General features: G+C 46.6%; 4 protein-coding genes and 2 long non-coding RNA genes across 7 annotated transcripts; 2 read left to right on the top strand and 4 right to left on the bottom strand.

The window, feature by feature from the left end:
- The first annotated feature begins 635 nt into the window (after positions 1-635).
- Positions 636-10,130, top strand: LOC119388839 (uncharacterized). Its single transcript, XM_037656226.2, has 6 exons — positions 636-793; positions 2,045-2,151; positions 3,068-3,130; positions 5,212-5,271; positions 7,121-7,177; positions 9,918-10,130. Exons 1-6 carry the CDS (start codon positions 706-708, stop codon positions 10,014-10,016), a joined length of 474 nt encoding a protein of 157 aa, XP_037512154.1. The 5' UTR covers positions 636-705; the 3' UTR covers positions 10,017-10,130.
- A 70,134-nt stretch (positions 10,131-80,264) lies between these two features.
- Positions 80,265-111,514, bottom strand: LOC119391361 (A disintegrin and metalloproteinase with thrombospondin motifs 7). Its single transcript, XM_037659045.2, has 11 exons — positions 111,412-111,514; positions 107,423-107,461; positions 107,217-107,341; positions 100,156-100,224; positions 99,966-100,096; positions 98,305-98,354; positions 91,203-91,311; positions 89,011-89,154; positions 87,544-87,700; positions 86,759-86,887; positions 80,265-80,401 (listed from the first exon to the last, which is right to left on the bottom strand). The coding sequence occupies exons 3-11, from the start codon at positions 107,232-107,234 to the stop codon at positions 80,369-80,371; spliced, it is 840 nt and encodes a 279-aa protein (XP_037514973.2). The 5' UTR covers positions 107,235-107,341; positions 107,423-107,461; positions 111,412-111,514; the 3' UTR covers positions 80,265-80,368.
- A 1,881-nt stretch (positions 111,515-113,395) lies between these two features.
- Positions 113,396-123,941, bottom strand: LOC125758073 (uncharacterized). The gene is made up of 3 exons (XR_007415811.1): positions 123,923-123,941; positions 115,704-115,840; positions 113,396-113,476 (listed from the first exon to the last, which is right to left on the bottom strand). It is a non-coding gene; the product is annotated as an uncharacterized LOC125758073 (long non-coding RNA).
- A 10,975-nt stretch (positions 123,942-134,916) lies between these two features.
- Positions 134,917-239,593, bottom strand: LOC119391360 (venom metalloproteinase antarease-like TtrivMP_A). Of its 2 annotated transcripts, XM_049414754.1 has the most exons (11): positions 239,558-239,593; positions 228,514-228,646; positions 227,026-227,150; positions 154,404-154,472; positions 154,214-154,344; positions 151,246-151,295; positions 150,090-150,198; positions 143,292-143,435; positions 141,250-141,406; positions 138,769-138,897; positions 134,917-135,043 (listed from the first exon to the last, which is right to left on the bottom strand). In XM_049414754.1, the coding sequence occupies exons 2-11, from the start codon at positions 228,638-228,640 to the stop codon at positions 135,008-135,010; spliced, it is 1,077 nt and encodes a 358-aa protein (XP_049270711.1). In that variant the 5' UTR covers positions 228,641-228,646; positions 239,558-239,593; the 3' UTR covers positions 134,917-135,007. The 2 variants fall into 2 exon arrangements, with proteins under 2 accessions (XP_049270711.1, XP_049270712.1); XM_049414755.1 differs by lacking the exons at positions 227,026-227,150; positions 228,514-228,646; positions 239,558-239,593 and adding an exon at positions 156,183-156,280.
- Positions 204,292-214,019, bottom strand: LOC119390359 (uncharacterized). Its single transcript, XR_005183290.2, has 4 exons — positions 213,892-214,019; positions 212,697-212,853; positions 208,966-209,094; positions 204,292-204,402 (listed from the first exon to the last, which is right to left on the bottom strand). It is a non-coding gene; the product is annotated as an uncharacterized LOC119390359 (long non-coding RNA).
- Positions 239,594-253,235: 13,642 nt separating the features above from the next.
- On the top strand, positions 253,236-260,148 carry LOC119391359 (solute carrier family 22 member 7). Its single transcript, XM_037659042.2, has 3 exons — positions 253,236-253,535; positions 258,700-259,304; positions 259,476-260,148. The coding sequence occupies exons 1-3, from the start codon at positions 253,272-253,274 to the stop codon at positions 260,146-260,148; spliced, it is 1,542 nt and encodes a 513-aa protein (XP_037514970.1). The 5' UTR covers positions 253,236-253,271.
- The last annotated feature ends 28,210 nt before the right edge of the window (positions 260,149-288,358 follow it).

Genomic DNA, 288,358 nt, shown 5'->3' with positions numbered 1-288,358 from the left:
CAGAGCCGCAGCGCGGCTGGCGCGGCGCTGTCGTCGCGCCGCAAACTTGAGCTTGGGTTCCCTATAGGCGGTCATCTCTGCATCTCTCGTCAACAGATATACCACAACTTCGGCCAGAGTCTTAACTAATTATTACTACTAGGTCGACAATCAGCGCAACGGCATTGCTAGCTATAGTCACCTCGCCGGTAATACAGCGCCACAATTATGGTTTCTAATGCACGCCTTTTTAAAACAATGATATCTGGGGTTTTACGTGCCCAGACCACGACATGGTTATGAGGCACGCAACAGTGGAGGGGCTCCGGGAATGTTGACCATCTGGTGTTCTTCAACGTGCAACCGACATCGCGCATGCACGGGCCTCTTCCATTCCCCTTTATAAAATAAGGATGCTCTATTTGGCACAGTGCTGAAGAGGAAGCTGGAGGACTGGCTGTTGACACGCTACCAGCTGTAGAATATTGTACTGGCAAGCTGGAAAATGGTGAATAAAGAAACTATCGCGATGACCAAAGTGTGCAGGGAGCTTCGCGCGCATTTTTCATCGCTACGCGAACTCGATGACAAGGTGTTGCTCGGTCTTTCTCCTACGCGTCTGCAGTTGGGTAAACAGCCGCGCCAGTCGGTGATTGATTGCGCTGATGCGCTCGCGGAGGAGCTTACCGGCAACAGCTTTTAACGAGTTTATTAGGAGCCGCTACCATGATGTTCGTGCTGTGCCTGCTCGCAGTCCTCGAGTCGTCTGCCCTTACCCCTGCGTCTGCACATAACGTGTGCGACAAGCCACCAGGTATTATTTACTGATCACACGACGGCGGCATTGGCGTTCGCGGTCACTGTATCAATTTCGCAATTGAATGTTAATCGATTAGTCGATTGAAGATTATGGGTTCCTCTAATAATAAAGAGCAGGAAGAAACTGAGGTCATCACTAGTCTCCCTCAGGTCCCTGCCTCTTACGAAGAATTTCGCGTGGGTTCAATTCCAAATAGAATGTGATAAGACCTACGTGACCGAAGAAAGGTATTACCTTGATGAAATCATATTACACTGTAAGAGAGGGAGAGCGAGTTTTTAGAACGCTCAGCACAACGTGGTATTCCCTAATACCGTATTTACTCGAATGTAACGCGGTGCAGATTTCTGCTGCCTAAAGTCGACCATCGCGTGGCAATCGAATACCGAAATTCTATTTTCCTTTCCTGGATGCAATGAAAAGCCACCCCTCGTGTTACAGTCGTGATCGAGTTACAATGGAGTAAATATGGTATATTGTTTGCCTAACGTTGGCGAGCACTAATAGCATATTTTTATTCACAACCGTATAATAGCGAGGGTTTTGAATCTGGCTGATTTGATGGCTGTAGGAGTGGTTACGAGGGCTTATTTGTTAGCTGTCGGCACCTCAATTTTACGTTATACATAACGCCATCCGGCAAAATGACGTTCCACGCAGGTAGCCACTGCCACGAGGTGCGCTGGCTAAGACTTCCAGTGTTAAATCTTGCATAAATGCATAAATACAGAAGAGAGCGGACGGAGAGCAGCCCGCGTGTGTTGTAGTAAACCAGGCTGTACGACGCACTCGGAGGTTGCGGGTCTGGTTACCTTGGGCGACGATGTCAGTTAATGCATTGTGATTGGTTCCCTCACTGGCTGTGACGAAGATAATTGGGACGCTCGTTTGGCTGCTCATACATACATACATACATACATACATACATACATACATACATACATACATACATACATACATACATACACACATACATACATACATACATATGTATGTATGTATGTATGTACCTACCTACATACATACATACATACATACATACATACATACATACATACATACATACATACATACATACATACATACATACATACATACATCTACAACTTGCGACTGCCTCATCATATGAAAGTGCAAAATCTTTATTCTGCATTTCAATGCACATTGTGACAGGTGGTTCCACCGAGGTCTCACCGGCCCGGTATACGTAATGTGCTAGCGTTGCGTGATATTTTTCTCACGCAGATCCGTCGTTAATGAAGAAAGTGCTGAGGCCGACGGCCAAGGTTTTGCTGGATTGCGTGGCTGATGTGCTCATATTGCACAAGGTCAACACCAGCTTCCTCAACAAGGTGAATCACCGCCTGATGGCGGCTCTACTTAAAGGTTACGCCAAGCTCTGCAACTACCAAGTGGTCGTTTTTCTACGGATGGATATTTATAAGGGGTGTACAAGAAGGAATAATAAGCGCGATTGAGCAAGTGTCTTGTCTCACTTATTGCAAGACCAGTTTGCCAAGAATAACTTCTTTGCATTCCACACAACCTCTTCCAGCTCTCCTGTTGTATTATTCCCAGACGCCACTAGGTGGCGTGACAACGCACCTAATATACACAGACTAATGCGCCTGGAAGTGCACGTTGTTGCCTGTACACAAAAATGAATTCTCGTAGTTGTAGTAGTGCACATTCAATTTGAACACGTATTTGGCTACGTGTTAACGTCGTATTTAGCCTCATTGGTAAATGGTAGATAGGCACTTTTAGGACATAATTTCTAGAAACCACCAAAGATTGTTGTGCCGCATTTATAAAAACAACAACTATTTCCTACCCGCTGCAGTAGCCTAGTGGTTCTGCTGCTTGACTGTTGACCCGAAGGTGGTGGGATTGAATCTCGGCCGCGGCGGCCGCATTTCGATGGAGGCGAAATGCTAGAGGCCCATGTGCGTAACGTTAGGCCCACGTTAAAGAACCCCAGGTGGTCAAAATTTTCGAAGCCCTCCACTACGGAGGGCTCCGAAACGGTATATTAATACTGTGGTTTCCCGGCGTAAGAACCCCAGAAATGTTATTATTAGGAAATATTTCCTGTGGGTACTGAGCCAATGGGAATCGTCGACGCAGGTATTGCAATTCTCTTGCATTTTTCTTTCATTGACTTGAGTAAGCATGACCTGAAAGAGCATGCGGTTCTCGAAGTGTTCATTTTACTCTCTCTCCCCCGATATAGCCATATATACGCTATTTTTCTTCAATCTGCACTAGGTGGTGATTGTTGTTTGTGAATATCATGTCGAGTGCTACCAGGGACTGCGCGACATAAAGGATGTGAGTGTTCACGTTTTTTATTAACACCTATCGGCTTTGCAGCATTAAACAATGTGTATTGGAGGCAAAATATAACCTTCTTCACCAGAGCTAAAACTCGATAAGGTGTTATCAGTTCATTATGTCGATTGTTCACAAAGCACAGGTAAAAGACAGAAGACCCGAGTTCAATACATTTTATCTTAATATGTTTGTCACTACTCAACAGCAACGCCATCGGACTAGAGAGCGAAAGAGAGAGAGATAAAAATCAGGGGTATGCAGGAAAGTCAACTGTCAACTCCTAGCGTAGGGTAGCAAACATTCTGTTTGCTACCCTACGCTAGGAGGAGGGGGAAGGAAAAGAATAGGAGGAAAGGGCAGCCGCACAAACAAACAAACAAACAAACAAACAAACAAACAAACAAACAAAGGATTGAATGTGAGGAGCATGGGTAAAATAGCTTGTCCATAGAACTAAGTACCACCAAATCCAGGGGTACCGGTTTACTTCTGATACTTCGGGATTGCAGAGCTATATATACAATTTCTGTGGCAGAGAAGTATAGGACTTTCAATTTAACAGGGGCAGATTATAGTGCCAGTAATTAAACAAAAGGCGTGTATGCTAGAGTTCAGTACGAAATAAAGCTCTGGAAAATTTATATCAAAGTTCTATAGACATGAAAAAGAGTGGGAAAAGAAACTATCGATGAGGAGCTACATCCAGAAAATAAAAAGAGACAAGCAATATCATTACTCAGCGAAGTTACATTGAAGCTCTGTCACACAAAAGAAAATTAGTAAACACTGTACAAAACACGCTTCTTTTGATACCTTGAGTACGCTTCAGTGTAAGAATAGTCTGTAAAAAAAGTTCATGATCTCCTTAATACAGCTCCATTTAGGAACTGAATTGGTGTACATTGCAGAGAAGAAACCTAAATACTTTTCGTATGACTGCCCAATATGCAAAAGATCAGATAGCTACTCATCTAACCTCTGCACTAAAATGAGATTACAGTTTTGCTTTCAAAAAGAGAACGACGAGCTTAGGCACCACTGCCCTATGGCATAGTACATCAGCCATGGACAAATTCACGAACATTGTGTGAAAACGTTTAGTACAAACCTGCATAAACATTTTTAAAAGTACCGTTCCACTTACTTTCTGTCTTCTTTCCCCCTTCCGAGTGTAGAACAAACAGGAATCAACTTTTTTGACCGCCTTGTTTTCCCAACTTATCCCTTCGCTTTTCTATCCAGGCGATCTTATCTTGCTTCACTCTTATATGGCCAGAAAATGATTGCTTTCTATATTGCACTGAGTAATAAGTTTGCTGATAGTCACACAGTGAGTAGCTTACGGAACAATACAAAATTCTTTGACATGCTGAATTAGCTTTGCCATTTGATACTCAAGATGCGCAGCCTTGCACCTTTTTCTTCTCTGCCTTCTTTTGCGTTCGACAAATTTCAACCGAGAAGCGACGCAGTAGAGATCACGCGCATAAGAATATATTAATTTAGTTTTTATGCAGGGGAACGACGGCGTGACGAAACACACGTAATAACAGCCACTCGTAAAATCGATAAGTCGATTGTTACATATAAAATTGGTAGAGATTCGCATTACTAAACACCGCTTGACTAAAAATCTAAATAACAATATACAACGGAGTAAACATCTGATACATGAGAACAAAGCCACCTTAAGTGATACATTCAATGACACATAAAAATGATGAAAGCTTCTCATTACAAAATACAATAGCAGTTATAGCTACTCAGAGTTACATACAAAGGAACAACCAGGAAATCCCATCTCTGATATCACAATAATTTATATTCAGCAGCGTGACGTATCACGCATTACTTTAGTACGCCGTTGAGAGCAATACAGCCGACACAATGTTCAGCAATATATTCCCTGCGTCACTAAATTTCTTGACCGAGAGTGAAAATGTAGTCATTTTCATAGCATTTCGCTCGCCTGAAACGAAGGCGCTTTTTCAAATGCGTAAACATCAACACAGAGGGGTTTTCATTGCGTAATTCTGGCTCAACATATTAAAGTAATCATTCTTTGCGCTATGCTGCAGATGCTCGAAAGAAGGCGCATTGCTGGAGAATGCATGCTCAAGAACTTCTTCAAACGTTATGTAAGTTCGGCAATATCTACCCACTCGAATAATATACTTTCGTTCGGGCGCTTTTCACTAGTTCAGCTGGATAGATTTATATTGCTCACCATATCTCTCTTCGTAATATAATAAAGTAGTAGAAAAAGAATTGCCAGGGTTGAACGTAGCAAGGAAGTTTGTGGAGTGATAGCTCGGTTTTGCTTGCTTCAGGAAAGGTTGAGAGCATTGGTTTGCGGAGCTTTAACTTTACTGCACGTCTCGATTTAGGCAAGGGCTACGAGAAATCGCCACGCTTAGACTACAAGCCGCGACAAGTGAGCCAAAGTGTTTCACAGCGAGAAAACACGCAGACTCTGCTCGGCGCTGTCAGCGCTCATTCAGGCCTGAACGCGACGTGAACTTGGATGCAGCGAGCGCCTCTGGCGGTGGCGGCACGAAACGCCCTAGAACCGCTGTTCGTTTTCGCCAGCGCGCCGGCCTAGTGTTTCTATGAAGCTCTTTCGCGGGCGTTGATATTGCCTGAGCTTGAAAGTCAGATTCATTTTGAGATTGTATTGGGAGGAGCAGAGCTATCGCTCAAAAACGCGAGCTGCGGTAATCAGCACTTTCGCGAAAGTCCTGATTTGATATCTCTCTAAAGTCTAGCGTTTCACTCTGCTCTGGATGTTCTTTCGCGAAGGTAGAACTACAAGTTTTAACAGTGGTAGAATAATTCAGTGACCGCGGAAAGTTGGTAGCTTGATACGAACACATTGTATGCAAGCCTGAGTTCGGTGGCTGATAGCTCTTGAGTTTCAGTTACGATGTTTAATAGCCAATAGGTAGTACGTACTCGTGTGTCTGTTCCACTCCGTGTATTTCAAAAATTTTCCTGAAAGCCACGTGCAACCCTTGAAGCATGTTAATTACTTCATAAATATTTTGACTAACATTGTGGGGCCTATGGCTGGTACATTTAAGTATTGTTCTTCTTCAAATACATTTTCAAGTATTGTTTCGTAGTAACATCCTTATTGTAGTCTTCACCATTTTCAATCATTGTTAGCCATTTCGAGCAGCTGCATTTTATTGTTCTGTTAGTTATAGAATACAAATTACGTTAAATGTAAAGATATTTTTGATTGATAATAATGCTTACTGTATTGCTAGGTGCAGTGTTACTGTTAGGAGAGTGCACGAGTGTAGAGCGCGCATGATTTGTTTAAAAAATTTAAATGGTGAGCTCTTTAGCAGTTAACTTGTGATTGTATCAACTGCTAATTTCGGCACCTTCACGCATCATCAGCCAGCAAATGTAGCTGTATTACCAACATATCGATAGCCCCACAATAACGCGTTCCATTAAAAAGGGAATTTGTGCATATACTATACGGCCATAATCTACGCTGGGCACATTTCAACCAGCACTGGGCGTACAATAAGTTCGTTGTCCAGAAACAAAATATATGATCAGCATTTTGTGGATCGATGATCGAGTGCTTCCCCTTATTGTGATCCAGCCGGAAGACAAATGATGTGTTGCATTGCATTAAACGCCTATCTCTGCTCTCCGTGGTGCTGCTCCAAAGAGTATAGCAAATCTGTTAAACTTGAAAAGGTCGAACAAAAATAAAATAATACTTTCACGAAGTTCTGGATGAACTAGGCCGCACTGAAGAAGTCTTTCAGTCACTTTTATAGTATCTTCCCAGCCAAGTCAGGACTCGTGGACAGTAATACGATGCCCGAGAAGCACTATAAGTGTTGATACAATTTCTGTCACTATCATTTGATATGCGCGAACGCTGTGAAGACTAGTGTCTGCTGTCAGCAGATGGAATCGTCGCGATGTCGGGAACTGAGTTCCGATTACATTCTCTATTTGCAGCCTACTTTCGAATCAACAAATGGCGCTGAAGGAATGGACGTGATCAAAAAATTGATGGTAAGTTATTAACTTCGCACAGACCTCAATATTCCTAGCGCCCAAACTGAATAAGAGCTCTCGTTCGCCTATATACGTTATGTATAATCACTCTCTCACTTCTAGCGTTTTGGTGACGAGACGTCAAATAACCTGATCGCACCGTTGATCTCAAGCAGATATGACAACATGTTCCTGGCCATAAACCCGCTGCAGTGGTATACTTCCTGGGCCGTGCTACAAATGAGATTGAGTATTTTTCGTCAAACGCGCGCCATAGTAATGCTGACGGCATATAGAAACGCTTTAATAGCACCCATTGAGTGAACGATGAAAATGCCTCATGGTCCAATTTTTCTAGTGTAATTCAGTCCGACATCTCTCAGAACGTCTTATGCAGCTTCGAAATATTCAAGCGAAGCTTCTATTGACTGACGCTTGAAGCTTGTGATGGCGTTCGAAAAAACCCACCGCCACGGAAACAAACACGTGACGCGCTTGCCCAGAAAGCTTCCTCGCCAACAGATAGTGCACACCAAAGAAATAAGTAAAATTAACAAATTTTCTTTCTGCATCAGGGGTTTGAATTCGGGTCCTCCCCGTCCGAAAGGGGGTGTCTTGAGGCCACACGCCCGTGCTTGTAAAATGTGAGCTGAATTGAAGCATATGAATGCGGTCTACAGTGGATGCAAAAAACAATTGGCATGAGCGCTTCATTGAAATATTTCGTGTGGGCGGAATAAAAGCGATCTGCCGGGAAATGCCTAAGTTCGATATCAGGAATTGCACATTTCAGGAAAATTCCGACTCGGAGAAGGTTGAATACCCAACCAGAGTTTCTGTGATCGCGTGATGGTCCTTTCGTGTGGCCGTTCTAGTATTTCTCTATGGTTCTAGGGGCTGACGAACGCTGGAAAGAACACGAAACGCGCCATGCCGATTCATCCCGAAAACAGTGATCCGGGGACCAGTAGCGTAGCGAGAAATTTTTTTCGACGAGTGGACGGGGGGGGGGGGGGGGTCCACCAAACAATATGTATGTTGGTGCGCTCGTTTGCATGTGTGCGTGTATATATACCAACGCAAAACTGAAAATTTTCGTGGAGGAAAAGGGGAGAGGGGTTTGAACGCCCCAACCATTCCACACACCCCCGCCCCCTATGACTAGGCCAGTGCCGGGGACAACCTCTACCTAAACAAAAATGAACGCGTACGTTACGAGATAGCATTGCGCAATGCGAAGCGAAAAAAGGAAGGAATGAAATAAAGAAAAAAAGGAAGAAGGAAAGAGAGAAAGAGAAAAGAAGGCGCTTGCCCCATTTTTTCGGTATGGGAAGGGCTCCTGAATTAAAATTTTGTGTTCAATTATGCTTAATTCAATTTAGTCAACATCTCGACTTTATTACAGTGACTACATTAGTGAGCATGCGAGCATTGGAGGCTGGCATATCATGCGTTTCGGCAGTTACTCCATGACGTCTCTACAGCGCGTTCTTTATATGCAGACAGACAGACAGACAGACAGACAGACAGACAGACAGACAGACAGACAGACAGACAGACAGACAGACAGACAGACAGACAGACAGACAGACAGACAGACAGACAGACAGACAGACAGACGTTTTCAGATAAGGTGTCAGTGAAATGTATTGAAGCCGTGGATATCGATATCTCTGAGTCGGTTCAAGACCCACAATCTAAGAGTACAGGATGCGGGAAAGGTGTTTTTCGCTACAGGTTCGGCATGCATTTATTTACCTGTGTAAGTTGCTTATGCACCATAAAAACCAACCAAACCTAACCAAACCAACCTGTGTATTTATTAGAAATAAGTACGTCTCCCACTTCACTCCTCTCATTCGCTGACATCATCGTTTTCTTGAAGTATTACAAAAACAACTAAATAATGGGAACACACAGCTCAGAAAGGAAAGAATAGAATAACCTTGGTTGCATGCAGTTAAATCAAGTTTGTAGAGTGATAACTCGTCATCGCTTGCTTTGGGAAAAGACATGACCATTGGGTTGTAGATATTTAACCCTATTGCAAGTCTCGGTTTAGGCACGAACGACGAGAAGTCTATACTCTTCGACTACAAGCCGCGACAAGGAAGCCAACGCGTTACTCCACAACACAACACACAGACGCTTCTCGGCGCCGTCGGCGTTCTAGGCGCGTAAGCGCAGTGGAGTTGGGTGCAGCCAGCGTCCCTGGCGGTGGTGGAACGAAAGACTCACCAAGAGCCTCTCTTCCTTTTTGGGAACGCGTCGCACTGCAATTCGCTGAAGCTCTTTTGCCGGCGTTGACCTCGGCTTATACTGAAGGTGATATTCACTCAACGAAGCTGTTTCAACAAGGCGTATAGATAATACTACAGAATATGAAAGAACAAATACGAACAACTTCTCACACAATATAAGAAAATATCCCACACAATAATAGCAGCACGAGGTAAGAAATCGCAAACTATAATTTGTACGCACAGCTCATAGACATGCGTAAAAAAAGAAGTTTACGCAAGATAGCCTGGCATATCATCCCAGGAGCATCATCATCATCATCATATATGTGGAAATAAACAAAAATCTCCTTGCGCGTTTATGGACGAACGTGAAAACGTTTGAAAGATAGTTTCGGAAATACGGAAGCATGCGCTGCCTCTAATCAGGCGCCAAGGTTCTTAGGAATGCAGTTCCTTCTATGCCGATTCATTTCGTACAATGTGTAGAGCTGGAGCGAATTCACTTATGTTTGCAGGTATGCCTTCACAGCAGCGATGAGTTGCTTTTCGAAGAAGATGATGTTACCAGTGCCGTCATGCACTGGGTATTTGGCCTCCTGAAGACGGGCTCTTGAACAATGACTAATACTCGAAGCAGCAACGAGTATGAAAGACGCGAATATGTGTGTGTGCCGGCCGTATGTAGAGAACGAATTGAAATGTGAAGCTACAAATAAAGAAATACTGCTTAGTGAAAGAGATAGACTCTTTATTAGAAGAACGGAGATTTTTGCCGGCGTCTATATACCGCTGGCTTGCTATTCTGTATAGCAACGTTCGACTGCTGCTGCTGTCCTCTTCTTGTGGTGAAGCCACTTGCGGGAATTTTCTTTGGTCTTGATACCGGCGGTTACTGTTCTTCTTATCTGTTTAATTTCCAGTATAATTTGATAACGCTTTTAAGTGTGATTTCTTTCCTTTTTTGATGTCTGTCTCATCTCCGGGCCAGAGGGCTTCCCTCTGGTCTGCTTCAATCCCCTCTCAGGATGTACCATTGGACCTCTTCTTGCGTGGAGGCATCAGTGCCGTTCCTGTTGCTTTGGTTCCTACGAATGGTGGAGTGATTCGCATGAAGAACCCCAAAGCCATCCAGTCTGAGCTTCACAAGGTGACCCCACATTATCTGCAGATAACTGAGGTCCGACAGTTCGGACGTGGCGGCATTCTCTGCTGCTCCCCTGACCAGGCCTGCCTTCAGGACCTTCTAAAGTGCTCGTCTTTTGCTTCACAACCGGTGAGCTGTTTCATTCCACCCCACCTTGCTTGCTGCAAAGGCCTAATCCGTGGAGTCGACGCCAGCCTTAGCCCGGCGGAAATCTTGGATGTTTTTTCAGAGGCAGGTGCAGTTTCCGTTTATCGGTGTAACAGACAAGTGAACAATGTTAGGATTCCAACCGAGTCAGTTATCGCCACATTTGCAGGGACATCGCGTCCATCAGAAATCAAAGCATGGCCATTAATCTACAGAGTTGAACCCCTTGCTCCTCGACCTCTCCAATGTGGTAAATGCTGGCGCTATGGTCATAGTGCGAACGGTTGTCGATCAAATGTACGATGTCGTAAATGTGGGGCTGAACACAGTGCTGATGATTGTACCTCAACTAATGAATCCTGCTGCTTATGCCAAGCCACTCGCACAGCTGATCACTCCGATTGTCCTGCGAAGGCTAAAGAAATGCAGGTCCTTGACATCATTGAGAGAAGGCGATGCTCGCGCCGAGAAGCTCTTGCTGAGGTTCAGAGTAGAACACAAGGATATGCAGGCGTTACAGCCCGTCAGTCTTTCACTATGGATGCATCACTTACTCAGTCAATTTCTTCTATTGTAGTGAAAGTAGTGGAAAAGTCCCTAGAAAAACTTCTGCTGAACATAACAGAGACATTGGCTCAAGTGATTTCGGCGCAGTTATCTGGCATTTCGGAGCAGTTATCCAAGAGCGTTCAGAATTCTTTGGTACTAAATAAGTCTTCACTTGGGTCTCTATCAGGTACTTCTAGTATTAATGTCAAGCAAGCTTCTAACTCACGAATGTCTGATCAAGAATGTCTGTCCGATTCCGGCTCTCAGAGTATTCAGGATGTAGACATGGATGCCCGAATGCTGAAACGCACCATATCTCCAACTCACAAGAAGCACAGTTCTTCTCCTAAATCCAAGAAAAGTGTGAAGGAGTCTTTGTCCAGAAATGATTTTTTAAAAGATAGTATTTTGGATCAAGCAGTTGCGGCTGCTTGTCTGTCATCACAATAGGGTGTCTTCGAGTCCTTCAGTGGAATTGCCGTTCTATACTTTCTGCTGTCACCGATTTATTATACCTTATTTCTCAGAATTCTCCGGACGTTATTTTATTACAAGAAACTTGGTTGTCTTCAGGTCAAACGTTTCATCTACCAAATTATAAATGTTTTCGGCTAGACAGGAATTCACGAGGTGGAGGAATAGCGTTTTTCATCGCATCAAAATTTTGTCATAGAGCGAAAGTTGTTTTCCAGACAATGTCAAGTGATCACGAGGTTTTAGTATTAGAAATTGAAACTCCAGGATCGGGTCCAATCACTCTTGTGAACAGCTACTTTCCGATTGGCGTAAAAGATGAACGTATTCTTGACTCCGCTCAGAGTATCTGTAGACCGAATACGTTATTAGCGGGCGACTTTAATTCGCACCACGTATCTTGGGGGTATCGCACAGACGCATCAGGAAAAATTTTGTGGAACTGGATCTGTAAAAACAACTATACATGTCTCAATTCCAAAGCTCCTACTTTTGTAAGAGGTACTTCAAGATCTGTTTTAGACTTATCATTTGCTAGCTCAACCCTTCTTATCAGTTCTTGGTCTGTAGCGAATTCTGCAACTAATAGTGATCACTGCCCAGTAGTGATTGATATTAATTACTCCTTGGTCCCATTGGATATTCCAACTCACAGTTTTGTTAACTATTCCAAATTTAAAACTTGCTTACAGTCAGCTTTGTCCTCTCTGACTAATTCCGATAGTGCTATTAAAGCTATGAGTCTGTGTTCGGTTTTAAAATGCTCTATGAAGAAATCGCAGTTTACGGTAACCTCAGCAAAAGAAAAACCTGTAAGTGGTTGGTGGGATTCAGAGTGTGAACGAGAGTACAGGCGTAGAAAGGCCGCATGGAAAAAACTTCTCCACAACCAGTGCCCTACTAATTGGAGTAACTATAAATTCGCCAAAGCGATGTTTAAGAGAACTGTTTCCATGGTGAAAGCTAAGTATGATGAAAACCGTTATGCTTTTCTCTCAAGGAGTAGGAACAAGAAAGCTCTTTTTCGATTTCTTAGGTCGCGCAAAATTATCCCTTCGCCCATAAACATTGAATCCGTTGTTCTCTCTCCATCAGAATTGGCTGACTTATTAGATGGCATCGCACTAGGCTTACAAAAGCGCTTCACCTCTCAACTGCAAGCCGTTTTCCCCAAACCTTCTTGTGTGAATGATTTCGAGCGAGTAACTATAGAAGAACTTGCAAGTGTTGTTCACACTCTTCCCAATTCAGCTCCAGGGCTAGATGGCATTTCAACAGGTATGTTAAAATTGCTATTTGAGGTGTCTTCTCAGGACCTTCTCAATCTTGTCAATTACTCACTCGAGAATGGCTGGGTTCCTCCAGATTGGAGAACTGCAAAAATAATTCCACTGCTCAAAAAACAAGGAGGAGGTGTACATATTGATAATATAAGACCTATCGCACTAACTTCGCATGTTATTAAATTAATTGAAAGAGTATTGTACAATAGGATAAACAAATTATAGCAGCTAACTCAATTCTGAGCCCATGTCAGATAGGCTTTAGACCAGGATATTCTATATGGTTTGCACATGTAGATTTAGAGGGACGGATTAAGCTTGCTCGGCACAGGCGGCAATATTCAGCATTGGTAACATTAGATTTGGCTAAGGCATACGACAGTGTAGAGCATGCTACCTTGCTCAACTGTCTAAAAACTTGAACTTCCCGCAATATATTATTAATTGGCTGTATGAGTTTTTAAAGGATAGAAAATTTTACTGTTCCCAGCGTGGCTTATCTTCCCCAAAATATAGCCAGTCCAGAGGAGTCCCTCAAGGTTCCGTTCTTTCTCCTGTTTTATTTAATGTACTATTAAGTTCAGTTCCTATGAAGACTAACGTTCATCTGTATGTATATGCAGATGACATCGCGTTTTTCTCTTCTGCGTGTGATATTCAGTCATTGCATGCTACACTACAATCATATTTAGGAACTTTAGAGTTATGGTTTGATCAGATACGAATGACACTAAACGTCAGTAAATGTTCTGTTATTGTTTTTCCTTTGAATGCTCCAATTAGCATTTCACTACAGTACCGTCAAGAAATAATTCCCCAAAAAGACTGCGTTAAGTATTTGGGGTGTTTTATGACGAAAACTAACTTGGCTACATCACATTGAGCATATTAAATCGAAGGCAGCTCGCAATATGGAATGCTTCGTAAACTTGGTCGTCACCCCACTGGGTTACGCAGGGACAATCTCCTTATGATTTACCGCATGTATGGTCGCCCGATTCTAGAATTTGGTTGCCGTGTTATTCTCTGGGGGCCAGCATACAAAATTAATCCCCTGGTTCTTTTAGAGCGCGAGGCTCTTCGTAGTTGTCTAGGGGTTCCGAAATTTACAGCGAACGGTGTTCTATATCAAGAAGCCGAGTACCTACTCTGACTTGCAGATTCCGCATTCTTACAGTCCAAACGTATTTAAAAATTTACGCATCTTCTCTAAGACGTTTTACAGTTTGTATTCATTTCTGAATCGAGATCATTTTTTAATGAGCCATGGTCTCGGATACATAAGCCGCAAGTTTTGTTTGTGCAGGAGCAGCTAGATCTTTAAAGGTGAATATACGCAACATTGTTTCAAATGATTTCTCATTGGCTAAGACAAAAATTGAATTCGATGATATATTCCCATCCAATTCTAAATTTCTTCCCTCTAGATATCTGAGAGGCTTGCTAGAAGACCATTTAGGCCAGTTGGGAATTTTTAACGTAATTGCTACTGATGCTCCATGCGTGAAGAGAAAGCGGGAGTAGGTATTTTCTCAGAGGCTTATCTTGGTCATTCTCACTGCGACTGCCGGATTATACTCCAATATTTGAAGCAGAGCTCTTAGCAATTCTTTTAGCCCTTCGCAAGATTTCAGCAAATGAGTCGTCAGCTGTAATAGTCACTGATTCGAAATCTGTATGTAGTGCTCTCACTTCAGCTTCTCCTTCCGAGTCCTCCTCCTTAAATTTATTCATATCATTAATTCCTAAAAACTTAAGCACAGTTCGGTTGGTATGGGTGCCAGGTCACCGTGGCATATTTTTAAACGAGATGGCGGATGTTCTCGCGCGGTGGTCCCTAGATGGTCCTGCACTGTACATTGTACCAGATACAGACTTTATTACGGCATCTAGATTCCGAAAATACGCATTACATCAGGATTCCATGAAAGCAAGATTACCAGAGCAAGAATATGGTCACCTTTCTTTTCCTTGGAACAATAAATGGTGTCCCTCTCGTAAATTGGAGGTGGCCCTTACTAAACTTCGATGCCGTATTCCTCCTCTAAATTTTTATTTACACAGGGCTGGTCTGGTTCCGTCCCCTCTTTGCTTTTTATGTCAAGAGCCTGAAAACATTGATCACTTTTTAATACATTGCCGTCGTTTCTCCAGTCACAGGAAAAAACATTTCGAATATTTATTGAGAAATTTGAACATTCCTCTAGATTCTGCAAATATTCTTTCCCTTGGGGCGTCCTCTCTGGGCCACAGCAACAGGAACGTTTGCATAGCTGTCTGCGAATTTCTTCGAGACACAAGAAGAGTTCCTTATTAAGTTATTTCCTATTGCTATTTGGTATTTTATAATTCTTTTCTCTAATTGATTATTTTCGATATTAAGGTTCTTTTCTCATTCTATTGGCACATAACCCAAAGATTCTTATTTTATTTTCAATACTCGCTTGTAGTCCGATTAATTCAATTACTTTTGTCTAAATTCTAAATTTCCATGTAATGTTTACCGCCGGTTTCATGGCCAATCCCCCTTTGTGGGTAAGAGCCAGCAGTGGAGGATCAAGCAAGCAAGCAAGCAATCATGCCGAGTGGGCGAAGCTCCGGGTATCGTATGGGTAAGTAACCGTAGGTTATCCGAGCGTTGTCCCATATAATGTAAATTGAGTATCAAATTTTTTTTTAGATTTTTCGAAGGCTTTTGACAAGATTAATCATCACCTACTACTCTACAAGCTTAGGACCCTTAATATTGATGGCGGCATTCTTACATGGATCGAGTTTTTTTCGAACTAATCGTTCGCAGTACGTTATTGCCAATAATTACAGCTCCCCCTCTTCTCCGGTTACTTCTGGTGTGCCCCAGGGCTCTGTGTTGGGCCCTTTACTTTTTTTCTTATTTATATTAACGATTTAACCGATGTTGTAACCTCTTCGATTCACCATTTTGCAGACGACTGCGTTGTATACCGTGAAATTTCAAATAACTTCGACACTAGTTCTTTGCAAACTGACATTGCTAATATTGCTAGCTGGTGCACAACTTGGCACATGGACCTCAACACTAACAAATGTAAAGTTATACGCATTTGACGTGCAACCAAACTTCCTGCTAACTACACCTTAAATAACACTACTCTAGATACTGTTACTTCGTATAAATACTTGGCAATTCACATATCGTCTGACTTGAGCTGGAAACATCACATTAACTACGTTATTAACAATAGCAACCGTACGCTAGGATACCTACGACGCAACTTTAGTCGCGCCCCTCTAGTCGTGAAACTAACAATGTATAAAACATTAGTTCCTCCAAAACTCGAATATGCGTGCTCCATCTGGGACCCTTTTCAACTGAACTTGACTCACTCGCTTGAAATGGTACAGAATAACGCAGCACGCTTCATATTATCTAACTACCATCGCACTAGCAGTGTCACATCAATGAAACGCACTCTTTCCTTGCAGTTACTTGAATCACATGGCAAAGCATCTCATCTCTTACTTTTTCACAAGATTTTAAATCAATCACTTTTGAAACCTCAGTTCGTTGCTACCCCATCTTATCGCTCAGATCGCTTAGATCATCACCATAAGGTACACGTCATTAGCTGCCGCACTAACACCTATCATTCCTTTGTCCCACGCACGTCCAGCGACTGGAACCACCTTCCCTCCGACATCGTTTCCATTTCAAATCATGACTTGTTTTCTTCCACCGTACACAACTACTTACTTTATGACGCGTGAAGTTCGTATTGTATATGTTTTTTCCTACTTTATTTGTTCTGTATTTCTTATTGTACCTACATATGCATTGTGTTAGCCTAACATCGTACCTTCATATGTATTGTAATTGTTATTATTTTGATGTTACTTAGTTTGATTTGTTTATAATTTGTTATTTCATGTAACCCACTCCCCTCCGTAAAGCTTTGGCGATTGAGGGTTGTGGGGATCGAGAGCGTCCTCCTACCTGGCGCCTCGTTCCCCAGCTGCCGCGCGCGTGCCGGCCGCGTAGCCCGGGCGCACATAGGCGCCGGCAATCGCCAAGATGGCGGCCAGGGCGCCTCCTTGTCTGGGCGAGCCAAGCGTCGGCTCCGTCCCGCGCTGGCATGTCCGGGCACGCTACGCTGGCGAGCTGCGCGGGCCTACGTCACAACGCAGCGCCATTCCCCATTGGGCCGCTGGTGACATCCTCCTCTCCTACGAGCTAAGATGCGCCCGACGATTCGCTCGTGGCGGGAGATGCTCTCAGGCTAGCACGAGAGGTTGACGCGCTGCTCTAGCAGGCGGCTTCTCGTTCGTGTGCTCGACCGCTGCCCCAGGCCCCGGAAAGTCTCAAGTTCCAGCGATCGCCGCAGAGGGCGAAAAAATCGACCGCGGCGAGTTCCAGCTTCAAACACCGGGAGTGGATCTACTAACCTCTGCGTTAGGATAACATGGCGACGTTGTGGTGGCCGCCATTCGCGCTATTTGACTTTTTATGTAGGGGCGCCCTCGTCGGGCCCAAACTTCAAATTAAAATATTCTTGAAATAAGGAAGTTTAGTTGTTTGCTTACTGTTACACTTCAATAATCAAATTGCTGTTTATACGAAGTGGACTTGCCTTGCCAGGTACCACGTCATCAATCTTTTGTAATAGTTTTTGCTCCAACAAACTCGTAGTTGTCAGCAGCCTATCGGCATCATTATCTTCATTTCAAAATATACCGCGGCGCAACGACAGGTAACGGTTCGCGGTGCATTGGCATGGGTCTCGCGCTGTTTCGTTTCGCTGTAAATGTTTCGAGCCACTGCCGGCCGACACACTCGCTTTTGTTCTGTTCGTTTTGACTCGTTAAAATCCCTTCGCGAAGTGCATTCAGCTGACTTCAGGGGAACGAAGGAACCGTTGAAGCTTTCACCGGATGACACTCGTTTCAAGCCCGAGAATACACGGACCGGTGAGTAAAAACCCATTGCTTCAGTTTTTTTTAACCAATGGCTTTGTGTGGGTGTCACACGGAGGCGACGCACTGCAATATTAAATTTTTCAACGTCATACTCTGTCGTTGAGAAAACGTGCGTTCCTTGCGGCGTGGCTTCACGAGGGAGCGGGTTGCTGAGTTTTATCGTTCGGTTAACATTAACCAGGCCACTGCAATAAATAAAGGGAGGCAATTGCATCACCAACGCCTCGCATGTATCTTCGTAACTAGCCCGTATATCAGTGCAAAAAACATATGAGTTATAGTTTGCCGGATCGCATTTGAGAAGCCAGGTTTAGAGGTCGCATTTCTCCTGCTGTTAGTTTAGGTTACCTTTACTACACATTTAGTGTAACAAAAGCTTCACATAATTATGAGTGTACTTTCACTTTAGTGTGATAAAAAACCGTCACTATAATCAGAAATATTCTTTTTTCTGCTGTAGCCTCCTGGCCTGACAAGGAAACAGCTGTGTGCAATGAGCAAGGCACCTGTTACATGACACGCCTTGTAAAGAAGCTAGCCCGAGTGATACAACATGCATTATGAGGTACGTTTACATATATGTATAACAATCCGCTGTTTTTGTTCACTATGTTCATATGTTTACTTTTGCAAAATTTAATAATTCATTGATTATGCTTATCAATATCTGGTGATGTCATTACTTGTTTTTCCAGAATTGCCAGGCAACGACAGGGTGACTACCCCCGAATGTCCACTCTGCAAGTGCGGCGAAACATGTGAACGTCTGCTGCTACAACAGGTCATCTTGAACCTCACGCTTGCAATGCTGTATTTGTGAATGGTTTACCAGGCATCTCATGGAGCTGTGCCTACAATCGTCTACAAGTATTAGCTGTCTACTGTGTCATGCAATCTACACCGCAATAGCGTTGAAATTGAGCACTAGCTCCGTGCATTAGTTACGTTACCTGGCACTGCTGAGCTCAACGACGCAGGTTTTATACCCAGCCACGGTGGTCACGTTTCATTGGGGGCGAAATGCAAAGACACTCGTGTGCTTAGGTCTGCGTCTGAAGTTCAGGGAAAGACAGAAGCTTGAAGAGACGAAAAATTTGTGAACAAGAGGTGTCGCTGGAGCAAATGTTTCGACAAGCAGTCTTGTCTTCTTCAAGGCTACAACTGCGTTTGTTAAACTCCAGTCAGTTAGAATCAATCTAGAGTTGCCCACTACTGTATGACTCATAATCATATCATGGTTTGCATGTGAATCATCAGAAATTATACATTTAAGGGTAAATATATAGAAGTCTGTCTGGCTGGGCAAGATGATAAGAATAGAAAGACTCTCCAGCCACATTTAATCATTAGTCTTCTTAATTTTAAAAAAAACTAAGAGACCAAACGAGTCTCGAAACGTAGGGTCAGTTTTTTTTTAAATTATAAATCACATTACAAAACGAACATCATGGCAGTGAGGGGAATTAACAGTCTTTCCAACATCTAATAATATCTGGGGTTTAACATCCCAAAACGACGATATGATTATGAGGGATGCCGTAGTGGAGGGCTCAGGAAATTTCGACCACCTCGGATCTAAGTAACGGGCCTCAAACATTTTCGCCTCCATCGAAAATGCAGCCACCGCGCAACATAAATGGAACATTTAGTTGTGCATTATGAGACAGTTTACAAACTATGCTCAAAACTGTTTTGCCTTAATTAACTGTGTTTAGATCATAGAAGTTTACAAAAAGATACGACAAAGCTTTACAAGGCTGTGCTCAATTACATTAGCCTTTGCACATATGTTCAATGGGCTCCTTCAAATTATTTACAGCTAATAAACAAATTATAAGTGTGACGAGCACTTCTTCCAGCACAGCTTCACCAAGCACGTTTACGTTGTCGTGATGAGTGAGATTGTGTTCAGTGAGTATGGTAGTGTTTTCTTTTTTACATAGCAGAGAAACGTCCCAAATTTGTTTCAACACATCTACTTCTGCTGTTTGATTAAATTGACATGTCACAGTTGCAGCACCTTCCACTATGAAGTGAAAGTCTGTGAACTACTGTCACGAAAAAAAACCTAGGAAATCGAAGAGGTAATTTAAAACACACATGAATTTGGACTTATCCACAGCCACACTACAAGATTTTACGTATTGTCACGGGGTCGTGACGTCGACGAAAGCAGCAGTCGGTGTGTCCAAGATGAAACTTTTTTATTCGGCAAACTTGTGGCCGGGAAACGAAAGTCAACTACAGCAATACACACTGCACACTGATAGCGGCGAACAGGCGTCGGCCGTCGATAAACTGATCTGTGGCAAGGCGCGTCGGCATTAGTACCTGCGGCATCGAACATTCGAGCATTATCACTGGTGGCTGCGTTAGTTCGACAATAAACTGAGCTGTTTGCAGTTGCACGCTCCAGCCTAACAGAAGATCCTAAAATAATCTGGAATGTTCCCAGACATTCTGGCACGGTTTGCGCAAGCAGTAACTACACGTGCAATTGGCCAATAACATAAAACATAGAAAGAAAGGTGCGCATGTGGCAGTATTTCAAGCCGGAGCTTCTAAAAGTAGCAGGGAGAATACATACTTGAGCTCTCAAGCCCAAATATATTGAAAAAGTAAATAACACAATAACAAGTATGCAATATATGACCTTTATTTATCCAGCATTGGCACAGGTTCACATCATGCCCCACAGCTTGATTTCGTGAGTCTGCTTGCAATAGAGTGCTCAAGTTCTATCGACATGTCTATGTGATACAGAGATTGTGCTTACGGCTGAGCAGTTGTTTAGTGTTCTGTGCGAACACCAACAAAGATGTACAGTGCATGCCTAAAGCTTATTTTCTTAGAATTGTGCTTCTAGAATCTGTAAGCACTCGCGTTATATCTCTGTTTCTTTATCATTCATCTATGCTGCATACTCAGCAGTCCGATTACTACTAGCGCCAAGAAATTCTAGCTGTAGAAACTGTGTAACTGAACTATATCGAGGAACAAAACGAGCCTGAAATATTTTCTTCACCTATTACCTGAATACGTTAATACCTATGGTATGGCTTCACGGCCGAGAATTTAGCCGAGGAAATTCGTGCCTGCCCTGTAGACACAACGCGATATTCTTTATTTGTAACGCATTCAAGGTGACATCGCAGAGCGAGAAGGATGCAGAACTGTACGCATCCGCGATTGTTTACGTAAAAGATTAATCAAAACTACATTGCTCTCACTGCGCCAACTATCTGTCGGCGTAGCGCACGTTTCGTTTCCGACTCCACACCATGCACTCAAAGATCAACACAACCTGGCAAGCGCCGCATAACTAACGGAAGGATACGACCCTTGTCCTAAATCTATGCTGTTCAAACTCGGACGCTGCTACACAACGAGAGCAACGTTCTTTCAGCGATCTCGGTGTTCAGTTATATGCACATATTTGTCAGCTTTCAGACTGATTACACACGTACGGGTTGAAAGCTTTCTACGTGTATGAGTGACTTGTTTTGCTTGGACCTGACTGTATACATTGCTTGTACCAGCTTGGGCACTCACAATAAACGATGCAAACCTTACTTGATTGACGTTGTTTTTGCCAGTCGAGGCCAGTTTGGTCACCTGGCGATAAATATACACACGCGAGCAGCGATTTAGCAACGACAAAGAACAAAATACCACAGGGTAACAAAAAGCCAGTAGCGCGACCAGGGCGAACCAACCGTAAAAACGCGTTTTTCTAATGATGATGATAGTACTTGCAGCGCCATCTCGCCTCGCTCTATTGCAGTTCAGTACGCCGCCGCTACCCTTATTTCCGTACTACAGTCAAAGGTACAGTTTCCGTTCTCTAAAGTGGTAGATATTCTCTGGCTGCCCTTTGTGTGGTAGTCTTAGCGCCGCTGGCAAGCGTACTTGCTCGGTCTTGCGGAGTTCCCTATACGGCCTGCAAGCCCGTGAGTGCCGTACTGTGCTGCATCTTGGGTTAATAAACCCGCGTTGTTGTTGTTACCCTGCCTCGTGCGTGGTTTCTGCGCCGTGTCGGAGAAAACGACGAACCCGGCCGCAGCGTCGTCGCACGCAGCGGCAGTGGAGAACGTCGCGTCCCTACACGGTCGCGCTCGTAGGTAAGCCTAGTGCAAACCTATCTCCACATAACTGGCGCCCAACGTGGGGCCTCCTTTGGTGATAACCGCTCGAATGTGGACTACAGTCCTAGCCTCGCCAGTTTCGGGTTTTCTCAGCTGCTCGAGACACACGCGGAGTACGTGCTTTCGGGCCCCTCCAATGCGTCGTCTCCGCTCGCTGGCCTTTGTTTGTTAGCAGCACAGCCGAGTGATTAACCCGCCGCACCATAGCGTCCCTACCTAGGACACATGGTGCTGGCATTCACACGCTCGCTGGCCCATCGTTGTCACGAACGTTGACCATGTCGTCCGCGAGCCAGCTCGCATAGGCGGCACCGTCGCCGCGTTTTCCGACGATCATTTTCCTCATGCGCGCCTTGGCGACGCTTTCGGCAAACGTGAGCCACCGTGCTCCGTTGTCAATTCGTTTGCCCGTCGCATGAGGCATTATGCATCCGTCGGTTGCACCGGTGCGGAAACCCTACTCTTCTCCGTGCCGTTTATTGGCCCCTTTGGGTCTGGCGTGCATGGCGGAGAACAGGCGCGCGACCCTCCAACGGCGGCGCCTGCCTCGGAGCCGCTGCACACAACTGCAGCGCGGCTCCGGGTAAAACATTGCCTTCCATCTCGCGAGGAGCACCGTTGTTTCGTGCGGTGCTTCGCGGTTGGTTGTGCGGTGGGAGAATCGCGCGCGCCGACAGCGCTTTGTGCATCTCCCTGGTCTTTCGCTGCCCGTGATTCTCGGTCGCGTCTTTCTCGCGCGCACGGGTATCGTGAATGACTTCCCAAGCGGTGGTTACAGGGTCGTCCCTTTCGGCGCCCTACTACCATTTGCAACCCTCGTAGTGGCTACCGCTGCCTTTTAAGTTCGGGACGCCACTCGAGATTTCGCTCGCCGGTAGCTTCACTGCTATGTCAACATAGTGCCATTGGTGGAGGAAACGAACCCCATGGCGCTAGTCTGGCTTAAGCGCTTGCGCGAGCTCTCGGGCCGCCTCGCGCGCTGGGCGTTGACTTTGCAGCGGTACAACTTCGTTGTGCGCTACCGGAAAGGGAGTTCAAACGTCGTGGCTCGCGCCTTGTCGCGTGCCCCCGTTTGTGCGTGTGACACTTGTGTCCGCCTCTCCCGAGAGCAATCGCACCGAGTAGATTCCGGGGCCTCTGGCTCCAATGGGTCGAAAGGAGCGAACCCCGACGGCGAATTGACTTTTCGAGTCGATCGCCTCGGGTGAGCACGTCACTTCAGCCGGTATTCTGTTAAGCAGAGAAGAGACACCAAAGGCACAGCAGTGCGATCCGTTTTGGGCTCCAAGAGCCGTGCTCCCAAGGAGCGGGCGCGTATTGACAGTCTGGTATTGCTGTCGGCGCCGTGTGCCGTTTACGCAGTCTGGTATTGCTGCGGGCACGTTGGATTCGCATCTGTTTGTCGCCGGCGGAGTTCTCCTGCGCTCCACATCCCACCAGAGGAAGCTCCCAAGGAGTCTTTTAAGGTGGGGGTACCCCGCAGTCTAAGGAAAGCCACCCTCGGCTATTTCCACGACTCGCGGTTGGCCGGACATGCGAGGGGCCGTAAGACTTTCTAAAAGTTGTGCCGCTCTGCTACCCGGCCAGGCATTAAACGTGACGCTCTTCACTCCCCGTGTGGCAAGGCATGAAGTCTCGTGCGGGCAAGTCCCCCGGGCTCATGCAGCCGCCCCCAAACCCTTTCGCTGCCCGCAGCAGCGATTTGGGAGAGGGGGAAGCGGTCACCGAACCGCAGGAAAACCGTGAGAAGGCTGGCTCCAAGCCACGCCATTGGTACAATCTGCGGAAACGCACTTAAGCAACCTTTCTCCCACTGACAGGTAGCTGGACTTTATTCCATACCATGACAGTGAATGGAGAATAAGCGCTAAGGTGCGGTGGCACACGTCTGGAAGTGGTAGAAGGCCCTCTTGGCCGAAAATACCCTCAGACGTGTTGTCCAAGCCACAACCTGGCAAGCGCCCCTTTGTTGGGCAGCACTGTCAGGCAGGCACCCCTTTTTTGGCAACCCGGCTATGCCGGGGACATTTCTGTCCACTCCTGCGTCGCCCTGTCGTCTCCCTGCGCCTGGCTCTACTGGACCGCCCAGCCTGTCGCTGAGCCTGTGGCCTGCTGTTCCCTGGTCGTCCCAGCTGTGGCCTGCTGCCTGCCTTCTGCCCTGCAGTCACCTCCACCCTGCCTTACACACCTGGCAGCTTCGGTAGCCACCCTCGGCGGCTATTCCGCCCACTCAAGCTTTGGCCCAGGCCCGAGCGTGGTCGCTCCGGCCTCCGTTCCTGGCTGCCTGCTGTTCCGGCCTGCTGTTCCTGTGTGGCCCCTGTCCCAGCGACTTCCGGCAGTGGGCTGCCGCACGCAACTGGCAGCCACGCCTCGTACGTTCCCGGCTGCCAACCTCTCCAGTCCGGCGAACTTCAAGCGGGCTGGCTGCCCGCCCTTGTGCAGTCTTGCCCCCGTTCCTCCTGGGCTGTGGACCTTCTTCCCGGCGGTGGGCTCTCCCCTTGTGGTGGAACTTTTGGTGGAACTTTTGTGTGGCCATGGCCGACTTTTGGACTTGTACCTTCAGGAAGACGACACCCCCCTGTTGGATTTTGCCCCGTTGGCCAGCCCCCTTGCGGCTGAGCTGACCTTGCCACTTGGCCTCGGACAGCCTCTGTCACAGGCTGGCCTCGGTCTTTAGGAGGGGGGGAATGTGGGGATCGAGAGCGTCCTCCTACCTGGCGCCTCGTTCCCCAGCTGCCGCGCGCGTGCCGGCCGCGTAGCCCGGGCGCACATAGGCGCCGGCAATCGCCAAGATGGCGGCCAGGGCGCCTCCTTGTCTGGGCGAGCCAAGCGTCGGCTCCGTCCCGCGCTGGCATGTCCGGGCACGCTGCGCTGGCGAGCTGCGCGGGCCTACGTCACAACGCAGCGCCATTCCCCATTGGGCCGCTGGTGACATCCTCCTCTCCTACGAGCTAAGATGCGCCCGACGATTCGCTCGTGGCGGGAGATGCTCTCAGGCTAGCACGAGAGGTTGACGCGCTGCTCTAGCAGGCGGCTTCTCGTTCGTGTGTTCGACCGCTGCCCTTTGTGTGGTAGTCTTAGCGCCGCTGGCAAGCGTACTTGCTCGGTCTTGCGGAGTTCCCTATACGGCCTGCAAGCCCGTGAGTGCCGTACTGTGCTGCATCTTGGGTTAATAAACCCGCGTTGTTGTTGTTACCCTGCCTCGTGCGTGGTTTCTGCGCCGTGTCGGAGAAAACGACGAACCCGGCCGCAGCGTCGTCGCACGCAGCGGCAGTGGAGAACGTCGCGTCCCTACACGGTCGCGCTCGTAGGTAAGCCTAGTGCAAACCTATCTCCACAGGGTAAAATAAATGAAATGAAATGAAATGAAATGGAAGTGACATCAAGAGTGGACGATAAAGTTAGGTCCTAAGGTCCATAATGTCTACGTTGAAGTCGCCGACTAGTATAAAGGGTTTGTACTTCTGGTGTTTTATATTGTTCCGTCACAATTATTACTGAAGTTCGTCTATTGTAAACCTCTTTTTTATTCCCATACACACACATATGTTTCGACTACAGCAAAGGTTTTCTATATGCCGTGACAACGGACAGTGAGAGTCAACAACAAAGCTAGGTCCTAAAGTCCATAATGTGTACGTTAAGTCGCCGACTAGTATAAAGGGTTTGTGCTTGTAGGTGTTTTATATTGCTCTGTCACAATTATGATTGATATTAGCCCATTGTTAAACCTGATGTTTCCATTTTACACGGTGCTTTACACGGTGCTGTGCCGTGAGCACGGACGCCAAACGGACGGACAAGCCTCGGCCTTAAGGTGCTTCGCCCCCTAAAAGAAAGAATATCAACAAATATGAAATGCGCCAGTGAACCGGATAGAAATATTTACAACTAGGGTGTCAGGTAAGTTAAGGCTCTTCTATGTGAAATAGTCAATCATTAAAGCTTTCCGACTAGGCGAGTTTTTGACAAGTAATTAAACAGGATAGTATGTACTGAGAGAGAATCTGCCGCGCTGCAAGTTTACCCAAATGTGTGGTAGAGATGCCCCCTACCCCCCTACCCCCCTCCCTGCAACATGTGAGGTATACTATGTTATACGCATTCTATCGATATAGTAATTATATGGACACTCCAGAAGCATTTTGGCTGCCGCCGTCATATTCCGTATAAAGTACAAATCGATAAAATCGCCCCACGCGTTGTATTAGCGATTGAAAGTTTCCGGTGGCTATAGGCTCCCCAAGCATCGCTTAGTGGCGCTGCTGCTCTTGAGAGGCAGCGCCATCTCTGGCATAAAAATACAAAATGGGTGCAAGCAACGCGCGTTTTCCCTTCTCTCCACCGCGTTGCTGCTCGCTTCTGTGCACGTGCAGAGCTCTCGCGGTGCACTTGCGGCGGTTCACAATGTACCGCTTGCAGTGCGGCTTCAAAAGGATCCTCAAGCTTGACTGGCACTTCCGAAAAGCGAACTTGATAAAAGGAGACACGCTCGTCAATCACATTTACAGTGAAGAGCAGACGATCGACGACAACGACACCCGACTCAAAGCGAAATGCATTTCCCAAGTCGCGATTACACCGTGCAGGACGTATAACTCGAGCTACGTCTCATTCTGTCATGTTAAAGATGCGTAATGGTCCACATGCACTTCGAAATGAAGCCGTGCACGCTGTCGATGTTCTGCGGTGTGGACTACGAATCATATGGATGTTGTTTTGATATGGCATGCTTGCAGTAGCAAGCGTGTACTTTCGTGAACAAATGTTTGCGGCGTGCGAAAAAAAAAAAGAAATTCTACGGCCATGGCACTGCTTGATGAGAAGGTTAGAGTCAAGTCCTCCGTGCCGCTGGAGGACCACCCGCCGATTAAGACGCGAGGCAGCTAGCTGAGCTTTAACCAATGTGAATCAAGATGAGCAGCTCGCCTCGTTTTATCGGCTCTCACGACATGCTTGCACTCTCTTTTTATGAGGATATCGACTTGACAGGCGTATAAAACCTGCTGCGCGAACGCGGCTAGAAAATCGCACAAAGTCGGAAGGTGGTTATTTCAACGTTGCAATTGCAAATGATATATGAAGTGCCAGCTATTTTTAGCGGCTTAAATATCACCCTAATGAAGTGACAAAAACAAAGCAAACCTGCAGAACGATATCAAAGCTTGATGAAAATGCACAGACGTCCGTTCTGGCGTGATATAACAGCCTTCCCGACGAGTGAATTGCAGGCTCCGAACTTATGACAATGTGACGAGTTCAGTTGAATTCAACCAACTGCGCAATGCTAACGGTATAACGCGAGTGTGAACGTTCAACAACGAGGGATAGATCTCACGAACACGGGGAATCAAAACACAACGTTGTTTCACCTACTTCTGTAACTGGACTTTCACAATGCCAGAAGACAGCAAGTAATCATTACTGTAGTCGCTGCGTGCATGCGCCGAGTTACGTACTGATTCATGTAGTCGAAACAAACGAGAGCGATGAACTCAGTCAGGCGAAATAGAAGGCGAGACAGCGCTGTCAGTTATCCACGCTTGCCGCCTTTATTTCTTGTGCGATATGCCCGAGAACCGATACAGTTTCACACGTAAATCGCGTGCCTTGGTGTTGTATGCATTGTTGTGGCAGGCCACAACACAACAATACTTCGGACCTCGCTTGAGCTTCCGCGGGGTCGCTTCTGCCAACGTGGAAATGCAGCTTCGCACAGCAAGCCTCTCGGGTCAGCGTACCAAGCTGTCGGCACGGCGCCCCAGTTCACCGCACCGACTGAGAAATGCGTGCGCGCGCGTGTTCCCTCTGCCGACAAACAGGCTGAGTCGGCTGCGCTTGCCCCCAGTTGCGCTAGAGCAGCAGCGCGGCGCTCTCGTCGCGCCGTAAACTTGAGCTTGGGTTCCCTATTGGCCGCGAGATCGAGCAGAGCCGCCGCCTGGCGGCTACTGGCTGAAGAGCGCCTAGTGTGGATTGCTCCCTGCGTCGTCTGCTAGCCACGTCGTGTTTGCATGTGCGCGTACGTCATGCACGTTCTCAAATGGCGGTTTGTTCTGTTATGTTAGCGCGAGTTTAACTGCTCATACGTATACCTAACATGGTGTACAGAAGCAAATGGGCTAGCTCGGCTGCATGCGCATTGTAATAAGATCAGTGAGTGCGACTTTCGAGAGGGCTGTGTATTCTTGTCGTACCCTTCGTTCGCCAGAATCATTTCAGTGTTGGTGCCGCTTTCTGGTTCAAGCACGTCGTAAAGTACGCTTGGCATAGTCCCAAACATAAGGAGAATTAAATAGTGTGTGAATGCCGCGTTTTAGCGACTCGGTGGTAAACAAAAGCGAGGCTCATGCACTTTCAACGTTGTATTTAGGTGTATAACTGCGGCACTGTAGTTCACAATGAGCTTTAGTTGTGCTTAAGATGTCCTTTTATTGTACGGTCGTGGTCCCACTACAGCGAAATATTTCTATCAAGTGAAGTCTGACACTTCGGTACTCAAACTGTCCCCTAAAAAAAAACAATGGAATGACACGGCAGTGATAAAGCGGAGTTCCCACGCGCAATTTTAACTTTTGGCGAAATTTATGCAGAAACACCCGTGTGTTTAGATTTAGGTACGCTTTGAAGAACCCAGATGTTTAAAATTAATCCCGACGGCGTGCCTTACATTTTTGTCGTATAATGTCACGCAAAACCTCATCCTTTTTTACGTTATCTTGAGCGTTTGTGTGGAGTTATAAATTGATGGAAGGCAGCGGCATGATTAGTTCGAGAAGAAAAACCCTCATTCCATCAAATAACCGGACCTTTGTTGCATCACTAACTTGCACGTAATCAATCGACGAAAACTCTGTGCTAAACACTCTTACATGCGTATGTGTATTCGCGCGAACAGTGCTATTGAAGTCATTGCACAGGAATATGGGCTGGTATACAAATGAAGAAGAAGTAAACACTTAAGTAGCTCATGCGTGCTACAGCAGTGCGTAGTACACAGAGCACAAGGTAAACACGTACAGAGAAAGCAACAAAAAACGTCGTATAGTGCGTAAGCGCAGACTGTCACCCATGGCGAGCTGACCTTTCATCGGCAGATTACGCTTCTCTCACTAGTAATAGTAACGTTGGATGATCTTCGTGCATCGATTCAACAATGAAGAGCGTATATATTACCAGTAAGCTGCAACATCGCCTCCTACATTAAAGATGCCTGCCGCATCACCAAAAAACCAGCTGCCAAATCCTCTCCTTTTCCTCCTTTCCACTAGTGTCGGTCGCTAGCGCCACATGTGGCGGCCGCTCCCGTAGTTTTGACATTTGGCATAGCCTCCGAAACGACCGTGCAAAGTTGCCGATCTCGAAGATGATGGTGATGATAGGTGGCTGTTCTCTTTGAAGCCGGGCAAAAAAAAAAAACAAGAAAGGAAGAGAAAAAAAGAAAAAAAAAACAAGAAGGATGGATAACGAAGCACACACACTAAGCCCGCCGCCGTGATGATAGTGTCGGTCGCGAGCGCCACCGCTCGGCGCTTGTCCAAAACTGAAGGCAGGCCGGCTCCGCTGGGAGCTCGAGCCATTCCTCAGGCATCTTTAATATAGGAGGCGATGGCTGCAATCAACGCATTTTATTCGCCGATAATTGGCTCAAACAGCTCACAACGAAGCACCGCTGTGTGCATTTGTATACGCGCCGCCGACCGCCTCTCCACACTAACGCGGCGACGGTGCTGCCTCCTATAGGTCGATCTCGCGGCGAATAGACATTTTCTTCGTGGGCGCCGCCTAGCGGGCGGCGCCGTCTCTGGTCTGGCAACCCATTGGCATGTGCGAAGCTCCACGTTTGTATGGAAGGTATGCGTGCGGCTGTAGTTGCAGTCGGTTTTTTTCGTCTGGCGGGCTGAATTTCGTATCAAAAGATGCGGTCTACGTAGGAAATGAGTCTGTGAGACGTCCTGAAAAGGTTTGATCAGTTGAGGGTCAATGATGTTAATATACGGCGGCGCGAACGTGTCACAAGTGGTCGATGTCATATATCTTCGGCACTATCTGTTGGAAAACCACGCAAATATTTCGACTCGTTCTAGCAGGGCATACAATATACAGGGTATACACTTATTCTCTCTCTCTCTCTCTCTCTCTAGCAGGGTATACAATGAATTTTTCTTGGACTGTAATCTTTTAGCTTTTTTTTATTACTCACGGTATGTTTGTGCTGTCGCACCGACTACCGCTCGTACATTCGATCTTTTTCTTTTTTCTTTTAAGAGTAGTGATATTTGCATATTGCTTTTTTAGCGCAAAAAACGACACCACAAGAAAGAAGACGGAACACAGTGCTGAAGTAGTAGTGCCGTATTGCCATAAAGTGGCTCACAATCTTAAGAATGTGGCCACTAGGTACCAAATCCCGGTTGTATTTTCTGCCCCCCCGAAACTGTCTATACTGTGCAGGCGCGTTTGTAAAGAAAACAAAAAGCCGCAATGTGAAAAGAGACACCAGAAGTTTGTTGAGTGCAGCGTAGGGGTGGTCTACAAGATTCCACTCTCTTGTGGCAAAGTGTATGTAGGTCAGTCAGGCCGCTATGTGAATGAGCGCCTTAAAGTAGATGAGCGATCCCTGCCGACTGGTACAGGCTCACATTTAGCTCAACACTGCAAAGAATGCAATTGTCAAGCCTTGTTTAGACTAACCACTATCTTAAAGAAGAGTCGTGACACGACCACCCGAGAACTATCAGAAGCTTTTTTTCATTCAATCATTGGGGTCGCAGTGCATTAGTGTGCCTTCCATTACCTTGTTTTCCTCTGAATTTAGTTTTTTGGATTCACTTTCATGATTGCGCTCAGGTATCCAAGGTGTGGGGGTTGTGCGCATAGGGTGCACGGCGCATGCCCTACCGGTATCTGGTTGCTATAAAGAGTGGAGTGACGCAATAAACCATGTCAGTTGAGAGTAGCGCCGTGTTCCGTCTTCTTTCTTGTGGTGTCGTTTTTTGAGCTAAAAAAGCAATATGGATTCTGACCAACTAGCCCGCCAACGCATTCTGTAGTGATATTTGATTGAATTTAGGCGGCGATAAGATGAAGATGGTTAGAGAGTTTCTTCTGCGGCACGAAGCGCGCCCGGGCTGTAGCCTTTGATCGGCATCGCAGGTTATTCGCGTTTTTTTTTATAACTTGGTATACCAGATGTAATGTTCTGGCGAAATTCTTGCTGTCGTTCACAAAGCTCAGCAGCAGAATTGGCAGTTCAAGAAACACTTGAAAGCGTAACAACGTAGTTTTTGTATCACGCTTAGAAGAGCATAAGCTATGTCGTATATGATTGCGCGACTTGTCCGACATAGTTCTTGACCACGTAAAAATTTGTGTTCCTGAGGTAGTTATCTACACACGGAGCGACAGAGTCCTGTTTTGTTTGTTTTTTAGATGCGAAGTATCTTAAGGTCGAGCTCAATCCGGCGGTGGTGGTGGTGGTGGTGTGCGGCGTGACCACCCTTACTGCGCATGCGCATACCCTCCCCCCTTTCCCTCGCCCATTCCCCTCTCCACTTTCCCTCTCCCCTACCACTCTCCACTTTCCCTCTCTAATTTCCCTCTCCACTTTCCCTTTCCACTTTTCCTCTCCCCTCCCCCTCTCCCCTCCCCCTTTCCACTCTTCCTCTGAAACGCGGGCTAGACATGCCGAAATTCTCTCCTGCGCAACGCCGCGATGAGCTCGAGCACATGCGCGTCCCCTCCCCTTCTCTCTCCTCTCCTACGCTGCCCCCCTCTCGCCCGCCTGTCGACCGCGTTCCCCGCTCGCCCTGTGAGAATTAACGGCCAGGCTAGATGGAAGATACGACGCGCGTAGCGTCCCTCTTCGCGTTCCACGACGCGAGGTCGGTAGCATGCCCAGCGAACGCCAAAGGAACGCGATCGTGCAAGTGCTCCGGCTTCGCATCGCCTCATGGTCCCCTTTATGGTGCATCCAGACGACGGGCCAAACTGCCGCCCGCCGCGGGCGGCTGAGTCACGTGACGCCGGGGCCGCGAGGGGCCCGGCCGCTTGCGCCGTACACACGCGAGGACCAAAACTAGAGGGAGATGCGTGGGCCAGGCTAGTTCAAGCCTCTCGCCGCAGCTTGGTGGGCGACGCTGCGACAGTGACTTTCACACGCGGTGCGCGTGCCTCTCACACGCCTCAAGACCCCAGGCTCCGCTCAGCCGTCTGTCTATTCGCGCAGTACACACAGAGCTGGCAGAAACAGAAAGCCTATTTTGCAAAAGAAGCAAACAAATAAAGCCAGCAGTGATGGTACAAAAAAAAATTGTCAAACTAAGGAAACGAACAACATCAACAAACGCGTGTAAAAGCGGGCAGAGCACGGTGTGTGGCTTCCCAAGAGGTTGGTGGCGTCAGTCAAAGGGTTGGCGTGTGGTTAGTCGCTGACAGAGGTCAAAATAGGGGGAGGGGAGAGCAGCGAAGGCTACGGAGCTAGACAAAAGAGGATAGCAAGCGCCGGAAAATTGGAAAAGGCACTGCCCACAGGCGAAAGTCGGGAGCGCTTCGCATGCGAACAAGAAAAAAATGCCGTGACGGAAAGAAATGCACTGAGAAGAACCGCGCGAGACGCGCGAAAGACCTAATTGATACCAGGTGACAACACGAAAGCTAAGAGGAAAGAACGTACCGCTACGGAAGTTCTCAGTTTGAACATGGAGGTTGCGCGAAAGAAATCCCTGGCGGCTATGGCTCTCGCGCTATCGGTTCTGCAGATATATTCGTTCAAAATTGTCGGGAACTGCTCCACCAATGGGAGAAAGTATAACGTAGCATCGTCGCTCCACGTAGCCATCTTTACACAAGCACGGTAGAACGAGTACTGGGCCGCAAAAACGACGCGAATGATCCCGCGTGCTTGTTTCCAAACAGAAACACGTGTCCGAATAGTCGCCGGCGTGCCCAGCTGCCAAAAAAAGATGATAAAAACCCGGTTTTGTTGACACACCACCCCCGCGAGCGCGCGGGCCGCCGTCGAGGGCCGGTACGGGCGGCCCGTGAAAATGTTTTCGGGATTTCTCGCGCCCTCCCTCCCCGGGCCGCCCGCGGCCTCTCCCAACGGGAAGCGGAGGGTCACGTGACGGCGAGGCCGCGGGCGAAAAGAGCGGTTTGGCCCGTCGTCTGGATGCACCATTAGGGAGATGGTGTAATTTTTTTTGTTTTTTTACTGTTCGGCTTTCATATCACTCATAGTATGCGATACACCCCACTGTCCTACGGAAGTTGCAACCTCACGACAAATATCTCGCCACGTCCTTTTGACGTAGTGTTCATTGAATGTTCGGGTTTTAGAAGGCTGATACGGAGCAATAATTGAATGTATGATGCCTGTTACACCGCTGCGAAGTGAGGTATTTCTCGTGCGTGCTAATACCGGTATACATCAACTGCAGCGATCACCGTGTTGAGCCGAGCTACGAAGCTAATTGTTAGACCAAACACACCATATTAAAATATAATACTAAAACGAAGCGAAAACAACTCAGGTGGCTGCTCGAGTGGTACTTAAATGTTTTGCGCTTAACCGGACAGGGCCGTACTTGATCGCTTATATTTGTTCGCAATTCTGGTCATACCCGATTGACATTTGACTGCGTGGAACACTGGGAATTCCGGATATATTGCGGCACTTGCCGATTTAGAACCTGTAACGTAACACAAACGATGTACCTTGAAGTGTGCGCACAACCGCAAACGCTCCGCGTTTGGTGATGTACGTCCCATACTTATTCTGACAGCAGTTACCTTTTTATAGTAGTTAGAACGACCAAAAGCTGCACAGTGGTTTCCCGTTAACCTTTCGCTGGCTGACATCGCAATAAAAGAGAACAAAATCCGCAGGTCGACTTAAAACACGCAAAAATTGTTCGAAAACGCCACTCATCCAAGCACCAGCCCGCACACTCCGCGCCGTCGCGCACGAGCCAGAAAGGAGGAATGCGCTGGTTGCCAGTCCGTTCCTCCTCGCCCGATGCAACGTTCTATAGATGGACGCGGCTCAAACAGAAATGAAACGCGCCAGCCGGCTCCGTAGTAACGACGAAGGGGCTGCGTCGATAGCTGGAGTCACCCGCGTGAGTCTCGGTGACGTCACACGGGTGTTGAGACTGGCCTGCTGCAATAGCCGACCAGCGGGCAGCGATGAGCTGAGCAGACAAGTCGAGCCGCAGGCCATGGACTTCAGGAGCAGACAGCCGAGGCAGAGTGAGACCGGTGATGAGGAAACTTGGCAGAAGTTTATATACATCTTGTACGACGACAAAATTGTATGGCGACAGAATCGTGTAACGAGAGAATCGAACCGAGCGGGATATCGCCGGCTCGTTATACACTAGTTAATATCCCTAGTTGGAGAAATGCCTCAATTAGAAAGGTACAATCTCTGCACGAGCGTCCATTTGGTGAGGTTGTCCCTTTAACGTCCACGGTCACCGCCCACAAGAGGTCATCTACTTCACCCTCTCTACATATCCGCCACGAGTGAAAGGGGGTTGCCCCTTCTTAAAGCTGTCGGCCTTTGACGAACAACTGGATTAATGCACACCTGTGAACCGCACTATGCAAACACAGGTCCCACGAAAGAGGTGCCGTCAGAAGCACTCAATTGATGATCATCATTTCACGCAAAACGGACGCTGACACACACACTTGAAAAAAGACGAAGGGTCATGTGGCGTCGTCACTGCGACGCGGCCGCACCTGCAGGTAGGAGCGCCAGCTTCAGAACAGGATGGCAGGTGTGGGTGACAATAACGTTCTCCGCAGTTAAGTGGAGGGTGTTCCTCCAGGGTTCGAGAAGCCTGAAAGACTCTTCTGCGGACAGTTTGCACAAAGCCGTGCAATGGCTTTGCTATACGGGCAAAACCATGCATAGCATAGCGATATATAGTACAACGCAATGCGTTGGCGGGCTAGTTGGTGTGATTCCATAGTGTTTTTTAACGCGAAACGACACCACAAGAAAGAAGACAAGACAAATCGCTTGGTCCTGTCTTCTTTTTTGTGATGTCGTTTCGCGCTAAAAAAGACACTGTGGATTCCATATATAGTATAACACAGCAAGTGGGCGGGAAAAGGAAGTGAGAGTGAGGAGGAGGAAAAGGAGGAGGAGATAGGGTAAAGCATAGCCATGTGTAGTATAATATAGCAAGGGCTGGGAAATGGAAGTCAGGGGGAGGAGGAAGGAAAGGAGAGGGGAGCGTATAGCATAGTATATAGCAGTATATGGCGTAGTATAGAAATGGGGTGGGAAGGAAAGTGAGGGTGACGATGACGGAAAGGAAGAGGAGAGAGGAAAAAGCCTGCCATAGCCATGTATAGTACCGTATAGCACGGGGGTGGGAAAGGGAAGGCAGATTGAGGAGGGAAAGGAGGAGGGGAGAAGGTAGGGCATAGCATAGCCGTGTATATTGTAGTACAGCAGAGGGGTGGGAAAGGGAAGTGTGTGTGACGAGATTTGTGAGGGTGAAGATGAGGGAAATGGGGAGGGTGATGGTAAAGCATACCATAGTCTATATAGTACAGCATAACAAGGTGGTGGTAAAGACAAGTGGGCGTGAGGAGAAGTGATGTGACGGTGAGTATGAGAGGGAAAAGGAGGGGAGACTGCGCTACTGCATCATAAATGAAGGTTTCCTTTGCTGCCATGCACACAGAGCAGGCTGCACGTGTGGAACTACAGTAGGCGCTTGCCCGTGAAAGCCAGCGTCGCCGTATGGCAGTCGATTCACCGTTCTGCACATTCCAGCAGATTTTACGTTGAGTGGAACTACGTTTACGTTTGCTTCATATGAAGCTCGCGTTGGGTGCGTAGTATTACTCAAGTGGTCCCAGCAGCGACGTATGCTCGCGGAAATGTAAGTGCAACATGTGCAGTCAATGAGACATCGAAGCGGTCAGTCAGAAGGTCCACGTTTACTTCGGCCTCTTACCTTAATCATTATTGAGAGCACAGTCTATCAATAAAGGTTTAGGTCTGACACAACACTGGATTTTTATTTCACTGCAATCGTTAAGCTTCGCAATCGCAGGTTCGTGCAGCTTAAAAATATTGCAGTCTGTCTGAACTTCAATTTTGCCTGCAGCTTTGCGTGACTGCTCGATATTCCTCGACTCCGTACCGCTTCTACTTCGTTTCTCGCTCGCACGTTGTTTACGAAAATCGCGAAGTTGCCCTATCTCAGATTGAAATGTAAGCACAAACTACTTATAAATAATTTCGCAGCGAAATATACTTTGAGTTTGGACTCTTTGTTGTTACTAGTTCCGCAATAAGCCGATATTTTTCGGCATGCACCTTCTCCACTTGTCTGCTATGTACGAAGCCGCAAACCACAATTCTCACCTCCAGACTGAAAGTTTCTTCCTTCAACACGTTATTGCGCGGAACGAAAGTGGTTTTCCTATAAAGACGGGTAGTGACCCGTTAAGAGAGTAATCGGCGATGGTTGGCAGTGATCGCTGTGTGAAGCGTGCTCGTAGAGGTCAGCACACTCTTATAGAACGTCGGAGCGTTGCGCACGGGGCTGCAACGGCGACATGCGCAAATAACGCGTAGTTTGAGATTGGCCACATCTGAGCATGAGCTGCGTCCAATTACGCGCCTACCTTGTATTTTCTCTCCTTGTTTATCCCCGCCGCTACAACTGTTTTGAAGGTCAGAAGTCTAGTCGGTAGTGTAGCGCCACAGAAAAAAAAAAAGATACAACGAAAGAAAGAAAAACGAAAGGAATCGCCCGGCTCGGCGCCCGACGAAAGCTATGCTGCAAGATTATCGGATCATCCTCGGTTAGCGGTGTCATTATTGCAGCGCGCCATCGCACATATATATCGCATTTTTTTTTTCTTCGGCGCTACACATCGACAGCGCTTTTGATTGCCAAGACACTTGCTGTGGCCGTGGCCATAAACAGGGAGAGAAAATGCAAGGCTATATCCACGCATGCTAAGATTTGACCAATCTCAAACCATGAACGAGAGAATGGGAATTTAATGGACCCTTATACCACTCCCAGTTCAAAGACGAGAGAGTTGTTTCTTCCTCGCCTTCACAACCCATCCTACAGGCGAAATCTCCTTCTCGCCACTTATTTCTTCATAAAACACGTGTACAATGTCAGTACTAAGCGTTGAGCTTATCATGTTTACGCGCGTGTGGGCTGCACGCTGTTTTCTCCGCTTGCGCAGTCTGAAACGCACAAAACGAAGTGAAATCAATTGATCGCGTACGATAGTCATGCGAATAATAGTAATATTATCTGAGGTTTAACGTCCCAAAACCACGATGTCATTATAAGTCATGCCATAGTGGAGAGCTCTGGAAATTTAGACAATCTGGTGTTCTGTAACGTGCACTGACATCGCACAGTGGATGGGCCTCTAGCACTTCCCCGCTATCGAAATGCGACCGCCGCGCACGGGATCGAAACCACGACCTCCAGGTCGGCAGCCGAGCGCCGTAACTGCTACACCACCCCGGCGGACTATAGTCATGCTAGGCGTGAATGAACAGGGGTGGGGGGGGGGGGGGGCGACTGCAAGGCAAAGCAGGGTAGTAGACACTTCATAATCGATATTTCTCGTTTATGGACCACTCGAAAGTATATACCATAATGACGTCGCGTGTATCACCCTTCTCGCGTCCCGAAGTGCGCCAAAAAGACGAGAAATGCCAGGTGAGAATAACGCGCTCGTTTTTTGTACTGCCAGAGGCTGTTAAGGGGCCCGATAAGGGCTCATTTTCTTTGTTAGACCCATTAAAGGAGCACTGACATGAAATTTCGAAGGCAAAAAATTGGCCGCGTATCTGCGTCCTTCGCTGCAAATGTCGTCTAAAGACGATAGCAGAGGCGCTGCGTGAAGTATGGACGCCATCTGGCAATACGTCGGGACACATGAGTGCTGTGTTGCGGGCTGGTAGTCCCGGCGCAGCAGCAGGCGAAGACCGGCGGTGACCAACACGACCGGCGGGGACGCCAGCCAGCCCGAACACTCGGATCACACACTCTTTTATTTACACGTCGCCTGGGTAAAACAGGAATGCCAGAGCGGCGCCCCGTGGCATTCGCACAATGCAATACAGAACCGAAACCGAAACACAACAATGAGCTCGTGCAGAGGGCACGGAGGAAGGCAAGTTTCAGCGCAGTCGCATTTTCAGCGCAGCTTAAGAAACTAGGGTCTTTAGAATTATGTATGTATGCATTTTCTATTAAAGGAACGCACCACCTCATAATTACCTAGTGACGTTGCGCCTCAGATATGCGTAATGTTTGCTTTTTGATCGACAATGTACACAAGTATGAACCTAGTCAGCCGTTCAAGATGGCTGGCCCTTGGGCAAGTGGTTCAACTTTAGCCGAGTGGCTGAATCGAGTGACGTGCCGACAAGCAGAAAGACAGACCAAAATTTCTCCGTTTAAGTATCCCAAGAAAGACTATCGTCTTTAAAAACTTGTGGGATAGATTTGTGTGGACACATACGCATCATCTACGAACTATCAACGGATAATATAGCGCAGAACATATTTAAAACCATTTTTAAAGTGCCTGTCCCGCCACTGCACGCGCAACGTGCCTTTGGTTTTCGTGCAAACAACCAATCGGCGTCACGGCCGCCTGCGTCACGAGTTTGTGTTGGTTGCCACTATCCTTGCGGGCGCTCTCTCCTTGCCGACCTTTTCAACGGAAAGAGGGGGCAGACTTGCACGAGAGTACAAAGGCTGACGTCCTTGCCTCGGCAGAGCATTTATTGGGGGCCACGCGTACTTACAACGCCTCAGAGGGGATCCCAGGGAGCCTTCGTTGAAAAGAGTTGGCAACGCGGTGCTCATGTGCACGCGGTTTTGTGTGCTCACCTAGCCAGCTATGTTTACACGAAAACCACTCTGGGTCCCGCCTCACCCAGCGCTCTCGGAAACCGAAACTGCGACTGGGCGCTATAAAACCGTCTCAAAATAATTAACCGTCGTGCGCTGGAGCAAACGAGCTTCCCAGTCGTAATAAGTGGGTCGTTAGCTACTTATTGCAACAGGAAAAACAAGACGCAAAAATATTTGTGTCAGTGCTCCTTTAATGACTACCGACAGGCCAGGCCCGTAGCCAGGAATCTTTTTCGGGGGGGGGGGGGGGGGGCACTTGCTGAAAACCTTGACTTTTTGAGAAAAACACCTATTTTTAATATTTATTTTTGGTAAAAACACATACTTCACCAAAATTTGGGGGGGGGGGGGCTAGGGCCCCCCTCCCTGGCTACGGGCCTGCAACAGGCAATCGAGCAAAGGAACGTATCGGGGACATTATATTTATGGTATAAATGGGAAGATGTTAAAGTGGACGAGTGGCTTATTCTGGCAGTCTTGATGCCTTCGGGTAGTACGCGAGGAATTATTGGAAGCTGCCAGCTGGTAAAATCACATGCTACGTGACACCATCAGGCAAAAGAAGAGTGTTCCACTCTCGCCGTCATGTCTACGAGCGGCGCTGATTAACATTCCCAACATTCCCAGGTTTAACTGCACAGATATACCCGATAAAGTGCACGGGAAGACGACCGCCGCCGCAGCTCAAGGGGTAGAGTATCGGAGCGTTATTCGAAGGCTGCTGACACGGTGCGTGCCGGCGGCAAGTTGTCCTGTCATCCACTTTAATTTGTTCACAATGCTATCATAGTTACCACAAAAAGCGCCCCCTATGCTTTCCTTGGCTTGATTGTCTCTTGGTTGTCATTAATGTTGTATCCATATCAAACCATGTGTTTGCTGTAGATGTCTCCCTGGCAGCCCCGTGTGCGACGCTCCGACGTTCTAGGAAAGCGTGTTGACCTCTGTGCATAGCTGCCGGATAAAACCGCGTCCTTATAGTATATTATATTGGGCGGCAGTACAGACAAGTATACGCACACGGCTTTTCTCTACATGTCCACGTTGTCAAGGGCTGAGCTTGCACGCCGTCGAAACTGCCAGTCAGCCACGGCAAGTTGGAGGAAACTGGCCAAACATAGTTGCTGGAGCAAACCTGCAATCCACTGTAAATCGCTTCAGCTCCACAAGCTCGACCCGAATAAGGCAATAACCACTTTTCTACGCTTCTAGGCTCCCGTCGACCGGTAAGATCAGAAAAACATGCGAGTGAAACCGATTCTATTTCTGTCTAAACAAAGGAAAGTGCTGAATTGCACAGTTCAGAAAACGTTGCGAGTTGCCACCTACGTTTTCGCCCGCGGTTAAGTTCGAAGTTAGGAGAGTCAGATGAAATGGCAGCGGAATATATTCTGAAACAATCGTATATGTTTCCAACTATGGCACCAGTTCAATCTAGTCTTGGAATATTACGACTTCACATTGATATTCAATGGCACTACAGGCGCTTTTCAACGCCAACCAAAGAAACTTACGTAACTCAAAATAGGCTAGCTAGATTGATTCAAACGACGGACACTAGTAACAACTGCTCGGAATTCAGTTTAATTGAGCTTCCTCCTACACATTTTTGGCATAATCTCTTTTATTCGTAAGGAAGACGCTGTGCATCATTTTGGGAGTACCTCAACCGCTGTAATATTCAGCCTACTTTATTATAAAAAATGTTTTGCGGTTGTGCGGCCTACTTGCGCTTTTAATCAAATGTGCTAAACATATGTTTCGGTTCGTGCTCAGTAAGAAGCAGCGGTAAGCGCGCTTGTTAATTCGGCTCCTTGTAAAGGTACTCCTGTATACGGAGGTGTCTATCGAGGAGTATACGCCGAAGCCCATCTCAGTCAGGTGCTCATCCGAGCACCCTTTGACGAGTTCTCGATGACCTTCTGGCGCCAAAATAGGAGCAGCAGGAGCAGCACTGTCAGGTTGAGCAGCGTGATGAGCAGCAATATCGGCGAGTGCCGCGAGAGGGAGCAGATTCGCGGGCTTCTCCCGCGCTGATCTCGAGGAGGGCTCACTGGAGACGCTCGATCACCTGCGCACGTTATAGAGTGAGTGAAGCGGAGTACTTCGAGAAGACGAGACCGAAATAACTCACACGATCCCTTATGCATTCACCTAAGACGACTCGAATGGGCAAGCGATCTTCTTTTTCTGTTTCAATTTCCTCCCAGTTATATCTATTAACACCCCCCCCCCCTAATGCTTTCAGCACCTCCCATGGTTTAGCACTGCCTCTATGATCACCCGCCTTTGACCAAGCGATATGTAGTTTTATGACGTCATGGTGACGCCATGTTATGACGGCATGATGGCGTCATTGATCACGTCACCTTACAATGAAGTCATGAGAATTTTGGCACGCCGTCGGCCTACATGTATGCACTTGCGTATCACGAGAGTTCTGACCGACTTTTATTACTGAGTTTTTTTTTATTTTGGACATCATTTGTACTAACGCCACCGTGTCGCGATGTCTCGCCCATTCTCGAAATTTCTTGACGCGATGAGAGATATATTAGGCTTTCGACTTAACCATCGCTACGGTGGCGCCCTGCGTTCTAACTGCAGGGCCGGTTATACGTTCAGTATCATTACTTTTATTCATTCATTAGCTTCAATACACTTTAAAAGCGGCCTGTTAAAGGAAAGTGCATACGTGTAGATGTACCATATTCAAGTAACGTAAAGAAAGCAATAAAGAACAAAAAAGGCCATCATAGTCCAAATACACATAAAACATTTAAGAAAACCATTTTGCAAGGTTTAACAGATAAGGAGCACGTGCTAAAGTCATTAAAATCTGCGCCTTCAGGCAGTTTTGTCCTGCGCAGGCTCAAGAAAAAGAAATTGTCATATGGCTGTATTAACCGTGATAGCCTGATATTGTTTCGCATCGTGAAAAAGCCAGAACTTGCTCATCTTTATTTCCGCAGATGGAAAGTACATTTTGGCGAAAAGGATTAAGTGTAGCATTTTCGGTATAGCCTAGCTGTTAGTCTAATTGCTGTTTCGAGCAAGTGATGTGCTGTACTGTCGTTATAAAGCATAGTTCAACGAACAGAGGCACAGACAAAATTTCACCAGCAATTGCTGTCATTTGAGCTTTCAGGTGCAGAAAACCACGATATTTATAAGGAATACATTCGTAAAGCATACCGGAGAAATGGTAACACAGATCCCGTAACGATGACATCACCGGGTAAAGTGCGGCATAGCTATATGTGTTTATGCACCAGGGCATTAACGATGCACACAAGTGATAATCTAAGCAAATAGTACCGCCTATGAGCTGTACAGCGCTATGAAATGCTCTTTCGGCCTATATATTGGAGACATCATATTGATGGATCGCCAAGTGTCAGAGTATTTCCCATATTCGTAAGCTTTGTACACGCGCACTCCTCATGGACAACGCGAAGGACATTCGAGATTGTAACCTTGCGAGTGACGGCGATGAAAAGCGATGGAAATCGAGGTGTGACGTCATACGTGGTATATTTTTTTTTAATGTGCGAGTTGGTGTTTCGAGACATATAAAAGAGAAAGAAAAGCAATTAAAAAAGTACATATGTGCCCAAGGAGTCATTGCGATGAACGTGTTGCGTCGGCTTATAAATATGCCTGCTTAAAGTGATGACTATAATGATGTTGACTATGATGACTTACATTCTTAGTTATCCATGAACTAACATAATTATGTAAGTTAACCCTTGGTTTATGCAAGAAGTCTTGGAACGTATACTCGTCTAGCCTGGTCCACAAGTAAGCTTTGGCATACAAGTATTGAAAGTGGTCGACGATTTTCTTGCGGCCATAAGCAACGCTGAACCCAAATGAACGAAACAAGAGGAATGGATCCAGGGCTCTTTTCGTCTAACAGACACAACCTGATGAAACCAGCAGACAATGAGGCCAAGGAAGGTATAGTGGACATTATGTGTAGCCTTTTAACTGCAGTGCCGGTATTATGATATAAATTCAATGAAATTAAAGTGTACGAAAAGGCAACTTGCTGGTGGTAAATACCGAACCTATATACATTCTTCTAATAAGCTTCGATAACGTTATTTTCAGTTTCAAGCGAACTTTATTAAGCTAAATTTGTTGTAATAATAATATCTGGGGTTTAACGTCCCAAAACCACTATATGATTATGAGAGACGCCGTAGTGGAAGGCTCCGGAAATTTCGACCACCTGGGGTTCTTTAACGTGCACCTAAATCTAAGTACACGGGCCTCAGACATTTTCGCCTCCATCGAAAATGCAGCCGCCGCGGCCGGGATTCGATCCCGCGACCTTCGGGTCAGAAGTCGAGAGCCATAACCACTAGACCACCGTGGCGGGCTAAATGTGTTGTATTACGGGTCGTGCCTAGGGGTGTGCGAATAGTAAATTTCGGAAACGAATCGAACACGAATCGAATAGTGATGACGCCGAATCGAATACGAATACTAATCGAATACTCTTCGTACAGTTTTCGAATAGTAAGACAACCATACTCAAAACAGTCCTAGAAATTCACAACATTTTATTGGAAACAAATATTCACAGACTTTCTCCAGAGAACATTAAGGTTACTTTTAACCGTCTCAAAATACCACAACTGTGAAAACTATGAAACTCTCAATACAACAGCGACCAGAACCTTCGAAATATTTTGTAACTGCAGGTTGAAATACAGCATCGACCAATGTAGGTGATACTTTGTCTCCTGCTTTTAAACAAAAATTGAAACAGAAAAACTAAAAAAATTTTGAACCGAACACCACAAATAAAGCTAAAGATCTAATGAAACAGATAAACCTGTCATCCCAACGTGGGCCTCGGCACCGAAGGCTTGTAAACATCAGTGTTAAAAGCTGTATATGCAAGAGTAAATTACGGAAACACAACACTTGCGTCTGTTGTTATTCGTGAAGCCCACTGCAGTCGCAGTCCCCATCGTCAGTTATTGCGAGATGAAGACAGCAACTGATTAATGCGATACAGCTTCAGCAGAGTAAAAACAGAATAAGAGTGTAGTTTTCCGAAAAAACAAGTTGTAATGCCACGCGAAGAACGGCAAGCAGCTCGAAACTTCCAACGCGTTGCTCAAGCAGAAAGGACGCACGGAACGAGCATACACAGGATGAGCGCGAACTAACAACTGTCACAGCTCGACAGTTAAAGCGCGCTGGTCAAATACGAAGGAGGACGCACGAAACAAACGCACAAGTATACACAGGATGAGCGCGAACTGTCACAGTTGTAAGTTATTTGTTTGTGAGCAGCGCGCTCCTTTCGCAAAAGCGGCCGCTGCAATGAGCGAAATGACCTTTGTGCTCTCTGTAACTTGAACACAAACTTGCGGTGAGGGCGCAAGACGTACAAGATAAGCGCGCGCGCAGGAGCGGCCACGCCCTGTAGAGGCTCACGCTCATCTGAACGCGGGGAGCGACGACATTTAAAGCGCGCTCTTCGAGCCCTTCGCGCCATCTCGCTAGTGATAACGAAAACACGCTGATGTACCCTGATCTCTGAGTATACCGCCACTGGCAAATGGTGTACATAAATAGCACGCCGTTAGTAAAACTAAGAACGTCCCGTTTGTGGCGGAGTCGTTTCGCGCTGCGCGCTAGAGATCGAGAGGTCGTAAGTTCGATTCCAGATGACGGAACTTTTTCTTCTAGTTTTTTCTTTGCAATATGTTAGTCTTTATATTTTACAACGTCATATCCGTGACGGAAATGCGTCAGTGGAGCCGTGGTGGACCCCGGCATAAAACAGAAAAACGCCTTCTTCTGGTAATCAATATAACGTGGGCAGTCTCATAAAATCTTGGGCTACATGCGCATTTGTAATATATCGATTAAAAGAAGAAAGATGATCTTTAGCTCTTCCAAAGTTTTGTTCTTTTCGGGTGCTCCCGTCAGTGCTGGTTATTCGAAAAGCTATTCGAAAAATATTCTGTATTTCGAATATGTACTATTCGATTCGAGTACTAAATCGAATAGAATGTTATTCGATTCGTTATTCGAAATTTTCGAGTATTCGCACACCCCTAGTCGTGCCATTCGGCTTACCGGTTCAAGGGAGCGTGATTTAGTAATTCTAAGAAAACTGAAAGCCAGTGGAAAATTGGCTCGACAGCGTGTGGAAGTCCGTGCTGAGGAAAGCCCTTGTGCTACAAATGTTCGTGAGAGAAAACTTCAGTCGCATTGGGACGCTCAACCCTATAAACCAACCAACCAACCAACCAACCAACCGACCGACCGACCGACCGACCGACCGACCAGAAAATTGCAGCCAGCCCTGTCACTGCACATGTAATTAATGAAGGCATGGAGCCAATGAACGCCAAAATGTGCTTATGAACGAAAAATTCACACTTGCACTGCAAGGGTGAAGCAATGACTGCGATATCAACAAATTGTGATGTTATACGAAGTAAGGCTAGCCGCTAACTCTTTAGGATTTCATCTCGAAGTAACTCAACAAAACGCTTGTTTAGGGGAATACGGCCGCTCCAGCGACCGAAGTGGTTTTTGCGCTGTCAGTTCTCTAGAAGCGAAGTAAGCGCTGAGAGCACAGCAAGTTTACGAGCTATCTGCTCATGTCTGTCGAGATAACGCTCGCGAACGCGCCCTTATGAGCAAAGTTCGCAGTTGCTGCTGCAAAGGTCTACGTTGCAACTGCAAAGTTCCCACCCCCTCCCCCTCCGCCTTCCCACTGACGCTCATTCGCCCGACGAAAGACGACCTGGGTGTTTCCTTTCTGCTTGAGGAGCCGTCGACTGCAGGCCTAGCGCGCGGAACGACGTTATCGCATGCACTCTTTGTGCGACGGAGATGGCCGGCTCGTTTCATCTCTGCTATAGCCGCGCTCGTCGCCATGTGCTTGCGTGATTTCACTCGCACCTAGAACATACGATGCGCGGGCGATGTTATTGATTTGGATTTTATGCCGAACATGATGGCGGGACGCTGAAGGTGACGGCAAAAGCTCGCCGAGAGTGTCCATATAATTGCTATCGCAATAAAACATTGTCAACTCAGCTCGGCATTATTGTACTGTATTCCTCCGGACGTACGAAAACGTATCGGTGGGCTTAAATAACATGACTTCAGCGATGCTGATATACTTCTTGCGTCACCAGGAGTCTAGTATGACTTGGAACTTAGCAATAGCAACCGCGGAGATCATAGAATTCGCACTCGACACAAGCTTGTAAAATAACAATCATTAGGCCACTACACATTTTGCGCTACTTCTGAGTGCACATAACGTGCCCGTCCGAAATGATAGCATAAATGGCTTTATCGGCTCACCCGCTGCTTCCATGAGGTTAGCCACAGAATGAGATGAGGGGCTCAGCGCGTCCAGAAAAACGTAGTCTGAGTTGCTGCTTCCAGCGCCTGGACTGTAGCGCGGGCACCCGGAATCAGCCACGCCACGTGCGACTTGGGCGCCATCAGCACCGGCGCTTCCACCGGACACCGAGGCCGCCTCTGGTGAAGAGGGCACGGACGCCCGTCGGACCTCAGCGTCAGTGCCGTCGCCGTCACATGGCTCAGCTTCACACAGGAGTGGGGCGCGGTCCGTGTGCATCGCCTCGAGTTTTTGGTTATGTGCCCGGCCTAGTTTGACAATGTCTTGTAAAAACTGTATTCGGCTCGACTAATGCAAGAGGCTTCAACACCGAGCAGTTCACTGACCGCTTGCGACGTTTAAGATCGGTTACTTGCGTAGTTCACCTTGCTTTCTTGCTTCTTAATACTGGCTCCTACCCACTTATGGGGGATTGCCCAAGAAGCCTGCGGTTAATGCAAATGAAAGCGTGAAGATAAAAAGGCGGGGCAGGGGACAAATTGACATTTTTAGAATTACAGTAAAGTAAATTTAGTCGTGTGGTAAAAGTAAATTAATTAATTTTATCAGTAACTAAGTTTACCTCTATGGGGCATACCCACGTGTGCGACTATCTTCTCTTTCTTCCCTATCTTCACACGCATGAAAAATGTCGACTGAAGGAGAATCGTGACCGATATAAACATGTATATCATTTTTGAATTATTCTTCTTGGTGAAATTTCTTGAACGTGCAAGTTCCTGCAGTAAAACGAAATCAAAAACAGCTCGTTAATTGGTTATCTTCTTCTACCTTAACTCAAATATAGCGAGAACCAACAGCAAACGAGCCTTTAAATTCTCCAAGTTTTGTTCGTTCACTAAAATTGGGACATATAAGCTGCATAAGAGAAGCGTAACGTCTCTGTAATGTGGACGGCAGTTATTTGTTTGCAGAAGCACGCGTTGCCGGTGCCGGAAAATGTTTGTCCTTTGGTTCAACAATCGGTGTCCAAGCTGTCTGGGCAAGTAGCCCGGCTCGGTACACAAACAATAATTGCGCATGCACGTTGCCGTCTGAGAGAAGCGCTACCCACAATGGCACAACGGATGGATGAATAAACTTTATTCGTTTAAAGAGAACAATCATGATATTGTTTTCCTGTTCGCATATCACATTGGCCTACGTCACTGCGGAATCGCTAAAAACGTTTGGCGTTGGGCAAACTAAAAACGAGATATACAGTGAAAATTAAGCAGAAAATCTTTCTGTGGTCTCTAAACGTACAATCGCAGAACCGAGTGCTGTGCTGAACAACAGAAATGCATTAGACACAGTTGGCGTTGGTGAATACTTTGCGCCAAATTGGCTACTATACAACCCCGCCTGGCGACGAAAGCTTGGTCTACGGCTTCAAGGAATATCTTCTTTAACGTTTAATGTTCGCACTAGCTGGTTGGTTGGAATGTTCCGAAATACTTAGTATCTGGCAAGTAGTCTAGCTATTCTACATAAAAGAAATGCAGGTACAGTGGCCTTATTATAATTTATTTAGTTATTTCCAACGTACCTTTAACTTGAAGACCAAGAAAGAAGACAAAAAAATTGTGCTCTTATTTCTATGTTTTCTTATTCAGAGATATTATTTATTGTCGATTAATAATACATCTAGTCATGAAGCAGCTTCTGTCCTATTTGGCTGCATATTTGGCAATAAAGTGAGATGACATGGCTACTTTCGTTAGGTTAGCTTGAGTTGTGGCTCCTTTTCAAATCCGCCCATCGGCAACCCTGCATCCATAGTAGTACGACAGAAGCTAGTTTCCGTATTTGTGCCATAAGCAAGCATAAGTCAATTCACAAAACTAAGTGTACCTTACACGAATCGACGAAACAAGAACACTTTTAGGTGGAGCGAGCCTATTGATAACATAATAGCGCCGGCTTACGATGTTTCATCTCAGTGAGTTAAGACCGTTTTCTATGTGAGGGTTCCGTCGTGCCGCACAACGGCTAGTGGGGCGGGATACGACGTACACATACCCCGGTACACACATATGTTACGCAAACTGTATCAGGAGGGCCAAACATTTTACCCTTTTGGTGTTTAATGTCTATCCTTCAGGATGCTTCACAGAGGTCAGCTGCAGCCGTTGAGATTCATATAGCCTTTCCTTAGCTATTTCCCAGCCACCTGAATAAAAAAAATCGACCGGCGGGTTGAACCACGAGTATTCAGGCCGGGCCCGCTGTGAAATCCTACACTGGCACCGTGACTGCATGAAGTTCAGAGGAGAGAAACAGTACACAAGCAATGAAAAAGTTCATTTGTTAGATGATGTATCCATGTATATTGCAATCAACAGCGGCAGCAATAAAACGGTTGAAAAGAAATCAGTTTTATGGCAGAACACGTGTACAGCAAACCTGAAGAATGCGAGATGAGAACTGTGAAAAATAATCATGAAAAGGCTGAGAGAAGCAATGGCTGGGATAGCATAATGTACACGCGGTGGATCGAATCAACGGCACCTGACACTTTTTTATAATGGCTTTAAAATTGAGAAATACAGTCGCGCTCAATATCACCTGCAACACGGGAGCACGTGGACTCACGAGTTCAGAAATGGCGCTTGGCTATAACTTGCCTGAATTTCCACAACTAAATTATATTTTCTTATTTGGGATTACTCCCACGTTAAATGAAGAGTGAAGAGCGTTTACTTGTGGAAATAGGGAATAGTGGAAGCCATGAGTGATATTAAAGCTTGTCAGGCCACGCGCTTCCATGTTGCAAGTCATATTGAGCGTGGCTGTCCATCCCCTGAGGTATCCTATATGTAGCCGTCTCTTTTATCTTTAAAATAACAGGTGTATTGTCGAAGCAGCTTCTAAGAAATTGTAGAAGCAGGGCAACGGACGCAGGTAGAGATTGAGATATCCACGTGGGTAACGAAGACAGGAAATCACCAACCTCTCAAACCCAGTCTCGCATGTCGAGATGCAGCTTCATGGATGCAGCGTAAGGGTGATGTGTCGAAGCAATTCCAAGCAGTTGAAATGAAACAATCAATGCAAATTAATTTTGACTGGGGCAGTGCCCAGCCTACCTCTATCCTCTCTTTCAGACTCTTGATATTCGCTTTGAGAAAGAAGAAGAAGAAGAAGAAGAAGAAGAAGAAGAAGACCGTGCACCGTACAGCTTGCTGGAGATCAAGCCGTCTAAAAATGTCCATTTTCCCGAGGTTTTGCTTTTAAGCACCGCTGTTTTCAGGTGAGTAGCATACTAGTGTGACATCCAAGCGAGATCCTCATATCAAGGCGAGTGCTAAGATATAATTACGGCTGAAACGCGTTCATCTTCTTGCCGCTCTACCAGCAACTGCATAAATGAAATTTGGCCTCTACTGCAGCGTAAGATCACGTGGGTTTCAGCACATCAATGCGCTTTAAATGCTAGCTCATGCGATCAAAGCGTTTGCGTCAGTTATTTGCCAGCTACTTTACGTGCGGACATGAAAACTGTCCAGAAGGTTCCTGGAGAACGGCTGCTTCACTAGAAGATTTTCTACAACCCACGTTTCCTTCTTGTAAAGGGACAGATCACTAATAACGTACACGTCAATACGTCACCCGTGTTGACGACGTGCCTGCTTTTCGTGTGTGTGCTTGCAGCTACACGTTCTTTGAAGCATCGCTACTGAGCTACTTTATTCGTGTTTAATAATAACCTCTAAAATTCAATGGCGTTCAACGCCCGGCACGAGGCTGCAGGATTCGTGCCTGCAGCATTGGGCGCGTTTCGGTCGCAGCAAGAGGCATAGATTTGTGTGCTTGCAATTTAACACACGGAAGAGAACCCCAGTGGTTCATATTCATCAGGATTCGCCCTTTGGGCTCGCCTCATAATCATCTCCTCGTCTTGTTCCTTGAAAACCACCTTTTTTTTATTTTCGTTTGTTAAACTTCACATGGCAAACAGAGTCGTATGTAACAGGATTCACCTTGTGCTTCTCATCATGGAATGGGTACGAAAGTAAGCCAGCTAATTCAGGTTGTCACAGGTTAGGTTACTAAATCACTGTTGATGTGTAAGTAGGTAAGTACCGGTAAGATGCAGCTGTTATATACCTTCCCCTTGAGAGATAGTGGTAGACTACCATTCATGATTTGATAATGCTTGCCGAATGAGCCCCATCCCATCCTTGTTCAGCAGAAACCTGGAGACTTACAAAGAGGGTTCAACTTAAATTGAAGACGACGCAGCCAGCGATGGAAAGGAAAATGATAGGTGTAACCTTAAGAGACAGGAAGAGAGTAGACTGGGTCAGGGAACAAACGGGGGTTAAGGATATCATAGATGAAATCAAGAAGAAGAAATGGATATGGGCCGGGCACGTAGCACGTCCTTAGGATAACCGGTGGTCATTAAGGGTAACTGACTGGATTCCAAGAGATGGCAAACGCGTGAGGGGGAGACAGAAAATTAGGTGGGTAGATGAGATTAAGAAGTTTGTAGGTATAACGTGGCAGCAGAAAGCACAGGACCGGGTTGATTGGCGGAACATGGGAGAGGCCTTTGCCCTGCAGTGGGCGTAGACAGGCTGCTGCTGCTGATGATGATGTGTAAGTACAGAAAGGGCTGTTTGCTGTATTGATCAACTGTTTCTCTATTTCCCACTATCAAGCCAACATGCCCGCATCGTTTTAATGCCAGTCAAATGGGTCTACAGGAGTAGTGTACGCGGCGCTTCCTTCGCAGTGCGCGCAGCGTTGCCGGGCCACCATCATGGCTGGCAAAGTCAAAAGCTTGATCGGAGTGGCTGCTCCCCTCTACCTGGCACCGCTGCTATTATTCAGCAGCACGGTGAGCACCGCAACATTCCTGTTTCAATTGAGGAAACATTGGCCAAAGCAGCATTATCAACAGTAATATGATGTCAAGTCACGTGGCTCGTCTACACGAAGGGGAGCTATGAACAAAGTACAAATAACGCTGTGAAGTAGCAGTACTCTCCGCTGCATCAGGAGCCGGCTTTCACACAGAATGTCTTTAATTTCGAAAGTAGATAATAGCGCACTAGAATATTAGAAGCCCAAGCTTCTCAACGACACTAATCAATCGATAGCAAATGAAACTATGCAAGCACTTGTACCGTATATGAAACGGCGGGTCTTCCCGCGAGAAAAATTCCGAGACGACGGAGTAACCGTCGTAAGCGATTTATTTAGGACCATCTGATTTTTAATAGTGATATTGCACTCTTTGGAAATCAACGAAAGCCACTTGAGGAGGAAGGAGTTTCACAAGCGTCTCCTTATTTATTACAGAAAGCACATTGAAGCTTCATTTGAGCCCATCACATTGCGCCGTACCCATGCCTCCTGTCCACATCAGAGCATCATAAAACAGATTCATGCGGAGGCTAATCTTGGAAATGGTGTGGAAGGGTTTTTATTGCGATATCGATTGCATGGACGCTCCAGGCGCATTCTTGCCGTCACCGGCATGTTCCGTATCAAGTTCAAGTTGATAACATCGCGTCTCGCGCTATATATTCTATGTGCGAATGAAAGCGTGCGAGGGTTGCCGAGGGTCGCAGCTCAAACAGAAATGAAACATGCCGGCCGTCTCCATCATGCGAATGGCGCATGGAGGGTCGCCTGAAGGGGTTGGCATGGCTCCGGCTTGAAAATGCAAATTTTAACCATCCCGGCCATGATCACCTGCGGTAGCGCACGCTGCACCAGGAGCCGGCTCATACCTTCGTACGTGTTGTGCTCTCATTGCAAAGTTTGCGTTGAAGCCATAAAGAGCACGAATGTGGCTTCATCGCTGCGGTGACCGCGGTTCCCACGCCACCATTTTGTTAAGTTGCGCCAGGTGGCATGCTAATGGAGTGACCACGTCTGCTTTACTTCGTATAACGTTCCTATTTGTTAGTATCGCGTTCATTGCACCGGCCTTGTGACGAAACTAGCTTCTTTCGCGTAAGACGAAGCACACCCTTCTCCTCCTGGTTGTTCCGCAGAAGCTGCTCTACGGCGTGCTCCTTGTGGTGGTGTTCACGGTCCTCGAAACTCTCCCACTGACCGTGGTGTCACTGTGTCCTTGGGTGTGGGCCGCTCTCAGCGCTGCTCCTGGGCCAGGCTATGAAGGTCTCATATATGACGCTTCTAGAGTGAGTGGCCAGAACGTTTTGCACTTAAGCAAGGACCAGCCAATAGCACTAAAGCGAAGGCGCTCCTAGGTCCCAACTCTCTCTCTTTCTTTGTCTCTCTCTCTCTCTCTCTATATATATATATATATATATATATATATATATATATATATATATATATATATATATATATATATATTCTAATTCAAGTTCTCTGCTATCCTAGCGATAGTGAATTTAAATTGGCAGGCAGACATGTGGACCAGAGGCCTTCGCATTGCAGTGGGAATACATGAAATCCGCTGATTGCGTAAATAAGAGTCGTGACCGTGACAGTGGCAGATCAGCAACAATCTATCCTTTCATATGCTTCATGTTCCTCTTAGTTTTCTTTGGTAAACTAACGCCGTCGCCGAGTGCAGGAGCTGGCATCCCTCGCAAGCTTTCTCGCCGTGTACGTTGCGGTCGACTTGACTGGACTGTGGAAACGGCTGTCCCTGTTCCTGCTGCGATGGCAGGACGCACGCATCAAGACGCTGTTTGCGTCTATCATGCTGCTCGCCTTCCTGGCGTCGCTAGTGCTACCGGCAGGTTTCGTCACCTGGCTTCTGTTGGCGTGCATTTCCCCGCTCGTCGACCACCTTGAGGTACGTGGTAACGCCGAAGGAACTTATTGGATAGTGCGGTGCTGCTGAGTTCTAGGGTGCGTGTATAATTCCGGACCTCGGTGGCCGCATTGAACGAACCAGAATACAAGCTCGCCTTTGTACTCAGATTAGGTTGGACGTTAAAAAAAATCCAAATGGTCAAAGTTAGTCCGAAGTCCACCACTATTGAGTGTCTGACAGTTATATCACATATTTAGGTTTATTAATGAGAACTAACAGACAATAACGCCTAGGAAAGTATAGGGGGTGTTATCTGTAGTATTTTAGAATATAAATGTGAAGAAAGTAAAGTGGACGAAAAGATAACTTGCCGCCGGCAGGGACCGAACCTGCGACCTTCGAATAACGCGTCCGATGCTCTACCACTGAGCTACGGCGGCGGTCATCCTCCCGTCCACTTTATGGGGTATATATGTGCATTTAAACCTTGGAGTGTTAGTCAGCGCCATTCGCAGCCATGGCGGCGAGTGTGGAACACTCTTTTTCTGCAGAAAAAGAGTGTTCCACACTCGCCGCCATGGCTGCGAATGGCGCTGACTAACACTCCAAGGTTTAAATGCACATATATACCCCATAAAGTGGACGGGAGGATGACCGCCGCCGTAGCTCAGTGGTAGAGCATCGGACGCGTTATTCGAAGGTCGCAGGTTCGGTCCCTGCCGGCGGCAAGTTATCTTTTCGTCCACTTTACTTTCTTCACATTTATATTCTAAAATACTACAGATAACACCCCCTATACTTTCCTAGGCGTTATTGTCTGTTAGTTCTCATTAATATTGTATCTAACAAAGAAAACGAGCCCTTAAGAGTCATCTTCTTTACTACATATTTAGGTTTGGTAGGCATGTGTATACCACTCAGTATTCAGGCGAACCGCAGAGCATCAGTGAAGTTTGGTGCTGCGCTCTATATTCCGTGCTTCATTCCCATTCCTGGCTGCCAACTGCGGATGACGGATTCCGATAGAACACTGAGATAAAAATTGATACAGAATACGGTTACTGGATACGCAGATCACCAATAGTGCATGCGGCAATGTGAGCTGCGCTTAAAATCCAGCACATCAATGCAGGGGCATCAGTAATGAGCTTGCTGTCAACAACTAGGCTAATGTTCTTTCATTTGCGTGGCCTCCATAATCCAGAGAACCAGTGCTCCAAAGATCACTCAGTAGGATCTACCACTGCTTCGGTTGAATGATGGTTCCTCTGTACTCGTAGGGTCCTCGGGCCGCGTATGCCCCCTAAGAGGATAATACGTGAGCATTTTGCTTTTGTGCCCGTCCTGTGCCACCGTTCAGAATTATTTATTTAGGTAATTATTTATTACAAAAACTTGCGGCATCATACATGTATCCAAATAATGGTACTCATCACACCTACACTAGAATAATGGCTACAGTAATAGATAGAGATAAGAATTACACTAAAGAAAAAGAGGACCGTGTGGTTTTGCCTCCAAGAATATTGCGCAATGTTTTGATACTACTGGGAGAATGCGTATGAGAATTCAAACACTAACAAGCAAACTCAAAATCAACATAACAAAAAGCCGTCGAGAGCAACATTTACATATCCTGCGCATTCCCTAACAAATATATGAATCATCTTCAAAGGTGCGCTTAGTGAACACGAACGACACAAACGAAAAAGTACAGGACATAAGGCAACGAGCGCAATGTCCTGTACTTTTTCGTTTGTGTCGTTTGTGTTCACTAAGCGCACCTTTGAAGATGAATCAACACCAACTAGACCACCTTATAGCTCTTCTCAAATATATGAAGCTTGCTTGGCTAACATATCTTGAAATTTTCCAGTGGTATGACACTCCGTAGCAGCTTGGTGCAACTTAAAATTCCTCATTCTAGTTGCGCGAGGAGACAATGAAACCCTTGCACATATTTGGTGCCACTGAAGGGCTCACGAGCCTCCATAGCGCGACCTCGACGAACAGACAAGGAATCGACAACTAACCAGACTCTCTGTGTTTACTTTTTCATTTCATTTCATTTATTATAGCCGTTAGGGCCAGAGGTATTACCTAAGTGTAGTGGTAAATTACGAAAAAAGAAAAACAGACTTTTTCTCCTCGCAGGACGACATCATAGCGCTAGTTCAGCATCGATTGAAGCTACGAGCAGACCACGCGTCCAGGAAGCCGACGAAAGCGTGGCAAATGCGCATCGCTCGCGCCATGGATTCTCCTCGGCGGTCGTCACCAGTGTCAATGACCAGTTCCAATGGTTCTGGCGCTTCTAGCCCGGAAGATCTTCGAACACCTGCTAGAGTACCAAGGCCGCTCTCTAAGATGGACGATCTCACCCGCCAGCTGACGGCCGCGTACCGTTCGGCGTGCATGGACGATCCCAAGCTGCGCCTACTGCGTGCTTCCAACCGGTCGCTGGCAGCCTCCTCTACTGGCACGCTGAACTCGGCCTACTCCAGCCTGTTTCGCACGTCAGCTGAGACTAGGAGTCGCGAGGCAAGTGTAAGCTTCTTAGCATATATAGATGCCACACGTTGACCTATGGCTCTCTCTTGTGTCTTTCATTATCACCATTGAGATGCGATTATGCCATGTGGCACCAAGTGGCACCACATTAGCCTGTGAAATGGCTAATCTGGTGCTACTCGCTGCTTCGCGTTGGTGGACGCTTCTATTAGTCTACGTTTCCTAAATCAAGCAACAAACATTTGCTGCTGGTTTTCTTCTTTCTACAAAATTGACATTGCAGGGCTCGAACTTTTCGCACTCATCATCAATTCGCCAGTTGCCGTGCGCTCGAACAACGAAGCTCGGAGAAAGGCGGTGTTTTCCCCAGCCTGTGTCACCGGTATCGCTCCGTGGCGCGCGTCTAAAGAGCGAAGACACGATGGCACCGTGGCGGTTTGCTCGTTCTCCCCCGGTGAATCACTCACCACCCGGCCCAAGATCACCGGTGGGCACGTCCACGCCGCAGGGCAGTCAGCGCAGCATCGGAGAGACGCCAGAGAGGTCGACCTCTCTCTTGCCCTCAGTGACATCGCCTGCGTTATTGTCACCCGAATGTCCAACAACGCCATTGCGTTCAGGTGCGAAGTTTCCATCGCCACGGCCTGCCAGCTACTCCTCCAAGTAAAGACTTCTACTGCGGCGTTGGAGAGACGGGGGAGTGGGGAGATGTCACTCGCCGTTCGCGGCTATTAGGTTCTATCCAATCATTGCGCGCTGATAAGGAGAGTTTCCTTGGTAGAAATTACAGAAACGTCCCGGATTTTGTCTGTCACTTGAACGAGCAGATTAAGTCCCAAGGATCATTAGACAGAGTTTAGCGGGGTTAGCGGAATAGCGGGAACGAAATGTGCATGCGCAGCACGCTAAACGACCCGTAGCGTTTACCGTACGCACGCTATTTTTCAGATTTAGCGTTACCGTGTTTGCGTGGTTAACGTAGTGTACGTAAAACATGGCGGCGGTTTTGGACGCCCGCTTCGAAATGAATTTAGCGCTGATGTGGACGGACCCACTTTCGTAGCAAACAACTGTGTAAAATGACTTCGCTTGCCTTCAGGTAGCTTCGACGACACACTATTACGGATAACTTAGCGTAGTTTTTGAGATCGCTTCCCATTTCGAATGTTCCTATGCTTAACTAGAAGATCGGTGTCAACAAATATGCTACATAAAAATTTTCGCCCTTGGTGCATGATTCATATTTATTTACGTTTACTGTTACTAAAAAAGTAGTAATATTGCGGCGTGCGGGGATACAGGCGACAATTCTCGGTTTTATTTCTTTTGACTTTTTTTATGCGTTTACCCTCCACTAGCTGACGCCACCGCCACAGCTTGGGCACGTAAACGCTATCCCGCTAAACTAAACCGCGCTGTCCGCAACAAACGTTACCGGCACGGTAGCGCTAATCCGTTAACTTCCGCTATCACGCTATTGTTAAACTATAACTGTCTATTAGCAGATCACTTTGAGCTCTCTGCGTAAACTGTGTAGCTTGAATCCATGAATCGCAAATGTGGCTGTGCAAGAGAACCGGCGAGCGGAGTCGCTTCAGCGCATCAGTGCAGTAAGCGCCGCGCTCTCGCTAAGCGATCAACGCCAGGATCTACGGGTGTTAGTGACTTCCCTCCCGAAAGTCACTAACACAGTGCCCGTATTCACGTTTCTCGGTGATCGTTCTCAGATAATTTTAGTTTGCCCGCATACTAAGCGCCTGCCGGCGTAAAATAAATGGGAGCCCCCAGTATTGTTGCGTCACCCGATGTCGAGTTCAACCATGCGCTGGTGGGTCTGACCTCTTCTATTAGCTCCGGGAGCGCGACGGTGCGCAGCCGGAGCTCACGGCGAATGACTTATAGAGGGAAGCGCACCTCAACCCGTCGATTGCGCGGCCATCTCCAATGAAAGCCTCGCGTTCGACGAGTTCTGGAGGAAAAGCGATGCTCAGAACGAAGGCAGCGTATAATTGACCGTAGCTGCGTCAATACAGGGTGCGTCGCTTAATTTACGGTGCGAAACATTTTATAATGATGTAGCCTAAACTCGGAACATTTTGCAAAACCATTTGATGGACCCTTTCAGCCAGTCAATCTTAGGTTGCGGTTTCCGCTGCGCTTGCTTAATATAGCACATCCACACACCGACAAAGGCGTGTCCCGAAACGTATTAACGCAGGCCCACAACTATGGAAGCTGAGCGAGAGTTCTAATGAGGGTAATTTTCAAGAGACTGCGCTTAAATTGTCAAGTCTACAGCAGCCAAGCAATGTTACCTTTATTTTCCCTTAACACAGGCTACATGAAATGCAGACCACATGGAGAAATTCATGACACAATTTTGTCCACTTCTCACAAAATCGCTATCGTGATGATGGCGGCAAACATTAGCCATTCACATGCCTATTACAGCAATTCTGCTTGTCACGTGTATACATAATGATATTTCCTGGTCTTTATGTGCCACAGAAGGAAAACGTCGTTCACTACTTCAACACAATGGAGGCATACGTGGGCGTGCGCACAGGGGGGAAGGGGGTGCGCCCCATGCCTCAATCATGTAAGGGTAGGCCCATGTCTGCCCCATATCTCTACTGAGTAGGACCTGACCCGTCATTATTCAAAGTGCAGGGTTCTGGCGATGCAGGTTTTTGACGATATGAGCGGCCGACGACACCTGCTGTTATATTCGAAGAACTGTTTACTTCCCACCCTGTGCCCCCGGAAATCCGGGTACCAAATTGAGGCCGTTGTCAATAGCACGTCCTCGCATCATTTTGAGTTTTGCATCCATTGCGAACCTTGTTATTTTTTTCGGATTCGACCAATACGAGGGGGGGGGGGGGCGTGGCGTTGAGACGTGCCCCCCCCCCCCCCCCCGCGACCCCATCGAAAACCCTGCGCACACTTATAATTTCTTGTTCTGCAGGCCGGATTCTAGCGAAAGGGAACAGGCGAGTCGTGGGTCGTCGCCGTCGAAGTTCTCACCTTCGCCCACTCCACCGGAAGTCGTCTCAACTGTCCCCGAAGGGACAGTTTTCGCTAGCCTCAGCGCTAGGTCGACGATGATGGCAAAGCAAGGTGAGGAACTTAGCTCGTCATCACATTCTGTGCGCTGTTCAGTTAATTCTTAACACTTTTTTCTTCGTTGCTACCCCTACTTCACCTCCGAATGATGCTTCTCGTATTTACAGCTAACAAAAGACAATGAAATTTCTCGGCGCCAAACCAAATGCCATTACGGTCGTATCACTAGAATTATCGACAGACTTCCATAGAAGTTATGCATGTGTTCATCGAAGCACCCGGTAATAACGTCGTCATTGGCGCTGACATTGGTATGTTTAAATTATGTGTTATTTAAGTGCAGGCAATGGTGTATTCACGTTCATTATTATTGAGATTGTTTTTCTTACGTTACGTTATTTCTTTTTCGATTGGATATATTCCTTAATTTTTATTCATTTCTGCTGTTTTCGTCTGCACTTACCATCACCTTCAGTGAGGTGGTTTGCCTCATGGCAAAGAGGTGCGATTAGATGCTGCAAGAGGAACAGAAATGAGAATCATATAGCGACTGTTACGTTAAATAACTTCGAAATCAGACTATAAGCACTGAGTTCTTCTGATTGATCCATGTCAGATAGTCTTTTGGTGCAATCGACGGCTTTCGGCAGGAAAGCACTTCCCAAATGGCGATCTTAATCTGACCTTGTGTCGTCGGCTTGTCCGTGTTCTTTCTTCATTTTCGCAGACACTGTTGCCAGTCAGAAGATGACTGAACCTGGCGAATCGTAAGCATATGGACGTAGAAGTTCACTATAATTCCAAACAATACAGCTTCGAGTCTACAATCTGGCATCGCGAAATTATGAATACTTCGACGGTTAGAGCAGTTAACTAGTGTCTCTGCACAGTGGAAAAATATAAAGAAAGTATCTTCACTAATGAAGTGTTTTCCAAACATTAACTTGAGTCTGTTGTCAAGTGCCGACTTAGAGTCAATCCGCAACCGAAGTATCGATACGTAAACAATTTCTTTTTAATGGCGCAAGCCCGGAGTGGCATGCTTGTTTCTCTTGCAAGCACTTCCGCTAGAGCGCTAATGTCCTGTTATCCTAATATTCAGAAGGTGTCTTGTAAAAAATAAAACTGGCATGAAATCACTGGTAATGGTTCAATTTAGCAGTTTAACAGCTAACAATTTACCAATTTCATTGGACACATATGACATCATAGCATAACTTGACTTAACATAAGCGCCAATTAACTGTAAGGATAATTATTGAAATTTATTTGATTTAGTTCATTGAACAAGTGTGAGCAGCGGGGGATTGTTGCGGCATCTGGTGGAGCATATCTCAACCAGGCGCTTCTTTTTGCGTGGCCTCTGAGATCCGCTCCGGCAGTGCCTCGAAACAACCCGAGGAATACACCAGAACACACAAACAGCGAGGTGCGAGCGCCATTACCCGACATCCAATTAAAGTATGAGGGTCCCCTCCAACTTTCGTCGTGGTATTTTATTCGTACCCTTATTCTTAACAATGAAGCCTGAACCTTCAGTGACATATCCGACGTGTTTTTTTTTTCCTTCAAAGCAATAATAATAATAATTGGGGTTTAACATCTCAAAACCACCGTATGATGATGAGAGACGCCGTAGTGGAGGGCTCCGGAAATTTCGACCACCTGGTGTTCTTTAATGCGCACCTAAATCTAAGTACACGGCCTCAAACATTTTCGCCTCCATCGAAAATGCAGCCACCGCGGCCGGGATTCCATCCTGAGACCTTCGGGTCAGCAGTCGAGCGCCATGACCACTAGACCACCGTGGCGGGTCCCTTTTCCTGCAGAGGTTATACGCGAATAAACTAATTTTCTTTATCACCACGCTGAATCAGCAACTGTTCTCGAATGTCCTTTCTGCGACCATTCTCTGATTTTTCGGGCAGGGCTAACTTTTCTTTCCAAGTTTCAACTATACGCGAAGGTGACAGCCTTTAGTTCTCGTGGTCACCTATTCAATATCTCGGATATTTTATACGCTCAAGACCTAAAGAAACTTGACCGTAAATTTTCACGATTCTATAGAGAAAATATTCTGTGTGTAACTTGATTGCACTCGTGGTCGCTTTGATGCGCAGCTCTTACAAGTCAATGAAAAAGCTGTTCATGGTCGGTGTGGCTTACACCACCATCGTAGCCGGCGAGTGTGGTCTGAAGAGTCGAGCCAAGGTCATCATCGACGCCTATTATGCCATGTAGGTGAAGGATTTCATTCTGGAAATCTTACAAATCGTTCTACTTAAGATGCTTACAAGCTGCATCAAGCTGACAAGGTGATTAGGAAAAGCGAGCGCAAAGAACACGGGACAGAGAAAGTGACTACACTATGTGGTACTTCATTTAGTGAGACAAACACCGAGCTTATATGGACCAGACTCGCGTGTGCACCGGGAAACAAAAAAAAACGATAAAGGCAAAGCAGCCTTCAACAAAGCTAAGATACAAATGCTAAGATAAACGGCTGGCGACAATCGAGGCACCGAGCACGTAAGAATCACGCGGAAAGGAACAGAAGTACAGGCGCGGCCACTGTTAAGGCCCGAGCACACGTACGCGTTGCAGCGCATCAACGCGTGACTATTTGACGCGGCGCCGCACCCTCTCCCTATGGAGAGGGAGGGCGCGCAAAGTCGCGCGTTGACGCGCTGCAACGCGTACGTGTGTTCGGGCCTTTAGAGAAAACACGGCGCGCATGGCCGCGCTCCTCAGACCACCAAGCGGGCGCCGCGCGAAGTACTGCGGCGCAAGCGCAGTGATCGCCAGAGGCAGAGTTAGCTGCGCGTCGTCTGCTACGGTTCGCACGTGCTCTGGTAGAGCACTGGCGCAATCCAGGGCTCGCCACTCGAGGCGAAGTGGGAGGAACCGTAGCAGACGATAGCGCAGCTAGCTCCGCCTCTGGCAGTGTTCGTGCTTTCGCCGCAATACTTCGCGCGGGGCCCGTCGTGGCGCTCCGGGGAGCGCGGCCATCAGCTCCGTGTTGCCTCTAACAGTGGCTGCGCCATTACATTCTGGGTAACCGGGACTGAAGGCGAACTAACGCAGTCACTATCCTTGAAGCATCGCATAGCCACTACCTTTACAATCTCGCTTTCCAGGTGACCATTTTTTCTGCCGATAGTCTATGTCTCATACAACCTAACAAAGTATTCCCTGCAGCTGCGGCAGTGAATATCCATCTCTGGCCCTCCACCAGCCCCCGAGGAATGCGCATGCTCACGCAAGCGAATGCTGATGCACCCACCGGTTGTCCAATATGTGCCGCAGCTAGGAGGAATCTTATAAATGACACGTGCAGTGCGAGCGACATACACATTAGTATGTTTCAGAGGAAGCTAGGCCTGTGACTTCAATTTCCACCATTCTGCCCAGTTTAGGAAGGTTGCAAGGTGGTCAGAGGACATCAACCTTATATTTACTAGAAATATTGTATTATATAATTATTGTACGTGGTCTTGCAGAGTGTCTGGCGCGGCCGTTTTGTAAACACGCAGGGCAAAGAAGCCAAACCCGTTAACCACGTGGGTGCACCTCTTCTTCGTGTTGCCGGTGTCCGTGATATCAATCATCATCTTCTTGGGCTTCATCTACTGCATCTACCTTGGCTGCAAGTTAGTTCATAATTAAGAACCTGAATGGTTGAAGGTGCATCATAGTTAAAAACGATGTAAGCAATCATCACAAGGCTTTTCAAAAGGAAAAGGAACATAAAGTTTAATAAAAATGCACCATTTCCTGCTAAAGGGGACCATGAGGCGATGCGAAGCCGGAGCACTTGCACGATCGCGCTCCGTTGGCGTTCGTTGGGCATGCTATAAAAAAAACTCGCGGACAACTTTTCTTGGCAATGAAGCGAACGCTAGAGAGCCACAATGCACGTATCCTACCGCTAATGAATGTAGTTCCACAATTGCGTCCGTATTTTCTCCATGAGATGTATAAAATACTCCTTCATTTTCTACATGTAGCTTTTTGAGACGAAACGCAGCGCAGACAAGCGAGATATTTCTATTTCTTTTACTTTATGCGTTGTCACTTTGCGCTTTTGCGTGCGTGAAAAAGTCGCGCCTTTTACCCGTACCTTAGACATTGAGCAACGTTTTCGTCAAGATGCAACGCTAGCCATCACTTTCCACGCCGTTACGAGACGCACGCCAAACCGGACTACTTCGCGTAGCAGTACATGTGCAGACGCTCCGCCCCCGTAGCTTTCCCTTCATTGCCAAGAAAAGTTGTGCGCGAGTATACCGAACTCGCGTCGTGGAACCCGAAGAAGAACGCTACGCGCATCGTGTCTTCCCTCTAGCCTGGCCGTTCATTCTCACAGGGTGAGCGGGGAACCAGGGGAACGCGGTAGACAGGCGCGCGAGAAGGCGGCAGCGTAGGAAAGGAGAGAGAGGGGGACGGGATGCGCACGTGCTGGTGCTCATCGCGGTGTTGCGCAGGCGAGAATTTCGGCATGTCTAGCCTGCGTTTCAGAGGAAGATTGGAGAAGGGTAGGGGAAGTGGAGAGGGTGAAAGGGGAGAGGGGAAGTGGAGATGGGGAGGTGTAGGGGAGAGGATGAAGGGGAGAGGGTGAAGGGGAGAGGGGAAGTGGAGAGGAGGAGTGGAGCGGGAGTGGGAGAGGGCAGATGGGATGTGGAGAGGAGGAGTGGAGAGGGTATGCCCTTGCGCAGTTAAGGTGGTCACGCCGCACACCACCACCACCACCACCGGTTTGAACTCCGCTATAAGATGCTTCGCATCTAATAAAGTGGCTGGCTTGGCTAGTTGATTATTCATGCTGAGTATAAACAGCGCAAGGTAGCACGCCACCGAACAGCGCACCGTCCTGCGTGTCTGTATTTCAATGCTGTGTTTTTGCGCTCTTTATCTTCAGAACAGAAAGCTTTACAGGTTGGTTAAGATTTCCGATGACAGCTCGAAAACCTGGAACGCAGAATACGAGACAAAAAGAACGAAACGCAGTTCAGATATCAGTTTTCGTTGGGGACTCCTTGTATGCTTGTTTTGTAAGAAATCTGCGAAATTACTTTCACCATTTTTCAGCAAGGATGACTCATACGAGTGCTTCGAATATTCAGACACACTCAATTAACATGCAAATGTTCTTGTATTTTCATTCGGCTCCTTACATTGACATGCGAAGCCGGCAATATCTTCCACATGCTGCTGAAACTATTAGACAACCAAAAGATGACAGTTATGCGTTCAACTGGTTACTCCTCAAACTCAGGTTGATAAAACAGCCTGCTCTAAAAAAGAAGCTAAGAAAATGTCCCCGGGATTAAAGCGCAGTCCGAATAATTGCTGACGAAGAGCCAAACGCGCTCAAACTTTTGTTTGCGAACTCATGGCTTAGCGCACATCGCGCTCTTAACGCGGTTTGTCAGTAGTTTCTGTTTGAAGTTGGATGCCTACCGAATAACTACATCGATACCAGAACCCGTGTGTTTCGTAATATATGTCGGAGTGTCCAAGCGTTTGCAGCATTGCTGTTTAGGTCTTCATCGTCACAACCACATGGCAGTATGCGAATACTACTACCTCAATTGGTTCTGCCTGTACTTTCTCGTTAGTAAACGAGTAAGACCCGCACCTGCTTGCGAAGCAGAATACGGGGCGAGTTGGTATGTATTCGTTGTTGCCGGAGAGCGCGCACTGACAACGGAGGCAGATTCGTGTGTCATGTTGTTCTCTCTTTGTCTCCGTCGTCAGTGCCCGCTTACGTGCCTGCCCCTTGCTGCCATTACGTTGTACTAAAAGTTTCAAAAACTGTATCTATGCAACAAATGCCCGTTACAGAAGCCTAACGAGCGGTACTCGCCGAATCTCGGTAGCGCCCTAATTATGATGTGGCATACTTTTCTTCTTCTTCTGGCACGACACACTTGGGACATAAACTAGTAGTGGGTAGTCTGCTGAGGAAAAAGAAGAGGTAGTTGGAACAATGGCGGAGATACAATAATAAACCGCGCTGTGTTTTCGGAACCGCGTTTCAGTGTGCTATATTTATTGGTGACCCGGACTACGAACGCAACCTTCCATGGAGCAGTTTGAGCATCTCGACGGCGTCAGCCCTGGTACCGCTGCCACTGCACCCGGCCATGTACCCTCTTCGGGTGTTGTTGGAGGTACTACTACCATAACGCTACCACAGCTGTGGCTTGCCGATCCCTCCTTATGGTTCATTCAAGTCGATTGCAAGTTCCGCATTCATCGCATCACGTCAGAAGTTCGCAAGCATGAGCTCCTCGTTGAAGTGTTGCCGCCACAGGCAATGGCTGAAATACGCGACATCCTCGTGGGCCCGCCTGGTGACACTCCATATACGACAGTCAAACAGGCTCTTCTTCACCGACTCGTTCCGCCTAAGCATCGGCGCATTCAGCAACTTCTGTGCAACGAAGAGCTCGGGGACCGCCGTCCCACACAGTTTCTACGTCACCTGCAGCACCTGCTTGGGGACCAGCCGGACGGCTTGGAAACATCCATACTACGTGAGTTGTTTCTACAGCGTCTTCCACCTACCGCGCGAATGACTCTTGTCCCAGCTCAGGATAAGACGCTGTCGGAGCGGGCAGAAATGGCCGATGACATGATGGACGTTGCTCCGGCAGTCATAAACGCTGCCCACACCTCTCCTATTCCCGAAGCAGATTCCCTTCGAGAAACGGTAAAAGATCTCGCAGCTGAAGTCGCCAACTTGCGTCTGCAATTGCTGAGCATTCGCAACTTAAATGACCAGCCTCGTCCACATCAACCATCTCTCACGTCGCCTGCTCCGCAACGGCCCCCCCACCAGCCGGAGCACCGCTTTTCACCGCAGAAGACATGCTACTATAACCGGCGTTTTCGTGCCGCGGCTCCCAGATGTGTGCCACCCTGCTCATGGCGCATGGGAAACGCTCCGGCCGATCGTCAATAACAGCGGCGGGCGATCAAGGCCAAGCATCAAGCCGCCTCTTCCACATCACCGACAGAGCCACAGGTCTTCGCTTGCTGGTGGACACTGGAGCAGAAGTCAGCATAATTCCAGCGTCCAAAACTGACCGGCGTCTCCGCGAGAAGTCAACTCCTTTACAAGCGATTAATTCTTCGGTCATCGCAACTTACGGACAGAAGTCTCTGACCCTTGATCTCGGTCTCAAGAGGAAACTGCAGTGGTTATTTTGGATAGCAGACGTACGCTACGCAATCTTAGGCGCCGATTTCTTAAGGCATTTTCATCTGCTCGTGGATATGAACCGCTGTCGCCTGGTGGATAGCTATACCGGCTTATCGGTCAATGGTTTTCTGTCACGCGCTACAGCCCTAAACCCTACTTTCGTGAAACCGCCTACGTCACCATATACAGCTCTGCTCAACGAGTTTCCGGAGATTACAACGCAGTCTCCAATAGATAAGACCCCCAAGCACACTGTGACCCACTGCATCGTTACCACAGGCCCACCGGTTCGCTGTCGCCCTCGCCGACTTGGCCCTGATAAACTTCGAATTGCTCGCAACGAGTTTGAGCATATGTTACAGCTGCAGATCATTCGTCCGTCATCAAGCTCGTGGTCGTCGGCGCTACACATGGTTCCCAAGAAGAACAATGACTGGCGGCCCTGTGGTGATTATCGGGCTCTCAATGCAGTCACCGTTCCAGATCGATACCCGTTACCCAATATTCAGGACTGTACTGCATTTTAACTGGCACAACAGTATACTCGAAGATTGATCTTGTGAAAGCTTATCACCAGATCCCCGTTGAGCCTTCTGACATTCCCAAAACTGCAATAAGTACCCCATTTGCGCTCTATGAGTATTTACGAATGCCTTTCGGTTTGAGAAACGCAGCTCAGACATTTCAGCGTTTTATAGACGAAGTCACAAGAGGTTTGCCGTTTTGTTTCGCCTATATCGACGATCTTCTCGTTGCCATCCAGGACGCTGAAACGCACAAGGCATATCTACGTGAGCTTTGTACTCGACTGCGTGATTACGACCTTGTCATCAATGTAGAAAAGTGTCAGTTTGGAGTCTCGGAGATAGCATTCCTCGGACATCAGAACACTAAAGATGGCATCACTCCTCTACCTGACAAGGTTCAAGCTATCCTCGAGTACCCGCCTCCCACGTCAATACGTAGTCTGCGACGTTTTCTCGGACTCGTCAATTTTTATCGCCGCTTCATCCCTACATGCTCTACACTTCTGCAGCCTCTGGAAGTACTACTCTCGACTTCGCAAGCCGAGTCAGCCGCACTTCCCTGGGACACGGTCGCGGATCAAGCTTTTGCCGCCGTTAAGACCAAACTCGCCCAGGCCACCCTCCTGTACCACCCTTCACCAACTGCTCCCACTAGCCTCATGGTCGACGCTTCTTCAGAAGCAGTTGGAGCCGCTCTTCATCAATGAATCAATGGTGCATGGGCTCCAATTTCCTTCTTTTCCCGCAAGTTACGCGACACTGAGCGCCGATACAGTACTTTCGGACGGGAGCTCCTCGCGGCCTACCTTGCGGTGAAGCATTTCAGGTACTTCCTTGAAGGGCGACAATTTGCCATTCTTACCGACCACAAGCCACTTGTTTCGGCTTTACGTTCCTGCAGTGCCACGCACACTCCTAGAGAACTTCGACACCTTGCTTTCATTGCCGAATTCACCACAGACATACGTTATGTAAAAGGCAGCTTTAACAGCGCAGCGGACGCTCTCAGTCGTATTACCATCAATGCCACGACAGGCACCACCGGCCTTTCATTGTCTTCGCTCGCGGAGGCACAGGCATTAGACGATGAGCTTCCACGACTCCGGTCCTCTACTTCCCTCCGACTGGAACAAGTCAACTTTCCCGACGACAACGTTACGCTCTGGTGCGACGTTTCACACAACGGCACTCGTATCTATGTTCCTTCACAGCTGCGTCGTGCTGTTTTTGACACCCTCCACTCCGTCTGCCATCCAGGCGTAAGAGCTACGCAACACCTGGTCACTGAGCGCTATGTCTGGCCGCGCATACGCGCTAACATTCGTGACTGGGTTCGCACTTGCACAGCGTGTCAGCGTATCAAGGTACAACGGCACACCAAGCCTCCATGGGGAAAATTCCCTCTTCCTGATGCACGTTTCGACACCATTCATTTGGACATTGTCGGACCTTTACCTCCATGTCGGGGAAATACGTATTTGCTTTCGTGTATTGACAGGTACACTAGGTGGCCTGAAGCAGCTCCAATGCCTGACATCACGGCAGAAACAGTTGCTCGTACCTTTCTTGCAACCTGGATTTGCCGTTTCGGTGTACCATCAACGGTGACTACTGATCGAGGCAGACAGTTTGAGTCAGCGCTTTTCACCTGTCACATCTCTACTGGGTTGTGCGCGTATTCGCACAACTGCGTATCATCCAGCATCAAATGGCTTGGTAGAGAGATTCCACCGTCATCTAAAAGCAGCACTCGCCTCGCAGCCTCACGCCGAAGATTGGGTATCACACCTCCCCATCGTGCTTCTCGGCCTGCGTTCAACACTTCGGCCAGAACTTGCCTGCTCTGTAGCCGAGATGGTTTATGGCTGCACACTCCGTTTGCCTGGTGACCTCGTCAGCCCCGTTACTACGCAGAGTGTTTCGGATCCATCTTCTTTCGTCCAGCGTCTGCGGATCTTCATGCAAAACTTGCGCCCATCACCAACTTCAGCTCACACTAGAACGACGTCTTTCTGCCGGCAAACCTACAGACATCTTCACACGTTCTTGTTCGTGTCGATGCGTCTCGCCGTGCTCTTCAGCCTCGCTATGACGGTCCTTTCCCAGTCATCAAGCGTTCTGAACATCATTTTACAATCCTGCGTAATGGGCATGAAGACACAGTCAGCATTGAAAGGATCAAGCCGGCATCCATTCTGACAAGCTCCGTCTGATCATTTTCTTTTCTTCAAGTGCCCACGGCCACTTGTCTGCACGGGGGGGCCTATCTGTGGCATACTTTTCTTCTTCTTCTGGCACGACACACTTGGGACATAAACTAGTAGTGGGTAGTCTGCTGAGGAAAAAGAAGAGGTAGTTGGAACAATGGCGGAGATACAATAATAAACCGCGCTGTGTTTTCGGAACCGCGTTTCAATGTGCTATAATTAAAATCAGGGCATTTCCAAGTTCACTTATCTATACCGATGAACACTGAAAGAACCGACGTACTGTATTTATATATGACTGGAAAACCACTGTCATAACTTGCGTTTAGGAGTGCAGACTTTTGACTTCGGGATGTAATACGAGTCGCTCAGCTCACTGAAATTCCTGCAAGCATTGCTCATAAGCGCATAAAGTTCCTAACGTTAAGCTCGAAACAAGTGTAGCGCATCTCCCCAGATTTTTTCAGTGCGGGTAGACGATGGTGTACAAGTTTGGTTCACTGCTCTTCATGTATACAAAGCTTTGTAGTGACAAGCACTACTGTTTCTACTACGACGCCGCAGGAAACATTGATGGTCGATGAATAGGCGTGCCTCATTTTTGGACGGCTCGTACTTTTCATTACAACGGCAGACGAGTCGAGCGTTAAGAGACGCTTAATGCTCACTTTATCCACTGGCTCATGAAGTAATGTCCCATAAGTTTATTTCCTGTTATAAAACGTATTAGACTACCGTATATGCGCTGAAAGATTGTTGAGGTCTCGTATGTCACATGCAGGGAAACCCTAATCAACGAATATCAACATAATTTGTTTTAATTCCAGTGATCTCAACCAAAGGGCGACCAAGGAATACCGGCTGGTCATTCGCGAGATCGTAAGAGAGAAATGGCAGCTGCAACAACGCATGACGTGAGTGGTTGTTCAGCGTTTTACTAAACATGTAGCAACTTTAAAGAAACTGTCCATTTTCCTTGCTGAAAACACAGTTTCTGTTGTGTCCGCGTATGGTGTCTGTAGTATTCCAAGCACTAAAAATGCACTCAAACCCAAGAATAAGAGGCATTTGGGATGATCCGAACCAAGCCTAATTCGACCATAATCGCACAACCTTTAACGAACATTTAAAGAGAGGATTATCTGCACATTTTGACTAAAATATACGCTGTCGTATTCTTGCATGCTTGATAACAAACATTACGAAGGCAGCTGAACCCTAAATATTTCAGGCAGTTATGCAGAGGCGGAAAAGGAAGGCACGGAGTTTCGACAGAGAGAAAAATTACAGCATATCCACGGGTGAATGATGAAGAGCTTGGGCGAAGCTCCTGAAGCAATCATGGTCTCGAGATCGGCTTCTCGTTGAGCCCGTTTTGCAGCGGCGTCCTTGGCGCGCACCGTCGCGGGATCCGCCTGGCTGTCGTCAAGGGAGCGCCCGCCGCTGCATATCGTTCATGCTCCACCAACGATCCGACACGTACGGCGACGATCCAGGAGAATGAGAGGCGCTCGCTCCCCGCGCATGCCCGCGCAGCCCGCGCAGCAGCCAATCGGAGAGCAGCGGCACTTCTAGCGCCATCTAGTGTCGATTCACACAAGCACCATATTGCACACAATTCTATTGGACCAACGCCATCTAGGAAATGAGACGAGAAACGGTGATGACGACACGGATTGTGTACAGCGCCATCTAAAATATCGTCCCTGAACTGCAGTTTGTATATGGATGGATGGATGGATGGATGCTATGAGCGTCCCCTTTATAACGGGGCGGTGACAAGTGTGCCACCAGGCTCGAAAAAAAAAAAAAAAAGAAAACCTTTACTCTTTTTTTTTTTAGCGTTGGCCTAGTGTCTTTACTTCAATTAAAACTATTTTACTCCAGAAGACAAAAAAAACCTTAAGTTTTCAGCTTCGTTTTGTGCCCTTTACGGCAGAATGTCCTTATTTTTTTCCCATTATTTATTTTTGTCCTTTCTCTCTAGTTTTCTGCCACCAATACTCTAACCGTCTCTTACTTATTTCAATCGCGGGTGTGTTCAGCTTTCCATTGTCTCTAAAACCCAAGGCGTCATGTAGGCTCGTGCCCAAACGTACACCTGGGTGGATGTCTCCACATTCAATCAGAACATGCTCCGCCGTTTCCTGATCTTCCCCGCAGCACGTGCATTGTTCTTCTTCTTTACTGAATCTCGCTTTATAACTACCCGTTCTAAGGCAACCCGATCTCGCTTCAAACAGTAAAGCGCTTCCCATTGAATTGTCGTAAAATGCCTCCCTCCTTATTTCATTTTTGCCCTTCCGGTAGTTACTCAAAGCCGGTTTTTTCTCCATAGCTGTCATCCAGTAAATCCTCTCCGCCTCTCTGACTTTTCGCTTAACGCTCTTTGTTGACATACTGCTTACACTACCAGCCGTATATTTACTAGTGAGCCTCCTAGTTCTTTTTCTCCACTGTGTGTCCACGCTCTTCCTATACAAGTAACGGAACACCTTCTCTGCCCATCTACTCTCCTTCATATTCCTTAGCCTTTCTTCGAACCTTATTTTGCTCTGAGCCTCCCTCGCCTCAAAACCTGCCCATCCCATATCGCCCTTTACAGCCTCATTTGTCGTCTTCCCGTGAGCACCCAACGCGAGGCGTCCCACAGTCCTTTGATTTATATCCATTCCCGATTGCACCTCTGCCCTCATGCACACCACTGAGTTCCCAAAAGTAAGCCCCGGAACCATTACACCCTTCCACAGACCTCGAAGCACCTCGTACCTATTGTATCCCCACAATGCTCTGTGCTTCATTATTGCAGCATTCCTCTTTCCTTTTGCTGCTGAGGCTTTTTCCTGTACCTCCATGTACCTGTCACCCTCATTTATCCATACTCCGAGGTACTTGTATTCGTTCACTCTCGGTATTTCTTGGCCCTGTATTGACACCGCCTGATCACAAGGGTCATTGAATACCATCAATCCACATTTTGTTACACTAAATCCTAGTCCTAGAGCTTCCCCTTCCCTTCCGCATATATCCGCCAGCTGCTGTATATCCTCTCGACTGTCAGCAAATAAGACAATATCGTCAGCATAAAATAATCCTGGAAGCTTCTGCTCAATCATCACGCCGCCCTGTTTGTGTGACAGATTAAAACCAAAGTTGCTACCTTCTAGCGCTTTTTCCATATTCACTTCTATGAGACAGCGCCATCTGCCGTTTACGCAGGACAGAGATACTGCTGTTTACGCCGGACAACGGAGACGTGACAAGGTTAGACTAAGAGGAGCTGCGTCCCTAAAAAGCGCACGACATGCGTGGAAAGAGGCCTCAGGACCTTTCATGAAAATTACCTCCCAATATACCTGGCGCAGATAACCTAGAGAAGAATTATATCTTCCCGATGCACCTTTCGCGAACTTTGAGGGCATTCATATTCAGTCAAACATCCATTTAGAAGGGTAACCAGTGATTCGGCATGGGTTGCAAATTCGGTCTGCAGTTCCTGCGCAGGAATGTTTTTCAAATATATTTTCTAACCGCAATTATGGTCAAACCACATGACGGCGACGTTATCAGAAGCATGCTCCCTCACTCATGCAGGCAGAGGGAAATCATGGGCATCGTCACGCTGACTGCAATCGGCATCTCCCTTGCTATAGACACGGAGAAGTATATACGGCAAGTATTTTTAAACCTTATTTATTAGTTATTTTATTTAAACATACTGCGGACCAACATTCTGGTCCAAGCAGGAGTGGCAACAGAAAACATCAAGTGAATTGTTACAACAAAAAGTAAGAATACATGACTTTGTTGCAAAGAAAATAACACATCATCAGTACGCTAAAAGAGGCATCACATCTGTGAAACAAGAAGATTACAACATATTGGAACGTATTATTTTCATTTTTATTTTACTCTGTAGTGATGACTGCCAAATTTTTTTAGTTAATAGCATGGCTTGCCTTTTTTGCATGTTGTGGAAGTTCTCTCGGTCTCTGTTCTATTTATTTATTTATTTAACTTACTTATTTTATTTTTTGCTTGTTGCCCTATGAATTTAGTTGGAAGTTAGGACATGATTTGCTCGAATAGTGCAGCAGGGAAGTTTACAGTCTGACGCTTACATTCTTGCCCTTGCATCATGTGTCATCAAGGAGATCAATTTTAGCTACCTCGGCTGATTTCAACTCCAGTGTGGACGCAACAGTCGTGTCTTCACTGTGCGTGCTAGCGGTGGTCGGAGTTCCCCTACAGCTCGGCAACCCCATGCTGGAGAACCACGACATCAGCTGGCAGCTGGTGTTGCGCCGAATGCCATGGGAACTCATCGTCGTGAGGCTCGGTGGAATCGCCCAGCAAGTGGTCGCCAATGTATGAACACGAAGCGTCTGCGTTGATTTCATATGGAGTTGTACTCTCAGTCATACATTTTGACATAATTTCTCTCACCGTTACTGGTTGTACTTCCAACAGAATACAAATTGTCCTGCTTACGTACGGTAAAATAATAGCTAGTTATTCTGCAGGATACGGAGAAATCTGTGTTCGTTGCACGTTTTATTGTTGCGTTCTGTTTCCGTGATAAAATGAAAGCGGTATGCTGAAAGTTACTGCTACATATGGGGTACGAAAAGGAAACGTTTAGGCGGTGGGTACAGTTTGTACCACAGTCTGCCATGTACCATAGTCGCCAAAGTAAGGACATGTTTTTTCTTATTGCGATAGCAATTATATCGACAGTCTTGGCTGGTTTTCGCCGCCGCCGTCATGCACCGTATATGTAAAGGTATGTATGTATATATAAGTCCCAAAGAAAAATAATTAACAAAAACGCTTCCGAAGTGCGGAATCGAACTAGCGACCTCTCTCTCCGCAGCACGTGGCGCAAACCACTACGCCACAAAGCGCAGATCTTTCCGGTAGCTAACTGCGAGCGTTGTATGCACACCCTTTACCGCTGGCAGGACTCAGAGACGGCAGGCGCTTATAAGCGTTTCTTTATTGCCAGCGAGATGGCGCGAGGAGCGCAACGGGCGCATTTAAAAGTCGTGGGCCAGCTCGCTCGCTTCTTCTAATATTTGCGCAAGATTAACCTTGCCCTTCTGCTGTCTGCTCGCGAGGTAGTTGCTGCCGGGGGACAGATGTTTCTGCAGCATAGCAGCGCATCCATCACGGGCCGCTTTTCTTGCTATCGCATTCATTGCTTCGCCCTTGCGGCGAAACTGTGACTTTTTTGTTTAATCCTCGAACGGATTTAATTCGTAGCTGCACGCTATACGTTAAGTCAGAGGCCTAACATTTCTGTGTGATTTAGGAACCCATTGTTATGGATTTACATAGAAATGGCTTGTTTGTTTCATAGCCTTATGGTTCCAGCACTATTGACATTGCGAAGGATGGAACACATCTTAGACGTCGAGCAAAGGGCGTTCTGCGAAGGTTGTTCTGCGACGTTTGCTCGTTGCACCTCCGCTTCGTGTGTTCACATCGGCCGTTCTTTACGACAACCTCCTGCAGGCTACACAACTGCCTCTCATCTGGCCCACCCTCTCTTCTGTATCGGCACCGCACTGCAACTTGCACACCACACTTCACGTTTGCGCTAGCCTACTCGTTTCTCTATTTCTGATCAAAGCTCTGCACTGTGGTTAAAGATAATTAGAACCAGATGCATGTTTCCTCTTCGCTGTAATGACCACCTAACTCGACACTCTCTGATAGCAATTGCTGATGCTGGGTTTATAGCCAGCTTGGTTTATTAGCCTTGAGAAATAAATGATGGAACGGAGACGTATACAGGAGCTGGCGCTGCTGAGGAAAATGAGATTATCGCTGCTTAGTGCCCGCCCAGAAAAATATGCTAGTCATACAAGTGCATGTCTCTCGCAGCGTTCCAAAGCGTCGCTGGGGCTCACGCAAATCAGCTTGCACACAAGCGCCGAGCTCGAAGCGGATCCCATGGGGCTTCAGATTGCGTTGCTGGCGAAAATGGCGGTGGCGTCAGAGCTGGATACCACGGACGTCAGCCCATTATTGGTGAAAAACATGGAAGTCTTGGTCAGTGCTCTATGGATCGCTTTATAAAACACTTGCTGCTAGAAAAAAAGTTTGCTGAACATTTTACTGTACTTCTGACTTCCTTGTTTCGCAACTACGCCATATTCAAACGTTGCTCGCCATAATCGCATGTATCTTAAATATGGAGTAGCTGAGCGTTATAAGCGCGTAAACACAAGATTATCGACAGTGTGTTTCTATAGCCTGATTGATTTTGCAAAAGCTCGTATTTGACAAGTGGAATCAAAGGAATATAATTGCTGAAGTGGCTGGGAATTGTGTGCGTTTCCAACCATGTCCTTAGGCGTGCTGTTTAGATATCAGTGGTGAGAGTGTTGCTCACAGGAGTTCAATGCCGCAATTAAGTACGCGTATCAGAACGTGTTTGACGTCAGTTCTTGGCATGGCGCTGGAGATATGCCCATCAATCACGGTCTCCCATTTCACCTTCCAGAGCGTGACGAGATATCGAGGTGTCGACAGATTGCTTCAAACTATATTTTGTTTTTACCACTGTATTATTCGCTGGGATAAAGAGCGTGCATGGCTTGTCCATCAACACCGGCCGAGGAGTTTTTTTTTTTTTTTTTTTGCTTACGAACACTTTAGAGCGGGCGCATTTAATATCGGCTCTTGTAACAGTTGGTGGTGCAGCGCGCGCCTAGCACTATATTTGGCAAAGAAGCATTTCACAGCCAAGAGACGCTTACGAAGCACTGTCGTCGAGCAAGAATAAGAATAGATTAGGCGCTGTAGCTGATCATTCCTTTGTTCTTTCTGCCATTTACGGTAGTCCTTGGCTAAACAACGGCTGCTGCTTAGGAATGCTAAAAAATTTAAGCAATCTTTACAGTGACTTCCGTTTTTGTATGCCGTGCAAAATGCACATGCGTGCAACTATGCAACGTGTTCGTAGCGTTCTTAATGAGATTTGTTGCTCACAAAGCCATTTGGAGCAGTAGTCAACTGGCACAATTCTTGAATTTTACGATAATCTTGGAAAACAACTTCTTGGTAGAAAGTAAGCTCGTTTAAAGGTATCTTTTCTACTCATCGCTTTGGAATGCAGCCGTTTTCAGTAGCCAAATAAAAGTAGCGCAGGCACGAGGTATAGTTCGATGCATGATGTATAAAATACGGCGCGTCCCACGCAAAATAGCAAGTATTTGCCTTTTCTATAAGCTCTAATATAACTTTCCTCATTTACACGAGAGCCTAATCCTGCCGCCCATGAGATCATCACGACGTCTGTTTAATTGTAACAGTGTTCAACGCATTCATGGTTCAACTAACGCCTTCAGCAAATCATTTCTACTGACTGCCATATCGGATTGGAATGTACTTCCTGACGGTATTGTTAGTGACGTAAAGTGTGTGAAATATAAAGATTTATTGTTACAGCACCACTGTCAGGAGGCCGAATAGTAGGCCTGTTCTTTGCGCATTTATCCTTCTCATTTTCATGTTTTGTTTGCTTGTTTTTTTCTTACTGTTTTTTTCTTTGTTTTTTCCAACAGTATTTATGTGGTGTAACCTTGTGACCCGTGGTTACTTATTGTTACCCCCCCCCCCTTATGTAATGCCCCATGAGGAGCCCTTAAAGGGGCCATGAAGCACCCCTTGGGCTTGTTCAAAAAACACATCCTGCGGAAAGTTGACACGGCTATGAACTGCTCAGCCAAATATTGCAGACGTGTGCGCCGCGTAAAGGGTACAAGCGGAACGCGAAGTTGCCGTTTTCTCAGGCGCCCTCTTTTCAAACAGAGGCCGGTTCTCACTCTCGTCAGTGGGCAGGGCGTCTGCTGATTGACGTCGCGATCTGCATCGCCGCGTCGCAAAAGACATACCATCCTCATTGGCCGATAGCCGATGTAAATCGAGAGCGGCGTACGGATGAGATGCGCTTCTTGCCGCGGAGTGCCGCCACTTGCCGGCGCCGCACTCATCAGTACACGGTAGCCGCACTCGCGCACGCGAACCACAGCGGGAGAGTGATCGCGTTTCATGACGCGCGCTGACGTAACTTCTTTCCCCCGTGCCATCGCTCCCTGTGTAGCTTCCAGTGCGCTCGTCGGCACGAGAAAAGAGAGAAAGCGCTGAAAGCGTGCGCCAAAGCCCCGTAACTTCGCTCATTCTTGACGGATTCGAGAAATTTTGGCGGCAATCGATTCGGCAGGCAGTAAACTCCGATAGTGAGGTCATTAGATCATTACTTGGAAAAGTGGTTCATGACCCATTTAAGAGTAAACAAATGATGATGATGATGATGATGAATTGTGCTCTCGTTAATTGCGACTATCGGTGGTGCAGGTTAGTTTTTGTCCTATCCTAATACATCCTATCATTTCAAACTATTAGATATTGCTGGAGAAGATAATTTATGTGAAATGGTGCTACACATTGCGATGTCCTTATTGCGTCTTTTGTCCACCGAAACCCTTGCAACATGTCGATGATACCTGCACGGCTTACACATGCAGGCTGAGCGGTCCCGCAAGCATCCGCTATACTTCGTGCTACCTGTTGTGTTGGAGTCCCGCTACGTTCTTCTGATGCCTTATACCCAGCTGCCACTCATCTTCCTGCGCGTGTACGCCGACGTCAGCTGCTCAGAGCTGGTGAGCGCTGGTGATTTGGCAGTAGGTGAGGACCTTCGAGGAATCAGGAGTAACGAACTGACCAAGTGGCCGAAAGATTAGTAATTAGCTGGGCTAGATGGCTGCGTATACATTACGAATGGAAGAAGGAGAATTTTTTCAACGGACTCGTTTCTTTGTTAGATACAAACAAACGAACCCAACATACAATTAGGCTAGGGGAAGCATAGGCTGCATTATTTGTTGTATTTAACTGTAGTGTGGTATTAATGACGTAAATAAAATAATTGAAGTGGACGAAATATCATCCTTTGTGCCGGTAGGATGCACGTGTAATCCCTGGCTAACACTCCCAGGGATTATACATACAGAAATACCCGCCAGAGTGGTCGTGGAAGAGCCTTCCGTTGTAGCTCAATTGGGAGAGCATAGTACGCGTAATTCTAAAGTTGTGGGTTCCGATACCACTGATGGAAAGGGTGATTTTTCTCCACTTTCATTCATTGGCATTTACGTTATTATGCTACACTACAGTTAGACAGCTAATTGTCTGTTGCATTCATTTGGTTGCGTACATTAGGGTACATTACGGCTTGAGTACGTTGTGGTTTGCGTACCAGAAGGAAAATTACTCTATGCTTGCCCAAGTGCAGAGCGAAGAATTAGGGGTTAGAGGATGCGCATTTGTGATTTTTTCGTGGTTGTAACTTCATTCGGAAGTAGTTCAGCTGACTTTGGTATTCCGTGAAAAGGAAGAGAACACACCACACACTGGCATTGCAAACCATCGCTTATGGCGCTCAGCTGCTGCTATTCAGAAATAGTGGCATAGATTCTACGAAAAAACGGCGCCCACTTTCTATTGGGGGATACATCCTGCTGAGCTGGAAGCTTAACTCTACATTGCGGTCAAGTAACGTTGAACTAAGTACCGTCCGAATCCTGAGACCTATTATGTAGAAGAAGAAACTGGGAGCAAACAAAAACAAAAAAAACAAAGAAAGATAGAAGCAGGCAGTGCGATGGATTAATGCTCCGTTTCCAAGTTAGCTTAGATACACTGAACCGTAATTCTCGTGCCCTGCTAAAGCGCAGGACACCTGACTTACAGTGATTCCTTTAGTAACATACCTCCGTATCTTCATTATTAGGATGGAAATATTTGCTTACAGACATTTTTAACTCATCACGAAGTATCGTTATCGCACAACACGCGAAATAATTTTGCAAGGTCTTGACGATGGGAGGCATAGTGGCACCATGCCTCCCCAACAAAAACGAAAGCCCTGCATTACGCCACACTGTTTTAAGACCCTGTTACAGATATATTCTTTCATGCGATGTTCTGTTACTCGGTTACTCATATATTCTTCCATGCCTCCGCAGATATGGCTGGGCCTGCTGCTCAAGACGCTTTCAAGTGTGGGATACGTCATTTCTGCCAATACTCTATACTGACTGACTACCGACTCTCAGGACACTGACGCAGAAAAGTCACGTCACGAAATCCACGATACGTGTTATGCTGTTGCGCCATTATTATTCATTAAGCTATGCTTAACTTCTATATGGCGTCACGTGAAGACAAAAGATTAACAGACTGTGTGCAGGTGACATTTGCTAACTTAGCGGATGTACACTTTTTTACAATTTCCGGTAGTATATAAACAATGGGTGGTATAATAAACTATATATCGCCAGTGTTATCAATGGTCGAGTCAAGAGACCTGTCCCAATTTCTCTATGGCTATTAATTTTAAGCTTATCTACGGTGACTGTGTTCATAAACAAATGTTTATAAAAAATGTCTAACTCCTGCATACGGAGGTATGTAAACTGATGCCATCATTAAAAGAAATTCCATCTAATAACGACATAACTTTTCCCGCTTTTCCACCAATTGCACTGTTTTCTGAATATCATCACCACTGTTTACGTAGCAGTGTTTGTGTAATAATTGTGCATCCGCATATTATGGATAATATTCATGTGACTATTTCGTGCAAATGAATGCGCAGATTGTGCTCGAGGCCTAGTCAGGTGACGTTTTTAGTGGCACGAGTGCAAAGTGATACTCCTTGCTATCTTTCAGGCCACCCTGTCAAGCTCCGGTGCGAGTTGTCCGAAAACCCCGATGAAAATTTTAAAAATTATATAAAACGGATGAAATGGGTTACGCTAAGGGTTTCAAATGACAGAGCGGACATTAAGGCACGTCATAAATGGCAATCGTAGTTAAATAATTAGTAAAACTTAGTTTAAACAGCATTTGCGTCTTGAAAATTCATCAGATCCGGCTCGTTGCGGATCTCAAACAGGCGCTTCCTTCAACGTGGCTTCGCAAGCGCGCGGAACCCATAGCTCACCTAAGGAATTCATCACAGCACACGACCGCCGAAAAAGTGTATAAAAGGGTTGGAATGAGTAAAGATCCATCAGAGTTTTATATGATAGAGTGGACATGAAGATATGTCATGACTTAACATACGCTAAAGGACCGCGAACGTCACATCCACCACGTCGGACGCTCTCTCCCGGTCCTGCCTCCTTGTGCGCCAGTGGTGCGCGTGGTTACACAGCGTTTGCCTCACGTACATCACAAGACAAGGCTTGCGTAGGGTGCACTTGCTCCGGTGCTCGCCAGGTGTCGTACGTGTCGCCCTACCTCCTTTCCTTCGTCATGTAAGAACGCACGCCACCTTACATCAACAGTTGCTCTTCTCGGTGTGCCGTGATGCAGTGAACTGGAAGAGGGGCAGTAGGCTCACTTGCGTCGAACACATGCCCACATATTACAGCTTTATAATGTCATCATGTCACGTCGTCATGACGTAAAGTGATGACGCCATCTCACGAAATCATCGCATGAATGAAAAGATCTCTTCCGGAGCAAGTGGTCCACAAAAATATGCTGTATGAGAAACGAGCTAATTTCAGAGGCATTGATTCGTGAACAGTGCACCTTTATTCTGAACTGTGAGTCGGCATCTGCGTAGTAATGCGCCAGCTGCAGGTTTGCTCTTTCAGCAATGTCACGGTGTTTCACTAGGGGTCAACGCAGACCATGTTGTGGCATATCTGCGAAAGAAGAAATCGATAAGAATATCACTGATTTTCCCGCTTCGATGCGGCAAACGCACACGTAAATAGGCTTAGAGCATTTTTAGTATCGAAATAGAGTGAAGATCGCGCATGCACCATCTATATGACTGCATTCAGTACAGCTCTTCCCAAACTACCAAACGCTGTGTTTCACATATACTATGAAGGCCTACGCTACGTCCTGTCTACTGTTTCTCTATATTTACGCATTCATTGCGCATGCATGAAGTAAATGCAGGAACATTTTCGATAAGAAGTTTTCGTGGGTGTAGCGCCGCGTTCGCTTACGCCTTTGAAGTTTTGTAGTTGTAGATACACAGTGTGATTCTTTTAAAACTGACCTATTTCATTGGGCTGTAGTTTTGTTACAAAATATCCGATCTCAATGTGATTTGCGGCAAAACATTCAGAAGGAATGAAAATTTAATGGCGCATCCCGTTTTCTTATGTGCAATACACGGAAATAAGAATAAATAAGAAATAACAGAAACCGCTAGATCCTGTAGAAGGAGGAATGGCTAGTCCGGCGCAGCGTTCGGGTCAGCCAGCGGCGGCGGAAGTTGGCGATGCGAGGTTAATCAATTGACGTTGACGCAAAAACCGAGTACGCTACACTTCCACGCGCGCGTTGGGCCACGTCGCCTTGATGCATGCGCGGTCGCGCGCGCCCGGTGTCTGCCGTATAGAATTTCGTTGAATGTCGTGGTTTTTTTATATTACACATTTATTCTTTCCTTTTTTGCGCTTCACACCAATAAACAGGAAGGGCCTATACATTTGCGTCCTTCCCGAATATTTTGCTGCAAACCGCATTAAAATCGGATTATACGTAACGAATCTACAACCCAATGAAATACGTCAGTTCTAAAAAAAATGAACCTGTATTTACTCTGCAACAAACTTGATTTGTTAGTCAAGTAGTCCACGACGTAGTACGGCCGAAACGCCGAGAGGCGGCTGTACTGGAGTGGACTGAGACTCAGCATCACTGGAATCACTTCGTATGTGCAAGACCAGCTAGGAACCGGTCTGCTCCACTGTCTCTTTACTCTTGCGCCACTAGTAGAAGCTACGTCTGAAAATTGTGATTTGTGGCGTAGTGGGTACGTTGCTAATGTACTTGTGTTAGTAGCCACAAGAGAGTTTATAACGGGCTCTAGAAATGCCGCTCTTCCAGCTTTCGCTGTGACTGTGCTGCGCTTTCTGCGCAGGCCTGGCGTTTTTTATTTATTTGTTCATTTTTCTTTCTGAGTAAACGGCTTTTTTTCTTTTCTTTTTTGTTACGCTGCAGCACTTATAGAAATGGAGTCGCCGTGCTGATATAAACCTCAGCCGTTCCACAGCAAGCCAGTTAGAATAGAGCAGAAGATACGTGGTGAATAAGAATTGTGGCAACTTCGCACTAGGGGTGCCGAGCCTGAAGGAAGAGCGGAGCCGGGTGGCCATTCTCGTTTCTCTTTATTGTTTTCTTTCTTTTTCTCTGTCTTTCTCTATGTTTCTTGCATCTTTTGTGTCTCTTTCTTTCTTTCTTTTTCTTTTTCTCTCTTGCTCTCTCTCTCTCTCTTTCTTTGCTTTCTTGATTTCTCTCTTTCCTTCTCTTTCTGTCCTGCCCTTTGTTTTTCTCTTTCGTGTCTGTTTGTTTCTATCTCATCTCTCTTTCTGTCTTTCTCCGTCTTTCTATCTTTTTCTCTTTCTCTCTCTGCTTCTTTCTCTCTCTTTCTTTGTTCCTATTTATTTCTATTTTTCTTTCTCTTTCTGTCGTGCTCTCCCTTTTTTCTGTCTTTTTTCATGTCGGTTTCTTTCTATCTCTTTCTTTTATATCTTCTATAAATATATATTTCTATCTCTTTCTCTTTACTGAACGTATTTGGGTGGGGGGTTACATATAGGGAGAGGTACACAGAAAGACGTCCCTTAGTGCGAACACTGCAATGGGACCTCTTGTTATAGAATACATAAGAAAATGAAATCATGAGCAGAATAGCGACAAACAAGGATAGGATGCGTAGAAAATAATAGGAGTGGCATTATCGTATGCAAGGACAATTACACTGTTTGACACTGAAAATACAGATACAAAAAAGTTGATATGTCTTTCTCTGTCTTTATATCTTTATATATATTTATTCCCATTATTTCCCTCTACTTTTCTTTGTCTTTCTATCGCTTTCTTTCTCTCGCCCTCTTTCACGTGTTTTACGTGCTTCACTTCGCCGAGCAGAGCTTTCGTTAAAAATTGGCCGCGTATCTGCGTGCTTCGCTGCGAATGTTGTCGAAAGACAACAGTCTTCTGCCGGCCGTTTCTGTGCCGTTTCAGCGCAGCCTAAGAAAGACTAGCATTTTTGGCGCAGCTTTGAGAAATACTGGGGTCTTTAAATTACGTATCTATGTATTTTCTAGTAAAGGAACATACCACCTAATACTTACGTATTGATGTTGCGACTCAGATATGCGTAATATTTGCTTTTTGATCGACAATGTTCACAAATATGAACGAAGCTACCAGTTCAAGATGGCTGGGCGTTTAGCAAGTGCTTAAACTTTGTACGGGTGGCTGAATCGTGTGACAGACAGACAGACACAGACCAAGATTTCTGCGTTTAACTTCCCCAAGAAAGACTATCGTCTTTGAAACGCTCGCGCCTGCTGTACTCGGTAGTGGGGCTCGCCCAATTCTTGTGGCGCATAACCACCTGTGGAGTTTCGCACGACGGAGCACAAGTTAGTGATAGCTTACTCAGCTTCGCTGTTAAAAGAGCACGAAAAAAAAAACGTGGACAAAACAAGGAAAGCTACAGGACAAGCGCAATTTTTTCGCGCTCTTTTCATTCACCATGTATCGCCACCTCGCCCAACAGTCTATTCTAAGCAGATACGTGTAGCATGATGTTCGTTCATCTTCCAATTCCTACTGTTGTGGCTGTTTGAAACACGTGTTGCGGATAGAGAGATGCCCGCGTGTCGTCTGGTGCTAAGCACGTTTGCACTACATATCCTTGCATTCCGCATTCTCCCCATGCACGCGCACTCTTTTCATTCTCTATTTTTTTATGTGTTGGAGTTTCTTGCTTGCGTTTCGTCTTGTACTGTCGTGAGCATGGTTAGCAATAATAGAGGAACGCTTGCCGCACGCTCATATCAGTGGGGTCTAGTTTCAACGACGAGAAATACATCACACGCACATTGCGGCCGTGGCGTCGTTATTTCATTATCTCGCGAAGCGCATCGTCGTTGAGCGCATTCGACGAAGGTAATGTCAACCGTAAAAGTTTACGGACCACGCGAGCGCGTGCTAAACTAACTTTTCGCTCCACCAAGCGATGCGCCACCCACCGTCGAGTGGAGCGCTTGGCCGGAAATGACTATTCTTACTATTCACGGCCATATCAATTTCCTTCTGCCACGCAGCGCATTGTTTGGTTGTTTTCACGTAGAGCGCTGATCTGAAGTAAAGCCGTCACACTTCTACTTTTATAGCAGAATCGGCGTACCTCGAGCCGTGCGTCGTCGGGTATACGAGGTGCGCTAAAAAAGTATTCAACATTTTTCTTCCCTTCGTGAACCAATGATAGTGTGGAAGACTTCCATCGGTTCAATATGAAGAGGAGCTCCACACGTGTGCGTGAGTTTTTGTCTGCCCGTAGAAAGAACGAGTTGCTGGCAGTCGGCTTATTAGTGAGGATGTGTAGTGAGCGCTTTCGGGAGATTCAAGTGAGTTGTACATGTAAAATTACAGAGCAACGTGAGCAGCGATAGTGCATCAAATTTTGCCAAAAGCGTGGCGATACCCAAGCGGAAACCAGTGGTAAGATTTAACGGGCTTGCAGTGATGATGCCATTAGTTAGTCTAATGTAAAAGACTGGCGCAACCGCGTCAAAGATGGCCGCACATCACTGGGTTGCGAACCATGTTCTAGGTGGCCCTAAACAGGGTGTCGTCGAAAAAGCGAAGGCTTTCTTCTTAAAGTTTCGTCTTCTCATACTCCGAGAATTTGCAAACCAGATATGGGTAAGCATTGCATCACTTTTCCGCGACCAGATTTGTGGGGAAAAAAAAAAACTTCGCAGCTACATGATGATAACCGATCCACCCATTCGCCACATCTAATTCAGGCTTTCTGCAACAAGCGCCACTTTCCTGTAATTCATCAGTCTCCCGACTCCCCCGATATGGCTTCGTGTTACTTTTGGCTGCCTCCCCAGCCCGAAATTCCGTTGAAAGAAAACCGATTCGACATAAGAGGAGACATCTTGCGAAATGCGACGGGCCAACTGATCACCCTTCCAAAAACTGCTTTCCACAAACGTTTCAACATTGTTTCCAAGCGCTGGCAGGACTGTATGCGTTGCCAAGGAGACCATAGAGAAACATATATAAAGAGCAGACACTCCCGTAGAGCCCTGCGGCCGAGGTAATGCGCTCCTTCCAGAGCCACGAGCGCCTGGTCAGACCGATAATGCCTTCCGAGATTTGGGACGATAATTGGCATAACTAACAAAAACCAGAAAAATCTTCTTTCAGATGCTGGTATTTGAACTCTTGCCCTCATGCTCCGAAGGCCAGTGTCTTTACCACTAGGCTACACACCCACTCTTCATTAAAGTGAATACGCGTACATATAGACCATATGAATGCGTTGTACCCGCGGTGCAAAAGAAACGTTGAAAGACGACACTTTTTATGCAGAGTTTACAGATTTTTGTGGTAGCGCGTTAAACGTCTTCTGAAGGACACGATGTAGAGCCGACATGGAGGATTGTACGCATCAGTAAAATTTTCCTATGGGAAAATGTGATGCCATACTTGCGTTTCGGTGGTCCTCCTGAGGCGGCTATTACATGTGCTGACTAACGAGTGGAAGCCAGCATAGGTGCGGTATTCGGCAGGTGTTCAGGCTCTTGCTTGCTCGGCCGCGCACAAGCTCGAGTGGCCATTCTTCACTATTGTGCATTTCTCTTTAGGAGACTGCCTTCAAGTAGATTAGGATGCTGTATCTTCTAATAAAAAAAATGTATTTCAAAGGTTCAATGTATTTTGAACACACCTCACATATCAGTTTGTGCGAAGGGTTGCGACTATTCACTGATGTATTGATATTACTGCTGTCTAGACACAAATACGTAGCTATGACTGCCGAAAAGTACGTCGCGTTAAAAAGATAAAGATAGAAAATATTCGTCTGTAACGTCAAAATAGAGGGGCCATTGATAAACGGAGGGATGCGTCTTGGGCGTAACGCTGCTGTGTATCGCCGGTGACGTAGCGGAAATGTCGCAAAAAGGCTGTTGGCCACGCGCTCGCGTGGTCCAATAGACTTTTGTGGTTAACTGTACAGTACACTCTAACCTTGGTGCTCTCAGATTACGTGATGCGCGCTGGTAAAACAGCCTCGCTGCTTACGCAGTGTCATGCGCCGAGCTTCGCGTTGTTGAAGGTAGCCATCACTAATATCATCATGCGGCATGCGCTCCAGTGGTGACATACGCTCCTCCACGCTTGTACGTGTTCGGTCGCAGTATATTCAATACTGTTGTTGCTAAAGTGCTACACGTAACTATGCGCCTTTGTTGCACCACACTTGCAGACCGCTGTGCGGAGCTCATTCTACGCACTTAAGTCCTTAAGCTGCGAATTTTACTCCTGTGTCGGGAAAAGGTCAATAGCGAGTGACGGGTTAGCATGCTATTGGCTGACATACTTCCACTGTAGGCCAACCCGGTATTGCTTTATGCCTGGGTTCAGGCCACATTTAGGGCTCACAGACAGCGTGTATATGCATCTTCGCTGGAGCTGAGGTATACTGGGACGTCAAAACAATTGAGTCAATTGTGAACCATAATCATTTTCATGAGATAATATTGTGGTTATACAAAGCAAATGCGTCAATCCAGACTGGGTTTAGTAGGAAATTCTGCAGCAATATCCTCGTTCTGGAAAGTTCTAAGTATGCAGACAAGTCTCTAGAGGCTTGTTAAAAAAACGTATCTAATTTGCTTTTCCAACCATGGCAAATGCCACAGTGCGCATTTAAACTAATTTTAAGCGCCTTCCATTAAGAAACAAGTCGGAATTTGCAAGGTCACGTTCTTTCATGCTTTCAGATGTACTAATCTATTTCTTGTTCGAAATTTGTTAAAAGATAACTAGTTTACCAGACCATGTAAAGCGTATACGACGTCTCGACTATATAGGTGAGGGGTTTTGCCGAGCACGGAGAGTCGTTTTTTTTTTTCTTTCTAAATATGAGTTTTTGAAGGCTTACCACATCAACGGTAAAGCTGATGCTCAGTATTGGTTTTCATTTTGTCTAGGAACGTGACAAAATTCCTCACCTTCGGCGGCTGAGATTCAGAGCAGGGTGTGCCATCTATTGCAAAGGACGTGCGGTTCTGCATCTTGCCACGGGAGTAAGTATCGTGTACCAAACAACGAAATACGCACTGGTTGAGGTCAGATTCAAGCTGCAAATGAAAAAAATACGAATCTTGAAATTCTCACACGTATCATAGCCTCGAGTTCTTACGTTCAACTTAATACTACAGTTAGAACTCGATCTAACGAAACCCGATTTTACGAAGTTCCCGATCTAACGAAGAAATTTACATTGGCCAGCAGAAACCCATAGAGTTCGATGTTGTCATCAAACCGAATGAACCAAACTAAGTTGGTACCCCACCCGATCTAGAGAAGTTTTACGTGGAATACCTGAACAGGAAAGCGATGATTTTCTTCTAATTTTGACACAGAGATTTTTTTTTTCGAGCGCGGCATCTAACGCTATTGCGTTAAACATCTGGGCGACCTAGTGACGGCTCTAGCTTTATCTTGAAGCTGTGCGCCACGCTCATGCACTGAACAACGAACACGGCAATCGGTTGCGCTCTTACGTACTGGATAGCTACAGGCGGTGGTAATTGCTTTCATTACGTCATGCATTATGCGACATATAGCAGTGATCGTCTACTGATTGGAGTTTGCCAATAATATTAATTCGAACAAGGATACATTGTGGGCTCCTTACAATTTTTCATATTAGGTTCGGTACCACGTGCTGCTAATAATGTCATCCATCCAATCTTCCAACATGCGCAAAGAATATAGAAGATGCTTATCCTACCTTTATGTAAGTGGAGTTCGTGTATCTTGGTGCCCTGTAGTATTCGTTACAGAACGTTTGACCATCCATTACATCCCCTGGGAGGTTTGCCGCCTTGTTTGGCAGAGAAATGACGTGACATGCGTTATCTCTGAATAGGCATCTTGAGTATGGCCACCTGCAGAACGATAAGTATACGTTCATCCTGCTAAAGAAGGCAACGGGTAATGCTGCAAACGGCTGAAAGATTTTTCGCAGTTTCATTCACGGCTAAACGGCTAAACTTCCATCGTCGTGAAAAGATATCTTGGACCTGTCAACACCTCAGACTCATGATGCGACAAAAATTGATGCATATAGTGTTTGTCCTAACGACGCAAAGATAGGTTGCAGTACTTAAGTGTATACTATGAATGCAGTTTCGCGCCAAATATTTACGTATTAATAACTGAAATAGTTTGGGCTTGCCTGCAGTATCTCTGTGTTGAAGTTAATTAGTTGAACAATCTAGCTATAAAACGAATGAATCGATGTGCTCTCGGTTGCTTTCAATCACTGACTGATAAATAATATACTAAGCTCCAAACTAATCAATCTTCCAATGTAATCAGCCTACGCAAGCGTGAGCTGCTGTGTCATCATTTGGCCGCGGTGGCCGTATTTCTATGGAGGTGAAATGCTAGAGGCCCGTGTACTTAGGTTTAGGTGCAGGTTAACGAGTACCAAATGATCGAGAGTTTCCCGAGCTCTCCACTACGGCGTCCCTCATAATCATATTGCGGTTTTGGGAAGTAAAACCCCAACAATTATTACTATTATTTGTCATGTGTGCTCTGAGGCCGGCTCACAATATGGCGATGAGACCAGTCTGTCGATGTATTAGACTGATCTCCATTAATCAGGACCAATTGTTTTCCGTGTTATTCAAAGCAATGAGACAGTTCATGTATATCTGCTAATTGTCATCAAAGTTGGGAATGTAGCCTGCAGCCCTAGTATGAGCAACAAAACAGTTGAAGTTCTTTTGCGTGGAATAGACATATACAACAGAATGTAATAAGCTTACTAATTACATCATTTGTTAGAGAGAAAAAAATTAACATGTGGACAGGGGTACAAGTCCAATAAACAGACGATAGAGACTATATTTCACGTTCTGTCATGGAAAAAAAAGAACACTTTTTATAGCTGTTCACTAGCCTGGCCTGAAAAAAAACGGGTTTATGCCGTGCCTCGATCACAAGCCGACCTTCACAGACCATATTTAGCTCTTGTCATTTCACTGAACATTACTGTATTGCTTGACTCTGCCAAGGTATAGCTAAATGTTTAAACTATACTTGTTTGTGCGATAACAAACATGATTAAGTTCGTCTCCAGTATCTTCATTCGCAAAAAAATACAACACATAGCAATCAACGTCCTTTCTTATGTGCAGTTTCCGAACTGTAAAAAAAAATGTACTGTGGGTATTGTCAGGAAGCTTACGTCAAAAAGTCGGCAATGTCTTTCTTGCTGCAGTTCGAAAACGCACAGCTGTTATTTCCGTTTCTTCGTGGACTGCTCATTATAAAACCCTCATCACCTGAGCAATTCTTCGCTGCACCGTAACCATCGTGGTCAGCGTTCAACCTGTAATAAAATGTATAATAATAATATCTGGGGTTTAACGTCCCAAAACCACTATATGATTATGAGAGACGCCGTAGTGTGGAGGGCTCCGGAAATTTCGACCACCTGGGGTTCATTAACGTGCACCTAAATCTAAGTACACGGGCCTCACACATTTTCGCCTCCATCGAAAATGCAGCCGCCGCGGCCGGGATTCGATCCCGCGACCTTTGGGTCAGCAGTCGAGCGCCATAACCACTAGACCACCGCGGCGGGTCCTGTAAAAAATGTCATTATTTACCTTAGCAATGTTCGGGGAATATGTGGGATTGATATTCCAGAAAGCTTGTTTTTATTGGCTCCGCGCATGCATCTACCGCTTCACTGCCCAAATAACGCGGCCTGTAACTCAGCGCTAATTACTTCACATTGCAGTGTAAGTTATTTACCTTTTTTTATGTTGTAGACCAGGGGTCTCAAACACGCTGCCCGCGGGCCGCATGCGGCCCGCCGACAATTCGTTAGCGGCATGCGGCCCGCACATGACAGTCTTCGTCCCATATATATATACATATACTTTTCATGACTTTGTGACTGTTTGTGACATCGCTGAAAGGTGCTCGCATTGTTTTCACGCCTTGTGACTACTAACGCTCTGTTCGGGTTAGCTACACAGAAGTGACTGTCTTAAGCATTTTTTTCGTGGGACACCTCATACGGTCACCTTATGTTGAAACATGACCGCGGAAGAAAAAAATCTATACTTCAGGTAAGGCGCCATGATTTTAGTAGTCGTAGAGATCGGTATAGATATGTTTCTCGAATCCAGACGTCAAATCCCCTCCAGAATTGACCCGTATACGAGAAATAAAAAGAACCTTCTTTCTAGTGGCAACGTTATCTGTTTTAAGTAATTATTGACAATGTACATTCAACTGACTAACGCTCTGTGAGAGGGAAGAGTTCCCTGTACCCGTGCAACCCATGATCAGCGTAATGTAGGACCACTGCAGGACGAGGGTCCGCACACCTTTGTCTACTATTAGGCTACCGGATTGAGCACCATCACTGCGTACATCGTGTTGACGTTGACACGAACATGGTCAAACTAGAGACATGCGCTTGCCTCACTTGAACAATATTTTTTGTGCGTGTTTTTCTGCCTCTTTTTCTCCAAAGCATTTCTTTGTGAACCAAGAATGAACTACCTTCTACTCGTCAGTGTAATAAACATGTCTGGTAATCCCACAATATACACACGACTACTGAAATTACACAGAAGCGTTGGTACACCTCGGAAGACTCGGCTGAAATCCAAAAATATGCGGCATAAGCAGCGACTCTCTGACTGCTTCGCATGAAGTCGATTCCCACAATACGTTCTGCATCTTGCTTTGTTGTAGTGGGGCCCCGGAAAATTTTTGTCCATCTGGGGCTTTTTGACATTCTCCTTAATCGGAGTAACTCGACATCTTTGCGTTTCTCGCACATCAACACGCAAGCACCATGGCTGGGAATCAAACCCACGACCTTGTGCTTAGGAGCGCGACACGTTAGCTGATAAGCTTCCGCGACCTTTTATTAATTTCGACTAGTTCGTGGGCATATACAACAGGTTGCCTTTTAAACCCTTTCTTTTGGCGTCCGTCAGAAAGCTACTCCTCAATGTACTGTTGAGTTGCTGATTGGGGTTAAATTTATGAAATTTCCATGTTACTATTCATGTTTCGAGTCTGCACGTTAGCTTATAGACACATTACATGTACGTTACATCCAATGTCCTTTTTTCCCAGCACATATAAACTGAAGTCCATAGAGACAAAGTGCACGGCATATGTATTCATTTCAAGGTTTTCGCCACATCTCCAGAAGCACATGCTATTCTGTCATATGAACGTCCCGTAATACGACGTCAAAGAACTAACTACCTATCCGTAGGCGCGCGCAAAGATGGGGAAGGGGGCCGAAGGGGCGGGGCATTCATTCGAGCTTCTGGTAGGTAAGGATTTAGTCAAGACACAATGCGTATGACGAGTTGCAAGAGTTTTTGAGTATGTCAACGCACTTACAAATGAGCGATTTCGTGAGCCGCCGTCTGCACACCGGAGAACGTAACAGGCCGGTCCAAACCTATGGCAGCTTTGCCATTCCTGCAGGCCTTTCCCTTATTTGCCATTCCTGCGGTTCAACACACTGCAAAGTGATTTAGCAGAAAATGACCAGATGGGTCATTTGTAACTAAAAAAAAGTATTTTTTTTTTCTTTAACATTTCGCTTTAGTAATCTGTGCGATGATGAGACGAAGGAACCATTGTCGTGAAACAACTGATCTTTGAAGGAAGTGGGGTGAGGGGGTTAACAGACAAGGACACCGTGGCACCACCTACTGGGTGAGGATAGCGCGAAGTGACGCAGTGACGCGTATGTGTCACAGGCTTTACGCTCTAAGTTCAGGGTCGTCCACGTCAATGGAGAAAACCTCATTAGTATTCAAGACCTCATAGAAGCTTATGTTTAATATACAATTCGCAAATTTTTATTTTGTTTAAGGGCACCATTATTAGACGTCATATAACGGGTATTTTCCCCCGTGAAGCAGAAGAAACATTCTCGTTTTAGTAGCTTGAATACAAATGAGGTGCTCACCTTAGGTCGACTTCGTACATAGTAATAGTAACCAACAGCATGACCCTTGATGTAGCTGCCATGTTCATGTCACCCTATCCTGGGAGGCGACAGTGCATTATATGGTACATCTCATCAACGCAAGACTTTGAACAACGTTTTGTGTGTGTGTGTGTGTGTGTGTGTGTGTGTGTGTGTGTGTGTGTGTGTGTGTGTGTGTGTGTGTGTGTGTGTGTGTGTGTGTGTGTGTGTCTTTCCTCTACGTTTTCTATTTACACGAAGTACAAGAGATGATTGGGTGCATTTCAAAATTTTCCCGAAAATCGTCCCTGCACAAAGATAGGCCGCACGTTCCAACATTGTGCTTTCAGCTGTTTATGTGCAACACTGGTGTCATCTTCCTAGAACACTTCAAGTGAGGAAATTCGTATCGAGTAAGAAACCATTGGTATCAAGGCTACGCATAGTATGGTGTGACCACAATTGAACGAAAAATTTTATTGACCTTACCGTTCACTCTAGCATTGGGAATTGCGCTAGCCCCTGCGTCTGGTACGTGGAGGAGTGCGAGGAGGGCGGGAAGCGAGCGTTGTCATGTGCAGGAGAATGGTTCGTCGCCAAGCGAGCGCTACGCAAAGGGCAATTTGCCACGTTACCACGGAGAACTATTCGAGATAATCAGCGTCGTTCGTTCACCGATGCGTGTTAGTTAAAACCATGCCCGAAGAGAATGAAAACCTTGCCACTAGTAGCCATACATCAAACATGCCATATTACGGCCTGACAAATCCCATCACTGTCTTTAAAGCTTTCATTGTTTATTATTATTTTTGCATTGCGACTGTAATATACGCATACTCTCGGCGGGCTTTTGCCGTCTCCTTCGCCCTCATGCTCCGCATAAAGTCCAAATCGATCACAGCGCCCTTCGCATCGTATATTCTACGCGCGAGCCCTGGAGACGAATTCGGTTGAGGCAGAGATGGAACGAGCCGGCTACCTCCGTCGCACGAAGGGCGCACGCAGTAACATCGCCTCGCGTGCGAGGACTACCGTCGACAGCTCCACAAGCGGAGAGGAAACGCCACGCCTGTCATTGGTCGGGCGAAGGAGCATGAAGGGGTGTCAGTGAAGAGGTGAGGGGTAGTGAGGGGCAGTCGCTTGAGCGGTAACGGCAAAATTTGATCATAACGGTATGGTCGCGAGCGCTGGCGCGTGTGCTGTCTCGACAGACATCTGTAAATGGCTGTTGCGATGGTGGAAAACATTTATTTAACTATTTACAGTGAGTGGTAGGGTTAGAGCGAGTCGGAATTGGGCCCGCCCCTCACGAGCACTAGCTTACTTCGCGTTGAGAAGACAGACAGCAAGAAAACCGCTTCGCTCCCTGGAGCGGCCGTATTCCCATACACCAGCGTTTTGTAGAGTTACGCGAGATCGGATCCAAAAAAATAAGCTGCTAGTCTTTATTCGTAAAACATGCCACTTTGTGGCTATCGCATTCATTGCTTCGCCCTTGCGGCGAAACTGTCATTCTTTAAAATTTTTTTTCGTTTGGGCAAATACGCACACTGCATTTGGGGTACATGTGGAGAAGTTTATCAGGCTGCGGTGAAAAAAAGATAAGGAATTTAGCAAGACAGTCAAATAACAGCGCAAAAGACGACGGACGAACACACAGAGACAAATGAGCGCTGACTCGAGAGACTTTTCCGTTTGATGTGATGCGAGAGCATGCCGGAACGACACGCAGCCACCGCAATGAGCGGTACTGTTCGAGAAGGGTCAGAAGAAAAATAGCTGCAAGAGCCCGCAAAACTAGAGTAGAACTTCACAATGGCGGTAAATCGGGTTAATTGGTTGTTCGTGATCGTAAAATCACAGCGCAAAAAACTACGGACGAAAACAGAGAGCGCTGACTCGGCCTGTCTTTTCTTTAATTTGTACTGTGGTGATGGGCATTTGCGTCTGTTTAGTCTTTAATGTTGGGAAGTGTCCCTGAACGTGGTCAGGCGATCGCTCCACAACAGTTCCGGTTGCTGTCGTTCTGATGATTGCGACTGATAACAGTTATGCCGATAGACTGCTCTTAAGACAAAAATACGTAGCCACCACTGCCGTACAGCACGTCGTGCTAAAAAGTGAAAGGTGTTAAATATTTTTGCCCCGTCAGAAAATAGCCAGGCCAAGGATAAGGGGAGCGATGCGTCTTGGGCGTAGTGCTGCTGTCGAGTGCCGCTGGCGTAGCGGAAATGTTGAAAAGAGGCTCTTGGCTACGCGGTCGCGTGGTCCTTAAACTTTTGTGGTTGACTGTACACGACACGGTCATCCCAAGCGGGGCCGTTTTTGGATACCTCATAGCTTCCCCAGCTATGCAAGCAGAAAATAACACTTTTACGTTTGCCTTCTGGGCTATCTTCTTCGGGTTATGGCATGGCACCCGTGCGGCTATCTTCTTCCGGTTATCATATAATCGGGGGAAAAAATAGCTCAGAAGGTAAATGTAAAAGTTTAGTTTTCTGCTTGGATAGCTCGGGAAGCTTTGTAAGCAGAAGTCAGAAAGTCCGAAAGCGAGCTATGCAAGCGGAAAGCTATGATTCTCGTTAATAGCCACAGCAGATCACGTCACATGGTGAAGCGATACCAGCTGTCATTCGGCTAAGACGCCCTCTTTCCTGTTAGGCTGCTTAGAGGACGCTGTCCGATGGCATAATCTATAAGCGCCACCATGATAGAACAACTACGCCGTTAAGCCCTATATCCCGAAAAGTCAGTACGCAAAGCCCCCATGTTTATGCCTGTGTAGGTAATGCATTCGAAAAACACAGACTAGAGCACTGCACGGGCTCGGGCCTACCCGAAAACCCGGGCCCGGACCGGCCCGTGGGCCGCGCCGGGCCGGTTAAAGTAGTTTTCCTCGCGGGCCCGGGCCGGGCTCGGGCCTGAAGCTCCGGGCTTAGGGCCGGGCCCGGGTTTGAGGTGGCGGGCTCGGGTCGGGCCGGGCTTGGATTTTGCTCCGTTCTTAAAGGGTCACTAAAGTGAAACACTGAATCGGTTTAGACCGATAAAGTGTACTCTGAGTACCCGAACGTCAATAATTTCACCATCAATGAGTTTATTAATAAAGGAGAAAAGCAAGGTCACAGTTCCATTTTGAAATCTCCGCACGTGACGTCACGGATTACAACTGTATTCGTCGTATCTTGGGGACATTGGCTCAACGATATTTTCAGAAACTTGGTATGTTAAGTCTGTGACCCCCTCAGAGGCCAACGCCCTTCATTTTTATCCACTATAAACTACGTAGGGTCCAGTAGATGCCGTCAGAATCTATGACGTCACGGCGTTTGCTGCGTGAATTTCAAGGTGGCGTCGTTACCTGCATTTTCTGGCGAGTTTTCTTTCTTACCAAGAGCCTTGTCGCGGTGAGCGTGGTGCTTTTGGAATGGTAAAAGAGTAATTTACTGATAATAGAAAAATCGTTTTTCTCTTTAATGTGCCTTGTTCCGCATACGCTGTGCATACATACATGCCCCACATTTTATCTCGAAAAAACGCTTTTTTTATGTGGGGTGAGCTGTTTGGAGAAGTTTTATGAGGGATAAGTACTGAACTTATTTTGCTTCTTGCATATGAGCCACTTGATTTATCTGAAACAGGCGAGCTAAAAGTAAATAGACCAGGCCATTATACGTAACATCTCGCTATTCCGTGCTTTATTTGCTTTCGTTACTATTTTATATCCCAAATGTTACTCTTTAATCGCAGTAATAAATGTAATATAATAAAATAAGAGCTCCAAAGCGGGGAAACGTTGTTGAAAGTGCAGCCCCGCTCTAAAACGAAAGGACTGCACGGAGTCTTGATGCATAGAATCCCTATAAAGGCACATTGTTTTTCCGTGACTCCGTGACGGCTCCCAGTGGTCATGAGGCCCGAGATGGACATGTACAGCCTGCTTTGTGTGCCGACATTGTTAACGTCTGAGCTTTCGTCTTGTTGCGCCCTATCAGGGGTCTCAAACTCACCTCAACTAACGGACCGCATTCACGAAAAAAAGCTCCCGCAAGGGCTAGGGCAATGACGAAAGTAGGAGCGTGGGAGGGGGGAACAGGTTGTTTTAAAACTACTGTCATTTAACAGCAGACCTTTCCCATATCTCATATACGCGATCATTTCTGAAGGGGACTTGGCGGCAGGATTCCAACAACATATCGATACCCATAATGACTCTGGAAGCCGATTCTAAAATATAGCTTTTGTTTCACGGTTATGCATCAACACACGGTGACCGCAGGGGGTGCCTCACTAAAAATATGCTTTCGACCTGTCATGTGCGGGCGGAGGGCCGCTAGCGAGAGGTCCGCGAGCCGCGTGTTTGAGGCCCTATATAGTGCGCTATATAGTGCGAGAGCTACATGATACTGCCGCAACAGCATTGGATCTTGCAGGAATAGAATAGGCCCATTAAACAAGGCGTGGGGTGAAGTATATTCGCGTGAGGAAATATCTGACTTGAAAAAGGACAATGACAGATTCCGTGCCGGGTGATGTCCCCTTACCTCAAACCATATGCATCCAATGAGTAAGCTTCGAGAAGCTTAGTCGCGCCTTTATTACAAAACTCTAACGAACCCCGAAAATATATCGAAATCGCTTCGTCTACCTCCTGCTAGTCTTAACCGCGTAGTCCCGTGGCCACCTTCTACCGGTAAAACATCGCTGGGAAGGCATAAACCATTATAATATGGAAACAACTAGCGCGCTGCAAACCGTGCATAACATACTCTGCTGAAAACTGCAAGGAGAAGCCCTCAAAGAGTAGTTTTATAGATGACATTGAAGAGTGGCACGACGTTCGGGAACGAGAGAAGTGAAGGGATGAGCTGGACAGCTCTGGTCATTCTGCAGAGGTCCACAAAGACATCCTAGATTTGCTCCAGTGGTGGAAGTTAAGACCAACGACTGCCGACGCCTTCGCAATTGGCAAGGCAGATGTGGTGCGCCCGTGCGGCCAGCGCGAGCAGTGCAAGAAGCTTTAGCGCGGCAGCATATGTGATGCAACAGCGCATGGCGTGCTTAAAGCAGGAATCTTTTGATACTTTGATTTTTCGCACAATAACATGTGAAGAAGTAAACTATAAACTATGCCATAAGAAACTTGCTGTATATACTAGCTGTGGTGTGGTATATGAAAATATTGCTATGACAAATAGGTTTTTTTCTTCCTTTCGATTGCTTATACGCATAGACGTGGTGCACGCTGTCCCATACGTTTACCTAGATTAGTGTATTTACAACAACGGTCACAAATTTGTTTTTTTTTCCTCTGTTTCTCTTTCTGTGGCAAGGTGCTACAATGGTGAAGACAGGTGCTACATATCGAGAAGGATGCACGATTGGCTTTGGGGTTAGAGCACGCTATAAATTTCAATAGGCTATAGAGTGCGATAAAAACAAAGTAAAGTGAGCGTTTTGTTCTCTGCCAAGCCGATCTAGAACACATGCTTTGGCGGTGCTCCGTGTTACGCGGCGGCGAAGTCGATCATCACGCAGTCCAAATGGGAGGCTGCTATTACCAGCTTCGCGCTAGAACAGCTATATGGGCAGTCCAACGGGTCCGCGAGGCAGCAGAGAGACTTGGTCTTCCTGTTCCGATGTCGGAGCGGCCCGCAACGTGCCAGAGCGCGTTCCGATGTACCATAATAAAGTTTATCCATCCATCAATCCTTCCTTTGTTGTTATTGCGCTCCCTGTCGAAATTGAACTCGTGCTGCAAGTCACTTTCCTTGCTACAATGTCTGCTACAAAACGCCCTTCATGATCCCCAGTGTATTTGCAGAAAAAATGGGTACGGTATACCACTGCCGAATAAACATTCATTGTATCCAGTATGTCCGCTGAACTGTTTGCATCATGAGCCCCTTTTTACAATAAATTGCCGTATGTTAAAGTATAATTGTTAGCGAAACAAGCGCCAACAAAGCGTAGATATTTTCGACTTAAAACACCTCGCTGTCGATTCCATGTTCGGGAACCACCGCCTAGATTACAGGGTCGGGCCTCAGTCGGGCCTGATCTGTGGTCGGGCCGGGCCGGGCCGGGTAGGCAAAATTTTTTCTCGGGTTCGGGCCGGGCCCGGGTCTCATTTTGAGTCACCGGGCCGGGTGACTCAAAATGAGACCCGGGCCCGGTGAGTTCCGGGCCCGGGCCGGGCCCGGGCCGAGAATTACGGCCCGTGCAGTGCTCTAACACAGACACAAGTAACCGCTGCACTGTGACGTGCACCATCATATTACAGTTTTCATACTTTCGTTGTAGGGCAATTCGCTGTCTGCGTTTAGCTCTGCGGAGTTGCAAGAAAAGAACGAAAAGAATGAGCTTCCGAAAAAAAAAAAAGTTATGACAACGCCAATAGAGAAATGACGCGCTTCTGACAAGCTGAAAAGAAAACATAGTGGCAGCCTTCGTACACTCGATGGAAATAACTTGAAGTGGAGGACGCATTTTGCAATATATATTGTATCTTACTATAATGTTACTTACCTAAAGTACCGCCAAGGTTTTTCCCACCTCTAATTTTAACCAGACCTGCACTAAAAAAAAGAAAGAGAAGCGCGTTACACATGCCTTAACCACACCAATTGATTTCACGTGCATTGATATACAGAATAATATCGGTCTATAGCAGGTATTAGACGCTTTCCATAGATGCCAGCAATAACGACAAAACCAACGAAAATACAGGGAAGCACTCCGTGTGCGTGGTTTGCCTGATCACAATGTCTTGCTTTTATTGCCTACACGTAGGAACTCTTGTGAGCAACTCTTCGTTCCCTATAGAAATGGTGAACCAGCCCCCATTCCAACGGCGCAGCCAGAGAGCACGCACATTATGTCTTCGCTGTTTTAACGCGATAGCGTTAAAGAGCTCGTATCGCAGAAATTCCGTCGTCGGCGTCGGCACCGTTGGTTGTGAGCGAAAAATCATCATCTTGTCCGTGACCGAAAAATCGAAAAAGCTGCAAATAAAATAAATAATAAAAGTATTGGGTCCGAGTGAGAATCGAACCCAGGCCGTCTGCGTGGCAAGCAGGTGTTCTACCACACAGCCACGCCTCTGCTTGGAGCTGCGCTGAAAGTAACTTCGATGCTTCCCAAAAATACGCGTCCTGTATACAGGTGTCACAGTACGAGATGTAATATCGCAGTAATATTGCGTGGTACAAGCGTACATTGCCATCGGGCGTCACACCACGTCAATATCATAACAACTTGGTGGTTTAAAGACAGCCACCCATCACAAAAGGCACACAAATTATTGCGCGTATTCCCTTAAGACCACGTAGTGGGTGCATCGCAGCTTCGAAAAAGGTTCTCGCGCATAATTGCTCCTGGTTTAAAGCATGCTACCCATTACATAAGGCACACACCTTATTGCGCGCATTCTGTTAAATACTCGTAGTGTTCGAAGTGCGCACTAGGGGCAGGATATTGCTATCGCGTTCAACTCTTAAAGGCGAAGCTTAAGCGTCCCCCAAATTTTTTATCACACCAGTCGACACGCCTAAAGACAGCCTCCCGCTGTAAATATTGTTGCAAGTCATTCTCCTCGCAAAATCCAAGACAACGATGATGGTTGGGTCGTAGCAATTCGCTGGCCTGGTCGGACCGCGGCCGCACGGCAGGATAGGCCATTGGTGTCCTGAACTAAGCACTCACGAATGTTTAAGCACTCTCTCTGTATATATAAGCTTGTAATATGTAATTTGGTGAATACGTGCCGACAGAGAGAACAGTCACTGAAACCACAACCATAGAAGCCAAGAAGGTCACAATTTATGGAATATGAACCAGAATGTCACGTTGATTTCAAATATAATGAAAATTCCATTTAATTGCCGGTGTCCTCGTACTCTGTTCACGTCGCCTGGTCATTCCAATTAGACGTGTGTTTTACTGTAAAATCCGCACCATTAAGTACTTTTGCCTATGCAGCATGCGCGCCATTCCAGCGGTGAATCGGTAACAGCAATATTTCGGTGTTCTACTATAAAGGCTACAGAAGCAGTATGACGTCCACTTGATATATTTAATGTAGTTTCTAAAGTTGATATAATGCAATGTGGGCTCTGGAAGGGATCACGTTTTCTATACATTAACGATGCAGCGCTTTAGCTTATGTAGCAAACGTAGTTCATAATTACCTCACTGCCATAAACACGATGTCAGACACCTTGTGTACTTTACTAGTACGCGCAAGTTCTCCTAATGCATCCAATGTTTGATCTATCATGACCCGTCCATCGTCATGTAGATGTAAATAATGTCGTTTGACCTGGAACGGCAATATTTTAATCGACACCAGCGCAAAATGACATACATTGTTTTCATTACCTGCAGTCCTTCAATTGCTGTTAACCCTATTCTGGCGGGCGGCTCGAGCTGCTGCAAGCGAAGGCTTACCTGCAAATATAGACCAAAACAAACTTTGTCACTATAGCGATAAGTATGAAGAATATACAATGCAGGGAAAAAATTGTAACAAAAGGTACTGCGACATTGTGTTACATTGAAGGTCGCTTACTCTACAAACCCAAGTTGATGTTGATGTTGATGTGTTTGTAAGCGTCGGTACCACGAAGGCACACGTGTTGCAAATCAGTTCTGTGGAATCCCGCAAGGTGGCGGAAGGGCTACGAAAGAAAGAATCCACAGCATATCCACGGGGTGAATGATGATGAGTGGGGCGAAGCTCCGGAGGGAATCATCGATAAACCTTGAATACTCCGAGTAATTCGCCCCGTATATGATCAAGTAAACACAAGAGAAACACCATGTATATATTAAACATCAAACTTTTATTGTACTGTTGGTTTACGTGGTCCCTTCATTACAACGGTCCCCCTAGCGGACGTCGCCGCACTAAATCGAACGATTGCCTTCCACCAATGACATGCGCCATATGTGAATCTTCCGTGAGTTATGCCCAGTACACCATCAACGACGTGAGATCGGGCGCGTTTATACTGAATGGTCGATCAGAGCCATCAGATCACTTTAATCATCAGATCATCAGATCACTTTAATTCATCAAATCATCAGATCACTTTAATTTTACATGTACGCTGTGAATTTTTATTGTTTAATCACGCACTGGAGAAATTTCACACAGGCACTACCTTGGAGGTTAAAATCCAGTGCCTATATATACGGGGTGGTCAGTGAACGGTTGTGCAGCGCGAGCAGTCGGTTTTTTCAATCAAGAAACTCGCTAGCAGACGCTGCCTGCGTCGGTCTCGCAGCGAGCGCGGAGCGTCGGCGTCCGGAGGCGAGAGAGGGGGGGACTAGAGCACGCATCTGCAACGCAGTGAGCGCCTCCGCCCCATGTAGGGATCTTTCTGAGAACAAGAGGTGGCTACGACATGGCCATCTTGTGAACACTCCAAGAACAAGAGGTAGCTACCTACTGCTACTACATACTACAGAGGAGGGACAGACCCACACCCAAAGGAGCTTCGCCCATAAAAATAGACAACCACCCGTTTCTAGCACGAGGCTACAAGGAAATCCATACAGATTTTTCAGAAAGAAAGCCTCATATTCGCCAAAAAATTCGTCTTGATGCGGGGTTCAAACCCGGGACCAACGCCTCGCGAACTAGTTCTGCTTATTCCGCAGAACTGATTTGTAATATTTGTAATATGTGTCCGGTTGCTTCGAGTTGTCGATGAATTCACCCTCGCGCTGACAATTGCTAGCTTTTCATATCTTTTTATGTAACCATCTGTCATTCATGTTCGTCATGCAGTAACGTCGCGCAATACCAATTTTGGTGTATAATTTCACGTGGTCGTGACGTTGACGAAGGCAACAGTCGGCGTAATCTAGAGGAAACTCTTTATTTGGGCAAACCTCATTACCGGAAATGAACTCAAACAGAGCGTCGGCCGTCGATAATGTGATCTGCGGCTAGGCACACCGGCATTTAAACATATGACATCGAACATTCGACTCTTATCGCTGGTGGCTGCGCTAGTTCCAGAATGAGCTCAACTGTTCGCATTTGCACGCTCAGGCCTATCAGAAGATACTAAAATAATCTGGAAGCTTCCCAGACATTCGGGCTCGGCATGCGAAAGGCAGCGGCTAGACGTGCAACGGATCAGTCACATAGAAATACAAAAAGGGGTGCCTGTGGCTATATCAAGCCAGCGAAACGGCCGCGAGCGCATAATGAGTTTGACATGTAATTCATGTTATACACAGCATGCATCACTATATTTTCATGTAGCAACCTGTCATTTATGTTCGTCATACAGCAACATCGCGCAATACCAATTTCGGTGTATATCAAGCTAGTAAACCGGCCGCAAGCGCGCCATGAGCATGGTATGTAAATCATGCCTTACATGACATGCATGTCAGGATTTTCTTGTTGCAACCTGTAATTTGCGTTCGTCATACAGTCACGTCGCGCAAATACCATATTCGTGTATATCAAGCTAGCGAACCGGCCGCGAGTGCGCCATGAATGCGGCAAGTAAGTCATGGCATACATGACATGCATGTCATGATTTTCAAGTTACTACCAATCATTTATGTTCGTCCTGCAGAAATGCCTCATCAGACCAATTTAGGTATAAATCCATTAAATAAAAGGCCGCGAGAGCCCCGAAACCTTTTCATGCAAATCATGCTGTACATGACATGCGTATCATGATTTGTGCGTTGGGACCTGTCACTTATGTTCGTAATATACCACCTGTGGTACATATCAAGTTACGAAGCGGCCACAAGAGCACAAAAACAGTGGCATGTAAATCACTCCATTCATGACATGCATGTTATGATTTTCATCTCATGACCTGTCATTTATGTTCGTCATACAAGTGATGTAACGCCATGCCAATATTGGTATACATGCGATTAACGAAACGGCCGGGAGAGCACAAAGTCGTAGACAGACAGACAGACAGACAGACAGACAGACAGACAGACAGACAGACAGACAGATAGATAGATAGATAGATAGATAGATAGATAGATAGATAGATAGATAGATAGATAGATAGATAGATAGATAGATAGATAGATAGATAGATAGATAGATAGATAGATAGATAGATAGATAGATAGATAGAAAGTCGTAGAAGCTCGTTGAAAAATGCTTCGCGAAGAATATGTCTTTCAAGAACTTAAGGACTTATGGCCGCTGAACATAGTTTCTGGTGCCCGTGTTGCTCAGTTGTAAGACACTGTCATCTTCCCCTTTATATCAAACATACACCAGCTCAGCCTACTAAAGGCGCGTTTACACTAGAACGACACGACACCGATTTCGGTCTGCCGACTGTAGCCGGGAGTGTCTTTTGTCGTGCCGTCATCCTATTTACACTGAAACGACGCCAACAATCGGCCGATCGTCTATGAAAGACGCCGTCCGCGTCTTATCGTGCTCCCAGCCATTCGTCAGCCGATTCTCTTGTCACACAGAAGGCGCGCACAGCGACACCGACTAAACTTGCGCGCTAAAGTTGAAAACGGGGGAACACCTATCTCTATCTCTATCTCTATCTCTATCTCACCTATCTCTATCTCGTCTGAGGGTGATTTATCTATCTTCCGATAGAGATTGAAGGGTCAAGGAACTAACTTATTGCAAGACCGCATCCGACAATGTCGTCTTATTTTTCGACTGAGCAACTTCAGTCATTTTTTACAAACCCATGCCTATCTGCAATTCACTTCAATGCACGAAGTTTGAAGAAACATTATGATGAAATCTCCAACTTTCTGGCCTCTTTTGATCACACGTTTTCTCTTATCTGCATGTCTGAAACTTGGCTTTCACATGCAGACGGTAACTTATACGGATTTCCCTCTTATACATCCGAATATTGCCATCGTCCACAACAAAGCTATGGCGGTGTCGCTGTTTTTGTATCTTCGAATCTACGTTATAAACGGCGGCATGACATTACGTTTTCGGTGCCAAATTGTGAAGCTGTGTGGATCGAATTGGATGATGTCAATCAAACAATTGTCGGTTGCCTGTATCGCTCGCCTTCGTCGTCTGTATCTGCCTTCTGCAATGAATTGAACGTCGTACTTGGTAACTTATCTTCAGAAAAGAAGAATGTTCTGATTCTTGGTGACATTAACATAAATTTGCTAGATGACTGCAGCACTGCTACTACTGCCTACACTGACTGCCTTCATGGTTTTGGCCTCGAATCATTAGTTTTCCTTCCCACCAGATGTACGCTAGGGTCTTCGGCCACATTAATCGATCATATATTTTCCAATGATATGTATCCTCCTGTCTGCGGTGTACTTGAGAATAACATCACGGATCATTTTCCTATCTTCTTTAAACTTCCTTGTCAGTTACATAAACCTTGTCACAAATTCGATAAAGCTGTGACTAACAAAGATGACTTCATTACACAGGTTTCGGAACTAAAGTGGTCTTCCGTAATTTCACAATCTGACGTAGAGTCAGCATTTAATGAATTTTCAGACAGCATAAAAAAATGTATAATAAATTCTACCAGAATTGTAAAATGCAGGAGACACATCCCTGCTTTACACAATCCTTGGTTAACAAATGGCCTTCTGACTAGCTTACGCAAGAAAGATAATCTTTGCCGTAAAATTAAAAAGCGCCCCTTCAACATTCGACTCAAAACACGCTATAAAGTTTACTGCAATCTGCTGAACAAGCTGCTCAGGAAGGCCAAAAGGAGATATTACGAATGCAGAATAGCTGAGGCTGGCTCAGATGCGAAGCGACAATGGAAAATAATGAATTATTTCCTGAACCGATCTGGTAGGGATGAACCTATCACAAAGCTTCAGTCGTCAAACGTATTCTATACCGAACCGTTAGATATTGCCAACGCTTTCAATGACTTCTTCTGTGGTCACACTCCCGAGGAAGACAACAATAATGAAATATCAGTTGAACGTAGCTTACAATCAATGTACTTATTTCCAACTGACCCAGAGGAGATAATCAAAGTCATAAATCTTTTAAAGACTACGGGTGCAGGTCTGGACGAAATCAGTTCAGCAAATGTAAAACTAGTCGCTCATTTCATCGCAAAACCTTTATCTTATATCACCAACTTAATCTTCACGAGTGGAATATTTCCAAGTCAGCTAAAAAATGCAAAAATCATTCCATTGTTTAAAAAAAGAGACCGCACTTGCATTTCAAATTATCGTCCTATCGCTATTCTCCCTTTTTTTTAGCAAGGTGATCGAAAAGTGCATTGAAAAGCGCCTTACTAAATACCTCTCAAAGTTTAATATTCTTTCACCTAACCAATTCGGCTTCAGGGCAGGTTCCTCGACTGACTATGCTATACTTTCGTTCACAGATAAAATAAAAAGTGCCATAGATGCCGGTTTCTACGCAGGGTCAGTTTTCATAGATCTATCGAAAGCATTTGACTCAATAAATCATGTCATCCTCATTTCTAAACTGCGTGCAGTGGGTATCGATGGGCCAGTACTGAAACTCATAAAAAGTTACTTAACAGACAGACGACAAGCTGTAAGCATTAGTTCCTCGCTTTCTAACTTCAGAATAACTAACAAGGGGGTTCCTCAGGGATTGATACTGGGCCCGCTACTATTTTTACTTTACATAAATGATTTGCCTAACTGCCTATCACAAACTGAAGCTTTCCTTTACGCGGACGACACCACATTGCTTGCTAGCGATCGATCACTAACTGTTCTTACAGCGAAGTTAAACACTGATCTGCAGAATATTTTAGCATGGTGCCACCTCAATTCGCTTAAAATCAACCCCACCAAGACTTCGTTTATGCTTTTTCATTCCAATCATAAAACACCTGAATTCATTCCCACTGTCATCCTTGACTCTCACGTCATTAGTGCAGTAGATGAATGCTCATTTCTTGGTGTTACTTTAGACTCAAACTTAAAATTTACAAAACATATCGCCCATCTGAAGCGCAAAATTGCTCCTGGTATTAGAATTTTAACTAAAGCTAGATACTATTTCAGCAAACCTGCACTAATTACCCTGTATTATTCTTTCATTCACAGTCACCTGAATTACTGCATCACGTCGTGGGGTACAACTTATCCAACACATATAGCACCGCTACATTTACAAAATCAGGCCATACGTATAATAACGTTCAGCTCATTCAGCTACTGTGTTTCTGACATGCTCCATAATCACAGAATCCTTTCACTGCATAGCCTTGTTAAATACAATTTATGTATAGTGTTATTTAAACTGATGAGCAACCCTCCTCCTGTGAACATATTTCCCGAAGCCATTCTAGTTAACACCAATCGAACAAGGTTCGCAGCTAACAATAATTTATTACTGCCATTAGTCCATACTAATTATGGAAAACACTCTGGATATTTCGCGTCATTATCGATTTGGAATAGCCTTCCTCCTAACATTAAGCAGTCTTTATCACTAGCTCTTTTTAAAAAAACATTATTCTCATTTCTTCTTACACATTAGAATTATGAAATGCATATTATATTCACTTCTCATTTGTGTACTTTTCGTACTGCCACAGCTTTTCATCTTTTTTTTTTCTTTTTAATAGTCCCATTATTCATTTGGTCAATGTTTTTTGAAATTTTTTTTACTTTGTTGCATTTTGTAATTTTTTTTTATTTTTTATAATTTTGTAAAATGTTTTAAGCAGTGTTCTTGTTGTACTTATAATTGTTTAATTTTGAATACTTGTAGTTTGTATTACATTTTCTTGCATAACTTTTACCACGTTGTTGACATAGTTGCATCTTACTTATACATCTCTCACACATTTTTCTGACAGGAGGTCCCCCTTCAGCCAAATGCTCTGGGACCTCCTTCTGTATACTTATGTAAGCATGTATGTTTTGTATGAAAGTAAATAAACTGAAACTGAAACTGACCTGCAGCTCATTTCGGCCGTCCTCCCTCCTTTACCATTGTCCCTCTCGGGGTAGCGGCGCGGCCCCCGCCACCCCTTCCGTCGTCGGGGACGGGGGTGCGCATAGACAAAGGGAAGCAAAGAAAAGACGTCGGAGGGGTGCGCGAGATGCCCATTGTGAAATGCCCGAGTATGTCGAGGGGGATCTCACCCAAGATCTACCCCTTCGACGTTCGAAGCAACGACATGGGAAAATTTTCGCTCGGCCACCGATCTCCCGAAGACTTCCGACGACACGTCGGCCGATCCGTTCTGCTGGTGTTTTTGGTTTGCCATCATGTTACACTACTACGACATGCTGTCTTTGGAGGCGTCCGCGTCATCGTCGGCCTAGTGTGACCAGACGGTCCGGCGACATCGTCGGCGGGCGACTCGTCGGACGACCGTCTGCGTCTGCCTCGTATCTGCGTCGGTGTCGTGTCGCTCTAGTGTAAACGCGCCTTAGGGAAACAGCTGCTGAGCCTTCTCTTCTTCACTCACCGAATGCATAAACAGCATAGCATAGGCAACGCGGTCTTCCGTTTCATTGCCGAAGTACGCGGTGTGATTGAGAGCGGTGATGAAGTGCGTCTCCACGGTGTAGTTTTCTGGCAGTTTTCGACTTTCTGTAAACAAGAAAGCAGCAGACAGAAGATTTTGGCATGTAACACCTGTCGAGGCAATCTGATATTTATCCGCAGACGTACCAATTTCTGGATAACGGGGATCATTTTCCAACTCCCTTTCTGAAAAAAAAATCAGTTTCGCCGCAAAGGCGAAGCAATGAATGCGGTAGCAACAAATTACAAGGTCACAAGAAGAACACCAAGCAGCTCAATACTTGCAGCGCTCTCCTCAAGCGCAAAGGACTCACGAAAAGAACACACAGAGAATGACCACGAACTAACAACGGTAACAGCTCGACACTTGCAGCGCGCTGCGCTGCTCAAACACAACGAAGGACGTTCGAAAAGAACGCACAGGTATACACAGGACGAGCGTGAACTAACAACTGTCCCAGTTACTTATTCGTGTTTGAGCGGCGCGCTACAACCCAACGCTCTAAAATATTTTTGTTTTCTTGAAAACTGCGGTGCGTAGAGTGACCCCTCCGCGTCTCCTGCCACGCTGTGGCGTTCGACACATTGTTTACTAGGCGTTCCACATCGCGTGTGTGTACAGAAATCAGCCACCTTTTAGTGCGCGTCTATAGAGAACTTTTTAAACAGAAGCAAAATCTAGGAGCATTGCTTTAAAGCGCGCGCTGCGGGCAATCTCACGGGTGACGCAAAAGCACCCCCGAGATATGCATACCGCCAGCGTTAAAGGGACACTAAAGAGCAAACCGATTTTTCTCGCATTAGTAAAGTAGCCTTCCACGATACCAAAAACACCACGCTTGCTGCAAGAAGACGCTTAATAAGCGAGAAAACGCGCAAAAAGAAAATACAGGTGGCGACGCCACCTTGGAATTCCCGCACCATTTGCCGTGACGTCACATATTTTTGACGGCGCCTGCTTGGGCCTACGTAGTTCCTAATCGGTTAAATCGAAGTACATTGTCCTCTGAGGGGCCCAGACACTTGACATAGCGAGTTTGTGGAAATTTCTTCGAGCCAGTGACGCCAAAATACGTTAAATGCTCTTGGAAATCTTTTACGTCACGAATTACAAAGTTCGGCGCGAAATTTAAAAATGATACTTTGAACTTGGTTTTCTCCTCTAATAATAAACCTATGGTGGTGAAATGAACTACAGAAGAGTTCTCCGAGCACACTTTATCAATCTAAACCAATTTATTGTTTCTCTTTAGTGTCCCTTTAAATGGTGTATATAAAAAGCTCGCCGTTAGTATTTTACACAACCGGTGACGCATGGCCTCGTTGTTTAAAGCGGCGCGCTGCGGAGCGAGGGATCGCAGGTTCGAATCCCGGTGGCGGATTTCGATTTTTTCAGCTGATTTATTTTTCTTTGTTTGTTTTACTTATATATACATATACATATCAGGGACATGACGGCGACGGCCAAGACCAGCCAAGAGTGTCCATATAATTGCTATCGCAATAAAAGACAGGACGGACAATAACACAGCCATTCACATTGCGCGTAAATAGCACAATGATTTTCCTGTGACGTTTTGCGTCAGTAAAGGAGGTGCCAGTAAGGTCGAATTCACAGCTAACGATCAGTGAAGATAGTCTTGTTAATCGAGACATGCAATATATTTATAAGATCATATTTCTCACAACAATATGACAACACTTTCATTGCCGGAAAGTGGCGGTGAAGTGAAATGCAAGCTCGACGCAGACGTTTTAAGCTTTGATATTCCTCAAAGGACAATGCACTGAACCTAATAAGTGAATCACCGCCACAAATTTTTATTACTTGTGGCTGAGACTGCTGTTTAATCTCGCTTGCACGCACGAACGGTCGTTTAGAGCTTGCATCGGCTAATGTCACGAATTGAAGTATTGCTCACATTGGCTTTTAAAAACGCAGATACCATTTTTGAATGTCATTCAAAGCGTCTGAAAGAGAGATAAATGAAAAGTAGTCACGAAGAAACATTCTAACGTGAGAGCGTACATGGGCAGGGCTCCTAATGCCGGTGATTTTTCGAGGTCAACGGACCTCATTAAAATTCGAAGGGCACGTTGTTTTGCACGTTTCTATAATTTATGCGAAATTAGGCTTGAGAGGTATGCAGATGGTTTACAAATCAATTTTGATTGATTGCCTCGGACTGTTCACCTGGCTTCTCGCAATTAATTTCCACATTGTGTGTACGACGTCATTTATGGCAAAACGACGGAAGTGACGGAACCGAGGTGGCGCCACAGAGTCTGCTATCCACCAGCCAACGATCTTGCGTGTTTGGCCAGCGCTTGGCTGGTATTGCGCGTGAATTTCAGTTCCTTGAGGGCGGGCGTGGTATGACTGGCAAGTGGTATTGCTTTGTGGGCTGCACACAGTTCCCCTTATAATCACTGTGAGTCACTAAACATTAGCACCTGACGCTTACCCTTCGTCTTGATATTAGTGTTTTAGGTAGCAGCAGGCGGTACGGTAATCACGAATGCGCACAATACAGCCGGTACGGTAATACCGCACCGGCTGGATTGTGCGCATTCGCGATTTTTACCTTACGAAAACATTCTTTTTTTCCGGACATATAATAGGTCTATCCGTATACGGATAGCTGCGCATCGTGCGAACGGGGGCTCGCACTTGGCTGGTATTAAATCTCATCGATCCTATCGAAGATACGGTAAATGCCGCATTCCACAAACTTATGCGTTCTTTCCATGACAACATTGTTGCGAAAGTATTTACAACTTATTAAGAGCAGAAAATAGTCCAGCAGTCAAGATGACGGTTGTTGAAGACCAGAGCACCCCGACATCGTCCTCCTCTTCTTCCCTCACCTCACCATGGTCATAGCTGCAACACCACAACATTAAAAAATTTCAGTTCGTTCTGACACTTGGTGTCAGCATTGACCGAATCGCGGCAGGATCAAACTTGAGCCACCTAGACAGGTGGCGCCATTTGGCGGTGGAGTGCGCAACCAGGCAAGCACATAATGTCAACAAGAGCGTTCGAAGACGCTTGCCTAATCTCGTTGGCCTCCAAAGGCGTCCTAACCGCAGCTGACATTGTCCGACAGCTGCGACGAGCGTGGGCACATGGCAAGTCAGTCACAGATAAAGTACTGCTGGTGCGGTGTGGTGTGGTCACCTTACCGCTGAACTTCTCCTCTTCGCGGCCTTCACAGCTTTCATACTCTGTGCTGGAGTGAGCTTGCACTATCTCCGGTGTTTACCACTTAAAGATCACGCGAAGACGGTTCTGTTGGGTCTCGATGTCGTGCTTTCTTGTTTATTTTAAATTATTTTCGAAATTGCTGAGTATTTCTACTATCGGGCCCGCGACAAGAGCATCTCAGGAACGTACAAGCACTATTACATGGTAAAAAATTGCCAGAGTTGGCCTCTACAGCTAACAACATGTCCATGTACTCAGGTACTTTGCATTATTGCATATTAATAACACTCTTCGGACAGTCAGGTATCACGGATACTTGGCGGCTCCCACATTTACAATTTGTGTGTGATGATGTCATTGATCTACACAGCGAATTTACATGTCGTAGCCCAGAATCTGGGAAATGCATCTTTTTTTTGGTAGTATACAATTTTCTCTATTTTATTTCCATGTACTCACACTGGCTGCCCCTCAGGGGTTGAAAAAAAAACACTCGCAACGCTATGCATCTATTTAAACTTACTGTTCGATTGTGGCTCTTGTAAGCTCATGCATGCCTCCATACATACATACAGTCGCGCTCAATATGACTTGCCTCACTACTTCAAACATTGCGCATGGCTTCAACTTGCCCTGATTTCCGGAACTAATTGCTGCTCTCTCACTTGGGGATGATCCTAAATGAGTTATTATTGTTTAGTTGAGGAAATGAGGGTAACTTGAAGCCATGCGCAATCTTCGAAATAGTGAGGCCATGCGCTCCCGTGTTGCAAGTCATATTGAGCACGACTGTACATACATACATACATACATACATACATACATACATACATACATACATACATACATACATACATACATACATACATACATACATACATTCAAAGCTGGGAGAGAGGGTGCAATCAAAAGAAAGCTTGCGGCTTACCGACATCGTCCACAACATCGTAAGTCCCAGGTGTGACGTCGATTAGTGATATTTGGTGCGCCAATCTTTCCTGTGACGACCGCTCCCAATTCCCACAAGGCTCAATTCTGTGAGTGTAATTCACCATACCTGTCTGAATGAAACAGGCGGTTTTCAGATCGAAATTTTTGCGTGGCGTATTTTACAATGTTCTGCTATCGGAGGTGCTCCCTTTGTTGACTTCAAACTAAAGATGATAATCTTTAAAATCACCCCTAAAAAAGTCACAGTTTCGCCGCAAGGGCGAAGCAATGAATGCGGTAGCAAGAAATCGGGATGTCACACGAAGAATGACAAGCAGCTCGAAACTTGGAGCGCGCCGCTGAAGCCCAGGGAAAGACGCTGTAAAAGAATGCACAGGTAGACACAGGACAAGCGCGAGCTAACAACTGTCACAGTTGTTACATGTTTGTGTTTGAGCAGTGCGCTGCAAGTGTCCACTATGCAGAACCCAACGCTCTTAGATATGTCTCTTAGATGCGAAGCAGCTTATGAACGAGGCCTGTCCCCCCGGCGTGACCAGTGCCCCGCGTGCCACTAGATGTATGGAAGAAAGAAGAGAACGAAGTGCTGGCACGAGAGGAGAGCTCGCGCATGGTGTGAAGAAAGGAATGTTTGCCTGACATATGGACGTGCGATAGAGCGCTCGCTCCACTGCGGCGCGTGCTCTAGTATAAATTGTGCAAGGTACCCACTACGCCATAAATCATGCAAGGTACCCACTTCGCCATAAATCATCGTCATTCATGCAAGGTACCCACTACGCCATAAATCATCGTCGAAGCGAAACGGGCGCGTTGACATCGCATTCTCAAACTTCAAGCTGCAACCTTTGCAGCAAGAGCCGCTAACTTTATACTTCACGGACCACAAGGCCATTATACTCAAGGGAAAACGTTCCTCTGAGCTTAAAGTCATATATGACGAGTAACCACATCAGGGGAACCGTTCCCCTGAGCTTCAAGTCAAATATGACGAGTAACAACAATAGGTGAACCTCGAATAGAAGGACCATGAACAGTGATGAAGAAAATAAAACATTTACAGAAATCTAAGTCGACTCATGGATGCTTGGCATACTTTAAGGGGAGATGGCGGGAATTTTTTTCTTTTAAACTGCGGCACGTGGAGTGACCCCTCTGCGTCTCGTGCCACGCGGTGGCTCTGGTGGAAGGTGTGCCCGGTGTTCTTTTCTTTTTCGTTCCACATCGCGAGTGGGTACTGCAAGGGGCCACCTTTTCGTGCGCGTCTCAAGGGCAATTTTCAAATTGCAAGAAAATGCAGGAGCGTTGCGTGATAGAGATCACGCTCAAGCTCCTCCGAGATCTGCGTGCCGCCAGCAGTAAATGGTGTATATGAATCGCTCGCCGTTGTTATGCTGGCGGAAGCATGGCGCATGGTATATTTGTCGTACGCGGCGCGCTGCGGAGCGAGGGGTCGCTGGTTCGAATCTCGGGTCAGGTTCTTCAGAATTTTTTTCTTCTTATTTATTATATATATATATATATATATATATATATATATATATATATATATATATATATATATACTTATATATATATATATATATATAATATATATATATATATATATATATATATGCGCGACAGGACCGCGACGTCAAAAATCCGCCGAGGGTGTCCATTTAATTGCTATAGCAATAGCAATAAAGCGTCACGAACACTTCCTCAGAGCTATCTTTTATAAAAAGGCTGTCATGTACAGGGGCATAGCCAGGAGTTTATTTCGGGAGGGGAGTGGGAGAAGGAAGGTCAGGTCCCCTATGTGTGCTTCTTTACTTGTACAACATACACACAAACACTGAATACTTCGGGGTATTTCAAACACATATAATTTCCCCTGCCTATGGTGATGCTTAATTGTGTGCCTTCGTGGCAATATGTTTTATTTGACAAAGTTTTTTACTCACGACGTGATAATTTCTTCGACCTAAAGGCTTAAGGATCAGCGATGCCAGTTTGTCCGTATCTTCGAACAAGTGCCTCTCGTAGTGGGAACCTTGAACCTGCGCATAAATCTTTTGAAGATTTCGATGTGACCTTCTGAAATAAATAGCGAGCAGTTATTCGATACTTTTGCGCGTGTTTGTACCTCGTATTTTTCTGATACGGCGATACTCTAGACGACTGATACTGCAGCTGCATAAAAATAGCTTCGCGAAAAAAGTACATTAAGCAAAGCACGCAAGACTACAGTACTGCTCAGTGTTAAAATAAACAGGTCACGTATATATTACGTTTATATATAGGTTTATTCAATAGCCCCCCCCCCCCCAAAGGAAAAAAAACAACGTCTTGCGTAAGTGGTTATTCAAGCACCAGTATATGAATGATTGCTCGCAAGCATTTGGGTTACTTGTGATCTCTGGTCAGCACTGTTGAACTAGAAAGATATTCATTTTAAGAATCTATGTGGGAATGAGGCGTTCTGAATGTAACACAAGGTATAATTCCATAAAAATACACTGGAGCTTCGTCCTTTAGAACAGTAGAAGTTTGGCCCAGTTGGTGAGGCATACTTGGTAAAATAAAGCGCAAAAAACGGGACAAAAGTGAATCAGACGTTTACCAAAGGCTGAAGGTGATGGAGTTGGTAAACGTGTGATTCACTTTCTGTAGGAGTTAAATCGCGCGTGCTCCGGAGAAAGGAACATGCTAAGAGAACGCAGAGGGTTTCTCCTTTCTTCCAGTGTGGCTAACCCGTGGTATATGTCTGTTTCTGCTCCTCAGGCGAAGCGATAATGCGCTGGATCACCGAGAACGTATCGCACCCCCACGAAGGAAATATCGGCCGAAACTACCTTTATGAGAATTACCGGGTAGCGAAGCATTATAACTGTGTTATTCTAACTACCGATTTCATAGATACCGACATTCTTCGGGTGACCCAACAAGCCACACCACAGAGCGTCGGTACCACAGCATAAAGGCAATAATGGTGAAGGAACGAAAGGCCAGGCGCTGTTCTTTTTACAGCCGTCTGGATGCAGCGTCGCTTGACGGCACTAGTACGTCAGGCCACCTGTGCTTCTACGCTTGGACGTCAAAACACTTGTGCCCGTTTGCTTTGATGAGGGAGGGTGAATGAGCGGAGCCACGGACGTTAAACTTTCGCCGCAGATTAGCAGCAAACATCATGAAGGGGCGAGCGACCGAGTGATGTTCCATCTTTATAGGTTCTCTGTACTTGAAGGTATACACCAAGCAATTTAAAAAATGGTAAAGCGTGCGCTAAGTCGCGCGATGCTTCAAACAGCGAAGCTGGACGATTATTTAATCTGGTTGCTTCTAGGTTGTTGCTAGGCTTCAGCTAGGTTAGGCTAGGTTGCTTCTATGTTGCTTCTCAGCGCAGATAGGTTCGAGTTAAACTACGGACAGTCAGAGACACGACTTGATGTCCAAATTCCAGACACAAACTCGCGCTGAAACCGAGCGTTTGGACCTCCCATAGATCTACAGGCACGTCGTCGTTCGCATAGGGCTTCCATCGCTTCGGAGTCTTCTCGCTGCCGCCGTTGCCTTTCCCGTTACCTCTCGTTGAACGTACCGCTGAAGCACTCCGTACAGATGCTTCTGCGAAGCTGAAACGTGCGGCCACGGTGTTTATCACTGGGTTAATCCCGACGGTTTCTTTAAGCTTTCTTCAATGACTGGTTACGTCTGCCTAGAAATCTTAACTGGCGTTTGCCGCCCGTCTGTTGGCTTCTTCATTTTTAGTGGACCAGCGGTGAGGAGTGGGATGTGTCCACATTCTGTGGCACGTACCCTTTCATGATGATATTTCTTGTAGACATTTGTACACACCAAAGTCTTTATGGCCGGCTTAAGCAGCTTCTCCGTTAAGACGCTAAATTCCCAGCAATGCCTTGGAATGTCACTGAGCATAGTAGGCAGACCAAAAGCTGAATCTTAAAGCATGAGGTTCGGGTACAGCACGACGTTCATGTACAGTTGTTGGTGGGAGTTCGAGTTCAGTTTGGCATCCTTGTAAACATGCTTATTTCTAGAATGGCGACCAACCCCAGTGCAGGGTAGCATACCGGATACAAACTTCTGGTTAACCTCCCTGCCTTCCTCTGCTCTTTCTCTCTCTCTCTAGAATGGCGAAGCCATTGGACAACTTTGCGGACGCTGTCGCTCTGTCCACACGACTCTCTTCTTCATACCTATTTAGACTGATAATAAAAGACTTCAGGATTTAGTGTAAGACTTCAGGATGTAGTGTATACTCACGTATTGCTCGGCGGTACCATTTTCAGTTACCTCCAGTAGCAGGACTGTGTCGGCAAGAACTGAAGCTTTTTTTAGATTAAGAGAGTATCCGTCAATGACCAATATCTTTTCCGAGTTCTCCTGCCGGCTTTCGTACACTTCAGGGTAAACTGTGAAACCCTGTCCATTAGAATCACTTGGCTTCCTTGTGAATGGGTAGGCCAGGGAAAGCTCCACGAAGAAGGACATCCTTGGAATTCCTGACACGAAGTATTTCGATCAGTCAATGATCAATGCTAGTTAATCATTTGCGATAAGAACAATCTCATTTCGACACCACAGTAGCTGGGTGCACGATTGTACAACGAGCATTTCATATGATGAAAAAGGACATAACATTTTCTTAATAATCACATAAAACAAACTGGTTGAGTGTGCCAACTCGAAACAATATTCTCATCCACGTGCTGTAAATGGAAATTTCTAGGGGTGTGCGAATATTCGAAAGTTTCGAATATTCGTCGAATATTACATTCGGAGTATTCGTATTCGATTCGAAAATTGTGTATTCGAAAAGTTTCGAATATTCGATAACTTCGAATATTCGAAAAATCCGAATATGCGATTGGATTATCATGCATAAAATAACTCGTCCTCCACATTTCTGCTGCGTTCGTATCGCTAAAAACGTTGCCGAGAGGAGCGATAAACATCGTAAGTGCACGGAGGCACGACATCTGCCTGCTACGAGCGCCCCAATGCGTATGATTTATTGCTAGTGCATCTCCGACGTGCAGCGCTGTTGGCGATCATGTAACCGTACATTTTCAATATTATGCGGCCGTAACGTGCCGCACTACCACTCGTTCACTATGCGGGACCACTTCTGAAGAAAGACAGTGACCCATGTGACTGGTGGCGGACTGTAGGCACCTTCAGATACCCCAGTCTGGCAAAGCTTTGCCCCACGTACTACCTCCCTATACAAGCCACTTCTGTATGCTTCCATATTGCTAGCGAACACACACAAAGGACGACATAGAAGGAGACAGGACCACCGCTAGCGGTGGTCCTGTCTCCTTCTATGTCGTCCTTTGTGTGTGTTCGCTAGCAATATGGAAGCATACAATCAATACCAACTAGCCCCAGCTTAATGCATTAACAAGCCACTTCTGTTCCAAGCGAGCATGCATTTTCAGTGGCAGAGGGGTGGGGGGGGGGTGTTGTCTCTGTTACAAGGGAGCGCCTGGTGCCTGATCATGTGGAGCAACTCATATTTCTTCATGATAACATGTAGTCATTACTTTCATTGTGCCGTGATATTTGCTTGTGTTGTGATGTGCATTGTGCTAGCCTGGACATTGTGTTCTGGAGATAGCAGTGTATGTTGTGTTGCCAGTCAGGCTGTCAATGTTTTTTTTTTCAAATAGCTACATGTTAAATAAAATATTGTTACTGTGGAGGCATTTTTCCTTTGATATTCGATATTCGATTCGATATTCGAAGGTGGATATTCGTATTCGATTCGTATTCGAAAAATTTGATATTCGCACACCCCTAGAAATTTCCATTGGGCACAATCACTAAACTGCATGTTGCTATTCTAGAGCAGAATTTCAGAATATTATTTTGCAGAGAGAATACACAGCAAAAATATGCGAGATTTTTACTATAGTTAAGGCAACTAAAATTGAGTTAAAGAACCAAGTTAAAAGAAATATTTTTCATGGTATTATTCACTCGGACAATTCCACGCGAAAATTCATCAACTAGCGCCAACATGGGAGAGTACCAAAGCGGTGATGAAAAGTTACCATTTGTGTAAGTACTTACCGAGGACCACAATGAAGACGTATGTGCGAAACATTAAGACGGCCATTTCTATGCGTCCTGAGACTACTTGACGACTCGCTCGGGGATCTAAATATGAGCCATTTTTTCACCGTCATCGATTTATTATTATAAAGTCATCGTCGCTGGTTCCGCGAGGGTAAAACTATGCCCGTATTGTTTAAAGCCCTTGAGTGTAATGACAAGGCCTCGCGTCGGCGTACTTGCCCTGGCTTTCCGTTTTCGCGTCAACTGTAGGCATTTAACAGTTAGAGTAGTGCACCAAGGTAAATGTTCCGTTGGAATTATTTGACATTTGCAGGAGCGAAATCTGCTAGGGCAAATAGAAACGTCGTCTACACCACAACCTTGTGATGGTAAAGGTAGCTTAATACTGCGCACGCGCATAATTAGAACAGGTATCTCGAAAGTAATCTCAAATACCCACTGAAGACGAATTTTGAGATATAAGCAAATAACTGCCCTTATAATGAATGATCTGAATCAAACTTCACTTGAATATTGGTGCCTCCGCACTACCCGAAAGGACAGCAGCTCCCGCACGTTCCAGCTTAAATGAAACTGAACGATACGGTCCATTGCATCTGAAAATATGGACACAGAAAAATTCACGCTTGTTTCTTTTGCCTTAGCCACATTACCTCATATTTGAGAAATATGCTATAATAAAGCAGATAACATTCATTTTCCGAGTACATGAATGCTTCTGCATCTCGCACCCATCGGAATGCGGCCGCCGTGGCCAGGTGTCGAATCCGAGTCCTTGAGTTAAGCAGCACTACACTTTATACCTACCTGCTCAGCTACTATGGCGAGTACATTGAAGCTGGCGCATCCCGTTGTAGGCCAGATGTTAGCCATGAGCATTTTATACGAATTACTGTCAACGGCAAGTAGCCTGCATACTCGAAAATACGGGAATGTACTATGCTAGCATGTTCCCAAAAGTCACTCATAGAAACGTTCAACAGATATCGGCTGTTTCTTTCGCGCTGTACTAAGGAAAACCGCCATTTCCACCTTTCCTTTCATTGTACAGCTTAAAACAAGGCGATAGCCATTGTGACGCTACATCTTGCAGACAATCGACAGAGTTCTTTGAACTTCTTCAGAGCCTAACAAAGAAACGCAGAAGCACTACACACCAAACGAAAAGAATAAGCTGTACTTCAGACGACTTTTTCCTGACCAGACTGCTTCAACGAGCCTTCTTCAAAGTTTGTCACGTGAACTTCCGGTCTGTCGTGGCACGGCTGCCGCCTTTCCTGCGCGCTCGGCGAGCTCAGTTTCGATATCGCCGCGGTCGGGTCTTGAATTTCGACTGACAATCTGATTTACCTGAATTCCGGGAGATTTTTATAAAACCAGTATACCATAAATTGTCACGTCCTACAACTTTTCTGTATAAACAACTGCCCTCAAGTTAATAATCAACAACTAATTTAAGAGTTTTTATTAATTACTCATTTCAACGTAATTTTACGTGTGACAAAGTTTTTCCACCTCGGAGTAGAGTTCGCTTTAGAAGATGGCAGGAGCCTGACTGTCATGGTATTTTCAAAAAAGACCTGTATTGTCTAAACAAAAAGCCCTGCATACCCTGCATATACAAGTCTAAAGAATCTATCGAGATCCGAAAATTCTTGTCTACTCCCTCTCAAGAGGCATGGAACTCACTCCTGTAGACCACTGGCCACAACATTCAAATGCACATAATAAACTCGGCCAAAGGGGTCATGTCCAGCTATTGGCCACCACTCTTCGGACCAGCAGAAAACGAGGTTAAAACTCACGGCGTCGTAACGGTTTTAGTAAAGTTGTTTCTTCATCCTGCTCGTACTTTTTGCGCTGGTTCCATTCCGACAGGAACAATTTAATCATCCCCTCCAACAGCATAAAAGAAAGTCAGGATAGCAGGAGCTGATTCAAAAAACTGTGCTGCACTAAAAAAAATGTCAGGCCTGCTCGGATCACGCAGCACTGTCACAGCGAAAGCTGGAGGTGCGACCTTTCAGAGCCCCTTGTAAGCTCTCTTGGTAGAGTGCCCTACTCTCGGGGAGACTATGGCGACAACAGTTGCAAGGCACCCACTCCGCCAAAAAACATCACTATTTTGCGAAGTAGGGAAGCACCCACTATGTCGTTATTTATCATTCTGTGGAGAAGCGAGGAACCCACTACGCGTCTCTAAAGCATTATCTGCACTTTGGTGACGCTGTGGCTGATGACGACGAATAATTATGGCTTAGCTCTTTGTAATGGGTGGTAAGTTTTAAACCACCTACTCGTTGCGCAATTCGCATTGTCTGACGCCTGGTGTTATTTTACTCTTCTATCACGCTACTGTACATGTGTTAATCCGATTCTTTCACCGTCATGACGCGTCTATATAGTGTCTCATTGCGAAGGAGTTTGAAGCACCGGCGTGACTCTGTGGTAGAATACCCGACTACCACGCAGAAGGTGAAGGTTAAAATCCCGCTCGGTCCTGGATTTCTTTTGTCATCGTGCGTGGTAGCGGTTAGGGACACCTGTAGCGGCGGCGGCGGCGTCGGCGGTGGTGGCGGACAACTACGCCACAAAAATCTACTGCTGTTTTGATCTCATAAGAGCTTTCGCTATAAAATGAAATAAAATAAAATAAGCGTAATTCAAAGGCATCCATTCGTAAAAAAGCGCCTTTATTCTGCAGTGACTGGCCACCTGCGTGATATAAAGCGACAATCGTATCAAATTTGTTCCATCAGAAATGTCACACGGCGTCGCTGTGGACTAGGCACACCTTGTTGCGGCATACCAGTGAAAGAAAATGTCGGTATGAAAAAACAGCGATCTTTTAGTTTAGAGCCACTTTCATGTGACGCGGAGCATCGTCAGTGTTCGAATAGACTGAAGCATGAAAAATGCAGGATCAATATGACTACTTCCTGTTCTACTCTTTACACGCAAGCAAATATATACTGTTGTTGACTATTTACGCATTCATTGCGCATCTGTGAAGTAATTGCAGGAACATTGGTATTGTGTCTTCGTGAGTTTAACGCAGTGTTAGCTTATGCTTCTGGAGATCTGTAGATTTAGCATAGAGGGTAAGTTGCATTTGAGTATGAAGAACACGCACAGCAAATGGGCATATTAAAGAATAAATCACATCTGTCAGTTTTCTTTCCATTATCCACAATACATGGCACAGAAAGGCAGCCTGAAAAAAAGCCGCTTTGCGACGTCCTGATAAAGTCAAGGTGCCCGGCATCAAATGGCTACGACGAACAAAACGAACTAGCGCATATGCAGCCACATACAATAATCCACAGAACAATTTTAAAAGTCACTATATGTATCGTCCAAATCCCATAGAGTACGACATAATTCCCATATTATTAAGAGATGTGTTGGCTTACATCACAAGAACAAAAGGCTGGTTGCGCAGACAGCACGCGTATTTGGAAGCGGGCATCACTTTCAAGTGCTTAAAGGGCAGCACGTTGCTTATTTTGGTATACTTTAGCGCAGGAATAATAATACGCTGTCGGCTGTTCTCAGGGCTCGCTAAGGTGATTTTCCGAGGCGGTTGATAGCAAACAAAACGTGCCTACGTTTTCATTCCTACAAATTCTGACCATACAGAAATCAGTCCAGTTAACTCTTCGTATTACACTGATATCTACAGAAGGTTTTTGCTTTATATGAGATCATATCATCAATGTATCTGATCAGAACGACAAGTCTTGTCTTTTTCGTTGGGATAGCCCGAACAACTTGTGTTAATGAACGTTACGCTTTGCAGATTATACGCCGTAGCCTATAGGCGATGCGCAAAGCGCCGACGACGCCATCTGCCGCCACGGCTCGGAAGCGCTGACGGGTCCCGGCGAGCAGTGTTCCCGCGAGCGTCTACGCGAGTGCACGGATGGATGTGTTTTCGTCGTGATTTAACGACTCTGTCGGGCCTCAGCGATGTCGAAAAATAACTGCTGCGTTGTCGGCTGCTTAAACACACACAAAAAATTGCAGGAACGCACTTCTACAGGTTTCCTGTGCTATTTCATGAGCGAGAGCGACGGCGGCGGTAGATTGCGGCTGTACGACGTAGAAAGTAAGCAATCGCGCTTTGTTTCCGGCAGTGTTAGAGCGATTACCGTGTTTTTATTTCGCCATTTATGTCACTACGTATTCAGCGAACGCTACTACGTTTACACTTGGTCGCCTCGCCTGCATTGTAGACGCTACAATGCACATGAGGTTGTTATTAGTGATAAGACGCGATGCCTAGGCTCTCTTGAAAAACGAATGGCGCGAAGCGCAATGCCACAGAATATGGGGAAGGTGATGGCTCCTTTACAAAAGCGCCGTGTAATCACACGTGTGCTGGACGAAATCGGCCGCATTCTACCTATTGATGGCACTGGAATGCGATCATCGGTGCAGAATGTTCGCTGTGCGCTTCTTATGATGACAAGTGTAGCGTTTATTTTTTCACAAGTTTATCGTGCTGGTTTCAAAGTTTTACCAACGCTGACCCTTCGCGTGGCCGCACCTGTGAAATCTATACGCCGGTGCGACAGTGCTCCCTCAAAATCTACTATATAAACACATGGCATGTAAACGAAGCTACTGTGTCGAGAAAAAACGTTGGTTCACGCGTAAACGCATGCAGGCGTTAGTGATCGGGACGTTATAAAGAAAGCGGTGTACTTACGATGAGCTCCACTTCGTAGGAGAAGCTTGTTGTCGATTGTCTGTGACAAACACTTGTCGCGTATGGTGACGTACATTGTCGTCCCACACAGCTTTGACATCGGACACATGTCCACTATTATAAAGTGCGGCTCCTTTGCGCACACTATCACCCCAAAAGTAATTATCTGGGACGCGCACAAGCGGCAAATCGCACGCGCGCAAATGAAGCGTCTGCTACGCGACCCACCAGCGGTTCCAACGGCCGCCGCTACGCGGCTTTCAGTGGCGCCCATATAGGCGCTGCGCATCGCGGATATCTCGTAATAACGAAAAGAAACGCCATTGATGAAAAAAGTAATGACTCACAGAAAAGTTCCTCATATTTACTGGCATGTAATTACCAATTCTGTTTGGCGAACAAACAACTTTCTAAAATATTTTGCACATAAGGTGGTGAAATAACAGGGCTCATTGATAATGTGCCTATCTTGTCCGTCAAGAGTTCTTCATGCTCTTATTTCGTCTGTCAGTACATCTGAATTTCATGTATCGCTGAAAGCAATGGAACGCGTATTTGCTTATCTTTTATCAATGTGATCGGCTTTCACCGAACAAAACTTTCACGCATGTCAATACATGGCTTCCTCCTATGGTTAACACCTGTAATATTTTTAAGTAAAGAAAAACAAGCACGCGTGTCTGCAATAGGTTTGTTCTTCGAGTTATACGTACAAGGTGCCCAAGCTAATTTTTGCCCGCGATTCAAAATATGCCGACGGACTCTATGACGACGCGACCAAAAGCATGTTGCTGACTATTGCATGGAGGAAATCACACTTTTGTGTGTGTGTACTGCATAATTGGTTAATCAGGCAAGATAATTAACCGACTTTGTGGCAACGAACCCAGGCAAACGATTCCAATTACTGTTTCAGAACGGTTTGCAAAACGTCTAATTAGACTGTTTCCATCTTTCTATATATTAAATATTGGTGTTTATTTATTTATTTATTTTTGCTTAATTAATGTGCTTCGGAATACAAAAAACAAATACCATATGTAACATGCCTGCTTGCGCACCGTGATTCTAGTGCTTCCTAACGTTCTGCGCACAAACAATACGCCTCCCTCGCGGTGTTTCATGATAGCTATAAGCATACGCTGCGGTTATTGCTTGTGCTGCCGCAAGCAACAGGTGCGTCATCCCACAGCCACCACCATAGTCGCTGTCGTGTCGCCTTTTAAGCCGCAGTACACGTGGCCGAATGCTATTGCCGTCTGCAAGAGGAACGTAAAAAAAATCATAGCATATCCACGGAGTGAATGATGATGAGTGGGCGAAGCTGCGGAGGTTCATCGGTAAACCGTGAATCTTCCGTGAATTCTGCCCAGTACATCATCACCGACGTGAGATCGGGCGCGTTTATACTAAAGGTTCGATGAGTTATGACGACTTGCAGCTCACTTTAATTTTACATGTACGCTGTGAATTTTCATTGTTTAGAAAACCATTGCTTTAGAAAACATCTGGCGTCTTTCGTTAAGCAGCTGGCGTCTTTTCGTTTTGCTTTAGAAACATCTGGCGTTCTGTCGTTTTGCTTTTAGAAAACATCTGGCGTCTTTCGTTGGTTTATTACATCAATCAACGGTGTTTTGAACAAAATTTTTATTGTTTAATCACGCACAGGAGAAATCTCACCAGGCACTACCTTGGGGGTAAACAATGGCTGCTAATGGGAATGAGAGGCAGAAGAAGTCGGCTTTTAGCTAACACTTACACTTCTACTTCTACTAACGTTTCCTACTGGAACATGCCAATGGCTGCTAATGGGGAATGAGAGACAGAAGAATTCGGCTTTTAGTTAACGCGCACTCTGCGAATTTTTTATTGTTCAACAACGCACAGGAAAAATCTCCCACCGGCATCACCTTGGAGGTCAAGATGTGGTACTAGCGTTACGACTGGTTACGCACTACTACGACTACGAGGGACGAACGGGTGCCGCCTTAAGGAGCTTCGCCCCTAAAAGCACTGTGATCACGGCGCGCAAGCGAGCATGTCACGTGGCATTTCGCTTGTATTTCGCGGGCATCTGCGGTAAGCAGAAAAACACCCATACTCAATCGATATAAAGTTAGAAACTGCCGAATCGGGCGTTTTGCAAGCCGATATGAAACTTTCTAATTGGTATTTTCCGCCCAGTTTTGTTGCTTTAGAAGATGGTAAATTAACCTTGACTAATTAGGCAATTAACCAGAACGCAGATTGTGTGACTTTCCATGCAATATTTAGCAATATGCGTTTAGTCGCGTCGTCATAGAGTGCGTCGGAATATTTTAAACTCTGGCTAAAGTGAGCTCTAGGGCACCCTGTATGTACGCTGTTTGTCTCTGACTAATACTGGGCCTGTGCTTCACTGCAATTGCTTAAGATAGCAAAATCGTTAAATTGGTTCCATTGCCTGCACACATAGGAAGCTAAAACAAACCAATTTGTAAAGTGCTATTTATATATTGTAAGAATAAATGCATACCCAAGAACGCTGCATTGCGGTACACCAGTTCTTACTATATTATATGGAGTATTCGTGCTCAACGATTTCCACAAACTGCAGCGTCTATCGACAAAGGACTGAACACAGTAGGGTGCTACATCTAGAAAGCCTTATTTTTGTAGTATTTGAAATAGTAGTTTAAAAATTTGTGACTCATTCCACTCTGTGAAAATGGATGAGCAGCCAAGAAGTGCAACACACGACACAGAGGTGACATGGCGGAGGCCAATTTGACATCAAATGCCCAGGTTGTGAACGTGTCTGTCAAGGTTCACACACCCGTGCAGAGTCTGCCGTGACATATCGACAACTACACCGCCATCGAGGTGCACATTAAGCGAAGTTTGCTCGCCAAGCCCGCCTACAAGACCACATTCTCGGCTTCGCGACATGCGCCGTCTTGTGTGATGTGCCGCATGCGCTTGGCCTTTTGTGCACGATCTCCATTAGAGTTTGCCGCCCGCCAGTGCTGTTGATATTCCCGTTACTGTTCCTTTCGTCTTTCCTCGTAGGCACGTTGCTCGTCGGGAGTCCTAACTGTACTTAACTGTATCATAGATGCTGCAGAACGTATATGGAATGTGCTACTCGGCCGCGGCTGGTTTCATTTATTTTATTGTGCGCGAGCATGGATGACTTCTTTCTTTACGAGCAGGCGTCACAATGACTCAGCATGTGGGAATCCCTTGTAAAAACCACTATTGAGTAGTGATTGAAAATTCGTTGAGAATTTATTAAAACAACCGAGCAGAAACACTGGCGTTTGCTCAAGATATATTAATGGTTGCCGAAATCCGGACACAAGATACACTGATGCAGCAAAATATTCAGGAATCCCAGCCCATGCCGTGAGCGTAGTCGACAGTAAAGGAAAAGAGAGAACGGCAGCTAGCACCTTAACTACGGAAATCGATACGGCTGAAGAAACAGCCATAGCCCTGGCCATCTCAACCTGTGCTGAGGAAGCAATCATACTAACCGATTCACAAGCAGCTTGTCGAAATTTTCAGAAAGGAAGAATTTCCAGGCAAGCCTTACAAATACTCACAGCTACAGCAAAGAAGAACCTACCAGAAACGTACATCGTTTGGACTCCGGGTCACGAGTCCCTGATGGGAAATGAGGCAGCCGACGCTTCCGCCCGAGCTCATGTTCACCGGGCCTTCCCACAGGACTCACTTAGGAGGAAAGATGATGTACCCAAAAAGTACAGCGACATCTTACAGCACTACAGGCTAGGCCGAAGAACTTATCCGCCAGCTCACCCCAGCCTAAGTAGGGAAGAGGCAGTAACCCTCAGGAAGCTGCAAACAAACACTTACGTTCACGGTATATTACTTCACCGTATCTCACTGACTGAGCACTCGTACATCTGCAAGTACTGTGATGTCCCGGACACTCTATGCCATATGCTATGGGGATGCAAACAAAACCCTAGCACCGCTACACTGACCGAAGAGCAGTGGGAGGCCAAGTTATCGGACCCAGACCTGAAGAATCAGCGAAGCCTGGTTCAACGGGCACGAGAGATGGCGAAGGCCCGCGGCTACCTGGAATAAGGAGGCCGCCCATCTTGGGCGCACAGCGCGCTTGCTCAAAATAAACGTTTATTCTCTCTCTCTCTCTCTCTGTTCAGAAAAAAATGATGGCCTACTGTTGTGCAATTATTGCGTACCAGTGTTTGTATGAGCGGGTATTACCAAGCGTGTAAAGTATCGAAACTTACATGGCTTGTTCGCGCTGCCAGAGAACTGGATGAATTGACACAGAGAAAGGCACACACAGGGTGAATAGAGTATTCGCGCCATGTATTCGCACCAACTAGCCCCCATAGCAGCTTTACTTTTAAATGCGAAGCATTTCTTAGCGAACCTTTGGCACTTTGAGCGTTTCTATCTATCTATCTATCTATCTATCTATCTATCTATCTATCTATCTATCTATCTATCTATCTATCTATCTATCTATCTATCTATCTATCTATCTATCTATCTAGCCGCCTACGTCTGGCTGCTCTCATAATAGCCTCCTTAACCTAGTCTAGACCAAAATTGGCACGGGAGGATAAGAGGATTTGACGCATACGATTGTCGGGTCATGACATGAATAATGTGAAAATCCTGTCGCGTACGTCGTCAAACCCTTTCCACTAGCACATGCTGCTAGGCACATTACGTCAGAGCCCGCAACTGCCGCAAGGTGTCGCCCCGCAGAGCAAGGCCGGCTGGTCGCGCGCTATACACAGGCGTGGACGCGGCTGTACAGTAAAGGTGATTTCAACAGCACTTTTATAACAAAGTTTTGTGTGTCCAATGTATACGAGTGAGTATCGCCTTCCGGATCGCTGGCCTGCCTTCGCTTCTCGGTGGAGACCCAAACCGTGCTGCAAAGAAAGCCAAATTACGGGTGCCCTCTGGCTAATATCTTTATTTGCATCTGCCTCGAATTTTCGCTCACGGCCAACGCTGCTTTTTTGCTCGCAGCCAAAGACGCCGACGCCGACACCGAAATTTCTGCGAAATGAGCTCTTTAACGCTATTTCGGGCATGACATAAAAGTATATACCCATGGATAGTGAGGGCTTCGGTGCATTGGCACGTTATACAACGCCTGCCGGTAAGCGGTGTCGACTAGACCGTGTATCTGAAACCTCAGCGCAACGAGCTATCAGATGAACGTGTTGTGCCGGCGATTATCTTTCCTTTTCATTTTATTTTATTGCCACTACTGTTGGCAAACGTACGCCACCGCACCGTTTGCTCCATGCAAAAACCGTTGCAACTTGAACTCTGTAACTCGAGCTTGCGCACCATGTCTTATTGCGACAAAGGAAATAACGCGAAAAAAGGATAGATTTGCTTTGTTGTATTGCGTCATCAAGCATGCACAGTGCGAAGGTCGTTAAAGAGCAAGCTTTACATAACTTAATAACAGCGATTACCGCCTAACTTCGGGACGGGCTTCGTAGCGCTGGTGCTGTATCCGGTGTATCCATCCGCGTGGCCGTTGTGTGACGTCAGTTAAGCACGCGAAATTCTGATGTGCCGGTCGCGCTCGCCATGCTCGTCTCTTCTCGCTTTGTTTCGTGCTCTGTGAGTGCCGTAATTCACGGAAATTATGAACGCAGCTGTGTAGAAGCTACTTCACGGCATATTCAGTACTCGTGTACCTGCATGAAAATACTACGTTCCTCTGGATTGACTGTTAGTGGCTGTTATACGCAGACTGGAGTTAAGCCTAGTCCCGGAACATTTCCTGCGGAGAAATGGACGCCTCAGTTTGGGTGCGAGACTCTAGCACCTTCATTTCTGCTTAGATAGAGGACGGACACGATCACCTTGATGTGCGCTTACCATTCCTTGGATTTGCGGATTCTTTAAAGGGGTCATGAACCACTTTTCCAAGTAATGATCTAATGACCTCAGTATCGGAGTGTACTGCTTCCCGAATCGATTGCCGCAAAAATTTCTCGAATCCGTCAAGAATCAGCGGAGTTATGGGGGTTTGGCGCACGCTCCCAGTGCTTTCTCTCTTTTCTCGTGCCGACGAGCGCACTGGAAGCTAGACAGGGAGGGATGGCATGGGGGAAAGAAGTTACGTCAGCGCGCGTCATGAAACGCGATCGCTCTCCCGCTGTGATTCGCTTGCGCGAGTGCGGCTACCGTGTACTGAGGAGTGCGGCGCGCTTCAAGTGGCGGCACCCCGCGGCAAGAAGCGCATCTGATCCGATCCCCGCTCTCGATTTACGTCGGCTATCGGCCAATAAGCATGCTATGTCTCTTGCGACGTAAACTGACAGATCCGCGACGTACAGCGGACAGACGCCCCGCCCACCGACGAGAGTGAGAACCGGCCTCTGTTTGAAAAGAGGGCGCCTGGGGAAACGGCAACTTCGCGCTCCGCTTGTGGCCATTACGCGGCGCGCACGACTGTAATATTTGGCAGAGCAGTTCAAAGCCGTGTCAGCTTTCCGCAGGATGTGTTTTTTCAACCAGCCCAAGGGGTGCTTCATGAGCCCTTTAAACTACAGGCCTCTGTCCTTGTTGAAGGTAAGTTCATTTTTTTACTTGTGCACACTTTTATTCAAAAACCATGGAAAATGAAAATGCGTGTTTTGTTGCATCACGGGCTACATGTGCGACATGTTTCAAAAGTACGGGACGGCCTAATTTTTGCGACATGCATGATTACACTGTCCTAATATAAATGTACGTTACGATTTCCGTTCACTTTCGAACGTACTAACTTTTATTGGTGACGCTTATTAGAGCATGTTTCAAGGTATACATTATCGTTTACGTTCGAGCGCCTGTACTACTCTTCTTACTCTGCAAACCTACTTTGCGCTACTTGCGCTATATCAGAATAATTTCGTGTGGGGGTGTGAGTGTTTAAAGTCGTGTTTTAGGGAGAGAAGTTGGGCGTCGTTCTAGTGTTATGATGTTACTTTACCTTGACTGTTTTGGCACGCGCCTTCAAAGTTGTCGTCCTCCTGCGTGTCGCTTCAGCCTGGTTAATTGTAGCATGTTCTCCCCTTTGTAGCCGTGCGATGTTATGGAGTTTTTGCCTCACACCGCCCTCTTCTAGGTACGGACTTATGCAACAATTTCCCCACTTTGTTTAATCTTGTGATGGTCGGCATTCGTGAGCTTTTACCAAGTACTGCTCACATATCAATATGTGCTGACGACATTTGCCTTTGGTCTTCGACGAGGAGTATGGCCAAAGGACACACATTTATACCGATGGATCAGTCTTAGCCGACAGCTCCACAGGTGCTGTTGTTATTCCGGCCTGCCAAGTGACTGTCAAGTTCAGGGTGTCACACGGGACGACATCAACAGCAGCGGAGCTTGCCGCCTTACGTGCTGCTATCCTCTATATCGCGGAAGCCCAGCCTCAAAAGTGGGCTGTCTTTTGCGACTCTAAGGCATCCCTTCAGAGTCTGCAATCAGCATTACGACGAAGGGTGCACGAGCAGTTAGTGAACGAAATGAGAGAAGCTCTTCACCAAGCTTTATCGAACGGACATGACGGTGTGTTCCAATGGCTGCCGGGACATTGTGGTATTGTGGGTAACAACCTCGGAGATGATGCTGCTCGGTCCGCTCACGAGGATGCCCAGACAACCCCAATACCCTTGTCGAGGACAGACGCTGCAAAGGGTCTACGCTCGTTCGCTGACACCATGACACAAACTTGGTTGAGTTACCCCAGTGTCTGTAACCGTCGCCTGCATGAACTAGACCCATCGAGGAAGCTCCAAGTTCCATCGCACCTCTCCCGCCGTGATGCAACTTTACTGTGCCGCCTGTGGTTAGGAGTAGCTTTCACGAAGGCGTACTCTTTTCGCATAGGAATGGCAGACACCTCAAAATGTGACTCGTGCAATAGCAACGAAACGATAGAACATCTACTGTGTTTCTGTGGACGTTTTGTGAACGAACGAAACGTTCTGCGCGATGCGCTGAGCAAGTTAGACGACAGACCGTTTTCCGAAGAGAAGATCCTCGGATCGTGGCCCTACGCATCGCAGGCCAGCAAAGCGACGCGAGCATTACTGCTGTTTTTAAAATCGACCGGCTTAAACGACCGCTTGTAGGCATTCGATGGACAGGTGCATATGTACCCTGACAGTGCCTTCTTCCCTCTTCTTTCTTTCTTTTAATCCCTTCATCCCTTCCCCCCAGCGTAGGGTAGCAAACCGGACGCGCGTCTGGTTAACCTCCCTGCCTTTCCTTCATTTCCTTCCTCCTCCTCCTCCTCCTCCTTTTCTCATATTTTTTTTGCACGTGGGACTCACCCTTTATATTTTGAAACAATTGCTAAACCAATTTAATTACGGCTTTCATCACTGATGGTGGGGTTATTTGCAGTTTTTCGCATAAATAAAGATAGATGTCCGCGCATTTGCGCTTTTTTTCTTTTCCTTGGGCTCTTGAAAGAAAAACGAAAGGTCACAGAACTTACAAAAGAGTTGACTTATCCCAGTGTCTGTGTCAGGGCTGAGCAGTATCGCGATACAAGAGTATCGCGATAGTATTTCAGAGATACTTTTGAGTATTTATATTTCTGTATCGAGATACATTTGAAAAATGTATTTGTATCTCAGTAGTGAAATACATTTACGATGTATCGCCTGTATCGCGATACTATGCAGGACACGGGTATTTCGTTACATTGTTTTTTGTGTCGGAAATGAGTTGAGGCGTGTTTCCAATGAGGGAATGGCGTTTTTTTTTTTGGTGCCAAGAAAAGCAAAGGCGCGCCGCCGGTCGCCGACAGATAGGGCGGCGATGGTTTCCCCTCAAGCACAGAATGGTCCATGTGGTAAAGCGCGCGACGCCGCAGACGGCAGAATCGCGGGGGCAGTGTTGTCGGCCTCTGCCGACGAAAGTCGCTGTCTCTCAAGGTCAGTGCAGCACGCCTAATTTTTTTTCGGGTGGCAAGCCATTACTTCGCGACCCCCCGTGCGGATACCGCCTTGCAACAAGCTTTGCAATGCTTCGGGTGCGTTCAGTTCTCAAAGTGCCGGCACTTCCAAAAGCAGTTCCCGTAGTCGCGGCGGAAGTGACTAGAAGATGGCTATCTTTGACGCGCTTTCAGCCACCTCTCGAATGTCAGGGTGCGTTCCTAATTGATTACATGCGTGAAACGGTCTTTTGTGGTAGCAGGCTCCCCCACCGCCGGAGCCGACTTCGCCTGTTGCGGCTTTCTGAAATGGGTGCTGGTTGCGTCGGTGGTGGTGACAGTTTCATTGAAGCCGATAGGGTCAGACGGCTTAGGATTTCGAAGATGGGGACAGACTTCGGATTCTGAACAGTCAGAACAACCCAAGCGAGGGCGGAAGTGTTTCGGTATCTAGATGACCCGAGAAGAGATATCGCTACGCTGCAGGGCAATACGGCTATGAAGGCGATATTTATTCACTATAACACGAATTTGTGCTCGCCTTCAGCGGTATATCGACTTTTTTTCTTTCGTGAGTCTTGTGCTGAGGCTGAACCGACGCTGTTAGAAGACAGCCTATTTGAGAAGCCTACACAGCAACCTTCTCAGCAAAGCAGATCTTCAAAATAAAATGTGTGCTTTTTCTCAATTCACTGGTGTTCATATAGTGATTCGAGTGATTTGCTTAAAGTGTGCTATGTCTAGCATAGCTTAGTTTGTGCGCCAAGTATGTCGATTTCTGTGTCCAATCCTTGTTATTACTGTTGCTGTGAAATGGTGTACTTTTATTGCGATTGATACTTGTAATTATGTCATTATTACTAATTATGTACGTTGTCCCCTGCAATGTCTTAACGGCGCTGAGGGTACTGGAATATATAAATAAATGAACTGAACGTTTCGATGCGCTGTAACTTTAATTATAACATTATGCTGCACTAATAAGTGTCTTTGCGTAGTATGAGCATCCTTGAAATAAAAAAGTATTCAAGTATCCGTATCGCTGTAACTGTATTCCGGAATACTTTTTTCGTCTTATTGTAAAAGTATCTCCGAAATATCCCGTTGCGTTAAAGGCAAATGTATCTCAGTATCTGTATTTTAGGCTTCCAGTTCATGTATTTCGATATCTGTATTCCGGAATACTCTTCGGAGTATCTCTGCCCAGCCCTGTCTGTGTACGTCCCATTCCGTTGACTTATGTGCCCGTGTCCTGGTATTTTATTTCTCGCCCAGATTACGTTGTTTTCAGGTTTACGCGCAGTTTGAAGAATTGAAGAATAAAAGTTTTTGGTATTGCAGTTATTGAAAGCGCGATCTGCTTCCGTGCAGTTCTGCCTTACCTGCTGTAATTCAGCTGCAGTGAAAGTAAACTGACCTGATTTAAGTTATTATTTGCTTTTGTGCACATGTAGCTTGCTGTTTCCCGTCCAGAGTGAGCTGGCACAGTCTGCCACAATCACACTCCCACTGTGCAGGCCTCCTGTAGTTCGTTATGCAAGCATACATCAGCAGTGCACATGTACAAAAAGCTGTGTGCTCATATAAACCCACGAAAGTGAACCCAGCAGCTTTTATTCACGTTACGAAAAGTGTATATGAACCCCAAGCGCACAATCGGGAATCGCAATATATATTTTAACCACCTGTCTTAGTAGGCATTCTTTAAGAGGTTCTATGTGAGACCTTTTGAACAATGCCTACTCAGGCACGTGCCTCAGTAGGCATAGTTCCCTGTTGAGGTAGCGTCTTTCACTTGTATTTCTACAAAAATTCAACTATTAAAACATACTCTATGTGTACTTTGAATACATCAACAAATTTCAGTGCTGCTTCAATTGTAGCTCAATAAGTATTCAACGGAATAGTTTTAAAGAATTCTCAATGCACATTGTACTAGAAATAATAAGTCCAGTATTGTTCAACTACTTCTCTGTCAATAAAAGTTCTGTAAAATTTCAGTGGCCAATTTTCAATAGATGTCAACTATGAAATCAATGATTTTTCAATGGACAGATAATTACTCTTCAATGCAATATGTCAACATTGACCAAGGGTTTTTCAATAATTTCTCGATACGATTTTTTGTAAGGGAAGGCAAGCTTTCAATTATTCATTGTGCTCGGTTTCACATACTACGCTTTCATCGGATTTTCGCAACTTTCGTACGGTCTTCGACTTTTGAACCAATCAGACGCGACAACCTATTCAGACCAGTGAGGGAGGGATGACTGGGATTAGTTCATTTATATACCTATGGCAAAGAGTTTCACGCTTCTTTTTTCGTGAGATTTCGCATTCTATAACTCGATCATTCTTGCAAATTACATTTCTTAATGCCCTACGTGACTTTATTGTTTCTTCAAATTTCTCTGTACGCCCGTGTTTCTGGGGGTATATGCAGGACGTTTTCATCGCTGTCACGTTCCTCAAAGCCCGGTTTTCCATTGAATACTCATACACAGTATCGCGCAATACATTATATCAGGATTTGTCACACATAATTTTTTCATCTGCGCTTCACCGCTCCTTATATTCCCATATTCCAGGACATGACCTACTAAAACGATTTCGGAAAATGTATATTTCTCCTAATACAAACACCTTCTTTTATATACTCTATACTGAGACACTGCCGGTGAAATCATGGTCGCAAAAAAAGGCATTTTGGTTTCTTCAGTTACCTGTCATCTCTGCTATGTACCAGAGAAAATATAGCACTATTTCATTAGCTGCAAGGATGTCATTCTGTTTTGGGATATCCTTCAGCGAACTCTAAAGAGAGATTTTGCCATTAATTTTCATACTACACGTTACCTTCTCCCAACGTCCCTTGATGATGTGCCCTTCGATAGGTTTTTTGTTATGAGAATGCACAGTTTGTGGAAAACACGTATGCAAGATTTTAAGGCAGAACCAACCTTCGCTTCGAATATGCTTTTCATTCGTAAGACTATTCATCTCAAGGATATTTATGAAAAACTTAACATCAGACCGGACTTGCACCCCATCTTGTCCAGGTGATGATCTTTACCAGCCTCCCTGTCTGACAGATTTTGAAGAACTCTTCCTGCTTTTATGGACCTCTACAGTGCATAGATGTTAGCCTTTTAATGCTTGCTTACTAGCGTTTGTGCGATTATTGTCACAAAGTGAATGCAAAACTACGTTGTAAAGCTTGTGACAATTTTAAATACGCAGTTTAATAAATTCCATGGAAGAAAAATAGGTGCCTGGAGAGCCGAGTGCTTACGACGCTCGCCTTCGGATTGTGAGTACGCGGATTCGAATCCCGCCTCGGAAAGAAATCTCTTTCTCTCTCTCCCTTTGTACTCGTTCTCTAGCCCATCAGAGTCACTGCATCCCACGCTGGACAAATCGGCGCATGTGTTTAGGGAGCGAACAGAGGAGGAAGAAGTTGAAGAAGAGGATGAGCAGAGCGCGTGCCTGTTCATGAGGCAAACACACGGCAAACCTCCAGCATAACAACTGCGCCGTAAAATTGCTATTTGGCCTACTTTTCTCGTTACCGAGTCCAGAGGACATGTTTAGCTCTGGAAACTATTGCCTATTTTTCGCGTTCATTGTATTGCGGCAAAGCAATCTGCGACCGCAGAAGAGAAAGTCATGATACAAGCAAATAGTTCACAAATGCGCGCTGCACGAGAAATCAGTTCAATTGAACGGCATCCATTTATAAAAAAACGACCTTTATTTTGCACAGTGAGTGACCATCTGCGTGGCAAAGCGCTAACTGTACCTTTGTTCATTCAGCGATGTCGCACTATTTCACTTGGGGTCAATGCAGACCATGTTGTGGCATATCTGTGAAAGAAGAGGCAAGAAAATTACTCATTTTCTCGCTTCGAGATAACTTCAAGCGATATTAAGCGCTGTCAATATTGGAATCGAGTGAATTTATCCTGTGCATGCATTACCAATATGACTGCTTGCAGTACAAGTCTCCACATGCTACCACACATTGAGTTTCACACAATTATGAAGCTTTATGCTACCACGTATCTACTGTTTCTCCACATTTACGCATTCATTGCACATATGTGAAGTAAATGCAAGAACATTTCTGCTACGAAGTTTTCGGGAGTGTAGCGCGACGTCACCTTACGCCTGTGTAGCTCTGTAGTTGCAGCATATATTTGCTCCGCAAGCATTGTTGATTTGTTTGTCAGTGCTTAACACATGCACAGATAATGCGTAATTTGGAAGAATAAATCAAGCAAACCAGTTTTTCTTCGGCCATTTACGGTAAATGACCCCAGAAGTCAACCAAAGAAAAAAGCAGCTTTGCTGCGGCTTGACAGAACTCCGGGTGAAACCTTCTAGGTGACAACTGCTTGGACTTAGCTGCCGCTAGGCCTGCATTCTGCTTTCTGGAAGAGAAATGCTGGGATTTGCCTATAGCTAGGCATATATCTACCAGAACGAGCCTCATGCAAGGTACGGGTAGAATGATGTTCGTTCAGCTTCTTCTTGCTGCTGTTGTGGCTGTTTGACACACGTGTTGCGGGAAGAGGAATGCCTGCGTGTGCGTGTGGTAGCGAAGAAAGCACATATTCATGCCTTCTTCTATTCCATTCCGCATTCCCCCCGTGCACTCTCACTCTTCTCTTTTCAGGGGCATAGCCAGAATTCTTTCTTTTGTTTGGAGGGGGGGGGGGGGATATTCAACCCCTCTTTATTTATGCTCGTCTGTGCGTTTAAGTGTGCGTGTATGTATACGTATGAAATATTTGAAAATTTTTCGGGGTTTTGAACCCGCCTTGGATACGCCACTGTCTCGTTCCCTCTTTTTTACGTACTGCAGCTTCTTCTTCGCGTTTCGCTCTTGTACAGTCGTGAGCGCGCTTCGTGAACACGGGAGCGCGTACCGCACGGTGCTATCGGTGACGCCTAGATTCAACAACAACGCAAATTTCACACATGTTCATTGCATCAGCGGCGTGGTTATTTTACTATCGCGCAAATCGCGCCATAGGTGAGCGCCTTCGAACAAGGTAATGCCAACATTAAAGCTTAACGGACCACTTGAGCGCGTGCTCAACGGCCTGTCGGCGCCACTTAGCGATGCGCCACGTACTGTCGGCTGCAACGCTTGGTCGGAAATTATTCTTGCTACTAACTGCCATATCGATTTTCTACTACCACGCAGCATAAGGATCCAATGTATAAGGGATCCTGTGAGTTATTCCTTCCCGCTAAACAAATCAACTGTGGAAGAATTCCATCGGCGGAAACATAGAGGGGAGATTCACGCGCATGCGTGAATCTGACCCGCTATATCGCCACTATATTTTCCCGTAAAAAGCGTCAGCTACTCACGAGGATGGCTGGCAGTTGTCTGATGAATGAAGTTGTGTAGTGATCTCTTGTCGGATTCCAGTAAGGTGTAAAACTATGGAACAGCATGAACAGCTATACTGCGTCAAATTTTACCAAAAGCTTGGCGGTAACCAAGGGGACACGAGTGGCAAGATTCCATGAGCACCTATCATATAAAGGAGTTGTGCAAATGCTTCAAAGGTGACCGCACATAAATGGACATCAAACCATGCTGAAGCAGACTCTCAAAAACGCGAAATGGCAATGTCGTTGAGCAAGCCTTGTTATTAGTCCTAAAGATTCGTCTCCTCACACTCCGAGAACTTGCAAACGATGTCGGGGTAAGCATAGGATCAGGACATTCAGTTTTATCGTGATGCCGTGCCTCGCGGCTTGATGATGCATCCTCCAAATCGGCACATCTGATTCAGACATTCTGCACCAAACACAAGTTTCCTGTAATTCATCAGTGTGCTCCTCCCCCGACATGGCTTCGTGTAACTTTTGGCTGTCTTCGAAGATGAAAATTCTGCTGAAACGAAATTGATGCTAGTTAAGAAGAGACATCTTACGAAATGCGATGGGTCGGCTGATCACCCTTCCAAAAACTACTTCTACAAGTGCTTTCAACAATGTGTCCAGGAGCTGGCAGAGGTGCATGCATTGCGGAGAAGACTGCCTTGAAGGAGATTAGGGGTTTGTGTCTTCTAATAAAGAAAATGTATTTCTGATAGCCAAAGGTTCAACACTTTTTAACATACTTCCCATATCGGCTCGTGCGATGTGTTGCGACTGATAACAGTTATATATACTGCTCTCTTGCTCTCTTGACACAGACACAAACAGGTAGTTATGAGTGTCAAAAAGTGCGTCGCGTTAAAGAGAGGAAGATATGAAATATTCGTGTACAGCGAGAAAATAGACAGGTTATTGATCAAGAGAGGGATGCGTCTCGGGCGCAGCGCTGCTGTCTCTCACCGGTGGCGTAGCCGGAAATGTCGCGAATAGTCTGTCGGCCACACAGTCGACTCTTTTGCAGTCGACTCTACAGTACACTCTAAGAAAGGTGTACTTAGATGACGTGATGCGCACTGGCAAAATACTAATAGCTTCGGGTTATTGAAAGTAGGTGTCATTAATAGCACTGTGCGGCATGCGCCCCAATGTTCACCCTAGGCCTTCTCACAACTGTACCTGTTTGGTCCCAGTATATTGAATACTATTGTTGCTAAAGTATGACGCATAATTACACGTTCTTGTTGTGCCACACCTGCAGACAGCTGTCAAGAACGCACACAACAAGCTTAAGCTGCGTATATTACCCCTGTGTCGGGAAGGCGGATGAATACTGGGCTACGGGTTAGCATGGTATTCCAGTACGGAAAGCCTGCCTTGCCGTCACCGTGGTTCGACCCGGTATTGCGTCTATCTCTGGGTTCGGCACACATTTCTTGCTGACAGTCAACGGACAACGACAACAAATGTTCCTGCCAACTTGTCAGTAAAATCTTCGGTGTAAAATAGCCAAGGTATAATGGGACGTCAGAACGTTTGAGTCAAATGTGGATCATAAGCATTTAAAGGACATATTACTGTTGTTGCGAAGAAAGATATTAGATCAAGAATGGGTTTGTTAGGAAATTCTGGAGCAATATTTTCGTTCTGTACGGTTCCATGTATGCAGACAATGCTCTAAATGCTTTTTTCAAACACTTTTGAAATTTTTTCTCAACCATAGCAAATGCCACATTGCGCAGTTAAACTAATTTCAAATGTCTTCAGTTAAAAAAATAGGGGAAGCTGGAAAGTTTTGTTCTTTCGTACTTTAAAATACACCGCGTTATATTTTTTCAATATTAATTAGAAGATAACTTGTACTAAGCAGACGATGTAAAAACCTATGCGGCGTCTTGAGTAGGTATGTTAAAAAGGGCGTGAAAACACGGGCACAAGTAGTGAAGACACCACAAACGCCGTTTGTGGTGTCTTGACTTTTCTCTAGTGTCCGTGCAAGCACGCTGTTTTTTAGAATGCCTACCAACTAGCTCAGCTCTCTCTTAGTCTTGAATCGGTGGGCGATTTCACCGAGCACAGAAAGCCGTTTTTCTTTCTTTCTAAACATGCGTTTTTGAAGTGGTACAACATAAACCCTAAAGCACACGTGCAGTCTCGATTTTTATTTGATCTACGAACATAAAAACATTTCTCACCTTTCGAGGCTCAGATTCAGAGCAGGCTGTGCCATCTATTGCAAAGGACGTGCGATTCTGCATCTTTGTCTTGCTGTGATTATCGTATACCAAACAGCGAAATACGCACTGCTCGAGGTCGGCATCAAGCTGCACAGGAAATTTTATGCAGTTGCACTCAATGTGAAAGCTGTAGGAAGTGCGGAGCAGTGATTCACCTGCCCTTCGGCAACACTGGCATTCGTGAGCAAGCAAGGGCTGTCGTTCCAAACGTGCAGCGTGCTCGTCGTCCATGGTGGGAAAGGAAACCTTCATTTGTCATGCAGTGGCGACCTATCTCCTCCTCCTTTCCCTCTCTTCATTTTCCTCCTCACCCTCACATCCCTTTCTCACTTCCATGCTATACTGTCTATACACGGCTGTGCTGTGCTCTTCCCTACCCTTCGTCAATTCCCTGACGCTCCACATCACTACTTTTCACCCTCACTTTCCTTTCCCACCCCTTGATGTGCTGTACTACACATGACTATGCTCTATTATGCTTTATCTTCTTCCCTCCTCATTTCCGTCCTCCTCACCCTTGCTCCCTTTTCCCGCTCCCTTGCCATAGTCTACTATACATGGCTATAGCTTGTTTACCCTCTCGCCCACTGCTTTCCCTCGTCCTCACCTTCACTTCCCTTTCCAACACCCATACTATATTATACTACATGGCTACGCTATACATGATTTTGCATGTATGGTGCCATACACAGCTATGCTATTTTTCCCTCTCCCCTTCCTCTTTTTCCTCCTTCTCACTCTCGCATCACTCATCCTCATCCTTACTTTCCTTCCAGCTGCCTCCCTATACTATACGTCACTATGCCATTTATTTATTTATTTTACCCTCAGGGTACACTGTACGTTGCAGAGGGCAACGGAAATGCACAAGAATAAAAAACAAGAAACAGAAAGCACATGCCATACATATACAGCAAGCGATTGAGGCAAAAAGATGAATACTGCTAGCACCTTATATCATAAAAAAGCAAATCATGAAGAATATTTTTATTTTTATTAGATGGTGAAGACAATGAGCAAAATAAATCAATCATTGAACAGAAGAATATTCTTAAATTGAATGGAGCCAGTGATGCTTGTTAACGACGCAGGCAGGGAATTCCATTCATTACAAGTTCTTGGGAGATATGATTGGGCGTATGTTACTGGGTTGCAATGGGAGACAGTGACTTTTTGTTGGTGATTAAGGCGAAGAGAAATGAAGGGAGCATGTTCGCTTATTAGGGAAGTTTTGGATTACTATAAAAATTTTATGAAACAGGCAAATGCGATTCGTTTTCGCGAGTAGCTAGTGGGATGAGGTTTAGGCATGCCTTCATTTGGGTGACACTAGCTGAACGATGGCAGTTAGCCAAAATGAAACAAGCTGCACCACGATTCCGAATGGATTCCAACATGTGTGATAATGTTACCTGACCAGAGGCCCAAACAGATGAAGCGTATTCTATTTGAGGATGGACGGGTGTGATATGTAGTAATAACATTACTGCCGATGGAGCAAGAACGAAGTTTCTTCGAAGGTAACCCAATGTTTGATTAGCTTTGGGTGTAATTTCAAGGACAGAGTGTAAGTTATATGGACGATGAAATACCATTAAGATGTTACAGTTTCAAGGGGGTGACTATGAAGAAACTAAGTTGGACATGTTGGATTCGACCGAGAAATCCTCATAGACTTGCATTTTTAATGTTTAGTTTCATTTTCCAAATATGACACCAATGAAGTATGTTATTGATATCTGCCTGCAGAGAATTAATATCGTTGTCATTAAATATTTTACAACAAATCACACAGTCATCGGCGTATAAAGGACTTGTTGACGTAACAGTAGTAGGTAAGTCATTTATATCAAATGGGAATAGCAGGGGACGAAGTACTGATCATTGAGGAACCCCAGAACCAATCGTTGCAGTTTTCTAGTAATGGATGCTGTTTCGATCGGGGACTCGTCGGTGATCAGCCGTTTCTGATGCGGCAATTTGATTTTTTATTCAATTTATCGAGTTGACTTGTGATTGCACGTTCCCACATTCTTTTGTTGCCTGGATATGAATAGCATGACCGTCGTTGTTGACTGAAGCAATTGAAGTGCTATGTTGAGTAGGAGGAGGAGAGGTTGAGGAGAGGAAGAGACGCTACTTCTGCAACCTTAGTTGGGAGCACGGCTCAGCGCCCAAGCACGTGGATGAAGGTTCAATTCCCGGCATGGAGGAAGGAAACACTTAGGAGGGAGCAATGCGCAATGCGAAAGAAAGATAGAAAGAAAGAAGTAGCACCTCAGGCCAAGCTTCGCCTGCTCCTATTTTTCTGATAGGGCAGGGGAACCTGAATTTTATAACCTTGAGTTCGGTACCATGGTTGGTAACGACGTCATCAATCCAATCTTCGAATATGCGCGAAGAATATAAAATACGTTTTCTGCTTTAAAGCCATCCTACCTTTATGTAAGTGGAGTTTTTGTACCTGGGCGGCCTGTAGTATTCCTTGCAGAACGTTGGCCCATCCATCACATCTCCCGGAAGGTTCGCCGCTTTGTTTGGCAGAGAAATGACGTGACATGCATTGTCTTCGAATAAGCAACTCGATTCGTTCAGCCTGCAGAATGACAGGTATACAGTTAAGACTCGATCTATCGAAAGCCGATTTTACGAAGTTCCCCATCTTAAGAAGAAATTTCCATTCTCCGGCAGGTGCCCATAGGGTTTAATGTTGTAATCAACCCGGATTAACGAAAATAACTTGGCTCCTAACCCGATTTAACGCATTTTATACCCCCCAAAACAGTAACAATTGGGTGATATCTTCCTAAATTTGGCATTGACGTTTTTCACTGAGCGTGGACTCAACGCTGTCGAGTTAGAACGTGTAGCCGCCATAGTCACGACCATAGTTTTATTGGGACGAGGCTGCACGCTGCTCACAGGCACGAAACAATGGACTGAATAGGCACTACCGCTCTTAAGTGCAAGATGGTTCTAGAGGCCGCTTTGATTTATTGTACCTGCAAATGCCCACGCAGGGAAACTACGGTGGTTGCTTTGGTTGTTTCATGGTTTATGCGAAAGACGGCAATGATCGTCTCCTGGCAACTTTCTTGCTTGCTCGCACAATCGCAGCTATCGCTAGCTTTGAGTTTTTGTGTCGGCAGCCTCTCATCGCCTGACGTGACTGTCTATGTGGTCTGCATCACCCGGACATGGGAGGCTCTATGTCAGCGCCATCCTCGTGGTCTTTTCACACGTGCAGGCGTGGGTTCGCCAAGTAAAATGTAGTGGTAGCATTTCGTGCCTTGCTATGTTACAGTTTTGCATTTGCGTGGACCGAAAAATCCCTTTCCCGATTTTATGAATTCCGAATTTCGCGAAATAATCCGAGCGCTGTAATCACTTTGTTAAACCGAGTTTCAACTGTATATCCTGCCGAAGAAGGCACCCGGAAATACCTGAAACGGTTGAAAGTTCTCCCTCAAATATTGAGTGTTTTCATTCCCAACGGAACTCTATATTGCCCTGACAACTTCATTGTGCACCTAACAATACCGCAGGCTCATGATGCGACAAAAGTTGGTGCGTTTAAACCGCTTAAAAAAGGTCTCGACAAGATATGGTGTACGCTTGCTGTTTTCAGCAAAAAACAGGGTTGGTACGGTGTGTGCAGCCATTGACAAAAAAGTGAAGGAAAAAGAAGCAGGCGCAAAAAATGGTTGTGGCGTGAATCACCGGAAGAAGTTCGTTGCGTGTCAGTTCGCAGTGGTGTAGCGCGTGCCCTTCTCATGTGGTGCTTCATACAGTGGACAGACAGGGTGCTGCCTGAATGTACGTGTCAGAAAGCACCTTATCTCCTTAAAAGGCACGCCGTACACACACTTGGCGATGCATTGTAAAAGTTGTGATGGATGTTCGCCGCTTTTTGAGGCGACGCAGGGCTTGTTCGCTCGCAAGCACCAGACGGCAAGGGAAATGATTGAGGCAGTCTCGATAAAACAGGATATTGACACGAGTGTTAGCCACTCATCGATACATATACTAGAAGCGGAGTACGCTTACCTTCAAAAAAACATGTGAGATAACTTCGGTTCGTAGTTCTGTAGATAACCCACGTTCTTAATGCATGTGATGATATCAGGTTTATGGGGCGTTCATTCTTAGCTCGTTAAAAGTATCAAGATGCCTTTCCTACGTTGAGGAATTACAGGAATGGAATTGAACTGCTCGGCTATTCCCGGAGTGGGAATGGGCTGTTTTTTCATTCCGAGGAATTGAAAGGAATGGAATTGCGGCAAGTGCTAATTCCCCGGAATGGAATTGGAATGGAATGGAGGCGCCCATTCCGCAACACTGCTACGAACAGGTTATAGAAGCAACATGAACAGCGAGAGATGGAACGAAAGCTGGCGCACGGGCACCCGTATAATACCGGCCATCTGTACAGGTCAGGAGTTCGAGTAGATCGTGTGTGGTTACTTTGTGAGGAAGCGTACCTTAAAAATTCGGCGATCTCTTTCTTGCTGCAGCTGGAGAACGCACAGCTATTATTTCCACTTCTTCGTGGGCTAGTCATTATATAACCCTCCTCGACAGAGCAATTCTTTGCTTTCCCTTGTCCGTCGTGATTAGCGTCCAACCTGTAAAAATTTCCATTATTCATCTAAGCGATATTCACAGGGAATAAGTAGGAAGGAAATAGAGGAGAAGGTTGTGTCTACGGGCTCCGCATGCTGCCCGCAATCGAAACGAAAGTGCGTGCAATTCGGTGCTGGCACTTGACTGTGTGCTGTAAGTAATTATAATTCCACATTCTTTTACGTTACACACGATTAGTAAGCCATGTTCGACAAACCTTTACTGCCCAATAAATGAGCTAGCTTATTGGCCTTGTCCTGCTGACTACAACTGTTTAAATGTGAACATATTCGACAGAGATCTGTCTGGCTGGGTGAAAATTCATGCGAAAAATAATAAACCCTCCAGTCACCTATAGTCCAAAGTTGTTAAACTTAAACTTTAAAAAACTATAAAGTGACCCGACGTTTCGGGACCGATTCGGTCCCTTCCCCAGGGGTGACTCTTGAGGAAGGACTCTTGAGGGAGGAAGTCACCCCTGAGGAAGGGACCGAATCGGTCCCGAAACGTCGGGTCACTTTATAGTTTTTTTTAGTTTAACTTTAGCAACTTTGGGCTATAAGTGGCTGGAGAGTTTATTATTTTTCGTATGACTACAACTGTCCTCCTCGAATCATCGAAGTAGCAATGGGCGAAAACTTCCAGACGTCAAATACTGACAACTGCCATTCGTGAGTGAAATGGTTCTGTATTTGGTTCCAGCGAGCGGAGACGATCGCTGTCTCTCACCGTGTTCCATTTGCATATCAAGGAGAACTTGATACGTGGCATAAATGTTATCTTTGATTCAAAACAAATGTTGCTACCATATAAGAAAGTTCAGGACAGCGCATTGGTTCAGTTCAGGACAGCTAACAATTCAGACAATAACGTTGCTTGCCAACAAAGCCGTCTGTCATTTTTATTTACTACCATAAATTACTTTAAGGTGATCAAAATCCCAAATTCACCTCGCACTGCTCATGCTTTATGCAAATATAGTGCCGGAGACGTGGTATTCTTCCCGAATATCCGGATTATCTTTGTTTACAGCAAATAGTATATAACTCGGGCATTCGTAACTCCGCCAACAGTCGCCTACTCAGCAGAAAAATAACATCATCTTGAATGGTGCTTGCGTTCAAAAAAGTCACTTTTTCCCCTAAGGGCGAAGCAATGAATGCGTTCGTGACCAAGTTGGGCGGCATCAAAGATACAACCATCTTCGATACTGTGTATAGGTAGTCGTGTGCATCTTGTATCTGTATCATAATATATTCAGCAGGAGGTGTTTCAGTATATGTAGGTTCTATACTTCATACGAAACAACTATGGGCAGTCCAACGGGCCCGCGACGCAGCAGGGAGACTTCGTCTTTCTGTTACGACGTGGGAGCGGCCCGCAACGTGCTAGGGCGTGTTCCGAGGGACCGAAATAAAATTTATTCATCCATCCATCCATCCATACGAAGTATCATGATTCATAAGATAAAAGATACGCGTATAGCCCACATCAATGAAGCTAGCATTTGGTGGAGTTTATTTTTTAACCTAGGGGGCATATAAAACACACATTTGAGCCATAGTCGGCGAAAAGCTAAGAATACAAAGTAAAATATACCACTGTTCACGTGTAAAATGCGCGTCCAATAGCAGCCACTCTTTCCTATGACATAGGTTACGAAGAACGAATCAAAAATGCAACATCGAGTCGTTTGCTGAGATAGAAGCGAGGCACCGCTGCACCGGCAGCCGCTGTCCGGATTTTCTTCTCATGTTTGCTTAAAGTACAGAGCACTTTGAGGAACCGGCTTGTCGTCCATCCATCTGATGTGACTTGATCACGCTCACAGTAAAGCGCACAATGCAGGCCATAACAAGGCTAGAAATGCCAAACTCGGGTTAAAATGACCGAAGAATGTCTAAAATATTTTAATAACACAAATAGCCAAGGCGCAATCACATTAATTAACTTAAAATTGCTAAAACGTTCGGAGACATACATACAGTTTTCTCCGGCGGGACGTCACGAGAGGGCGCCACCGCATCGCTGAGCGAGCCAATGAATGACCCTCCCCGTGCGCCGGCGCGTCGCTGCGTCGCTACGTGACTACATGTGATGGGGGAAACAACCTAACGGAACTCGCTGCAGACGACGCTTATCTCAACTGCCGTAACAAGCAGGCAGTTGATAAAGCGCCGCAAAAGAAGCGCACATGTCAACTCCGAGTTTATGAATCTGCCTAACAAGATTCTACTCTTGCCGGGGAAACCCCACATGCCTACCCCAAACATTGGCGTCATTGACGCTTTGGTGAACGGAGCAGTGAGAACTTTACAAACGGAAATTGCTGGGTGCCCGTGTGACGCACTTCCGCAGGCTTCACAGTAATGTAGCTGCCATGCGTTTTTTTAAAGCGTATGACAGCTCCACTACTGTGACAAGGAAACCTTGTCAGCATATTATATAAGCCTTGCTTAAGCTTTCGATAAATCTTTTCGTAAACGTAGACTCCGGCGTTTCACGTTTATGTCCACAGTTATAGCACTTCTACTTTCATGATTTTTTTACGATTTATTCTCCGTGCCAGGCAGGTTTACGTGAAACTCCAGGTTTCTTCAAAAGGTACTCTGCAAAGTATAGATTGCTTACATGTTCCCCGTTTGCACTCTACATGTATTACTCCTAGTTTACGTTAGCTTCTGTAGCAGGAAACGTTGTGTTGGCTTCGGAGGCATTGTTCCTTAGCAAAAAATTCCAATGGATGCAAATAATAAAGGTCATAGCGGACGCAGCCGTCTTTTTGAGAATGTCATTGAGATATGCACGATGTTTTTCTCGTCTTCTACAGTGTTCGCCTACTGTGGCCTGCGAGATACATGCACAAATATCGCAAGTCTCGGAGTCTACCTGACTAGGGTTACAGGAATGCCAAGGCACGAATTATGTAGCGCTGCTTCACGAAGCTCTCGGATGCACAGGCGCCGAATCCATGCTGCACACGTGACCGTGAACGCGCTCCGCCAGCTGCTCCGTCTCCATTTTTAAATGCGAAGCATTTATTCACGAACAAAAGGCAGTTTGATCGTATCTATCTATCTATCTATCTATCTATCTATCTATCTATCTATCTATCTATCTATCTATCTATCTATCTATCTATCTATCTGTCTGTCTGTCTGTCTGTCTGTCTGTCTGTCTGTCTGTCTGTCTGTCTGTCTGTCTGTCTGTCTGTCTGTCTATCTATCTATCTATCTATCTATCTATCTATCTATCTATCTATCTATCTATCTATCTATCTATCTATCTATCTATCTATCTATGTATGTAGCCGCCTACGTCGGGGTGCTGTCGTGGTCGCTTCCTTATCTTGGTAAAAACGAAAATTGGCATAGGAGGGCATGAGGGTATGAAGATATCACTGTCTGGTCATGGCATGAATAACACGAAAATCCTGTCGAGTACGTCACGTAACTTCTTCGCCCAGTCACGTGTGGAACATACACGCATATCTCGGGCCGCGGTATGTGGGTATGAGCCATAGGTGATGATGAAATGAACTTTATTTGGTCCTGGAGAACCCCGATCAGACAACCCCCGAAGGGGGGCCCGCCGCAGTTGCTGGTGGCGCCCACGCCGGTACTGGAAGACCGTGGCCCTCCGCCCGTTCGCAGGCCTCCTGGACTGCCGACAGCTGGACTGAGAGCTCGTTGCTTTTAAGAGCCCTCTCCCAGTCCTCTTCTGTGCTGAATTTTGCGCTAAGTAACGCCGGGCACTGCCAGAGCATATGATCGAGTGTGCAATTATCCGCCCCACAGCTAGGACATCCTGTATTTATGCCTTCAGCAAAGTGGCTAAACGTGCTGCGAGACGGGAAGGAACCTGCCGGCAGCATCCGGAGAACCGACGACTGCGGCCTAGTAAGCTTGGAATGCGGGAGGGGGTATCGCCGCCTTGACAGTTGATAGTGCGAAGTAACTTCGTTGAAGGTGCCAAGTGGATCCCTGAAGCTCTCCGTGAAGCCGCCTCCGGACCCGCCCGCACCGCCGCGGCACGTGATTTCTCGCGCACGGTTATGGGCAAGTTCGTTGACGTTGGGAACTGTCGGATGAACCCCTGAGCCCATGTGGGCCGGGAACCAGGTAATTGTGTGAAAGCCTCCTACAGCCCTCGAACTGAGAATAGCGGCAGCCTCTCTTGAGACTACACCCGAAGCGAAGGCCCGGAGGGCAGCCCTAGAGTCGGTGAATATCTCAGGACGCGAAGGGTCCTTCATAGCTAGAGCTATCGCTACCTGCTCTGCTACGGAGGCAGACACCTTCCTAACGGAAGCTGAGTTTAGTACGCGACCTCGATGATCAACAACCACGGCCGCAAAGCTGTCCGAGCGGCCATACTGCGCCGCATCGACGAAAGCCACCTTTCCCGGGGATTTACCTACGAAGTCAAGCAGAGACTTGGCCCGTGCCGTTCACCGGCCAACATTGTACCGCGGATGTACATTACGCGGGAAGGGTTCCACCTCATAAGTACCCTTCATTGTTTGTGATAAAAATATCTTCTGTTCCGCACTGCCCGTATGATGACATCCAAGCGACTGTAGGAGACGCTGCCCAGCCTTGGTGGAGGAGAGCCGCGCGACCTGAGCTAGTTGCTGTGCCTCAATCACCTCCGAGAGGGTGTTGTGCATGCCCAGGTTCATGAGCCTGTCCGTGCAGGTACTCATGGGGAGTCCTAGCACCCTTTTAATACTTTTCCGCATTAAAGTGTCGAGTTTATCCTTCTCGCGTTTAGACCAATTTAGAGATGATGCGACGTAAATAATATGGCTCATGAGGAACGCGTGGTAGAGCCGAAGGAGATTACTTTCCCTCAGCCCTCCCCTGCGGTTTGAAACCCGTAAAATAAGCCGAATCATGTTCTCCGTCTTGGAGGTGATGCGGGCCAAAACCTGTGTGTTTCGGCCGTTGCATTCAAGAAGGAAACCTAATATTCGGATGCAGTTCACTCTGGGAATCGCTTGCCCGTCCCTTGTGGTTAGCGCAATCTGTACCTGATCAAGCGGTGAGTGGGGCCTCCTCCCACGCCTAACAGGTCTGTAGAGAAGCAACTCCGATTTGGAGGGTGACAGCCGAAGCCCCGTGTCCTCCAAAAAACTTTCTGTGATAGACAGCGCCATCTGGAGCGCTTCCTCCACCTCAGCATCCGAACCTCCCATGCACCAGACAGTAATGTCGTCGGCATATAGGGCGTGGTTTGTATTGGCTACAGTGGAAAGACGCTCCGAGAGGCCTTTCATGGCTATGTTGAACAAGAGAGGCGAAATTACCGCACCCTGCGGCGTGCCCCTCGCACCCAGGGTGAAGGTTCCTGATTTTGACTGCCCAATCTTTATGGTTGCTTTGCGGTCCCTGAGGAAGGCGCGAACATAGGCGTGGAACCTTGGTCCTACCCCATGCTCTCGACCGCCTCCAGGATGAACTTATGTGAAATAGTATCAAACGCTTTGGCGAGATCTAGGGCCAATATTCCCCGAATATCTAGGGTTCGTCGGTCGATAATTTGCCTCTTAATCAGGAGCATCACATCCTGGGTGGACAGACCCGGCCTGAAGCCTACCATGTTGTGTGGAAAGAGCTCTTTATCCTCGACATACCGAGAGACCCTGTTGTGTACCGCATGCTCCATCACTTTCCCTACGCAAGATGTTAGGGAGATGGGACGTAGGTTCTCCTTGGCGAGTGCCTTGCCCGGCTTGGGAATGAGTACCACCGAGGCGGTCTTCCAGACCTCCGGCACTCGGCCTTCTGCCCAGAGGAGATTGACCTCCTCGGTTAACTTATCGATGGACCTATCATCGAGATTACGCAGCAGCCTGTTCGTAATAGGTGATTCACCTTTTTACCTATCCAGAAGTGGTGAAAAGAAACATTGGTAATATAAACGCGATAGCGCTAAGAAAATCCGGCATCGGCAGCGTTGATCCGACGAGTGCAAAGAATAATTCTACGTGGCAGTTATGTTTCTACCGCAGAGCCACGCTAGCTCTTGAAACTCCTTTAGAAAAGATCCCATCAAGGCGTCATGTCGGTGCAACGTCAATTATGGTTGCAGTGCTTGACATCTAAATTTATAACGAGGTAATAAACAGTGTATATTTACTCCTATGATACAGGCGTCAGGTCGGGTTAACGTCAACTGCGGCTCGAGTGTCGGCGCCACTTTTTTAAGAGTCTATTAAACATTTTATATGCACTCCTATGACTCAGCAAGATGTATTCGAGCTTTGCTCGACCACTGAAGAATACGCTAACTAATGATATTCAAGACATCCCACACAGCGTGCCCTTCGTTTACAAAAAACTGACGTCTGTTCTGTAACACGGGTCTGTGACGTTGTATCAGACTATAAACTGCCCTTTAAAAGCCAGCGTAGCCCACGTGCCTGGTAAGCCCACGAATGTGCACATAACCACTACACCTACAAAAACCCGTCGATCCATCTCGCAACGTTTCTCTCATAACAGAAAAAAATACAGCATAGACAGGTACTCGCTGACGGTTTCGCATGAAACCAGTTCCCAAAATACGGGTGATCTGCCGAAATTTTGTCTATATTTCCTTTGTCAACACATATCGTTAATAGCAAACGTTCTTGAGCATGCGAAAGCACTTACAAATGAGCGATTTCGTGAGCGGCCGTCTGCACACCGGAAAACGTAACAGGCCGGTCCAAACCAATGGCAACATTGCCATTTCTGCAGGCCATTCCCTTATTTGCCATTCCTGCGGGTTAAAAGACTGCGAAGTGATTCAAATAGAAAATAACGAGGCGAGTCGTTCCTAAATACACAGATATATTCAATGAAGTGGACGGGGAGATGACCACCGCCGTAGTTCAATTGTTAGAGCATCGGACACGTAATTAAAAGGTTGCAGGTTAGGTCCCTGCCGGGGGCAGCTTATCTTTTCGCCCATTTTACTTTCTTCACATTTATGTCATAATTTCTACATATAACATCCCCTATACTTTCCTTGGCATTATTGTCTGTTAGTTCTCATTAATATTGTGTCTAACAAAGAAAAACAAGCTCTTAGAATTTATCTTCTTGTGTTCATTCAAAGCGAGGGTCTCGTTCTGGCAGACCTGATGCCTTCAGGTTGTACGCGGAGGATTATTGGTCAGCTGCCAGCTCTTAAAAAGATCACATGCTACGCAACGCCAGCAGGCAGAAAAAGATTGTCCCGCACTCGTCGTCATGGCTACGATCGGCGCTTACTAATACTTTCAGTTTTAAATGCACAGATATACCCAATGAAGTAGACGGAGGGGTGACCACGCCGCAGCTCAATTGGTAAAGCATCGGACGCGTTATTCAAAACTTGCAGGTTCGGTCGCGCCTGGTGGCAAGTTATCTTTTCGTCCACTTCACTTTCTTGACATTTACATAATTACTACAAATGACACCCCCTATACTTTCCTTGTCATTATTGAGTGTTAGTTCACATTCCCATTTTGTCTAAGAAAGAGAAATAAGCCTTGGAATTTTGCTCCTTTTGTGCAATCGTACTACAAGTATTATACGGTCGGGGAAGGGTAGTTTTTCAGTGTATGCATTTAGCTCTGTGGAATTGTAGACAGAGAAAGAAATAAACGAGGTTCCAAAGAAAGTAGAATAAAAAAACCCAACAGAGACATAGTGCTCTTCATTGGCTTGAAATAAAACTTTACGCGAGGTCTTGCACACTCAGTACTCAATTGTATCGAAATAACTCAATCTGGCGAATATGTAATGCTATATAGATGATGTTTTGTACCATAAAGTCACTTACCATTAGTACCGCCTTGGTTTTTCCCCTTTCTAATTTTAACGAGACCTGCACTAACAAAAAAGGAAAGGGGAAGGTAATAAATGACTCAATCAACCCAATTGCTTTCATGCACCCTAATACACAAAAATAGTATCTATATGCATTGGGTGTTAGACGCTTGCCGTAGATGCCAGCTTCAACGACAACGCCGATAAACCCGAGGGTAGCGCTCCGTGTGCGTGGTTTACTTGATCGCGATCTTACGGTCATTTTCTACATGTAGTAACTTCCTTGAGTTTTCTAAGTCTATCGTATATGCAGAGCAACAATCTTGGCCGCTTTGTTCCCTGGGAATTGTGAGCCCTACCTGATTCTAACAAACGACGAGGAATAGACTAACGCTCAAATGAGTCTGCACGTCTAGACCTGTAATCACGAAACATGGCCATCGACTAAACGACGCACCCCAAACGCACACATTGTGATTATTGCTGTTTTTGTGACAGCAGTCGACATGCCTCAAGACAGTCTCCCTTTGTACTTTCTCTTACGACTGATTTTCTCGAGAAAATCCAAAACAACGATGATCGCTGGAGCGTTGCGCGTGATTCCTATCCAGCTATCTTGGCCACTTCCATCTCTGGATAGTCACTAGGTTCGTTTCTTTTCTTGCGTCTCTGTGTTTGCGCGGATTTCATACCTTCCAAACGTCAAACAAGCCCAATTTGCAGACCTCAACTAGTCACACCAATGGTTCATTTCTTTCCCGTACTTTTCACAGCATCACACAATGGTGAAACGACGGAGTACTCTGGCCCAGTGACAGCTTAGCAAGGGTACTTGCGAAGAGCTCTTGCCAAGTGACAGAGCTTAGAAATGGTCCAGAAACTACGAACTACAATACTGTCACACTCTCGAGAATATAAAACATTAATCGGCACTAATGACACAGACCTTGGGGGCAGACTGGCACATCACAAACAGGCAAGCGGTTACGATTACTTGTACCTTTTAAGGTAGAAGTCAGCATTACTTTATACACTTGTGCTGACTTCTGCTACCTAAGTGGTACGATGAAGGTGTGGTTTCGGAACCGTGAGGAAGAACATTGCAGCTTGACATCCCGAAGCAAAAACGTCGTGACTTGATCGGTAAGCCCTCAGACCGAAAAATGCTGCGAAGTTCTCAGTTTGCTTGAAACGTCCGAAGTTCTCAGTCACGTTTCTCAGTACAATTCTCAGTCTCGGTCGGTGACTTAGAAACGAAGTTCTCAGTCATGCCTATAATTCATCGAGGATGGGCTCGTACTGTGCCCAAAGCCGATAGTAACATGCCAGGATGCGACAAGGTTGGACTCGCGTTGAAAATGGCAGCGGACCATACACTCACTGTGGTAACGCGCAGAATGCGTACCAAAATGGACGTCGTCTTCGAGGTATACCAGAACTTCGAGCAAGGCAAGAGCCGCCGTGTTCGACGACCATTCGTCCAGCTTCCACACACGGCCGCACTGTCTTCGTCCAAAGAGCGACCATTGTCACTTCCATCGCCCTCAACAGAGTCTACAAAGTTTGAAGAGATGGCTCCTGCTGGCGGCTTTAGCCAGCCCAGCGCCGAAGTATCAAATGTACAAGCGATCTCGCGAAAAAAACTCACGAGCCTAGGTATGCACGCTGTTTTCACTGTAACCAGAGCTACATCCTCTTCAAACACACCGACACCGTTCCCTCGTTATCAAGGAATCGTTCCGCGTTCCTGGAACCTCGATAAGTAGAGAATTGAGCATAATCGCGCTGTTTGCTTCAGTTGCCGATTTGTTGTTGCTAACTATGTGCAGTGTTGGAAGTAGGTGGTAGGAACGACCAGTGGTCGTCGCTACCACCTATGAGCGCAGTCGTTTCAGGTCATTATCTCTCACACGATTATCCAATTCTGACGCTGCCACTACCTGACCCAACCGCTCGCCGACTCCTAGAGACCAGCAGTCGCGTTCGCAACCATTTCGTCACCTATCACTCACCGCCACCTAGCCTCCCTCAGTAGGCGATTAATAGCGGCTCCTTCCATCCTCAAATCTAAGCGATGCATCTCCCTGAGGTAAGGATGTATTCAAACATTCTTCGTAACTAATCGCCCTGCCGAACTGATGCTGCATACAGGACATCGAAGTTGACCGCGTGACCATGTCTGCACTTGTCGATATCTGGGTGCTGTCGCGAAGCGATTCTGTTGCGATTATATGACATTTCTGGCGCTTTTCTCCACTGTTGGCCGTCTAAGGTTGCTCAAGATTTTCGGGCCACGTCCTATGATCATCGGCAGACGGCTAATGGCGGCGAAAGGCATAAAAATATTGTAGAATTGTAATAGAATCGCACCGCGACAGTACCCCTGAGCTCATATTTCTGTTAGCAACTCCGGTTTAAAAGGGTGGCCGCACCTGCTCTATATGGTGTCGTACGCGTGGCCAACGGAGGGACCCCTAGCTTAGTTTGAATTCGCACCACTAGTGCAAAATCAGAATGTTGAACCACTGGCGCAGTGGTGCACCACTGCGCCAGTGGTTCACCACTGGTGCACCACTGGTGCACCGCCGGGCCCCTAACGCCTGATTTATTTACCATTCTTGAGCCGCGTCCTCATCATGCTAGTCTTGGTTTGGACGTTAAGCTGGCTTCATATTTCCTGTGGAGGGCGCCCTATAGCTCCACTTAGCTGGAGTGGCTGATGCACACCATTAACGCATGTAACGCACACCTCTAATCATTTTTCATTATGCAGCATGCGTGCAATTCCAGCGATAAACCAGCAACATCAATAATTCGTCATTCTATGAACAGGGTCGCAGAAGCCGGACGACGTATGCTTATTTTTAACGCATTTTTAAAAGTCCATATATTTCAATGTGAATTTTGTAAAAGATCGCGTTTTTTATATATTACAGAAGCTGTGCGCTTTAGCTTATGTAGAAAACGTAGTTCATAATTACCTGACTGCCATATAGAGGATGTCAGACACATTGTGTACGGCACTGGTGCGCGCAAGTTTCCCTAATGCATCCAATGTTTGATCTGCCATGACCCGTCCATCGTTATGTATATGTAAATAGTTTTGTTTGTCCTGGAAAGGTAATACTCTAATCGACACCAACGCAAAACTCCATAGTGTGTTTTCGTTACCTTCAATCCTTCAATTACGGTTAACCCTATCCTGGCCGGTGGCTCGAGCTGCTGCAAGCGAAGGCTCACCTGCGAATGTTGATTAAAACGAAACCGCGGGTTCATAGCGGTAAAAGGAGGGAAGAAAATGCGGTGCAAGGTAATAATAGTAGGATAAAGATACTTGAACATCATGTTATGTTGAGAGTCACTTACTGTACAAAGGTACAAGTTAATAATTCGTAATGTCATATTTGTTAGAGCTGATAGTGTCAGCCAAGTCGATGGCACCACGAATGCGCACGTACACATGTGAGAAAATGTTTACGGACCAAGGAAGCGCGTGCCAAAATAGGGCGCCTCGATGCCAGCTCCTCCGGAGGCGGACACATCGAAACGCCCAGTGACGAAATGCACCGATGCCCCATCTGCCGACGCGGCTCGTGACGACAAGGGCGCTGAGGCAATGGTGCGCGCGCACATCCCATCATATCTGCTAGCCTGTCCTGTATCTTTCCCTGGCGAGGTCCATATACTTTTGCTCACGGGTGTACGTATTCATCTAGTTCAGCAATTAGCAAGGTAAGAGAAAATTTTCCTCCATAGTAGCGTAACTTGTCTTGTAAGCAAACAGACATGATGAATGACAACTTCACAGTTACTAAGAAATGCAAGAACAATGTTTGGACATTGCTTTTGGGTCACTTACAAAAGTTAAGAAGCACTGAAAGGCAAGGTCTGTTAGTAGAGAAAACAATGCAGGAATCTGCATTCGCCGTGCATTCTTTTCTGAAAAACGCGACTAAAGGAGCGCGGCATATGCAACTTCTAATGTACGCTTGCCACACGGGCAAAAGAAATGGCATTTATTACCTAATCCCCTCAGATTTAATGGCGTTTGCATGATGTCACACTGGCAAACTTAGCCATTCGCAACTTCATTGATTTGCCACAACTGATTAGACTGACGAATGCGCATTCTCGACGCCGGAGCTCGCGCTACGCAGCACATATATTATAAAGCTTTTTTTTAAAGATTATGTGAGTAAGTGAGTGAATAATGTTTATCACAAGATCCGGCATGTTTGCGGTCTGGATTGGACCGCTCATATAGAGCCCAGAAGACCTTGTGTCCCCATAGCTTCCCTGGCCTGCTGGATTGGACATTTTTCGTCTTCGACCTCCGAGCTGAGCAGCGCTACCCGCGACAGTATATGTTTATACGAAGCTCTTTCTGTTGTGCATAGTTTGCATTTGTTGGCCGGTAAAAAAATATTTTATACATGCCATTTAACAACAGCTAGCCCTCTTGTCAGGAGTTGGAATTGGCGAAATTCAGTTCAGCGTTGCAACGGCTTCTACATAATAGTCGACGCGTTGCTTCTATGGTACGCATGCAATGCCAGCATGTAATGCCCTAAGTTGGTACGGTCGATGGTGACGTTGTTAGGGGCACAAACAAGTTCAAGGTATTCACTACACAGCATGCTTGTTTCTACATTTCCCTGTAGCCTTGAAGGCAGATTAGCTTTTGGCTGTTTATTTTTTAATATTACCTTAAATTTCCTGACTTCCAAAGTCACTGTTATCGACATCATCAGGTCAAATGTAATTAAAGGTGGCCGTCTGGCAGCGCCACCGAAAAACGAAAATGTCATTCAGGTGCTAAAGGCCTTTAACCACTGGACGTTGTTTCTTGTGACCGTGTTTAGGAACTCACTATGTTCCCCTTTATGCCAAACATCACGCAAGTGCAGTCTATTAAGGAGACAGCTGCTGAACCTTCCTGTCTCCACTTACCGAATGCATAAACACCATAGCGTAGGCAACGCGGTCTTCCGTTTCATTACCAAAGTATGCGGTGTGATTGAGATCGGTGAGGAAGTGGGTCTCAACGGTATAGGATTTTTGGGAGCTCTCGACTTTTCTGTGAAGAAGAACGTGGCAGAGAAGACAGTTTGGTATGTAGCACCCTTCAAGGAAATCTTATATTTATCCACAGACGTACCAATTTCTGGATAACGTAGTTCATTTTCCAAGCCGCTTTCTGAAAAACACAAGAAAGAGAATAAAAATTCGGCAGATCCCACGTGCCGTGGGAATCGATGGTATGCGAAGCATGCGCGTGATGGTGACTGTGGCGTAATTTCCCACATTGAGCGAAACGTTACGGAATGATGCTAGAGAAATGTGGAAGTGGTATACGCACACTCATAAGTTGAAGAGTATATGTATTATAAAACCAATTGTTTACAGTTGTGTAACGATGCCAACATGGCCGTTTCCAACACCAGACGCGGTAAGCTGATATGTAGTGCTTATATTCTTCAATGCTGGATAGCGCGAATCCAAACAGGACAAAGAAGGAACACAGATTGACAGGACAGACGTTACTCGCAACTAAGCTTCATTCAGGAAAGTTTTCCTAGATATATACACAGCCTAGTGGCACGCGCAGGCGCACTGCACGTACGTTACAGTCACAGCTACAGTTGTTATGCTTATACTTGTCCGTTATGACGGAGAACGCACGCACGTTTCACGAACCCGTGTGTATGTGTAGAAGGGGTTGTTGACAGTTCTTTAATAAAGTCATCATCACTGTTATCAGTGAGCACCAGCAGCTGGACCGGACTTGTTAACCGGATCCGTTCTTGATCGTTGCAATGAGGAGTCTAAGTGTAGTGAAGTGTGAGGTATAGTGCAACTTGTGGAAATCCTGGATGCCTCTTACGATGAAATGATCTATAATGCCTCCTGTCGTGGACGTGGCAGCGAGGTCTTTTGATGCCCTGTCCACATGCAAGCCGTCTTTCACGCAGTATAAGGACGAATCTTTGCTGGGTCTTGATAAATCAATGTTGAAATCACCGGTAATGATGAGAGACCTGGTTCTCTCAGCAGGTTTATTGTAGGAAGTGTAGTGAAGAGGAACGTCTGGCGCTGCAGCCACATCGCCAACCCTGCGCGAGGCACGAGCTGGAGCTGCCTAGCCCGTGCTTTTGCTGCAACGCTGTCCGCGCCCGTCCAGTTCCTGCTGCTGCTGTTACGACGCAACCACCGCTCGTAGCCCAGTGTTTTCATTATATTTTGGTGGAGGCTGCTGCGGTTTTCCCCGGCCCTGGAATTGCGTAGCCGAAAGCTCCCGTCCGTCATGCCTGACGACGCCCCCTCGACACCCCCACCGGCTTCCCCGCCCATGTGTCCCGGTGCATTAACCCGGTGCATGTCCCGGTGCATTATAGAAGCATTAACCCCGGTTTTTGCGTAATCCTCGTGGTCCACGTTGCCGACCACGTGCATGAGTGGATGATAGTTGAGCGTCTTCCAGGAGTGTTCCTTCATAGCGTCCCTTCATGCTCTTACAGATGACGAGCGGAGTGTTTCTTCTCTGCTTGAGGAGATATCGACGGCAGGCCTCGCACATAGGTTGACGTCATCGCATGCGCCCTCCGTGCAGCGGAGATGTCCCGCTTGTTTCATCTCTGCATCAACCAGGTTCGACGCCAGTGCTGGCGCACTTTTGCTCGCATGTAAAACATACGATGCGTGGGGCGATGTTATCCATTTGTACTTTATTAGAAAAATGACGTCAGCGCGGCGTTGACGGCAAAAAGCCGTCTAGGGTTCCATATAATTGCTATCCCAATAAAACTTACGAAGAGACAAAAAAAAACATGACATATGCTATGTACACGACGCAGCGCTCCTTTAACAGCTAACGACGTATCCATGTATTGAGGTACTTTGCATTATTACATAATATCGCGTGCTTGCCTTCTCTGGGAATCTCCTCTGTTACTCTCAATGACTTGTGGTAATCTTGCCATTGCGCTGCATGCCCTGCCCATGCCCATTTCAGGCAGGTTAGGTTATGTCTGCAGATGAGATTAAGTTTGTGGAGATAACGTGCCCGCAGCAAGCACATGACTGGGTTGTTTGGCAAAACATTGAAGAGGCCTTTGCCCTGCAGTGGCCGTAGTCAGGCAGATGATGATTACGATGATGTCGAGATCAGTCCGCGGACACTAAAGTAAGACGCGCACTTAGCGGCTCCCACGTTTACCATTCGTGTGACATGCTGTTATTGATCTATGCATCGAATGTGCACGTGGTTAGCGAGAATCGGCAAAATGCGTCTTTTCTGGACACTATGGTAGGATTCCGAGCATTTAATTTCCGCTTCCTGACACTGACTGCCACTCAAGTTAAGAACACTCGTAACGCTATGCATTTAGTTCAACAAACATCCCGTTCCATTGCTGCTGTTATGTACAGTCACGCTCAATATGACTTGCAACACGGCAGCGCCTGGCCTCATGAGTTCAAGGATTGCGCATGGCCTGAACTTGTTTTAATTTCAGCAACTAAATGATGTTTTCTTATTTGAAATCATCCCCGAGTGCGAGGACAGCGTCTACTTATAGAAATAAAAGCTAGTGGAAGCCATGAGCAGTCTTTGAACTCTTGAGGCCACGCGCTCCCGTGCTAAAAGTCATATTGAGCGCGACTGTACATACATACATACATACATACATACATACATACATACATACATACATACATACATACATACATACATACATACATACATACATACATACATACATACATACATACATACATACATACACACATACATACATACATACACACACACATACATAAATGGCGAGAGTGTAGTTAACAGAAAGCTTGCTGCTTACCGACACCGTCCACGACATCATAGCTCCCAGGTGTGAAGTCGACAAGTGATATTCGGTGCGCCATTCTTTCCTGTGACGACCGTTCCCAATTCTCACTAGGTTCAATTCTGTGAGTGTGATTTACCATCCCTGTCTAAATTAAAGAACAACAGATCCAAATTCTTGCGTGAATTATATGAGAGTTCTACTGTCGGAGCTGCTGGCTTTATCGTCTTCACATTAAAGATATTGTACGCGAAAATCATCCGCATTATACAAATAAATATGAGCTCTTTGGTAAAGCTAAGTCTTGTATAAACAGGCGCTCAGTTGCACGGGCGTTGCCAGGAGTTTCTTTTGGGGGTAAGGGTGAAGCGGAGGGCTGCTGCCTTAATGGGGTCGTGTGTGTTCATATATCTGTAAAAATTCAGAGCCGTTACATTACAGGGAAGATGGAAGCCAGCGCCTGCGACTGATAGTTCTGTGCGCGTTGGCGCTCCTTGAATTTCCGCTGTTCTTTCTATGTGACGGACAATACGTGTGTGTCCCATAGCGAGTCCACAGTGCAACTACTGGTAAAAGCAAAGAATATAACAGTGCAAGTGTGATCTCTACGTCACTAGACTAAGGGACACAACGATCTGTGGGAAGTGCCCCGCCGAGTGTCGCGACACTTGTGCCAGAAAAATGGCTGTAGAGCGTCCAGAGCGAGCTGATGTGCGTCGCTTGCGCTCCGCCGAACGTGCGCTGTCGCTGACCGGATTACCCCAATATCGTCGCCGCAGGTGTGTCGAGATGTCAAGTATTCACTGTCCGGAACATCCGGGCACCCTTACCGAGCCGGTAGGGCATTTTAGTCCTTATCGGCTTCAGAAGATCCTATGCAAGCATTGGGCCGCTAGGCCTAAGTGACGACCTAGCTCCCCAGTGCGAGCACGGGCCACCAGGCCCGGCAACGCGGCCCCTTCCACAACAATATGAACGCTAGCATCACGCCGCCTGCCGGCACGACTGCTAACCGATGCCTGCAAACTGTGCTCATCCCCAACGACAGCCTAGTACTAGCACACCTCGGCGAGCGAAGGTGATCCCCCGTGCTCCATTCCACATCGTCTGCCTCGCCGTGGCCGCCGACCGACACCGATGCGAACTGGTAACTGGCGATTTGCCGTCGTCCGGGCCAACGCCAGACAAAGTTGGTTGAAGCTCGATCGGAAGTAACGCGGCCAGCCGGTCCTGCAAGCACTGCGCCCACCCACGTAGCCACCGGGGCTGCCCTAGCTGAGAACGCTCCTGCTGCGCCGGCAGACGCGTCATGCGTCGCACCGGCGGCAACAGCACCACATGTGTACCACACGCACGGACATAAATATCATCATGCGTCCGAAAAAGTATCTGGCCATTCGGAACTTCACGACGCATCAAATATCCCGAGTCGTAGCGCTGACGGGCAATTCTCGACAACATTGCACGGGTTACCACTTCACCGTCCGTACTAGCCCAGGGTCGAACATTATCATTTCAAGCCCACCACATGTTGGCACGGCTCAAATTCTCCGCCGGATCACCACTCTCACACTTCAGAGGAAGACTTACGTACTCAACACTTATGTGGCGGCCCCCGAAGACACGCTGCATGGAGTCATTCATGGGATAGAGCCCGGCACAACTCCTGAAGGACTAACCGCCAACCTATGCGTGTGCACGCAGTGGGTGGCTGTGCAATGTGCGGATGCTTGGTGCTACCAAAACTGGTGGGATCACCGTCGAGGGCCCCCTTCACCCTGATATCTACTGTATTACGGGGAGGCGGGGGGGAGGGTGGCCTGCTACCCATTCAAGCCGGTGCAGCAAACCTCCTAAGTCTGTTTACAACCAGGGCACCGTTCGGACGTATACCCCCACACCGAATGCTCGAGTATGTCGGCATTGTGGTAGCCTCGACCCCGTGGACGGTGACCCTTGTGCTTCCAAATGCCGATTGCTTGGGGATGGACGGACACCTAACGGGCGCCAAAGTATTTTCTCAAAGGTTGAAGGTCCAGCGGCGATGGCCATCTGCTCCCCTTGCTGCACCCACCTCTACCCGCGGGCGCAACCCACACACTCGCAAACGCCGATGGCTCAGTGAGGACAACGAGACTTCGCAAAGACGCTCCCAATTTCGCCCGAGGTCGCAGTCCTTCCCTCACCTCCCTCCTTCGGGACCTGGCCAGCAGCATCAGAAGCAACCGAACTACCAGTGCCAGAAGACCAAGGGGCAGCAGCAGCAACCCGCCTGCCAACAGTCCCAGGAGGCATCCTGCAAAATGAGCTGGTCAGTAAAAGTAGCTAAAACCACCGCTCCGCATAACACCCAATACACCGAGTACGAACACCTCACGGAAAACATAAAGCTCAAACTGGATCTAGCAGCCGTGAAGACGCGTCAGGCCAAGGAGAGTGCTGTACTCCACGCCCTCATGGCGCGTCTTGGTTCGCCACCCGACTCCCCCGAACACCGCTCCGAAATCACTCCTGAGAGACAGACAACCCCTAAAATGGCGCTATCGGCTCCTACCGCGACGGGCACCGCGGTCACACGCGAAGAGATACGCGAGATGCTCGCACCGCTTACTCAACTACTGTCTCAACAATTCAGTGGCGTCATCACATAATTCGGAGAACGCCTTGATTTTCTCGAGACACGCCTCGAGGCCCAAATTGCTGAAACAGGCGGAAATATACGAACTAAGACGGCCACCCGTAGCTCCCGCACAGTGACAGATCAAGCCCACCACAGACTAAGCCTGGAGTCATATTCCTCCGAATTCTTTTCCACACCTGCTTCGACACCCGGCAACCTGACCCTCATTCCTACATCGGCCTCGGAAGCCGACATACCTACATCCACGCCTTTCCACACACCGAATTAACCTTGGGCAGCAAAACCCCACCCATTCGCTAACATTTAGAATTCTGGCAGTGGAACTGCCACGGATTCCTCAGAAAAGCGGAGCCTCCTCCAACAATATATCACACACACCTTGCTCAGCCAGATGTCATCGGCCAGCGCTTTAGGAGCCTGGCACGTCACCCACAATTTCCAGGCTATGAGTCCTGCAATAGCCAGACAGAAGGCAGAGCAGCCGTCCTGATTAACAGAGCGCTAATAGCAGTTGGCATGGACAACATCCCAGACACCAACCCAGACCATGTGGAGTCGTCATCATCGTCATTGTATATGCGCCCCAAAGCAAAAAGCTACCGACTTCCATGCCCCCATCCAGGGCCTCTGCAAATTAGCCCAGGAAAAGGAAATCATACTCCTTGGGGACTTAAACGCTCTCCACGAACGCTGGGTGTACAACCGTTCAAATTTCAAAGGCAAACAGCTTGCTGCGGCCACCGAAAAAATCCAGCTCGAACTGCTTACGGATCCCGCAGTCCCCACCCGGATCGGCAACAGTGTATGCAGGGGCACTTGCCGCGATCTCGACTTCGCCCGTGGCAGTGCAAACTATAATTAAGACAACCTGCAGGAATCCTTGGGGAGCGATCATTATATTCTCCGTACGAAAATTACGGAGAGTGCGACGCGTCGCTCCATAGGAAAAGGTCGCACAACAAACTGCACCGCCTCCACCGCGAGAGCAAGCATTCAATCCACCTCTTTCAATTTCCTGTGCTGCCCTCTACCACTTTGGTAGGGGTTAGGTAGGGTCCGGGACAGCCGGTATTGTCAGAAGCAAGGCCTCCGACATGATGAGACGTTTCGCGACTTTTCCGCTAGGGAAGAGTGCATGTGTGGGGGCGCCGTGAAAAAGGCGGATTGGCAGCCACAAAAGCCTCACCTACCGGTGTGCCCAACCTTAAAAAATTTGGGAGCGTTGTACCACCACCGTTAACAGAACACCTCAACCACCGGAAGTGGACGGTCATCTACTGCACCTGTGCGAAGCCAAGGCACCTCATCAGCAGATGGAAGACACTAATGCATAACAGGCGTCTCAAGATGAGGATCGCTGCTCTCACCGCCCAGGCAGTACAGTCTGATGCGTAACTGGCGCGACTAAATCAGGCGCAGTTCAGTTACCCTTCGGGGTTCACGTACGACCCGTACGTGGCATATTCTACGTGCTTTGATTGACCCCACTCGAACAAAAAATGAGACAAGTAAGTTGGCCGGGCGCCGCATACATGCCTTTGAAGGCACGGATGATGAGCTGCTTGCTCAAGTCAAGCGCAAATGCTTTCGCGAATATGACCCGGCACCATGTCAGGCAATGTATCAGGGTCGCGCCAAAGACACTCTCGACCAATCGATAACGGTGTACGAAGTCTATGCTGCCACTCGCTGCAGCACCCGACACAGAGATGCTGGGGCGGACAGAATCACGTACTCCCTTATCAGGAACTTCAAAGACACCGCCGTACAAGAGCTCACGGCGTTTCTCAACGATCATTGGCAATGCGGCACGCTCCCCTCTGAATCGAAGCTCGCGGAGGTGATAATGCTACGGAAGCCGGACGAAAACTCCAGATCGAAAACCTTCGGTCAATATGCATCACTTTCTGCCTTGGTAAGCTCTTCGAGCACATCATCACTAGCCTGCTGCAATCAATGTACGCATTGAATATACGGGTTCCGGGCACATCTTTCAATGCAGGATGTATAGCTTCAATTAAAAGAAGTCATTGATACCACCCCACAGCAAGGAGAAAACATTACTTTGGCTTTAGACCTCCAGGGCGCCTTTGGTAACGTTAGTCACCAGGCCATACTTGTGGGCCTCGGGGCCCTTCATTGCGGACAGCGCATGTACGGTTACGTTCAGGTTCTCCTGTCGAACCATACCGCCATGGTCGGTTTTGGGTCGATCCATTCAAGTATTATCAAGTTTCCGAAGAAGGGCACACCGCAGAGCTCAGTGATTTCCCCGCTACATAGCAATGGTAGGGCTGGCGCACAAACTCCACCGCATCGACGGCATCCAGCATGCAATGTACGCGGAGGGCATCACGATTTGGGCCACGCGGAGGTCTCTTGTAAAAAAAGAACATAACCTGCAGCAGGCAGCCACCTTCGTCGAATAATACGTACAGGCACGTCGCCTGGCCTGTGCAAGAGAGAAGCCTGAGCTCCAATGAATCTGGCAACACAAGCCCCCACAGTCGGTGCAGAATGACCCAGGCTACCGCCTCCGCTTCGTCCGTTCCGGCAAACAAGTCACAGAGAAAACCATTATTCGTATACTGGGAATGTGGATACAGTCAAACCGCCATGTAAATCACATACGTGCCCTCCTCCGCACCACCACGCTACAGGACGCCCGAATGAAGCCGCCACTCCTCGCCATGGCATGCACGAGGAGGACACCCTGAAACTCGTACGCAGCCACGTGGCCAGTAGGGTGACATACAGCTTGCCCTACCAACGACTTACCAAAGGCGAACAGGACCAAGTCGACGCAGTGCTACGCAATGCCTACAAGGCGGCACTCAAGTTACCACCGGGTCCTTCAACAAGTAAGCTTTTCGCATAGGGTCTGCACAACACCTATGCGAAGCGCAACTCACCACCCAGCTGCAGCGGCTTCCGTCAACACCAACAGGCCGCGACCTGCTCCTACGCCTCGGCTATATCGGCCAGCTTCATGAAGCAACTCGCTGAAAGCCGATTCCCGACCACCTTCGTACCACTTATAAGGTCGCCCCCATCCCCCACAATAAGGATCCCCGACTACATCAGGGCCGGTGGGAAGCCAGAGTGGTACCCCTCAAACGAGAGCACGGGTACAAGAACACTGCTTACTATGTTCACGCCGCCAACTACCTCGCGGAAACCAAGGCGGTAGCCAAAGTCGTGGGCAACACACTCCTAGAATGTACCAGTGCTTCCCTGCGGTGCCACAACATCATCGAGGCTGAAGAAACGGTCATTGCGCTCGCTCTCGCGGTCGGCTGCAGACAGAAATGGTTGACAGTTCTGACGGACTCTCAAGAGGCTTGCGGCAACTACCTACAACTACCTGCCTACAGGGGCGCATCAGCCAACCTGCCCTCAATATCATCTTGAGCGTTACACACACTGGCGCGCATGCCGATACACACACGCCCCGGATTTGGCATCGGATCATATGGACCCCGGGTCACATGACGCTGGAGGGAAACCAGGCAGCGGATAGGGTAGCTCGACGGAATGCTAGCCGAGGACCCTCCAACTCCGCCTCTAAGGAAGCCGTTCCCGTCACGTGCGACTACTCGGCCATCTTAAACCATTACACACGTCTTCGGCGAACATATTGCCTACCTCACAGAACACTAAATAAAGAGAAAGAGGAATTGGTCATCTGCAGACGAGTTCAAACCGGCACGTTTCCAAATATCCACACCCCTAGTAAGATGCATCTTTCGACATACTCTCCTCGCCGCCCTAGATACTAAACTAAAGCTACCCAATATCACATCACGTGGGCATGTCAGGCCATTACAACACTACCCTCAGTACAAAGTCCCACAGGGAAGCGATGGGAGGAGCTGCTGGACAGCGAGAACCTGGAAGATCAGCCGAGTCTGATTGACCGGGCCCGCAGAGCGGCTGTTGCAACCGGAGCTTAGACTGAGGGCCCCCCATCGCAGGCCGTGGACCTCCGACTACTCGAAGCGTCCTGCAGAAATTGTATGGCAAATAAATAAGTTTTCACCGCCACCACCAGCACTTGTGGCAAAGGCATCGGTGGTCGGGGTTGCCAGGTCGAAACGATGAAAAATAGCCATGAAATGTGAAAATAACCAAAAAGTAGATGACTTGAGCGAAGGGCGTAAAGGTAGCCAAAAGTAATCAAGCTTGTGTGAAAACTCATGCGACGTTGTTGTTCAAGTGACTGAATTCAAGGTGGAAATGTAAACGAGTACAGCAAAAACTCTTCGAGATCATGATTTATGAGGTATAAGCATAGATTGTTGACTTTATCAATCACTTCGTGCATGATCACGCAGTTTCTTGCTCTGTTGCAGAAAGTACATTCTCTTCACGTGTCTTGCGTGACTTTTCTTAAAAGGGCTAGAGGAGGAGGTAAAACTTTATTTGACCAAGGGATTTGGGCACGTACATCCCAGGGTCCCCGCACGACCCCACTGCGCTATGCGTTCATGAGTTCATGCAGTTCCATGACGTGGGCGGCCCGGTCAGTGGCGATCTTCTGCTTGGCCGGGTCCGTCGAGCGCAGCAGGGTCTCCCATTCCTCCCATGTGGTCAGTGGCTCCGGGCCCCGCGGGGAGGGTCCGCCGGGCATTCCATGAGAATGTGGGTAAGGGTAGCGTGGGGATGAGTGCATTGAGCACAGGACGGGGCGTACGCTCCCGGGTAAATGCGGGAAAAGAAATAGGGGGAGGGAAGGGTGCGGGTCTGAAGGCGGCGCCATAATATTTGGCGAAAATTTTTTAGGGATCGGTGGGGTGGGGGTATAGCTGGCGTTCAGTATCAGTGACAATAAAAGTGACTACTGCATGAGCCTGCTCAAAATCACAGTTGCTGTGATTAAAGCATAAATTGTAGTCACTTTTGCAATCGTTTCTCGCGTGTTGACAAACACGACCAATCAGTATACTTGAGAGCAGACCGTATCTAATCCCAAGAAACGACACGGCAGTTCATCAGATATCCGATTTCTAATGTCGATGAGTGAACCGCGTCGTGGAAGGGGAGGGCTTTCTGTTGTCCTACTGACTTGCAGTTTGAAGTAACCTTCAGAAATAGGTGGAATGCGAGAATGAGGCGCCATGCAACAGGTTTCCTCCGAGTGCCAACCACTTATCCAAAAGTCTTTTCTTTTGAGCAATGCCAGCGCCAAATTCAATTTTGGGAGCTGGAAGCACACCTTCGTCCCCATGTTTTGACACCGCATAGTCGAACGCCAGCGGCTGCGACGTGCCAAGATATTAATATTTTGGTTTAAATCAAGGCAATACGAAACTATCCAAAAAATAGCCAAGTAGACTAGACGTTTTTCTGCCGCCACCGGCCTAAAATTACACATCATCTTCCCCTACAGGCAACCATGATGGGATGCGAAAGCATCGCGGGGGGTGCGCATCGAGTTTCCGTTTCTCTCATGTGACTTGTGAGACGGTGGTTGTCGAGGCGTTTGAATCACCGCTTGCCGACGCTGACGTTTACGTTCGGCTTCCCGAGTCTTCGTCTGCTCCGCGGGGCTGCCGCTCCAACTAGCGCCGACGTTGACGTTGTTCATGGCGTTTCACACACCGTTGCACAGAGAGAGAATGACTGAAGCACAGCGAACGCACGCTAACGCAGCCTCGCAGCTTCGAGACTCGTTTGCGGGCGTTGCCGCTTACGCTCAGCTTCGCGAGCGTCCATAGCGCCATTGCGAAGGAGAGTGCAACGGGAGCGAGCGCGCGCCGCATTTTATACGAGCGCACAGCTGTGGCGGAGGGAGAGAAGCGGGAGAGGAAAAACGAAGCGGAAGCAGCACTTCCGCCCCATCCTCCCACCACGTCGCGCTCACGCGAGGAGAGGGGGGAGAGTTGGCACATGCGCAGTATGGGTGCGGACGCCGCAGAACGGACACTGCCCCGAGCATAAGATGCTTTCGCATCTAAAAAAAGTAGCCAAATTGGCGCAACGTAACCAAACCTGGCAACCCTGTTGGCGGTGGGAAGCGGACGAGGAATGTCGCGAGCCGGCGACAGGGCGAGGGTGCGATGCACGACGGTCGAGTTGGGCCGAAAATTTTTGTCATGTGCATCTTGTGTCTACGGGCACAATCCGATAAAACATAGCCATATACAGCTTCGCTGTATAACATCGGAAGAATTTCGGGGAATTCTGAACAACCGTATCTTCCTCCTGGCAACGCCCATGCTTAGGTGTGCTACAAATGTTTTACTTGACAAAGCCGTTTACTCACAACGTGATAATTTCCTCGACCTACAGGCTTGAGGATCAGCGATGCCATTTTGTCCTTATCTTCAAACAAGTGTCTCTCGTAGTCGGAACCTCTAACCTGCACATAACACCAGTAAACACTTCCAGGAGACCTTTCAAAATAAGTAGCATGCACTTGTTCGACTGTGTCGGACATGATTGCATCTTCCATTTTTCATATGCGGCGAGGCTATAGACGGCTGGCACTGCACCTGGGTAAAAGTAGTATCGAAAAAAAAAAGTACGCTGCGCAAGACAGACAATTAAGGCTGCAGTACAGCTCAGCGTGAAATTAGACAGGTCACTGAATGTTTGTTCTACAAAAAAATCTAGCCAGTTCTACGCCGTGAAAACCGTCGGACAGTCAAGCTGTCACCCCTTCCGTCAGAAATTACATTTTGCACTCATGTAGTAGCAAAGCTTTCACGAGTATCAGCATCATCATCATCATTTAGCTTTAATTGTTGGTTTATCTAGACCTCCCTCTGGTCTCGTGACCTGCGTCACTACTACTACTGCTACTACTGCTACCATTACTACTACTACTCCGACGACGACGACGACGACGATGACGACGGCGTCGCAGCGTAGACTAAGACAGCTTCGATTTTAAAATGTCTTGTGTAATAAGTTAAACATGTACTACTACATAAGATTATTCGCAAGCCTTCCAGCTACTTGTGATTTGTGATCAGCACTGCATTGTAGAAGGGTGTTTCTTTCAAGAATATACACTTCTACTCTGAATGACACGTTGTTGAATGAACACAAGGTGATTGCCATAAATAAAATATACTGCAGCCTCGTCCTCTTGCTGCGCCCAGTGCATTTTTTGAGTGCTTCGTTTCTTAAATATACGTCCTACCAACTACATTAGCTTCAGGCGTCGACAAACGTATATCACTTTCTGTGGGAGTCGGAACATACGTGCTTTGGCGAAAGCAAAGTTCTGAGAAAGCGGGAGAGGCTTTGCGTTTATCCATATGTGCCTAACCTGTGATATCCATCAACTGCCGATACCTCCGCGATGAGATAAAATGCAGCTACCCACCGTTACACACACACAAAAAGCTTAACGGAAGCTTGCTTTATGAAAATTACCGAGGTGATAATCTTTACAACCATTTTATTTTAACTAACTATTGCTTTAAATGGACTATCTTTAGGTGACCCATCAATTTGAGAAGCTTAACAACTATCCTATTTTAACTAACTGTTGCTTTAGATAGACTATCTTTAGGTGACCCATCACTTCACTCCCCAGGTCATCATTATCACAACGTCAACGCAGGCAGACTGAAGGATACAAAGGCCAAGTGTGCCTATCATTAGTGTCACAAGGACCGTGTGATACTCTTGCTTCTCTTCCAAGCACTTCCGGTTGAGTGCTTACTTCCGGTTTTTCAAATGTTGAGAAACATGTCTTAAAAATAAAGCTCCTGTGAAATAGATGTTTCTGCTTCAAGTTAAAAGTGATATTGGACACGTAGGATATCAGGGCATAGGTTTACTCAAGGTAAAAAGCAATTAACTGTCACGATAATTAGTGAAAAATTCATTGAGCGAGTACGTCGAAATAGTAGCGGTTTTCTTGCGAGCACCTGTGCCAGTGGTGCCACCTGCGGTAGCAGATCTGAAGCACGCACTTCTTTGTACGTGGCCTTTGAGATTCCCTTCGGCAGCGCAACGAAGAGCAACGTTAACTAAGAAATCCCCCAGAGCACACGAGCGCTGTCTTGCGAGTGACACTACCACACACTTTAAAATTAGCGTGCCTTTAATTTTATATTCCTCCGAGTGCAGCGTCTCTTGGCGTCGCTCTGACGTCAGGCCACTGGCGCGCGTTCGCTTTGACATCAAAACAATAGCGCTCTCGTCCTTTCAAGAGGGGTGAGGCGGCGGAGTTACGGACGATGAACCCTGCTACAGCGTATCAGCAAGAAGCATGAAGGGGCGAGCGGTAGAGCGAGCTTCTATTTTTCAAGGGGCTATTTTACGTTATTACTGTTGCATACATTCTAAGCAGTTCATGGAGCCTAAATTTGCTACAATCGCTTGGAATGTCATTGGACATAGTACGGAGGTCTAGAGCTGAATCTTAAATTTCTAGTAAGAGCCTCAATCCTCGAATATCGGCGTGAAAAAAAATCAGTTTTAACTAGTAAGACACACACATGTTATCGAATTAATAATTCTTTCAATATTACAATTCGATGTCGTCCTTTCCATTATTTTTGTAAATTTCTTACTATTCTGCCTAAAATACAAGGTCCTCAATTTGATTCGACAAAGGAGAGACACCTCCAGCTGGCTGGCCGACGTTTCGATGCGTAAGCCAATCTAAGTTACGATCTGTTTAAAGCTACATTCACCTATCAATACGCAGGCCTGCCAGTCTGGGCCATCTTTCCCCTGTTTCAAAAAAAAATTGTAGTTTGTTCTTCCATATCTCGGCTCACGTCTCCACATGGTGTTCTTAAGCAAGTTAAGAAAAATATCTTGAAGAAAAACATGGGATCTGTTGATAAGTTCCCCGTGCGGCGAGAAGCGAGTATGGTTACGAAACTATCGGGAACGGATGCGCTATGATGCAGCACTCTCTACAATGGGCTAAAGACGTACGCGCAGCACTGTGGGGAAAAACTTACTATGAGAAGACGCTAAATCATGGGGAGGGGGGGGCGATGGCGCTTACTGACTTATTGGAAATGATAATAAATCAAAGCCCAACTCGCTCACTGTTAGTCCTACTTATGATAATAAAGCGCTTCAAGGTTTAGTTTATACTTACATATTCTTGAACAGTGCCGTTTTCTGTTACTTCTAGCAGGAGGACTGTGCCGGCGAGAACAGAAGCTTTCTTTAGGTTTAGAGAGTATCCTTCAATCACCAATACTTTTTCGGAGTTCTCCTGCCGGCCTTCGAACACTTGCGGGTAAACTGTTACACTCTGTCCAATGGAATCGCCTTGCTTGCTTGTGAATGGGTAGCCCCAAGAAATGTCCACGAAGAAGGGCTTTCTTGGAATTCCTGGCACATAGTTTGTCCTTCAATTAATGGTCAATGTTACATATGTTTCATATGAGTGACCTTGTTTCGAGACCACATTCAGCTGGGCGTATAATCATGCAGCGCATAATTTATACAACAGAAACACATCTACGCATGTATAAAAGTTCGGTATATAAACTTGAAAGAATTTCTCAAGCCACGGGCTTTATTTAAGAATGCAATGTTGCGTAAATCGTGCAGTTCACGTTACATTTCAGTATCCCAAAGACGGAACTACGCGGCGAAAATTCGTGTAGTTTTTATCGCAGCAATGTCGTTGATCGTGTATACTGCCGACATCATCAAATGGTGACCGGAAGCTTGATATCCTTAAAAACATAGTGCAGAATATTTTCACTCTAGCGGTATTGATATATGCGGCAGAAACATGGACAGTAACAAAGAAGAAATAAGGTTAAGGACCTTGCAAATAACGACCACAGGAATAATTTTAGGCCTCATGTTAAAAGGCGGGAAAACGGCGATGTGCTCAAGACAGCAAGCGTGGAAGAAGATATTTATTTGACATTAGGCGGAACAACTTCCGCTAGGGAGGCCATGTGATGCATAATCGCCCGGCCGATCACTGGGGCTCTTTGTTAGAGATACTGCACACACACGAAGGAAACACAACAGTAGGGCATGTTCTAAGTTAAGTTTGGCGGCGTCACTTCGAGTTGCCTAACACTAGGCAGGGGCAATTGTACACTGCTGTTGGATACCTTTGTTCTGCAGCGGGCATTAATAAAGGCTGATGGGGCACATGTCCACATCACGCTGCTATCAATGCAATTGTTCTTGTTATTGCTTTCTCCTCTCACCCTCTTTATACCCCTTCCCCTTTTCTGGCCTTGTGCTGTATATGACACATGGCTATCTACAATAGAAGTTCGACATTGGGTTTATATATAACTGTGGGGGTTTATCTTTCCAAAAGCGTGGTACCATTATGAGGGACGCCGTAGTAGAGGGCTCCGGATATATTGAACATCTCGCTTTGGTCAAACGTGCAACTAAATCTAAGTACACGGGCCTCTAGAATATCGCATACATCGAAATGCGGCCGCCGCGGCCGGGATTCGATCTTGAGTGCTGTTACTCGAACGTACATGCTAGTGTCAATAATAATGCTGATGGCCCATCATCTGTTCTTGACACAATCGTTTTACATCATTCTGACGTTTTTCTAGTACTTTCCATATTCTGAATAGTGCCGTCATCTCGTATAAACGTTCACCTCTGGCCTCCAATTGCATCAAGAAAACCCCGTTACATCAGAAAGCCATAGTCCCTATTTACTGACAGCTCCGTTGCGTGCTTGTTGTGTTGTGTATGCCAAAGGATGGAGCATAATACGAAGGAACGTACCACAAAGTTCAACAAACATCCGCTGTGAGGCACATTGCCAAGCTACTGACGAGTGAATCTGCTGACGAGTGAATAGCTGGTCCACGTCAGCCGTCTAAAACCTTACTGTAACCCAATTGTAATATCCGCGCTTCTAATCGTCATGATGGATGTCCTTCGCCACCGAGCGCTAATTAATCTATGCTGATAATATTGTCATGTCTCCTGTTATCATCGTTTTGTATGCTGCGCATTCATAGATCATTAGTAGTTAGCGCTGAATGACTGTTTTTGGATCGTACCTTGCCGGCTAAAGGCTGGTAATAAAGCTCCGACAGAGATATGAATGTTGTAATAGTATGAGTGTACTGTGGCGTAAATGGTTTAAAATGAAAACATTCGAGTTAGATAACAGATGTAAAAAATATTTTCATCTACTAATAATAACTCGTACTATTCCCCATAAAACTTCTACAGGTAACGTCCACGTAGGAGAGCACACAGAACTACAAACTATCAAAACCGCAAATACATACCGATGGCCATGATTAAGACGTAGGTGCAAAAACTTAAAACATCCATTTTAGAGCGTACTCAACACCCATAGGAGTTCGGAGGTCTGCAAGCAAGCAGTTTTATCACGCTCATGAATTTCTTTACCTCAAGTTATCTTCGCGGCTTCTACTAGGAAAAGGAAATCTTCCCTAGTGCTTAAAACACCTCAGTTTATTTGCAACGCCTCACGCTGGCGTATTTGCTGAGCTTTACTTCTTCAGCGGGTCAGCTGTAGACATTTAACAGTTAGAGTAGTGGTCTGAGGTAAATGTACGGCCCTATTGGTCTGACATTTGGAACGTAAAAATGCACGAGAGTGCATCGAAATGTCGTGTACACGACCGTACGATATTATTGGAAGCTTAATTCTGCGCATGCGTATAAGTAGAATAAGAAACCCGGAAATATTCTCAAATACACGCAAAGGCAGCATTAAAAGCAAAATAAGCAGGAGACTGCCCTTAGAATGAACGATGTCTGCGGAAGGACTACGTGAAAGGGCACCAGCTGCCGCAGGTTCCAGTTTAAATAAAACTGAACGAACATTTCACAGTATCTACGATCAGCGGCTAAGGATCGCAGAAGCCACCCATTCTGTGAAATTCATCGTATTTGCAGCTTTTGTATGCGCTCTAGCTTTGAGGATTTAAGAAATTGTTGGGTGCATTCCAGGCCTGCGTTCAGGCTCGTTCACACCGGCGGCTAACAACGGTCGCGCGACTAAATTAGTCTTAAAGCGACTGGTCGCAAATGGTCGCGAATGGCCGTTTTGGTCGCAAAGCGACTGCTTTGGCTCAGTCGCTCGCTGCTCGATTTTTCAGTCGCGCGACTGCAGTCGCAAAGCTCTGAGCCAATCACATGCGCAGGAACAGCTCGTCACCTTATTTTACGGGGCGATGGCAATGCGAGCTATATACAAGCAGACGTGAATTCTATGTGACGCCGTATATATGTCGCAGGCAGGTGTGAACATCGGTCGCTTTCCAGAGGAGTGACATCATAGCCGCGGCAGACGCACTGGCGCCGGCGCATGCCCAGCTGTGCGCCTCCGTGGCGCAGTAGCCAAGTAGCACGCTGCGCCTGGCGTTGGAGCCATAGAGACGGCAGCGTGTTACCACACTGCCGACCGAGCAGTCTTTGTGGCAAGGGAGCAGGGCTGGGCAGAGATACTCAGAAAAGTATTCCGGAATACAGATATCGAAATACATGAACTGGAAGCCTAAAATACAGATACTGAGATACATTTGCCTAACGTAACGGGATATTTCGGTGATACTTTTGCAATAAGACGAAAAAAGTATTCCGGAATACAGTTACAGCGATACAGATACTGGAATACTTTTTTATTTCAAGGATGCTCATACTACGCAAAGACACTTATTAGTGCAGCATAATGTTGTAATTAAAGTTACAGCGCATCGAAACGTTCAGTTCATTTATTTATTTATTACAGTACCCTCAACGCCGTTAAGACATTGCAGGGGAGGGGGGTGGACAAAGTACATAATTAGTAATAATGACATAATTACAAGTATCAACTGCAATAAAAATACACTATTTCACAGCAACAGTAACAAGGATTGGACACCGAAATCGACCTACTTGGCTAACAAACTAAGCTGTGCTAGAAATAGCACACTTTAAGCAAATCACTCGAATCACTAATGAACTCCAGTGAATTGAGAAAAAGCACACATTTATTTTGAAGATCTGCTTTGCTGAGAAGGTTGCTGTGTAGGCTTCTCAAATAGGCTGTCTTCTAACAGCGTCGGTTCAGCCTCAGCACAAGACTCACGAAAGAAAAAAAGTCTGTCTACCGCTGAAGGCGAGCACACATTCGTGTTATAGTGAATAAAATATCGCCTTCATAGCCGGATTGCCCTGCAGCGTGGCGATATCTCTTCTCGGGTCATCTAGATACCGAAACACTTCCGCCCTCACTTGGGTTGTTCTGACCGTTGAGAATCCGAAATCTGTCCCCATCTTCGGAATGCTCAGCCGTCTGACCCTGTCGGCTTCATGGAAGCTCTCACCACCACCGACGCTACCAGCACCCATTTCAGAAAGCTGCAACAAGCGAAGTCGGCTCCGGCGGTGGGGGAGCCTGCTACCACAAAAGACCGTTTCACGCATATAATCAATTAGGAACGCACCCTGACATTGGAGAGGTGGCTGAAAGCCCGTCAAAGATAGCCATCTTCTAGTCACTTCCGCCGCGACTACGGGAACTGCTTTTGGAAGTGCCGCCGCTTTGATAACTGAACGCACGCGAAGCATTGCAAAGCCTGTTCCAAGGCGGTATCCGCGCGGGGGGTCGCGAAGTAACGGCTTGCCACCCGAAAAAAATTAGGCGTGCTCCACTGACCTTGAGAGACAGCGACTTTCGTCGGCAGAGGCCGACAACACTGCCACCGCGATTCTGCCGTCTGCGGCGGCGCGCGCTTTACCACATGGACCATTCTATGCTTGAGGGGAAACGATCGCCGCCCTATCTGTCGGCGACGGGCGGTGCGCCTTTGCTTGTCTTGGCACAAAAAAGAAAAAAAAAAACGCCATTCCCCCATTGGAAACACGCCTCAACTCATTTCCGACACAAAAAGCAATGTAACGAGATACCCGTGTCCTGCATAGTATCGCGATACAGGGGATACATCGTAAATGTATTTCACTACTGAGATACAAATACATTTTTCAAATGTATCTCGATGCAGAAATACAGATACTCAAAAGTATCTCTGAAATACTATCGCGATACTCTTGTATCGCGATACTGCCCAGCCCTGCAAGAGAGAAGCAACCTGACGGCGAGCAAAAAATAAATACACATGTGTCACATAATGCGTATACCGTGTGTGTGTGTGTGTCACTGAAGCAGCAGTAACTATAATAATCAAGCTAGTCCTAGACAACCAGGAAAGCTAAGAATAATCAGCTGAACCCTAGCCCATGCTATGTATGTCCTGGCATTGCCGAGCTAAGGCACTGCTAATTTTTAAAGGATTTTACAATAGAACTGCGGTAGATAGAAAAACATTGCGGAAAATGGTTTTGCGACATAGTACGCCTATCGAAAATGAGAAATACCTGACATAAAGTAAAGCCCAGTTTAATATCAGACGCACTTGGTGCTAGTAAGGAGCTGCGGGTGCAGGTTGTTTCTTGACAGTAAAAGTTCGGCAGCGTGTTACACTCTGTAACACTTGAAGGCGAATGCGAACTTCACACATCGTAATGCGTTAGGCTCTGCAATTTGGTACCAGGCTTTTGCGGTATATTGCGATCCTCAGCCTGAGACAGACGCACTACTTAAGCTTGACGTTCTGAATCGTTTAAACTTAAGCACTGAAGCGCCCTGTTTAGAACATCCCCTTCATAGTGGGTTAGATATAAGCCTCTAAATAAATAAATAAATACATGACACGCAATCGTCCATATGCTACAGGCGACTAGTTAAGAAACGAAAGTGCAATCGACCCTGACTCTTAACGGCATGACGGCAGAAAATGTTAAGTTCGCAGAAAGCAAGGACAGCTGGACATCAAGAGCATACGTTAGAACCGTATACAGAGTGGCCTATTTTCTACTGAGACCAGAAGTCTTTTAGACATCGCTCTAGTTTACATCCTCTCTCATCCTAGCGAGTTGTATCAAAGATATGCCTGAAAGGCGCTTTCTCGTTTCTGATAAGCAGGGTATAATATAAGGATCCATGAAATATGTGCTGCTCATCCCGTAGGATGCCTACATTTTAGCCCCTTTAGAAAAAGATGAAACTTGGCATTTGCACATTGTTCATGCGGCAGCACGCGAAAGTTCTCAGCTGTCAAATGCAATCGCAGCTGACACAAGCTGCCGCAGTATGCTCTCTATACTTCCTCTTTGTCACACACATCCGCAGAATTTCCCTTGTTTACCTCAACCCGAGACTACCAGGGCTGTGGGGCTAGCAATCGAACGAGAGGGGAACACTCTTCGAGCCCCTTATGTGTGATTGAAGCACCTTGAGTCCATCGCATGCGCAAACGCCAAGAAAAAACGGGATGTCGGTCGAGGTCGTCCTGCATACTTCGGACGTCGAAAACACTGCTGTACGCCTGAATAAACACCTTTTGCCATTGACGATCGATGCAGTCTCATGAGCTATATCATACATAATATCCGTATCCCAATTTTCAAGAGGACGGTCACACGTAGTTTGAAATATCATATGCATTTGCAAACAACGTAACCCTTCGTTTGCCTATTCGCATGTGGTGCGCAGTTCGTTTGAATGCACACAGCCAGCATGCACCAGAGGATAAAGGATGAATTGCACCCACAATATTTCTCTGGCCTTGTTTTATTACTCGATTTACGGAACACAAGATTCGCATACTATGGGGCACGATACAAGTTCAGGAGAAGAACACGAAGGGAAAAATCCAGTCTGTCCATGACATAACACAAAGGTTCATGGTAAAGTTCAGAAATTAGAAATTGAAAAATCGAACACATTGAAATGTGGAGGCGCTTTGTCGTATACACCTATAAGGAACGCGATTTTCATATAGTTTAGATTTTAAATTTTCACCGACCAAATTGCAGAGGAGCTTCTGGTGAGACAGAATCCCGAAGTTTAAAGAAATGTCAGTGTGTGGCAAAAACATAAAGGAGCGCAAATTATCTAAATAGAAAATAAAAATGCAATGATCTACTTATTAATCATTCTACTGCGACGAAACACAAAACAACCAGTTATATATTTGCTCAGATGTTGCAGAAATATACATCGAAGGCTGGACACTTTCACTACTGATAAACAAGATAAAAAAATCCGATTTGGCAGAGTAAGTAGTATAGTGCACTAAAAAGAGCAAGACACATTATTTGGTACTTAAACAGTACTTGAGATTTAGCAGGTGGTAACGGGACGCAGGCGACGGTCAGTTTATGCAGCAGCACACAACATTCGAATAAAAGCGTATTACTCAACGGCCATGTGAAATAAGCCTACTACACAGCTTTTCTTTCCCCGCGAACACAATGCCTAGCTGAAGATAACGTCACTGAAGGGAGGACGCCATTGCGCTTACACTGAGCACTTCATCGTGATAAACAGAAAGAGTAAAATTGTGTACATAGAACCCTTGCAATGCTCAAGGTTCCCAAAAAAAAACTGTCTCATGCCTACACATGAATTCCTAGAGTGGTTTTTCCATAGGTAACTACAGAGATAATACATACACACGAAGAGTACTTTTTCAGCTCGAAGTACACGGAATATTCACCCACCGAAAAAAAGCACTGGGGGCAGAATAGAAAGCTGGCCCACTTGAATTGCGGATCGTGACTTCGCAGACAGCAGATTATACAGCTGTTAATCCCTCCTTGGGCAAACGCATCAGTTCTTTCGTTCTCGAATACTTCGAAAACGTTTCCGTCCTGAAGAAAAGCAACCGAAAACTATGAATTCCAACGGTACAAATTACGCACTCGTATCATGCCAACGTAGTTTCGTCGTGTCGGCACAGTGCAAGTTGTGATACATAGGGTCCCAGAAACGCATATTTAAACAATGGCGAGTGATAAACTTGCAAACAAAGCAAAACGCACTTCCCATCGCGCAGTCATGTCAGAGACGCAAAAGTTAAACTATGAGTCTCAAGTGCTTCAATTTCACTGCTTCTATACTCCGTTTCATACATCAGGTGCAACGCCATGGAAGCTAGCGAGACTTCTTGCAGTAGATGCGTTCGCGCGAAGAAACAGTTCAATGAATTTACCACCCGTATTGTTATATTTTTCCCCTCCTTAGGCTGTATAATAAAAGAAGGTGATTTGTGCCCAAGAAGTAAACATACTCCGTTATTTACAGTGCTGCCGATAGTTTGTTCTGGATCGCTTAGCGTCTCTTTCTTTTTTTGTATCGTGGCCTCCGCGATTAGCACTGGCAGCGCGCAGCAGGAACTAATCGCGGAGGCCAAGCAAACGACACGCGGATTTACACGTTTTGCTGGCCGAACTTCTTGCATAGCTTCCACAGCGTTGCACCTGATGTATGAAACGGAGTATAGGAACAGTAATATTAACTACAACATCGTGCTCATCACCATACGATTCAACCATAGTTCAACACCATAACGGTTGCCCAACTGCAATCAAGCTATTTATGTGTGGCTGCGAACGCAAACCGTGTGCTCACCTTTAGTTTTTCGGAACATGGAAGAATCTTTCGGTAGTCGGCCGGTCTTGAAGTATCCGTGCACCATTGCATGATGTACGAATGGTGCTCGCCGTTAACCGTCACGGCGGCAAGAGCGCAAAACACGCATACACCGCAAAAACTGCACACGCTGGCCAACGCTCGTTTCATGTAACGGGTCATCACGAATGTTTGTTCAAGGCCGGGGCTTGGACGGGCTCCGATATGGCGGTCGCGGAACACGGCTGCTCGCGGCTGCTGGCGCGAAAAAAAAATGGGGAGGGGGTGCTCCGCACAATTGTCATTGGCTGGTTTCATTTTGACGCGCCATCGACTCTAGCGCCAATTCCGCCTTCAGTTATTGCTCTTCTGGATGGCCGCCGAACTAGAAAAGGTGGTGGCGACTACGTCATTACTTGGGACCCCGGAGCGGCAGTCTTTCCGACTATGGTATAACATAGCATTGCCCTGTGTAGTATAGTATAGCAAGGGGTGAGAAAAAGAAGCGAAGGGGAGGAGGAAGGGAGAGAGTAAAGCATAGCATAGCCATGTTTGCCGCCGCGCAGGCAAAGCAATGTATAGCATAGTCATGTAAAATATAGTGTAGCAAGGGGGCAGGAAAGGGAAGTAAGGATGAGGGGTTGGCAAAGGAGGAGGGGTGAGGGTAAAGCATATCACTTCTCGTCCAATTCTCAAGCTACAATAGTAGCTTTTCGCTCGAGGTCCGTTTCCTGTATTTTGCCGGAATAAACATTCATTCATTCAAGATAGCCATGTATTCCGTCACGTAGGCAAAACCAGGTATAGCGTAGCCATGTGTAGCAAAGAAAACTATGAGCGAACGCGATAAATGAGACAGGAATCTTGCCCATAGCATTCTCAACTTCTTCGTCTTCTCTCGCAGTCCTAGGCTGCGCACGTTTATTATTTTTCTTCATGTAGTATACCATAGCAAGGGGGCGGGAAAGGGAAGGGAGGGTGAGCAGGAGTGACGTTAGGGGGAGAAGGAGGCAAAAGAGGAGGGATTAGGACACTACAGCATCGCAAATGAAGGTTTTTTTTCCCGCCATGGACGCCTAGCACACTGCACGTTTGGAACGCCACCGCACCCTTGCGCGTGAAAGCCAGTGTCGCCGAAGGGCAGGCAAATCACAGCTACGCACTTTCTACAGCTTTCACGTGGAGTGCAACTGGATACATTTTTTAAAGACGATAGTCTTTCTTGGGATACTTAAACGGAGAAATTTTGGTCTGTCTTTCTGTCTGTCTGTCTTTCTGTTTGTCGGCACGTCACTCGATTCAGCCACTCGGCCAAAGTTGAACCACTTCCCAAGGGCCAGCCATCTTGAACTGGTACGGCTGTTCATACTTGTGAACGTTGTCGATCAAAAAGTAAATATCACGCATATCTGAGGCGCAACATCACTAGGTAAGTATTAGGTGGTGTGTTCCTTTAATAGAAAATGCATACATACATAATTCGAAAGACCCTACTTTCTTAAGCTACGCTGAAAAATGCGAATGCGCTGAAACTTGCCTTCCTCTGTGCCCTCTGCACGAGCTCATTGTTGTGTTTCGGTTTCAGTTCTGTATTGCACTGTACAAATGCTATGGGGCGCCGCTCTGGCATTCCTGTTTTACGCAGGCGACGTGTAAATAAAAGTGTGTGGAGAGTACTCGTTGAGTGCAGACGTTTCTTCTGCTTCAGCGCATCGCGCCAAACCGCGTGTTCGGGCTGGTTGGCGTCCCCACCGGTCGCGTTGGTCACCGCCGGTCTTCGCGTGCTGCTGCGGCGGGACTACCAGCCCGCAACACAGCACTCATGTTTCCCGACGTATTGCCAGATGGCGCCCATATCTTACGCAGCGCCTCTTCTATCGTCTTTAGACGACATTTGCAGCGAAGCACGCAGATACGCGACCAATTTTTTCTGCACACTCAAGCGTTGGCCATTTCCACAAGTGCGTTTTACCAGTTTCCTTCCTTACATGCGCAGTACATTTAACAACCTCTAGTAAATGATTTGCGCTAAGTTGCATCTTTTATGCATTGGTATCAACTCAAATCGAGTCTCGCGAAAGTATAAAAAAATAAAACGTGGAGTACAGCTGCACGCTTTTGTCAACAATCGTGGATTTAATTTCTCTTTAAGAACATGACACCATATGTGATTATCGTGCATGTATTGGGCTATTATGAAAGTGACCACTCACACCGGAATCAAGAGCTATTGCACCAGGCTTCAAACTTAGCTCCTATATTTGCACGTATATCGATGCTATCTTTACTTTCCATTTCCTAACGGACTATATTATACACAAAAGCAGATTTTATCACACGGAGCACAATAATTCTCGTGGTACACAATCTTAACATAACCGGTGCTTGTCGCTAACATCTGGTCAGTCGCAGTGAAATATATGACGCTGTATTAACGAACTTGTTTGTTGTTGTGCCTTTTACTATACCGGCACTGCGAAAGTAGCAAGCGTGTTGCAGTGAACGCGCTATCAGCGAACGCGCTATAAATGCTCTCTAATAATTGTCTCTAGCTCACTCTCCCACACATCAGAACGAATACGTCATCTCCTCGAGGTGGCCGATGCCCCAACACCTAGAGTCAATAGGTTCATCATAAGACGGTCTTTTTTGTTGTTGCTGTAAGAATTGCTTTTGCTACATTTCTTCCCAGTGTTTTGTTGCACGAAAAAAGCAAAATGAAAACGTCAAGTAATTCAAAAACATTATTGTCGACAACCAGCGGATTGCTTGAGCATGGAGGTGGTGGTAAACCGCCTGCTATCTTTATTACAACTGCAGAGAATACAGTAACCAATGAATAGGCCGATATGTCGGCCAGGCTTATGTTCCCACCATTCACTCTCAACTTAGTGGTGCTTTTCCGTGGCACGCCTCGTTATTTGGATTAGCGAAAATTGTACTTGTCACAGGAACAACCCACGATGAAAGATCTCACCTCTTACGCTCTCCGGTATTGTGTTATTACACAAGAACGCCCACTTTTATGTGTAATCAACCTCGTTTTGCGATCGACCTTTCATTTTTTAGTCCTAAGCTGTCTACCTCAAATGTTCTGCTATTAATTCTGGCCCATGTAGTGATCATTTTCATATACTATTTGAGGTTTTATGCCCGTTCAATTCACCTTTTACGGGTAGGCAATCTGCGCATGAGCGCCATCGTCGACGCAGCAAGCGCCATGATATTCGGTGACCAAAACGCGACGACATGTGCGGACCAAGGGACATGTGGTGTCACAAACTTGCAAATGTTCCGTCAAAGAAAGGCGCGCATGCAGACCTCTTAGATTGTCCACTGGATCGCGGCGGACAGTTTCGGAGGCCAACGGCCAACAGTTTCAGTTTGGGCGATCTCCACTGGAGGTGCTGTTCAGACTCGGAAAGTTCCCATTCAGGGGCTAGACACTTGATTACGGATGTATAGCTCAGTATATTTGAAAAAGTATTACACATACCTTCATCAAGTTGGATAGATGATAATGAAGAACAAGATACCACGAAGCTGAAACATGTTATAAAATAATCGTTAAATAAATTTAATTTCACCATACGGGTCTCTAAAAGTGATTCTTCGAACCATATATCAAATAATCAAATCAAATCAAGCTTATTTTCATTCTGTCATACATAAAGAAGGGCTGTTACAAAAAGCTGCCTTTAGAACAGCTCAACAAGTTCATAAGCCCGTATATAAAAACAGAAAAAAAGAAATAGTAGGAAAGCCTTGGCGGAACTCGTATTGTACACGTGATTATAATTTCAGAAAAACTGCAAGGCAAAAGTTAATATATGACCAGGGCCTTCGTAAGTGGAGTGACTATATATATGGGGCTGCAGTTTATAGTAGAGCAGTTGCCGATGAGGAGAGCAGCTATGACAGTCACCATTTTGAGTTCCTTGAAAGTTTCCGATCACAAAAACAATATTTCAATTCTTGATTAAAAAATTGAAACAGCTGACCGACCAACTTTGGGCCGTCCGGCAAGCCGAGGATGCCGCCCGGGTGCAAGGGCTTCAAGCCGTCACCTGACGCCATCATCGACGGAGAGTGGGACGGGACAGGGGTTAATCCCCTCTTCCCCCCGCCTCGTCCGGACTTTTAATAAAGTTTATTCACTCACTCACTCTCCACTGAAAGGCGTTTAACGGCCGGTTCCAACGCCAAGTGAATTGGTTAGCGTTCTGTAAATTCTTGTTAAAGTGCTCGCAAGTTGCTCTACGACCGTTTTACCATACGACTCCTGGTATCGTGATCGTACTGACGACATTTAGAGGGTCACAGCTTGGGAACTAGATAATGTAGTTGCCTTGGTCATCATGGTGTTAGGCTACTAGCTGCGTCGGCAATAACAATGTTCCAGAAGATTTATGCCCACGGCCTACATATTTCTTTAATGAGTAGGCCGTGGAATCCACGCACTAGAAATTCATGGATTCCACCAAATCTGAGAGTCGCGAAAATAATTCCTGTGTGAAGAAGGCAAGGCGCAGGATTTGTATTAGATAACATCAGATCCTTATTATTCGCATCAAGTCTAGCAAAACTCGTCGAAATAATTTTACATAGCCCTGTACATCATTGGTTGTCTGAAAACGTGATTTGATCCTATGGCAAACTAATGCATGTGTGGCTTCTCCATTCAGTGTGCCCTAGAAAGCCGCAGAATTTGCTCGATATAAGAAGCAATATGAAACTTTAGTAAATTAAAATATTACGAAAACTTACGACAGTGTGGATCATATGGAACTAAGCAATTCTCTTCAGAACGTAGGTTTTCCTCAGTGCTTTGTCGCATTGGTCTGTGCTTTCTTAAATGGCAGAGGATTTTACTGCTCGCAATGTGGTTCGTCTTCTTTAAAATAAAGCGAGATAGAGCAAGATAGAGGTCTTCCACCAGAGTCAGCATCGTGGGCATTACTGTTTGATGTTTCACTATGTACTATTCTTATAAAAACGAGGTACAGGTGCAATCCCATGCCGAATACATTGCATGTTTTTCTACATCAGCCTGCTTACCTATATGAATAGACTGGAAACATGGCTAGAGATAATTAACTGCACCCTGAATAATAATGAAAGTGCAATAATAATAAAGTAATAATAATAACAATAATGAAGTGCAAATGCCGTTGTTCTACCAACAAGTCAGTATACCGGTGGCAGAATTAATTAAGCATGTAGGGTTCACTTACCCCGGAAGACTCAAGTGGAGTCGCGGGACGGAAAATATGTCAGCTAAGAGAGCACGCGCAATAGTGATGCAATGGATGTTCAGCAATAAATGTTCCGTTTTGCGCCGCGATGTGCTCATCATGATTTATTGTATATATATATATATATATATATATATATATATATATATATATATATATATATATATATATCCGTCTGATATTAGAGTTCGGCTGCGTTTTGCTTTCTGGCGCACCTGCCTAGAAACTGCGACCGCTGTTTTTTTTAGAATGTGCACTCATTAAGTCTATGTACTAGGCTAAGGTTGACGCAAACAATATTTTATATGAGGAACCGCACCTGTCTTATTTTCCTAAAAGGTTTCATATCCTAGCAGCTCGAACTTTACTAAAAACCTAAGTATCACTACAGAGAAGGTCGAAATATGTTTCCAATAATCAGCCGACCTCAATTTTTAACCACCAATGGACGCCATTACTTTACCTCCAGGTAAGTTTTACATACGGCCTTTCGGACCCTAAAAGTTTACCTCCTATAAGCGCTGACACTAGGCTGCTGTGTATAAACAATTAGGATAGAAACAGATATAGTTCCAAATAATACTCGCCGTTTACGATATCGATATCTAAACAGAATTTTGGAAGACCATTTGGCAAACCTACAAATAAACGTTGTGGTAGTGACTTCATGTTTTCGTTTGTAACGAGAAAGCATGCAGGTGTGGTAATCGCATCATGATCTCTGAATTAGTGGTTTTCAGTTCGGTCACCTGAGTTCGCGCCTTTTGTAGCGTTAGCTACACTTGCCTAGCCGGAGCCGATTTCGCGTGGATCCTCATGAGCCGTGCTGCGCATGCGCGGGGATCAGTGATGTCACACAGCTGGCTCATCGCTCTCCGCGCTCTCCGCGCTCTCCGCCACCGCGATCTCCCGCGCACTCCGCCGCTGCCGCCGGTCTGCGCTTTCCCGAGGAGTGACGTCGTAGCCGAGGTAGACGCACTGGCGCCGGCGCGCGCGCAGCTATTCGCCTTCGCAGTGCAGTCGCCGTCTGACACTGCGCTGGAGCCGAATGATAGCGCCTCTGACTGGCGTTTGCAGGTGGGTAACGCCATGGAGAAGAACCGCGCAAATGCTGCTCAACGGCGCAGAAGAGCCGAGAAGCTTATCTCATCGGAGCCCGAAGTAGTTGCATGGCAATTAGTGGTTCAGCGTACGAAGAATGAACAGAAGAAGGCTAATAATCCTAGACAATCTGGAAAGCTAAGAATATTCAGCTGAACCTTTGCTAACGCTACGTATATCCTGGCATAGCCGAGCTAAGCCACTGCAAAATTTTTTTAACAGCGAAGCTCTTGAATCTCGCCGTAGTTTGTCTGTCGGACACAGGAATTATTATCATCATGAACCGGCACGCACTCTCTACATCCCCTTTCTCATCTTCGTCCTCTTCTGCTTGGCTGCCAGATCACGTGCGCCGACTTTTCCAGCGTGGCCTGCAATAGAGCACTGCACGGGCCGCATTTTTCGGCCCGGCCCGGGCCCGCTTTATGAAACCCGAGCCCAGCCCGGCCCGGGCTGGGCCTGGGCGTACATGACGGAACCCAGCCCTAGCCCGGCCCGGGCCCGCACGTTAATTACTAAACTTATTCAGGACGCGCGTGTTCATGACCAGGCTCGGCCCGGGCCCGGTAGAGGATAAGTTGTTGATGATGATTATTAATGATGCCTGGCGCTTTGTAGCGGGCGATCGGACGGAAAATTCGCTGTGCACATGCATCGAAATGTTGCTTTGCCCGCGGTGGTAGCTCAGCGGTTGAGCTGTTTCCCTGTTAAGTCCTCGGACGCGGATGCGACCCCCGCAGCCACGGCGGCCGCATTTTGATGGGGGCGAAATGCAACAACACACGTGTACTTATCTTTAGGTGCACGTTAAAGAACTCCAGGTGGTCGACATTAATCCGGTCTCCACTGCGGCGTGCCTCGTAATCATATCGTGGTTTTGGCACATAATACCAAGGAATATAAATGAAATGTTGCCTATATGGCACATGGCAAGTCATTACAATAACAGTGAAGTGAAAATAAAACATAGCAACAAAATTTATTTAAAAGAAGTGTACAACTAACACGAAAAAGCGGATAGAAGCAAACCCGAGACATTTTCTTTAATGCTATTTTCTACACTCGCGTTGGAAACATTAATTACACAATTTTTTAAAAGAGGCTCCTGATGAATCATTTGTTGCAGCAAGATAAAAAACGCTAACGTTATATATGGTTAACAGCCACCAAAAGTAGATGAAATATAAAGCTTTACTAAGAGCCAGCCCTTTGCACGTGTCACTTCAGCGTGGCACAGAATTCCTTTGACCACGCAATGCATAACGCTCGCGTGTGCTCGAAGGCCCGACTTAGGCCTTTTAATAAGCGGGCCCGAGTCCGGCCCGCAGCCTCAAGCCCGGGCCCGGCACTCAAGAGGGCACACCTTTATCATTTTTATAACGGCACGACACGACGAACCGAAAAATACGGAGCCGAAGGTGTTCACTTCGGCCTGCATGACGCCCCACAAATTATGTAGCTTAAACACAGGCCGATGGTTGTTCTTTGAAGACGACTGGAAGCAAAAGTACTCTCAGTGAGTTGACAGTGGAATTCAGGTTGTATTATTTCGTACCTTACCACTGAATCCATCTTCGGGATATCTTCGACGCGAAGTGTATTATCCAAAGGTCAAAGGATCGTGTGCATTCTCTGTCAACAAAATAATAGTGTTAAAACCCTGAGCTATAATCCAACCCTCATGGTTCACGAGGGGCCGCTGTCCGGTCTGTTAATTAAGAACCTGCTTGCAACTCGATCTGTGCACGCACTGATCAAGTCAGCAAGAGATCCGTGTCGTTAGAACTCAACGCCACACACAATTTTTGTGCGGTTTGAGGCCAGTTATGACGTACAAGACTAATCGAAAAAGCGAGGCACACGAAACTACGATACCGAAAAGGTCGGTCGTGCGGCCAAATTTAAGTTACGCTCGAACGTGCGCGGGCGCACCGAGTTCAGCAGACGACAGTTGGCTTCTACCGGAAGTGAGTCATCTTTTCGAAAACTCGCAACGAAGTTTTTTCATATTTCAGCCTGTTTATGTAACCACAACAACTATTATACACAGTGTCAACGGGAGCAAGCGCATCTGATCGAAACACCGCTTTTGATTTATGTCGGCTATTGGCCAATAAGCATGCTATGTCTCTTGCGACGTCAACGTGCAGACGCCCCGCCCACCGACGAGAGTGAGAACCGGCCTCTGTTTGAAAAGAGGGTGCCTGGGGAAACGGCAACTTCGCGCTCCGCTTGTGGCCTTTACGCGGCGCGCATGACTGTAATATTTGGCAGAGCAGTTCATAGCCGTGTCAGCTTTCCGCAGGATGTGTTTTTTACACAAGCCCAAGGGGTGCTTCATGACCCCTTCAACGAATATGCGGATGATGCAACTGCAGTATCATCCCACGGTGTTCCTGTAATTTCTATATCGGTGATTTAGGTGTATGCAACTGCGGCGCGATTGGAAAAGCTTCCCACGTTCAATAACATTGATATGCCTCCTATATCCACATAAGATTTTCCATAACAGAGATATGCTTGGAAGAATCGATGGTGTTCCTCGAGAAGACCTGAAAAATTAATTACAAGGCTACGATGCTGAGTACACCTACTGAACTTTTACTTTGCAGATCTGGTCTGGCTCAGAACCTTTATGCCTTCACTTCAATGAAAGTCAATCTCTGTATCATTTTTCTCTTGTCAAAGGTTTTGAAATCAAAGAAAAATACTTCTAAGAGTACCCTCCTTAAATATGGGCTTGAATTTGTCACTTCAGGGGGTACTTTCAATTGGCGCTACCCTTCTGGATATAAGCCACTGCTTCGTCTGTGATGCCGTATGCAGTTTTTTATGAGAGGCAAGAAGGATTGAATATTAAGATTCACTAATTGCAGTTTCTCTTAGCAGCGTAAACTGTTATCAGCTCGCAACGACAACCGATTTTGGTGGAGAAGTCGTTCGCCGCGCCCGTTGTTACAGCCGCGGCCGCCTGAGGTGTCCGTCGCAGCTATCGCACCCAATAAGAAAATAATGATAGGATTCGAGGCGAATTTCGCCCAGGCATTCTGGGTGGCAAGCATTTATTCTGCCGCAGAGCCACGCCATTGCTTGAAACATTTTAGGGAAAAAACAGTGTATAAGCGTGATATATGTGCGAAGAATCGCGTCAACAGATGTAATATTGCATGACGGAATAGTAGAGTCTCACCAGGTGTCATACCCAATGGCGAAGCCAGGAGGTGGCACACCGGGCACATGACACCCCCACACCCCATATTTCTTTTTGCCATGGAATAAAGAGCACAATATGACACTCGACCGCACTTGCCTGCCCGGCCCCCACTTCATATCAAGGACGTGTCCCCCCACCTTACCCCACCAAAACAAATTTATGCCTACCCCACTAGTCGCACCGTATGAATTGTGTAACGAGAGGGCTGTTTAAAGCTCCCCAACCATTAAAGAAGCTCAGTCGTACGCTAAGTTAGCTCAGACACTGGAGGCAAATGACCCCAGAGCCGATGTATCAGAATCTGCGACAGTACGGCCGCCGCCATTGCCGCCATTACAGTACGCTGCGAGAGTTACCAGCCCCTGAGACGCGTGCTAGAATTGACTGTACCAGGGGCGTAGCCAAGGGGGGGGGGGTTGGGGGGGTTCAAGCCCATCCCCCCCCCCCGAAATTTTTCAATTTTGCTTGCGCATATACAGTAACACGCACAACACACGCACGAACATACATAAAGTATGACTGAACGCCCCCCCCCCCCCCCCGAAAAAATTTCTGGCTACCCCCCTGAACTGTACCGTTTAGTTTTCATCGTAGCTGATGAAAGTGAGCTCACGTAAAGTAGAGCTATGAGTTGGTGTCAACAGAAAAAAACGCCAGGCCTGCGCGGAAAGCGCAGCACAGTCACAGCGAAAGCTGGAAGAGCGGCATTTCTAGAGCCCGTTTAAACTCTCCTGTGGCTACTAATACAGGTACATTAGCAACGTACCCACTACGCAACAAAGCGTAATTTTTGGGAAGTTGGGAAGCACCCAGCACGACATTATTCGTTATTCTGCGGAGAAGCGAGGTACCATATGTAAGCGATTATGTGCCGTTTGTTGATGCGGCGGTTGACGACGATGAATAATTATGGTTGCGCCATTTGTAATGGGTTGGAAGCTTTAAACGACCCACTAGTTACGTAATGCATATTGTGTGACGCCCGGTCGTTATTTAACTGTCCCACCACGCTTTATAACACACTTTAACCAGAGAAACGTAGAGCGAGAGAGAGAGAGAATTGACTTTATTGAGACCCTGAGGAAATGGATCATGGGAGCCTTATGGGCTTCCTTGGCAACCAACAGAAGTGCACTTGCGAGGAACCCACTACGCTATAAATCATTGTAATTTTTGAGAAGTAGGGCAGTAGGCACTGTGCCATTTTTCGTCATTGTACAGACAGCCGTGGTACCTACTAAACGCATGTAAGGCATTATGCGCACTTTGTTGATGCTGTGCGTGATGACGATGAAGAATTATGGCAGAGCTCTTTGTAATGGGTTGGAAGCATTCAACAACCTACTCGTTGCGCAATTCGCATTGTGTGACGCCTGGTTACAGAATTCGCGTTGTGCGACGCTTGGTGCTTATTCTACTCTTTTACCACGCTATATTGCATATGCTAATGTGGTTCCTTCCCGACATGAAGCCTGTATAGGACCTTTTTGCAAAGCAGTTTCAAGCACCGGCATGGCTCAGAGGTTGAATACTGGGCTCCCACGCAGAGGGCCCAGGTTCGAACCTCGTTCCATCCTTGAATTTTTTTCTTATTTAGTTTTTTTTCTTATTTCGAGCGATAGTGGTTACGGACACCGGCGGCGGCGGCGGCGGCGGCGGCGGCAGCGGCGGCGGCGGCGGCGGCGGACAACTACGGCACCAAAAACGGCCGGTGAAATGATCTCATAACAGCTTTCGCTGTAAAACGCAGACGATGACGCATTGCGATTCACAAAACGCGCAATCGGCCGCGATCTCGAACTCAAGTAGATATGGTGGCAGCAATGAACATGGAATGGTCATGGTAGTGTTCATTGCTGTCATTCTCGTGGTGTTCTCATGGTCGGCGCTCTTTCGGCCCAGCTTATCCTCTAGAGTCTGTACTAACTCTATCCAGCCATAGTTCTTCATTCTCAGCATCATCTCCCACAGCAACAAAAAAGGTGTCCAGCTACGGAGGTGCGCATATTGCCTTAGAGACGCGCAGTTGGTGTTTCGCTGCGTCGCAAAGTGTGATGATTAAATGCGTAGCGTGTGCTTTGGAACTGTGCTTCCAGCTGGCGCTCTGAGACACTTAACACCGGGCTCTATGAAGGCCGCTCATCGTGCTTACGCTGGTGACTGTGCTGCGTGTTGCGCAGAGGCCTTGCGTTTCTCGATCGTTTCTTTTTGGACTACACTACTTTATTATTATTCTATATTTTTTGCTCTTTCTTTAATTGCATCAATAATGTGATATATCCTCAACCATCTGTTTCTAAACCTATATATTTTCGAAAGCTACTTATACTACAAAACAAGGTAGCGATAGATTCATGGCCGATCCCTCTGGGTGTTTTGGCCTGGTAACTGATCAATAAGCAAAGAAACATTCTTTCCTTAGCAATGTCCACCATTATTTTAGGAACAAGCAAACAAGCAATACTCGTTTGTGAGTATGATGATGATGATTAGGCCGGAATGATGGCGAGACGTTTTCGACGATTGGTTTAAGTTTAAATGTCGCTTTCGACGATTGGTTTAAGTTTAAATGCCGAAAATATCCTCTATTTCGGTGCCTCTGTTTTGGGACATTATCATTGAGAAATTTTTGATGCTGTTTGTAATTTCATTCTAGCCACTAAACGTATTCCAACATAATGTCTACTTTATGGAATACTTGAAAATTACTCGCGAAATAATTATGAAATCTGATTAAAGGTAACATATAGAGTCGAATTTGGTCGGGTCAGGTAAACTCAGCTGTCTGGTCGGCTCAAAATTTCAAACTTCCGTTGTTATAATGGCACTTATTTCCTGTTTTTGTAATTGTAATTATCATCCATAGACTACAATACCCTTTGTTTTTGATCGCTCTTTATCTTCGTAATTTTTTTTCTACTTTAGTGATAGGGAGGTAAACATTAATGTAAATATTATCCATAGGCTACTGGCACTCTTGGATGATAACAGGACGCAAATCTACTCGGATTCTAGATCGGCCGTCAGGGCGTTTGCCTCGGGCTCCATAGCGAAAGAGGCACATGACGTTCTTAAGAACCGGACCATAACTATGCACACAATCATTTGGTTCCCGGCACACCTAGGTCAAACTTTGGACTCGCTCACCAACCTCAACGACATCGCCCACTCCCAAGCGCGCGTACTAACTCTCCGCGCGGGAGGAGAAGCCTTGTCACAGAGCAGGGTTCAAGAGTTCCGAGACACTTTATTCACATTTAATGAATTCACGAAGCATTTTTATCTGGAAAGAAGAGTATTTCCTCCACCACACAAAAAGCTCACGAGACCACAGGCGATGACCCTTAGGATGCTTCAAACTAATTCTTATCCGAATCTTGCTTTCATGCACTGTCTATTCCCAAGTGACTTCAGCTCGCAATGCCCTGGCTGCGGGGGAACGTGCGATTTAGAGCACATGCTTTGGCGGTGCCCCTCGTTACGTGGGGATAAGGACCTCACAGAGCAGAAATGGAGCTCCGCCCTCAAGAGCTCGGAATATCAGCAACAACTTTGGGCTGTCCAGAGAGCCTGCGATGCGGCGGTTAGGCTAGGTCTAACTGTCCCCACGTGGGAGCGGCCCGCGGTGTCACCATAAGGGGTGGCACTTCTCCGGATCTCTAAATAAAGTTCTTCGTGCCGTACAATTATTCTTCTTGGCCAATCCCCCAGAGTGGACATATGCCAAAATTGGTAGGCTTCAAACAAACAAACAGACGAGTCGTCGTCTTCCTCTTCACGCGCTCAGCTTCCACGGGCAGAAGAAGAGCTCGATGCCACCGACACGCGACGTGCAGGCCTTTGAGAAAGCAAGCCAGCCTAAACTGACAGATACGGGACATTTACACCATTGGATTGCAGCCAACGGCTGTACGCTTGCTGCCATGCCGCTAGAGGAGATGATACGGTCGGCGAAAGACGACGCGGAGGCTCAGGAGACGGGCGCGGCGACGCACCCGGTGAGCTCGGCTCCATCGCTCGTCCTCGTAAGCGATACCCGCATGTTCATCCAAGAGAACGTCTACGCCATACTGGGCCACGGCAACTTCCAGCGGCGCCTGCTCTTCACCGGCATGTTGTCCGTGATCGTGCTGCTGCTGCACGCGTTCGCCAACTTCCTGATCGGCCGCGACGTGGACCACTGGTGTCGACCGCCGGACGATCTGAGCCACGTGTCCAGAGAGGCCTGGAGGAACGTGGCCATACCAATCGAAGCCGACGGCAGCCTCAGCCAATGCACCGTCTACCACCCGGCCCTGCCCACGGTGAGGACTCTTGCTTTGCTCCCGGGTGCCCAAACGGGCCGCTTATAGACTTAGATTGAAAAGATGCAAAAGATTGGTTATGTAACTGATAGTGCTTTAAGTATACGCTATCGCATCACCAGTTATAGGCCACAAAATATCCTTTTAAGCTCCTTCGACACATTTCATGGCTAATGACGAGCTATAGCCGGTACTTTTCCTTTTTTTTTTAATGCCAGCAATTGTAGACGCACCCTTTGAATTGCTGTTGCAATAAATTGGGCTCCTCAATTTGGTTCATGTTAAAGCGAGGTCATTAAGTGCCTCGTTGCGCGGCCTCTTGAGTGAAACATGGCAGGTGGAAGAAGTGGCACGAATGCCCACGTTAATTATGCCCATAACAACCTCATGTTGTGACGTTACTATGTGCCATCATTATGACGTCATGTTGTGAGGTCATAATGACGTCATCACATGCCGTCACGTGATGACGCCATGTCATGACATCGTCGCTTGGTCAAATGAGGGCTGATCCCGAGGCAGTACAAAGCCATGTCAGGTGCGAAAGCTTCAGGGGCGAGGAATAGTGCAGTCGATTGGGAACACCAGAATGGTTTCCATGCGGACTAGTTCGTGATCTTCCAGGTTGAACGTCAAGATAATGTAATTTGTCTGTCTCATAATCTGGCTGATAATGTCTTGGAGGAAGTTTGGCTACCAGTAGTATAATATAATGCCTTACGAAGTCTGCAGCAGATTTTCTCCTTCAAATGTTACAACGACCGTATCATGCTGCCGAACTTCTTGTTCTTGCCACTTATTACTAGCGACTGTTTCAATGTGATGCGCTTAGGAGTTCCCATGAGCTCACGAGTACCTTGTTTACCTGTGAGTACACCTTCGCCCTACTGAAAATTTCTCTATCATCTATTGCCATATTGCACCATTAAGATGTATTGTTTTCCATCATAAGGGTAGGTATTGCAGTACACAAGGCGGAGACGAATTGGCTGCTGTTTGCGTGCCTCACTAAATTGACAAGTATTCCAGCTTAACCGGTCCTCCCCTCGCAACCCCCACACTGCTGCGAAAATGAAAAGAATTTGCGTTTGCAAGCAGTTGACTACCCTTAACGGTGATCGGAAGAGAGCAGCAGTTCACAGCCATGCACAGCTGCACGCGGTAAGCGTCTTCTATGGGTTGAAGGAGACGTCTATGGTGTGCCTCTGTTAACATGGTTAACTGTTGTCCATCAGACAGACATTTTCTCACAAACATCACTCAGACGACATCTTGCGAAATTGGGAAGTCTCCCACGTGACCAAAATCTTTTTCTCTCTCCGAAATATTCTAGCTATTCACTTTTTTCAAAACAATAAATGAGCAAGATTTTTTTTTCGAATACTTGTGAGATGGTCGTCAAAATTACTGCCACATTTCTAGGAGAATGACCCTGCTTCGAGTGCATATACGCACTTAGCGGCTCCCTGCATTATCAGGCGCTAATAGTGTTTTCCGATTTCACCAATATTTTCTTTCGTGGATAGCAAGGATCGACAATAAGGGGCTCCTACGATTTGCTCGATATATATCGATGTTACGAAACAAAATAGGGAGGCCGCAAGAAAGTACGTAAAAAGGACGTCAGAAAAAAAGTATTTCAATAGCGATTACACCTGCTCGGATAGTAGTTAAAAGCTACTGATATCACTGGTCTATATATCTGTAGGCTTCGTATAAAAATCCGGCCTATTTAGGTTCATTTTTACGTCTTGTAACAAATTGGTAAATGTTCATGCTTTTCCTAGCCCTACGGCGTAGGTTATTTGCAAAAAATAACCTTTTTTTTCGTTTCACACTAATTGAATCAGCCGTTTCGCATGAAGAACCATTCTTCCAGTAGAGCGGGTTTGTTTACACTTTAAATAACATTGGCTACTTGCTGTTTCTATTTCGGTCACGCCCTAGCTAGCTAAGATATCGGCTTTCAAAAGACTTCCAATAAAACGCTCTAACAGCTTTACAAACCGAAAGATAAATCTGCAAGCGTCAAGATATATTCCTTATTCTCCCAGCCGGACAACGCCGGGGAGCTACGCACCGTGATTCCGTGCTACCATTGGGATTACGACACCCAAGACATCAGTGACAGCATCGTGAGCCGGTGGGACCTCGTCTGCAGCAAACGCTGGCTCTACAAGTTTACCATGATTGCCAACATGTTGGGAGCCACACTGCTTGTGCCGGCCGCCGGGTTCGTGTCCGACAGGATCGGGCGCCAGCTGGCCATCATGGGCAGCGTGCTTTGCCTGCTGGCAAGCAGCGTGGCCTGCAGCGTTGCGCAGACGTTCCTCATGTTCCTGGTGACCCGGTTCTTTGTCTCCGCGGCCAGCTGCTCGGTTCAGGTGCTCATGTTCATTCTCATCTACGAGGTGACCGGCAACCAGAACCGAGCGACGTACGGCGTCCTGGACACAGCACTAGGCACGACGCTTGTGCCGCCGGCTTTGCACGTGCTGTCCATTCAAGAGCCCCACTGGGTCATGGCCCACTTGGTGCTGCTGCTGCCCACGTTCATGCTCGTTTTCTGGTGCTTCCTTCTCGACGAGTCCCCCACCTGGCTTCTCTCCACGGGACGTCCACGTGCCGCGGAGGCAGCCGCTGTGGCAGCAGCGACTAGCAACGGCGTGTGTACGCACAAGACGCGGGACGCCTTCCGGGCGCTCGTCGCTCACATGCAGAAGCGTGACGCCGGCAGCCAATACGCCATGACCGTCGGCGGCAGCGACACGTTCCTGCACGAGGCGCTCTTCCGCTGGGGCGTCATGTCTGTCCTGCTGTCCTGGTTCAGCGTAAACCTCGCCTACTACGGTCTCGTCCTTCAGAACACCGATACCGGGCACATATGGCGCACAATCCACATGGTCGTCCAGGCGTTGCTCTACGCGAGCGTCTGTTGGTATATCAGCGACCACGGACAGCGCGAGACGCTCTCGATACTGCTCGCCTTCCTGTGCGCCTCCGCCATCGTTCACGCCGCTGCGTCCGCGACGATGGCGGCTTCGGTTTGCTCCGCGGTCGCTCTCGTCGTCGAGAGCCTGGCGTCCGCAGCGCTAAGCGTCAACTACGGCTACACTGCGGAGGTCTTCCCCACGACCGTACGGAGCATAGGCCTCACGATCTCCTACGCGTTCGGTCGCATGGGAGTCATCACGGCCTCCGTGATTGTGGTGCTGTGGGGTGGTCCCAACGAAGCCGACATGCCGCTCGATGTGGTCGTGGCTGCCTTGGCTTTGTTGAGCGCCGTTTCTATCCAGTGGCTGCCCGAGATCATCGCCAGAAAAAGAGAGAAGTCTTGCTGCGGCAGTGAGAAAGAACGGAAGGAAGCGATCCTGGCGTCGCTGTCATCCGCCGTCAAGCCGGCGAAGCGCGTAAGGAACACCCGCCGAAGGTCTTCAGGATCGGTCACCTTGTCACTATCCAAGACTCACACGACAGCGGCCCGTCCGACTAACTGCCTGTAGCTAGATATGCTGAGCAAGACGCCGGTTTGTAATATCAAGCGAACAAATTTTGTTTTCTTCTTCATTTTTAATTTTTGATAGCGCATACGTTAATAACAGATTATTTCTCTTATTTCGTTAGTTTATTACGCCTGCCTTTCGTTCAGTTTTATTTGTGCTAGGCATTGATATTTTCGTATACTTCGCGATAGTTGTTAATGAAATTGTGTGTGTGTGTGTGTGTGTGTGTGTGTGTGTGTGTGTGTGTGTGTGTGTGTGTGTGTGTGTGTGTGTGTGTGTGTGTGTGTGTGTGTGTGTGTGTGTGTGTGTGTGTGTGTGTGTGTGTGTGTGTGTGTGTGTGTGTGTGTGTGTGTGTGTGTGTGTGGGTGTGTGTGTGTGGTGTGTGTGTGTGTGTGTGTGTGTGTGTGTGTGTGTGTGTGTGTGTGTGTGTGTGTGTGTGTGTGTGTGTGTGTGTGGTGTGTGTGTGGTGTGTGTGTGTGTGTGTGTGTGTGTGTGTGTGTGTGTGTGTGTGTGTGTGTGTGTGTGTGTGTGTGAGCGTGCGCTAGGTAAACTAACACACGAGCACGCACACAAATTTTAACGTGATAGCGTTAAACTGCTCCTTTCACAGAAATGCCCGTGTCGTCGTCGGTGTCGTTGTCGGCGTCGTTGGTGGTGAGCGAAAATTCGAGATACATGCAAAGAAATTAAAAAAAAATATTCGGTTCGAGTCGACCCCAGGTCTCCTGTGTAGAAAGCAGCTGTTCAACCACGGAGCCACGCCCGTGGTCGAAACTGCTTCAGAAAAACTACTATAAGAATGTTATTTAGTACGAGGAGCGTCATTAACACATGTAATATTGTGTAGCAGAAGCGCAGAGCCACACCTAGCGTCAAAACATGTGAATTGCGCGACGAGTGGTTGGTTTAAAGGCCTACTAGTTACAAAACACACAGGCATAATTATCATTGTCATACGGACGCGTAGTGGGTACCTCACAAACTCCCAAAAAGAAGAATTATGTCGTAGTGGGCACTTCCCAGCTGTATACTGGCAGTAGGTATTCTGGGATAGTTTGAAAGGGCCGCTTTACAGGCGCACAGAGGTTCCTTTCCTTGCGGCACGGTTTAGGTCTCCACCGAGAAGCGAAGCAAGGCTAGCGATTGAGAAGGCGATGCGAACAGGCTCCGAATACGCTATCGCGTTCTACTCTTGAAGCAAAGCTCAAGCGTCCTCGAAGTGTTTTTTTTTTTTTTGCCATTCGAAACTTATTGTATAAGCATGGTTCTAAGGATACTGCCTGGCTGTTCTGTTTATTCTGTTGTCCGCTTCGTTCCTCCCTTCTCTGTACCATGGCGATGGCTTCGAATTCGTGGCGACCAGGTGGTCACCCCAATGATTCCGCAATAAAAACGCCAGGCCTGCGCGGAAAGCGCAGCACAGTCACAGCGAAAGCTGGAAGAGCGGCATTTCTAGAGCCCGTTTAAACTCTCCTGTGGCTACTAATACAGGTACATTAGCAACGTACCCACTACGCAACAAAGCGTAATTTTTGGGAAGTTGGGAAGCACCCAGCACGACATTATTCGTTATTCTGCGGAGAAGCGAGGTACCATATGTAAGCGATTATGTGCCGTTTGTTGATGCGGCGGTTGACGACGATGAATAATTATGGTTGCGCCATTTGTAATGGGTTGGAAGCTTTAAACGACCCACTAGTTACGTAATGCATATTGTGTGACGCCCGGTCGTATTTAACTGTCCCACCACGCTTTATAACACACTTTAACCAGAGAAACGTAGAGCGAGAGAGAGAGAGAATTGACTTTATTGAGACCCTGAGGAAATGGATCATGGGAGCCTTATGGGCTTCCTTGGCAACCAACAGAAGTGCACTTGCGAGGAACCCACTACGCTATAATCATTGTAATTTTTGAGAAGTAGGGCAGTAGGCACTGTGCCATTTTTCGTCATTGTACAGACAGCCGTGGTACCTACTAAACGCATGTAAGGCATTATGCGCACTTTGTTGATGCTGTGCGTGATGACGATGAAGAATTATGGCAGAGCTCTTTGTAATGGGTTGGAAGCATTCAACAACCTACTCGTTGCGCAATTCGCATTGTGTGACGCCTGGTTACAGAATTCGCGTTGTGCGACGCTTGGTGCTTATTCTACTCTTTTACCACGCTATATTGCATATGCTAATGTGGTTCCTTCCCGACATGAAGCCTGTATAGGACCTTTTTGCAAAGCAGTTTCAAGCACCGGCATGGCTCAGAGGTTGAATACTGGGCTCCCACGCAGAGGGCCCAGGTTCGAACCTCGTTCCATCCTTGAATTTTTTTCTTATTTAGTTTTTTTTCTTATTTCGAGCGATAGTGGTTACGGACACCGGCGGCGGCGGCGGCGGCGGCGGCAGCGGCGGCGGCGGCGGCGGCGGCGGCGGACAACTACGGCACCAAAAACGGCCGGTGAAATGATCTCATAACAGCTTTCGCTGTAAAAACATCTGCCTTTGGGTTTAGTGCAATAGACTTTCTGAAAATATAGCCTCGTGTAACCAGTGGAGTACGGCGTTCATCTTCTTTGCATCGTATAGCGGAAAGCCGAGACGAATTTTTTTGACGAATGCAAGAAGAATTCCCAGCAATATGCCGTATTGAAAATAGCTTATTCTTCTATTTTTTTACGCAGTATGCATAAGTGGTCAATAAGCGATGGATCATTTTTGCGTCATTTGTTGCATCGCGTCTCGAGAACCTGCTCTGTGCATGACCCAGAAAATTTAGGCCAATCATAAACAGCGAACCAAAAGACAAAGCAACTAGGGGTAGTTTAAATTTATATTGGCGCACATTTTTTCATAGAAAATTTGTGGTTACACCGTTTTCATTGGCGTAGTTACTTGGAGCGGCCGGCGCACCCTCCAAACAACATTGCAAATACGAGTATAGACAATGTACTACGCTTCTAATACGCTTCCACAAATTCTTACCTTTTATTGCGATAGCAATTACATGGACAGCCTCAGCTGGTTTTTGTACGTCCCCGTCGCCGCCGTCATGCACCGTGTATGTATTAGTGTGTATATATATATATAAACGCCCCAAAGAAGAATAATTGAGAAAAATGCTTCCGAAGCGCGGAATCGAACCAGGGACCTCTCGCTCGGCAGCGCGTCGCGCTAGCCACTACGCCACGGAACGCAGATCGTCCACGTAGCTAACGGCGAGCGTTATATACACACCCTTTACCGCTGGCCGGACTCAGAGACGGCAGGCGCCTATAAGTGTTTCTTCATTACCAGTGAGATTGCGCGAGGAGCGCGTTGGGCGAGATGCACGCCGATGCTCGTTGCCCTGCAGGGCGTGGTCGCCTTCGTGCGCTTATGTCAAGAAAGAAGGGGGGCGGCCGCGGGGTAGAGCGGGGGGTTGTATGTCTTGAGCTTTCCCCGCGATGTCCGCGCTGAAGTCACAGAGCGTATGACGGTCACTTCGCTCGCAACAGCGGCCGCGTTTGCGAAAGGAGCGCGCTGTTCAAACAGAAATAAGTAACAACTGCGACGTTTAGTTCGCTCTCGTCCTGTGTATACCTGTTCGTTCGTTTCGTGCGTCCTGCTTGATGTTTCAGCAGTGCGCTTCAAGTATCGAGCTGTGACGCATGATAGTTCGCGCTCGTCCTGTGTGGGTTCTTTTCGTTCGTCCTTTGGGCTCGAGCTACGCACTGACAATTTCGAGCTGCTTTCCATTCTTCTCGTTGCATTCCAATTTTTTGCTATCGCATTCATTGCTTCGCCGTTGCGGCAACACTGTGACTTTTTTCAAGATGCTACGATGAGTGTTATGAATTGGTACGCTAATAATGTGATTAACCTAAATATTTCTAAAACACAGCTCATTGTTTCCACAGCCTATTGAAGAAAATTTGTTTAAGCCTCCCATAATTTGCTCACTCTCTCTTGTTGGCCATGTGCTTCTTACGTTTCCTTACGTTTCTTCTGTTAAATATCCAGGTGCACTTCTTGACAGCGACTCCAAATCAGAAGTTCCCTTCAGCACTGTGAAGACTACAGGGGTCCTTAGCCAATAGGAAGGGCGATTAGCCCCTCCACAAGTATTCATCCACGTCGCGTCGTATGCTCGGCGTCTCCCTCGCGTCTGCTCGCATGCGTAGGGCGAGTAAAGCGAACAGACGGCATAGCCGAAAAAGAAAAAAAAATTGCTGCACCCATCGCAGTTGTGTGACCCGTGAGTTACGAACTCACGCATGTATTTGCTTTAGATTAATGTGCTGACGCTTCAACAGCAATGTAACCTTTACTATATTGCGCTAAGTCCATGAACCATTATCAAATTCTCGGCGCGTTAGGCTTAGCAAGCGTGGCTAAACAAACAGGTGATATCGCAAATAACGTCAGAATGTACCCGATGTTTGGTCCTAAGAGTCAGATGGCACAAATCGATGGCTCATTTCACCATTTATTTGTGGCGGCCATCGAAGTGGGCGATTAGCAAGCGCAAGTTCGTATGGAAGCGGGCGGTCGCGTCTGCATGGGCGCTGCCATGTTTATTTGTAACAGTTATCAGCGGGGACTGATACAGCTATTAAAGGCACACGACATAAATGCGAAGAAAAATAAACATTTCACGCATCGATGTGGCGTAACACGTGTCAAACAAGTGCAAATGTCTCAACCCTGCCAATTGCAAGGTAATTATATCTGGAACTATGCTTTGTTGCGCAAGCGTGTCGCTTGCTTACACCCCGTAGCATTAGCAGTGCTGAACGGTAGTGGTGAGATGGAGTATAGAATTCTCACCTGGTGTATACGTTTGTTCCAGACTCCGTGCAGTCTCTCGTACATTGTACTGTACAATATCAGATACTATACGCCACTCTAAGTACGCAAAATGATCCTTCAAGCTTTGGGTTATAGCATTCTACGTTACGGTATGACGGCGTTCGGTCACTGCGCGATTCGATGAAAAAATCTAATAAACTCTATCCTTCGTTCCATGCTGAAAGTTATTAGTCATGATTGAAGACTGCCCTCAGGCACAGACCTTTTTCAAACTCTATGATGCTCAAACTTTGATGTCCTTTTGACTGAGGCGGCTCTCCTGAGCCATTTCTAGTCTAACAAGTCTAAAGTTGCTAACGTACCTGCGTGCTGCCTCCGACCTAAACACCGTTTTCGGGTGATTCCCTGCTTCACCAGATACGGTCAGCGCACTCCTAGTTACTTTATACCGCCCTGTCCTAATGAACCATCCGCGACTTTCGGGGAAAAACAAAATATAATCTGAACTTGAAGCAACTTCTTCGCCGCATTAATCTTCCAACTCCTACGCGATATCTGTTGTTCACTTCCAATATTTTTTTAATATCTGGGGTTTAACGTCCCAAAACCACGATATGATTACGAGGGACGCCGTAGTGGAAGGCTCCGGCCTCAAACATTTTCGCCTCCATCGAAAATGCAGCCGCCGCGGCCGGGATGCGATCCCGCGACCTTCAGGTCAGCAGTCGAGGGCGATAACCACTAGACCACCGTGGCGGGGCTCTTCCAATAAATGCCATCGCAGTATTTGAACCATGAGGTAACCATACAATTTCAAGCTATGCACAGGAGTTCATGTACTAAAAAAATGTTTTTCCTATATGTTAGAATGATTTTAAATCCTGTTCTTTTTCTGGCTTTTTTCGCTTTCCATTACCTCACTGAAAGGCTGTTGGTATTCTGGTATTGCGTGGTATTTATGTCGCTGTTGCATGTATGGATGCAAACCTCATTTAAGGCTAGGTGACGTCACTTGTATTAATTTCAGCATATTTCTTCCCATAATGCTGTACGTGCTGTCTATATTTTACATGTTGCTGCTAGCAAAAAAAAAATGTTTTCCTGCATTTTTTTTTTGTGGTGTTAGCTACAAGAACTCCTGTGTCTGCTGTCTGTCAGCTCTGGCCTTCAAGCCAAATGCGGATTTTTAGGCCAATTTCGTATTAATGATTTTGCAAGATGTTACTAAACAATAATTAATATTATTATTGTTCACTGTCTGGTCAGGTTTCTACTGCCCTTCAGCTCATTGCTATTTGGCTGTTTTCACGTAAAGCGCTCACCTGCAGTGAGGCCGTCCCAATTCTACTTTTATATCAGAATCGGCGTGCGTCGAGTCATATCTCGTTCTTAATACGCGGTGTACTCTAAGATTATTGAACCTGTTTCTTTCCTCCATAAACCAATGAAGTGTGGAAAACTGTGTAGACCCGGAGGGGAGATTCACGCGCATGAGTGAGTTTTTGTACGCCCCTAGAAGGATTCAGCTGCTGGCAGTCGGCTCATGAGAGAGGACGTTTACTGAGCGCTTGTCTGATTCCAGTAAGTTGTAAAATCATGGAGCAACGTGAGCAATAATACTGGGTCAAATTTTGCCAAAAGTTTGGCGATACCCAAACGGGCTTTCGGTCACCCAAACGGGCACGATTCAACGGGCTTTCGGTCACGATGTAATGAGCCCTTCTAAGATAAAGGAGTGGTGCAACCGCGTCAAGGATGGCCGCGTATCAGTGGGCCACGAGCCATGTTCAAGCAAGCCCTGAACAAGGCGAAATGAGAATGTCGATGAGCAAGCGCGGACTTTCGTGTCGAACTTTCGTCTCCTCACACCCTGAAAACTTGCAAGCAAGATAGGTGCGAGCATTGCATCAGAATATTCAGTTTTCGCTATGCTGTGCTACGCAAACGACCTTATTTGTGGGCAACAAAAACTTCGCACCTCTATTATGATGCATATGCCTAAGTTCAGGCTACATTTCGTGCTTACAGACAGCGTGTCAATGCATCTTCGCTAAATGAGAATGCACAGTTTGTGGAAAACGCGTATGCAAGATCTTAAGGCAGAACCAGCCTTCGCTTCAAGTATGCTTACATTCGTATGACTATTCATCAGCCCAGCTTCCATCTTCCGCTTCCTGCCGTTTTTTGGAATTCATCTTAAGGATATTTATGAAGAACTTAACATCACTCCGGACTGGCACGCCATCTTGGTGAGGCGCTCATCCTTACCAGACTCCTTGTGCGAGAGATTTTGAAGAACTTTTCCTGTTTTTCTGGACTTGTACAGAACATATATCCTAGCCTTTGAATGCTTGCTTAGTAGTGTTTGTGCGATTCTTGTCGCCAAGTGAATGCAACACTACGTCATAAAGCTTGCGATAATTCTAAATACGCACCGTAATAAGTACCATGGACGAAAAAGAGTGCCTGGATAGCCGAGTGCTTGCGACGCTCGCCTTCGGATTGTGGGTACGCGGGTTCGAATCCCACCTCGAAAAGAAATTTTTTCGTCAAGAATTTCTCTCTTTCCGTCTCTCTTTCTTTCTCTCTGTACCCGTTCTCTAGCCCATCAGAGTTACTGCATCTGAGGCCGGACAATTCGGCGCACGTGTTTTGGGAGCGAAACAGAGGAGGAAGAAGATGAAGAAGAGGATGAGCTGAGAGCATGCCTGTTTTTTTTTAAAGATAATTTTTTATCCACGTTACACGGCAAATCTCGAGCATAACAGCTGTGCCGTAAGACTGCTATTTGGCCTACTTTTCTGGTTACACAGTCCAACGACATGTTTAGCTCTGAAAACTACTGCCCATTTTTTGCACCCATTGTATTGCGGCAAAATAATTAATCATCTGCGAAAGCACTAGATAAAGTCATGATACAAGCAAATAGTTCAAATATATTTTTCTGCACGAGAAATGAGTTCAATTCAGCGGTGTCGATTCACAACAAAACGACTTTATTTTGAACATTGAGTGAACATCGGAGTGGTGAAGTGCCAAACTGTATGTTTGTTCTCTCAGCAATGTCGCACTATTTCACTAGGGGTCAACGCAGACCATGTTGTGGCATATCTGTGAAGGAAGGCATAAGATAATCTTTCATTTTCTCGCTTCGAGATGATTTCAAGGGATTTTCAGCATTGTCAATATTGGAATCGAGTGAATTAATCCTGTGCATGCATTATATATATAACTGCTAGCAGGACAAGTCTCCACATGCTACCACATTGAGTTTCCCGCAGTTATGAAGCTATATGCTGCCACATATTTACGGTTTCTCCAGATTTACGCATTCATTGCGCATGTGTGAAGTAAATGCAAGAACGTTTTTGCTACAAAGTTTCCGGGAGTGTAGCGCAACTATAGCTTACGCCTTTAAAGATCTGTAGTTGCAGCACAAACATTATTGATTTGTTCAGAGCTTAACATATGCACAGAAAGTGTGCAATTTGACAAATATATGAGGGAAACGAGTTTTACTTCGACCATTTACGGTACATGTTGCCAGATGTCAACCAAAGAAAAAGCCGTCTTGTTGCGGCTTGACAGAACTCCGGGTGAAAACTTCTAGGTGACAACCGCTTGGGCTTATCTGGCGCTATGCTTGCGCTGTGCTCTTGGGCGAAAACTGCTGGGTATTGCCTATAGCTCGGCACATGCCTTCCAGAACGAACATCATTCAAGATACGTGTAGCATGATGTTCGATCAGCGTCTTCTTGCTGCTGTTATGGCTGTTTATCACGCGTGCTGCGGGAAGAGGAATGCCGGCGTATGCGTGTGGTATGAAAGAAAACGTGTATGTTCTGTGTATTCCTGCATTCCGCACTTCCCCCATGCACTCCTTTTTCGGAGGGGCGGGAGGCGGGGGGGGGGGGGGGGAAGGGCTAACCACTTTTTATGCGTGTATATGTGTGCGTGTATATATATATGTGTGTATAAATATATATAAGTAAAATTTAGAAAAATTTCAGGGAGGTGTCCCTTTTCATCTTTCTTTCGTCCTGCAGCTTCTTTGCGTTTCGTTCTTGTACAGTCGTGAGCACGCTTTGCGTGAACACGGGAGCACGTACCGCACCGTGCTATCGGTGACGCCTAGCTTCAACAACGAGAAATTCAAACATGTTAATGGCGTCAGTGGCGTGGTCATTTTACTATCGCGCGAATTGCGACTTCGATGAGCGAAGTCGAACAAGGTAATGTCAACCTCAATACTTAACGGACCACTAGAGCACGTGCTGTACAGCCCGTTGGCCCCACTTAGCGGTGTGGCACCTACCATCGACTACAACGCTTGGCCGGAAATGTTCTTTCGTTTTACTCACTGTCATATCAATTTTCTACTGCCACACAGCGCATTGTTATTAACGCAAGAGCGTTAAAAGTCCTTTCGCAGAAATTCCGGTGTCGGCGTCATTGATTGCGAGCGAAAAATCAGCGTTGTCCTTGAGCGAAAAATCGAGAAAGATGCAAATGAAAGAAATAATAAAAACCTTTGGTTCGAATGCGAATTAAACCAAGGCCTGCTGCGTGGCAAGCAGGTGTTCTACCACTGAGCCACACCATTGCTTGAAACTGCTTCGGGAAAAAAACAATATTTGAATGTCATGTAGTGATAGCAATCTCCTTAAAGGTACGAACACACTGGCGGCGCGGCACTCTCCCGCGCGCCGCTCACCGCTCGCGAGACGCCGCTTTTCTCTCTTTCTACCGCGGAGCGTCAACGCTTTTCTGCCGCCGACCCAATCGCTCCGGGACCTGTTTTTGTGGCTGCCGCTGACTGCCGCGCAAGCAAACCATCAATCAGCGCCCGCTTTTCTTCGTCTTCCTTCTCACACGGGCTGTCATCATAGCAACCAGACATTGTTCTTCTCACACGCGCCACCCCTCTCCGTCATTCGGGGAGAAATCGGAGAAATTGCGAGCCGGCGGGCGCGCGCGCCTCGACATGTCCACTCTTGTCTCGTGAGTCTCGCGCCGGCAATGTGGACAGCGTGCCGCTGCTTGCCGCGCGGAGGTTCCGACGGGCGGGACGCCGCCGCGGCGTGTTTTCCGCCAGTGTGCACGTACCTTAACCCATTTAATAGTGCGCGGCAGAAGCATTGAATCGCGATGGGTGGGTACACGAGTGGGTATATTAAAGTCCCACCCATTACAAAACGCTCAGACATATTTAATCATCATCAGCAGTGAAAACATCAACAGTGTGAGCAGCTGCGCAGGTTTGCGTGTTGCCTTACGGACGCGTAGTGGGCCCTTCACTGATTCGCAGAAGGAAGAATTATGGCGTAGTGGGCACTTCCCAGCTGTACTTGCAGTAGGCATTCTAGGTTAGCTTGAAAAGGCCAATGCGCACAGACGTACTTTGCCTTGCAGCACGGTTGAGGCATCCACAGAGAACAGAAGCCAAGCTGACATTCGTGAAAGCGATGCTCTCGAGACCCTATTGCGCTATCGCGTTCTACTCCTGAAGGCGAGGCGCGAGCATCCTCGAAGTTTTTTGGTTGTTTTCGCGTAACGCGCTAATCCGCAGTAAGGCTGTCAGACTTTTAGAGCAGAATCGGCGTGCTTCGAGCAGTGTGTCGTTCGGCATACGAGATGTGCTAAAAAATATTGAACCTTTTTCCTTCCTGCGTAAACCAATGAAGTGTGGGTGACTTCCATCTGTGGAGATATGAAGGGGAGTTTTACGCATGCGCGTGAATCTCTCCTTTTTTCGCCACCATATCTGCCAAATAGAAAGCGTCAGCTGCCTACGGATCAACATGAGCAGCAATATTGCATCAAATTTTACCAAAAGCTTGGCGATGCCCAAGAGGAAACCAGTGCCAATATTCCATGAGCACCTATCATATAAAGGAGTGGTGCAACCGCTTCAAAGATGGCCGCATATCAGCGGGCAGCGAACCATGATCAAGCAGACTCTCAAAAAAGCGAAATGACATGTCGTTGAGCAAGCGCGGACTTTCGTCCTAAAGTTTCGTCGCCTCACACTCTGAGAACTTGCAAACGATATAGGGGTAGTCATCGGATCAGGACATCCGATTGGATATGTGGGAAACAAAAACATCCGACTGGATATGTGGGAAACAAAAATTTCGCAGCTCCATCATGATAATGCATCCACCTAATCGGCACATTTGATTTCGACTTTCTCCACCAAAACACAAGTTTCCTGCAATAAAACAGTCTCCATACTCCCCCGACATGGCTTCTTGTGACCTTTGGCTGTCTTCCAAGCTGAAAATTCCGCTGAAAGAAAACCCATTCGAGTTAAGCAGAGACATCCTGCGAAGTGCGATCAGCCTTCCAAAACTGGTTTCCGTTAATGCTTTCAACAATGCTTCCAAGAGCTGGCAGAGGTGTATACATTGCCGACGAGACTGCCTTGAAGGTTATTAGAAGTTTGCATTTTCTAATAAAAAATGTATTTCTGCTAGCCAAAGATTCAAAACTTTTTTAACATACCATATTGGCTGGTGCGATGAGTTGCGGCCGATAACAGATATAGTTATATATACTGCTCTCTTGATCTCTCGACACAAAGACACAAACGCGTAACTATGGCTGTCAAAAAGGGCGTCGCGTTAAAGAGAGGAAGATATGAAATATTGTGTTCAGCGAGAAAATAGACAGGCCATTGATCAAGAGAGGGATGCGTCTTGGGCACAGCGCTGCTGTCTATCACCGGCGGCGTAGCAGAAATGTCGAGAATAGTCTGTCGGCCACCCGCTTGCGTGGTCTGTAGACTTTTGCAGTTGACTGTACAGTACACTCTAATCAAGGTGCGCTTAGATGACGGGATGCGCGCTGGCAAAGTATTCTCCCCGTTAACGCAGTGCGCATGTGCCGAGTCTGACAGATGAAAGACAAAGACATGAAAAGTTCCTGCCAACGTGTCAGTAAAATCCTTGGTGTAAATTAGCCAAGAAGTTATATTGGGACGTCAGAACGTTTGAGTCAAATGTGGTTCATAAGTCCTTACGAGACATACTGCTGTGGTTGCAAGTTAAGATATTAGATCAAGAACGGCTTTGTTACGAAATTCTTCAGCAATATTTTCGTTCCAAAAAGTTCCACTTATGCAGACGATGCTCTAAATGCTTTTTCAAAAACTTTTGAAATTTCTTTTATCAACCACAGCAAATGCCACAATGCGCAGTTAAACTCAATTCAAATGTCTTCATTTAAGAAAAATTCGGCAAGTTGCGAGATCATGTTCTTCCATACTTTAAGATACACTGGCACTATTTTGTTCAATATCTATTAAAAGATGAGTAGTACAAAGCAGACGATGTAAAACCTATGGAGCGTCTTATGTAGCCAGGTTAAAAAAACAGGGTTTGCAAAGACGAACACAAGAGAAAAGTCAAGGCACCACAAACGGCGTTGGTAACGTCTTGACTTCTCTCTTGTGTGCATGCTTGCACGCTCTGTTTTTTTTTAGCATGAATACCAACTAACAACTCATCTCCTTGTTATTCTAAGTCTTCAGTAGGTGAGCGATATCACCGACCGCAGAAGGTCGTTTTTCGTTCTTCGTAAACAAGCGTTTTTGAAGGCGTACAACAAAAACCTTAAAGCAGACGTGCAGCCTCGATTGTCATTTGACCTACGAACGTAAAAAGATTTCTCACCTTTCGCGGCTCAGATTCAGAGCAGGGTGAGCCATCTATCGCAAAGGACGTGAGGTTCTGCCTCTGCATCTTGCTGTGAGTATCGTATACCAAACACCGAAATACGCACTGTTTGAGGTCGGCATCAAGCTGCACAGAAAAATTTATGCAATTTCACTCAATGTGGAAGCTGTAGGAAGTGCGCAGCAGTGATTCGCCTGCCCTTCAGCAACGTTGGCACACACGAGCGAGCAAGCGCTGTCTCATAACTGAGGATACTTTTGGCGCAAATCGAACGAGGACACGTAACACAAAAGAACAGGACGGGCGCCGAACTTCCAACTAATTTTATTCCACAGCGGAAAGATGATTTTATAGCACAAGCCAAGCCACATGACGAGTGCGCGCGCATCACATAATTCTTAACCCGTCCTGTTCATTTGTGCTACGTGTCCTCGTTCAATTTGCGCCAAAAGTATCCGCAGTTATGAACCAGTACCAACTAGCTCAAACAAGAATTCTGCAAGCGCTGTCGTTCCAAATGTGGAGCCTGCTCGTCGTCCATGGTCGCAAAGGAAACCTTCATTTGTCATGCAGTGGCAACGTATCTCCTCCTCCTTTCCGTGTCTTCCTTTTTCCTCCTCCTCACCCTCACATCCCTTTCTCACCTCCTTGCTATACTGTCTATACACGGCTATGCTGTGCTCTACCCTCCCCCTCGTCCTTTCTCTTCTCCTCACCTTCACATCACTTCTCCTCGCCCTCACTTTCCTTTCTCACTCCTTCCTATGCAATACTACACATGACTATACTATATTATGTTTTACATTCTCCCCTACTCATTTCCGTCCTCCTTACACACGCTTCCCTTTCCCACCTCCCTTGCCATACTGTACATGGCTATGATTTCTTTACCCTCTCGCCTACTACTTTCCCTCTTTTTCACCTTCACTTCCCTTTCCAACACCCTTACTATAATATACTACATGGCTATGCTATGCATGATTTTGCCTGTGTGACGCCATACGTGGCTATGCTATGCTTCACCCTCCCCCTTCCTCCTTTCCCTCCTCATCAGCCCTCCAATCACTCATCCTCAACCTGACTTCTCTTTCATGCCACCTGGCTATACTAAGTATGACTATGCTATTTATATATTTATTTTACCCTCAGGGTACACTTTACATTGCAGAGGGGAAGGGCAAATGCACCAAAATAAAAAACAAGAAACACAAAGCACACAGTCATACATATATAGCAACTAATTGAGGCACCAAATATTAATACTGCTAAGTTATGTCATAAAAAAGCAAATGTTGATCAATTATATTTTTATTAGCTGGTGAGGGCAATGAGCAAAATAAATCACCGCCAGGAGCCACGAGTTCCCAGTACTGCATTTCAATCGCCGAGCTCTGGCCATGTTCACTACACACTGAGAATTCTGCCGCACATATTTGCGCCCACACTTGTACGTACGCAGATCATGCCGCTGAACTAGCTGATTTTGCGATTGTTTTGCATCAATGTCCTTGCCGCGTATGTTGCGCTATTGTTATGGCGTGCATTTTATAGTGATCAGTAATAACACGATGACCTAACTGCCGAGTATGTGGGGCTTGAAGAGAAATGGTGACATTGGAGAAAGCAAGATATTACTGTTCGGCCACGAGAAGCAACTGTTATTAGATAGTTCTATCGATCTATCTATCTACCTATCTATCTATCTATCTATCTAGCCGCCTACGTCTGGGTGCTCTCATGATCACTTCCCTAACTTGGTGTAGACCAGAAGATTTGACGAATATGACTGTCGGGTCAGGACATCAATGACGTGAAAATCCTCTCCCATACGTCGTCAAACCCTTCCCTCCAGACACGTGTGGCACATACCCGTTTACCACCGGCCGCGGTGTACGCGTATGCGCCACAGGTGATTGACTGTTTATATCTGTTCAGGAACGGCGAGAACAGACATCGGTAATTTAAATGCGAGAGCGTTAAGAAAAACCGACATCTGCAGCGTTGCCACGGCAAATGGAAAGAATACAAATTAAGATCCTAGCAGGAATCGAAGCCAAGCATTCTGCGTGGCAATCAGGTATTCTACCACAGAGCCACGCCAGGTCTATAAACTGGTTTGGAAAACACATCCTATGCAGGTGTAATCTCGGTGCAACGTCAATTGTGGCCGTGGTGCTGGCTATATAATTTTACAAGAAAGCAATAAACACTTCATATACACTCCTCCGATACAGGCGTCATATCAGATTAACGTCTGTGGTTCCAGTGTTGGCTCCGCTTTTATGGCAGTCCAATAAACATTACAATTGTATTACTATGATTAAGCAAGCTATACTGAAGCATTGCTCGACCTCGGAAGAATACATTAACGAAAGTTACGTATGATATTCACATGATTGCACCATGAAGGGCACTTAGGTTTCGATAATACTGACGTATCTACTCTAACGTGAGGGATGACGTTACGTCGCACTATAAGTTACCCTTTAAACGCCAGTGTTGTCGAAGTGCCTGGTAAGTCCACGATCTGCACACAGCTACTCGACTTACAGAAACACATCGATTCACCTCGTAACGCTTGGCTCAAAGCCATAAAATACAGCATAGAAGTACTCGCCGATTGCTTCGCTCGAAACCGATTCCCACAACGCGTGGGATCTGCCGAATTTTTTTATCCTGTTTGATCGGATCGTATAATAATGAGGCGGTCGCCATTACTATTCTTTCATATCGTTTCTGGTGCCGTTTATATGAATTTATTAAGCAGGCATTTTTATACTGTTTGCTCGAGCCGTATAGTCCTGAGGCGGTCCCCGTTACTACTCTTTCATATCGGTTCTGGTTCCGTTTATATGAATGTACTAATGCCATTTTTACCCTGTTTGATCGAACCGTATAGTGTTGAGGCGGTTGCCGTTCCTAATCTTTCATATCGATTCTGGTGCAGTTTGTGTTTTGGGGTTTCTTATAATTTTAAGCGAAGCTGTATTAACTCCTAGATTGCGGCATCATACGCGAAAAAGCGGCGCTGGCTTGCGTACAGAAATGCGGCTGCCTGAGGTGCACCGGTCGCATGCGTACTTGTATGCGCCGTTTTTCAATAATTGGCGCTGTCTCGAATGGCGACTCGTCGGCGATAAGCCGCTTATGATAGGGCAATTTGATCTTTTATTCAATTTATCGAGTTCACTGATCATGTCACGTTCCAACATTCTATTGTTGCGTGGACATGAATAGCACGATCCGTCGTTGTTGAGTGTAGCAATTGAAGTGTTGCGCTGAGGAGGAGGAGGAGAGGTTGAACAGAGGAAAAGACGCTAGTTCTGCAGCCCTAGTTGGGAGCACGGCTCAGCGCCCAAGCACGTGGACGAAGGTTCAGTTCCCGGGATGGAGGGAGGAAACAGTTAGGAGGGAGCATTGCGCACTGAGAAAGAAAGAAAGAAAGAAAGAAAGAAAGAAAGAAAGAAAGAAAGAAAGAAAGAAAGAAAGAAAGAAAGAAAGAAAGAAAGAAAGAAAGAAAGAAAGAAAGAAAGAAAGAAAGAAAGAAAGAAAGAAAGAAAGAAAGAAAGAAGTAGCACGTCAGGCCAAGCTCCTATTTTTCATATAACGCATGGGAACCTGAATGATATTAACCTTGAGTTCGGCACCACGGTTGGTAATGACGTCATCAATCCAATCTTCGAATAAGCGCGAAGAATATAAAAGAGGTTGCTTTAAAGCCATCCTACCTTTATGTAAGTGGAGTTCTTGTACCTGGGCGGCTTGTAGTATTCCTTACAGAACGTTGGCCCATCCATCACATCTCCCGGGAGGTTCGCCGCTTTGTTCGGCACAGAAATGACATGGCATGCATTGTCTTTGAATAAGCAACTCGATTCGTTCAGCCTGCAGAATGAGAGGCATACAGTTAAAACTCGATGTAGAGGAGGAAGAGAGAGAAAGAAAGAAATAGAACACGATATAAAAACTCGATATAGAGAAAGAGAGAGAGAAAGAAAGAAATAGAAATTAACAGAGACAAAAAAGACATACACAAAAAACAGTGAACAGAGAAAAGAAAGGAATAGAGAAAGAAAGAAAATTTGCAAAAATTAACAAACCAGCAAGATCCAGCGCTACCTAGCTAGGTGCCCATCAGCTCCACTGTCTTTTAGCATTGCGCCTCACGTGCAAGCTACCCTATTTTTTTTTTTCTATCGCTGCTATCCCATAAATCCTCTCCGCCTCTCAGACTTTTTGCTTAACGCTCTTTGTTGCCATTTTGTACGTGTTGATGCTTGTTGTTTTGTACATGTTGAACTTTTGTACAAGTTGATGCATGTTGTTTGACTTATTATTTTGGAATTGTTTCTTTTGTATTTTTTTTCCAGTTTGAGGCGTATATATGTATTGCCCCCCCCCCTTACTCAATGCCCCCCATGAGACCTGTAAGGTACTTTGAAATAAATAAATAAATAAATAAATAAATAAATAAATAAATATCGCTGGCACTGCTAACCGTATAGTTGCTGGTGAGACTTCTTGTCCTTTTTCTCCATTTCTAGTCAGTGATCTTCCTATACAAATTCTGGTACACTTTCTCTGGCCATCTACTCTCTTTCATGTTCATTAGCCTCTCTTCGAACCTCATTTTGCTCTGAGCTTTTCTGACCTCAAAACTTGTCTATCCCGTATCGCCCTTTTCAGCATCATTACTCGTCTTCCAGTGAGCGACCAACGCGAGGCGTCCCCCGGCTCTTGGATTCTCGTCCAGTCCTGGTTGCACCTCTTGATTCATGCACATAGCGAACAGGTTATAGAAGCGACACGAACAGCGAGAGGTGGGAACGAAAGCTGGCGCACGCGCATCCGTAGAATACCGGCTATCTGTACAGGTCAGGAGTTCGAGTAGGTCGTGTGTGGTTACGTTGTCCGGATGCTTACGTTAAAAATTCGGCGATCTCTTTCTTGCTGCAGATGGAGAATGCACAGCTGTTACTTCCGCTTTCTTCGCGGGCTACTCATTAGATAACCCTCGTTGCCAGAGCAATTCTCTGCTTTCCCGTATCCGTCGTGATTAGCGTTCAACCTGTAAAAAATTGTGTTATTCACCTTAGCAATATTCACAGGGAATAAGTACGAAGGAAATAAAAGGAGAAGTTGCGTCTATGGGCTCCGCATGCTTATTTACCTGTCCGTTATCAGAATGAAACTGCGTGCAACTCGGCGGTTCTCGGTCATAACGGACAAGTATAAGCATAACAACTTTCACACAACTGTAACAACTGCAACTGTGACTGTAACGTACAGTGCAGTGCGCCTGCAGGTGCCACTCGGCTGCGTACCATATATCTAAGGGAACTTTCCTGAATGAAGCTTGGTTGCGAGTAACGCCTGTCCTGTGCATCTCTGTTCCTTCTTTGTCCGGTTCGGATTCGCGCTATCCAGTATTGAAGAATATAAGCACTACATATCAGCTTACCGCGTCTGGTGTTGGTAACACGCATGTTGCTGTTGGCATCGTTACGCAACTGTAAACTGGTTATATAATACATATGCGACCTTCCAACGTATGAGTGTGCGCATACCACTTCCACATTTCGCTAGCGTCATTCCGTAACGTTTCGCTCAACGTGAAAAATTACGCCACAGTCACCATCCCGCGCATGCTTCGCATAACATCGATTCCCACCGTACGTGGCATCTGCCGAATTTTTATGTGACAGACGATTAGTAAGCCCTGCCACGGTGGTCTAGTGGTTGTGGCACTCGACTGCTGACCCGAAGGTCGCGGGATTGAATCCCGGCCGCGGCGGCTGCATTTTCGATGGAGGCGAAAATGTTTGAGCCCGTGTACTTAGATTTAGGTGAACGTTAAAGAAACCCAGGTGGTCGAAATTTCCGGAGCCCTCCACTACGGCGTCTCTCATAATCATATCGTGGTTTTGGGAAGTTAAACCCCAGATATCATTATTAGACGATTAGTAAGCCATATTCGACGAACCTTTACAGCCCAGTAAATGAGGTAGATTGTTTCCCCTGTCGTGCTGACTACAACTGCCCTTCTCGAATCATCGAAGTAGCATTGGGCGAAAACCTTCAAACCTTCAAGCAATGAGAACTGCCATTCGTGAGCGAAATAGCGAAATGGTCCTGCGTTTGGTTCCAGCGAGCGAGACGATCGCTGTCTGTCAATATATGTTCCATTCGCATGTCAACAAGTACTCGATACGTGGCATAAATGTTATCTTGGATTCAGAATAAATGTTGCTACCATATAAGAAAGCTTTTCGACGGTGCATTGGCTACAAATAAGCTTACCATTCAGACAAATGCGTTGCTTTCAAACAACGCCATGTGCCATTTTATTCACCACCATTATTTACCTTAAAGAGATTAAAATAAAAAATTGTCCTTGCACTGCTCATGCTTTATGCAAATGTAGTGCCGAAGATGTTCCCGAATATGCGGATTATCTTTGTTTTACAGCAAAGCAGTGTACGGGGTGTCCCAAATATCACGCAGTGCCATTAAAAAAAACAAGAATGTCATTACGCGAAGCACACCTCATGACCAGGATTTGGGCACATATGCATGTAGCGCCATCTGTCGTTGGTGACGGCGGTGGCCTGCCGTAACTGAAAGGGAAATAGGCGAAACAAGTCATAGTTGACGAAAAAAATCGTTATCAATAACGACTCCCGGTTCAATACAGCAGAGGCTTAATTAAACATTCTGTTAAAATTACAGCGTGGCACAACAAACTGCGTGGCTTCCCACAGTGTTGAGAACTTTACAATGGGGCCTCATGTATTTATAATGGGCGGTGTTCAATTGTCCTAGAAAGCCACACGCTTTGTAGTGGGATATTGCAATTTTACGAAAACGTTCCAGTAGGTTTCTATTGTATAGAACCCCCAGTCGTTTTTGATAGCTTGCTTTATTCAAGACATGATTTTTTTTTCGTGTGCTTTCCTTTCAGTTATGGCAGGACGCTGTTCATACCGTGTAGAGATGGCGCCACACACAGATGTCTCCAAATCCTGGGAATGAGGGCATATCGTTCCTAGTATACTGTAATATCCACTAACTTTTTCGTTAAATGATGTTTAGTTATTTGTCCTAAGTATGTTTCTAACTCGACAAATACTGACCTAATCATTAAAAAGTCAATGAGGCACATGTAGTCACGTTTAAGTGACATCTAACTGCGCTCTTTTTGACAACGTACTTCGCGTAACATCGATTCCCACGGTACGTGGATATGCCGAATTTTTTCTATGTGTCTTTTATGTACATACATATACATATAGGGGATATGATGGCGACGGAAACGGCGACGCCGACGCCAAGAAGCAGCCGAGAGTGTCTATATACTTGCTATCGCAATAAAAAAAAGGGGGGGCCTCCATGGCAACCAGGGGCGTAGCCAAGGGGGGGGGATTCAACCCCCCCCCCCGAAATTTTTCAGTTTTGCTTGCGTATATATACACGAACACATACAAACGCACGCACAAACATACATAAAGTATGGTTGAACCCCCCCCCCCCCGAAAAAAATTTCTGGCTACGCCCCTGATGGCAACCCAGGCTGCGCTGAAACGGCAGCTGGTGAACTGGGCGAATTGGTTGACGTGAACGCGACCCTGAGATTAATAGGAAATAGGAACATATCATAACTGCGCAAGCAGTTACCAAGTCAAGAATTACAACTCCACAGAAAACCCCTAGCGATTATGTACCACAGAAATTGAGCAAACCCCACTTCTCGCCACTAGTCCCTTAAAACTAAACAAAAGAAAAGTAAATAAATAAATGCGTTCGTGACCAAGTGGCGTGGTACCAAAGGTACATCCATCTCAAGTACTGTGTATAGATTCTCGTGTGCATCTTGTATCGGCATCATGGTATATTCCGCAAGAGGTGTGTCAGTATATGTAAGCAGCGTGAATCATAATTTAAAGGATACACCTGTAGCCCGCGTCACTCAATACAAGCCATAAAAAGACTAGCAATGCTCAAACTCTGGTTAAGATGAACGAACAAAGTCTAAAATATTATAATTATTAGAAATAGCCTAGCAATAATTGATTAAATAACCTATAATTGCTAAAACATTTCAGAGACTTATATGTGCTTTTCTCAGGCGGGACGAAAGAGAGGACGCCACCGCCTCGCCGTGCGAGACAATGCCACCCCCCCCCCCCCCCGCGCCGCCTCTGTGTCGGCCCTGCGCCGGCGCAAGTATCTCAACTTCCTAACAAGCAGGAAGTAGATAAATCTCAGCAAAAAGTAGCGCGCATGTCACACACCGAGTTTGTGAATCTGCCTAACAAGTTTCTACTCTTGTCGGAGAAACCCTACATGCTTACCCCAAACGCTAGCGTCATTTATTTATTTATTTATTTATTTATTTATTTATTTATTTATTTATTTTTTTATTTTTATTTTTATTTTTTATTTATTTATTTGATTTGCATACACAGACAATAGAGGGAGAGAGCAAGCTGGCAACTTCCACCTAGAGGGGCACAACGGCTGCCGACTCTTTCGGGGGGAGGGAAGAGACAGAGGAAAGGAAGATAGTAGGAGAGCAAGAGGAAGGAAGTTGGGAAGTAAACAAAAAATTGACGAAGACTTCAACAAAAATGGGTAAAAATCTATCTATCTATCTATCTATCTATCTATCTATCTATCTATCTATCTATCTATCTATCTATCTATCTATCTATCTATCTATCTATCTATCTATCTATCTATCTATCTATCTATCTATGTAGCTGCCTACGTGCAGGTGCTGTCGTGGTCGCCTCCTTCTCTTGGTAAAGACCAAAATTGGCATAGGAGGGCATGATGGTATGAAGATATGACTGTCTGGTCATGGCATGAATAGCGTGAAAATCATGTCGGGCACGTCATGAAGCTTTTTCCCCCAGTCACGTGTGGCACATACCCGCATACCACAGGCCGCGGTATGCGGGTATGAGCCATAGATGATTCACCGTTTACAACTATTCGGAAATGGTGACAACAGGCATTGGTAATTAAAACGGGAGAGCGCTAAGATGATCGCGTTGATCCTGACGAATGCAAAGGATAACTTTACATGGCAGTCATGTTTGCACCACAGAGCCACGGTAGGTCTTGAAACTCCTTTTCGTAACGATGCAATCAAGGCGTCATGGCTGTGAAACGTCAATTCTAGTTGCAGTGCTTGACATCTAAATTTGTAACGAGGTAATAAACATTGTATATTTACTCCTATGATACAGGCGTCATATCGGGTTAACGTCAACTATTGGCTCCAGTGCCGGCGCCGCTTTCATAGCCGTCTATTAAACGTTATATATGCAGTCCTGTGACTCAGCAAGCTGTATTCAGGCTCTTGCTCGACCACAGAGGAATACGCTAACGAATGATATTCACTACATCGCACCACAGCGTGCAATTCGTTAGCATAAAACTGACGTATGAGTTCTAACGTGAGTGCTTACGTTGTGTCAGTCCAGCAACTGCCCTTTAAAGCCAGCGTAGCCGAAGTACTTGGTAAGCCCACAATGTGCACACAACTACTACACTTACAAAATTGGGGGACGCTTAAGCTTAGACTTTAAGAGTTGAACGCGATAGTGATATTCCGTTTCTAGTGCGCAGTTCCAACACTACGAGGGTTTAACAGAATGCGCGCACTGAGGTGTGTGCCTTATGTAATGGGTAGCATGCTTTAAACCAGGAGCTATTATGCGCGAGAAACTTTTTCGAAGTTGCGATGCACCCACTACGTGGTCTTAAGGGAATACGCACAGTAACGTGTGTGCCTTTTGTAATGGGTGGCGGTCTATAAACCACCAAGTCGTTATGATATTGGCATGGTGTGACGCCCGATGGCAATCTACGCTTGTACCACGCAATATTACTGTATTATTACATCTCGTTCTGTGACACCTGTATACAGGACGCGTATTTTTGGGAAGCATGAATGTTACTTTCAGTGCAGCTCCAAGCAGAGGCGTGGTTGTGTGGTAGAACACCTGCTTGCCACGCAGACGGCTTGGGTTCGATTCTCACTCGGACCCAGCATTTTTATTATTTATTTTATTTGCAGCTTTTTCGATTTTTCGGTCACGGACAAGATGATGATTTTTCGCTCACAACCAACGGCCCCGACGCCGACGGCGGAATTTCTGCGATACGAGCTCTTTAACGCTGTCGCGTTAAAAAGCCGTCGATCGAGCTCGCCACGCTTCGCTCAAAACAGAAAAAAATATAGCATAAACAGGCACTCGCTGACGGTTTCGCATGAAACCAGTTTCCCGAATACGGGGGATCTGCAGAAATGTTGTCTATATTTCTTTTGTCAATACATATTGTTAGTGGCAAGCGTTCTTGAGCACGCGAAAGTACTTACAAATGAGCGATTTCGTGAGCGGCCGTCTGCACACCGGAGAACGTAACAGGCCGGTCCGAGCCAACGGCAACATTGTAATTTCTGCAGGCCGTTCCCTTATATGCCACTCCTGCAGGTTAAAACACTGCGAAGTGATTTAAATAGAAAATAACAAGGCTAGCCTTTTCTAAATACAATGATATCTCCAATGAACTGGACGGCGAGATGACCGCCGCCGTAGTTTAATTGGTACGGCGTCGGACACGTTATTCGAAGGTTGCAGGTTCTGTTTCTTTTCTTCCATTTTATTTTCTTCACATTTATATATTTACTACAAATAACATCCCCTATACTTTCCTTGGCATTATTGTCTGTTATTTCTCGTTTATATTGCGTCTAACAAAGGAAAACGAGCTCTTAGAATTTCCCTTATTTCGTTAATTCAAAGCGAGGGTCTCGAACAGACTTGCTGCGTTCAGGTAGCATGCGAGTGATTATTCGTCAGCTGTCAGCTGTTAAAAATATCACGTGGAACGCGACGCTAGTAGGCAGAAAAAGATTGTTGCACACTCGCCGTCATGGCTACGATCGGCGCTGAGTCACACTCCTAGGTTTAAATGCACAGATATACCCCCTTAAGTGGACGGGGGGATGACCGCCACCGTAGTTACATTGGTAAGAGTATCGGAGGCGTTATTCGAAGTTTCCAGGTTCGGTTCTTGCAGGCGGCAAGTTATCTTTGCGTCTACCTTACTTTCTTCGCATTTACAACGTAATTACAACAAATGACCCCCTATACTTTCCTTGGCACTATTCTGTGTTAGTTCAAATTTCCATTTTGTCTAAACAAAGAAAAACAATTAGCATTGTAATTTTCTTTCTTTTGTTCAATCAATCGTACTGCAGGTATTATACGGAAGGAGAAGGGTAGTTTTTAGGTGTCTGCGTTTAGCTCTGTGGAATTGCAGACAGAGAAAGAAATGAATGAGCCTCCAAAGTAATGTAGAACAAAAAAGCCAACATAGACGTGGTGCTCTTCTAATGGCATGAAATAAAATTTTACGAGAGATCTTGTAGACTCGGTACTCAATTTTATCGAAATAACTCGATCTAGCGAATACGTAATACCAGAGATGATGTTTTGTGCCATAAAGTTACTTACCTTTAGTACCGCCTTTGTTTGTCCCATTTCTAATTTTAACGAGACGTGCACTAAGAAAATAAGAGAAGGTGAATGTTATAAATGACTTATACAAGCCAATAGCTTTTATGCACTCTAATACACAAAAATAGCATGTATCTGTATATCTGTAGCGGGTGTTAGACGCTTGCCGTCGATGCCAGCTTCAACGACAACGCCGATAAAAGCTGAGGGTAGCGCTTCGTGTGTGTGGTTTGCTTGATCCCGATGTCTTAAGGATATTATCTACATTTAGTAACTTCCTTGAGTTTTCCAAGTCTATTTATCGTATATGCACAGTAACAATCTAGGCCGCTTTGTTCCCTGCGAATAGTGAACCAGCCCTGATTCCAACAAACGACGACGAATAGACAAAAGCTCAAATGAGTCTACACGTCTAACCTGTAATCTCATAACATGGCCATCAACTAAACGGCGCACCCAGAACGCAAACACTATGATTTTCGCTGTTTTTGAGACAGCAGTCGACATGCCTCAAGACAGTCTGGCATTGCGCATTCCTTAGACTCATTTTCTGAGCAAAATCTAAAACAACGATGAACACCGGAGCGTTTCGCTTGATTCCTATCCAGCGATCTTGGCTACTTCCATCTGTAGATAGTCACTACGTTCATTTCTTTTCTTGTGTCTCTGTGTTTGCGCTGTTTTTATGCTTTCCACCATAAACAATGTCCAACTAGCCCAATTTGCAGACCTAAACGAGTCACACAAATAGTTCATATCCTTCCCGTACTTCTCACAGCGTCGCACAATGGTGAAGCTACGGAATACTCTTGCCAAGTGACAGCTTAACAAGAGTACTTGCCAAGAGCTCTTGCCAAGTGACAAAGCTTAGAAATGGTCGCCGTTGCAGTGCGACCGCACGACAGACAAGCTGGCATCTGCTCCCGCTTTAGGGCCACGAACTAAAATATTTCGCACTCCCGAGACTAAAACATTAACTGGTACCAATGACATAGACCTTGGGGGCTGACTGACACATCACTAACAGGCCAGCGATTATTATTACTTGTGCCTTGTAAGGTACAAGTCTACGTTAATGTATACACTTGTGCTGACTTCTACCACCTAAGTGGTTCAACGAAGTTGTGCTTTCGGAACCATGAGGAAGAACATGGCAGCTTGTTACATCCCGAAGCAAAAACTTCGTGACTTGATCAGTGAGCTCTCACACCAAAAACTGGCCGTGTATCTGCGTGCTTCGCTGCAGATGTCGTCGAAAGACGATGTCTTCTGCCATTTATGTTTTGCCTTTGCCTCAGACAGCGCCTCCTCTATGTTGAATCGGCCGCAGTCTGGCTGGCATTGATAAAATAGAGGAGGCGCTGCGTGAGATATGAACGCCATCTGGCAGTGGCGTCCGGGAAACATGAGCTTGTGCAGAACCCAGGGCCACTGCCAGGTGGCAGCACCATATCGTCGGCAGAGGGCTTTTTCGTGCATAGCGTCGCATTTTCAGCGCAGCCTAAGAAACACTAGGGTTCTTAGAATTACGTATCTATGTATTTCTATTAAAGGAACACACCACCTAATACTTACGTATTTATGTTGCGCCTCAGATATGCGTAATATTTGCTTTTTGATCGACAATGTTCACACGTATGAACGCAGCTACTATTTCAAGATGGCTGGTCGTTCAACAAGTGCTTATACTTTGGCCGGGTGGCTGAATCGTGTGACAGACAGACATACAGACAAACCAAAATTTGTGCGTAGTAACCCATGGGAAACTATCGTCTTTAAAAATGCTCTCAGTCTGTTCTCAGTCTGCTTTAAACGTACGAAGTTCTCAGTCGCGTTTGTCAGTACGTTTCTTGGTCTCAGTCGGTGACTTAGAAACGAAGTTCTCAGTCATGTCTATCATTCATCGAGGGTGTACTCCTCCTATGCCCAAAGCCGATAGTTACATGCCAGCATGCCACAAGGTTGAACACGCGTTGAAAAGGGCAGCGGACAATGCACTCACTCTGGTAACGCGCAGAATGAGCACCAAAATGGAAGCCATCTTCGAGGTATACCAGAACTTCGAGCAAGACAAGATCCGCCGTATTCGACGACCATTGGTCCACCTTCCAGACACGGCTGCAACGTCTTCGTGCGAAGAGCGACCGTTGTCACTTCGTCGCCTTCAACAGTCTACAAAAGTTTGAAAAACTGGCTCCTGCTGGCGGATTTACCAAAACCAGCGCTGACGTGTCAAATGTGCAAGAGATCTCGCGAAAATAAATCATTAACCTCGGTTTTGACTAGGGGTGTGCGAATATCAAATTTTTCGAATACGAATCGAATACGAATATCCACCTTCGAATATCGAATCGAATATCGAATATAAAAGGAAAAATGCCTCCAGAGTAACGATATTATATTTAACGTGTAGCTATTTGAAAAAAAAAAAACGTTAACAGCCTGACTGGCAACACAACATACACTGCTATCTCCAGAACACAATGTCCAGGCTAGCACAATGCACATCACAACACAAGCAAATATCACGGCACAATGAAAGTAATGACTACATGTTATCATGAAGAAATATGAGTTGCTCCACGTGATCAGGCAGCAGGCGCTACCTTGTAACAGAGGCAACCCCCCACCCACCCCCTGCCACTGAAAATGCACGCTCGCTTGGAACAGAAGTGGCTGGTATAGGGAGTTATATGGGGCAAAGCTTTGCCAGACTGGGGTATCTGAAGGTGCCTACAGTCCGCCACCAGTCACGTGGGTCACTGTCTTTCTTCAGAAGTGGTCCCGCATAGTGAACGAGTGGTAGTGCGGCACGTTACGGCCGCATAATATTGAAAATGTACGGTTACATGATCGCCAACAGTGCTGCACATCGGAGATGCACCAGTAATAAATCATACGCATTGGGGCGCTCGTCGCAGGCAGATATCGTGCCTCCGCGTACTTACGATGTTTATCGCTCCTCTCGGCAACATTTTTAGCTATACGAACGCAGCAGAAATGTGGAAGACGAGTTATTTTATGCATGATGATCGAATCGCATATTCGAATTTTTCGAATATTCGAAGTTATCGAATATTCGAAACTTTTCGAATACACGATTTTCGAATCGAATACGAATATTTCTAATGTAATATTCGACGAATATTCGAAGCTTTCGAATATTCGCACACCCCTAGTTTTGACGCGGTTTTCACCGTCGCCATTGCCACATCCTCTTCAACCGCACCGACACTGTTCCCTCGTTATCAATGCATCGTTCCGCGTTCCCAACCTGGCCGAGCGGTTAATTGAGCACAATCCTGCTATTTGCTTCAGTTGCCGATTTGTTGTTGCTACCTACTGGGCAGTGTATGGGAGTAGGTGGTCGTTCTTACCACCAACTTCATCTGCCCATCCTCGCCACTTTGAGTGCAGCCGTACCAGGTCATTATCTCTCATACGCTTAACCAACTCTGGCACTACCACTCAGGGGCGTAGGCAGAAATTTTTTTCGGGGGGGGCACCTCCTTGATCTGTATTGGGGACGAGCAGGCAGATGTGGTCGAGTGTCATTTTCTGCTCTGTATGCTATGGCAAAAAAAAATTTCGGGGGGGGGGCACGGGCCCGGGTGTGCCCTAACGTGGCTACGCCCCTGCTACCACTACCTGACCCAACCGCTCGCCGTCTCTCAGAAACCAACAGTCATGTTGGCAACCATTTCGCTACCCATCCTATCGCTCCCCGCGACCTTGCCTTCCTAAGTTGGAGATAATTAACGGCTCCTTGAATCCACAAATCTAAGCGATGCATCTCCCTGAGATAAGGACGTATTCGAAGCTTCTTCTCAGCTAATCGCGTTGCCGAACTGACGCTGCATACTGGACATCGAAGCGGACCGCTTGACCATATCTGCACGTGGCGATATCGGGGTTCCATCGCGGGGGTTGCTTAAGATTTTCGGGCCGCGCCCTCTGACCATCGGCAGACGGCTAATGGTGGCAAAAGGCATAAAAATATCGTAGAATTGCAATAGAATCACTCCACGACAGCAACCCTGCACTCATATTTCCATTAGGATCTCCGGTCTTCCCCGTCGGCTAAAAGGGTGGTCGCACCTGCTGTATATGGAGTAGTACGCATGGCCAATGGCGGGACCCCTGTTTGAATGGGCACCACAGGCGCTAGCACTGTCGGGCTTCTAACATCTGATTTAGTTACCATTCTTGAGCGGCGTTCTCATCATGCTAATCTTGGTTGGGACATTTTGAGAGAAGTGATGTTTTGAGAAGAGCTATAAGGTGGGCTAGTTGGTGTTGATTCATCTTCCAAGGTGCGCTTAGTGAACACAAACAGCACAAACGAAAAAAGCCTTATGTCCTGTACTTTTTTCGTTTGTGCTGTTTGTGTTCACTAAGCGCACCTTGGAAGATGAAAGTGATGTTTTCTTTATTTGTTCTATGGAGCGCGCCCTATAGCTCCATTTAGCTGGCGTGCCTGATACACACCACTAGCACATGTAACGCACACCTTTAAACCTTTTTCACTATGCAGCATGCGCGCCATTCCAGCGATGAACCAGCAACGACAATAAATCGTCATTCTGCGATCAGTGCCGCAGAAGCCGGACGACTCTATGGCTTTAACGCATTTTCACGACTGTAACGCATTTTCAAAAGTTCATATATTTCAATGTGAACTTTGTAAACGATCGCGTTTTCTATATATTACAGAAGCAGGGTGCTTTAGCTTACGTAGCAAATGTAGTTCATATTTACCTTACAGCCATATAGAGGATGTCAGACACATTGTGTATTTTACTAGCACGCGTAAAGTTCGCTAGTGCGTGCAATGTTTGATCTGCCATGACCCGTCCATCTTTATATATATGTATATAGTCCTGCTTGACCTGGAAAGATAATACTGTAACTGACACCGACACAAAATACCACATTGGTGTTTTTGTTACCTTCAATCCTTCAATGACTGTTAACCCTATTTTGGCCGGTGGCTCGAGCTGCTGCAAACGAAGGCTCACCTGCGAATGTTGACCAAAACTAAACAGCGGGTTCATAGAGGTAGGAGGAGGAAAAAATATGCGGTGCAAGGTAATAATAGTAAAATAAATATACGGCGACATCATGTGATGTTGAGAGTCGCTCGCTCTACAAAGGCACAAGCTGATAATTCGTAATGGTGACGTATTTGTAAGAGCTGATAGTATCAGCCAAGTCGATGGTACCATGGAGGCACACGTACACACGTGAGAAAAAACATACGGACCGCAAGAGCGCGTGCCAAAATAGGGCGCCTCGATGATCAGCTCCTCGGAGGCTGACACATCGAAGCGCCCAATGACAAAATGCACCGACGCCCCATCTGTCGACGTGGCGCCTATTGACGAGAGGGTATGACGTCCCATCATATCTGCTCGCCTGTCCTGTATCTTTGCCTGGCGAGGTCCATATACATTTGCTCACGGGTGTACGTATTCATCTAATTCAGCAATTAGCAAGGTAACAAAGAATTTCCGTCAATTTAAGTATTATCGTAACTTGTAAACCAACAGACGTGATGAAAGACAAGTACTTCACAGTTACTAAAGTGGTATGCAGGAACAATGATTCGACATTGCTTTTGGATCACTTACAAAATTAAGAAGCACTGAAACTCAAGGTCATTGAGTAGAGGAAAGAAAGCAGGAATCTGCATTCGCTGTGTATTCTGTCTTGCCATACACGACCAAGGCGCGTTGCATATGCAACCTTCTAAAGTACCCGTGCCGCTCGGGCACAGCAAATAGCATTATTACTTAATGCCCTCAGATTTAATGACGTTTGTATGATGTCATACTGAAAAACTTAATCGTCATTCGCAACTTTATTGTTTCGCCAGAACTCATTTGACTGAGGAATGCGTATTCTCGACGGGGAACTCGCGCAACGCAGCACATATATTTTAAGCATTTGCAAGAGCGTCTGTCATGTAAAATAAATCTTGTTACGGTATATTGTTTACGCATGGCATTTAACAACAGCCCTCTTGCCAGGAGATGGAGTTGGCCGAAAATCAGTTCAGCGTTGCAAGCGGCTTCGACATGACAATCGACGCGTTGCTTCTGAGCTTTTTATTCAACGTGCTATGCCCGAAGTTGCTATGGCTGGTGACAACGTTGTTAAGGGCAAAAACAAATTCAAGGTATTCACTACACCGCATGCTTATTTCTACATTTCCCTATAGCCTAGAAGGCAGATTAGCTTTTGGCTTTTTATTTTTATTGTTACCTTAAACTTTGCTCAATTCCTAAGCCCTTGTTATCGTATCGACATCATTCTCGATACGATAGGTCAAATGCAAATAAATGTGGTTGTTCGGCCGCGCCAACGGCAAACGAAAATTTCATTCAGGTACTCGAGGCCTTCATCTACTCAACGTCGTTTCTCGTGTCGGTGTACAGGACCGCACCAGCTTCCCCTTTATGCCAAACATCACGCCAGTGCAGTCTACTAAGGAAACAGCTGTGCTGAACCTTCTGCCTTCACTTACCGAATGCATAAACAGCATAGCGTAGGCAACGCGGTCTTCCGTTTCATTACCGAAGTAGGCGGTGTGATTGAGAGCGGTGATGAAGTGTGTCTCCACGGTATAGGATTCTGGGAGATTTCGACTTTCTGTAAAGAAGAATGCAGCAGGCAGGACAGTTTGCTATGTAACAACCTTCAAGCCAATTTCATATTTACCAAGAGACGTACCAATTTCTGCATAACGGGGTTCATTTTCTAAATGCCTTTCTGAAAAACACAAGACAGAGAGTAAGACATGTATTCATGTTGTGCGCAAATTGCGCTGTAGATTTACTGTGAAGCGAAGGAAAAGCAGATGCCCGTAAGACCAATGTCACGGCTAACGAGCCATAACTTTTGTTTGTTATATTCAACATACCATATATTTATGAGCTCCGAATGCTCACCAGTGTATGAGAAACCTTTCACCGCCTGAAAGTGACATGGAAGTTAAAGTGCAATACAATCTGGGGGTTGGCCTTTAAAAGCTTTCACACTCCTCAAACGGACAATGCATTGAACTTAATAAGTAACCCCTGCCACATACTTTCACTTGTTGTGGCGACGAATGCGGCTCACTTCGCGCACACGAGAGTGATTGAATGTTCAACGTTCATTTGCGGCTGTGCATCGGCTAATTTCATGGAGTGGAATATTGCTCGCACTGGCTTTTAAAAACGCAGATATTATTTTTGAATGTCATTGAAAGAGTCTGAAAAGAAAATAAAATAAAAAAATCACAGTTTCGCTTAAGGGTGAAGCAAGGAATGCGATAGCAACAAATTGTAATGTTGTGCGAAGAAAGGCTAGCAGCTAACTCTTTTGGATCCGGTCTCGCGTTACTCAACAAAACGCTGGCTGCAGGGAATGCGGCCACTCCGGGGAGAGATGCGGTTTTCGTGCTGTCAGTTCTCTGAACGCCAAGTAAATGGTGAGATCACATCAAGTTTACGAGCCGTCCCCTGATCTCGGTCAAGATAGCAGTCCACGGAAATTAAAGTAAGACGCGCACTTAGCGGCTCCCAGGTTTACCATTCTTGTGCCATGATGTCATTGATCTATGCAGCGAAATTTTGCACGTGGTTAGCGAGAATCCGGGAAATGCTTCTTTTCTGGACACTATGGAAGGATTTCGAGCATTTCATTTCCGCGTGCTTACAGTTGACTGCCATTCAGGTGAACTTAGAACACTCGTAGCGCTTAGCATTTAGGTAAATAAACGACCCGTTCCATTCTGGCTGTTACATACATACATACATACATACATACATACATACATACATACATACATACATACATACATACATACATACATACATACATACATACATACATACATACATACATACATACATACATACATACATACATACATACATACATACATACATACATACATACATACATACATACATACATACATACATACATAAATGGGGAGGGTGTGCTCAACAGAAAGCTTGTTGCTTACCGACATCTTCCACGACATCATAGCTCCCAGGTGTGATGTCGACAAGTGATATTCGGTGCGCCAATCTTTCCTGTGACGACCGTTCCCAATTCTCGCAAGGTTGAATTCTGTGAGTGTGATTTACCATCCCTGTCTGAATAAAAAAACAACCGATCCAAATTCTTGTGTGACCTATATGACAGTGTTTCATTGTCGGAGCTGCTTGCTTCGTTGTCTTCAGATTAAAAGTAATTATCGCGAAAATCATCCACGCTACACAAATAAACATGATGCCTTCGTTAAAACTAAATCTTGTATAAACAGGCGCTCAGCTGCACGGGCGTAGCCAGGAGTTTATTTTGGGGGAAAGGTAGGAGGGGGGTCTGCTTCCCTATGTGGGGCTCAGTGTGTGTTCACATATCTATAAACATTAGATTCTTTACACTACTGTGAAGATGGAAGCAACCCGCTGTGACAAAACATTCTGCGGCAGCGGCTTCCCGTCATTTTCAAGCCCATTTGCACTTCAGTGCGCGTTGGCGCTCCTTCAACTTCCGCTGTTCTTCCAATGGGACGGACGACACCCGTCTGTCCCGTAGAGAGTCCAAAGTGCAACTACTGATAAAAGTAGATAGTATAACAGCGCTAGCGTGATCTGTACGTCACTGTGCAAAGGGGCACAGCGATCGGTGGGAAGTGCTTCCGCCTGAATATCGCGACACTTGTGGCAGAGCGCATGCAGTAGAGCGTCCGGAGCAGGCGGGTGTGCGTCGCTTGCGCTCCGCCGAACGTGTGCTATAGCTGGCCGCATTACCCTGGTATCGCCGCCGAATATGTGCCGGGGAGTCAAGTAGTGACTGTCCGAAACAGCCGGACACCCTTCAGGAGCCGGTAGGGCATCTCCTTCCTTATCGGCTTCAGAAACCCCTATGCGGGGGGCGTTGGGCTGCCATGCCTATGGGACGACTTAGCTTGCCTGTGCGAGTTCGGGCCACCGGGTCTGGCGACACGGCCCCTTGCACAACAATGCGAACGCTTGCATCACGCTGACTACTGCGGGCACGACTACTGCCCCATGCATGCAACCTGCCTTCAGCCCCAACGGCACCCTGGTTACCACAGACGCTCTCGACCGTATTACAGGCCACACCGTCTGCATCGCCGGGGTCGGCGACAGACACCGATGCGAGCTGGAAACTGGCGACTTCCCGTCGGCAGCGTTAACGCCAGAAAAACTTTGACCAAGCACGAGTGGAACCAATGCAGGCAGGCGGTCCTGCAAGCACTCTGGCCAGCGACGTCGCGGCTGGGGCTGCACCAGCTGAGAACGCTCCAGCTGTGCCGGCAGACGCATCATGCGTCGCACCGGCGCGAACACCACATGTCACGCAGAGTCATCCATGGGATAGAGCCATTCATGGCATAGCGCCCGGCACAACTCCGGAAGAACTGACCGCCAATTCCGCGTGCGCACGCAAAGGGTGACAGTGCACAGTGGGTGGACGCTTGGTGCTACGAAAGCTGCTGTGATGACCTTCGAGGTCCCCTTCTCACCCGATATGTACAGCATTACGGGGGAAGGTGGCCTGCCACCCATACAAGCCGACGCGGCAAGCCTGCCAAGTCTGTTTACAACCGGGGCACTGCTCGGACATAAGCCCCACGCCGAACACTCGAGTGTGTCGGCAGCGTGGTACTCTCGATCCCTTGGATCGTCACCCCTATGCTCCCAAATGCCGAGTGTGTGGGGATGGCCACCTAACGGGTGCCAACGAGTGCACTCAGAGACTGAAGGCCCCGCGGCCACCTCCTCGACTTGCGGCACCCAACCCTGCCCGGGGGCACAACCCTCCGCGCAACCCACCCACTCCCAAACGCAGATGGTTCAGCGAGGACAATAAGACTTCGCGTAGCCGCTCCGGTCTCTCTTCGAGGTCACAGTCCTACCCTCCCCTCCCCTCGTGTGGGACCCTTCCAGCGGCAGTAGCTGCAGCAAACCACGAACCGGTGCCAGAACAACACAGGGCCGCAGGAGCAATCCGCCCGACAACAGTCCCAGGAGGGCTCCTGTAAGCCTGCTGACAAGCCAAACTACACTACTGCCGGCACCGATAAAAAGGTGAGCTGCTCAGCTGAGGTAGCGAAACCCACCTCTTGCTTAATACCCAGTCCACCGCGAACACCTTCTCACGGAAAACATAAAGCTCAAATAGGAGCTGGCAGCCGTCAAGACGCGTCAGGCCAGGGACAGTGCTCAACTCCACGCCCTCATGGAGCGTCTTGGATCGCCACCCGGACTCCCCGAACAACGCTCCCAAATCACTCCCGAGATACAGACAACTCCTAAAACGGCGCTACCAGCACCCATCGCGACGGGCACCGCGGTCACATGCGAAGAATTGTGTGAGATGCTCTCTACGCTAACCCAACAACTGTCCCAACAATTCAGTACTGTCTTCACACAGTTCGGAGAACTCCTTGACTCTCTCGAGACACGCCTAGAGGTCCCAGTTGCTGAAACAGGCGGAAATATACGTAGAAAGAGGGCCATTCGTAGCTCGCACACCACGACACATCAAGCCCACCACAGAATAAGCCTGGAATCGCATTCCTCCGAACTATTTTTCCACACCTGCCCCAGCAACAGGCAACCTCACCCGCACTTCCACGTCGGCCTCGCAAGCCGATATCTCGACACCCACGCCATTCCAGACAAGTAATTAACCATGGGCAGCACAACCACACCCATTGGCGAACATTTAGAAGTCTGGGAATGGAACTGCGGCGGCTTCCACAGAAAGCGGAGCCTCATCCAACAGTACATTAACACACACCTTGCTCAGCCAGATGTCATAGCACTTCAGGAGCCTGGCACGTCACCCGCATTTCCAGGCTATGAGTCCCACAATAGCCAGACAGAAGGCAGAGCGGCCAACCTTATTAACAAAGCGGTAACAGCATTTGGCATCGACAGCATCCCAGAAACCAACATAAACATGGGAATTTTTTAGCTAGTTCTACAGGCGAAAAAAAAAGCCGAGAAGCGAAGTATCATCATCGTCAATGTATATAGCACCCCAAAGCAAAAATCAAGCCGTCATCCAGAGCGCCTGCAAATTAGCCCAGGGAAAGGAAATCATACTCCTCGGGGACTCCGCAAAAACATTGCAGCTGGAACTGCTTACGGATCACGCAGTCCCCACCCGTTTCGTCAGCAGTGTGTGTAGGGGCACTTTCCCCGATCTCACCTCCGCCCGTTCAGTGCAAACTATAATTAGGCCTGCAGGAATGCTGTGGCAGCGATGACTACATTCTCTGCACAAAAATTATGGAGAGTGCGATACGTCGCTCCATTGAACAAGTCGTATCACAAACTGGGGCGCCTTCCACCGCGAGAGCGATCATTCAATTGGCAGCCTCACAAGCCTCACTGACTGGTGCGCCCAACTTAACGAAATTCGGGAGCGTTGCACCACCACCGTTAACAGAACACCTCAACTGCCGGACGTGGGTGGCCATGTCGCTCTTCATCTGTGGGAAGCCAGAAGGAGCCTCATCCGCAGATGCACGACCCAAAAAACATAACAAATGTCTCGAGCTGAGGATCGCAGCTCTCACCGCCAAGGCAGAGCAGTATGCTGCAGAACTGGCGCGACAAAATTGGGCCCAGTTCAATTACTTTCTTTGGGGTGTTCCATGGGTACCGCCGGTACGTGGCACATTCTACGTGCTTTCATTGACCACACTCGAACAAAAAATGAGACAAATAATTCGGTCACGCGCTAGTACACGCGCATCATACACGCCTATGTAGGCACGGATGACAAGCCCAGCGCAAATGCTTAGGCGAATATCACCCGCCTCCATTTCAGGCAATGTATCAGGGTCGCGCCAACGACACTCTCGACCGACCGATAACGGTGTACGAAGTCTATGCTGCCATTCGCAGCAGTACCCGACACACAGCTGTCGGGGCGGTGAGAATCACGTACTCGCATATCACGAACAGGAACCTCAACGACACCGCCGTACAATGCCTCACGGGGTTTCTCAACGATCATTAGCAATGCGGCACGTTCCCCCCCCCTGAATCGAAGCACGCGGTAGTGATATTGCTACGGAAGCTGGGCAAGAACTCCAGATCAAAAACATCCGACCAATATGCCTCACTTCCTGCCTTGGTAAACTCTTCGAGCACGCCATCACTAGCTGCCTGCACGATTATCTCGAGGACATTGACCTTTCCACGCATTCAATGTGTGGGTTCCGGATTACATTTTTCAACACAAGATGTGCTGCTTCAATTTAAAGAAGCCATTGACTCCAACGCAAGGAGAGAATATATTGGCTTTTGACCTCAAAGGCGGCATTGATAACGTTAGCCAAAAGGCCTTACTTGCAGGGCCTCGAGGCCCTTCAGTGCGGACAGCGCATCTCTAGTTATGTTCAGGCATTTCTATCGGACCGTGCCGCCACGATTGGTCTCGGCTCGATCCAATCAAGTATTATCGAGTTTCCGAACAAGGGAACACCGCCGGGCTCATTGATTTTCCGCTGCTCTTTAACGTAACAATGGTTGGTCTGGTGCACGAACTCCGTCCATCGATGGCATGCATCATGCAATGTACGCGGAGGACATCACCATCTGGGCCATACGGGGGCGCCTTGGAGAAAAATTACATAACCTACAGCAGGCAGCCACCTGCGCCGAACAATACGTACAGGCACGTCGCCTGGCTTGTGGAACAGACAAGTCTGAGCTCCAATCAATCTGGCAACACAAGCCCCAACCGTCGCTGTAGAATGACCCAGGCTACCACCTCCGCGTCGTCCTTGCCGGCCAAGAAGTCCGAGAAGAAACCATCATTCGTATATTGGAAATGTGGACACAGTCAAATCGCCATGTAAATCACATACTTGCCCTTCTCAGCACCACCTCGCTACACGTGGCCCGAATGACATCTCGAGTCGCCACTCATCGCCATGGCACGCGCGAGTAGGACAACCTTAAACTCGTAGCGCAGCCTCGTGGCCAGTAGAGTGACATGCAGTTTGCCCTATCAACGACTTACCAAAGGCGAACAGGACCAAGTCGACGCAATGCTCCGCAAGGCCTACAAGGCGTCACTCAAGCTACCACCAGGCACTCCTACAAGTAGGCTACTCACATTGGGTCTGGACACCTATGCAGAACTTTTCGAAGCGCAACTCACCACCCAACTTCAGCGGCTTACGCAAACACCAAGAGGCCGCGTCCTGATCCTACGTCTCGGCTATATCGGCCAGCTTCACGAAGCGGCTCGCCGAAAGCCCATTCCCGACCACCTCCGTACTACATATAAGCCCCCATCCCCCGCAATAAGGATCCCCGACTGCATCAGGGCCGGCGGGAAGCCAGATTGGAAGCCCTCGAACGAGACCACGGGCACAGGAACATTCTATACTATGTAGATGCCAACTACGACCTCGCGAACACCAAGGCAGTAACCGCAGTCGTAGACCACGCACTCCTAGAACGTACCAGCACTTCCTTGCGGTGCCACAACATCACCGAGGCTCAAGAAACTGCCATTGCTTCGCTCTTGCCCTCGGCTACAGAGAGAGACGGTCGCTGACTGTTCTGACAGACTCCCAAGCGGCTTGCCGCAACTACCTACGAGCGCGCATAAGCCAACCTGCCCTGAATATCATCTTGAACGCTGCAGACACTAGCGAGCATACCAATACACACACTCCCCGGATTTGGTATCAGATCATATGAACCCCGGGTCACATGGGGCTCGAGGAAAACCCGAAGCGGATAGGGTCAGGCTTGGCAGGTCGGGAGGACAATAAATAACCTAGAAATTGGTAGAACTAGCCAAAAAGCAGCCAACTTGAGCGAAGGGCAGTAATAGTAGCCAAAAGTAGCCACGCATGTGTGAAGAGGTATGCGACGATGTTATTCGAGTGACTAAATTAAAGGGGGAAACGTAAACAAGTAGAGGAAAAACCCTTCGAAATCATAATTTCTGAGATACAAGCATATATTGTTGACTTTATCAATCATTTCGTACGCGATCACGAAGTTTCTTGCGCTGTTCTAGAAATGACATTCTCTTCACGCGCCTTGCGCTACTTTTCTTAAAAGGGCTAGAGGTACTAGTGACAATTGAAATGAGTACTGCATGAGCCTACTCAATATCACAGTTGGTGCGAATAAAGCATAAATTGTAATCACTCTCACAGTCGTTTCTCGCGTGATGACAAATCCAAGCAATTAATATAATTGAGTTGTACTCTTTACATAATCCTAAGAAACGACACGAGCAGTTCGTCAGGTATCCGATTTCTAATGCCGATGAGTGCAGAGCGTCCTAGATGCGAAGCGCTTTCTGTTGTCCTACTGACTTCCAATTATAGTTTCAAGTAACTTTCTGCAATAGGTGGTCTGCGAAATGAAGCGCCATGCAGCAGGTTTCCTCCGAGTCCCAGCCACTTATCCAAAAGTCTTTTCTTTTGTGCAATGCCAGTGCCAAATTCAGTTTTAGGACACACCTTCGTCAGTATGTCTTGACACCGCATAATAGAGCGCCAGCGGCTGCGACGTGCCAAGATAATTATCTTTTGGTTCAAATGTAGGCAACAGGAAACTAGCGAAAAAGTAGCCACGTAGCCATGGCGTTTTTCTCTGCCGCTAACGGCCTAAAATAGTCCCGCCGACAGGGTTGCCAAACTTCGCAACCCTGGCGGCGGTGGCAAGGGTGCGAGGAACTGTCGCGAGCGTACGAGGGGGCGAGGATGTGATGCACGAGGGTCGAGTTGCGCCGAAAATTGTTGTCCCACGCGTGTTTTGTCTACGGGTGCAATCCGACAAAACGTAGCCCTACACAGCTTCGCCCTAAATCTTCGGAATAATTTCGGGGGGTTATCATTATGAACAACCGTATCTTCCTCCTGGCGACACCAGTGCTTAGGTGCGAAACAAATGTTTTACTTGAAAACGTTGTTTACTCACAACGTGGTAATTTCCTCGACCTACAGGCTTGAGTATCAGCGATGCCATTTTGTCCTTATCTTCGAACAAGTGTTTCTCGTAGTCGGAACCTTGAACCTGCACATAACACCAGAGAGACTTTCAGGAGATCTTTCGAAATAAATAGCATCCACTTGTTCAACTCTCTCATGCATGTTTGCACCTTCTATTTTTAACATGCGGAGAAGCTGCAGGCATGTCTGCGCAAGGCAGACATGCCTGCAGTACAGCTCAGCGTGAAAGTAAACAGGTCACTGAACGTTTGCTCTACAAAATACGTCTAGCCAGTTCTACGCCGTGGAAACCGTCGGACAGTGAAACTGTCATCCCATTCGTCAGACATTATATTTTGCACTTCTGTGTTAGCCAAGTTTTCATAAGTATCACCATCATCATCATCATTTCGCTTTATTTGTTGGTTTATACAGCGCGCCCTCTGGTCACGTGACCTCCGTCACCACCACTACTACTACTACTACTACTACTACTACTACTACTACTACTACTACTACTACTACTACTACTACTACTACTGCTGCTGCTGCTGCTGCTGCTGCTGCTGCTGCTGCTGCTGCTGCTGCTGCTACTACTGCTGCTGCTGCTGCTACAATGACGACGACGACTTCGACGACGGCTGCACAACGTAGACTAAGATAGCTACGTTGTTAATAGGTTAAACAACCACTACTATACAAGATTATCCACAAGCCTTCGAGTTACTTGTGATCTGTGATCACGCGCGCATCGCATTTTTTGTGGGCTTCGCTTCTTACGTGCACGTCGTACCAACTACATTAGCTGAAGACGTCGACAGACGTATATCACTTTCTATGGGAGCCGGAAGGTACGTGTTCTGGCCAAAGCAGAGCTCTGAAAAAGCGGGAAAGGTTTTGCAATTGTTCATATGTGCACAGCCTTATCATACCTACATTTACATTAAGTTGTATTAGCGTAACATCGTATCTTCACATGTACTGTAATTGTTAATATCTTGATGATATTTGGTTTACTGTGTTTATAATTTGTTATTTTATGTGTACCCCACTCCCGTCAGTAAAGCATTGTGCGATTGAGGGTAAAATAAATGAAATGAGATGAAGCCTGTTCTATTCATCGGCTGCAGATAACTAAGCGATGGGATGATACGCAGCGACGCACCGTCACGCACACACAAGATAGTTAGCAACAGAAACTGTTGCAGGAATTACTGAGGCGAGAAGCTTTATGACTGTCTTACTCATACTAACTATTGTGTTAGCCTCTCTTTAGGTAACCGATCACTTCACTCCCCATGGCATCATTTATACAACGTAAACGCGTGCACATTAAAGGATCCAAAGCGCGAGCGCTCCTGTTATTAGTGACGCGAGCACCGTGTGACACTCCTGTTTCTCTTCCAAGCACTTCCGGTCGAGCGCTTATTTCCGGTTTCCCAAGTATTCAGAAACCGTGTTTTAAAAAATAAATATCGTATGAAATCGATGGCTCTACTTCAAGTTAAGGGTAATGTTGGATACGTTGAATATAAGAGCATAAGTGTACTCAAGCTAAGGGCCAATTAACTGTCGAAATATCTATAGCGAAAAATTCATGGGATGAGTACATTGAAACAGCAGCCGTTTTCTTGGGAGCACCTGTGCTAGTTGCGGCAACTGGGGTAGCAGATCATCAAGCACGCTGCTTCTTTCTACGTGGCCTTTGAGATCCCCGTCGGCAGTGCAACGAAGCGCAATGTTAACAAAGGAATGCCCCAGGCCACACGAGCGCCGTCTTGCGAGTGCCACTGCCAGGCACTTAAGAATTAGGGTGCCTCTAATTTTATATTCCTCTAAGTGCAGCGTCTCTTGGCGTCGCTCTGACGTCAGGCCACTGGTGCGTGGGCGCTTACACGTGTCAAAACAATAGCGGTGTCGTCCTTTGTAGAGAGGTGAGGGGGCGGAGTTACGGACGATGAACCCGTGCTACTTGTATCAGAAAGCAACATTAAGGGGTGAGCGGTAGAGTGAGCTTCCATTTTTCCAGGGACTATTTTACGTTATTACTGTAGCATATATTCTAAGCAGTTTAAAGACTCTAAATTTTGCTACAGTGGCTTGGAATGGCATGGGACATAATAAGGCGGTCTAGAGCTGAATCTTAAATTTCTGGTAAGCGCCTCAATTCTCGAATATCTGCTAAAAAATAGGTTTTAAGTAGTAGTACACACACATGTTAGCGGCTTCGCAATTCTTTCGATAATAGAATTCGATGTCGTACTTTAAATTTCTAAGGTAACTTTCATACTATTCTGCCGAAAATACACCGTCTTCAATTTGATAAGGTAGGTCACCACATTCAAAAACACATTTTAAAAAAATGATTTTTTTGGATTTTATATTTTCAAGCTCCCTGTCTATTCAAGAATATTTATCAAAAAGCATTATGCAGTTATTTTTAACCGTTCGATAGTTATATCCATTTTTCCAACCCCTCCTAGACGCATCCAAAACCGAAACTGAGGGTTTCTGGTTCCACAACACCTGCCATCTCGTCATAAATGCCTTTTCGTATACAATTACATAATGCTTAGTTGTCTAGGTACATTCTAAAGCTTGTGGAACACGTTGTCTTCGGTTTGTTTTTAAATTTCTACCGCACGGCCGCGGCACTCTGTTGTTTAAGTTGCGCCTGTTTTCGCTCGGCTGTCTCTGCTTTTTCGTATGCCATCTTAAGCTCTTGGACTGAGTTCTGGCTTTTCGAGGAGAAAGTTATAGTACTTCATGAAATATGGCGAAGTATAGGACGAAAAAGAAGCCTCAACGCAAGTAAAACAATCAGTATACCAAGCGCGGACCCACTGTGGAGCATGTGGATGACAGTCAGCTGGAGACACAAAACGAGCTAGAAAAAAATACGTGCTTCAGCTCGCTCAAAAGGAGATTGTGCCGCTTCAAAGGAAGTCCCAAGATATGAGCCTGGCGAATTTCTGGCATATTGATTGTTTCTTTGTTTCATATATATTCGGTTGAAATCTCTAAAGCCGTTTTTCTGACAACGTAATTTTTTGCATCCTACAGTTACGCGAACAGTGATAACTTTCCTCCTAAAAAAATATTTTCACGCGAAATTTGTCGTGCTGTTTCTTTATAGGGAGAACTGCGTATTCAAGCAGAATGACTGAAAACTAGCCATAACTTTTTCTACTATGGACAACTGTCTTTTATTAGTCTTTTTATGATAACGCGTCTTAGCTAAGAGATACGGGGATCGCAGAGGTTACGTGCACTAGATATTGTTTTCACTACGTACCTGCCAAGTCACGTTTGGATCGCACCAACAGTGTTTCAGTTATGACTGCTGGCGCAACATGTATATTTTGGCCTATTTTGAAGTTCTAAATTTTATTTTTTACATTTGTGGCTATTTCATCATTTTAAAGTTTATATCTGCGTAAGCCATACAAGCCAAAACCATAATTATAACTTTTGGACTAAAACTAAAATTTTTTCTCGAAGGTGCTAATCTACCTTAAACAAAGGTGAGGCACCTCAAGCTGGCTGGCCGACGTTTCGATGGGTAAGGCAGTCTAACTTACGATCTGTTTAAAGATAGATTCACCTATCGATACCCAGGCCTGCCAGCCTGGGGTACCTTTCCCCTGTTTCAAAACATTTTATTGTACTTCATGCTTCCATCTCTCGGCTCCCGTCTCTACATAGTGTCCTTAAACAAGTTAAGAAGAATAAAGAAATGATGTTGAAGAAAAACATGGCATCTGTCGATGAGTTCCCAGTGCGGCAAGAAGCGAGTATGGTTACGAAACCATCGGGAACACCATGCGCTATGATGAAGCACTCTCTACAATGGGCTGAAGACGTAGGCGCAGCACTGTTAGGAAAAACGTACTATCAGATGACGGTAAATAAGGGGGAGGGGGGTGTGATGGCGCTTACTGGCTTATTCGACATGATAATAAATGAAAGCCCAACTCATGATCATCAAAGCACAACTCGGCCAAATGTCAGTCCTACTTATGATAATATAACTCCTCAAAGTGTAGTTTATACTTACATATTCTTGAACAGTACCGTTTTCTGTTACTTCTAGCAGGAGGACTGTGTCGGCGAGAATTGAAGCTTTCTTTAGGTTTAGAGAGTATCCTTCAATCACCAATACTTTTTCGGAGTTCTCCTGCCGGCCTTCGAACACTTGGGGGTAAACTGTTACACTCTGTCCAACGGAATCGCCTTGCTTGCTTGTGGATGGGTAGCCCCAAGAAATGTCCACGAAGAAGGGCTTTCTTGGAATTCCTGGTACATAGTTTATCCGTCAATTAATGGTAAATGTTACATAATTTTCATACGAGTGACATCGTTTGGAGATCATAGCAGCTGGGCGTATAATCATGTAGCGCATAATTCACAGAACAGAAACACATCTACACATGTATAAAAGTTCAGTATATAAACTTACAACAATTTCTCAAGCCACGGGCTTTAACTTGAGAATGCAATTTTCGTAATTAGTACAGTTCACTTTACATTTCAGTATCCCAAGGATGAAATTACGCGGCGAAAACTCGCGTGGTTCTTATCGCGGCAGTGTCGTTGATCGTGTATACTGCCAACATCATCAAATGGTGACCGGAAGCTTGATATTCTTGATATTCTTGATATTCTTAATTCCTTGCAAATAACGGCCAAAGGAATAATTTCAGGCCTTATGTTAAAAGGCGGGAAAACGGCGATGTGCTCAAGGCAGCAAGCGTGGAAGCAGATATTTATTTGAAATTAGGCGGCACAACTTCTGCTAGGGAGGCCACGTAATGAATAATGGCCCGGCCGATCACTGGGGCTCTTTGTTAGAGATACCGCACACACACGAAAGAAACACAAGAACAGCAGGGAATGTTCTAAATTAAGTTTGCTGGCGTCACTCCGAGCCGCCTAACGCTAGGCAGGGTCAATTGTAGACTGCTGTTGGATGCCTTTGTACTGCGGTGGACATCAATAAGGGCTGGTGATTCAGACGATTGTTGTATCTTCACGTACAGAACGTGTCGACGTCACACTGCTATCGGTGCAAATGTCCTTGTTTCTTTCTTTCCTCACCCTCTTTATGGCCCTTCCCCTTCTCTGGCCTTGTGCTGTATATTACACATGGCTACTTACAATAGAAGTTCAATATTCGGTTTATATATAACTGTGGTTGTTTGTCGTCCCAAAACCACGATATGATTATGAGGGACACCGTAGTGGAGGGCTCCGGAAATTTTGAACATATCATGCTGGTCAAACGTGCACTTAAACCTAAGTACACGGGCCTCTACCATTTCGCCTCCATCAAAATGCGGACGCCACGGCCGGGATTCCATCTTGAGTGCTGTTACTCGAAGGTACATGGTCGTTTCAATAATAATGCTGATAGACCGTCATGGAATCTCGACACAATCATTTTCTATCATCCTGACGTTTTCTAGTACTTCCCATATCCTGAATAGTGTCGTCATATCGCAATAAACGTTTACCTCTGGCCGCCAAGGGCATCAAGAAAACCCCGTCATAGCAGTAAATCAAAGCCAATGTTTACTGGAAGTTCCATTGCGCGCTTGGATGTGGTGAGGCTCGCTGTGAGGCCCACTGTCGAGCTACTGACGAGTGAATTGTTAGCTGGTCCACGTCAGCCGTCTCAAACCTTACTGTAATCCCATTGTCCTATCCGCGCTTCTATTCGTCATGATGGATATTCTTCCCCAGAAAACGCCAAATAATTTATGCTGATAATATTGTCATGGCGACCCTTATCATCGTTTTGTATGATGCGCGTTAGTTAGCGCGTTAGTTAGTAGTTAGCGCTGAATGACTATTTTTGGATCGCACCTCGCCGGCTAAAGGCTGGTAATAAAGCTGTGACAAAGATATGAATGTTGTAATTGTATGGGTGCACTGTGGCGTAAATGGTTTAGAATGAAAACATTCTAATTAGATAACAAAGGTAAAGAATATTTTCATATAGTAATATTAGCTCGCACTATTCCCCTTAAAACTTCTCCAAGCAACGTCCTCGTAGGAGAGCACAAAAAACGACATAGCATCATTAGAGCAAATACTTACCGAGGGCAATCATTAAGAAGTAGGTGCAAAAACTTAAAACAGCCATTTCAGAGTGTACTCAACATCCATACGCGTTCGGATGTCTACAAACAAGCAGTTTTATCACGCGCATCAATTTATTTCCTTGAAGTTATCGTCGCGGCTTCTACTAGAAAAAAAAGTTTTCCCTACTGCAAAAAACACTTCAACTTAATTACAATTCCTCCCGCTGGCGTTCTTGTTGTGGTTTGCCCCTTCGGCGGGTCAGCTGTAGACATTTAACAGTTAGAGTAGTGCTCTGAGGTAAATGTACGGCCCGATTCGTCCGACATTTGGAACGTAAACATGCGCGAAGGTGCATCGAAATGTCGCCTAGACGACCGTATGATAATAATGGAACCTTAATTCTGCGCATGCGCATAAGTAGACTAAGGCCCCCGGAAATATTCCCAAATAGCCGCTAAGGCAGAACTAAAAGCAAAATAAGCAGCTGACTGCCCTTAGAATTAACGATGTCAATTAAAGGACTATGAATGTTGTAATAAGGCACACCAGCTGCCGCAGGTTCCAGTATAAATAAAACTCACAGAGAGGATCGATGGCATCTCAAAATATACAGATATAAATATCACATATTGTTTTTTCTTTTGCTCCAGTCGAAGTACCTTGGAATTAAAAAGGATGCAATAACGAAGCAGATAACATTCAATTTGGAAGGACGTGTGGTGAGGTCTTCTGAATGCTTCACACGAACATTAACAGCCTCCGCGATCAGCGGCTGAGGGTCGCAGAAGCCACCCATTCTGTCAAAACCTATAACACCGTGACTAAGAGTAAATAGATTCATCATAAGACGGTTTTATTTGTTGTGGTCGCTGCAAGAATTGCTTTTGCTGCATTTCTTCCCAGCGTATTGTTGCTTGAAGAAAGCAAAATGAAAAAGTGAATTAATTAAAAAAAATTATTGTGGACAACTGTTTAACACACCACCAGCGGATTGCTTGAGCATGGAGATGGTGCTAAACCACCTGCCCTCTTTAATGCAACTGTGGGCAATACAGTGACCAATGAACAAGCCGATATGTCGGCCAGGCTTATGTTCCCACCGCTCACTCCTAACTTATATGTTTATTTTACGTAGCACGCCTCGTTATTTGGATTAGCAAGAATTGTACTTGTCATGAGAACAACCGACCATGAAAGATCTCACACCTTACGCTCTCTACTATTATGTATTAACACAAGAACACGTACATTTTTGTGTAATCAGTCTCGTTCCGCGATCGACCTTACATTCCTTAGTACTAACCTGTCTATCTTAACATCATCTGCTATTAATTCTGGCCCAAGTAGTGATCAATTTCGTATGCGGTTTGAGGTTATATGCCTGTTCAATGAACCTTTCTCGGGTGGGTAATCTGAGTATGCGCGCCGGCGCCGACGAGGCACGCGCCATGACTTTCAGTGGCGAAAACGCGACGACAGATGTGCACCAAGCGACATCTGGTGCCACAAGCTTGCAAATGTTTCCCCCAAAGGAAGGCGCGAATCCAGGCCTCCGAGATTGCCTACCGGCGCATGGCGGACAATCTCGGCCGCCAAGGGCCACCAGTTTCGATTTGGGCGATCTCTACTGAGGTGCTGTTCGGACCCTGACAAGGCCCATTCAGAGGCTAGACACTCGACTATACGGATGTAGATTTCAGCACATTGAAATATTATTACGCATGCCTTGATCAAGTCTTTATGAACAGACCATAAAGAAAAACCATATATAACGAACCTAAAATATATGACAAAAAACTCGTTAAATAATTCTAAATTGACCATAGGGGTCTCCTAAAGTGATTATTCTAATCATATGGAATAATCAAATCTAACGAAGCTTGATTTCAATCTGTCATACAGAAAGAAAAACCGTTACAAAAAGCTCTCTTTAGAACGGCTTACCCAGCCTCTTGGGTAATCGCACTTTTAACGTACTAGGACGGAATAGATCCACCGCAAACGTAGAGCGCGGACTAACAACTGTTTATTTCAGGAAGTTTCCTCCTACATATATGCACAATGGTGGCAACGCAAAAAATTTCACGCAAGATAAAAGAACAGCCTACTGGGGATCTCCTGAAGAAATTTTTGTAAAGAAAGTCATAAGAACAACTTAAGTTTTCCGCTGCCCGTGTCCAGTGAGCCTTCTGTTATCTTGCCTCATGTTTTTTTGTGATGCCACCCTTGTGCATATATGTAGCAGGAATCTTCCTGAAATAAACGATCGTTATTCCGCGCTCTGTGTCTGTGTTGTCTGTAGTCCGTTCTCGTACGTTAAAAGCGCGATTACCCAAGATGTACAACCAACTAGCCCCTAGTGCTGCTCCTATAGCTTAACCACGTCGCATACGCGTATGTAAAAAATACGAAAAAAAGAAATACTCGGAAACCCTTTGTGGAACTCGTATTCTTACAACAGCTATATAGACAGTCTCGACGGGTTTTTACCGCCGCCGTCGCTGTCATGTCCCGTGTAAAGTCCAAAATGATAAATCCCCCCTCGCATCGTATGTTCTACATCAGGTAAAGGGGAGGCGAAGGCGGCTGAAGCAGAGATCAAAGGGGCCAGCTCATCTCCGTCGCTCGCACGGAACATGCGATAACATTACCCCGCTCGGGAGGCCTGCTGTAGAAGAAGAGAGGAAACGCCCCGTCCGTCTTGAACCAGCATGAAAAGATGCTAGGATGTATCACTCGCGCCGCAACCTTGAACTTTGATTCTGAGGGCGCGGTCCGCGTGCGCTATTTCGGCAGCCATCAGCAGGTGGCTCGTATACTCTTCTACGTGCTGCGCTCTCAACACGAAGAGACTGCGCGGAAACAGCACCTATCCCTGGAGCGTTTACACCAGCGTTTCGTATAGTTACGCGAGATCGGATCCAGAAAAGTTAGCTGCCAGCCTCACTTCGTATAACTTTGCAGTTTGTTGTTATCACATTCACTGCTTCGCCCTTACGGTTTAACTGTGACCATTTGTTCATGTGATTGTTGGTAAAAAAAATATGCGTGGCAAAAATTAATTTATGACCAGCGTTCTTGTAATCGAAGGGACTACATATATGCGGGTGCAGTTTTTTGGAGAGTAGTTCCCGATGCGTAGGGCAGCTATGACAGTCAGCGTTTGAGTTCCTTTGAAAGTCTGTCATCACAAAAAAATATATTTCAATTAATGCAACTCATAAGCCTTGAATAGGCGGTTCCAACGTCACGTGAATTTGTTAGTTTTCCAGAAATTATTGTTGAAGTGCTTGCAAGTCGCTCCACGACTGTTTTACCATACTAGTCCCAGTATCGTGACCGTAGTGACGACATTGAGAGGGTCACAGTTTCGGAACTATACAATGTAGTTTGTCCAAAACGCACCAGGTCCTCATGGTGTGAGGCTTCTCCGTCGACAATAAAAATGTTCGAGACGATTTACGCCACAGGCCTACATATGTCTTTGATAAGTAGGCCCAGGAATCCAGGTATTGGAAATTTATATAGATACCAGGTAATCGAAGAGTCGCGGAAATAATTCCTTTATTAGAAGGCAAGGCGCTGGATTTTGATTAGACAACATCAGATCTATAATAATCACATCAAGTCTAGTAAAACTCGTCGAAAGTATTTTACATGGCCCTGTCGATCATTCGTTCTCTGAAACAAATTGCAGTGGCTTAGCTCGGCTATGCCAGGATATACGTTGAGTTAGCAAATGTTCAGCTGATTATTCTCAGCTTTCCAGATTGTCTAGGATTATTAGCCTTCTTCTGTTCATTCTTCGTACGCTGAACTGCTAATTGCCAGGCAACTACTTCGGGATCGGATGAGATAAGCTTCTCGGCTCTTCTGTGCCGTTGAGCAGCATTTGCGCTCTCCTTCTTCATGGCGTTACGCACCTGCAAACGCCAGTCAGAGGCGCTATCAAGCGGCTCCAGCGCAGTGTCAGACGGCGACAGCACAGCTAAGGCGAATAGCTGCTCGCGCGCCGGCGCCAGTGTGTCTACCGTGGCTACGACGTCACTCCTCTCGAATGTGCAGACCAGCAGCGGCGAGCCGCGCGCGGCGGTGGCGGAGTCCGCGCGCGCGCCGGCGCCAATGTGTCTTCCGCGGCTACGACGCCACTCCTCCCGAACGCGCAGACCAGCAGCGGCGAGCCGCGCGCGGCGGTGGCGGAGAGCGCGTGAGACCGCAGTGGTGGAGAGAACGCGGCGGCGGAGAGCGGTGAGCCAGCTGTGTGACATCACTGATCCTTGCGCATGCGCAGCACGGCTCATGAGGTCCCACGCGAAATCGCCTCCGGCTAGGCAAGTGTAGCTAACGCTACAAAAGTGATCTTGAGCCTATACTAAACTAATGCAGGTGTGGCTTCTCCATTTAGTGTACCCTAGAAAGCCGAACAGAACGTGCTCGATATAAGAAGGAATGTGCCACTTTAGTAACTTCAGATGTTACGAAAACTTGCGACAGTGTGGATCATATGGAACTAAGCAATTATCTTCAGAACGTAGGTTTCCTTTATACCTTTATCGCATTGGTCTATGCTTTCTTAAATGGCGGAGGATTTTACTGCTCGCTATGTGGTTTGTCTTTAAAATATAAGCAAAATAGAGGTCTCCCACAAAGGTCATATTGTCGCTATTACTGTTTAGTGTTTTAGTGCGTACTATTCTTGAAGAAATAATGTACAGGTGTAAACAGATGCCGACGACATTGCATTTTTTTTCTACTTGAGCAGACTGACATCTACATACCTATATGAAGAGACTGGAAACATGGCTAGGGATCATAAACTTGTCCCTGAATATTAATAAAGGTGCAATAATAATTGTCTCTCGAAGTGTTGCTGTGCAAATGCCGTTGACCTACCAAGAAGAAGTCAATATTCCGTTGGTGGAATCAATAATGTATGTCGGGGTCGCTTACCCCGGAAGACTTAACTGGGGTCGCCGTACTGAAGATATTTCAGCTAACAGAGCACCCGCAATAGGGATGCAGCTGATGCTCAGCAATAAATGGTGCGCATTGCGCCGAGATGTGCTGATCATGACTTATTCCATGTATATTCGCCTGCTATCAGAGTTCGGCTGCGTTTTGTTTTCTGGCAACCTTGCTAGAAACCTTGCTAGAAACCTAAGGATCACTACAGAAAACGTCGAAATATGTTTCCATTAATTAGCCGACCAAATTTTTTAACCACCAATGGTCTCTATTACTTTGACTCCAAGTCATTTTTACATACGGCCTTTCGGACCCATTAAAGTGTACCTCCTAGAAGTGCTGACACTAAGCTGCTCTGTATAAAATATTACAATAGGAACTTGTGATAGATTTCCAAATAATGCTTACCGTTTACGATATTGATATCTAAAGAGCATTTTGGACGACCATTTGGCAAACCTAGAAATAAACGTTGCGGAAGCCACTTCATGTTTTCGTTTGTGAAGAGGAAGCAGGTGCGGTAATCGCATCATGATCTCTGAATTGGTAAATTTCAGTTGGGTTGCCTTAGTTCGCGCCTCTGTTCAAGCACGGCAATCGTCCTAGCCTTATTCAAATCATAGCAATCACATCACTAGCGGTCACTCTAATCGACTGCCTGTGGTTGTCTTCTTCCTCAAGTGCATCTAATTTCTCAAGTACCTTAGAAACGCTCTATTCGCTGAATCCAATACATTTACGTCTTATTCGTTAAGTCTGGGTACGTAGTCACAAAGATTTAACCCTTAACGAATATGCGGATGCTGCAATTGCAATTGCAGTATCATCCCACAGTGGTCCCGTAATTTCTATATTGCTGACGTTGGTGTATGTCACTGCGGCGCGATTAGAAAAGCTCGCCGCTTCCAATAACTTAGATAAACCTCCTTTGTCCATATCTGAATTTCCATAACTGAAATATGCTTGGAAGAATCGATGGTGTTCTTCAAGAAGAGCTGCAAAATCAATTACAAGGCTACCATGCCGAGTACACCTACTGAACTTTTACTTTGCAGATATGGTTTGGCCCACACACTTTATGCCCTCCCTGCAATGAGAGAGAATCTCTGCATCAATTTTTATTCACGTGTAAAGGTTTATAAATCAAAGCAGAAGACTTCCAAGATAACCCCTCCGAAAGATAGACTTAAATTTGTCACTACCAGGGGGTTCTCTCATTTGGTGCTACCATACTGGGTTTAAGCCACAACTGTATCTGTGATGCCGTGTGCAGTTTTGTTTGCAAGAAACAAGAAGGATTGAGCATTTAGATTAGCTAATTTCAGTTTCTTTTTGCAGCGCAAACTGTTATGAGCTCACTACAGCCAATTTTGGTGGCGAAGTTGTCCGCCGCGCCCGTTGCAGCTGCGGCGGCCGCATGCCGCAGGTATCGCGCACAATAAGAAAAGAATGAAATGGTTCGAGGCGTATTTTCACCCTGGCATTCTGGATGGCAGGCAGTTGTTCTACCACATAGTCACGCCATTGCCTGAAACAGTTTCTGAAAAAGACAGTATATAAGCGTCATATGGGCGAGGAATCGCGTCAGCAGATGTAATATTGAATCACTGTAGTGTCTCACCAGGTGTCACACCCAATGGCGTAGCCACGAGGTGGCACTACGGGCACATGTCTCCCCCCACCCCTACATTTTTTTTCTGCGTTGGAATACAGGGTACAAATTCAGACTCAACCACATTTCCCTGTACGGCCCCTACTTCAGGTCAAGGACGTGACCTCCACCCCCTTCCCCCACCAAAACAAATTTATGCCTACCTCACTGGTCGCACCATGTGAACAGCATGACTAGTGGGTGATTTAAAGCTTCCCACCCATTAAAAAGAGCTCAGCTGTATACAGCGTTAGCTCAGGCACTAGAGGAAAAGCTCTCCCAAAGCCGATGCGTTAAAATCTCCAACCACATGGGCGCCGCCATTGCTGACATTACCCCGGCCGCTACATAAAAAAAGTCCCAGTTTCGCCGCAAGGGCGAAGCAATGAATGCGATAGCAAGAAAAGCGGCCCGTGATGGACGCGCTGCTACGCTGCAGAAACATCTGCCCCCCGGCAGCAACTACCGCGCGAGCAGACAGCGGAAGGGCAAGGTTCTCCCTGCCCAAATATTAGAAGCGAGTGAGCTGGCCGACGACCTTTAAATGCACCCGTTGCTGCTCCTCGCGCCATCTCGCTGGTAATGAAGAAACGCTTATAAGTAGGAGTGTGCGAATATTCTAGTTTCGAATTCGAATCGAATAGTTCCAAAATCGAATAATTCGATTCTACTTTCGGATAGCTAGTATTCGAAGTTTCGAATTATTCGACAGGACAAATATCTCGAACGCGAAAAAGCCCAATGGTGCAACTTGGTTAGGGTGGGGTGTCTAAAACTAACGCTAACATCGCCGTTCGTTAAACTTTCAACGACATCTTGGTTCAAGAGCGAGCGCAAGTTGATCTTAAAGGAGATTATGTCCATTTCCGCACGTAGAAAAACACATGAGAAAACTGTCAAGTCCTTCACAGCATCGCTCCCGAAACGAAGGCACGTTCTTCTTGCGTAGTTCGGTCGCATATGCCCGGGAGCGCCGTAAAACGACCTGACTTTGTCCTGCAGAACCCTCGGTGATTGGCTTTGCATGTAAAAATTTGTTCACGCTGGGCAGTCGCCACTGCCGCACCGCACCATTAGATCAGAAATTCCCTTCGTTCCTGCGCGTAGTCAAAACAGCTGCTGTGAACGGGCGCCCGAAGACGTTTGGGCCCGGAGCACACATGGCGATGAAGCAGAACATTATCGTTGTCAGATGAGCCGTATTGCGTGACCATAGGGAAAGAAAACTAGCTACCGTATCCCCCTCTGTTAGGAGGTTAGGAATGGCGCTGCTGACTGGAATGGCGTTTCTTCTATCAGCACTTGCACGCCCATAAAAGCTGAAACAAAAGCCACTCCCGAACAAGTGCGCAATAAAGCGGTCAGCACGCCGTAGCGTGCTGATTTATTCTTTGTCTTGTCGTAACTGGCGGTACACATTTGGTGTAAATATACTATTCGATATTCCGATTCGATATTTGATATTATTAGCCACTATTCGGCACTGATCGATTCGAATTCGATTCGAGATGAAATTTCACTATTCGCACACCCCTACTTATAAGCGCCTGCCGTCTCTGAGTCCTGCCAGCGATAAAGGGTGTGTATATAACGCTCGCCCTTAGTTACCTGAAGGGTCTGCGCTTTGTGGCGTAGTGGTTGGCGCCACGCGCTGCGGGGCGAGAGGTCGCTAGTTCGACGACGTGCTGGGGAAACATTTTTTTAATATTTTGGGACTTTTATATATATATACATACTTATACATATACGGTTCATGACGGCAGCGATGACGACGGCAACAACCAGCCGAGACTGTCCATATAATTGCTATCGCGATAAGTTGCGTCGCCCCGCTGTCAAGGGGCTTTTTCAGTGACGACGCGACTGCTCCGGTACGCAAGGCAGGCGCCGGTTCGTGCAAGAACGTGGGTGCCTCAGAATTTATTCGTGCTCGTGTGCTTTGTCGTGTGATTATTTGTGTGATTGTGTGTGTGAGCAGCTTGCCTCGTGTTTCCTGTGCTTGGGTACAGTTCATTGGTGCGCGCGTGTGTGGCAGACGGTTTCTTCTAGCCGTGCGAGGCCGCGAAGCTTTTTCTTTCGCTGTGCGACTCAAACATAAGAACAAACGCCACTGTGAAGTATCACAAATTCCCCTGCGGTCTACAGCGTCGGGAAAGCGTGGCTGAAGAACCTCTCCAAGGACCGTCAGGAAAAGGAAGCAAGTGGCACCCAAGCGACAGGTCACTGGTATGTTCATTACATTTTATTGAGAATGACTATAAAAAGAACACGAACGTTAGGCGTTGGTTGCCGGCCTGCGCTCCCGACTGTGTTTTGCGGTTATCCACACAACATGCAAAAAAAAAAAGAACGTGCAGCCCAGGAAAAGCCGTCGAACGAATCCAGCTGATGACGCAGTAGTTGAGGCAGGTGATTCTGAAAACGGGAGAAAGCCCCAGAGTAAAAGTTCCTCGCACCCTTTGAAAAACGAGATCGAACCGCTCGTTCGCCAGTCGGCCTCAGAATTGTGCAGAGAGCGTAGTTTTTCTGCAGATCAGGCCTGCCAAACCATGTTAGATCTTGCGTGAGACTTAATAAGAGTCGAAGAAAGTAGTGAACATATTGAAACAAAAAAGTTGCTCGTCAAGAACAGTTAGAAAGATTGCAGGCCGATGGCGATGAAATGAAGCAACGCCTCTTAACTTATGAAAACAACAAAGAGGTTCAGGCCTTTGTTCATGCATTACGAAAACCTGAAAAAGGCGACAAAAGTGGCGTTTTTATCAGCAACCAAAGGGGCAAGTTTCGGCAAGGAAAACGCTCCTGTCATTTCTACGTGTCTTACTTTGCCGCTGTTTCCTTACGCGCTACTGATTTCAAGTCATACATCTTTACCGACCTGCCCAATCCGCCGCTTGTGTCAGATTGCCGAGAACAGAAGGATAGAAGAAAATTTAAATTTCAGGGGAAAGGCATCCGCACCCTTCGGTCACTCTCCTCAGTACATGCATCACTCACTGCTTCGTCTTGAAGAAAAACGTAACTCTACTAGGATAATGAACAATAACGAGCACTTCTTTTGATTTTAGGCGAGTCAAGCGGGCAACCTTCATGGAGAGTAGTTAGGTCACTCTACAAGACTGGCACTCCTAGGGCAAAGTGTTCACATAAGTGGGGTGATCGGCACTTCTAAAAACGATTTCAATATTGAAACGCTTCTCCGTGAATAGCTGTACCAGAGCAATGAAGCCACAGTGGGCGTCGGAGTAGTAGGCCCGAGAGCCTGAAAGAAAAATAATATAGAAAAATACTTCCGGACGCGCGCATTCGAACTGGCGACCCCTCGCTCCGCAGCGCGCGGCGTTAGACGGCTATGCCACAGAGGATACATTCCCCAGCGCACTAACGGCGAGCTGTTTATATACACTACTTACCGCTGGCGGTATGCAGATCTCGGGGAGCATTTCAGCGTGTTCTCTGCATTACCAGCGAGATGGCGTGAACGGCGCGCTTGAAAGGTCCTCGCCCCACTCCATGCGATGCGCGCGCTCCGCTAACACCTGTGTAGTGGCCCGCGTGTGCTCTTCTACCGGAAAGCTTGCATTGAAGTTACGGAGGGTAGGAACGTCACTTCGCATGATGCAGCGGCAGCGTTTGCGGAAGGAGCTCGCTGCTCAAACCCAAGAAAGTAACAGCTGTGACGGTTGTTAGTTAGCGCTCGTTCTGTGTGTCTTCCTTTCATGCGCCTTTTGTGCTTGTGCAGCGCGCCGCAAGTTTCAAGCTGCTTGCCGTTCTTCGCGTGACATTCCAGTTTGTTGCTATCGCATTCATTGCTTCGCCCTCGCGGCGAAACTGTGACTTTCTAACACGAAAGTTTTTGTATGCCGGGGTCCACCGAGACTTCAGTGACGTATTTCCGCCACAGAAATGACGTCCGAAAAACGCAGACGACCAGATGGCAAAGAAAAACTATTGTAGGCCTATATTGAAAAATAATTGTATATTAACGCGATAGCGGTGAAGAGCTCACTTCGCAGAAATTCCAGTGTGGGCGTCGGTGACTGTATCGGCGTTGGTGTCGGTGTCGGCGTCATTGGTTGTGAGCGAAAAATTATCATCTTGTCCGTGACGGAAAAATTGAGGAAGATGCAAATAAATTGCGAATAATGCGAATTGCGCAATGAGTGGGTGCTTTAAAATCCCACCCATTACAAAGCGCTCAGACTTAATGAATCAGTATCATCAGAAAAAGCATCAACAAAGGGCTCAGATCCCTAGATTCGCGTGCTGCCTTACGGTCGCTGATTCCCAAAAGGAAGAATTATGGCATAGTGGGCACTTAACAACTGTCCTTGCTCAAGGCATTCTGGGATAGTTTGAAGCGGCGAATATTACGCGAAAAGTCGTTCGTTTCATTACGGCAGGATTAAGGCAGGCACCGAGAACCGAAGGCAGGCTAGCAATTGAGAAGGCGATGCGCACGGGGCCCGATTACGTTACCGCGTTCTACTCTTGAAGGCGAAGCTCAAGCATCCTCCAAGTTTTCTTTTTTTTGCTCTTTATTTTTATCAATAATGTGATATATCCTAAGCTATTTCTAAACCTATATATTTTATGAAGCTTTTTATACTACAAAACAAGGTACCGCTATATTAATGGCCGATTCCCTGGGTGGCTTGGCCTGGTTGCTGATTAATAAGCAAACAAACATTCGTTCCTTGCCACTATCCGCCATTATTTGAGGAACAAGCAAACAAGGAATACTCGTTTATGAGTATGATGATGATGATGATGATGGGATGGTGACTAGTCGTCGTCTTCCTCTTCACGCGCTGAGCTTCCACGCGCAGAAGAAGAGCTCGAAGCCACCGACACGCGACGTGCAGAACTTTGAGCAATCAAGCCATCCGTAAACTGAGAGATACGGGACATTTCAACCACTGGATTGCTGCCCACGGCTGTAGGCTTGCCGCCATGCCGCTAGAGGAGCCGATACGGTCGGCGAAGGACGACGCGGAGGCATCGGGAGACGGGCGCGGCGACGCACCCGGTGAGCTCGGCTCCATCGCTCGTCCTCGTAAGCGATACCCGCATGTTCATCCAAGAGAACGTCTACGCCATCCTGGGCCACGGCAACTTCCAGCGGCGCCTGCTCTTCACCGGCATGTTGTCCGTGGTGGTGCTGCTGCTGCACGCGTTCGCCAACTTCCTGATCGGCCGCGACGTGGACCACTGGTGCCGACCGCCGGACGATCTGAGCCACGTGTCCAGAGAGGCCTGGAGGAACGTGGCCATACCAATCGAAGCCGACGGCAGCCTCAGCCAATGCACCGTCTACCACCCGGCCATGCCGACGGTGAGGACTCTTGCTTTGCTGCCAGGTGTCCAAATGGGCGCTTCTAGATTTAGATAGGAAAGCTGCAATAGAGATATGTAACTGCTAGCGCTTGAAGTATTGGCTATCACTTCACCAAATACAGGTAACAGCATGGCCTTTTAAACTCTTTCCTTAGACGCGGTTCATGGGTAATGACGTGTTATAACAGGTATTTTTCCTTTTTATTCAGCCTTAGCCATTCTAGACTCACCCCTGGAAATTGCTGTTGCAGTTAAATTGGGCTCCTCGATTTCGTTCAAGTAAGGCAAGGTCCTTAAATTACCTCGGTGCGCAGCCCCTTCAACGAAACACGGCAGCCGAAAGAAGTGGCACGAATACCCACGTTACTTATGCCCCTAACTACCTCATGTTTTGACGTTACTACGTGCCATCATCATGACGGCGTGTTGTGACGTCATAATGACGTCATGACATGCCGTCACGTGAAGACGCCATATTGTGACATCGTCGCTTGCTCAAATGAAGGCTGATCCCGGAAGCAGTCGAACGCCACGTCAGATGCAGAAAGCTTCAGGGAGTCGATTGACGACATTAGAATGGTTTGCATCTCGGCTAGTTTGTGATCTTGCGTGTTGAACGTCAAGGTAATTTAATGTCTCTCTCTTATACGCTGGCTCATTGTCTTGCAGGAAATTTGGCCACCGAATGTATAACGTAATGCATTACCAAGTTTGCAGCAGACTTTCTCCTTCAAGTATTACAACGATTGTGGCATGCTGCCAAACTTCTTGCACGTGTCACTTATTGATAGCATTTGGTTCAATGTGATGCGCTCAGGAGTGCCCATGAGCTCACGGGTACGTTGTATACCTGCGAGTACACCTTGGCCCTACTGAATATTTCTCGATCATCCATTACCATAATGCACAATTAAGACGTCATGTTTTCTCTCTTAACGTTAGATATTGCAGTGCACATAGCGGAAGTGAATTGTCTGCTGTTGCATGCGTCAATAAATTCACAATTATTCCAGCTTAAGCCAGCCTCCCCACACCGCTGAGAAAATGGAAAACGTATGCGTTTGCGTGCAGTTGACTACCCTTAACGAGGATCGAAAGAGAGTAGCAGTTCTCAGCAACAACTGCACATGATAAACCTCTTCTCTGGGCCGCAGGAGACACCTGCTGAAGTCGTCTGTTAAGGTGGCTATTATCCCCCCTTCAGTCTCGTTACAGGGCAGACAACTGGACGCAGAGACAAAGGTTTCCCGCTTGCTATGAGAGTGGGAAGGGGGGACACGTCACCCACTATACCTCCATGGTATACACTACAATATCCACTATCATTAATGTCGATTATTGTAATAGATGATGGATAAATTTACAGTAGGGCAGTTGGAAACAAACCGCTTTGTCGTGGAACAGTTCAAGCAATTTTCGCTTTGACCACACTTGAGCTCGCAAGCAACGTGCTACTGGGTCATTATGCGCCAAATTTACGGAAGCAAGGTATGTTGTTGGGCTAGTTGATTCATGAATTTAGCAAAGTTTTAAACTGCGCGAGAAAGACGGGAATAAAACAGGAACACATATGCACACACGAGCGCGCACTGCGCTTGTGTGTGCGTATGTGTTCCTGTTTTCGTCCCGTCCTCTTCGTCGCAGTTTAAACATTGCTGGACGCCAAATTTACCAGCCATTCTGGCGACCATCTCAAATGTATTCGAAAAGATCGTACTGTTTTTATTGCATGGAAAATATGGAACTGCTAGAATATTCCAGGAAGAAATTTTCTTGGTCATCTGGAAGGCTTCCGATTTTCGCGGAATGTCGTGTGAGTGTCGTTTGTCAGAAAATTTATTCTGAAAGTATCGTTCCTCGTTTCGATACCAAACTTATGGTTGCTATATTGGGCGAGGGCATATGTGTAAGGTGTTCGAATCTCAAGGTTATTAGTGCAATTTTTCTGCAATATATACGCCTCCAGAAATTTGGCCAAAATATTCTATGTTTGGAATAACAGAGAGCTGAGCTTGTTGGTAACTATTCATTCTAAAAGACTGGGCGTGCAAACACGGACACAAGAGAGAAGTCAAGACACCACAAACGCCGACTAACAACTGCAAAGGTGCTCAACGGCGGAAAAGAAAGAAGGCACGAAAAATTATCTGCGCATGCCCGGCGAACCTATCAATCCGGCACGCGTGGGGATAACTGTTCATGCAAAGATAACTGTTCATGCATTTGATTTCTTCCTTAGGCAATTTAATCGACGGTTGACTCACGCATGCACTGCCACTAATGTCGATATGCCATGCTTCAATAATTGTACGCATTTTTTCATGTATGTACCCGTTCAAAACAGCGCTCATAACATTCATCGAATTATGGCGTGCACTTACACTCTCGACAGTGTAAACATAGATTAGAAGGTGAGCCTCCGGTTACGATCTCTTACGTTACAATAATCTGGTCAACACCCGCGGCCCGCCTGTCCTACGTAGAAGCGGCCGCAGCAAAAAAAGGAACCTTATACACCACACCTGTACGGCAATGAGTGAATTTGTTGGTGTGTTTTACGAAACAGATGACAGTCCGCTTCTTGTCTAATACTCGCTGATTCTCTGCACAGCGGCACAAATTTTACCTAGCTTATTGGCAACCGGGAAAACAACATCAAAGCCGTATCTGCGTTCCTCTTTCTTTAGCCTGTGAGATACGCAATGAATGTAAGGAACATCCAGGACACGTTTTCTTTTCTTTTTTTTAATGCGAATGCATTTCTTAGACGGGCTATGTAAGGCATCCGGTGTTGTCCGCGCGCCGGCAGGTGTTATCTCTCCGCTCTCACTCCCTCTCTCATAGCGACAGCTGCGGGCGCGCGCGGTTATCCTCGCCCCTAGCAACCGGAGCATGTGGTGCGAGAGAGTGCAGGAGAGGGTAGGTGCAGTACTTCGCCACTCCTTCTCTCGCCGTTCGCTCTCTCTCCTCCCTGCGCCCCACTCTCCCGTCCGCTCGCCCCTCACTCTCGACCGTTCGCTGGCTGGGCGCCTCTCAAGAACATCCGGAAATGTGTGCTCGAGACGCCGCTGTGAAACGCCAACGGCGACCACAAGGCTGAGATTATGGCCGTCAGGTACAATGACAACACAAACAGGTGCTGATGAATGTGTAAATAAATGGTTACGGTACAAATCCTCGTCTCGTCGTTAATTTACGCCATTAAAATTACTAGGCTGTGTAATCTCGGCGCAAGAAATGCATTCGCATTTCCTCACGATTCCCTTCGGGGAGGTGGGGGCATTTTTTTTTCTATCGCTTTCTGCAACTATGCTCGGACTTAACAAAACGGACTTCTTTCAACATCCAGCGACAGTGGCCACTGCAACGGGAGGATAACCTACATCTAAAAGACGCGTAAGCTGTGCGTTAAAGCTGGAACTCATTTTGTGCTCACACGACTTGGTGAGGGAAGACGTAAGGCATGACATGGCTATACCGTTTTGAGCATCGAAGCATTTAAGGAAGCCGTAATTTGTGCGGCCTATCTTGTGTGCCTATCCTGTGTGCCAGGCGTGTGCCGCAGAAATTGGGTAAATCCCACTACTCACCACTGGTCTACTAAGAAGGAAGAAGGCAACAGTTAGCCGAGCACTAGAGAACTGAAAAGGCTACGGCGGCTGCGAGAAGACCCCAGAGCGATGGAAAGCCTACGCCAACAACAACCTGTCTGTAGATCTATGAGAGGCGCTCACGGTTGGTTTCAGCGCGAGTTTCAGTCTCTGCAGTTTGGGCATCCGTGTCGTGTCCGTGACTGTTAATACTTCTTGTTATATGACATGATTACATTTTTGCTTTGAGTAAGAAGATAATTATGAAGTCCGCATTGACCATGAAAGTCCGCATTCCCATTTGTTCATTCGGCACCTTTCACATTGAAGTTCCCCATTTCCGTTAATGGGGAACTTGAAAAATTATTTCTTGCCTTAAAACAAAAATGTACTGATACAACTTGCTATATATAAACTTTGTATTTGATTTCTATAGAGTTATCAAGCTGATTTTTAACTGGTGCACCATGTCATGTAAATGGCGGCTCAATCTGGCCTAAAAACTGAAGCTTTTCTGAAATTTGAGATTTTTTCCGTATGGATTTACAAGCTTCAGTGGTCTAAACATGTCTTTAACGCGTAGTATGCCTTCCGTAGAAAAGTTTTGATTACTCAGATATTCCTACATTCTCAATATAGAAAAGTAAAAATGCATAAACATTTGGGCTAACTTTCTAGAGCATATTTGCCTGAAAAAGTGCAGCAATATCATTTAGCTTCAAACACCTTACAGAAGGGTCTTTGCTTATATGCAAACCAGATTTGGTATTGAAATAAGAAACGATTCTTTCAGAATAAATTTTCTCACAAAAATCACTCAGACGATATTTTGCGAGATTCGGAAGGCTCCCGAAATATTTACCTATTCACTGTTTTCAATGCAATGAATGAGCAAGGTTTTTTTTCGAATACATGTGAGATCGTTGTCAAAATGACTGCGACATTTGGCGGAGAATGACCCTGCTCCGAGTGCATATACGCACTTAGTTGCTCCCTGCATTATCAGGCGCTAATAGTGTTTTCCGATTTCGCCCATGCTTTGTTTCTTGGACAGCAATGATCGACAATAAGGGGCCCCTAAGATTTGCTCGAGAGATTTGGATGTTACGAAACAAAATAAGGAGGCCGTAAGAAATTACGTAAAAAGGACGCCAAAATTACTATATTTCAATAAAGATTACACTACACAATAAAGATTAATAGCTACTGATATCACTGGTCTATATATCTTTAGCCTTCGTATAAACTCTGGCCTGTTTAGCATAACTTTTAGGTCTTGTAACAATTAGGTAAATCTCACGCTTTTCATAAACCTACGGCCTAGCTTATTGGCAAGCAATAACTTTTTTTTCCACACTAATTGAGTCACCCGTTTCGAATGAAGAACCATTCCTCCAGCAGAGCGGGTCTGTTTACACTTTCAGGAACATTGGCTACTTGCCCTTTATTTTTCGGCCGCGCCCTAGCTAGCTAACTTATCGACATGCAAAGACTTCCAATAAAACGCTCTAACAGCTTTACAAACCGAAAGATAAATCTGCAAGCGTCAAGATATATTTCTTATTCTCCCAGCCGGACGACGCCGGGGAGCTACGCACCGTGATTCCGTGCTACCATTGGGATTACGACACCCAAGACGTCAGCGACAGCATCGTGAGCCGGTGGGACCTCGTCTGCAACAAACGCTGGCTCTACAAGTTCACCACGGTTGCCAACATGTTGGGAGCCACATTGCTCGTGCCGGCCGCCGGGTTCGTGTCCGACAGGATCGGGCGCCAGCTGGCCATCATGGGCAGCGTGCTTTGCCTCCTGGCCAGCAGCGTGGCCTGCAGCGTTGCGCAGACGTTCCTCATGTTCCTGGTGACCCGGTTCTTTGTCTCCGCGGCCAGCTGCTCGGTTCAGGTGCTCATGTTCATTCTCATCTACGAGGTGACTGGCAACCAGAACCGGGCAACGTACGGCGTCCTGGACACAGCACTAGGCACGACGCTGGTGCCGCCGGCTTTGCACGTGCTGTCCTATTCAGGAGCCCCACTGGGTCATGGCCCACTTGGTACTGCTGCTGCCCACGTTCATGCTCGTTTTCTGGTGCTTCCTTCTCGACGAGTCCCCCACCTGGCTTCTCTCCACGGGAAGTCCACGTGCCGCGGAGGCAGCCGCCGTGGCAGCAGCGACTAGCAACGGCGTGAGTGCGCACAAGACGCGGGACGCCTTCCGGGCGCTCGTCGCTCACATGCAGAAGCGCGACGCCGGCAGCCAATACGCCATGACCGTCGGCGGCAGCGACACGTTCATGCATGAAGCGCTCTTCCGCTGGGGCGTCATGTCTGTCCTGCTGTCCTGGTTAGCGTAAACCTCGCCTACTACGGTCTCGTCCTTCAGAACACCGATACCGGGCACATATGGCGCACAATCCACATGGTCGTCCAGGCGTTGCTCTACGCGAGCGTCTGTTGGTATATCAGCGACCACGGACAGCGCGAGACGCTCTCGATACTGCTCGCCTTTCTGTGCGCCTCCGCCATCGTTCACGCCGCCGCGTCCGCGACGATGGCGGCTCCGGTTTCCTCCGCGGTCGCTCTCGTCGTCGAGAGCCTGGCGTCTGCAGCGCTAAGCGTCAACTACGGCTACACTGCGGAGGTCTTCCCCACGACCGTACGGAGCATAGGCCTCACGATCTCCTACGCGTTCGGTCGCATGGGAGTCATCACGGCTTCCGTGATTGTGGTGCTCTGGGGTGGTCCCAACGAAGCCGACGTGCCTCTCGGTGTGGTCGTGGCCGCCTTGGCTTTGTTGAGCGCCGTTTCCATCCAGTGGCTGCCCGAGATCATTGCCAGGAAAACGGAGAAGTCTGGCTGTGGCAGTGAGAAAGAACGGAAGGAAGCGATCCTGGCGTCGCTGTCATCCGCCGTCAAGCCGGCCAAGCACCCGATTAACACCCGTCGAAGGTCATCAGGATCGGTCACCTTGTCACTGTCCAAGACCCGCACGACGGCTACCCGTCCGACTAACTGCCTGTAGCTATACTGACCAAGGCGCCGGCTTGTTATATCAAGCGAACATATTTTTTCTTCTGTATTTTTTTTATTTTTATAGCGCATACAGTTAATAACAGATTATTCCTATTGCTTCGTAAATTTATTACGCCTGCCTTTCGCTAAGTTTTATCTGTGCTAGGCATTGACAGTTTTGTAATATTCGCGATTGTTGTTTATGAAATGTTTCTTTTTTGTGTGTGTGCTTGGAAACCTCCCGACAAGCAATCGCCTTGGCAGCATGCAAATCAATATCAGGACGCGCACTTCAGCATGTACATATATTATATATATATATATATATATATATATATATATATATATATAATAATTGTCATGTGCGCATGTTGGTGCATATTGGAATTCCTCGACTTTCAGGCCCTTTCTTTGGAAGCACGGCACACAAGGATGCATATAGCACGGCAGCTGCCTGAAAACCATTGATTTGTATTAAAGGAACTGCCGCGTCTAATGTAACAGGTGCTCAATAAATCTTCTTCAGAAAATACTGGACTCGCGTGGTGTAATCATTAAAGAAATTAGGCTAATTCCTTTATTTACAATAAGCGCATCCCTATCAGCCCCTTAAACTTAATTGCCAACTTGTAAGGTAAGGTCGCATTGCAGAACAAAGGAGGTCCTCCCGTCACGTCGCGTATACCTGTTCTGTTGGGGCAATCGATTATCCTCTGGGGTCCGAAGATCATTATTATCGGGAAAAAAACCCCGCCGATTCTGTAAGCACGCTCCGGAGTTAACGACTCGAGCAAGTACTTCTATACTCTATTTGATGGCTTTGAGCCAAGGGTTACGAGGTGGATCGACGTGTTTTTGTAAGTAGTAGCTGCGTGCATATTGTGGGCTTACCAGGCACGTCGACAACACTTGTGTTTAAAAGGTAACTTATGGCGCGACGTATTGTCAGCCCCCACGTTAGACATACGTCAGTGTTATAGAAACTAAGTGCGCTTTATGGAGCAATCATGTGAATGTCACACGTAACTTTCGTTAATGTATTCCTCCGGGCTCGAGCAATGCTTCAATATAGCTTGCTGGGTCATAGTAGTACAAATGTAATGTATAGACTGCTATAAACGCGGAGTCAACACTGGAACCACAGACGTTCATCTATTATGACGACTGTATCGTAGGAGTACACATGTAGTGTTTGTTGCTTTCTTGTAAAATAAGATAGCCAGCACCACCACCACAACTGACGTTGCACCAACACTACGCCTGCATAGGCTCTTTTTTCTAAACCAGTTTATAGACCTGGCGTGGTCCTGTGGTAGAATACCTGATTGCCACGCACAATGCTTGGGTTCGATTCCTGCTGGTATCGTAAGTTTTCTTCCCATTCATCAGGGCAACGCTGCCGACGTCGGTTTTTCTTAATGCTGTCGCATTTAAATTACCAATGTCCGTTCCCGCCGTTCCTGGGTAGATATAAACTATCAATCACCTGTCGTGCATACCCGTACACCGCGGCCCGTGGTAAACCGGTATGTTCCAAAGGAGCCTGGAGGAAAGGGTTTGATGACATTCGTGACAGAACTTTAACGTTATTCATGTCATGACCCGACAGTCATATTCGTCAAATCCTCTTACCCTCCCATGGCAGTTTTGGTCTACACCAAGTTAAGGAGGCGATCATGAGAGCAGCCAGACGTAGGCGGCTAGATAGATAGATAGATAGATAGATAGATAGATAGATAGATAGATAGATAGATAGATAGATAGATAGATAGATAGATAGATAGATAGATAGATAGATAGATAGATAGATAGCAACGCTCAAAGTGCAAGAAGTTCGCTAAGAAATGCTTTGCATTTAAAAACTACGATGTGAATGTTATGTAGTGCGAAGAATGTCATTAGTACATGTAATTGCGTCGGAGAAGCGTAGAACCAAACCAAGCGTCAAAACACGCGAATTGTGCTACAAGTGGTTGGTTTAAAGGCCCGCGTATTGCAAGGCGCACAGGCATGATCATTTATCATCAACAGCACCATCAGCATCGTGTGCAGCTGCACAGGTGCACGCTGTTGTCTTACGGATGCATAGTAGGTACCTCACAAACTCGCAAAGGGAACAATTATGTTGTCTTCGCAACTGTACTTTCAGTAGGCATTCTAGGATAGTTTCAAATGGTCAATTTGCAGTCGCACAGACGTTCCTTCCCTTGCGGCACGGTTTAGGTGGTCCGCCGCGGTGGAGCAGTGGTTATGGTGCCCGGCTGCTGACCCGAAGGTTGCGGGTTTAATCCCGGCCACGGCGGTCGCATTTCGATCGAGGCCACATGCAAAGACCCGTGTACTGTGCGATGTCAGTACACGTTAAAGAACACCCAGATGGTTGAAATTTCCGGAGCCCTCCGCGTCTCTCATAATCATATTGTGGTTTCGCGATGTAAAACCCCAGATATTATTACGGTTCGGGTGTCCACCCAGAAGCGAAGCTAGGCTAGTGATTGAGAAGGCTACGCAGACAGGGTCCGATTACGCTATCGCCTTCTACTCTTGAAGGTGAAGCTCAAGCGTCCTCCAAGTTCTTTTTTTTTGTGCAATTTGAAACTGATTGCATAAACACGGTTGTAAGGATACTGCCTGGCTGTTCTGTTTATTCTGTTGTCCGCTTCGTTCCTCCCTTCTCTGTACCATGGCGATGGCTTCGAATTCGTGGCGACCAGGTGATCGCCCAATGATTCCGCAATAAAAACATCTGGTTTTGGGTTCAGTGCATCATACTTTCTGAAAATGTAGCCTCGTGCAACCAGTGGAGTACTGCGTTCATCTTCTTTGCATCGTGTAGCGGAATGCCGAGACGTTGGACGGCGCACGTCTGGAAGGAGAATTATACAAGCAGTTATCAGAAACACGGCAAGCACAAAGCAAGCAAGGTGCGCGCTGGAGTCTACCATCGCTAGCTTTCCTGCTGAGCTGGTTGTGCGCATTATCTGGTCCGAGGAGAAAACATCGAGCTGACGCTGGCTGCCTTACATTTCACCGGGCGCTGGCTGATGCCAAATATCGTCCGCTACTCTCATAATCGCATATCGCTACAGAGGCGATCATGTCAGCAGAGCCTTGGAATCGGGGCATTGTCCTGCCGGACAAACTCCGTTTTCCACACCCCCGCTCCTTATACCCTGCGGGCGACTTGAGCAGGAGCATGTCCGGTTTCTGTACATAACGTTTTCTACTACTACTACTACTACTACTACTAGTACTACTACTGCTACTACTACTACTACTACTACTACTACTACTACTACTATTACTACTACTACTACTACTACTACTACTACTACTACTACTACTACTGCTACTACTACTACCACTACCACTACTATTTCTACTAGTACTCATATTGTGCATCACCGGTTTGTGACACCTGCCACGCGTCTGGCGGCGCTCATCACGTCAGTGTTTCGAAACTCCTATATTAGATGCCAGGTCGCTATTCCTTCTTCCCGGAAAAAAACTGTCTTTGATGCTTCGTCAGGCAAACTTTTCGAACGTGTGTATGTAGTCAAAACCGGCGATGATTTTTGCATGACGTTCCAGCTGGTGGCAGAACCAGCCAGTCGCTCTAAAGAGAGCGCCTCTTCTTAATTCGTGCACACCGCTCGGCCCTTTATCTTTGGCACCTCAGGCACTTGAACTAAGAGCATATGTGCACGCCGGGTTGACATCTTCTATACTGCACACTTCCTTAGTGTGCCCATCTCACCCACATGCCAACCAGACCTGCTCTTATGCGTTAGACACCCCCATTACATCCGTACTAGCCGAGTTAGTTGCCCTCTGCGATGGTCTTGCCGTACTTCAACCGCTCGTCGAGATGCAACACCCATCAAGTGTGATCCTTTACACGGACTCGACGCAAGCGGGGCGCGCACTCCGTCGCGTAGACCTTTCTGCACGTGTAGCAGTGCAATTTCATCCTTGTGCTGCAGCTTATCCACGCTCTGTTCGAGTATGTTGGATTCGCCGGTCTAGCGTTCTGGCTCATGCCGCGGCAGATGCCGCATGCCATCCTGTAACCATCATGTACCCCTTACCTCTGCTCCGGCTGCCACCTTCTGACACTGTGGACATTCACAAAGAAAATCTTCGGCGCACCACGCGAGCTCTCATACCTCCGCGTGGTCATGACCACGCGTGGTCATGACCTCCCGAGTGGACTTACTCGTCAAGAGGAGGTATCGCTCCGAAGAGTTCGCGTGAGTGCGGCTGTGACACCTTCAATCCGCGCTAAGTGGGGCTACACCGACACAACTTCAAGCTGCCCATTTTGTCCTGCGCTGGTGCGGGACGCAGACCTGAACCACCTCTTATGGACATGCCCTGGGCTACAAGCGGCTCGTCGACGCCACCTGCGGCGTGCAGGACTTCAGCACACCAGGCCACCGGACTTGCAGCGATGGATATACGGTCCGAACCATAGGTCCCTCCTGGACTTCATGGAGGAAACACAGCTGCACCATTTTGTGTAATGTATATTGATGCCGCAGGGCAAACTAACGCGAATAAAAAAAATTCGCGCTTCGTTTCTGTGGGAAGGAATTGACGTTTAATCTAAGAGTTGGTCACATAAGATCGTTTATCTTGAGAAACTAAAGATAATACCGGCGCGCGGAGGCCGCAGGTAGCACCTAATAATATAGGAAAGCGGTTCAGGTTCATATGGGCACACCAAGAGATGATGCAGATACCAGAGCGAGAACTATTCCGGATTCTATAAGTCTCTGTCTCCGTTGCGCCCTTGGTGCGCTAGGGGCGCCACCATGGTGTATTTAATAATAATACATTCTTTGCTTTGCACTAGAGGCTTCATTTCCGCGTGGCGTGAAAGAAGGCAGAGGCCCGGTGGTCACAATTTAGGCCATGCGAATAACCGCTCTTGGACAGAACACCATTCCGGCATTCTAAAAAAAAGTCCGATGACTCTTTTTTTGCGAGTCCTGGCTTGCAACGTATAAGGCTATCTTTAAATAGGCATGCGAACTCTTTTTGAAGAACATTGTACTCACGTCGGAGAGATCGTGGGACCCAAAAGAGAGTGAACGCGGATCTTTAAAGGACCAGTAAACAGCCCCGCGGTCCAAAATGTGTGATGAAGCGACAACTGCGCATTTGTATGATATGAAATTGCTGTCGAAAGAATTTTGCGAATAAGTGCCGAAATAAGGAATTTACAGAGTGTAAAACAACCTGCTTCGGTTGGTTTCGGTTTTCTCTCGACCTTTCCACCCGTTTCGGCAGCCAAGAGGGGTAGGCGTAGCCCGCTGTCGTGCCTACGCCCACTTCGGCAACGTAACACGACATCAGCGAATACGTCATCGGCACGCAGCCAACGACCGAGCAATGCTTCCTCCACGTGTCGCTCGTGGCAGAGCGACGCTAGGGTCCTCCTAGCGGCGTGGTGAAGAAGCGCGGTAAGTGCGCGGCCAAAACCGCATCACCGCAAGGCCAAGGCGCGGTTTCGTAGTGCAGAGAACCAATCGACGAAGTCGGTGCAACGTAATGTTGCCTATGGGCAAGATTACGTCACTTCGCGTACGAGGAGGATTGGACAGGCGCTGGAGAGGGAAGCGGGAGTTGTTTTTGGGTCGAAGCACCTTAGGGTCTAGGCTTGTCCGTTGTGTGGTGTCCGTGCTCACAGCACAGCACCGTGTAAAATCCCCTAAAAAAGGTTTAACAATTGACTAATATCAATCATAATTGTGACAGAACAATATAAATCGCGTAGAAGCACAAACCCTTTGTACCAGTCGGTGACTTCAACAAAGGCAATATGGACCTTAGGACCCAGCTTTGTCGTTGACGCTCACTGTCCGCTTTCATGGTGGTTAGAAAACCGTTGCTCTTGTCGAAACATATGTGTGTATGTGAATAAAAAATGGTTTACAATAGACGAACAACAATTACAGTTGTGACAAAGCAATATAAAACACGTACAAGCACAAACCCTTTATACTAGTCGGCGACATCAACGTACACATTATGGACCTTAGGACCGAGCTTTGTCGTCGACTCCTTTGTCACTTTGTGTCAGTCAATTTATATTATATGGGGCAACACTCGGGTAACATTGTGAGAAAAAAAAAAGGTTGAACAGTACGCTAATATCAATCATAATTGTGACAGAGTAATATAAAACTCCTACAAGCACAAACGCTTTATACTAGTCGGTGACTACAACGTAGACATTATGGACCTTAGGACCTAGCTTCGCCCACTCGTCATCACTCTCTTCGTGGAGCCATTCCATATTTTTTTTCTAAATAGAGCGTCTGCGCGGCGCGCAGCGCTGTAATATTCAAAAAATGTTATCGTCGCGGCCGTCTTCACGAATTGGTGAGCTTGTTTGGGGGATGTAAAAAAACGGTCGGAGCCTGTTTACTGGCCCTGTAAAGAGAGAGTCACATACCTGGCATCTAAGGACTCACTGAAAAGAGTAACATGTACTTTTTTATGGTGGAGAGCTCAAGCGCAACGCTAAGCATTCTTGCTACTTGTCTGCATTTCGTTCTCAGGGCGAAAGTCTCCCTATTTCGTCTAACGTATTAGTTATTACGCTTGGCAATGCCTCGATTTATGCTGAGCTCTTTGTCCCAAGAAGCTATCAGCTCTGTATGGTGGAATCGGCTTCCTCGTGGAATGTCCAAACCGCAGTTGAGGTCGACAGTGGCGCTTATATCACTCGTACCCATGCGAAATTCTGTTTACGTCGGTCACCTGTAACGTTGCTCAGTATTTTCTCGCCACAATGACAACAATGAAGTCGTTTTGCCAAGAATCCACCTCACCACATTAACTTAGACTTTTTGAATAATAAATAGCTAAGAGTATGTCGACTGTATATATGAAACAGATTTCTAACTTGGTCATTATATCAATTCATCAAAATTTCAGTGTTCTGAGAGTTAAGTATGTAGCTTACAATTTCGTAAATCAGCAATTATGTCAACACGTTTGAAGCACGAAGATACAATTTCCTCGCCTCTGCCTATTCTCTGCCAAAGCCAGCGTTGCCAGCGCGTGTTAGAAGCTTGGAATTTGAGATCTGCACATGTTTGCAAGCGCGAGAGCACCTTTATGTTTTTCAACATTCACCCACGGTTACGATACTCGCTTATGCGTAATTTGAGCGCAGCTGCATACGCCTTTTGTTTCGCGACATATTGGCTGGCGTGGACGATCTGTCTCGTGTGGGCCGGTGCAAGTGGACCGATGAAATGCGGTGAGTGTGCCTCGCTAACCTAGATATCGCGAGAGCCAGGGCGTGGGCTCCATTCACAGCAGCCGCAGCCGACAGAGCTCCCAGACGAGGCGAGCTGCACTCACAGACACTGAAAGAAGGGGTTTATCGAAGAGCGAAGGAGATAGGCATGCGCAGGGTTCCCTATTACGGGGTGTCAAATCTCACCGCAGCGCCCCCCCTCCCCCGCCCCCTGTTTGTCGAGTCCGAAAAAAAATGCAGTGGCTTAGCTCGGCTATGCCAGGATATACGTAGCGTTAGCAAAGGTTCAGCTGATTATTTTGAGCTTCCCAGATCGTCTAGGATTATTAGCCTTATTCTGTTCATTCTTCGTATTGCCAGGCAACTACTTCGGGATCCAATGAGATAATCTTCTCGGCTCTTCTGCGCTGTCGAGCAGCATTTCCTTCTCCATGGCGTTATCGACCTGCAAACGCCAGTCAGAGGCGCTATCAAGCGTCTCCAGCGCAGTGTCAGACGGCGACTGCACAGCGAAGGCGAATAGCTGCGCGCGCGCTGGCACCAGTGTGTCTGCCGCGGCTACGACGCCCATCCTGCCGAACGCGCAGACCAGCAGCGGCGAGCCGCGCGCGGCGGTGGCGGAGAGCGCGTGAGATGCCGGCTCCGGTGAGCCAGCTGTGTGACATCACTGATCCTCGCGCATTCGCAGCACGGCTCATGAGGATCCACATGAAATCGGCTCGGGCTAGGCAAGTGTAGCTAACGCTACAAAAACAAAGCAAGCGCCATCATGGATGCAGAAATCAAAAAGAAGTTATGGCGTATTCCGCACAACAGCCTGCCATATGACCCGCCATTCTGGCGGTAAAGGTAGAAACTATTCTTTGAATTGATCACGAAGTGTTCTCGGTACTCATTATTGTCAAAAAGCATGCGCAGCTCTGACCCTGAGCATCAAAAAATGGCATGAAAGGTCCGACTGAGCAAAGATATGGGACAGAATTTGCGCCCTTCTTCAGATGATTGGGGGCATAGGTATGAATCCATACATGGAAAGACGTGGAGGCAGCAGGTGCAATTGATGGTGTTTAGAACAAATTGTTAAGGATTTATGGTACTATTTGCAATGCCCACGAACTGAAGGTGGCGCGCCGTGCTTTTCAAGATGGCGCCAGGAGGAGGGTCAACCCGTTTGTTAGCATAGGAACAGATAGGACGTGCGGACGTACGGCCCGTGCCACTTTCACCGGGAGAAGTAATGAGCTGCGCTGAAATGGATATGAGACCAAAATACTTTCCCAAACCATGGAAAGTGCTAAGTACTCGCCACCTAATTATTTGCTGCGGTGTGAAAGGTTATATTTCAGCTCCGTTACCGTGCATAACGATGCTTCGCGAAGTCCGCGAACTGCATGAACTAGAATTGACGTATGCGCTGAACGGCACTCCGAGGTAGTACGTACCGAGCCTGCCTGACGGATTTGCGGCAGTAGTAGGCTGCCGGCCAGTAGTGCCATCGCTGCTGCACGGGAACACACGTTTAACGTGGTGATGGATTGCAAACATAATACGCCGTCCTCATTACTCGCGCAGTGGGGAACGCGGAGGACGTCTTCAACGGAACACAAGCATTTAACATTCCATTCACTAGCGCTTGTGTCACAGCCATGCTGAGACTCTAGCCGTGTGCAATTAACTTCACTCGCATGTTGCAGGTTCGATCAGCACGATCGAAACATGAATATCGAAAAGAATGCACACGTATGCTTTTCGCAACGTCGAAGAAGTTAGCCGAGAGGCGTGGATTGTGGCTGTGACTGCACGTTCCATCGCTCCAACCATTTCGCTTCGCTGGTAGAGCTCGAGCGTGTTGGCGGCATGCGGCGCTCCATAATATCCACAATAATTGTGATACATGCAATGCACAAGAGGAACTATGCTTTTATTTCGATCTCGCTCAAGGATATTATACATTAAATACAATGAAAGTGACTTACGAGCGTGAAAGAACATTAACGCACGAGGGGACGTTAAGTGCAACTCGCTCCTCGTGAGTTAGCAGCGGGTGGTTCATCGTCGCTGTCACTCTCGGTGCTTTCACAGTCTTCTACGTCCAGTGAAAAATCGTCGTCGTCAAGATAGTTTCTTTCAACATCACTGCTGAAAGCAATCTCAAGAATTTCCTCCGTCGAACGACTTCGACCACTCCGCGTGCCCAGAGACGTCTGGGCGCGGAGAACGTTTTGCTGGTTTTGCTCTCAGACCGGTCAACAAGCAAATCGCTTGCAGTGTGCTGCCACCTATCAACAAACGTACAATAACAAGCAGCGCAGCGGTGGCTATGAAACCCAACACACTGGCGAAGGACGGCGTGGATGGAAAGCGTTCGCTCCACGAAAGGCGTCGAGCAGACGCGTCCTCGAATGATTGAAACGTCGCTCGCACGATTCGTAACAGCGCTTTGCTGACAAAGGATAGAGGCCCTATTTTAATGTATCGCCAACTTGAGATCGCTCAGTTATACAAGAGCACATCGCGAGCCCGCGCGACCTCCTGCGTACAGTGTTATGGGACTCATGCACTACAAGAAACACTGACCAATGCTCTATGCAAGTAAAACAGGGTGAGCTTCAACTGAATATGTCAGACGATAACATTTAACTAACCTCCGTGGCTACAGAAAGCCTCGCGAAGCTGATAGTATGTGTACGCTCTGGGCTAGCATTGAAATCGCGTCTCGCAAGAACGAATCAGATTTCTCGTGTCATGAAGGGCCCAGTTTGTTCACTGATGCAAGGAACATGCAAAGTCGTAGTGTTTCTGTCTTGCCAACGCGTTAACACTGAGGCTAGCACAGCCGAACAAGGGAGCGATTACGTAGTGCAACCATTTTGTCGTCTACTAACCCTCCTCGAGAGGACGCTCCCGAATTCCGCTTGGCGGTGCGACAGTCTATGGGCCTTGCGAATAGGCACCCTACTATGGGACAGCAGTAAGCTGTCCAGCATGTACCCACAGCCTTCACTCACAAACGTTTCTTTCTTAGAGACCAATTCTAACGCATATCTTCCACATATGCCACTCCACGCGTGCTTCAGAAATGCAATAGCCCCATTCGTTGATATTATTTACATATTTTGCTTCATCATTCTCCGTTTTATTTCTGTCTAAGTAATATAGGGGTGTTTACACCCGCTACATATCACCTCTATCTCATACTTCGTAATTTTTCACGTAGATAGGGAACAAATACGAGATGTACTTAAAACTTTCGGCAGCATACGTGCTGAGAATACTTCAAGATGCGAAGGACGCGATCTAGACATTGCAGATGCGTATTCACCCAATGCCACCTCTTGAAACTTCGAAGTTTCTTTAGGTGGCGTTGATTTAGCGCAAGGAAATCTTTCTCTCTCTCTCTCTCTCCTCTAGCGAATCGGTGGTGCTTTACGAAATAATTAATGCAAATTATAGACAACTTAGTTATTTCAAATTGTGCAAATTATGCACATATATTTCTTAACGTCGAAAAACTTCGGCAGGTCCCACGCGTTGTGGGAATCAGTTTCATGCGAAGCAGTCAGCGAGTACTTCTATGCTGTATTTTTTGGCTGTGAACCAAGCGTTACGAGGTGGATCGACGTGTTTTTGTAAGTGTAGTAGCTGTGTGCACATCCTGGGCTCACCAGGCACGTCGACAACATTGGCGTTTAAAAGGGAACTTATGGTGCGACGTACGTCAGCCCTCACGTTAGAGTACAAACGTCGGTATTATCGAAATTAAGTGCACTTCGTGGTACAATCATGTGAATATCATACGTAAATTTCGTCACTGTATTCCTTCCTCCTGGGTCGAGCAATGCTTCAATATAGCTTGCTGAATCATAAGAACACGAACGTAATGTTTATTAGACTGCTATAAAAGCGGAGCCAACACTGGAACCAGAGACGCCAATCTGATATAACGCCTGTATCGTAGGAGTATATATGTAGTGTTTATTGCTTTCTTGTACAATTAGATAGCCGTCACCACAACCACAATTGACGTTGCACCGCCATTACGCCTGCATAGGCTGTTTTTTCAAACCAGTTTATAGACCTGGCGTAGCTCTGTGGTACAATACCTGCTTAAAATGTACTTGTGGGCTAGTTGGTTGTTCATATTCACGATAAACGGCAGCGCACACCGGGTTAAGACAGATACACAAAACACGAAAAAAAGGACGACACAAGCGCAGATCGACACAATACCTGGTTGCCACGCAGAATGCTGGGGTCGATTCCTGCTAGGATCCTAATTTTTATTCTTTCGATTCGTCGGATCGCCGCTGCCAATGTCGGTTTTTCATAACGCTCTCGCATTTAAATTACCAATGTCTGTTCTCGCCGTTCCTGGGTAGATATAAACTGTCAATCACCTGTGGCGCATACTCGTGCACCGGGGCCCATGGTAAACAGGTATGTGCCACACGTGACTATCAACATTGGCATACATGGCGTAGTAGAGCAAAAGCTCTATCACGCCATGTCTTGCAATGTCATTCATAGCGTCGCGATGACCTCTAGCAACGTCAGATTGCAAATGTGGAAGGCGTGACGTCATGCCAGGTTATCCGCTGCGGAAAGGCGTGGGCAGCTGTGCTGGCTCGGGCTCTCACCGCTGCGGTACTACGTGACCAGACGAAGGTTTAAAGGGTCCTTAAACCACAAAGAGGTTGAAATTTAGTCGTGGCTTTGTACTTGTGCACAAGCCTATAGCGAACGCTATCCGAGTTGCACGTCTCATATAATCGAAACATGGCCCTTGCTCGTTTCGCTCTTTCCTTCGCTACGCTGCGTTCTTCGGCTCATCTCTGCACATCTCCGAATGCTCCTCCTCATCACCGTGCGAGGAGAAAGAGAAGAGAGCGCTCACGCGTGCTAGCAGGTAAACAGGTTCTTGCTCGAACACTCGACAACGCTCGTCACATCACCTAATCGGACAGGTTGCGTGACGACGGCCGCTGAGGATAGCGGAAAGGCACGAAGAGGATTACGCGAGCGTCTCTAGGTGGTTTAGGGGCCCTTCAACGGCCGCTTCGCCGGCGATCGGTCCCTCAGTCTCGCATTGGATGGCGCTCCGGCTGAGCCGTTTGTGCGTGCGCTTCAGCGCAACCGACAAGCTGGATCAAATCATCCAGTAGATATTCGCGGCGAGATCGACCTATAGGTGGCAGCACCGTCACCCCGCTAGTGCAGATACTGGTTTCGTGTTGTGTGTGTAGAAGTGCACGCGGCTTCTGTTTTCACATCGTGATTTTGTGTTCCGTACCCGCAGAAAACTCTTCGTTATCGATGGTGAGGTTTTGTTCGGTGCCACAATGCCGCACATACTGCACAGAGCCAGGGATACGCTTCCATTTTTATCCCACCGACGCGGAACGTCGCCGACTGTGGCTCGTTAGGCTTCGTAACGGCAAGACGCCTTCCAAGTACGCGATAGTGTGCAGAAAGCACTTCGACGACGGTGCATTCGCATTCGCAGACGAGAAAGGATGGTGAGTAGTCAGCAATAACTTCGCTAATGTGTGTATTTATATGCTTGTTGCTGCTGTGCACTACGAGCGGGAAGACGGTCGCAGTAAGCGAACGCTCGGGGAAGCTTCCCTGTGCTTTGATTTTCCTACACTTCCGCAGGAAAATTAAGCGAGAATCAATCGAGAAAGAAGAAAATTAATTCATGGAATTTATTCTTTGTCATTCATGTACCGTCTGCGCTGTGAATGCAAAGTTTGTTCGCGCTTGGCTATGAATCTGTTTAAACGAGAGTCCCCAAGCCCTTTTGTAGTTCGCGCATGTTGCACTGTGTTTACACGGCCGCGAGAACAGTTCTCAGTATTCCGCAGGGCAGTACGTGCACCGAAACGCGGCAAGTGTGTATTCATGATCAGGTGCATAGTAAAGGGTATCGTTTTATGAGCCCTCACTCGCCACGTAAGCGATGAAAATGCGTGAGCGAGTTTATCGTCACTGCTGATCTTGATGAATATATTTTTCTCGCTCGCTCTCTTTTTTTCTTAAGGGTTTTCGCGGAAGAGATTGAGGCCTCACGCACTTCCGACACTGAACTTGCCAAAGCGCAAATTTGACAGGCATAAGCTACCTCGCAAGTACACGGGTGTCTTTGTATACATTTCGCCATAAATTATAATTGCGCAAGGCAACTGAGTTTTGCGATTTCCGTGTCATTCCATTTTCTGTTCTGTTTAGGGGACAATTTAAGTACCGAAGTGTCACACGTGACTTCACAGAAATATTTCTCTGTGGTGGGACCAGGACCGTACACAACTAAAGCTCGTCGCGTAACCTATAAAGGACAGTCCCGAAGTTATACACCTAACCACAACGCGCAAGTGCATGACAGCCTTTTTTTTAACCACCGAGCCGCTAAAAGGCTACATTCACATGAGATTTATTAGGTCTCATCTTTAGGACAACGCTAAGTGCACTTTGCAATGCGCTTGAACCACAGAGCGGCACCTGCACTGATATGACTCTCGTGAACGGACGGTATACGACTACCACACAGGAGCACTCTCGACAAGTGCACTTACTGATCTTATTACAGTACATATACAGCCGATCAAGGCCAAATGCTTCTTTACATCGTGTTAGGCATACGTACGAGCGGTTAAAGTTGCACCAACGCAACGGAACAAACCGCCTTTTGAGGCCCTGCATGACGTACGCGCACATGCAAACACATCGCGGCTAGCAGACGACGCATGGAGCAATCCACACTAGGCGCGCTTCAGCCAGTAGGCGCCAGGCGGGGACTCCACTCGATCTCGCGGCCAATAGCAAGACGGCAGGCTGCGAAATCTCCAGCAAAGGCAAGATTTCCTGCTGAAATACCGGAGCAAAGGGAGAACAGATCAGCACGTTATACAGAAGCTTACCAAGCGCGGAAGCGTGCCGGAAGTGTGCCAAGAGGCTACTGACACTGCCGCCGTCGTTAAGCCACAGGAACAACAAGGAGAAGAAGAAGCCTAACTTTGATGAAACACTGTGTGCATAGGCTCCGCAAAACTAAGCCAAACAGATATTTCGCTCGTGATGTCTACACTCTAAAAAAAAAGGGAGCGAGAATGGAGCAACGGGCTCCGTTCCTCCTTCGGAGCCGCGACTTTCTCCTTTGCGGACGATTTACTCGTCGCGCCCTCTTGCGGCAAGCGCCAAGGGAGAAACGTTTCTCCTCAACCACGTGACTTGCGCGCGCGCGCATGCGCACGCCGAGTTACATCGTGATTCCGTGCTGCGGAGAGCGGACGCTTTTTCGCGCTCGCTCGGCAGTCTCAGACCAGATTATCCAGTGCTACCGATCTCGGCCAGTCGCGTGCAATTGCTTGTACCTAGGATTGATGCGAGCAACACACGAGTGACATTCATTGTTTTTGTTCTATGTGTTGAGTAACGTGTGTGGCGTTTTTTTTTTCCTTTTTTTATAGGCTCGGCGTGTGCGCGACGCGCCGCATACTTTCGTGTGTCTCGTGTTGTTTGTATACGTTTGCGCACGATCTGCTTGTCATAAATAGAGTAAGTCCCGCTTCGCAAAACAGTCTTGTTTTAATGAACACCTTAGACCGTACACCAATAATTCAATTTTTTTCGGCGTTAACATGCTTGGCAACAGCACGCGTTTTACACAGCACTTATCAATACAACAAGCAATATAAAGAAGCATGAAAGTTAATTTTTACGACATTTTAGCAAACGTGATACCACTGGACAGCGCATGCGTGAAAGTACGATAACGTATAATTGCTGGAGTTTGACGTGTCGAAACCACCGTATGATTATGAGGCACGCCGTAGTGTGGGACTACGGATTAATTTCAGTCAACTGGGGTTCTTTAACGTGCACCCGAACATAAGCACATGGGTGTTCCTTGCCTTTCGCCCCCATTGAAATGTGGCCGCATTTTAACGTTAACCTGCATCATAATTGCACATATCTGAAAAATAAGTCAATGACTTCTGTCAATTAAGCCAAAATTCTCAATCACATGCGTTTTGGAATACGCATGCCATCACTGAGAATTAGGACGGACTTATGCACGCGTGCAGTATGTATCTCTCGTTCTCAGGATTTTGCTTTGGCGTGCGAAACTCAACACAAAATGCGCTTCTAATCTAATTTAATTCTAAATCTAATTCTAATGACAGCTGTGCACAGTAGGTAATCACTAACACTCTCACTCACCTTTGTGAAAAGAGTATTCCAAATCCAACGCAAGACTAACCACCGCCACAACGACAACTACACAGTTGTCGCACAATGACCGCAATTTCACACGCCAGGCGAATACCGTGACGTAACAGTAGCAGAGCAGCATGTAGGTACAGCGTACTGAAATATTACAGAACACGTAGTGTGGGTAGCGTTCTTTTCCATAATTCGCGCGGTGTAGCGCCAGTTTCTCTACTCAAGTAATCGAGCTGCCGCGGCGCCAAGAGCCACTGACATCGCTCTCGAAAGACCACCGTCCGGTGCGAGGCCATCTTGTCTTGTTTCTTCGCACGACCCGCGTTGTAATGTACATACGTATACACAAATGAGACGGCCGTACCGCATCAGAAGCATTGTCACTGAAGGGCTAGCAGTTGGACGAATCCATGGCCCATCGTCATACTTGTGGTCAACGCATAAATAGAATGTGAACCGATGTCAACGCCAAACCACTCAACGAAGTCGACGCGACAAAGGCAACGGAGTCTGAACGGCATCTTGCTGATCTTGCGCCCTCCCACAGTAACTATTGAAAATAAATAAATCAGAGAGTGAAATTTTATCTGTGGCCGCTGTCGGAAGATGGCGCTACTTCAAAATGTCATCGGAATGGTATGAACGGCTCTCAATGTGGTCGTTTTCGCACTAACTTATTCAACTCTGTAATTAAATCGTTCATTATTATGCGGCTTTAGATTAACTGGTGCGCTTGGCTAAGTCATAGCTACTATTTAATAATGTCGGCGTATATTGTGACGCAGCCATGGAATCGTAAATAGTTGAATAAAAATGACGCACCTTTGTGCCACCATGGTCCACTGTAATTCAGTGACTATATAAGGGCCAGCGCTTCATAGAGGTGTATGTGTAAGCGTCTGTAGTGAATGGTTTTATACATGCGAATGAACTGTGTATGTATTGAATTCATTGTGTGTACTATGTATCTGCCAAGTGAACGTGTGCGTATTAATAAAAGCTGTATCAACTTTCCGGTGTCCTTGAGTAATCCATGAATGGGCCTACCTTCCCGAAATGCAGTGTGCAGTATCAATGTGCGCCGCCTCTGACAGAAAGAACTTTTTTTTAGTATTGTTTAATCCCTCTAGATGGCGCCAGCTACCACCTACTTCACGGCCGCGGCGCTCTCACAGCTCCACCTACTTATATGAAGTTGAACATCTATCTATCAAAACTATGCTCTGCTGCGCCGGGATTGTTTTGATGCTACAGAATGTACATTTTGGAGGCACAAACGCGTGGATAACGTCGCTACACCGTGTGACGCTTCGACAAATAAAGACAGCAAGCCTAACGTACAGTCTCCGGGTGAGAACCCCTTTGCAGTATCCGTCTCTTTTAAAGTGAACGCCGTCTCGCTGGCCAAGCGAAACGTACGAGTTCCGTCGTTCCGTTTCGCGACGTTTTCATCACTACAGGTTTGTCTCCTTGATTTTATTGTCATATCGTTCGATATTAAGCTCAGCGGGACCGTTTTTTGTGATTGCCAGTGCCGCATACTCTTTATCAGTCGAGAATCGATGCACTCGCTAGGCCTAAATCTATTGCTCGCTTCGTTGGCTTGGCGTCAGCCATCTTGATTTTGACGGTTTCTCCATTGAAAAGGGAGGAACGGTTTCTCCATTTGAAGACGAACATTGGGGACATCGCCGTTTCTCCCTTAAAGGAGAGAGGGTCACTCCATTTTTTTTAAGAGTGTAGGTTTAAAAGAGTTAAACTTCCGCCAATTACTCTCGTATTTCGTCCTGGTGAGCGCGATGGAAGTTTGACAGGTAGATGACAAGGAGGAAAGAAGCCACGTCAGTCTGCGTCATGACTTTGAGTACTTTCTTTTTCTATGAGAGTCTCCACATACTTTCGGTATAGTGACGAGCGCACCGGCGGGACTGGGTGGCACCCCGTGTAGGTGTAACTATGCAGGACTTGAAGCGCTATTGTTGCGCGAATGTCTGGCTGACGCATCGGTAAGTGCTGTCGTTGTGGGTTGAGTACGAGACAAAGGACCAACGCAGGCAGTTATGGTGATTGAAAGAGCATGATTGTAGCACGCCGCGTGACGCCTCACACGAACGTAACCGAAAACGAAACAATAGGCAGTTTTAGAATAGCGTACGCAAAGCTTTGCGGTGGCCTTTCGCGCAACTGCGCATGCGTCGTACGCTAACCGCTTGCGGGCTGCCGTTAAGTGACGGAAATAGCGGGCCGCTAACGCTAACTTAGCGTACGCTACTCTAAAACTGCCTAATAAGGAATCAACCATTGGGCGAGGCAGGAAAGACTAACATTTTTTCAGTGCTCTGAAAAAGCGTTAGTCCGTTGGGCCAGGCCGGAAGGAGTAACGCTTTTTCGGTGCTTTTCTAAGATAAAGATGTATACCTTAAACTGAACTTTAAACAAACAATATATAGTATATTAGCGATGACGTTTTTGCAGTCGTGAAACAGGCAGTGACCGTGGCCTTCCTTTCGTCTGCGCAGTCGTTTCATTCGACTACGTGGTTTGCCGAGAGGAGAGCGAGCGATTTCTAGGTGTCTTTAAAACCACATTTAAAATCCCCTGCTACGTGCAGGGTAACGATGTTTGGCGCACGTGTTGACAGGGCTATGCACTCGTGACGTGCGAGGTAGTGAGATTATATATACCAGCTGGATCAGAGAAAAATAAATGAGTGTATGAAGGCTAGCTCTCTCTCGTGGCGAGTGTGTCTTTTCTCTTGTCCCTGTCCTTAGCCTGCACTCCCACGAAGAAGGATGCGATACCAACAAGCACACATTGCCACCCTCATCGACTTCAAAGAAATGTTGGCTACTGGTCGGCAGCATTTTCTTATCGCGTTCAAAGAGTATTTCAGGGGACCTTTTAAGGTAAATATCTCTCTTAATTAATTTAGGCTGTCATTTTGTTGTGTTCGTTCGCAAATGTCATTATACGGGTCACCCGAAATTTCTGCCAGAATTAACCTCTCGTTGAACGTCGATTTTGTTGAAATCACCGTTGAAGCAACTTATCAGCACGCGGTGTATCCAAATTTACTCCTGCGTAGATCACTTCTCCCATTTCCTATTCTGCGCCTATCTCAGTAGCTGGACGCTTCTCGCTCAAAGAAAGTTCTCGCAGACCCTTTCCCTTAAGATGGGATAAATAAAGTTATTTCTAAAGTTCATTGTCTGTGTCTCTCTCTCTCTGGTCCAATTGTGTTCATTCTTCTGATGCGGCTTCTTTCGCTGCCGTTTTCTTTTTTTAACAGTGAAGTTGCGTGTGACAAGTTTCTAGCACATCGCCTCCGCGGACACAACGACGCCTACAAGAATTATCGGCACCCCTCGCACCATCGCCACAGGTGACGAAGCCTACTATTACCATGAAGATGGAAGTCAGCGAAGCCAGCGGCAGCGCCTTCGCTGACTTCCATCCTCATAGTAATAGAAGAGCTCTAAAATTATTATTTTCATTTCTCGGTAGCTGACTTCATAGACAGTGCTGTCTATATTCCATCTGTGCGCTGTAGCACATGCATAAGCACTGGCACCTACCCAATGATCCAAATGAGCGTGAACAAGATTTAGACACAATGATAATGCGATGTGGTAGAACCTCCGAAACTATGTTAGTTACTCGAATATACCTGGCGTCCTATAATGCAAATCACCGCGCTCTTGCAATACGCACCATCATTTGCCTGGTGACTTCATCGCTGTCGAAATTTCCACTTCGTGCCCATTGCGGCTGCGAAAGGAAAAGCAACAACAATAGGCTTAATTTCTGGGGGACGCAATCCAAGCATATTTTCTAGATTGCACATTTTGTCCTTTCTTTTTGACGACACAGTAACGGGATGTCAGTGAATTAGGAAAAAAACGCTTATTAAAATAAAGAGAAACCGCGGGGTCGTTCGACGGGCCATGAGCGTGAGTGGAGTCCTCATTCCAGCACACCGGGAGCTGCGGCTGAACTGTGTGTGTGAAAAGGGCAGCCCATCGCTGCTGATCTTTATGGCGCGGCGTATAAATTGAAGCAAAGCAAGAAACCATTATGTCCCGCACCGCTATTCCGCAGCCACTCGAATGATTAATGCAACGGTACCCATCACGCTCAGAGTAAGCGAACAGAGCTTCTGAAACATTTTCCGGTCTTCATGACGAATGCAGTTGCGGATAGGTTGCGTCACTCCTCGGTGAGGGGTGGCAGTTATCCCTATCAATTCGTTTGCTTGGGTGGTGGCGTAGGTAAGAACGTTATTGAGAACTCCGGCAAATTCCTGGCCTGGGCCTAGGATGCCCCCGAGGAGGTCCGGAGAACCTGTCTCCTCGCCGCCTCACAGGCTTGCTGGATGGCTTATAGTTGATCTTGGAGGTTTGAGTGTAGCAGAGCAGCCGTCCACCACGCCGCAGCTTCATCTGAGGATACTGCATTTTCTTTGCCTGTAACCTCACAATCCCTGAGAGATGCGTGAACCCAGCCGCATAGTTCGCAGTTATCGTCTGAATATATCTCTCGATATGTCGTCCTGAGATGAACGGGGTTAGAACGAATTCTTTTTTTTTTTTAATTCGAGAGTCCAAGTGGGATGCTGCGCTACGCAGTCCGGGTTTAATTGTTCGAAAGAAAGTCTTTCCATGGCAAAAAGAAAAAAGTTGCCCAGAAATATAGAAGGCTGAACGAATTTTTTTTTTCTTTTCTGGGGGGGGGGGGGTCGCCCCCTCCCCCGGGGCTGCTGTGAGATATTGATGGAATGAAATAAGTGGGGCTTGTGCGTTGTCAAAGACCCGTGAGGTCCGTGAGTAACTCTGTCGTCCAGATCGTTGAAAGAACATTAACTATGTCTTTGAATCCAGGGCACGGTAATGGCATAGGGGACGATCTGTTTAGCCTATGACCTTGTAGACAGGTTTTTAATGTCGCAATAACTTCTTATCAGTTCCTTCAATGCATCAAGCAAGTCCATATCGTTATTAAGTTTTCTAACGTTTGGAGATGTGGTGACACACTTCATGTCATTATGTATGGCCTTAGTTTCAATAACAAGTAATCTGGCGCCCAAGTTTGCTTAGGTGCTTATATACCTAAATTTGAATGACTAGGAATTACTACAAAAAACGCGTCCTTCTTGCAGAATAACCGCTGCATGCTTGTACACCGATAAATGTCTCTAAGACCGTGTAGACAGATTTCTACAAGCCGACCGAATACGTCGGCGGACATTGGTTGACCTGTATGCGGTAAGAAAGTGAGAGAAATTACTTTATTATCCACCGTTTAGGCTGTGGGTTGAAGAATGGTAGTTTGTAGACGAGGATTTGGTCTTTGTCTTCTTCTGTGTCTTCTCCAGTTTTCCATCACCCTTCCCTGTAGCCTCAGTGTATTGCCGCGAACTCTTCGATCTCGGCGGCTCTTTCGGCCAGTCGGATAACCCAGACTTGCTCTTTATAGTCTGGAGATGTGCACACCACTGAGGTTGGTCATTGTGTGTCATGGTCGGAGGAAGTCCTCCGATAAAATGATTGGAAAGAGACGCAATCGCCACAGAATTGTGCGTTTTACGGCATATGGCCTTCTCTCTCTCAAGTCATCCAGTAAAATTATTGGTAAGAGACGGGATCGCTGCGGCATCGTGCTTTTTACGGCATCTGGCCTTCGCTCTCTCAGTCACAAGATCAGGGATTATGTTGAGCTGAGCACAGCCTCACCAAATTGGAATGGGTGATGTAAGACCAGGATGTGTGATCACCCTTCACATGGCGTTGGATTAATCACCTCAGGACCTTCCCCCTGTCTATTATTAAAACGTTGTAATTTCACCAGGAGCACAACACCTGATTGCAGGACTATGAGAACGAGGATGCGAACCAGTTCAACACATGGCCCGCACTTCCGTCGCTGCAACCCTGCGCGAAAAATGCAGAGTTGCTGCCGATGTCCTGCGAACCTTTCGAAGCCGTGAGGCACGAGATCCTTACTGGGGGATTGCTCGTGGAAGCACCAAATTCTGATTAAAGCGCCCTGCTGGACTACTCGGTTCATAACTCAAACTCCTTGAGTGTTGTTTATCAGACGAGGTAGCGTGGTTTAGCGAGCACCAGTATCGTAATACAAGGCCTTGGGTTCAGCCCTAAGTTGAGTATGACGGCACTCTGTTAGTAGCCTTCGTCGGTCTTTATCAGATATCTGGTGCCTCCACATAGGCATTCATAATAAATGATATGGTCACATTTCAAAACATTGGTCAGTATTGTGCAGTCATCGAGAAATGTCTGCTTGTGGCAGCTTCGAGGTTCTTGGTATAAAATGACGAAGTTTCATATACAGAGCAAGCCTCTTCCCAATTTCCAGCTGTGCTCTTACGGCGCATTTATCAGGCATCCAGTGTCAAGCCAATACATCAGATTTGGTGCATCGGACCGAGTCGCAGGTAAGTATAGGCCTATCGGTACAGGATGGCCAACGACAACAAAACTTGTGTTATTGAGTGTATCAAATATTATGACGCTCTTCTGGGGCTGTGATTATAGCACTGAGAGGTGTGAGGGGTAGTGAAACCACCTCTTACAATACTTGAAGTTCCTAAATGCGTAGGACCAACGTAACGACACCATCCCAGGTTGAACCGCGTGCTTCGAGTTTCTCCGTAAGAACACAACTATAGCAACGGTACTTTCGGCGGGCCTCTCAACACTGCAAACACTTCTTGTTACTGAAAATCCGTTCGAGGCACATTACTAAAAGACATAGATCGCTACTTTTCCTGATTTGTCTGTTTTCCAACTGTACCTTCTGCCTGGGGTGGAAAGCTGGTGATATCCATCAAAATGTGGAGATTTACAGATGTTATTCGATTCCCGCGGAAGGAGCTCTCACACGCATAGAGAATTTTGACCTTCGATTCATCTCTTGGTCTGTTAAGATGCCACAGTTCCATTAATGGACGACAGGATGCTAATGCTTGGACTTATCGATTACAGAATGTAGTACTAATCAGATTAGTCGGTTTTGATGACGTTTAGAAAACGACCGCCCACATGGCTGCGTTCAATGGTGATGTACACTGCTCCGTTTGTGACGGCGAAATGTGCGCATTTCTGCTTGACGGTGCGTCTGCATGTTGTAGAAGGAAAACAAATAAAAAATATCGGAGAAAATGACATGTACGTTGCATGTAGCAACTTTAACTTTCATCCACAGAGGTTACTTTTGTTTTTCGGCCAAGTGCATCGAGTACCGAAAGTAAGAGCGGCCCTCAGAACGCTTGGATTAATCACGCAGCTTGCCTACGCACACTCCTTTAGCATTCCAAAAGTTCGGATAGTAGGGCTCCTTGGTCGTATACATACTTCAAGGAATAGCACAAAAAACGACAGGAAGTACAGACGACGACGCAGACAGCTTTGTGTTCGTCTTCTTCTGTATGTCATGTTTTCTGCGCTGCTCCTTGATGTATGCTTTAGCGTGGTATTAGTCGTGTATTAATTTAACACTTAACTCACCGTTGTTTCAATGACGCGATCGACGAGGCACATCTCCGTAGCTTTCAGTAGCTCCTGGGTCTAGAGCAAATGCAGACACGATAAGAATACACGATAAGAATACAGGATAAGAAGAATAGACTACGAAATAATTGATTGTTGAAAATTAATTTATTGATTCAATAAGTCATTCATTATTGTCATTGTTATTGAAATACGCACTCTACTATAGCGATTACAGTTGGTGGTGCCGCTTTTTCTGGTGGAAAATCGCCACTTTGCATAAAGTGACGTCGTACCAGATGACGTTCATTACGTGTTAATTGCGAGCGAAAACAGCAACCAATGTTCGCAAACGTGGCAACGTAAAATGAGCTCTTTCAACGTGCCCACAAACTTCAATCATTTTCCACGAAATGCCAGGAAGATCGCGTAAAATAAATTGTGACTTTACTGGAAGAGTAAGCTTTGCTACGGCTAGTGGCAGAGCAGACTTTTGAAGACTTGCGACTAAAATGTCCTGTGTGGTGAGCATAGGTCGGCAAAAAATGTGGAGCTCACTTAGACTGGTTCAAGAAATGTATTTTGCGCTTAAGGCTCACTCGGACTCAGTCTTATCTATATTTTCCTCAACCGGACTTAGTCGGACTCAAGCTCACCAGAATATTACTCACCCAGACTGACTCAAACTCATACTCACGCCTCGAGCTGTGTCTCAGTGAGTCTGAGAGAGTCGACCAATGAGTGAGTTTAGCGACCTATGATGGTGAGTCGAAGTTCTTTAATTGGATTTAATTCAGTGTGTGACGTATAACACTGCCGCGCCATATGTGTTTCTTATTTAATGAGAAGCATTTCTTAGCGAACCAAATGCACTTTCACCGTTTCTATCTATCTATCCATCTATCAAGCCGCCTACGTCCTGGCGCTCTCGTGGTCGTCTCCTTAACTTGATATATACAAATATTGGCGTAGGGGGACTTGAGTGTAAGAACGACACGATTCGCATGTCATGACGTGAATAACGTGAATTGCCTGTCGCGTGCGTCATGAATTCCTTTCCACCAGTCACATGTGGCGCATGCCCACATGCCAACGCCCGTGGTATGCGGGTGTGCGCCACGGGCGCTTCACAGTCTATATCAACGCAGACTTTGGAACTCTTAACGCGAAAGCGTGAAGGAGCCCATGTCGCAGAAATATTCGGGTGCCAGCGTCGGCGGCGTTGTTGATAGGTGAAATATCCCGACAGAAGCAAAGCCTATGATTCCGCCATCTATAGTCAAGCGTTGCGAGAATAGACTTACGACCTCTACTTATCATATGCACCTCATGGCGACGTAGCATGCACTGCGTGTCGATAGAAGTGACGTCTCTGCTCTAACGTGAGTACTGAAGTTACGTTGTATCATGAGCTACCGTTTACGCGGCACTGTACTCGGCGTGCCTGGTCAGCCCACGATTTGCTCACAAGTACTTAACTTACACAAGGACGCCGATCCACTTCGTGAAGCTTGGCTCAAAGCAAAAAAATGCTGTATACTATAGGCTGCTACTCGCTGGCTACTCCGCATGAAATCGGTTACCACAGAGCGTGGGATTTGTCAGACTTTTCTTTTACTCTAAAGGGCAGCATGTGTAATAATCTGTCCTCCTCTTCAGGAAATCAATCGAGATTTAGACAGCCACGAGTATATTAAATCTATGCATGCCAGAGACAAACATAATAAATCTTAAATAAGCCGGTGTTCTCGACTGTAACTGCAATATCATGCACATTACTTAGAAAGCCTCGTGCTCTACTCACCCGATTCAAGCGATATTCTTGTACGCAGATTCCATGGTATCTGCATATTCCTTCGATAACCTGAATGGAAAATATGATGCCATAGAAAAACGAGGACTGTATCCGTGAGTGTTGCATAATTACTCTGTTGGCGTGTTGCGTACAGCTACGTTTCGTGAAATAAACAAAACTGATTTCAGATAGCGCTTCCCTGAAATTTGAAACTCGAACCTGACAGCACAACTCTGGACCCCCCAGCGAGCCGAGGAAACCGCTTTGAGACAAGGTATCGGAACCCGTGTCCGCGGCGAGTGCCCAGTCCCACTAAAAAGATGCCGGACTGGAATTTTAATGATTTGGCAATAACATTTTCGTTCTTCCAGTGGTTATTTTCCGGTCTTTAGAAGATTATATGTGCATTGTAAGTTTCCATAGCAATTGAAATTCCAAGTTTTTTCGTGTACTGTATTAATTAATTTCGCAGAGTAACGTAAATAAATGCTAAATTTGGGGTTTCCGAGTGAAAAAAAATAAACGTACGGCGTCATAGGTTGAAATTTGCTTCGGTACAACGCGTAACTACCGTCACCGGTCTGATCAAGCAAGGTTTAGGTTCGTTCCTGATGACAATTTTAATCAAATCACCGTCCAAGCACTCCATACAAATGGTTCAATAATAGCGAAGATGAAACGTGCGGCCCCGGTGTTAGGTTCAATAATAGCGAAGATGAAACGTGCGGCCCCGGTGTTAGTCACAGGGTTAATCCCGATGGTTTCTTGAAGGCTTTCCCAATTATTGGTTATGTCTGCCCAGAAATTTAATTGGTGCTTGCCGTCCGTGTGTTCGCTTCTTCGTTTCTACTGGACCAGTAGCAGGGCTTGCCCAATTTCTCTGGCACATGCTCGCTAGGAGTTTTCCTATACATAGAACGGACGGATTTTGACTTCGCCTAGCCTTAAGCAGCTACGCTGTAATGGGTGGTCTATTCGGATATTGCCTTTTCCGCGATTTGTTGAGCTTTAGCACGGCGCACAAGAGCCACACACTGTACAGAATGTAAAACAAAAAATTATACAGTACATACACGGTTCAAAAGAAAGCCCGAGTTTCAGCACTGAAGAAAACATGCAGTGTTTAGCATGCGGCCGAAACATTGCTGTTGTAGCGAAGCGTTGGAAGTTTGTAATGGGTCGCCCTCTCGAGCGCTTTCTAGTGGGTCGTCCCCTTCGGCTCTTCTCTGACAGTACCCTCCTCGCGTTCGGAGTCCGCGCTCTCTCTTGACTGTCGCCGTTGTGCTTCGTCGACTAGTGCCGTCAATAAACGCCTTTATAATTTGGTGGAGAGTGCTGCGCCGTCCAACCAGCTTCGGTCCGTTCGATGCCCCTGGCGCTTCGATCCCGTACCGTGCCCTCTACCATGCCTCAAGACGCCGCCCAGCAAACGCTTCCCCCTGTACCGACACCATGCTCCGGTTCCCCCCGCATCCGCGACCCTCCTATATTCACCGGCGCGGATGGCACTGACGTGGAGGACTGGCTCGCGATATACGAGCGCGTCAGCGTACCCAACAAATGGGACGAGGCAGGAAAGCTGAGCAACCTGGTTTTCTACCTCGCGGGTGTGGCCAGGCTGTGGTACAACAACCACGCAACCGACTTCCTCACGTGGTCTGATTTCAAGACCGCCATCATCAACGTGTTTGGCCGACCTGCCGTACGTAAACTGCAAGCCGAACAGCGTTTACGTGAACGAGCTCAGCAGACCGGTGAGTCGTTCACCAGCTACATCGAAGACGTCCTCGACTTGTGCAAGAAGGCCGATGTAACCATGTCTGAGTCTGACAAGATCCGACACGTTATGAAAGGCATCGACGACGATGCCTTCACCATGCTGCTCGCCAAGAACCCTCGTACCGTGACAGAGGTGATCACGCTCTGCCAAAGCTACGAGGAGCTGCGCCGGCAGCGGTTGCTGACCCGTCGACCTCCATCACGCGACGCCGACCTCGCTGGCTTGTCGGCCAATTCTGATCACTCGGGCTTGCTCGCCGAGGTCAAGTCATTTGTGCGCGAGGAAATTGCCCGCCAGTTTTCTCTGCTGACCTTGCCGCAGTCGCAGCATGTTGAACAGCCGTCGACCACACTGCTGCCTTCTTTACGCCGCGCTATTCAACAGGAAATCGCGGAGGTCATGCCGGAATACCACCAGCCACTTCCGGCGCTTGCGCCACTCAGTTACGCGCAAGTTGTAGCCAGGCCACCCCCAGCGATCCCTGTGTCTGCCCCACATCCTTACGCCGAAGTCGTCGCCAGACCACAGGCCTTCCAGGCGAATGTGCCGGCTGCGTACACCGACGTCATTCCTAGGCCACGACTGCAGCCCACCATGCAGTCCTATCAGCCGCCACCCCGTCCACCGCGTCTTGGGCCATGGATGGGACCCACCCCGGCGAACCGATGGCGCACTTCCGACAACCGCCCCATCTGCTTTGCGTGCGGTTGCGCCGGTCACGTCGCCCGCTATTGCAATCGCGTGCAGTCGCCTCAAGTCGCCTCAACCATGCCAAGCCAGTCTAGCCGCCCGTATTACGATTCACCGCAGCCTATGTCACCGCCGTCTCGCCCAGCGCCCTCTACCCTCCGTTCACCGTCACCACGACGCCGCTCACTGTCTCCGATGCGGCCACGTCTGGTCCCACGCGACCAGGAAAACTAGTCGTCGCAGTCCACGAGGCAAGGGCTGCGATGCGATCGAACTGCGAAAGCCCTCAGCGAAGCCCATCGAACGTGATAGACGTGTTTGTAGACGGTGTTCGTGCATCTGCCCTTATCGACACTGGAGCCGCTATATTCGTTATGGACGCAAAGCTTAGCCGAATACTGCGCAAAGTGACGACGCCACTTTCCGGGCTCTCCCTCCGCACAGCCAGCGCCCAACGTATTCACCCTACAGCGGTGTGCACAGCCCGCGTCATGATTAAGGACGCTATGTACGCCGTCGAACTGATCATAATTCCTGCCTGCTCTCACGACGTCATCCTCGGATGGGATTTTCTCTCCCGCCACGACGCCGTCATTCATTGCGCACCAGCCGAAATAGAGCTGTCACCATTCTCTAATTTGACGCCGGAAGACAGTCCATCGGCTGCGAGCAAGGTACTCGTCAAAGACGACATCAAATTGCCTGCAAACTCGTCAACGGCGGTGTCCGTCTACTGCGCCAGTCTATGCGACACCGTCGCACTCCTCTCGCCATACGACCGTATTTGCACGAGGAAAGGCTTGCTGGTGCCTTTCGCGACCGTTCAAATCACTCAGGGAAGCACCTCTATTTTTGTAGTCAACCCCTCCCCGTACAGTGTTACGTTGGTGCGAGGGGAATGTCTCGGCAGCGTGGAACCCCTCGAAGACGCACAAGTTATGGACGAACCCGATG

The sequence above is a fragment of the Rhipicephalus sanguineus genome, chromosome 4 (genome assembly GCF_013339695.2).
Source record: "Rhipicephalus sanguineus isolate Rsan-2018 chromosome 4, BIME_Rsan_1.4, whole genome shotgun sequence".
Classification (NCBI taxonomy): Eukaryota; Metazoa; Arthropoda; class Arachnida; order Ixodida; family Ixodidae; genus Rhipicephalus; species Rhipicephalus sanguineus.
This window is presented reverse-complemented; position numbering and strand designations above follow the sequence as displayed.

Bases quoted from the DNA above. Each gene is read 5' to 3' on its own strand.
- LOC119391360 (XM_049414754.1), bottom strand. From the start codon at position 228,640: ATGGTAAATCACACTCACAGAATTCAACCTTGCGAGAATTGGGAACGG. The intron at 154,345-154,403 runs GTAACGAAAACA...TTACCTTTCCAG, and splicing joins CCGTAATTGAAGGATTGAAG to GACAAACAAAACTATTTACA. The intron at 151,296-154,213 runs GTAATTATGAAC...CTTTTTTGTTAG, and splicing joins ATCCTCTATATGGCAGTCAG to TGCAGGTCTCGTTAAAATTA.
- LOC119391361 (XM_037659045.2), bottom strand. The intron at 98,355-99,965 runs GTAATTATGAAC...TCTTTTTTTTAG, and splicing joins ATCGTGTTTATGGCAGTGAG to TGCAGGTCTGGTTAAAATTA. The intron at 89,155-91,202 runs GTAAGTGCGTTG...ATTTTATTACAG, and splicing joins GCTCACGAAATCGCTCATTT to GTTGAACGCTGACCACGATG.
- LOC119391359 (XM_037659042.2), top strand. From the start codon at position 253,272: ATGTTCATCCAAGAGAACGTCTACGCCATCCTGGGCCACGGCAACTTC. The intron at 253,536-258,699 runs GTGAGGACTCTT...TTATTCTCCCAG, and splicing joins ACCACCCGGCCATGCCGACG to CCGGACGACGCCGGGGAGCT. The intron at 259,305-259,475 runs GCAACGGCGTGA...TGTCCTGGTTAG, and splicing joins CGCCGTGGCAGCAGCGACTA to CGTAAACCTCGCCTACTACG.
- LOC119388839 (XM_037656226.2), top strand. From the start codon at position 706: ATGATGTTCGTGCTGTGCCTGCTCGCAGTCCTCGAGTCGTCTGCCCTT. The intron at 794-2,044 runs GTATTATTTACT...TTTCTCACGCAG, and splicing joins CGTGTGCGACAAGCCACCAG to ATCCGTCGTTAATGAAGAAA. The intron at 7,178-9,917 runs GTAAGTTATTAA...TTATGTTTGCAG, and splicing joins ACGTGATCAAAAAATTGATG to GTATGCCTTCACAGCAGCGA.